Here is a 288358-nt window from a genome sequence, read left to right as displayed (position 1 = left end):
CAAGCAGATGACAGCACCACACTTCCTGTATGGACTGCAGAACTGTAAGCCAATTAAACCTCTTTTCTTTATAAATTATGCAGCCTCATGTATTTCTTTATAGCAACACACAGAAAAAGGCCTACTGCAGGTTTAAATACAAAGTTTTGTTTTATTACATTATTATATATCATATTTTTCAAAGATGGTTTTTAAAGCACTAAGATTTTTTGAATAGCTTTATATGTTTAACTGGTATCAATGGATACTTTTTTTTATAGTTAGACTTCCCCACATTTTACTTTTTTCTTTTTATGTTTAATCAGCAAGGACTGTGGTTCCCAAACTTTAATGTATATATTAATCACCTGGAGATCTTGGGGTGGGGCTTGAGAGTCTGCATTGCTAACAAGCTCCCAGGTGATCCTGATGCATTACCTTTGAGCAGCAAGAAGCTCAAGTACATTTTTCAAGGATGGGTAAATAGTAAATTACCCAAGTCTTTGCATATTTGAGAGTGTCTTTCTATTGTCTATACATACAAATAACACCTTCACTAGGAACAGAATACTTGAAGCATAGACTTTCTCCCTCAAATCTTTTTGGTTAGATGCTTTATTATCTTCCAGCATTCTGCGTTGCAGGGAATATTGAGGATTACTTTCTATGAGCCCCTTAGAATATAAGACCAATTATTTTTTCTGCCTGGAAGCTTAAAGGAGGGTTTTTTTAAGTCATATAAATTCAAAATTTTATCAGAATATGTCTAGATATATTTCTACTTTCACTTAATTTGGTCACAAACTTAATTTTTAATTTGAAATTAATAACTTCTTCAAACTTATAAAAATCTTTCTATTATGAATATGTTGAAAGGACTAAAGAAAACCAGTGTATAAACAATTATAGGATACAAAGTGGCAAATATGTTAGATAAACAACTCAAAACATCTAATGTACAACATAAGGACTATAGTTAATAGTAGTGTATTATATTTAAGATTAAAGCTGCTTTTGCCATGGGGGGAAGAATTGGTAACTATATGAAATGACACATATGTTAATCTGTCCCACTGTAGTAATCATTTACTATATGTATCTTATAGCATCATGTTGTGTACCTTAAATATGCACAATAAAATTTATTTTAAAAAATAATTAAAGCCAGAAAGTGAGAAGACAAGCCATAAACTGAGATGTTTGCAAAAGACATACCTGATAAAGGACTATTGTGCTAAATATACAAAAGTACTTTTAAAACTCAACAACAAAATGAACAACTAGACTGAAAAACATCCACACAGCTGAACAGATATCTCTCCAAAGAAGATACACTGATGTCAAATATTCATATGCAGAGACTTGACATCATACCTCATCAGGGAATTACAAATCAAAGCTGCACTGAGATACCACTATATATCATTAAATGGTGAAAATCCAAAACACTGACAACACTAAGTGCTAACAAGGATGTGCAACAACAGAAATCCTCATTCATTGCTGACAGAAATGCAAATAGTACAACGAGTTTGGCAGTTCTTACAAACTAAACAGATTCTTACTGTAGAAGCTAGCCATCGCACTCCTTGATATTTATCCATTATTTGAAAACATATATCAATATAAAAACCTGCACCCAGATGTTTGTGGCAGCTTTATTCATAATTGCCAAAACTCAGAAGCAACCAAGATATCCTTCGGTAGGTGGATGGTTAAATAAACTACAATATATATAGACAACAAAATATCAAACAACATTAAAGAGAAGTTAGCTGTCAAGCCATGATGAGACATGAAGGAACCTCTATTAGTCCATTCTCACACTGCTAATAAAGACACACCCAAGACTCGGTAATTTATTTTTAAAAAAAAAAAAAAGAGGCTTAATTGACTCACAGTTTTGCAGAGCTGGGGAGGCCTCAAGAAACTTACAATCATGGTGGAAGGGGAAGCAAACACGTCCTTCTCCACACGGCTGCAACAAAGAGAAGTGCAGAGTGAAGTGAGGGAAAAGCCCTTATAAAACCATCGGATCTCATGAGAACTCACCATCACAAAAACAGCGTGGAGGTAACTGCCTCCATTATTCAATTACCTCCAACTAGGACCTTCCCACAACACCTGGGGATTATGGGCACTACAGTTCAAGTTGAGATTTGGGTGAAGACACAGCCAAACCATATCAGAACCTTAATTGCATATAACTAAGTGAAATCCTCACAACACATGGGGATTATGGGAACTACAGTTCAAGATGAGATTTTGGTGAGGACACAGTCAAAGCATATCAAAACATTAATTGCATACAAGTAAGTGAAAGAAGCTAATCTGAAAATAATTATATCTGTTTGGCTCCAACTTTATGGCATTCTGGAAATGGCAAACCTATGGAGATACTGAAAGAATCAGTGGTTTCCAGTTTCCTAGCAGGTGAGAGGAATAAATCAGAGCAGAGATTTTTATGGCAGTGAAGTTATTCTGTATGATACTGTAATCGTGAGTACATGTCATCATACATTTGTCAAAACCTGTACAATGTACAACACTATGAGTGAATCCAAACTAACTATGAGTGATATTTGTGTGTCAATGTTGGTTCATTAGTTACAAAAAACGTAATTACTCTGATGTGAGATGTTGATGGTAGAGGAGGCTGTGTGTGGGGAGGATTGTATATGGGAGCTCTCTGTACTTTCTGTTAAATTGTGTTATGAACCTAAAACTGGTCTAAAAAATAAGACCCATATATTCAAAAATTAAAGGAAAGAATGACAACAATTCTCACATAATGACAAGAATGTCTCACAGAATAGAAAATATCAATAGAGAATTAGAAATTATAAGAGGAACATGGAAAATCTGGAGTTGAAAAGTACAGTATCTCAAATAAAAAAGGTATCAGAGGGACTCAACAGCAGATTTAACCTGGCAGAAGACAGAGTCAGCAAACTTTAAGGTATGTCAGTTGAGGTAATCCAGTCTGAGAAACAGAAAGAATAATGAAGAAAAATAAATAGCGCCTCAGAGATCTTTGGGAAGCCATGAAGCATACCGACATATGCCTAATAGAAATCTCAGATGGAACAGAAAGAGAGAAAGGGATAGAAAGAGTATGGGAAGAAATAATGGCTGAAAACATTAATCTACAACCCAAGAAGCTCAGTAAACTCCAAGTAGAATAAATTCAAGGATATCCACACCTAGATACAGCATAATTAAACTCTTAAAGACAAAGAAAGAAAAAAATTTTGAAAGCAGCAAGAGAAAAATGACCCATAATATACAAGGGATTATCAATAAAATTAACAGCTGATTCCTCAACAGAAACTAGAGACCTCAAGAGAGTGAGTTGACAAAATCAACACACTGAAAGAAAAAGATAGTCAGCCAAGTATTCTATATGCAGAAAAATTATCCTTCAAAAATAAAGGAGAAATTAAGATATTTTCAAATAAACAAAATTGAGAGAATTCATCATTATCAGGCCAAGTCTTCAAGAAACACTAAGGGATTCCTTCAAGCTAAATGAAAGGACACAGGAGTACAACTTGAGTTCACACAAAGAAACAAAGGACACTGATAAAGTTAATTACATAGGTAAATACAGGACAGTACAAATATATTTTTATAATTTGTTCTATCTGATTTACAGGACAACTGTATAAAGCAATTATTATAAAACTATAGATGATTACAGTATATAAACATGTAATCTGATAATAATCACACAAAGAAGTGGGGAGAAAATGAAGATATACTAAAGCAAAGCTTTGTGTACTATTGAAATTAAGTTGGTATTAATGCAAACTAGACTATTTTTAGTTAAGATATTAATTTTAATTCCCAGGACAATCACTAAGAAAACAACTCAAAAAATATAGTAAAAGAAATAACAAGAGAATTTTTCCCTAGAATCATTCATACCCAGAGTCTCACCCATACCTGATTAAGACAATTTAGAAGATGAGACTTGTAACTTTGAGTGGATGACATTTAGATGGGGCTGATGCTATGAGTTGAGGCTTTGAGGGATGTTGGAAGGAGCTCTATGTATTTTGCATGTGAGATGTTATGTGAATATTGGGAAGCCAGAGGACAAACTGCAGTAGGTTTAATAGTGGTCCCCCAAGAATTTATGTCTAGGCCCTAATTATCAGAACCTGGATGTTATCTTATTTGGGTGGGGGGAAAGTGTCTGCAAATGTAATTAAGGATCTTGAGGCAAGCTCATCCTGGATTACCCAGGTAAGCCCTAACTCCAATGATAAGCATGCCTAAAAGAAACAGAAGAGGAAGAGGGGCAGGGGAGAAGGAAACGATGGCAAACTCCAAAAGAAGGTGAATTAGAGATTGGAGTAACATGGCCACAAGTCAAGGAATGCTGATAGTCACCAGTTGGAAGAAGCAAAGAACAGGTTTTCCCTTAGAGCTAGAGGGAACATGACCCTCCTAGATTTCTGATTTCTGGCCTCCAGAACAGTGATAGAATACATTTCTGTGGCTTTAAGCCACCGATTTGTGGTCATTTGTTATAGTAGCCATAGGAAACTATTTCATATTCCAGTCGAAAGGTAGAGATTGGCAGAACGGATTAAAAAAGAAAGAAAAATCATGACCCAACTATATGAGATCACACTTTAGACCAAAGACACAAAAATGTTGAAAGTAAGAGGGTGGGAAACAATACAATACTATGCACGCAAGAACCAAAAGAGAACTAGAGTTACTGGCTATACTAATATCAAGTGAAATATACTTTAAGACAAAAATTGTTAGTAGAGACAAAGAAAGACATGATAATAAAATGGTTAATCCATCAGCAAACATGACAATTATAAGTACATATGCATCTTACAACCAAAACCCAAAATGCATGTAGCAAAACTGACAGAATTAAAAAAAAAGACAATCCAAAAATAATAGTTGGAGACTTCAGCACTCCCACTTTCAATAACGGATACAACAACTGAACAGAAGATCAATAAGGCTATTGAATACTTTAACACTATAAACCACTTAGACCTAACAGACATCTACAGAACACTCCATGCAGCAATAGCAGAATACACATTCTTCTCAAGAGCACATGGAACATTGTCCAGGTTAGACAAGATGTTTGGTTATAAAACAAGCTTAACTAAACTTAAAAGGGCTGAAATCATAAAAATACATTCTCTGACTAAAATGTAAGTCAACAGAAATCACTAACAGAAGCAAACTTGGGAAATTCACAAATATATGGAAATTAAATACACACTCCTAAATTACCGATGAATTAAAGAAGAAATTAGAAGAAAAATTAGAAAATATTTTTAATGAAATGAAAAACACAACATACCAAAACTTACAAGTTACAACTAAAACAGTGCTTATAGGGAAATTAATAGCTATAAATGCTCATATGGATAACTATGTTAGTGGGATAATACTTATGAAATATTAATTGATGAGTTGTTTCTAACTTCTATTATTTCTCCTTGGGTTTCCCAGCACTCACTTCTCAAGGTAGCCGGGGAAACTACATCATTACTTTATCCATATTAAATCATTTAATCATCACAACCCTAAGCTATAAGTACTATTATTATCTCCATTTCACCAGTGAGGGAAAGCACAGAGAAGTAACTTGTCCAAGATCACAGAACTTATAACTGAGAGACAGGGAATGAAACTTAAAATGTCTGGTATCTAAAGACAGGATGAACTCAGCTAAAGGACTCAGTAGTCGGCTTCTGAGTTGCAAAATGAAAGTTTAAATTTTTTAGTAATATACCACAACTTGGCAAACCATGGCCCATGGTCTGTTTTCGTAGGGCCCATGAGCTAAGAATGTTTTTTCAATTTCTAATTTGTTTTCCAAAAGTCCGAAGAAGAATATTTTGTGACCCATGAAAATTATATAAAACCATTGCTGGTGGTGTTTGTCTTGTCAGAATAGAAGCCAAATAGCCTCACTTATCATACCATACAGCAGTTCCATGGTTTAGCAGTGGTAAAGTTTTATTCCTATTTTTTTGGTTCAGGGCCAAGACTGAAATTTTTCTAAGTGAAAACTGCCCTCAACTGTGATTATCAAACACTGAATGGATTTTGAAGTTAGTTTTGTTGAAGACTTGACAATATTTCTATACTTAAAAGTTTTCCTTCAGATTTCTAGCTCTGGCTGTGACAATGTAGATGATACTGGGCTAACTCTCATGCTGAATGCAATTAGGAAAGCTGAACAACGTATTTAAAAATTACTTCAAGGCATTACAGAGCAGTCAATGCAGGCAGTATTTAGGGGACTGCATGTTCCTTGAACAAAAGGAAACACAGGAAATGAACTCTATAATCACTTTGGCTTTTTTTCCTAAAAACATTTCCCAATTTACAGAGCTGAAGAATAAATGGAGCCCTAGCAGAAGCAGTGGTCTCCCTGGGCTCACAAAGCAGATCTCCAAGAAAGGGCAGCCAAAGAGATTAGAATGTAAGGGCAAAGACTCAAGGAGCCGGGACCCGAGAGAAAAGAACCTCAAAATCTGCAAACAAATTCCTCTTTTGTAGTCAGCTGACACTAAATTGCATGTGCACAGGATTGTGCTACAGAAAGTCCAGAAGAGAACAGCAGCTGGGAGGTTAAAAACTTCAGCACCAGCTGAGCTGCCTCCTAGTGCTGGAGAGACAGGGGTAGAGTTCAAGGCCCCAGCCATGTTAGACGGGCTGGAATTTCTGTGCACCCAAACGGTCACATCAAAGTATGAGGACTACATTCTAGGATTAAGAGAGAAATATGAACCCTTTAAAAAAAAGCCATTTATAGAATCAAAATGATTTGCTGTATTCATCCCTCTGTCAAAAAAAAATCAACCCTCTTTGGTCTAGTTTTCCCCCAGCATATGGTCTATTTGGGGATGGTCTATTACCAGCTGTGAGCTGATAAATGTTGCAAAACCATCTTGGTGGTGGGAGGGCATATCCTGATTTATAGCATTTATTTATTTCCCTTGTGTAAATACTTCCACTATGACCAATTTCAAGTTAGCAATGTGACATCATGAACAGAGATTTGGGAAGGGATGTATACAATTGAGTCTCACCAGCGGTGTGCACCAGCTCCAGAACACAGCTATAATCACACACCTAAACCCTGTATTTCACTTCTTCAACCCAAATAAAAAGGAAAGAATGACCATAAACCCAAATCTGTGTAATAATTTATCATTTGTTTTAATATTTGGAAATGTTGAATTCATTTGAATAACTCCCTTTTCAGAGATTTTCTTTTCTATAAGGTGAGACTTAGAAGATAATATCATTCTTGAATATAATTTATTCCCTAGGCTACAGCCTGAGTCTCTCTCTTTCAAAGACAAACAAAAGAAGTGACTTGGACACCAATGAATAATTTTTCCATTGATTTGCCTTAAACAGATGGTGATTAAACATAGTTCAATTCAACAAATATTTATGGAATGTGTACTCTATTTAAGTCACTCTGCAATGTAATGAAGGGTTTCCCATGTCTTCAATTATTCTTATCAAAACAAATATTCAACAGCCTAAAAGAAAACTTGTAAGGAAATATTTATTTCTCAAGATTGCAGAAAGGAGGGGGGAACCCAAAGCAAAGAGCAGGGATATAACAGCATACATGATGAGTTGGAAAGACCAGAAAATGAAAACATTGTGACTCCAAATCTTCATTTGTTGTCCTTCTGTGGCACATGACTCAGCTTGAAATCATTCCCACCACGACCCATGCCAAAAAGAGACAACGCTTACATTTTGATTTCATTAATCTGGGACCTTATTATCTTATTTTTGGCTCTCCTCCACTATCAGGGAAGAACCAGACAAGTCCTCTGGGGCAGTTCATGTATGCCTAACTCACTTGTTTTCCAACACTTAGGAAAAGCATCCGGCCAGGCATGGTGGCTCACTCCTGTAATCCCAGTAATTTGGGAGGCCAAGGTAGGCATATTATACGAGGCCAGGAGTTCAAGACCAGTCTGGCCAACATGGCAAAACCCCGTCTCTAATAAAAATACATAAATTAGGCAGGCATGGTGGCACACACCTGTGGCTATGCCACAGCTACTCCGGAGGCTGAGGCATGAGAATAGCTTGAACCCCAGAGGCAGAGGTTGCAGTGTGTCAAGATCGTGCCACTGTACTCCAGCCTGGGCAACAAGAGCAAGACTGGCTGAAAAAAAAAAAAAAAAGGGAAAGGCGTCCTTGCTCTTCCTGAAACCCTGGCCTTATAATGCATTTTCTCCACAACACAGTCTTTCTTTGAGGAAGAATGATCCTATTGATTCTCTAGAAGTGATGGCTTGATGTCCCTTTGTGACTTGATGTAGAAAAACATATTCTAATATTAAATTATCTAGCCTGCTGAAATGGAGCCATTATGTTTTCCCTGGCTTATGTGATCCCACTTGTGCCAAATTCTACTTAGCTTTGTTATGTTTAGTTTATCTGTCATAGTAATGTGGAAAAGTGTATCAGTTCCCTACTGCTGCTATAACAAATTACCACAAATTTAGTGGCTTAAAACAACACAGACTTAGCTTACTGTTGTGAATATCAGAAATCTGAAATTGGTCTCACTGGGCTAAAATGAAGAAGTCAGTGTGACTGAATTCCTTCTGGAGTCTGTAGAAGGGAATCATTACTTACCTCTTCCCACTTTTAGAGGCTGTCTGCATTTTGTGGTTTGTGGCCCTTTTCTCTACCTACTAAGCCAACAGTGACCAGCCAAGTCTTTCCCACCTCACATCACTCTGACACTGACTCCCCTGCCTCCCTCATTTACTTATAAGGACCCATCTCAAATAATCTCCCCATCTCAAAGTTATCTGACTTAGCAATCTTAATTCCATCTGCAACCTTAGTTCCCCTCTTGCCATGTAACATGGCATATTCACGAGTTCCAGAGACTAGGACACGGACATTTTAAGATGGCCATTATTCTGCCTACTGTGGAAGGGGAAAAGGTAACAGTGAGTTTCAGCTAGAAAAAGACCAAAGAGTAAAGAGTACACAGAACATTTTACAAGTCCATTTTTTCTCAAAAAAAGTAATTATACATTGTCATTCTGAAAACGAAAATACCTAATTTTAATGGACAGTTCTTCATCCTGCATGTGCATGGTTGAGGTACATTTTTTTTGCAAATGGAATGCCCTTAAAAATGTCTGCATTACTACAATAGAGAGGTGCTTAATCTATTGACTGTTCTTCAGAAGTTGCTTCATGTGACCCCGAAGTTGAAGCATGAAAGTCAACATTCCACAGCCAAGAAGACAGATACCCAAAGGCATGATGAAACTCACCTACATTTTCACACTTAGTGAGTGAGAGACCAACTTCAAAACCCTGTCTCTTGACTCCCAATTCAGGGTTATTTTCCTCCACAAGACCACATACCAGTGACTGAGGATCCTTGGTAACTTTCTTACTATTGGCATTAGGGAGAAATTGAGTATAAAGTCCATTACTTTAGAAAATTAAAGGAGAACAGACATCTGAATGCTACCGTAAGTACTGATACAATTTATTATTGCAAGGAGGCTGAGTAGACCACAACTTTGTTCTAAATGTTCCTGTGACAGGCAATGTTGATTGGCTGACTCCACAGTTATTCCAAATTCCCTCATAGGATAGAGGTTGAAAAATACTCATTTTTTCCTACTGCTCAATGAGAAAAAAAATAAGAACTCTGCCAAAGGGTTGAAAGATGCTCTGAGAAAGCTTTTGCCTTCATGGTTAAATTAACAGTCAGGCCTAGATTTCCTCTTCCTTTTTATTCCTACTTGGAGATAGGCTTTTTTTTGTTTGTTGCTCTATCCAGAGCATCAGAACATTGGCTGGAACATAAATATTTATTGAATAAATGAATAAATATTTTTGAATAGTGCCAGAAGTTACAGCAGCTACTTGAGACTTAAAAGAAAATCGGGAGAATTCCAGAAACATCATCCTTGACATCATGGTGTCACTGAATTAATACCAACAGCTGCTCCTCTCCATATTTCTTGTTATATGACAAGATTTAACTCCACTTGATATTTTCATATGCCAGGTTTTTTGTTCCTTGCAGCCAAAAGCATTCCTTCTCAACAGAGTCACTTTGTGTGTTGCAACTCCTCAAATGAGACATATAAAAATAGCCTTCTTTAGTATGAGGGAAATGTATGGGGTAATGGTAATCTTCAATATCTTGATAGAGGATTATGTATGCATTTTTCAAATCTTAGTAAATTTAACACTTAGGATTTGTGCATTTAATTATGTCTAAATTTTAATTCAAAGAATAGAAGCCACAAACAAGTATTGAATTCTGGTTAATAAAATGCATTATGAAGTTTTTACACGGAAGTATACAGGCATCTGTAATTTACCTTGGAATGAATCAAAAAAATAAGCTATGGATTGATGGATTGACAGAAGGATTGATAGACATGTAATAAGCAAGTATTTTCTTAAAAAAGTTAGAGCCAAGTAAGATGTATTTGGGAGTTTACCCTAAAATTAGTTCAACTTTTCTCTCCATTTGACGATGTTCATAATATCCTCATCTTATAAATATATGTACCAGAGCTACAGAAAATGATGTTTCTGAAATTTTTACTTTATGTGAGACTGAGTAGCTCTCTAGCTGGGAGTAGTAGGAAATGGCTTACTACACATCTACACACATCTGAAAGTGTGTAGTAACCATATGGTTACATCTGAGGGTGTGTAGTATCCATTGTACTAATCTACCCAAAATGAAATTCTCGATGGTAATTTCTTTTTGAACTTGATAAAATTAATACTAAAGTTTCCTGGAAGAATGAATAGATAACAATCATTATGAATTAAGAAAAAAAGAGTAAAATGGAAGAATTCATTCAACTGTACATTAAGATAATAGAAGAGTAATGAGAAGGCATTTACCCTGATTGAAATATAATATACTCTATTTTTGGAATTATGGCATATAATATATTTTTTAAAACTTTCTGGAAATACTGGGTGACATGTAACTGACATCCTTTTAAAGGCATGACTGAGATATTAAAAAAAAAAAGTAAGGGAAGTCTCTGAGGCCGAAACCCCAGAGCCCAACTAAGAACCTCTTGCCAATTACTCCCTGTCTGACATAGAACACATTTGACCATGATGGAGTGTGAGAATAGAGACACCAAAAGGAGAAATTATAAAGAATAATTTTTTTAAGTAAGAACTACATTGGAAAACAAGGATAGCTTTATGGGCAAGTGTGAAGATGATCATATAAATAAATAATCTCCAAAATATTGACATTATGGTTTGATCAGGAAAAAGCTGTTTTGGATTATAACCCCCACCACATATGTTTATTTATATATTAAATATACACATATACAAAATGCTAATATATTATGTATATTATAAAAGCACACCCAGAATGAAAATTTAGGTTGGGTACCGTGGCACATGCCTGTAATCCTAGCATTTTGAGAGGATGAGGCTGAGGCAGGAGGATCATTTGAGCTGAGCAGTTCAAGACTAGCCTGGGAAACATAGTGAAACCCCACCTCTACAAAAAATAAAATAATATAATAATGAAGAAAGAAATGTAAATTTAAAATTTAAAATAGGAGTTGTCTATATGTGCACACATATGTGTGTGTATGTAGGTGTATTCTAATATGGATTATCCTGAGCACTGCCTGGGATGCCCACACTCTCCTCCCCTACTTTGTTGTTTTTGTTTTTGTTTTTGTTTTGTTTTTGTTTTTGAGATGGAGCCTCACCCTGTCGCCAAGGCTGGAGTGCAGTGGCACTATCTCGGCTCATTGCAACCTCCTCCTCCCAAGTTCAAGTGATTCTCCTGCCTCAGCCTCCAGAGTAGCTGAGATTACAGGCACATGCCACCACACCCGGCTAATTTTTGTATTTTTAGTAGAGACAGGGCTTCGCCATGTTGGCTAGGCTGGTCTCGAACTCCTGACCTCAGGTGATCCACCTGCCTCAGCCTTCCAAAGTGCTGGGATTACAGGCATGAGCCACCGAGCCTGGCCTACTCTCCTCCTCCCCAACTTTAGAAACCCTTGGTCTTTATGAATCTATGTCATGTGAAGTAAGGATAAATTAGTTAGAAAGTCCCATGTCCTTTGACTTCCTGGCTGACGACTGAATTTATTTCTTTAGTTTTAGCCTATAGCATAAATAATTCCTAGTTATTTTCCTGGGAATGCATTTATTACAAAACGTGAAGCGAAAGCATGGAAGCAGCAGCTAACTCAGTGGGGAAGAGATCAATGTGGAAAGCAGAGAAAAGCGTTCTAAGTCCTGAGGTCCCTGATGGCAAATATCCTTCTTTTAGGGACATAAAGCCGTTTACTTGGGAGGAATTTATAGCACATAATTTGACAAAACTAGAATATTTCTCATTTCTTACATGTTTTATTTTTAAATAAAACATTTAATGATCAGCCTACTTCTTTATTCCAAATAGATAAGAGAATAAGCCACAGTATCTTCCACCCCAATCATCTACACATCAGGTTTGGTGCAGCTGGCTGGCTGGACAGCCCCCACTCTAACTTTTGCCACTCCCATTCTCCTCACACTCCACCTCTGGTCAAAAAGAATACGCCACAGATGAAGGTGAAGAATTTCTGGGTATTATATTTCTTTCACCCCAGCTGGATTGAGGAGTTGGATTTTTTTAATTCTGGAATTTTCCATGCTTCTAATCTTCCTTAATCATTAAAAACAACCCTTTAAAAAAACTTTGGATTATTTCAAATTATATTCTTTCAATTGTTTTGCTATTTTCCATTCATTTTGTAATCTGAGGATATAGCTATTTCAGCTTTGAGTAAATGTCATTAATAAAATTCAAAATAAAATCTAATCGTTTTTCTTAGCTTTTACAGAAAATTTAATTCTAGCTAATCTAGTGAGAAAAAGAATTAGGATCGAAAGTTTGTTTTTTGTTGAGCTGTTTGTGAATATATGGAAAACTCCTGTTCTTTCTTTCAGGTGTAGCCCTAATGCAGTCTTCTTTCTCTACTGACACAGATGTGGGCTAGAGCTAGGACTGATTGACATACTCAAAGCTTCCCTTGCCATTCCACTGCAACCACACATCTATAAGTCAAACACCACCCACAGCTACAGCTTCCAATCTCCTTTTTAAGGAGGAAGAGTTATTCCAAATACCACATAATAGACAGTATAACTCTTGGCATATCAAAAACCTTTGATTTTTACTTTAAAAGTTGACAAACTTTCAAAAATAAATTTTATGTTCTAATTCAAAAGACATCAGACATAATGTGATATATTATTGGTAGATTCGGGACTATCACGATGAATACCAATTTCCGTACCTTCATATAAGAATGAAATAATGCCCTTAACATCTGTGGGAAATCCAGATCAGCCCAGACATGTATGCTTCTTAAATTCACATTCATTTCTTATCTTGTTCTTGTCCCTTTCCTCCCCTTCTCTTGTTATGAATTCCCTTATGGCCAGTATGTCTGAATGCAGGAGCTCTTTTACCAACTGGAAATCTGTACCTCGTAATGGACTATAGCTTAGAAAACAGGAGCCATCCTGTAAGTGGTAATGGATAGCCCTCATGAGAGAACCTGGAAGATATTCCTATGAAAAGTGTAAGGTACTCTTACCTAATTTGGTTGTTTATCAAACTGTTGGCTATATTTGGCTTTCAGCTCTAATACAAATTGTGAACGCAGGGTAGGTAAAATATCATTTAAGAACTAATCCTCAGAACATTCATGTAATAGCCCAGAGTATATCAGTATCTTGAGTGGAAAAACCAAGGCTCCAAGCAAAAATTTCTTATCCAAGTCACATTAAATCCATTATGATACTGAAAACTGAACTCATGCATTCATGCATATACTAAGTAGGTCTGTGTCCACTTGGAAATTAATAGATACTCTGAATTTTGATTACACATTACTCAGTCTGCTCTTCTAGCCCACAATCTCTAACACTTCATTTCACTCCATGCCTTAGAAATGTATTCCATTGAGAATTTCTAGGCATGTGCATGATGCCAAGAAGTCAGAATGAGTATGGGTCAACCCCTAAATTGGAGATTCTTAAGTAAAACAGGGAAAAAGTAATGTATAAACTGACCAAAAATAATCACATCCCCTTGAAACCAAGTATTTACTTTAAAAGCTTAAGGCAATTTTTCTGCTTCCTGAATTGTTGGGATTATAACTCCAATTCTTCACTTACTTGGACTTTGCCAGATTTGGCTTCAAATCATGTGGCACTGATGTAAAACACACCCAGAGACCTACCATGAAGTTCAAGCATCAGGAAAGCAGCACCACAAGGAACAAGCGAAAAGTAGCAAAACAGAAAAGTTAACCACTCCCAGATTTCTAGAACACAAAATCCGTAAGAGGCGAAACCAGAGAATCTCTCCTACATGGGAAAACTTTGTCTTATGGGGAATTTTCAGGTACAAAAATAACCCATGTGACAAATAAAAATGATAGAAACAGGTAGCAAAATCCTACAATGGGCAAGAATGCATCTGGTGTCATCTGTGACACCAAATTTCAGATTCTCTCTCACGTAGAAAAAGAGTGGGCTTCAGCCACAGGGTGGAGGGACTGCCCACTGAAAACTACATATTGTACCTCTAAAATGGTATGCTGTCCCCACTGTTTTTTTAGAACAACTAGACCTGAAAATCTGTTCTGAATGGAATAAACCCCTTAAGATCTGTGTTCGGTTCCTCCCTTACCGAACAGCATCATCTCTCTGCTCTCCTTTCTACAATGTAGTGATAAATAAACTAAGTGCAACAAAACCGCACTAATATGAGTGGAATCAAATAGATCAGGCAGGCACAATGGCTATGTTTCAGGAGGCTGGATAATTCAGGATTAAAATATGTGCCTCTGTATGCCAAGATGCCATGAGCATCCCAGCCGTTTCATTCAGCAAATCAAATAGTCTTTCTTTCTCAAAGACGACCATGTTGTGGAGCAAATCCATTTAGGACCAGTGTTTCCGGAAGCAAAAGAATGTTTTTCCTAAGTGCCAGAAAACAGGTGATTTAGACATAAGCAAAACAGACCAAAGAAGCTGCCTGACTCTTCCCTGGCAGAGGAGAGCCACAAATAAGGCAATAACATTTCAATTTCATGAGTCAGATGCTAGAGAATGAAAAGATTTCCTCTTGCTGCTCTGGGTCATTGTGGGGATGACTTCAAGAGATGTCACCATGGAGTTCACACAGCACAACAAGCACAACAATGGAAACTTGGAATGGCAGCATTGCCTGCTCTCTAACGTGCCAAACCCCTTATGTTAGCTCTTATACACATGCTATTTGCTTAGAGTATTATTTTTTTCCTCCTCATCTCTGCAATTTTGATAAGTAAATAGTTTCTTTCCCATAAGTTTCTTATCCGACTGCAGAATCTAGTGGCCTTATAAGAATAATTGAAGAAATGTAAAGCCTCTCATTATTACCAACCAGAGAGCCTTAAATACATGTACCATAAATGTTTGTGGAATCAAACTTTGCTTAATCAACATCTGTTTGAGGCAAACAAATGTAAAAGTTATTCATTAGGGTCCAGGTCATCTCCACTATTTGAATTTGGGTAAGATTTGCTCCTGCTGTAGTCCAAAGGAGAAGTTATATTCATGAATATTTAATTAGTGCCACCTTTTAGAAAAAAAAAACTAAAAGGAGAGCAAATAGCAGCTGCTTTCTAAAACCTTACTCTTTCTTGCATCCTCAACCTCCAATAAGAATTCTATCCAACCATGCTGCATATACAGATGTTTTAACTTTCCTCCCTGTGGCAACAATTGTAGAGTTTGTCTTACAACTCCAGCCCAACTCTTTTGGAATATACTCCACTGACAATTAGGGCAGGAAAGCTTAGGGCTCCCAGGCACTGGCATAGCTTGGTCTCCTTCCATGACCCAGTCTCTACCAAGTAGACACACCCACATGTGATTTGGAAGGCCAGAGGCAGAGCCTCGGCTTGTGCTGCTTCTTTCTGTTGATGAGCACAGCCATGGAAGATATTAATTTCTCTGTTGCAGTAGTAATCAAGGACTCAGGGTCGAGTCCTTAGCATGGTGCCACACTGGACCCAGTAAGCCTTTCCTGGGGCCAGAAGAGGAGGACTGAGCAGAAGGCAAGAGAGAAAATATCCAGACTCAAGGTTCCTGACTCACAGCTCAGAAGGAAAAATAAAAACTTGTGGAGGGAGAGACAGCCAGATAGCTGAGGCCTGAACTGCTAAATAGTAAGGCTAGTGCCCTTCTCTCCTAACCTAGTCAGACAGCAACCCTTTTAGAAAAGTCTCACATCTGTGAAGGATATGAACAGACACTTCTCAAAAGAAAACATTTATGCGGCCCAGAAACACAAGAAAAAAGGCTCACATCATCACTGGTCATTAGAGAAATGCAAATCAAAACCACAATGAGATACCATCTCACACCAGTTGGAATAGTGATTATTAAAAAGTCAGGAAACAACAGATGCTGGTGAGGATATGGAGAAATAGGAACACTTTTACACTGTTGGTGGGAGTGTAAATTAGTTCAACCATTGTGGAAGATAGTGTGGCAATTCCTCAAGGATCTAGAACCAGAAATACCATTTGACCCAGCAGTCCCATTACTGGGTATATACCCAAAGGATTATAAATCATTCTACTATAAAGACACTTGCACACGTATGTTTATTGCAGCACTATTTACGATATCAAAGACTTGGAACCAACCCAAATGCCCATCAATGATGGACTGGATAAAGAAAATATGGCACATATACACTGTGGAATACTATGCAGCCATAAAAAAGGAATGATATCATGTCCTTTGAAGGGACATGGATGAAGCTGGAAGCCATCATTCTCAGCAAACTAACACAGGAACAGAAAACCAAACACTGCATGTTCTCACTCATAAGTGGGAGATGAACAGTGAGAACACGTGGACACAGGAAGGGGAATATCACACACCGGGGCCTGTCAGGGAGGTGGGAGCAGGGGGAGGGAGAGCATTAGAACAAATGCCTAATGCATGCAGGGCTTAAAGCCTAGATGATGGGTTGATGGGTGCAGCAAACCACCATGGCACACGCATATCTTTGTAACAAACCTGCACGTTCTGTACATGTATCCCAGAACTTAAAGTAAAATAAAATAAAATAAGAAAAGTCCCACATTTAACGTGATGCTGTATTCAACATGAGAGAGATGGAGTAAGCGATAGCTGAGGGCAGATGAGTGTCAAGACAACTATGTAGGGTTCCACTCCAGAATTATATATAAAGAATAATCAAGAATTCTTAGTATCCCACCTTCAACAACAACTAGAGGGGGCAGAAATATTATGGGAGGTGTGAACAGGTAGATATATGAGGTCAGGAGGAGGTAGCTGCAAAGTTCTGAGCTTTTGCAATTGGAGGCAAAAACCAATTGCCAACATGCACCACACCTCGGTGGATACCAGCTCAGGATGTTCAGGGAACAGGTACACCACGGAACATCACTGCAGTTAACAGAGTGACAGACTGATGCCTAAGTCCAAGCAGGACAAGAACAGATGAATAATACATAAGCTGTCCTGTGAAAATAGACTACTCCCGAGTGGTAGAAAAAGGATACAAGGGAGGCATAAAGAAAATACAGAAGACTGAGAGTGTATGCAAAAGTATCTGAGATAGAAATCAGACTATGATTGTAATAATATTTTAATTTCACTGAAAAGGCACTGATTGGACGGAAAATACTGGAATTAGAAAAAAAGAATAAGTTGTCTGGTCAAGACAGACTGGGAGAGTAGAGGACAAAATGGAATTATAAAAAATTACAATTAAAGAAAATAAAATTACTTTAAAAAAAACACACATTAACCGTTATGTGTAAATTTTGACCCTACTCTCACAGATAGAATTTATTAGTGTTTACCATGTGCCAGTCACTGCTCTAATTAAATATAATGAATATTATGTCATCTTGGTGTAGTCTAATTATCTTCATTTCACAGGTAAGGAAACTCAGTCTCACAACTATTAAACAACTTGCCCAAGGATGAACAAAATTATCTATATGATAAAGATATGATAAAGTCATATCTATAGCCAAGCACTTGCACAAATTATTCCCAATGACTAATCAGTCACTTCAGATGTTTTCTTTCTTCCTCATCCATTCGATAGATACTACAGAGACAATAGTAATGACCGCACTTTGCACTGTGGGTAGGAAGGGAAGAAGAAAATGCGTCTCCCCAAAGCTGAGATTTTCTTCCCATAACTAGAGTTTGCTTCCCTTGCCTTTTTCTTAACAATATTTCCAACTTCATGAAAATAAAGACTAAGAACAAAAATCAAGGTGTTTGGACATGGAATAGATGGTTGTTGCTATATATTAGACGTGACCCATATCCTCTTCTGGGATTCAAATCACTTATTCTGTCATTAATTTACCAAAAGAAAAGGACCGGCTGTCAGATATTATTCATCTCTAAGACTTAAAGAAAGAATTATAAAATCCATGCTTACATTATTTTTAAAATTCTAATGTAACATAATTTTAGTGTGGCATAAGATTTAACATAAAATAACTTGCCTATGGCATTTCCTTGTTCTGCCATCCCTTGGGACTAAGCCTGGATGCATTGTTTTGCAATGTTCAAAATTGCAGTCCTCCTTTGCTCACAGCACTTGTAACAGACCAAACAGGCTTACAGCATTCTGGACTCGCTCTGCCCAGCCCTGTCATCCAGATTCCCTTCTCTTTCTCTTTGCCCATCAGGCCATCCCGGAAGCTGAGGAGGAGGGTGTGGGTGCCAGCTGTCAGTTCTGAGTTGGAGAGCTGGAGCCAACCCAGGCCCAACTGGGAGCCCAGAAACCGAGCTTCCCCAGCCAAGCAGTGCCTGTTTACTCTGCTGAGAGCTTGCAGGGTGCAGTCACTGAACATGTTCTGGACGGTTGTCTTCATAACTCGTGCTGTCATTGTCAGACTGCTGAGCTGGGAACTTTTCCCAGAGGATCAGCAGCATATTTCACTCCAGCTTACGTGCTTCTTTCTGCATCTATTTTTGTATTCAAAACACAGCAATTCTTAGCATGTCCTGTTTGCTTTTGTATACACCCATTATGGAGCCCAAAATATAATAAGCACTCGCTAAATACTTATTGAATAGATGAATGAATAAACGATAGAATTAATCAGGAACTCAAGGATAACCATGTAAAAATAGATTTAATTTAAAAGCAAGCTTTTTAGCCAGGCCCAGTGGCTCATGCCTGTAATCTCAACCATTTGGGAGGCCAAGACAGGAAGACCGCTTGAGCCCAAGAGCTAGAGACCAGCCTGGGCAACATAATGAGACTCCAATTCTACAAAAAAAATAAAATAAATTAGCTGGGCATTTTGACACGTGCCTGTATTCCCAGCTACCCATGAGGCTGAGATGGGAGAATTGTTCAAGCTGGGGAGATCAAGGCAGCAGTGAGCCATGACCACACCACTGCACTCCAGCCTGGTGACAGAGCAAGATTGTGTCTCAAAAAATAATAATAAAGCCAGGCATGGTGGCTCATGCCTGTAATCCCAGTACTTTCGGAGGCTGAGGCTGGTACATCGCTTGAGGTCAGGAGTTCGAGACCAGCCTGACCAATATGGTGAAACCCCATCTCTCCTAAAAATACAAAAATTAGCTGGGCGTGGTGGCAGGCACCTGTAATCTCAGCTACTTGGGAGGCTGAGGCAGGAGGATCGCTTGAACCCGGGAAGCAGAGGTTGCAGTGAGCCGAGACTGCACCATTGCACTCCAGCCTGGGCATCGCAGTGAGACTCCATCTCAAAAATAATAATAATAATAATATTTTTTAAAGCAGCTTTTCTTGAATCTGGCATTGCTGTCCAGATACCAGGGTTCCCAGTGTGGATTCTTGGTGCTTCTCTAACTTTAACATGCATAAGAATCACCTAAAGATCTTGTTGTAATGCAGGTTTTGATTCTTTAGGTCTATGATTGGGCTTGAGTTTCTGCATGTCTGAAAAGCTCCCAGGTGATGCTCTTTACTCAGACAACATTTTCAGTAGCAATGTCCTAATCAATTAATTGATCCCACCGTCATTAGAATCTTAGTGAACTTCTGCGCTCAGGCAAACTTATCCATGGTTAATAAAACAACATGTATGTTTTATATCATAATAAGCAAGAAATAAACACAAAATCAGGATTTCATCAGGAAAGGAATAAATTTGGCTGATATAAAGGACTGGACAATTTCTCTAGTAATTTAAAAGGAGTGTTTACATGAAAAGTTTTCTCACTCCTATACCTCAGAATGAATTTCAAAACTTTCTATAAAGTGAATGAAGTGTTGCCACTTTTGAGTCATGGCTTAAATTCACTCAAGATTGTGAATTTAAGATTCACTGCATTCACTTTATAGAAAGTGGATTTAAATTCATTCAAATCTTCAGTTATAAAATGTATTCAAACCAAGGTGTAGTTCTTCCAAACTGCCTCACTAACTTCACTCTCATGAGAAATGGAAAAAAAAATAGTGAAAACCTGATCACTAGCTCACTTGACAGTTAATTTTATGTGGCAACTTGACTGGGCCACCAGATAGATGCTTAGATATCTGATTCAACATTATTTCTGGATGTGTCTTTAAAGATGTTTCTGGAAAAGATTCGCATTTTAATTGATGGACTGAGTAAGGTAGATAGCCACTCCCCAGTGTGGGTGGCATCATTCAGTCTGCTGAGGGCCTAAATAGAACAAAAAGGTGGAGAAAAGTTGTATTTGTCCTCCCTCTGCCTTATTGCTTGAGTTGGAACATCAATCTTCCGTCCTCAGTGCCCCCGGTTCTCAGGTTTTCAGACTCAGACTTGGAATCTACACCATTGGCTCTCCAGCTCTCAGGCCTTCAGGCTACAACACTGGCCTTCCTGGGTCTCCAGCTTACAGACACCACATCATGGGACTTATCAGGCTCCATAATCATGTGCCTATACTTTATCATAAATCTCTTTCTAGATTATATATATAAAACATAGAATAAACATATATATACCAATAACATATACACATACACGCACACACTGATTATCTGGAGAACCCTGACTAATATACCAGAAGAGTTTTTAAATGTTGACATTTGTTGTTGACAAGAAGGAGAAAGTAGAGAGTAAAATGGAACTTAAATTAACAGAGTAAATTACAGATGAAGTAGATTGTAGTTTTCCAGAAACTGAAGCCTTTGGAGATAGAATGGAAAGAGACAAGATATTTCTCTGAGTAATGCAAAGCATGATTTTGGAGGAAAATATTCATTTATTTACAGTGGCTTTAGGTCACAGATTGGTATGTAGTGGCTTCTACAAATTAAATAATTACAGGAAAATCTCTCCCTTAAACTTTATGTTTTAGAAACAAATATTTTAAATAGTGGCCATGTTTAACCTGGGGGTTAATATGCAAGCTAAAATCATGATAGGACCTCACTAATAAATACATAACCTAAAATGCAGAGAACTGAGTTGCTCATACTCCCAAGTTTATAACACAGTCATTAATTATTCATATAAGCATCCTCTTTTGCTTCTATTTTTCTTCCTTTTGCCTCAGTCTGCACTGCCAATCTCTTCCTAGACCTGTAGGAAATAACTATTGTGTTTCACATTTTTCCTGGATATGTAGGTATATTTCAAATATGGTACTATTTTGTTGTGTGTTTATGTTTTAAATTTGCCCAAGTAAATGATGTTATAGAACTTGTTACCTTACTTTTTCCTCTGAACATTATGTTTGAAAGATTCATCCACATAACTCTATTTCTAATAGAGATAGAGTTTTGTTTCCTCTGTGAGCATCCCCAATATTTTTCACCCATCTGGTTCCCTAGATACAGTTGCATAGGTTGTCTACAATGCCCTGTTGGACAAATAATGCTTAATCAAATACACATGCCTCCTTAAGGACCAGAACACAAATTCCACAGGATGAGCAGGAGACCTGTGTGTACTAAACTAAACTAAAATAACTGAACTAAATATCTCCAGATTACTCTCCAAATTAGCCCTTTGAGTCTGTAGTCTCTGCTTCACATGTTTCTGTATTGGTTCCCTATTTTTTTCTAAGGTTTTGTGGGCTTAGGAGGATTTTTTGTATTCTAGTTATCAATCTCTTCTCAGTTTTTGACTTCTCAAATAATTCCTCCTCACCAGGCATGCTTGCTCAGGCCTCTGATCCCAGCACTTTGGGAAGCCAAGGCAAAGGTAGGAGAATTTCTTGAGGCCAAAAGTTAAGGCCAGCCTCAGCAACAAAGCAAGACCCTGTCTCTATTTTTTAAATAAGAATAATTTCTCTCAATCTGTTCCTTGTTGGTTGACTTTATTAATGGTGCCCTTTATTAAACAGAAATGCATAATTTTTTATGTGGTCAAGTTCATTTTTTTTTAGTTTTTTTTTTGTTTTGGTTCATTGCAACCTCTGCCTCCCAGGTTCAAATGATTCTCCTGCTTCAGCCTCCCAAGTAGCTAGGATTACAGGCACATGCCACCACACCTAGCTAATTTTTGTATTTTTAGTAGAGACGGAGTTTCGCCACATTGGCCAAGCTGGTCTCAAACTCCTGACCTCAGGTGATCCACCCACCTCAGCCGCCCAAAGTGCTGGGATTACAGGCGTGAGCCACCGCGCCCAGACAAGTTCATTGTTTTGTATCTTATGACATACCTTTGGGCTTTTATATACTAAGTCTTCCGCAATTCAAAATTACAAAGGTGTTTTCTGATTTATTTTTCTTCACTTCATAGTTTTACCTTTCATACATAAGCCTGTAGTCAATTTAAATTATAAATTTGAAAACTAACTTTTTTTTCTGTGTAATGGCCAGTTTTTCCAATATCAATTGATTAAAAAACAATCCTTTTCCATGAGGCTCCCTTCTATCAGATATCAGGTTCCCATGTAAGCATGGGCTTGTTTTAGAGCATTTAATTCTGTTACATTTCTATGGCCTTGTAGTAGCATTCAGTTTCTGAATTAACTGACATTTTTCTGAGATAAATCCAACTACATCATAATTATTTTTACTTTCTGGATTCAGCTTGCTAACATTTGGGTAAAAATTTTTACATCTATATTTGTAAGTGAGAGCCATACAAAAGCAGTCTTTCTTGAACTATTGGGAGCAGTTATGATCCCCCTAATTTTTCCCAGGCTATAGAATACAGACTTTGTAGCAGGAATAGATTCCTTGATTTCAGGGGGAAAGTAGGCCATTCTCTGACCATAGAAGATGAATCAGGATTGGTTTAATCTCAGTCATAGGAATTCCACACTCTTCTGCCGGTGATTGCTCTGGGAATCTGCATGTGACCTAATTCTAGCCAAGGACATGTGTTCTGGAGCTTCCCTTCCTTAATATATAAATAACCGCACTTGGGAAAAGCCCTACCCCGGCCTCTTCCTTTCCTAGAAACTCTAGTTTGAGATTGTGAGGCTCTAAGTCACAATACGCAGTATCAACCATTATGATAAAAATGCAAAAATAAAAAAGATAGAGAAAAAATGGTTAAAAAGAAACTAGGTTTCTGATAGTATCATTAAACAAGTAAATCAATTCTATCAGTTTTAAGCACTATAGTTTTTACGTGTAAGAAAAGTAATCACTATTTGTTTAAGCATGGCTAAGTTTTTTTGTGATTTGAAGCTGAATTCATCCTAAATTATACACTTCTGTCTTAATAGTAGGTTTCCCCAGAAATAGACCCTAAGGTAAAGATTCAAGAGTAAAAATCCTATGTAAATATTAACAAAGTGCAAAGATATATGAAACAGATAATATATCAAGATCTAATTGGGTTTCTTCTAGTAATATAAGGCTGATTTAACATTTGAAAATCAATGTAATTCACTCCATCAAAGATTACATTAGAAAAATCATATAATCATCTCAGTAGATGCAAGAAAATGATTTTACTGAATTAATCATTTATTCATGATAAAAATTGCTATCATGCTAGAAATATATGGGAACAGCTTATTGTGTAAAAGTATCTGTGAATCCTATTGCAAACATCATGGTGAATGGTAAAATATTGAAAGCTTTACCTCTGAGAATGAGGACAAGATATGGATATCTGCTTCCACCACTTATCATCAGAGTCCTAGCTATTGCAATAGGGCAAGGCAAGACAAAAATAAGAAAAAGATTGGAGGAAAAACTAAAATGATCATTTTTTCCAGATCACATGATATTTAGGTATGTAAAAAAGTCCCAAAATCTCTACAAATTAATATTACAATTGATACACGAATTCAGAGCAATTACAATATCCCAAATCTGTTTTATGTCTGTATACTAGCAACAAACAAAACTTAAATTTAAAGAGATTTTATAATAACATTAAAAAAACTAACAGCTTGGAAAAAATCTGACAAAATTAAAAAGTCTACAAAATATTACTTAGAGAAATACAGAAACCCTAAGTAAATAATGTGATGTAATACGTTCATGAGTTATGAATCAATATGCAAAGATGTTCATTTTCATAGTTGATCTATAGAGTCAATGAAATTCCAAACAAAATCCCAGCAAGCATGTTTGTGGAAACTGGCTAATTTAAATGATATACAGAAATAAAAATGATTGTTATAGCTAAGACCTCTTGAAGAAAAACACACTGGATCACAGACACACCCAGAATAATCAGAGAGAAAAACATATTGGGAAACTTCCACTAATGGATATAAAACCACATTAATCAAGGTAGTGATGTATTGGTGTAAAAATAGACAAACCAATGTAACAGAATAGAGTCCAGAGCAAGATGGTAGAATAAGAAGCCCCAGACCCTCCTTTCCCTCAGGGAGACACTGACTCAACCAGAGTACACAGACTATACCCCTTTGTGAGAAATACAGAAAAAAGTTAAGAGGTTACTGCACCGGAGGAGAGCATGAAACCAACCACAGTGAAACCAGCAGGGAAATCTGTGGCACTGACTCACCATTCCAGAACTCCAACAGATCAATAAGAAAAAGACAAATGACCGAATTAAAAATGACTGAAAGATTTGAACAGACGTTTTAGAAAAGAATATTAAAATTAAAAATTGCAATAAACAGGCAAAATGTTACTCAACCTTATAAGTAATTAGAGAAATGCAAATTAAAAATCACAATTTGATACCATTACACACTGAATGAAATAGCTGGAATTAAGACCGGCATCAACATCAGGTGTTCCTGTGAATCAACAGAAGCTCGCATATACTGCTGGTGAAAGTATAAATTGATACAAATAGTTAGAAAACTATTGGTCATATGTAAAGTTGACCATACATATACCTGAGAGCCCAGCAATTTTGTTCTCTGTAATTTACATAAGAAAAAATTTGTACCTATGTGCACCAAAGGTCATATACACACAAAAAAAGAATTTTCATGGCAACATTATTCACAATGGTTAAGATTTAGAAGCAAATCAAATGTCCATAAAGAGTAAAATGAATAAATAAATTACAGTTTATACAATAGGATACCAGGTAGCAATAAAAATGAACAAATTATTGCTACATGCACCACCATAGATGAATCCCGTATATTTAATGTTGAGTTACAATAGCAAGATACAAAAGAATGATTTCTATATGGTTCCATTTTTATAAAATTTGGAAACAGGCAAAACTAATCTATGGTTCTTAAACTCAAGGCAATGACTACATTTAGAGAGATAGAGGGAGTAGTCAAGAGAGGAGACACGAAGGGAATTTCTGAGGTCTGCTCCTATCCTACTTCTTAATCTGTGGTGCTTACATGGGTAGGTACATTTTGTGTTAAGTCATCAAGATATAAACATAATTTGTGCATTTTCCTGTAAGTATGTTGAGAAAAAGACATATAGTAAAAATTGTCCCTGTTTCTGATAACTCCCTTCTACTCACCGTTTCTACCATCCAACCCAGGGTAAAACTTTTTCTTTCTGATTTGACTCCCTCTATATTTTGTTGTTTTGTGTTTTTTAATTAAATCTTTATTTTGATATAATTATAGATTAACATGCAGTTGTAAGAAATAATACAGAGAATTTCTACGTATCCTTTACCGAGAAATTCTACGTATCCTTTACCCAGTTTCCTCCAATGGTAACATTTTGTAAAACTATAGAACAATATCACAACCAGAATGTTGACTTAGATACAGTCAAGATTTCAAACAAAAAGAACAAGAAAAAGATTTCCATCACCACAAGTATCTCTCATGTTATTTATAGCCACAACTGCTTCCCTCCTGCCCCCACCCATGTGGCCAACCTTTGGCAACCACTAACCTCTTTTTTTTTCTTTCTATAATTTTGTCATTTCAAGAATATTATATAAATGTAATCATAAAGTATATAACTATCGAGATTGAGTTTGTTTTAACTCAGCATAATTAGCCAGAGATTCTTCAAGGTTGCTGCATGTATCAGTAGTTCCTTCCTATTTATTGCAGAGTAGTATTTCATGGTTTGGATGTACCACTGTTTTTTTAACCATTCACCTATTGTTTCCAGTTTGGGGCTATTATAAACTACTACTGTAAACATTCATGTACATGTTTGTGTAGAACACAAGTCTTCCTTTCTCTAGTTTTAACTTCCAAGAATGTAATTGCTATTTTATGGTACATGCATGTTTAGATTTAAAAAAACTGTGAAACTATTTTCTAGAGTCCTGTGCCATTTTACATTGCCATTTGCAATGTATGAGGGATCCGGTTTCTCTGTATTCTCTGTTACCATGGTTTTTTTTATTTTAGCCATTCTTATAGGTGTGTAGTGATATATCATTATGGTTGTAATTTGGATTCTCTTGTTGTCCACTGATGTTGAACATCTTTTCATTTATTTATTTACCACCTATGTATCTTTGGTAAAACATCTCTTCATGCCTTTTGCCCATGTGCTGATTCGATTGTTTGCTTTTTTTACCATTGAATTTTGAGAATTATTACTATATCTTAGATACAAGTCCTTTGTTGGATATATGGTTTGCTAGTCCTTTTACAGTTACGTGAGTTTTCTACCACTCTGTAACTTGTCTTTTTATTTTCAACAGAGCCATCCACAGAACAAAAGATTTTAATTTTTATAAAGTCTGATTTATCAATTTTTCCTTTTATAGATTGTGCTTTGGCTTCAAGCCTAAGAACGTTTGCCTAGGCCGAGATTCTGAAGTTTTTCTCACATTTTCTTCTGAGAGCTTTATAGTTGTATGTTTTGTATTTTAGTCTGTGGTTCATTTTAACTTTTTGGCTGTGGATGTTCCATTGCTCCAGCATCATTTGTTGAACATTCTACCTTAACTCTATTAAATTGCTTTTGCACTTTTGTAAAAAATCAGTTGGGCATGTTTGTGTGGACATATTTCTTGGATTCTCTGTGTTCTGTCCCAGTGATCTATTTGTCCCTCTGCAAATACCACACAGTACAGATTACTATAACTATATAATAATGCTTGAAATTGGGAAGATGATTTTTCTCATTTTATTCTGCTTTTTCAAAACTGTTCCAGCTCTTGCAGTTCCTTTTTCTTTTCAAATAAATTTCAGAATTATCTTGTCTATATCTACAAAAACTCTTGCTGAGATTTTGATAGCATTTGCATTAAACCTTAATCAATTTGACTATGCTTTTCTGCGCTGAATTATATGACCATGTGATTTTTCTTTTTTAACCTATTAATGTTGTATATTACATGAATATATTTTCAAATACTGAACCAGCCTTGCATCCCTGAAACAGACCCAACTTGGTCACAGTGTATAATTCTTTATTTTGCTGAATTATAGGTGCTAATATTTTAAGTCTTTTTGAATCTATATTTATGAGAGATATTGGTCTGTAGTTCTTTTAGTTTTTGTTTTGTTTTGTTTTTGTATCTGTCTGGTTTTTGTAAATGGGTAACAGTAGCTTCATAATATTAGTTGTGAAATGTTTCTACCTATGCTATTTTCTGAAGCAGATTATGTAGAATTGATTTTAATTAGTGTTTAAACACTGGGTAAGATTCTCCAGGGAAATCATGTGGTTTTAGTGATTTATTTTTTGGGAGTTTATAATTATGAATTCAACTTCCTTAAGAATTTCAACAGAACTACTGAAATTGTCTTTTTCTTTTTGGGAGAGTTGTGGTCACTGGTATTTTTCAAGGAAGTGATTCATTTCATCAAATTTATGTGTGTAGGGTTATTAATAATATTTCATTATTATCTTTTTGATGTCTGTGAGGTCTGTAGTGACATCCCTTGTTTTATTCCAAATGATGATCATGTCTACTCTCTTTTTTTGTCAGTGTGATGGTAAGTTTTATGTGTCAACTTGGGTGGGCCATGGTACCCAGATATTTGGTCAAACATGATTGTGGGTATTTCTGGGAAGGTGATTTTGGATGAGATTAACATTTAATTTAATTTTTTTCTAAATTTTGGATTCAGTGGGTACATGTAAAGGTTCGTTATATGGGTATATTGCATAATGTTGAGACTTGGGGTATAGATGGTCCTATCCCCTAGTTAGTGGGCATAGTACCCAATAGGTAATATTTCAGCACAAACCCTCTCCCACCTCTCCCCTCTAGCAGTCCCCAGTGTCTATTATTCCCATCTTTGTATCCATGTGTATTAAATGTTTTGCTCCCACTTATAGGTAAGAACATGTAGTATTTGGTTTTCTCTTCCTATGTTAATTTCCTTAGGATAATGGCCTCCAGTTACATCCATGTTGCCGCAAAGGATATGATTTTATTTTTTTATTCCATGGTATATCTGTACCACATTTTCTCTGTCCATTCCACTACGGATGAACACCTAGGTTGATAACATGTATTTGCTTTCCTGAGTAGTGTGGCAATGAACATACGAGTGCATGTGTCTTTTTGGTATAATGATTTATTTTCCTTTGGACATATACCCAGTAATGGAATTGCTGGAATAAATAGTAGTTCTGTTTTAAGTTCTTTGAGAAATCTCCAAACTGCTTTCCACAGTGTCTGAACTAATTTGCATTCCTCTTCTCTGCACTGATATTCTTTGACTTTTTAGTAATAGCCACTCTGACTCACGTGAGGTGATCTCTCCTTGTGGTTTTGATTTGCATTTCTCTAATGATTAGTGATGTTGAGAATTTTTTCATATGTTTCTTGACCACTTGTATATCTTCTTTTGACAAATGTCTGTTCATGTCCTTTGCCCATTTTTAATTGGTTTTGTTTTGTTTTGTTTGTTTTGGTTTTTTTTTTTTAATTTATTTAAGTTGCTTGTAGATTCTGGATATTAGAACTTTGTCAGAGGCACAGTTTGTGAATGTTTTCTTCCATTCTGTAGGGGTTTACTCTGTTGATAATTCATTTTACTGGGCAGAAATTCTTAAGTCTGATTAGGTCCTACTTGTCAATTTTTGTTTTTGTTGCAGTTGCTTTCAGGGACTCAGTCATAAGTTCTCTGCCAAATCTGATATTGAAAAGTGTATGTCCCAGGCTTTCTTCTAGGATTTTTATAGCTTGATGTCTTACACTTAAATCTTTAATCCACTTGGGGTCAATTTTTGTATGGGATGAAATGTAGTGGTCTAGTTTCTTTCTTCTGCATATGGCTAGCCAGGAATCCCAGCACCATTTATTGAATAGGGAGTCCTTTCTCCAATGCTTATTTTTGTCAACTTTGTCAAAGATCGGCTGGCTGTAGTTGCACAGCTTTATTTCTGAATTCTCTAACCTATTCCATTGGTCTATGTGTCTGTTTTTGTACCAGGACAATGCTATTTTGGTTACTGTAGTCTTACAGTATAATCTGAAGTTGGGTAATGTGATGTCTCTGGCGTTATTCTTTTTGCTTAAGAGTACTTTGGCTATTCAGTCTCTTTTTTTGTTCCATATGAATTCTAGAATACTTTTTTCAACTGTGAAAAATGGCATGGTATTTTGATAGGGATAGCATTGAATCTATACATTGCTTTAGGTAGTATGGCCATTTTAACAATATTTACTCTTCTAATCCATGAGCATGGAATATTTTTCCATTTATTTGTGTCAAATGTGATTTCTTTCAGCAGTATTTCACAGCTCTCCTTGTAAAGGTATTTCACAGCTCTCCTTGTAAAGGTATTTCACCTCCTTAGTTGGATGTATTCCTAAGTATTTTGTTTTATGTGACATTATTGCAAGTGGGATTCTGTTCTTGATTTGGCTCTCAGCTAGAATGTTATTGGTGTATAGAAATGCTACTGGTTTTTGTACATTAATTTTGTATCTTGAAACTTTATTGAAATCATTTTGCAGCTCCAGGAGCCTTTTGGTAGAGTTGTTAGGGTTTTCTAGGCTTACAATCATGTTATCAGCAAGTAGAGATAGTCTAAATTCTTTTCCTATTTGGATGCCTTTTATTTCTTTCTCTTGCCTGATTGCTTTTGCTAGAACTTCTAGTACTCTGTTGAATAGGAGAAAGTGGGCATTCTTCTTTTGTTCAAGTTCAGTTCCCAAGGAGAATGCTTCCAGTTTTTGCCATTTCACTATGATGTTGCTGTGGGTTTGTCATAGATGGCTCTTATTATTTTGTGTTCCTTCTATGCCTAGCCTATTGAGGATTTTTATTATGAAGGGATGTTAGATTTTATCAAAGGCTTTTTCCACATCTATTGAAATCATCATACATTTTTTGTTTCTGATTCTGTTGATGTAGTGAATCACATTTATTGATTTGCATATATTGAACCAACCTTGCATTCCAAGAATAAAGTCTATTTGATTGTGGTGAATTAACTCTTTTATGTGCTGTTGGATTCAGCTGGCTAGTTTTTTGTTTCGTTTAGTTTTGGTTGAGGATTTTTGTGTCGTGTTCACCAAGCATACTGGCCTGAAGTTTTCTTTTTCTGTTGTGTCTCTGTTAGATTTTGGTATCAGGATGATGCTGGCTTCACAGAATGAGTTAGAAAGGAGCCCTTCCTCCTTGATTTTTTGGAATAGTTTCAGTAGGGTTGGTACCAGTTTTTTGGGTATTTTGTTTGTTTGTTTGTTTTTGTACATCTGGTATAATTTGGCTGTGAATTCATCTGGTCAAGGGCTTTTTTAGTTGGTAGGCTTTTTTTAATTACTAATTCAATTTCAGAGCTTAGAGATTAACATTTTAAATTACTGGGCTTTGAGTAAAGCAGATTGCCCTCCAGAATGTGAGTGGGCCTCATCCAGTCAGCAGAAGACCCGAATAGAACAAAAGACTGATCTATCCTGAGCAAGAGAGAATTCTGCCAGTAGATGGCCTTCAGACTTGAACTACAACATCAGCTCTTTCCTAGGTCTCCAGCCTGCCATCCTACTGTGCAGATTTTGAAGTTGCAAGCCTTAATGATCACATGAGCTAATTCTCACAAGAGAAATAAAACCTCTCTCTCTTTCTCTATTTATATCTTTATGTCTTCACATTCTATTGGTTCTGTTTCTCTGAAGAACCCAGACAAAGTTGGTCTTGCTAGAAGTGTATCATTTTTATTGACCTTTTCAAAGAACTATGTCTTTATTTTATTAATTTTCTCTATTGCTTTTCTGGTTTCAACTTCATTGATTTCTTCTCTTAGTTTTATTTATTCCTTCCTTCTCTTTCCTGTGGGCTTATTTTGCTCTTCTTTTTCTAGAGTTTTCATGTGAGAGCTTAGATTATTGATTTGAAACTCTCTTCTTTTCTAAAGTATGCATTTAGTACTGTAAGTTTTTTTCTCAGCACTGATTTAGCTATATTCCACAAATTTTGATATGTTTAATTTTATTTTCTTTCAGCTCAGTATATATGTTTATTTCTTTGAGACTTCCTCTTTGACCCATGGATTATCTAGAAACATCTCATTTAGTTTACAAGTGTTTGGAGATCCTTCTGCTGTCTTTCTGGCATTTATTTCTGCTTTAATTCCATTGTGGTTAGAGGACACTGTCTGTATAATTTCAATTCTTTCCAAATTTAGTTCAAATTTTTTAATGGCCCAGGATATAGTTTATCTTAGTATATGTTCTGTGGGCACTTGAGAAAATGTGGATTCTGATATTGTTAGGTGGAGTGTTCTATAAACATTGATCAGATATAATTGATTAATAGAGTTTTTTTTTAGCTATTCTATATTCTCTCTGATTTCTGTCTAGTTGTTCTATCATTGTTGACAGAGTAGCATTAAAGTCTCTAACAGTAATTGTGTACATTTCTCCTTTCAGTTCTATTAGTTTTAATTCACATATTTTGCAGCTCTTTTGTTCAGTGCATTCACATTTAGGATTGCCACATCTCCATGGTGAAATGACATTTCTATCATTACATGACACTATCTGTCTCTCACAATTTTCTTTGCTCTCAAGTCTACTTTATCTGATATTAATATAGACACATCTGCTTTCCTTCAATTGATCTTCATATCGTATATCTTTTTCTATCCTTTTGCCTTCACCATGACTATATTATTATATTTGAAGTGAGTTTCTTTATTGACAACTTAGAATGGGGTGAGATTTTTTAATCCACACTTTCAATCCCTTTTAATTTGTGTATTTAAAGCATTTGCATTTAATGTAATTATTGCTATATTATGACTTACATCTGTCATTTTAATTTTTTTGTTTTCTGTTTTATCTGTTCTTCATTTCTCTGGGTTTTTTTCCCCCTGCTTTCCTGAAAATTACTTGGATAATTTTGAGAATTCCATTTGATTTAGTTATAGCATTTTGAATGTATCAACTTTGTATAATCTTTCTAGATTATCTTTGTACACTAGAACATATATATATGAGAGTCTACTGGTATTGTCATTTCACCAGGTCAAGTGAAATACAGAAACCTTACCTCACTCACCCTCCCCCATTTATTATATAATCATCTTAAGTGTTTCTTTTACATATCTTTAGAACCATATGAAACTGTTACATAATTTTTGCTTCAATCATCAAGCATACTTGAGAAAATCCAAAAAAGAAAGAATGCTTATTGTTTTTTACCATATTTTTGCTGATCATATTCTTTTTATCTTCCTGATGTTCCAGAGCTCCTTCTTTTATTGTTTCCTTTCTCCTCTCCTTTCAGAACTCCAATGACATGAATATTAAGTCTTTTGTATGAGTCCTCCCAATTCTTCTTTTTCAAGATAGCTATAGCTATTCAGAGTTTCCTGTAATTTCACATGAATTTTAAGACTGGCCAGTCTACTTCCAGGAGAAAAACAAAACAAAAACACCAGGTAAGATTTTTATAAGTATAATATTCAAACTGTAGATCAGTTGGGGAATGCTGCCATTACAACAATATTAAGTCCATAGACATGGAGACATGGGATGTTTTTCCACTTAAATACATTTTATTTTTGTATTTTCAATAATATTTGTAGTTTGTAGTGTGCAAGTCTTACATGTTTGTCTTTATATCTTAAATCTTAAGCATCCATATGATTCTTTATTTGTAAATTTTAAATAACCTTCGACTATTAGCAATTAGAAATAAAGTCTTTAGCATGCTAACTTTTCTGCAACCCCTTCTCTCCTTCCTCTCTAACTTTGCTTCTTGTGTCATTTCCACATCATTAGAGTAAATACATATATATACTGTGTTGTTATTCTAATCACCACATTTGTTTTAGTCCCAGTTCTGTGGTTAAATATGTGTAATACACACAGAAGGCATTTTTCAATTGGATGAAGTCTATTTTTTTTTCAGAACTGTATTCCTTGGATTTTTGGAAGTTATCATCTAGGTTTATAAGTGAAATAGGCTTATGATTTTATTTCTTGTATTTTCATTTGGATTTGTAACCAAGGTTATAGTAGCTTATAAATGAGTTGGATGCCTTTCTTTTTTATATTTTCTATAATTATCTGGAAAATATGGAGATATCCTATTACTTAATTTTTTGGTAAAATTCTTCTATCATCTATGAGATTTTCCAGGGGAAATTCTTTGATCTCTTTTGCAGTTTTCTTTTTAATGATTATTGGTCTATTTATTTTCTTTCTTTTTCCTCATATCAATTTTGGCATTTTCAGAAATCACCCATTTCATCTATGCTTTGAACTGTCTGTATATATTTTTTATAATATTTTTCTTATTTTAAACCCTGTGCTATCGGTAATTATTTGGCAATTTTTCTGTACTTGGGCAATTTTTTCTGTACTTTATTTTTTCTCTCTCTCTTATTGTCTAATCTAGATCAGTCTCAGTAGAGGTTTGTCTCTCATAAATCTTTTCAAATCAGTTCTTAATTTTGTTCTCTACTAAAGGCCTTTAGACATAGATTAATAATGCTAATGTTCTCCAGACACTTTGGCTATAAACATTTTTTCTGTAGATATAAGTTCAAAATATAATAAAGCAAATCAATTATTTTTACATGTAGATAGCACTCAAGACCAATGGGGTTTCTTTCTTATTATGACCAGTATTTTCATTTGTCTGGCCCTCTTATACATATTTAGTACCTAAATCATGTCATTGTTATCACCGTTATTATGAAGGACAAATCATTAGAACCTCAAAGTTTCTGAGTTGCCCATGCAACAGCTATCTTCCCAGGGGTCATCACATCACAACAATTAGCATTCTCCCTAAATAAATCATGTTTCCCAAGAAAACAAAAACACTTCTATTGATAAAAATGCATGCTGTGACAGAACTTCCTATATTTACTTGTTTTGTGGTGGTTGTGGTTAAAAAATAAAGGGAAAGCCAAGTGAACTCTTTCAAAAATTTTTTATAGGGGAAATGAAACTAAACTTAGAATCACATGATTTTGTGTGGTTTAGTGTTAAAAGTGACCATAGAAATAAAATAGTTCATTGCCCTCATTTTGCAACTGAGAAAGGCTTGGCCTGGAGAATTGACATGTACAAGATGACACAGTGAGAACAAGAACTCTTTCAGACCACTGATTACAGCTTGAGAATAAACTGATTTTTTTTTCTTACTGGAACACACTAGAAAAGAAGTAAAACTCCCAGAAACTACAAACTTAGTAGTGATGGTAATGATGACAGGAGGATGCAGAATTGAAAATGCAAGACAGGAAACAGAACTTAGAGGAAGAATCCTACAAAGCAACTTGAGTGAGGGAAACATAAATTTGCAAATGCTGTTTTATTTAAGTTATCATATAATAATAAATGAAAACTATTGTGAATTTTTGTAAATCAAAGCCAAAGTGCCCATTTGTTTTTTATTACTCATATTGGTATGATTGTTCTCACTGTTAAAACAATGATATGGAGGGTGGAGCCAAGATGGCCGAATAGGAACAGCTCCAATCTACAGCTCCCAGCGTGAGCGACACAGAAGATGGGTGATTTCTGCATTTCCAACTGAGGTACTGGGTTCATCTCACTGGGGAGTGCCAGACAGTGGGTGCAGGAAAGTGGGTGCAGCACACCATGTGTGAGCCGAAGCAGGGCGAGGCATCGCCTCACCCGGGAAGCACAGGTGGTCAGGGAATTCCCTTTCCTAGTCAAAGAAAGGGGTAACAGACGGCACCCGGAAAATCGGGTCACTCCCACCTTAACACTGCACTTTTCCAACGGGTTTAACAAACGGCACACCAGGAGATTATATCCCACACATGGCTCAGAGGGTCCTATGCCCACAGAGCCTCGCTCATTGCTAGCACAGCAGTCTGAGATCAAACTGCAAGGCAGCAGTGAGGCTGGGGTAGGGGCGCCCGCATTTGCCCAAGCTTGAGTAGGTAAACAAAGCAGCCAGGAAGCTCGAACTGGGTGGAGTCCACCACAGCTCAAGGAGGCCTGCCTGCCTCTGTAGGCTCCACCACTGGGGGCAGAGCACAGACAAACAAAAGACAGCAATAACCTCTGCAGACTTAAATGTCCCTGTCTGACAGCTTTGAAGAGAGTAGTGGTTCTCCCAGCACACAGCTTGAGATCTGAAAACCGGCAGACTGCCTCCTCAAGTGGGTCCCTGACCCCCAAGCAGCCTAACTGGAAGACACCCCCCGTAGGGGCGGACTGACACCTAACACAGCCGGGTACTCCTCTGAGACAAAACTTCCAGAGGAACAATTAGGCAGCAGCATTTGCAGTTCACCAATATCTGCTGTTCTGCAGCCACTGCTGCTGATACCCAGGCAAACAGGGTCTGGAGTGGATCTCCAGCAAACTCCAACAGACCTGCAGCTGAGGGTCCTGACTGTTAGAAGGAAAACTAACAAACAGAAAGGACATCCACACCAAAACCCCATCTGTAAGTCACCATCATCAAAGACCAAAGGTAGATAAAACCACAAAGATGGGGAAAAAACAGAGCAGAAAAACCAGAAACTCTAAAACTCAGAGCACCTCTCCTCCTCCAAAGGGACACAGCTCCTCACCAGCAACAGAACAAAGCTGGACGGAGAGCGACTTTGACGAGTTGAGAGAAGAAGGCTTCAGAAGATCAAACTACTCTGAGCTAAAGGAGGAAGTTCAAGCCAATGGCAAAGAAGCTAAAAACTTTGAAAAAAAATTAGACGAACGGATAACTAGAATAACCATTGCAGAGAAGTCCTTAAAGGAACTGATGGAGCTGAAAACCAAGGCATGAGAACTATGTGACGAATGCACAAGCCACAGTAACCACGCGATCAACTGGAAGAAAGGGTGTCAGCAATGGAAGATGAAATGAATGAAATGAAGTGTGAAGAGAAGTTTAGAGAAGAAAGAATAAAAAGAAATGAACAAAGCCTCCAAGAAATATGGGACTATGTGAAAAGACCAAGTCTATGTCTAATGGGTGTACCTGAAAGTGGCGGGGAGAATGGAACCAAGTTGGAAAACACTCTGCAGGATATTATCCAGGAAAACTTCCCCAATCTAGCAAGGCAGGCCAACATTCAAATTCAGGAAATACAGAGAATGCCACAAAGATACTCCTCGAGAAGAGCAACTCCAAGACACATAATTGTTAGATTCACCAAAGTTGAAATGAAGGAAAAAATGTTAAGGGCAGCCAGAGAGAAAGGTCGGGTTACCCACAAAGGGAAGTCCATCAGACTAACAGCTGATCTCTCAGCAGAAACTCTACAAGCCAGAAGAGAGTGGGGGCCAATATTCAACATTCTTAAAGAAAAGAATTTTCAGCCCAGAATTTCATATCCAGCCAAACTAAACTTCATAAGTGAAGGAGAAATAAAATACTTTACAGACAAGCAAATGCTGAGATTTTGTCACCACCAGGCCTGCCCTAAAAGATCTCCTGAAGGAAGGACTAAACATGGAAAGGAAAAACCAGTACCAGCCACTGCAAAAACATGCCAAATTGTGAAGACCATCAAGGCTAGGAAGAAACTGCATCAACTAACGAGCAAAATAACCAGCTATCACCATAATGAAGGATCAAATTCACACATAACAATACTAAACTTAAATGTAAATTGGCTAAATGCTCCAATTAAAAGGCACAGACTGGCAAATTGGATAAAGAGTCAAGACCCATCAGTGTGCTGTATTCAGCAAACCCATCTCATGTGCAGAGACACACATAAGCTCAAAACAAAGGGATGGAGGAAGATCTACCAAGCAAATGGAAAACAAAAAAAGGCAGGTGTTGTAATCCTAGTCTCGGATAAAACAGACTTTAAACCAACAAAGATCAAAAGAGACAAAGAAGGCCGTTACATAATGGTAAAGGGATCAATTCAACAAGAAGAACTAACTATCCTAAATATATATGCACCCAATACAGGAGCACCCAGATTCATAAAGCAAGTCCTGAGTGACCTACAAAGAGACTTAGACTCCCACACAATAATAATGGGAGACTTTAACACCCCACTGTCAACATCAGACAGATCAACGAGACAGAACGTTAACAAGGATACCTAGGAATTGAACTCTGCTTTGCACCAAGCAGACCTAATAGACATCTACAGAACTCTCCACCCCAGATCAACAGAATATACATTCTTTTCAGCACCACACCACACCTTTTCCAAAATTGACCACATAGTTGGAAGTAAAGCACTCCTCAGCAAATGTAAAAGAACAGAAATTATAATAAACTTTCTCTCAGACCACAGTGCAATCAAACTAGAACTCAGGATTAAGAAACTCACTCAAAACCGCTCAACTACATGGAAACTGAACAACCTGCTCCTGAATGACTACTGGATACATAACGAAATGAAGGCAGAAATAAAGATGTTCTTTGAAACCAATGAGAACAAAGACACAACATACCAGAATCTCTCGGACACATTCAAAGCAGTGTGTAGAGGGAAATTCATAGCACTAAATGCCCACAAGAGAAAGCAGGAAAGATCTAAAATTGACACCCTAACATCACAATTAAAAGAACTACAGAAGCAAGAGCAAACACATTCAAAAGCTAGCAGAAGGCAAGAAATAACTAAGATCAGAGCAGAACTGAAGGAAATAGAGACACAAAAAACCCTTCAAAAAATCAATGAATCCAGGGGCTGGTTTTTTGAAAAGATCAAGAAAATTGATAGACCACTAGCAAGACTAATGAAGAAGAAAAGAGAGAAGAATCAAATAGACGCAATAAAAAATGACAAAGGGGATATCGCCACCAATCCCACAGAAATACAAACTACCATCAGAGAATACTATAAGCACCTCTACGCAAATAAACTAGAAAACCTAGAAGAAATGGAAAAATTCCTCGACACATACACTCTCCCAAGAATAAACCAGGAAGAAGTTGAATCTCTGAATAGACCAATAACAGGCTCTGAAATTGAGGCAATAATTAATAGCTTACCAACCAAAAAAAGTCCAGGACCAGATGGATTCACAGCTGAATTCTACCAGAGGTACAAAGAGGAGCTGGTACCATTCCTTCTGAAACTATTCCAATCAATAGAAAAAGAGGGAATCCTCCCTAACTCATTTTATGAGGTCAGCATCATCCTGATACCAAAGCCTGGCAGAGACACAACAAAAAAAGAGAATTTTAGACCAATATCCTTGATGAACATCGATGCAAAAATCCTCAATAAAATACTGGCAAACCGAATCCAGCAACACATCAGAAAGCTTATCCACCATGATCAAGTGGGCTTCATCCCTGGGATGCAAGGCTGGTTCAACATACACAAATCAATAAATGTAATCCAGCATATAAACAGAACCAAAGACAAAAACCACGATTATCTCAATAGATGCAGAAAAGGCCTTTGACAAAATTCAACAATGCTTCATGCTAAAAACTCTCAATAAATTAGGTATTGATGGGATGTATCTCAAAATAATAAGAGCTATCTATGACAAACCCACAGCCAATATCATACTGAATGGACAAAAACTGGAAGCATTCCCTTTGAAAACTGGCACAAGACAGGGATGCCCTCTCTCACCACTCCTATTCAACATAGTGTTGGAAGTTCTGGCCAGGGTAATCAGGCAGGAGAAGGAAATAAAGGGCATTCGATTAGGAAAAGAGGAAGTCAGATTGTCTGTTTGCAGATGACATGATTGTATATCTAGAAAACCCCATTGTCTCAGCCCAAAATCTCCTTAAGCTGATTGGCAACTTCAGCAAAGTCTCAGGATACAAAATCAATGTGCAAAAATCACAAGCATTCTTATACACCAATAACAGACAAACAGAGAGCCAAATCATGAGTGAACTCCCATTCACAATTGCTTCAAAGAGAATAAAATACCTAGGAATCCAACTTACAAGGGATGTGAAGGACCTCTTCAAGGAGAACTACAAACCACTGCTCAATGAAATAAAAGAGGATACAAATAAATGGAAGAACATTGCATGCTCATGGGTAGGAAGAAACAATATCATGAAAATGGCCATACTGCCCAAGGTAATTTATAGATCCAATGCCACCCCCATCAAGCTACCAATGACTTTCTTCACAGAATTGGAAAAAACTACTTTAAAGTTCACATGGAACCAAAAAAGAGCCCGCATTGCCAAGTCAATCCTAAGCCAAAAGAACAAAGCTGGAGGCATCATGCTACCTGACTTCAAACTACACTACAAGGCTACAGTAACCAGAACAGCATGGTACTGGTACCAAAACAGAGATAAAAACCAATGGAACAGAACAGAGCCCTCAGAAATAACGCTGCATATCTACAACTATCTGATCTTTGACAAACCTGACAAAAAAAAGCAATGGGGAAAGGATTCCCTATTTAATAAATGGTGCTGGGAAAACTGGCTAGCCACATGTAGAAAGTTGAAATGATCCCTTTCTTACACCTTATACAAAAATTAATTCAAGATGGATTAAAGACTTACATGTTAGACCTAAAACCATAAAAACCCTAGAAGAAAACCTAGGCAATACTATTCAGGACATAGGCGTAGGCAAGGACTTCATGTCTAAAACACCAAAAGCAATGGCAACAAAAGACAAAATTGACAAATGGGATCTAATTAAACTAAAGAGCTTCTGCACAGCAAAAGAAACTACCATCAGAGTGAACAGACAACCTACAGAATGGGAGAAAATTTTCACAACCTACTCATCTGACAAAGGGCTAATATCCAGAATCTACAATGAACTCTAACAAATTTACAAGAAAAAACAAACAACCCCATCAAAAAGTGGGAGAAGGATATGAACAGACACTTCTCAAAAGAAGACTTTCATGCAGCCAAAAAACACATGAAAAAATGCTCATCATCACTGGCCATCAGAGAAATGCAAATCAAAACCACAATGAGATACCATCTCACACCAGTTAGAATGGCGATCATTAAAAAGTCAGGAAACAGCAGTTGCTGGAGAGGATGTGGAGAAATAGGAACATTTTTACACTGTTGGTGGGACTGTAAACTAGTTCAACCATTGTGGAAGTCAGTGTGGCGATTCCTCAGGGATCTAGAACTAGAAATACCATTTGACCCAGCCATCCCATTACTGGGTATATACCCAAAGTATTATAAATCATGCTGCTATAAAGACACATGTGCACTTATGTTTATTGCGGCACTATTCACAATAGCAAAGACTTGGAACCAACCCAAATGTCCAACAATGATAGACTGGATTAAGAAAATGTGGCACATATACACCATGGAATACTATGCAGCCATAAAAAATGATGAGTTCATTTCCTTTCTAGGGACATGGATGAAGCTGGAAACCATCATTCTCAGCAAACTATCGCAAGGACAAAAAACCAAACACCACATTCTCACTCATAGGTGGGAACAATGGGAACACATGGACACAGGAAGGGGAATATCACACACTGGGGACTGTTGTGGGGTGGGGGGAGGGGGGAGGGATAGCATTAGGAGATATACCTAATGCTAAATGACGAGTTAATGGGTGCAGCCCACCAACATGGCACATGTATACATATGTAACAAACCTGCACATTGTGCACATGTACCCTAAAACTTAAAGTATAATAATAATAATAATAATAATAATAATAATAATAACAAACAATGATATGGGCCGGGCACAGTAGCTCATACCTGTAATCCCAGCACTTTGGGAGGCCAAAGTGGGTGGATCCGTTGAGGTCAGGAGTTCGAGACCAGCCTGGCCAACGTGGTGAAACCTTGCCTCTACCAAAAAAAAAAAAAAAAAATTAGCCAGGCGTGGTGGTGGATGCCTATAGTCCCAGCTACCAGGGAGGCAGAGGTTGGAGAATCGCTTGAACACGGGATGCAGAGGCTGCAGTGAGCCGAGATCGCGCCACTGCACTCCAGCCTGGGCGACAGAGTGAGATCTGCCTCAAAAAAAAAAAAAAAAAAACACGTTTACCTTCAAGTTATCTTTGCAATTATGGAGGATGGGGTGCAAGAAAGAAGGCAAACAGAAAACAGGCATCAACATGACTTTTACTAGGTAATTCTAAGTCATGCCAGCATTTCCTGTCCATCATGTTTGCAATCTAGGAGAAAGAGGAAAAAATATAATGTAATTTTATTTAAACTCAGAGCCTAATCACCAATGACCTTTAATCTCTGAAATCAGTACTACTGCCCACATGCTAAATGCAATTATGAAATTTGATTTCCTATATGTAGTACGCAATGAAACTGTTTTAATTGACACTGATATATATCTGTAATAACTTCTGTAGAAATTAAAAATCAATGCCAATTTCAACTCTCTGGGTAATTTTTTATTGAACAGATAAAAAATTCACATGGGTTCAACACTTGCAAATGGCAAAACAACAAATAAAACAAACAAAAAACAGCAACAAATAAAACAACAAAAAAACACAGCACTCTACTGTTATAAACCCAGAACTAGTCTTTAGGCTACAGGGCTTACCAAGCTCATTGAACAAACTTGCTCGACCCTAAGTTTGCTTCAGAATTTAGGGAGACTCCCAAAATGTTCTGACAAGCAGGAACGCCTCAATAACTTTCACATTTTCTCTACTCCTACCCTCATATCAAACCACCAGCACTTCTATGCTTCATTCGCTTTTCTGAGACCTTTTTGTTCAGCCTTAAATGAGATACAGCTGCGGATAATGGAGTAAATCTCACTATAATCAAACTAGGTCCCTGTATTCAGACACCACACACTGGGAGGCCCGGTACACTGACCCAGGTTCCAGTAGTTGGCCTTTGATTAGACTATGCTAACCAGAAGAGTCAACATAAATGAAACAATGTGCATGAATGCAGGAATGCACACACACACACCACTGGGTAATTGGCGAGACAGCTGTTGCTGAAGCTGTTGCAACTTACAGTTGGCATTTATAGGTAACAAGTTCCCAGTACCTTTCATCACCAGTGGGAGGGACAGCATTGTCCTGTGGGCACTCGATATCTCTGAGCACCAGGCAGATTGAAAACAAGCCTCTCCTAAAAGGACAGTCAGCCCCTCTCTGGTGCATTCACTTCAGCTTTTCCTTCCTAAACTGCTGGCTAGAATTTAACAAGACTTTACAGACAGCAAATGCTGCAGATTGGGAAAGCTGTCAGAGCTATTATTTCCTTTTTCTTTCCCACATTGATTTCATTTGAAACTGAACATATCAGCAATTATGCTTGTCAAATCTAGCATTAAACTTCCTATATAATTTTGAAAGTATTCCCTGTTGTCATCAGGCCATCTGTGGTTGGGTCCTCTGTATGAATTCCCACAGGGACATGATCATACCAGGGGTCCAAGTCAGGTAGTATCTTTTCCAGGAATCCAAGCCAAATAGTATTCCTCATAATAAGAAATATAAAGGTGAAGCATAATAAGAAATATATGCTTGTGTTAAAAAGAAGAGGAATAGAAGTGAATTGTATAGCAATAGAAATTGTATTCAGCTGGGTTGGGAAAAACCTATGCAAAACTAGTGCATGGTCTAATTTTTATAATATAGATTTGTATTTATTTGTAAGTGTGTGTATGTATGTGTGTGTGTGCATACATATATATATAGAGGGAGTGCTAGACTGTAACAAATAATACCATGGTAAGATATATGCTTTTATTTATTTTCACTTATCCATATTTTCTAAGGTTTCTACGGTAATCTTGCATTAGTTTTCTTTTATAAAAAATGTTTAACTAGCATGAGATGAGCTATAGGAAGAATGTGTGTGGAACATAAATCTCTTTATATAGGGCCAGAAAACCCAACTGTGTATAAACAGAAGGAAATATACAATTGTATGTAAGTAAACATACACAGAGCTCAGGAAAATAGAGTTGAGCCTGTGAAAATAGCAGAGCTGGAATCGCCTCCCCAGAATATTTATGTCCACCCACAAAGTTATTTATATAAACTCATGGTCCAAGACTTCCCATGCTACATTCTTGCCATTTACACAGGCCCAGTGGCCCCAGAAGAGCCTCCTTTACAACTCTACTGTTGAGTACTTTAACCTTGCTCTGACATATAAATTCAAATGGCAATATATTATAATATGGGAATCTTCTCCAATCATGGAGCAAAAAAAAAAAAGGAAAGAAAAGCCACCAAACTCTTCCAAATGCCATTATTTTTTGGGAGAAATAAGGGGCCAGAGGAGAAGAAGGGGTGGTTTAAAAACAAACAAAAAAATGATTCCCTCCTTTCAAGCCAAAAGCACGAAATCGTAACCGCCTTATAAATTTACCAATTTGTGCTCCATGTAAATCTCAAATGGGGGTTCTCCTAGTGAACCCTCCCCTAGAAAGTTGTTGCCAGGATGTTTATAGAATCATTACTGGTTTTTTTTTTTCTGCAGGAAAAGTCTCAGCTGCAGCTCCGTTATTTGGGGGGTACAAAATGTATTTCAGGAAGCAGTATGCTCTTTTATTTTTTTTAAAGACTAGTTCAGATCGTAATTATATTCTCACAAAGAAATTGAGAAATAGGAAATTTTTTTGGTAGATCAATGGCTTTATTCAAGCAACAGCTCATGAATAAATCTCTTTTTAAAGACCTAAAATGTGACACAAGCTCATTATTAAAAAATATTCAAATAAGTATATAGCTTTAAGGGGAAAAGCTGTAGTATAGCATTCTGAACCAGAGCTGCATTCTCAATGATAAATCTCTTTTTTTTAATTATTGGGAAAGGACATTTTTGGTTAGATTAAAATGAGATCTGTGAGATCACTTTTCCTACAGATATTTCAACTGGAACAAAATAATGCAACACTAATCTGTAAGACTTTTTCGGTAATAGATGTTTTTCCTCAGTAAATCAATGCAAAGGCTAATTGGGGTGGAAGGTGACTATCTCTCGTGGTTATAAATACATTTGCATTGCTATCAATCTTTTTTCCACCACCAATGTTAAACGAGGCTGAACAACCTAAAGGGGAGAGAAAAAAAAAAAAAAAAAAAAAAATTGAAGTTCAATGTTAGCACATAGTAAATGCTGCCATCAAGTGGCCAAATAGAGAGTTGCCCTAACCAAAAAAGTTGTCACCTAAATTACTAACACAATGTTTAAAACCAGGAATCAAGCTTACTCATAGTTTGACATATGTTTTTATCATAATCAGGGGCCATATGCGGTCTGTGGCCCATTTTTGTATGGCCCTCAAGCTAAAAATGTGGCCATAAAGTCTAAAAAAACACAAAACAACAAAACTCTGCAAGTGAATATTCCTATATGTCCTGATCTCTTATTCTGTCTGTTGCAAGTTATATGTTGGTGACATTGACCTTGGACCATTTAATGTTAAGTCATTGAATTCTATTTTCTGATATAAAAGTAAATTGTTTTATTTAGTACGCTGAGCACCTAATATATGCAAACTTCATTTTAATAATTTTCACTTCTCATTGCTTAGGACCAACTTTGAAGTGGATGGGATATGTCTGAATAATAACAAGTAATTTCCCTAAAAGACAACCTAATGCGTTCACATATTAGACAGTGTGAGATACAGCTTTTCAAGTCCTTAAACATCCACCCCCATGTCTCTATGATTAATTGTAATATTAGTGATATTATTTCAATTTCATGTGTCAAGAAAGAAAAGTCTGATATGATGTTGAGAATCACAAAAATGTGTACTTTTTTAAGTCAACAGATTTAATAGTGGTCATGAGAAACAAATTTTTCTTTTATTTGCAAAATAACAGATGCAAAGCATTGCCTACAAGTTAGAACGTTTATTCGCAAAGACATTATAAATGATGCAGACAAATAGCTAATCATTGCTCAGTGAACAAACATTTTAAGTATGCATTTCATAATTAATAAAATTTTGAAAGTAGGCACAGGTTTTGAGGTTTCCAAAGTTCTATCATACTTATAATATAAAATATTTCTCAAAGTATAGTCACCATTCCTGGCAATGAAATTATAAGAAGTGCTTATTTTTTTTTAACTTTTATTTTAAGTTTGGGGTACATGTGCAGGTTTTTTACACAGGTAAACTTGCATCATGGGGTTTTGTTGTACAGATTATTTCATCACCTAAATTTTAAGTCTAGTACCCATTAGTTATTTTTCCTGATAGTCTCCCTCCTTCCAACCTCCACACTCTGATAGACCCCAGTGTGCGTTGTTCCCCTCTATGTGTCCACATGTTCTCATCATTTAGCCCCCACTTATAAATGACAACATGCAGTATTTGGCTTTCTGTTCCTGTGTTAGTTTGCTAAGGATAATGGCCTCCAGCTCTATCTATGTTCCAGCAAAAGACATGATCTCATTCTTTTTTATGGCTGCATGCTGTATACGTACTACATTTTCTTTATCCACTCTGTCACTGATGGGCATTTAGGTTGCTTCCATGGCTTTGCTATTGTGAATAGTGCTGCAATGAACATAAACATGCATGTGTCTTTATGACAGAACAATTTATATTCCTTTGGCTATATATCCAGTAATGAAATTGCTGGGTCAAATGGTAGTTCTGTTTTTAGCTCTTTAAGGAATCACCACACTATCTTCCACAATGATCGAGTGAATTTACACTCCCACCAGAAGTTTATAAGCATTCTTTTTTCACTGCAACCTCACCAGCATCTGTTATTTTTTGACTTTTTAATAATAGTTACTCTGACTGGTGTGAGATGGTATCTCATTATGGTTTTGATTTGCATTTCTCTAATGATCAGTGATATTAAGCGTTTTTAATATGCTTTTTGGCCTCATGTATGTCTTCTTTTGAAAGTCTGTTCATGATCTTCGCCCACTTTTTAATAGTGCTTTTTTTTTCCTGTAAATTTAAGTTCCTTATAGATGCTGGATATTAGACCTTTGTCAGATGCATAGTTTGGGAAAATTTTCTCCCATTCTGTAGGTAGTCTGTTCACTCTGTTGATAGTTTATTTTGCTGTGCAGAAGCTCTTTAGTTTAATTACATCCCATTTGTCAATTTTTACTTTTGTTGCAATGGCTTTTGGCATCTTAGTCATGAAATCTGTGCCCATTCATGTGTCCAGAATGGTATTGCCTAGGTTGTCTTCCAAGGTTTTTATAGTTTTGGGGTTTACAATTAAGTCTTTAACCTGTCTTGGGTTGATTTTTGTATATAGTGTAAGGAATGGGTTCAATTTCAATCTTCTGCATAAGCCAGTTATCCCAGCACCATTTATTGCATAGGGAGCCCTTTCCCCATTGCTTGTTCTTGACAGTTTTGTCAAAGATAAAATGGTTGTAGGTGTGCGGCCTTATTTCTAGGCTCCTTATTCTGTTCCATTGGTCTACGTGTCTGTTTTTGTACCAGTACCATGTTATTTTTGTTATTGTAGCTCTGTAGTAAAGTTTGAAGTTGGGTAGTGTGATACCTCCAGCTTTCTTCTTTTTGCTTGGGATTGCCGTCGCTATTTGGTTCTTTTTTGGTTCCATGTGAATTTTTAAATGGCTTTTTCTAGCTCTGTGAAGAATGTCAATTGTAGTTTAATAGGAATAGCATTGAATCTATAAATTGCTTTTGGCAGTATGGCCATTATAACAGTATGAATTCTTCCTATCCATGAGCATAGAATGTTTTTCCATTTGTTTGTGTCATCTCTGATTTCTTTGAGCAGTGTTTTATAGTTCTTGTAGAGATATTTCACCACCCTGGTAAGCTGTATTCTTAGTACTTTTTCTTTTTTGTGGTGATTGTAAATGGGATTGTGTTTCTGATTTGGCTCTCAGCTTGACTGTTTTTGGTGTATAGGAATGTTAATAATTTTTTCACATTGATTTTGTATCATGAGACTTTGCTGAAGCTGTTTATTAGCTTAAGGAGCTTTTGGGCTGAGATTATGGGGTTTTCTAGATATAGAATCATGTTATTTACAAACCAGAATTGCTTGGCTTCCTCTTCCTATCTGGATCCCCTTTATTTATTTCTCTTGCCCGATTGTCCTGGCCAGGACTTCCAATACTATGTTGAATAAAAGTGGTGAGAGAGGACATCCTTGTCTTGTGCTGGTTTTTAAGAATGCATCCAGCTTTTGTTCACTCAGTATGATATTGGCGTGGTTTTATCATAGATGGCTGTTATTATTTTGAAGCATGTTCCTTCAATACATAGCTTACTGAAAGTTTTTAATATGAAGGGGTGTTGAATTTTATTGAAAGCCTTTTCTGCATCTGTTGAGATAATCATATGGTTTTGTCTTTAGTTCTGTTATTGTGATGAATCACATTGATTGATTTGCATATGTTGAACCAACCTTGATCCTATGGATAAAGCCTACTTGATTGTGATGGATAAGCTTTCTGATGTGCCACTGGATTCAGTTTGCCAGTATTTTGTTGAGGATTTTTGCAGCAATGTTCATCAAAGATATTGACCTAAAGTTTTCTTTTTTTGTTGTGTGTCTGCCAGGTTTTGGAATCAGGATGATGCTGGCCTCAAAGAATGAGTTAGGGAGGAGTCCTTCCTCCCCAGTTTTTTAGAGTACTTTCAGGAGGAATGATACCAGCTCTTCTTTGTACATCTGGTAGCATTCAGCTGTAAATCTGTCTGGTCCTGGGTTTTTTTTGTTTTTTTTGTTTTGTTTTGTTTTTTTGGTAGGCTATTTAGTATTGCCTCAATTTCAGAGCTCGTTATTGGTCTATTCAAGGATTCAGTTTCTTCCTGGTTCAGCCTTGGGAGGTTGTATGTGTCCAGGATTTTATCCATTTCTTCTACATTTTCTAGTTTGTGTGCATAGAGGTGTTCATAATATTCTCTGGTGGTCATTGTATTTCTATTGGGTCAGTGGTAATATGCCCCTTGTCATTTCTGATTGTGTTTATTTGAATCTTCTCTTTTTCTGAAGTGCTTATTTTAAAAATTCAGATTCTTAGACCTTATTTTTGACCTGTTGAGTCAAAATGTCAAGAAGAAAAGGGACCACGAATTTGAATTTTTAATAAATCCCACAGGCAACTTGTATGACCTTATAGTTTAGGAACTTCCTCATTGTAGTTAAGGAGAGACTAAACTGATTTTCTCAAGATCTCAAAGCTAGACTTAAAGAATTGGAATCAAAAGTAGAAGCCAGCCTTCCTTACCTCCATTCCAAAATTTGTTACCCCATACTGCATGAACTGGGAAATACTTTCCCATATCAGGTCTCAGCATCCTTGCACTATTACTGGAAGCTATTACCTACATGTAGAGGCATTTCTTAAGTTCTATTTTATAATCCTTTAAAAAGTACAAAAATAAAATGTGCTATGTCATTAAAAATGAGGCATAACATTGAGTTTTTAAAATTATTTGTCATTATTAAAATTAATAATAGCTTGATTTCCTGTTAAAGGCAGCAGTATAAAATTGTCTTTGCTCTATTCTTTACTATGAAACCAAATAATAGTAAGGTCAAAAAACAAATCAATAGATAAACCTGATGGTAGATTAAGTGCCCAAAGAAAGGCATAATAATCCTCCTACCAGTGGATGCACATGCATTTTGAATGTGACTTTGCCACCCCTTGAAACTGGTTTGGTCCCCTGACTTACTTTGACCAATAGAATGCAGAAGAACTGATGCTATGTGTCTTTCTAGCCTCAGCCATTAGAGGTCTGCAGCTTCTCACCCTCATGGTACACAGAGATCTCCATGCTGTGAAGACACCTAGGATGAAAAACCATGTGGAGAGAAACAGGCCAGACATTTCATCTTTTTCAGCCATCCCAGTTGAGCCACCAGCTGACTACAGACACATGAGTGAACCCAGGTGAAACCAGCAGAACTGCCCAATCAATGAATAGAATTAGGAGAAGTAATAAACTGATTTATTTAAGTCTAAGTTTGGTTTGTTAATAACAATATATCATTAATATGCTAAGAAAAAAACATAAACCTAAACCACAACATATGAAAAAACAACCACGATGCTAAACCACAGCTGCTGTCAAGTGCAGTGAAAATAATGCAAAGATAGAGGAGTGCTCCATGAAAGACATCACACTCTGCAGGCCTTGAGTGAGGCATTTTTCACACTAGGTGAAAGATAGCAAGACAAAAAGAATCACCCTTTATTTGAATGGCCAACTGACTTTCATATAGATGTTGTGGAACCCCAGGTAAACCTTATTTTATACCACACAGTGGCAATATTATCAGGCTGAATAAGAAAGTCTACAGACATTCCCCTTTTCAAGAGAGTGGATGAAACAGGGTGGTAGAGACATTATCAATGGTAAGAAGCCCTGCACAGAAGCAAGAAAAAAATCACTACCAAAAAAGAAAGAAAGGAAGAAAGGAAAACAGAGAGAGAAAGAAGGAAAGAAAAGAGAAAGAAAGGAATGATGGAAGGAAGAAAGGAAAGAAGAGGATAGATAGATGATAAAGTAAATAAATACAATTGTGACTTCCCTATGTGTCAGAGATTTCTTGCTAACTCATAGTTGATTTGTATTCATAGGGTAGAATATTAGTGAGAATGTATTCAAAGCCATGGCCTAAAACTCAAACTACCTGCTATACTCTACTTAGCCTTCCTCTATGTTATCCATCATCAAATAGCTGATTCAGGTGTGCATTAAAGATGAATAATAGTCAGAAAAAAAGTCAGCTTGGGGCATGTACAAAGACAGTACCAAAACCTAAAGAAAAGAACATGGCAAACAGAAGACAAAAAATATGCAAGACTGAAACACAAATCAGGCAAAAAATTAACACATAAATCGGGCACTCAAAAAATGGTCCTCTTAAAATATCAGGAATTTAAAAAATTATAACCCCTCTGAAACAAGAGTTCAGACAAGACATAATAGGAGTCAAGGGAAAAGATAAGAAAATAGAGGTAATGAAAAGTTATGTGTCAGAGTGAAAAAATAAAAAGAAAAAATAAAACTATTACGTAAATGAAGGTTACATTAGAGGCATCAAAAGAAAAAAATCATTTCTGAAAACAGAAAAATGTAAAATAACACAGATTGTTAAAGAATTAGAGGGATAATTACCATTATGGAACCAAAGGAGATCCAACATGTGTATAACTGATATTCCTAAATAAGAAATATAACAGAATAAATATTCAAAGATATAATAAAATAAAATTGCCCTAAAGTAGAAAAAGAATCAAATGAATAAATTAAATTGGCATTGTGTATTTTTAAGACAACTACTATAGTATAAACTTGGAGATGAATGGAGAAATCATTGTAAAGACACTACCCAACTGTAAGAATTAGAAGTACTATAGAACAAAACATAAATGTAATAGGTCAATTTAGAAATGATAATAGAATCCACTTCAAGTAATATAAGGAAAGAAGTGGGAGGGGAAGTAAGATAAAGAGGAAGCAAACTCACCTCAACATCTCTTAGAAGGGGAGTCAAACAGACATTGAATCTTAAAGTAATAACACCTCAAATCATGACTTACATATGTAAACACATTTTTAAAATAAACATCTTAGAGCATATAGCAATCAAAAAATGATTAAAAACTAAAAGCTTACTAATAAAATTACAGGTTTTAAGTCCAAAGTAGTTGTCAAAATTCTGAATGTAAAGGAGGAGAACATAACCCATGTGTGTGTATATAATCCCCTCATATTAGATCAAGAAGGAAAAATTTTCTATATAAAATTTTCTGAAAGTCTTGAAGAAAAAGAATGGCAAAGATACACCAGTAAACAAACAGACAGACCAGAAACTGCTGGTCAAAGAGGAGTCAGAGATCCACTGAGTTGTAGTTGAGAGACCCTACTCTTCCCTCATCCATGGCAAGGACAATGAAACCAAAATTTAACACATAATCATAATAAATAATAGCCCAATTTCAACACACCTCACTGCCTCTTTCGATGTTTATTCAACAGCATCAACAATTTTTAAAACCTTTTCACTATATTTGTAAGTCATTTTAAACTGAGAATTTAAACAAGCCTATCCTGAATTAAAGATTTCTTTTTTTTAATAGCTGTATTTCAGGGTTGCTTTTACAAAAACAATACTTTCCCTTTTTACATAATTTTTTAAATTCCTTTTTATTCACTGGCACAATTTACTTCTTCACTCTAAAGACAGGAGAAGAAAAAGGACTATCTGAAAGGTGATGGTAACCCACTGAGTTTGATATTTGCATATTTTTCACAATATGGTTCAATGCTTCTTCAAAATGCACTAAAGCGGTCTGACAGCCACAAAAAAAGCTATGTTATAATCCTCCAGGAAAAGACACCTCCATAATATTCCATGCAGCTTAGGAGAACTCTAAGGCTCACGGAAAATATGAGCTGTTCCTAACACCAGAGAATCATAGGACAACGGGGAAAGCTGTCGCATTCCCCACCAACCTGGGTGTGATAGGTCTTCCTACTGAGGACATGATGACTGGAAATGACAATCTAGAAAATAAATGAGAGCCAAAACAAAAAGCCACCAGGACGTGGCAGGCAAAATTTTCACCGGGAAGTGTCAAGTTCGATAGAGACCATGGATACCACAAGACTGGACATACTAGTAAGAAAGAAAGTCTCAGCAGAATTTACCAATATGTATCATAAGTGCCCAACCAGAGGAGTAAATGAGTCCAGGTGATTTTAATACATGAAATTGTAATTAATAAAAAAAGTTACTTGTACCTAATCATGAGGTCCTAAAATTATTACTAGTTAAGCTGTAACATTTGAAAGTGAATTCATTTTAACCTTTCCACTCAAACGGACCAACAGGTTTTGGGTGAGAGCTTGAGTCAGTAAGAAAAAGATAAATCACCAAGAAGCTGCTCTCTTACGTTCTCCTGCTGCAATGATTGTACAATATTTACATGAGTTGATGTGCTTTCATGAGTTGACCAATCCTATCTAAATAAACGCTTAAAATGCATATCTTGGGTATTACATGTGAAATTAGCTAGGAATATTATTTCCCTTGTGTCTTAAAGACAGCTGACATGAGTAGTATATTGAAAGGGGGAAGTGGCTGAGAAAGGAAAAAAGCAGATACATGAGAGAACAAAAAGCTGAAAACGGAATGAACACTTTATTTTCCTGTAGTCTAGATGTTCACGCCAACAATTCACTTTCAAGCCTTAACTATTTTATTTATTTATTTATTTAGAGACAGAGTTTCAACCTTTTACTCAAGCTGGAGTGCAATGGGGCGATCTCAGCTCATTGCAACCTCTGCCTCCCCGCCCCCCACTGCCGGTTTCAAGAGATTCTCCTGCCTCAGCCTCCCCAGTAGCTGGGATTATAGGTGCCCGCCACCATGCCCAGCTAATTTTTGTATTTTTAGTAGAGACGGGGTTTTGCCTTGTTGGCCAGGCTGGTCTTGAACTCCTGACCTCAGGTGATCCACCCACCTCGGCCTCTCAAAGTGCTAGGACTACAGGCATGAGCCACCACACCTGGCCAAGCCATTAACTATTTTAACAGAATCACTTTCTTGAAAAAGTTATTTGTTCCTTAATTTCATATAGCTCATCACATAAAAATAAAAAGGCCAGCTGGACTTTGCATTCATACATTTTAGGACTGCCACTCTCCCAGTTAGGAACTGTTAAGAAGACAGTTGAGAAGCTTTTGTTTTTAAATCCTGAGGAAAGCAGCAATGATCACAATGAGAACTTGGAGTGCCTATGTGAGCCAGGCTTTCTCACACATACTATCTCATGTAGTTTAAGTGAGAGAATGCAAGGTCTTGAAGAGAAAATGGGATTTGGTTCTAAGGGGTGAGGTTGCGGGTGGGCTAGGAAACAACTGGAAATCTCGGAATTAGTAGGGGATGGTTCTGGTTCTTATACAGAAGAGACCAGAATCTCCCTCTAATACGGTGTCCTGATGAGGTTGACTGAGATAAAAATGAATCCTAGGAGGTATGGCCTTGGCTGCTACAGAAGAATTTCCACTGGCTTAGTTGTTTATAGGGAAAACTGATGCTCTGAACAACTGACCAACCCACTTTTAAATGTTCCAGCTGGACTGAAACAACAAGCAGGGTCTGATCAACTATGCTCACAGAAAACCAGAGCCCCTAGTCCAGATTTCTGGCCTGATTAAACTCTCAAGGGTTTGTTCAGCTCTAGGGTGGGGGAGGGCCTTCCCAGTCATGACTGATATTGGTTGTCTTGCTAACCTATGTGAACAGAGGCTTAGATTTAATTTGACTTAGAAAAATAAAGCAATATGACATGTCTTACACTTGAGTGTTATGAAACAAATACATCTCTGCCTCAATCATAGTCAACACAAGCTCTCCCTCAGCAAAAATGTACTGTGCTCAAATAACATCACTGCATTAAATGCAACTGTTACCCAGAGTTTTTAGTCTACTGTCATTCTCTTCACACTTTGCCCATAACACGGCTGTTACACAGATTTAAATGAAGTTAAGAAATATTATCTAATAGCAATTAACAGATGAAATTGATGTGAGGATGAGACAGAATTCTAAATTCAAGGCCAACCAGTAAGACTTGCCATTGGCTTGCTAAGCTTAGATGTCAGTAGCCCAAGGGCTCTGATAGGTATCTCTCTTTGTGAGCCATTCCAACAGCCCAAACGTATTAGAGGCAGTAAATGCTGTAGCACTGCACGCAAAGATACTCTCCTCTGATCTTTACATCTTGTGGTTGGCTAAATAATGGCCCCAAAGATGTTCATGTTCTGATCCCCAGAACCTATAAATATTAACGGATTTGACAAAAGGGACCTTGAAGGTATGATTAAGTTAAGGATCTTGAGATGGGATTGACCTATATTATCCAGGTGGGCTCATGTATTCACAAGTATCCTTATAAAAGAAAGTTAAGACACCAGAGGGAGGAGAAGTTAATATGACGACTGTGGAAGCAGAGACTGGAGTGATGCAGTGATAAGCCAAGGAATATGGGCAGTCTCTGGAAGCTAGAAAAAGTAAGAAACAGATTCTCTACAAAGCCTCCAAAACAAACCAGTCTTACCACACCCTGATTTTAGACAAATAACACTGATTCCAGGCTTCTGACCTCCAGAAATGTGAGATAAGAAATGTGTTATTTTAAGCCACTAATTCTGTGATAACTTGTAACAGCAGTTAACAACAAACTAATACATATCTCTTGCTTTCCATATTCAGAGTGATGGATAATTTAGATTGTGCTTCTTTATGTAGCCTAAGAGTCAAACTGGTCTAATATTAGTTTAATTTTCCCATTCAAATTTTGGAATTCATGCGTTTCAGGCTAGAAAGAGAAACGATAAAGCCATCCACAGTGATCATAATGAAAACATGGAAAGCCTACACGTTCCAGGCTTTCTCACACATGCTACCTGGTATAATTCTCACTACAACCCTGAAGGATAGGTGGCAATTTCCCAATATTTTGCAGAAAAGGAAATAGGTCCAGAGATTAAGTAGTTTCTTTCCTCAAAACACATCTCCTCCAAGAAGCTTTTCCCTAATGCCTCTCCTCCCTGTTATTAGGTCGGGTGGTGTGACTGGGCTCCCTCACAATCTCACTATTCCCATAGCACTCTGAGTCATAACACTTATCCACTTATTCACCACACCCACCCTCTCTACACAGCCTTGAAGCCAGAAAACTATGCTTCATTTATCTCTTCTCTATAAAAGTGGCTAGCATACAGTTGGGGTTCAATATATCTTTGATAAAGATATGAATTAAGTACAAAATTAACACAAAATGTAGGAATTATGTAAGTATGCCCAAAGGATGAGGGCCCCTTTGATAGCTCACACACCCATCCAGATAGGATATTATGAATCTTCTGACCCTCCTACAAGTTCTGTGACCCCAGCCAGTCTTCTCAATTACAAACAAGCCTTGATGATATACTTCAAATTCAGAGAAGCAAGGAGGAGATTAAAAACAAGGGAATAATCATCTCTAATTCTTATACCAAGTTGTTTTTAGCTAACACTGTAGCTAAATAGAAAGTTACATAAATTTCTCCTCCTAAACTATCCCATAAAATTCTCAGTGTTTATCTAAGGAAAAATATACCATTTCTAGATAAAGTACCTACACCATTTTTTTTTGACAACCTACCTTGTTGATAACATTTTTAGTCATTAATTTCAGATTCAGGAAGAGAGAATTCAGCCATTTTTCATAGTCCTGCTGAAATCAGACACATTTCTGCTCAACTGAGCACAGGATAGTGCTCCATGATCGACTCAACTGAAACACATCACCTCAGCCACATACGTTACCAACTATTAAAACAAAATGGGAATCAGCTTTTCAACCCAATAGTTTACCTAAAAGTCTCTCTTAGGCAGGTTTGACCTTTATAGCATGAATTTCATTTTGCTGTAAGCTCTTACATTTATATTACTGCTTAACATCCACTCTTCATAGAAATCTGCCCTAACAATTTCAAACTATATTTATTCATGCTGAACAGTCTGCTTAACTACCAGCCTAAAATGCAGTACAGTTACCACAGAAATATTTCCTGTTATTTCAGAACTGTGAAGGTCAAACCAGTTTTATGCAAAGGGAAATGAAATGTTTTGTGTCTTTAGGCTGTGTAGTATAATTTAAATGCTTTCCTTACTGTTTATGGTAGAGCCTTCCACTGTTCTTATTTCCCTGTTTTTTCACCATTGTTCTCCCTTGCCATTTCTCCCATGCCTTCTCAACTGAGCACAGTTATTTCTAATACTCAGCTACTTATAGAAATTATGTAACATGTACATCCATTGAAAATTTAAGTTAAATGCCGCCTTTTTTTAACCAAAAAGCAAGAGTTACATTAATGAAATTGTTCTGCAAACTTCTTTAATCACATAATTAATCCCTTGGATAAAGTAATTTATTTCATTCTCTATACTGTTTTGAGGAGTCAGATAAGCTCACAGAGATTGCCTGTTGTTGGGTTCCTATTAAACTTGCACACAACAACAACATAAACCCAGCCCTATTGTAAGTGGCTGATTTCCAGTGGAGCCTTACGGCACAGTGACTAAGAGCTTGAGCTCTGGAATTAGAAAGATCTGGGTTTAAAACTTAGTTCTCCCTGTCGTTCACCGTGCAAACCTAGGCAGCTTGCCTAGCCTCCTTTGTTCTGCATTTAACAAATTTTTGAGCTCTCACTGCTCTATCATCATTATTCCTTGCTCATGGAATTTCAGCAGAGTGAGCCTAGGTACAATTGCAAAATTTGCAAATATTTTCTTCATTGAAAATCCAGTGAGTGCTGAAACCAGGCCAGGACCCCCACAATGTGGCTGAAAGTGGGGGAAAAAAAGTTCTACAGGGCCAAGCAGTGTGTCAAAGTTTGGGCCCACAATAGGGTCAACAAAAGCACAATGCAAAAAGAATACAGCAAACTTAGTTGTGGTTGGGACAAGTATCAATGTCAGGGGAGTCCAGCCTTCTAGCTAAGACACAGCAACAGGTAAAATCCTGGCTATGTTCAAAAACAGGCATTTAAGAGGCCTTACAATTGTTCCTTGGTCTTCAGCTACCACTGCACAATTCACTATTACTAGAGATAAATGAGCAAGAAAGAGGTGAAGTTGAGAATTCCCATAAATCTCAGCTTACAACTTTCCTGTATATCACCTTTTTACAGATGGACACGTATCTGTGTTATACATGACAATGTCATCCAATATGTGTTTTGCAATTGTAATGGGTTGAATAGGCCCCCAAAATATATGTCCACCCAGAACCTGTGAATGTGATCTTGTTTGAAAAGAGGGTCTTTGTGGATATAATTAAGTTAAGGATCTTAAGATGAGATCTTCCTGATTAACCAGGTGAACCTTAAATCCAACGACAGTGCCCTTTTGACAGACAGAAAAAAAAAAAGAGAGAGAGACTAGAGGAGAAAGCCGTGTGAAGACAGAGGCACAGTAATGGGACCCCAAATAATTAGGCAAGTTAAAAAGCCTGACTCTGCTTCTAAAAGACAAAGCATTTATTCATTCAGCAGATGTTTTATGAAAGACCCAGAATTTGATGGGTATGGTCCAGTCAAATAATATAAGCTGGGGTAGTAGGAGGGTGTTTCTGTGATGAAGTCTACCAGAATACCTTGGGCTTATCCTTAACCTGTGGGTAGCACTGCTAATTCCAGGTCTTATCAACAAATAGATCTGGGATTTTTAATGTCTTAATTTTCCCTTTGTCAGGGTTGTCTCAGGAACCAAGGAAGTACAGAGTCATCAGGAGAAGGACACCAGTGGCTATTACTGTCAGGGCAGTGCCTGGAACAAGGCATTACTTCTTCCCTCCTCAGCTTCTTCACCCTATAGGCAGCTGCCACTCATGCTTCCCTGGCACTTTTCCATGGCCTCAGGAATGCAGTAAAAATAAATTCAGACTTTAGTGTTTCTGAGTTAAAGTGTCATCATCTTTAATACATTGTCTTTAATGCATCATCTTATTGCATTAAAGTGTCCTTAATGCAATATCTCCATTCGAGAAAGAGACTGACAGTGAGAGAGCAATGCTTCCTCCAAAGGAATGGCTTTTGCATGTGATCACTGTAAAGATTTCTAGCTAACGTGGCAAAGCTGAGGCTCCCTTCTTTGAAATAAACACAAAACTCAATGTGAAGAAAAATCATAAGTACAAAATATAAATGGAAATATGAAATATAAAGGTATATGTGTGATATGGTTTCACTCTGTGTCCCCATCCAAAATCTCATCTCAAATTGTAATCACCACATGTCAAAGGAGGGACCCAGTGGGAGGTGATTGGATCATGATGGCGATTTCTCCTATGCTGTTCTTGTGATAGTGAGTGAGTTCTCATGAGATCTAACGGTTTTAAAGTTTTTGGCAGTTGCCTCCTTACTCTGTCTCTCTCTCTCTCCTGCTGCCATGTAAGACATGCCTTGCTTCCCCTTCACATTCCTCCATGATTGTAAGTTTCCTGAGGCCTCCCCAGTCATGCAGGACTGTGAGTTAATTAAGCCTCTTTTAGTTATGAATTACCTAGTCTCAGGTAGTTCGTTATAGCAGTGTAAGAACAGACTAATACAGATAATTGGTACCTAGAGAAGTGGGACAATGCTATAAGATACCTGAAAATGTGGAAGCAACTTTGGAAATGGGTAATGGGCAGAGGTTGAAACAGTTTGGAGGGCTCAAAAGAAGACAGGAAGATGTGGGAAAGTTTGGAACTTCCTAGAGGCATGTTGAATGCTTTTGACTAAAATTCTGACAGTGATATGGACAATGAAATCCAGGCTGAGGTGGTCTCAGAGGGAGATGAGGAACTTATTGGGAACTAAAGAGAAGGTCACACTTGCTATGTTTTAGCAAAGAAACTGGTGGCATTTTGCCCCTGCCTTAGAGATCTGTGGAACTTTAAACTTGAGAGAGATGATTTAGGGTATCTGGTGGAATAAATTTCTAAGCAGCAAAGCATTTAAGATGTTACCTGGCTGTTTGTGAAAGTGTATAGTCAAATGCATTCACAAAGAGATAATCAGAAATTGGAACTCATGTTTAAAAGAGAAACAGAACATGTAAGTTTTAAAATTCGCAGCCTGACCATGTGGTAAAAAAGAAAAACCCATTTTCTGGGGAGAAATTCAAGCCAGCCACAGAAATTTCCGTAAGTAATGAGGAGCTGAATGTTAATACACAAGATAATGGGGAAAATGTCTCCAGGGCATTTCAGAGATCTTCATGGCGGCCTCTCATCACAGGTCTGAAGACCTAGAAAGGAAAAATGGTTTCATGGGCCGAGCCCCTCGCTCTGCTGCTCTGTACAGCCTTGGGACATGGCACCGTGTCCCTGCTGCTCCAGCTCTAGCCATGGATAAAAGGGGCTAAGTTACATCTTAGGCCTTTGCTTCATAGGGTACAAGCCCCAAGCCTTGGTGGCTTCCACCTGGTATTTGGCCTGTAGGTACACAGAAGACAAGAGTTGAGCTTTGGGAGCCTCTGACTAGATTTCAGAGGACGTAAGGAAACACATGGCTGTCCAGGCAGAAGTCTGCTGCAGGGATGGAACCTTCATTGAGAACCTCTACTAGGGCAATGCAGAGGAGAAATGTGGGATTGGAGCCCTCAGAAAAAGTTCCCACTGGGTAGTGGAGCTGTGAGAAGAGGGCCACCTTTCTCTAGATCCCAGAATGGTAGATCCACTGACAACTTGCACCGTGCACCTGGAAAAGCCACAGGCACTCAACACCAGCTTGTGAAAGTAGCCTGGGGGCTGTACCCTGCAGAGCCACAGAGGTGGAGCTGCCCAAGGCCTTGGGAGCCTGCCCCTTGCATCACTGTGCCCTGGATGTGAGACATGGAGTCAAAGGAGATCATTTTGAAGTTTTAAGATTTAATGACTCCCCCACTGGGCTTTGGACTTGCATGGGGCCTGTAACCTCTTTGTTTTGGCTAATTTCTCCCATTTGGAATGGGTGTATTTATCCAATGCCTGTACTGCCATGTATCTATGAAGTAACTAACTTGTTTTTGATTTTACAGGCTCGCAGAAAGGACTTGCTTTGTCCCAAATGAGACTTTGGAATCGGACTTTTGAGTTAATGCTGGAATTAGTTTAGACTTGTAGGACTGTTGGGAAGGCATGATTGTGTTTTAAAATGTGAGAAGGACATGAGATTTGGGAGGGGCCAGGGTGAAATGATATGTTTTGGCTTTGTGTCCCCACCCAAACCCCATCTCAAATTGTAATCATCACATGAGAGGGAGGGACCTGGTGGGAGGTGATTGGATCACAGGGTGCTTCCTCCATGCTGTTCTCAGGATAATGAGTTCTCACAAGATCTGATGGCTTTAAAGATTTTGGCAGTCCCCTACTCCTCCTGCCACTATATAAGACATGCCTTGACTGCCCCAGTCAAACTCCCTACTTGATACCATCCCCAGAGCGGGTCATACCCTCTTGAAGTCTCTTTTCTAAGTTCTTTTCAACTTTCGCTTATGGTACTTGTTGACTATTGGTCTCATGCCAGTATTTAGCCATAGATGGAGTTTACCACCCACTTTCATCTGCATTCCCAAGCAGCCCAACTCTGGGAAGACCTGGGCCTGGCACACTGGGGACCACTACCAGCCTCACACCATCCATGGGCTGGGCCTCAATCAGAAGGACTTGGGCCCCCCATGAGCATCACCGGGGAGTGGGTCTTCAATATGCCACATTTCCTGCACCCTACTGTGGGGCAGGGATTCAATGCTGGGCTTTTCCCTGTTCACTTGCTGTTACTGAGGGAGTCCAGGTTAATTTCTTTTCCTCCACTGACTAATATGCTTAAATTCAGTAGGTTGCCATGTCTCATCTGGTTATGTTCAGAAGGACTTGCCTCCCCACCTTCGCCTTCCATCATGATTGTAAGTTTCCTGAAGCCTCCCCAGCCATGTGGAACTCTGAGAAAATTAAACCTCTTTTCTTTGTAAATCACCCAGTCTCAGAGTAGTTCTTTAGAGCAGTGTGAAAACAGACTTATAAAATGTGTATGCAGCCACAATGATGAACCAAACTTCAAGAAGTCAGCCAAAGGTAGTGAGTGTTAGAGCTCATTGAGAGAAGCTGAGAGTGGGATAACGCAGATCTTCAGTATTACAGGGAGATCACCAGATGAGGAGTGAAATCAACAACTCCTTACTTGCAAAGGCAAGGTCTGGGTATACGGCAAAGCACTCAAGACTCCTTATAGCTGTTTGAGAACACACTGTGGCAAAGGAAATTGAGATAAATAAGGGGGAAAACCTGATACATTGAAAGAAAAACCCATCTGTTGGGGTGAGAGGAAAGAAATGAGATGGAGAATAGTGACCTGTTCTTGTTAAGATAAAAGGAACACACTGCATCAGTTCATAAGAAATCTTGTGACATGGGAACTTTCAATGTGACCAAAAAAGATATTCTACTAGATAACAGCAGAATCTAACCCACACAAGGGGTTTTTTTCTTAAATTTGTAAAGCCTACAAAGACAATTAATTAACACAGCTCACTCTTGCAGCCCTTCTGTTATACTTTATTTTTAAAAGAAATAACCAGCCGACTAAAAAATAACTTTTCAAGCCTATTCTCTTCATCATTGACTGTGTTTCTGTGCCATCTATTCTATTCTTTGCAGCATCTAATGTTGTCTTGATTTCTGTTGGGCTTTTATTTTTCTCTCTCATTTCTTTTTGAGCTCTACCATTTCACTATTTATCTCTTTTTGTTGCTGTATCATTTTTTTTCTTATGGCTTTTTCATCTCTTCTCAATGCTCTTACATCAAAGGACTATATTTTCTTTTATTTTGCTAAATGGTCTGTCTTCTCCTACCTCACTTTTTTTCCCAAAAGCCTTAATTCTAAGATGAATAGTAACTAGAAATGAACAAGCATGAAATGTATAAAGCATGGAATGTACTACATATATAGTATATTTAATGGAATGTATTATATATTCCATATAAATACACATATATATTAAAGAAATATATATAAAGAAGTACTTCAAGAAAAAAAAGATAGCCAAAAGCTAAGCCAGAAAAACTACATTATAAAGCATATTTTTAAAAGGCAAATGAAGGTCAAGGAGAAAATAGCTTTTCCATACAATTAATAAAATAAAATAAATAGAAAAAATAAAACCATGATTTAAATGAAGGAAACTTCAGAAATATCAAAAGAGAACCTAGACACTAGTGAAAATAAAGTCATAAATATTAAGAATCACATTGAGGAAACTGAGCAAAATGACATGAAAAAGAGAAAACACTGCACAAATAGTGGAGAGAAAATGAAAGACAAAAGGGCTCCAAAATAGGAATAATTGGTATCGCTGAAAAAGGAAACAAAAGAAATAAGACAAAAGTTTGCAAAAAAGGACAATAGAAAAAAAACTTCTATAAAAGACTGAAGAGGCATATTGTGCCCCCCTGAAGTTGATATAAAACAATCAACCCCAAAATTTCAAAGATGAACTTAAAAGATACTATAAGCACCCAGGCAAAAAATCAACCAATCAATCAATCAATCAATCAACTCACCTACGGGGTAGGATGTGCAAGGAACTACTCCATTTGCCATGCGAAATCTTTTTTGCCAGAAGACAGTAAAGCAAGTCTACTAAGCCCAAGAGGTAAAAGGGTAGATATTTATTCCCAGCCAACCTATTTTTTACAAACAAAAGCAAATAACATTAATTATTAACCACAAGGAGACTAAAAAATAATTGAAGAAATAATAGTTAAAGGATTGGTAGAATAAATTGATTACACTCACATATAAAATCTGCCAGGCACGATGGCTCACACCTGTAATCCCAGCACTTTGGGAGGCCAAGGAGAGCAGATCGCTTGAGCCCATGAGTTCAAGACCAGCCTGGACAACATGGCAAAACCCCGTCTCTACAAAAAATACAAAAATTAGCCAGGCATGGTAGCAGGCACCTGCGGTCCCAGCTACTGAGGGGCTGAGGTGGCAGGAGCACTTGAGCCTGGGAGGTTGAGGCTGCAGTGAGCTATGATTGTGCCACTGCACTCCAGCCTGGACTACAGAGTGAGACTTTGTTTCAAATTTTTAAAAAATTTGTGAAATAATAAAAATATAAATATTAAAAATTATGAATATATTTTTCAAAAATAATTAAGAAATATTGAGAGAATGAAAGAAACAGTTTGGTATAAGAATGTAAGAACATTGAATTTTTTAATTTTGTAAGGCATATTATTACTAGATTGTGTAAAGTTAATAAATCAAGCAATGGAGATAGTTTAGGATATAAAGGGGAACACTTAAAGATACACAAATAATATAACCAGGCAAATTAAAATAATAGCATATCCTGTTATTCTATGAGACGGTATGTCATAATGACTTTAAATCTCCATAAATCATTCTATAAATTGTGATACCAGAAAAGAAAATTGTTCCAGGCTATTTTTTAACTAAAAAAACTAAATTTTAAGAATTAGGTCAAAAAATAAACATGCAAACATAAATGACTAGCTTAATCATATATTAAAATATATGATAAAGCTATGGTAATTTTAAAAGCTGAGTAAACAAGTTGATTGAACAGAATAAATTCCAGTAATATGTATACAATGGGACTTTATTATATGATAAAAGCTATTTTTCTGAAGCAGTGTGGAGAGATCTGTTGGTCAGTAGGAGTGTTGGAGAAAACTAGCTGCAATCTGGAAATGCATCAACGTAGACCCCTATCTCACTCGTATCAAAATAAATTCCAAATAAAACAAAAGTTTTAAAAAGCTATAAACATGCATACCCTTTAATTCAGCTATTCTAATTCTAGGAATTCTAGGAATTTTTCCAATTTATATATTTTAACTAATATATGCATGACTATGGAACAATTTATAGGATCCATTTTTAAATTAAAGAACAAGGCACAAAATAGTACATCCAGTATGTTTGTACTTATGTAATCCTACATCATATGATATATATTTGGGTATATGTGTAAAGTTTACACAAGCATAGAACTTTTCTAAAAAGGTTATGCATAAAATTGAACAATAGTTGCCTCTAGGGAAGAGAGACTAGTAAACTGCATGTCTGGCATCAGAAGAAGACTTTCCTTCACTGGATAATCATATGTACCATTTGGATTTCTATCATTGGCATACATTGTTCTTTGGGTTAATGAAATGATACCTAAACGGCCCAGGTAGCAGAGACAGCCAGAGAAGCTAGGTGCTGAACCATGCCTCCTGGGACCCTGGGAACCCAGGAACAATGAACTTACTCTACAAGTTACAGACAACGTTGATGCAAGTTATAACTTGCTTGATTAATTGAAAGCACTAACTTGAAAGATGCATGGAGTCAGAGTGATATCACACTGTGGTGGTATATCAGGTATTCAAAAAGTTAATTCTTAGTCATTGACCTAACATGATCTCAGCACTAGGTTGTAAAGACAGGATTACATTCATGGCTTATATTCTAAAATCTATAATACATTTTAGGAAAATTATGGAACTTTCCTTCAGTTCCAGATCAAATCTGGCCTTCTTTACCTGAGGGCAGATTCTTTGATTTCAAGGCACAATTAAAATAAACTGTGAAAAATGTCTGGTGATGTCTGAAGCCCCCAATACAAGGGTCACAGTCAAAAACAATTCTTTCGTGGCCAAGTTTAATATGAAATTTTTTTTCCTAATGAATTTGCAGATACTTCATGGAAATAGAGCTCCAGTTACAAGTCAGAGCTTTATCATATTCTTTGTGATAACTCCTTAAGTTTCAGCACTCCCAAAGTGGACTTGGAGCCATATTTTCACAAGAACTTTATTTAAGCCAAAAAGAAATTGAATGTTGTTCACATGAGAATGACATATCCATTCCCTTATGCATTTTTGTGTGTCCAGAAAAAGGCTCCATATTCGATAGTCTGAAAGCATTTTGCAGCTGAAGAAAAGGGCATGTTTTTAGGGCAGATGATGATGGTGCTTTCTACTTGGTGAAAGGTAAATAAAGAGGAGTTCAAGGTCTCACTGCAATTTAGATGTAGTTTACTCATCAACAAAGCTCTTGAAAACCACTCACAAGTTAACTACCTGTCATTTCCTAACTAGACTACAGGTTTCATTTACTATCCTTACAAAACAGGAGGAAGAGCTAGCTTCAGAAACACATTTAGTGTAGAGATTCCAGGGGTTACAAGCTATAAAATCAACAGAAATTTAAAAGAATTTCACTAAATAGTGTTAAGTCCACTATTTATATAATGTTAGTTAAAATGTATGTTTATAATAAATATTTTAATTGCAAAATAGAGAATATAAGTACATTATAATTGTAAGGGGACTGATTCATGTAATATATTAGAGTCCAATAAGTATTTGACTTTTTATTTGCCCATCTTAACCTTATTAGTGATGCAAAATCATGTTTCCAGTTTAACAGACTTCTGTCAACCAATACTTTTCTTTCTCCCTTTTTCTGACAAAGTCCCATTTTATCTGCACCCTATATACATTGAAAAATTATTTTTCATTAGGCTTCAATCATAAAACCAATCCACAAACAATAATTTATTGTTTATCTGTAAAGCACTATGCTAGGCTCTTTGAGATGCCAACATATTTTTGAATAACAAGGTCTCTGATGGAAGGATGCTAGAAAAAATCCATCTCAGCCTTGTTAGTCAGTCCTTGTTATCTGAGCATTTAAGCCTCCCAGCAGATTTTAGGTGGCATAGGTAAGCAAGAGTCTTTATAAAAGAAATGCAACCACTTAAATTTCCTTACATAAAATTTGATCCCACACAAACATTTCCCTCCACTTACCACTAATATCTATCTCATATCATACTAATATATTTGTAGATCATTTTTTCACTGGACATTTATAATATTCTACAATATAGTATAAATAAAGTGCCTTTAATTGCAAATCAAAGTTTCAAATTTTGCAAATGAAAGATATCATGATGTCATTGAAAGCGATGTTTACAACTGTTCAGATCACATCCAAAGCTGTTAACAAATAAGGATTTTCCAGAGTTGTACCAGTTAACAAAAAAAAGGGGGGGGTGGGAATAATTACACATCTTTAATCATGTTTGGGTTTGTTGAAATTCTTGAATATGAGAAGTCGTGACTTGAACCAAATTAGGGAAATTTTCAGTCATTATTTTTTCAAATAATTTCTAAGCCCCATTCTATCTTCTTACCTTCTTGAACACAAGTCACACCCATATTAATTCTTTTGCTTTTGTCTCACAGATGCCTGAGGTTCTATTTATTATTTGTAAATATTTTTCTAGTGTTCTTCAGCTTAATTTCAATTTCTTTATCTTCAGGTTTAATAACTCTCATGTGTCATCTCCTTTCTGTTATTATGCCCATCCAATGAATTTTTTATTTTAGATATTTTATTTTTCAGTTCTAAAATTTCCATCTGGTTTTTAAAAAGTAGTTTATATTTTTATGAGGTTTCCTTCCTTTTAATTCTCTACAAGAATATTTGTCTTTACATCTTTGAGTATACTTTTAATAGTCACTCTAAACTTCCTGTTTGCTAATTTTAAACTTGGGCCACTGTGGGTCTTGTTTCTATTGACTGACTCTTAAGAATGAGTTCCATTTTCCTGTTTCTTAATATGTCAAATAACTTTGGATGATATCTTGGACATTGTCAATGTTAGGTTGTGGAGACTCTATATTATGCTGTATGCCTCCAAAGACGAAGACAATTGCATTTGTTTGCTTGTTTGTTTTTTTGTTTGTTTGTTTGAGCTGGAGTCTTGCTCTGTTGCCCAGGCTGGAATACAGTGGCACAAACTCGGCTCACTGCAACCTCCGCCTCCCGGGTTCCAGGGATTCTCCTGCCTCAGCCTCCCAAGTAGCTGGGATTACAGGTGCCCTGCCACTAAGCCCAGCTACTTTTTTTTGTATTTTTCGTAGAGACAGGGTTTCACCATGTTGGCCAGGCTGGTCTCGAACTCCTGACCCCAGGTGTTCAGCCCGCCTCAGCTTCCCAGTGTTGGGATTACAGGCGTGAGCCATTGCTCCCTGCCACTTGTTTGTTTCAATACACTCTTAATTAGGTTGTTTTCAAACTTCAAATTCTGTATTTTGTGTGATAGCTCAACTTTCATTTCATTTATTTTATCCTTAACTAAAACCTGCTCTTCACATGTGCAGTTTTCAGGGGTCACCTAGATATCTTATCAAAGATTATGCAAAGAATTTCCTCTCTGGAATTCCCTCCTCACTTTACATTCTCTGTGGATTCTCTGAGGTCTATTATCTGGTAATGCAGCGCAGAAATAGTGCAGATTTTACATTTGAGTTTTAGCTGTACCACAAACCAACTGCTGCCCTCTTCAGTCTTAAAGCCATGAAAATGGGTAAGTTACCCTGTGCCATCCCTTCTTCCAAGTACTGACAACCCTACAATGTCTTCCTGTTTTTGTTCACGCTCTAGTTCCAGAGTTTATTGTTGTTATCTATAACCAGATCAGGTCTAGTAAGAGCTCATTCAACCATATCAGAAATAGAAGTTGAAGATTCATGCTTCAAATAAAAAGGTTAAATTAAATGTCAAAAAGTTAAAATAATAACTTTGTCTAATGATTTTACAAAACTGACTTATTTTATGAGCATACTACAAAACGGAAGTGAAATGTCATATCTTGATAGCATACAATTTTGTTAGAAATGTCGCTCCAAAAATATTAATTCCTTCTTTGGTTTATACATACTTTCAATTCCAACCTACATTTGCTAAAATTAAAATTGTTATTTTTAAATTTTTTCCGTTTTCATTTTTAAAAGCAAGACCATCAAACCTATCACACTTGTAAAAAGTTGCTATTTACTATAAACCATAGTCTACATTTTATTCAGATTTACTTTACGTAGCTTTCTTTCCAGCATTAATTATCCTCAGTTAAGGAGTAGTTTCTGTACTTTCAGGTCCATCTCATATAGCTAAGCATTCCCATTTATGACGGCAATTGGGAATCCTCAGAACTCAGAACAGTAGTATTCTAGACTTCAGGCCTGTTCTCAATCTGCTCTTTAATCCAGTTCCTGAATCAGCCCCACTTTTTGATTAGGATCCTGCTCCTATGTCAAAAGCTTATATTTGGTCTCTCCCGTATCTCACATACTTTGATTTTGTTATTTCCTCTCTGGTCTTCCCTCCTGTCCAACATCTTCTGCTATGGTATGGTACAGCTTCTGATATGACACCCAGAGGTCCCTGCCTCCTGGTATTCATGCCCTTGTGTAATTCCATCCTCTAAGTGTCAGCTATAGCTAGGGACTTTCTTCTAATGAATATAATACTGCAAAATTTGGGAATGTCAGTTCTATGATTAGGTTACAAATTATTCTGACTTTGTCCTGCTAGCGGACTCTCTCTACTCTCTTCTCAGCTTGCAGTTTGATGAAGCAAACTGCCATATTGGAGAGGCTCACATGGCAATGAGCCGAGGTGACATTCAGCTAACATTCATTGAGGATCTAAGGACTTCAGTCTAACAGCTCATGAGGAACCAAATCCTGCAAAGAACCACATGAACTTGAACTTCCCTAATCAGGCCTTAAGATGACCACAGCCCAGTCAACACTTTGATTGCAGCTTGTAAGAGGCCCTAAAGTAGAAGAACTAGTTAAATTCTGTCTAGATTCCATCAAAGGACTTCAAACAATGAAAATATAGTATTTTAGAATAGTGGTTCTCAAACTTAAGCAAGCATCAGAATTACCCAGAGCATTTGTTAAAACATAGATTGCTGAGTCCCATCCTCCCCTTATATGATGTTGATGATGCTGGTCTCGGGGGTCACACTTTGTGAACCACTGTTTTAGAACATGACTCTGGTTACATATGGAAAAAAATAATGAGGAAGGAGGGCAAGCAAGGGACCTGTTGAAGGCTATTGTAAGAATCCAGGGGCCCTGATCTTAAAAAGTGGCATTGAGAATAGAAGTAAGTGGCCAAATATGTTAGATATTTAGGAAGTATAATAATCAAGAATTGGTAACAAGTTGGATAAGGAAGGAAAGAAAAAAGCCAGGAAGGACTCCTAGACTTCTGGCTTAACAAATTGGGTACATGGTCATGTCGTTTAAGGCAGAAGTGGTTAAAAGTCAGGTAAAAGGATAACTATAAAATGTAGTAACAGGACAGTCACTGGCAACCTTAGTGGGAGCAGTTTCGTTAGAATGAAGGGAAGAGTGAGTGGGCTGTAGCCAAATCACAGTGGAGGAGGTAAGTGGAGACATAAGGTGTATACAACTCTTTAAGAAACTTGGCGACTGGGGAAAGAAATAAGTAAGACTCTTGCTAGAAAAGGACACTGAACTAAAGCTCAGGGTTAGTGTTAAGACCAATCCAATCTATCTAATTCATCTTTCTCTGGATTAATTGAGCAGACAGTTCTCTGGATGCTGGTTTGGATAGTGAAAGGAGAAGAGGGAATCTGAGTTCAGAACATGGCAGGTTCTAGAGGGATTCTGGCATTTAGAAAATAGCTGTGCTAGTTAATTGGCAGGGGTGTGATAATGGCATCAGTTCATAGGGCAAAGTGGTGATATGAGGGCACTAAATATTCCTGATCGATGTGAAACTGATAAAATACTTTGCATCTTGATTTATTCATCAAGAGACTTTAAAGTGTACCTTCCTTTTTCTCAATAACTCTGCTCCTAAGATTTATCCTGAGAAAGTAGTTCTAAATATGAACAAGTGATTATGGAGGAAGATGTTCATCACAGCACTTTTTAGAGCAAATAATTAAAACCTTACACATCAAACAATAAAAAATAGATTAAAGAGACTATAGTATAACAGTTTGGTAGAATTATACTGCATTTTAAATGGTCGTTTACAAAATGAGTAATAACATAGAAGAATACTTAGAGTATATTATGTTTTTTAAAAGTGCCTAAGGAGTGAGGGACAAGGGATAACACTAGGAGTGAATTATAACTGCTACATTCAGATATTCAAACAACCTGAGGCTTAGTTTTATTTCTTTAAAAAAATTCTCATATTTTGGCTATATTTAAAACTTCACAATTCATTGTAAAATGTTCTGCCAACAACAGAGAAAATATAATGAAACTATAGGTACAATGTCCTTGAAAGACCACCATATAAGTAGGAAGGATAAGGTTACAAAAGTATCTGTTTTATTTAATTACTTTTTCTAACCTTATGTTTCCTAAATTTTCACATCTCAAGGAGGAGGAGAATGAAGAAGAGAGGTGCCACATGAATTTTTAAGAACTGATTTTGCTGTTTTCTAGCAATAAACTAGATGTATACTCATGTGTCTGGATCACTAGCTAGCTGAATAAAGGAAACTACACTATGAATCACTTTTCTTCCTGTGATTAAAACTGAGATCTTCAGGTTCAAAGCAAAGAAGTAGAAAGCAGAAAACCTGAAATGACAGGTAAATAAATGCATACAGTTAACTGTTGATTAACCTTCTCAGGTGCAGGCCTTCCTCTGCACTTTTTGTGGTACGTCAATCAACCAACTATTTCTGGCGACCCTTAACTTTTCCCGATGGCTCATAAAAACTTTTCCTTCCTGGTTTGAGAGCTTTCATAAAATCAGACTCTTTCTTCCTTGAGACTTCACATCTCACCAAAAAATTGACACCTAAGAGGAGTTTAAACATTGCTCATTAAATGTAATACTACTTCATTTCTCTTCTTTTAGGCAGAGTTTTCAGGTGGGAAAGAACATGAGTAATCAACCCAACTATTCTTCTTTTAGTGACTATCATAGAGGCTCTCCTTTTCTTCAAAAAAATGGAGAAAAGTTTGGACACCTCTCAAATCTGAAAGCAGTAGCAGATAGTGGAAACTTAGGATTTGTTGAAGTTGTAGAGAACAACTTCTATTCAGTTTTGAACATATGTACTTCAACCATCGATGACTCCCAGACATGGTGAAATAGCCACAAGCATAGAAGACTGCACACACACACACACACAGAGAGAGAGAGAGAGAGAGAGAGACCAGTACAGAAAAGATATAAGAAGCAGATTTGGCAGAGTGTTCTTTAGTGTAAAGTAGCCAAATAAAGAGATATAGATGATATGAGAGCCATTTTTATCCTGCAGAACCCTTAAGAGGCTAGGGTCTTGGAGACACAAGGGAAGAAGCTGTTATGGGTGAGACACAGATTAAAAACAGGAAGATGGTTTATAAGTTAATATAAAAAGAAGACGCTCCCTTTTTAACACCAAATATAGAACACTAAAGGCTAGGCACACACCCTTCAATGAGAGACATGCAATGTTTTCTATAGATATTAAACAATCTCAGATGAAAGACACTCACATGTCAATAAATAAGGATGCTCTAGGAAAAATGGCCTCCTATTTGGCCACTCCAAGAAAAAGACTATGCACAATACCCAAATAGATTAGAAGTAAAAAGATAAGGAAGAAGATATCCTGTGCAAACAGTAACCAAAAGGAATCTGCAGTGGGTTTACCAATGCCAGACAAAATACATTTTAAGACAAAAAATATCTTTTTAATTAAAAGGAAGACTCCACATCCACTAGGATGTCCATAATTATTTTTAAAAAATTTTAAATGAATAATAAGTATTAGCAAGGATGTGAAGAAATTGGAACCCTCATATATTGCTGATGGAAATGTAAAAGAGTGCAGTCACTGTAGAAAAGTTTGGCAGTTCCATAAATTATTAAAAATAGAGTCACCATGTAGCCTAGCATTCTACTCAGAGAATTGAGAACATAGGTTCACACAATTGTTAATAGCACCCCTATTCACAGCAAGAAAAAGGTGGAAATAACTCAAATGTCCTTTAACTAAATGGATAAACAAAATGTGATATATCTATAAAATGGAATTCTATTCAGCCATAAAGAGAAATGAAAGCCATAAAGAGAAATGAAGTACTGATATGTGATGCAACATGGATGAAACTTGGAAACATGCTAATTGAAAGAAGCCAGTTTTAAAGGCCACGTCTTATGTGATTTCATTTATATGAAATGTTCAGAACAGGCAAAGCAATAGAGACTAGAAGTAGATTAGTGGTTGAAAATGTTCTAGAATTAGATAGTGGTGCTAGTTGTACAACATGTAAATGTATTTAATGCCACTACATTGTACACTGTAAAATGGTGAATTTTTATATGAATTTGATCTCAATAAATAAATAGATGATAGTGTATGAGAAGATGTTGGATGATGCCCAACGTATACTTGTGTTCAAAGACAGAGAAACGTGCAAGACTTTGCCTGTTTTAAGATTTTTTAAATTACAGAACAATATTTTTCCAATGATAAAATATCTAGAAGGAAGAACCCTTTTAAGTGAGTGATTGAGAAGTGTTGCTGGTCTGCGTTCATATTCTTTTTGTCTCCTAAAAGTATTATCTCCCTTTCACGTCACATACATTTTATTTACTGTAAGTATACTGTGAAAGCACAAAGGAGAAAAATATAAACAAAACCTGATTTCCCCTCTAGAAGAGGAAATTTCTATTTGGACTGACATACAAATATATTGCAAATAGAAACTTATACATCTGTGTCTAAACCAGCAAATAGACTCAGACCTTAGCTGGTTAAAACATAAAATGTGTTATGTTCTAAAATAAAATGAAAATTTTAATTTATTTTTTCAACTGATGAATGTACAACAAAGAAATCTGAAATCATTTTCCTGTTCTACTTAATTACATTCCTTATTTATTTCCATTAATGAAATCAATTCGAAGCAATAGAATTTTGTGTATTTTCTTTGTTTTTATTTTGGTTAACACCTGAATTTAGGAAAGCCTTTTCCTTTGTATATAATCTTCATAATGTAAATATATAAAACTAGTGGGAGTTTTTGTTTTTGTCCCTTATTTTGTTTTTTTAATTTTATTTTAAGTTTAGGGGTATATGTGCTCTATACATATCTGACAGCAAAATGATGAGTTGCATTGATACTGAATTTTTAGATCTTGAACTAACTAGATTTCTACATCTATACAAAAAACAATGTAAGATGATTAATATGGAACATTCATGAAAGGTCAGTACATGCATAACGCATCTAATATTTCCAAGAACTCTTTAAAAGAGCAATTTGCTTATGAAACATTTCTTATATATAAAGACATTTTTAAAAATGAATTCTTACCATGGCAGAGGAGGAAAGAGTTCTTCATTTTAACACAAGTTTATAATTCAATCATTTTTAAGTCAGTAACTTTATACATTGCCCGAAGGAAAACTGAAGGCCATGGGTAGCAAATACTATAACAAAATTAAGTTAGAAATAATTATGCTTGCTCTTTGAAATTTTTGAGAACCACCCTTAGTCTCTTGACGGTTCCGTTTTCTCTCAGATAAACGGCAACTTGTGGGCAGCCTCCTCTCAGACTCACTTACATCTCAATCAAACAAAAACACCATAGCCAATCCCTTTCTTACGTCCCTCATACACACCATCTCTACAAAGCCTAAATCTGGGCAGCCCCTTCTTCTTTTCACTTTCCCCTTTCTTTGGAATCCTAGCTCATCTTCCCAAGGTTTTATTTTCCTCCACATTCTCTCTCTCCCCGGTAGCTTAGTCTATCCTCACTGATAGATTCTTCCCTCAGTAAAAAAAGAAGTCAAGCTTCTCCAATCCTAAAAACACAAGCAAAACATTCTCCCTTGATTCTGCTCCTCCCTCCAGTTATTTCTCTATCTCCTTTCCTCTCAGGCAAGCTTCTTGAATAGAGAATTCAGGCAATTCAAAGTCTCTGTTTCCTCACCTCTTCACGTACTTCACTCGTTTTACATTTTCATTTGAAAATTACATATATATGTGTGTGTGTGTATATATATATATTTACAATTTCCTCATGATCTGATCACTTCTTAAGAAAAATTATATGTTAAAATATGAAAGTTTGCCTTCTCCATTTATGCTTCTCTTTGTCAGGCTCTTAGAAAACTACGCCAAGGCTTTCTCTGGGTTAAAGATGAGCCATCTCCAGGGTAGGACTAAAACATAAAACTTGCTCTTTTATTCCTCTGAAGTAATTTATATACCTTACCATCAGAAGGAAGCAAAAGCATGCAATAGTTTTCAACCATTTTATCTCCCTCAATGTCATGAGAACTTTTACATGCTTACAGCTTTGAATATTTCTATGAGAGAAGAAAGGAAATATGCTTCTCAGTGTCCTAAATGTGAAAGGAAAGGTGGGACTTAAATATCATCATTGTTGGTATTTGGTACACAAAAAAAGGAGCATTGGACTAGATTGCATCATGGAGCTTAATCACAGATAAACCTCTTACAGGGTGATATGGTTTGGATTTGTGTCCCCGCCCTAATCTCATGTCGAATTGTAATCCCAGTGTTGGAGGAGGGGCCCGGTGGGAGGTGATTGGATCATGGGGGCAGATTTGCCCCTTGCTGTTCTTGTGACAGGGAGTGAGTTCTCAGGTAATCTGGTTGTTTAAAAGTGTGTGGCACCTCCCGCTTTGCTCTCTCTTCCTCCTGCTCCAGCCATGTAAGTCGTGCCTGCTTCCCCTTGGCCTTCCACCATGATGGTATGATTCCTGAGGCTTCTCTAGTCATGCTGCCAGCCTGCAGACCTATGAGTCGACTAAACTCTTTCCTTTATAAGTTGCCCAATCTCAGGTAGTTCGTTCTTTACAGCAAGGCAAGAATGGACTAATATATAGGGCTGTCTTCACTCTTTGAGTTTCTTAAGTAATTCGAGAAAAGAAGTCACACAAGCAAGAACTGAGAAACTAATGGGAATAATATGTAATAATCACTTTATATCATCTTAAGTAGAAATAGAAGGATTTTTGTTGAAGAGCCTTTCTAGCTGAATCTGTCCCTTGGTGTTCTGAACCTTTCACTCACTGTCTTATAGGAAGAACCCATTAATTAACTTGGGATCTGGTCAGAAGAAGAGTTTTTGCCAATAATTTCCTTAAACACCACACCATCTGACTTCTAAGAGTTTTCCATTTTTTTCTTGCATTTATCCATACTTATCTATGGATGTTCACAAAACACAGATAAAACAAGAATTGCATTTCAAACAGATTCAAATGCTATAGGATTTACTTTTACAGTTCTGGCTCCCAAAGCAGCAAGAGTAGGCTAGCCCTGAGAAGACCAGGCGGTGGTCAAGTAATCACTGATTCAGTCCCCAGAATATTAAAGGAAACTACTGTATCTCTTGTTTCAAGGAGACTGACTGGAAAGAAAGGAGAGAGATCGAGGAATAACTAGATGGGAGATCAGCATCAAGGGAGGGTGTTTTCCTTGTTTTTTTAGGATTGGAGGGGACTGGATGTATGTGTTTACTGGGGATTGGGCAGTGTTGGCCCAGATCTGAGAAGGAAGGCCAGTCAGAAGCTAAAATAGTGAATAGTAAGGTCGTTGAGCAGCATCAGAAAAGCAAGTCTTCTATATCCATTATTTCATGTGATCAACACATTATATGAAAATGCCAAAGGCTAAGAGAATCTTCTTCATAGAATTTTTTAGTTTGTTTTCTTGAAGGAAGGTGTCTTAGTCTGTTTTGTGTTGCTATAACAGAATACCTGAGACTGGGTAATTTATTTAAAAAAAGACTTTTTTTGCTCACAATTCTGGAAGCTGGGAAGTCCAAGAAGCATGGCATCTGCATCTGCTTGGCTTCTGGGAAGGGTATCATGTTGTGTTACAACATGGCGAAGAAGTAGAAGAAGTGGGCATGTGCAAAGAGGTCAAACATGAGAGTCAACCTCACTTCATAACAACCCGTTCTGGAAGAAACAAATTCATTCCTAGAAAAACTAATCCATTTCCATAAGAACTGTTTCAGTTTCTTGAGAAAGATATTAATCTATTTTAATGACCTAATGATCTCTTAAAGGATGACCTCCCAACATTGTTGTGCTGGGAATTAAGGTTCCAACATGAGTTTTGGCAAAGACACCTAGACCATAACAGAAGGACTCCCTTATAGATATAAAATTGAGGCCCAGAAGGACTGAGTGACACAGCCAGTTAGTGGCATGAGGGATCCAGTTCCCTTTCTGAGGCCACTGTGCCACTGCTGAGGTGGAAAAGAAGAAGAGAAAGGAGAGAGGAAACATTTGACACCTGCTTAACATGGAATTATTACCGTCTCTCAGCAGTATTTTCTGTTTTCTACAAAATAAATTCAATTGCCTCATTGATTTGTTGCCACACATATCTTACTTGCAGAGATTTGAATTACTACAAACATGTGCCCCAGTTTCATGCTGAGTAAATGTGCAATCAGGGTTTTCACACATCATCTTTTGCTTGACATCCCTACTCTCTGTATGACTTAAATGATAATAGCCAATAATACTACCATTCATTAAGTACCTACTGTGAACCTAGGATTTTGTTACAATTAACATATCACATCTTCCTCACCAAAACTCCATAAAATGAGATTTATTAATTTCCTTCTCGAAATGAGGAAACCAAGGCTTAGGGAGTTAAATAAGTTGCCCAAGGTCACATAGTTTGGAAGTATCAGACCATGATTTAAACACAGGTTTACCCAGCTGTAGAATTCAAATCTTCAACCACACCACCACTCTATGTCTTAATCCTAACTGCCAACTTCTCTTCAGGGTCCCATGTTACCCTCATATCTAAGAGTCATAATTGTCCAAAATCACTGATAATAATTCATCTTTTTGTGAGAGAGCTCAAACTCAGAGCTATTTCTCTCTTTTCTCAGATTGACAGTATTTCGTTATTTTTTCAAATTTATTTATGTATTTTAAAGTGACAAAATTGCATGTACTTATTAGGTATGACATGATACTTTGAAGTATATGAACATTGTGAAATGGCTAAGTCTAACTAAAATATACATTACTTCACACAGTTATTTTGTGATGAGCATTGTTCAAAAATACAATATATGGTCATTAACTATAGCCACCATGCTACAGATCTCTTGAACTTATTCCTCCTAACTGTAATTTTGTATCCTTTGACCAACATCTCTCTAAATTGCCCCCTCGCCCGCTCCCTGCCAAGCAGCCCAGCCTCTGGTAAACAAGATTATTTTCTGCTTCTATGAGAGCAACAATTTTAGATTCCATATATGAGTGAGATCATATGGTATTTGTTTTCCTGTGCCTGGCTTATGTCACTTAATAGAATGTCATAGAGGTTTATTCATGTGGTCATAAATAACAGAATTTCCTTCTTTTTATGGCTGAATAGTATTCCATTGTGTGTGTGTGTATATATATACCACATTTTCTTCACCCATTCATTCATTGATAAACACTTAGGTTGATTCCATATCTTGGCTATTGTGAATACACATGGGAGTGTAGATATCTCTTCAACATAATGATTTCATTTCTTTTGTTTATATACCCAGTAGTAGGATTGCTGAATCGTATGGTAGTTCTCTTTTTATTGTTTGAGTGACCTCCATGCTATTTTCTACAGTAGTTGTATTAATTTATATTCCCACCAACAATGTAAAAGAATTCCCTTTTCTCTATATCCTCACCAATATTTGTTCTCATTTGTGTTTTTGATAATAGGCATTCTTACAGGAGTGAAGTGATATCTCATTGTGGTTTTAATTTGCATTTCCCTGATGACTAGTGATATTGAGCATTTTTTCATATACCCATTGAACATTTGAACATCTTCTTTTCAGAAATGTCAGTTTAGGTCCTTTGTCCATTTTTTAAATTGGATTACTTTCTTTCTTTCTATTTAATTGAGTTCCTTATACACTTTGGGTATTAACCCTTATCAGATGTATAGTTTGCAAATATTTTCTCCAATTCTGTAGGTTATCTCTTCACTCTGTTTATCATTTCCTATACTGTGAAGAAGCACTTTAGTTTAATGGAATCCCACTTGCCTATTTTTGCTTTTGTTGCCTGTGCTTTTTAGGTCAAAAAATTTATTGCCCAAATCAATATAAAGGAGATTTTGCCCAATGTTCTCTTCAGACAGTTTCATTGCTTTGGCTCTTACATTTAAGTCTTTCATCTATTTTGAGTTTATTTTTGCATGCGGTTTGAGATAAAGGTCTAATTTTATTCTTCTGCATGTGGATATCTAGTTTTCCCAACACCGTTTATTGAAGACAATTTCCTTTCTCCATTGTATGTTCTTGGCACATTTGTCAAAACTCAGTGGCTGTAAATGATTTATTTCTGGGATTTCTACTGTGTTCAGTTGGTCTATGTGTCTTTTTTTTTTTTTTTTTTTGACATCCAATGACCTCTGAACTTTTTATTGGCTTCCTGCTCCCCAAAGGGTACCCTGCTTCTGCTGGCTGAATGCCTCAGAACTTTGGTGTCGTGGGTCTAAGACACCACTTTGCCATCCACTGTCTGGTGGGTGGTGGCGGTCTTTTGGATGGTTTGCATGGAGTTGCTGCTGTCCAGAGCATCACCAAAATTGAAGTCCTCGCCATCTTCCAGCAGGCTGCGGTAGGTGGCGATCTCAGCCTCCAGCTTGACCTTGACGTTCAGCAGGTCCTCCTACTCCTGGGCCTGGCGCTGTCCCTCTGCCCAGGTCTGTGCCAGCTCTGACTCCAGGTGCAGCAGGATCCCATTGAACTGCTCCATCTGCAGGGAGTAGCGGGCCTCCACCTCCCTCAGGCTGTTCTTCGGATTCCAAGCTGGCCTTCAGATTTCTCATGGAGTCCAGGTCATCTCCAAGAACTGGACTGTACGTCTCAGCTCTGTGTGCGTCGTCTCAGCAGCTCCAACCTCGGCGGACTGAGTGGTGACCACTGTGGTGCTCTCATCAATCTGCTGAGACCAATGCTTGTCCAGATCCTCTCCGTTCTTCTGAGCCAGCTCGTCATATTGGGCCCGGATGTCTGCCATGACCTTGGCGAGGTCCTGAGATTTGGGGGCATCTACCTCCATCGTCAACCCAGAGCTGGCAATCTGGGCTTGTACGCTTTTTGCTTCCTCTTTGTGGTTCTTCTTCATGAAGAGCAGCTCCTCCTTGACAGCCTCGATCTCTGTCTCCAGCTGCAGCCGAGTGACAGTGTCATCAATGACATTGCGGAGCCCGTGGATGTCGTTCTCCACAGACTGGCGCATGGCCAGCTCCGTCTCATACTTGACTCTAAAGTCATCAGCAGCAAGACGGGCATTGTCAATCTGCAGAACTATGCAGGCATTGTCCACAGTATTTGCGAAGATCTGAATCCTCAGGTTCTGGATGGTCTGGAAGTAATAGCATCAGTCTCTGACCTGGGGTCCCTTCTTCTCCAAGTGCTACCGGATTTTGCTCTCCAGCCTCCGGTTCTCGGTCTCCAGGCTCCTCACTCTGTCCAGGTAGGAGGCCAGGCAGTCTTTCAGGCTTTGCACGGTCTCCTTCTCGTGCTGGATGCCTCCTATTTCTGCCAGATCCCCAGCCATCCCCGCGGCCAGGCCCCCGGACCCCAAGCCGCCCCGGAAGCTGGTGGAGCGGGACACAGAGATCCGGGAACCAGAGCCCCCGGCGCCTGCATAGACTCTGGCTGTGCTGCTGACCAGCCGGGCGCCGTAGCTGGGCGCCTGGACAGAGCCCAGGCACCGCTAGTTGGTGGAGAAGGTGGAGCGAGTGGTGAAGTTCATGCTGTCCGGGGAGGAGGGCGACAGGACCCTACTCCGGCTTTGCCGACCCGTTGTGTCTATTTTTATGCCACTGCTATGCTGTTTTGATTACCATAGCTTTATATATTTTGAAGTCAGGTTGTATGATGCTTTCAGTTTTGTTCTTTCTGCTCTAGATTTTTTTGGCTATTCAAGGTCTTTTGTGGTTCCATACAAAATTTTGGATTGTTCTTCCTATTTCTGTGAAGAATGTGATTGGTATTTTGGTAGGGATTGAATTGAATCTGTAGATCATTTTGGGTAGTATGGACATTTTAACAATGTTAATTTTTCCAATTCATGAATATGGGCTATCTTTCCATTTAATTGTGTCTTCCTCAATTTCCTTCAACAATGCTTTATAGTTTTCAGTGCACCTCCTCGGTTAAATTCATTTTTAAGTATTTTTTTTATCTTTTTTGTAGCTCTTATAAAGATTTTTTATTTCTTTTTTCAGGTAGTGTGCTGTTAGTATATAGAAACACTGCTGATTTTTGTACATTGATTTTGTATCATGCAACATTTCTAAATTCACTTATTAGTTCTAACTTTTTTTGGTGGAGTCCCTAGAGTTTTCTATATATAAGATCATGTCTGCAAACAGGGAAAATTTAACTTCTTCCTTTCTAATTTGGATGCCTTCTGTTTCTCCTTTTGCCTGATTGCTCCGGCTAGGATTTCCAGTACTATGTTTAATAAAAGTGCCTAGAGTCTGACTCTTAGCGGAAAATTTTCAACTTTTCCCTATTTGGTATGACTTTAGCTGTGAGTTAGTAATATATGACCCTTATTGTTTTGAGGTACGTTTCTCCTATACATAATCTGTTGAGATTTTTATCAAGAAAGGATGTTGAATTTTGTCAGATGCTTTTTCTGCATCTATTGAAATGATCAGATGGTTTTTGTCTTTGATTTTATTAATGTGATATATTATCTCTATTGGATTTGCTTATGGTGAATTATCCTTGAATCCTTGGGATGTATCCCACTTGATCATGGTGAATAATCTTTTTAATGCACTATTAAATTTCATTTGCTAGTATTTTGCTGAAAATTTTTGCATCGGGCACATTGTCCTGTAATTTTTTACTTTTTGTAATGCTCTTGTCTGGCTTTGGTGTCAGATCAAAGTGTCCTCAAAATGAGTTTGGAAGTATTTCTTCCTCTTCATTTTTTGAAAAGAGTTTGAGAACACTTTGTGTTTGTTCTTCTTTAAATGTTTGGTAGAATTCAACCATAAAACAATCTGGAACTGGGTTTTCCTTTTTTTTTACTTTTAAGTTCAAGGGTACGTGTGCACGTTTGTTACATAGGTATACTTGTGTCTTGGGGGTTTGTTGTACAGATAATTTCACCACCCAGATATTAAGCCTAGTACCCATTAGTTATTTTTCCTGCCTCTCCATCCTCCCATCCTCCACCCTCCCATAGGCCCCAGTGTGTGTTGTTCCCCTCTATGTGTCCATGTGTTCCCGTCATTTAGCTCCCAATTATAACTGAGAACATACAGTATTTGGTTTTCTCTTACTGCATTAGTTTGCTAAGGATAATGGCCTCCAGCTCATCCATGTTCCTTCAAAGAACATGATCTCATTCTTTTTTACAGCTGTGTAGTATTCCATGGTATATATGTAACACATTTTCTTTATCCAGTCTACCATTGATGGGCTTTTAAGTTGATTCCATGTCTTCACTATTATGAATAGTGCTGCAGTGAACATAAACGTGCATGTGTCTTTATGACAGAATAATTTATATTCCTTTGGGTATATACACAGTAATGGGATTGCTGGATCGAATGGTAGTTCTGTTTTTAGCTCTTTGAAGAATCACCATACTACTTTCCACAATGGTTGAACTAATTCACACTCCTGCCAACAGTGTATAAGTGTTCCCTTTTCTCTACAACCTAGCTGGTATCTACTATTTTTTGACTTTTTAATACTAGCCATTCTGACTGGTGTGAGGTGGTATCTCACTGTAGTTTTGATTTGCATTTCTCTAATGATTGAGCTTTTTTGTTGGCCACATGTATGTCTTCTTTTGAAAAGTGTCTGTTTATGTCCTTTGCCCACTTTTTAATGCAGTTGTTTGTTTTTTGCTTGTAAATTTGTTTCATTCCTTACAGATGTTGGATATTAGACCTTTGTCAGATGACACGTTGTAAAAATTTTCTCGCATTCTGTTGGTTGCCTGTCCACTTTGTTGATAGTTTCCTTGGCTGTGCAGAAGCTCTTTAGTTTAATTAGATCACATTTGTCCATTTTTGCTTTCGTTGCAATTGCTTTTGGCATCTTTATCATGAAATCTTTGCCTATTCTTGCATTAAGAATGATGTTGTCTAGGTTGTCTTCCATGATTTTTACAGTTTTGGGGTTTAATTCTTAAATCCATATTGAGTTGACTTTTGTATATGGTGTAAGGAATGGGTTCAATTTTGATATTCTGCATAAGCCAGTTATCCCAGCACCATTTATTGTAAAGGGAGCCCTTTCCCCATTGCTTGCTTTTGTCAGTTTTGTTGAAGATCAGATGGTTGCAGGTGTGCAGCCTTATATCTGGGTTCTCTGTTCTGTTCCATTGGTCTATGCATCTGTTTTTGTACCAGTACCATGCTGTTTTGGTTACTATGGCCGTGTAGTATAGTTTGAAGTCAGGTAGCATGATGCCTCCAGCTTTCTTTTTGGTTAGGATTGCCTTGGCTATTTGGGCTCTTTTTTGTTTCAATATGAATTTTTAAATAATTTTTTCTAGTTCTGTGAAGAATGTCATTGGTAGTTAAATAGGAATAGCACTGAATCTTTATATTGCTTTGGGCAGTATAGCCACACTTTAATGATACTGATTCTTTCTATCAATTTGTATGAAATGTTTTGCCGTTGTTTGTGTCATCTCTGATTTCTTTGAACCGTGTTTTGTAGTTCTTATTATAGAGATCTTATTAGCTGAATTCCTAGATGTTTTACTCTTTCTGAGGCAATTGAGAATGGGAACACATTCCTGATTTGGCTCTTGGGTTAGCCGTTGTTGGTGTAGGAATGACAGTGGCTTTTTTCTTTTGACTTTGTATCCTGCAAGCTTAAGGAACCATTTGGCCAAGACTACGTGGTTTTCTAGATCTAGAGTCATGTCATCTACAAGTAAGGATAGTTTGACTTCCTCTCTTCCTATGTGGATGCCCTTTATTTCATTCACTTGCCTAATTGCTCTGGCCAGGACTTCCAATACTATATTAAATAGGAGTGGTAAGAGAGGGCATCCTTGTCTCATGCCGGTTTTTAAGGGAATGCTTCCAGCTTTTGTCCATTCAGTATGATGTTGCTGTGGGTTTGTCATAGATGGCTGTTAATATTTTGAGGTCTGCTCCTTCAAAATCTAGCTTACTGAGAGTTTTTAATACAAAGGATGTTGAATTTTATTGAAAGCCTTTTCTGCATCTATTCAAATAATTATGTGGTTTTTGTCTTTAGTTATGTTTAATTAATGTATCGCATTTACTGGTTTGCTTATGTTGAACCAACCTTGCTCCCAGGGATAAATGCTACTTGATCATGCTGGATAAGCTTTTTGATGTGCTGCTGGATTCGATTTTCCAGTATTTTGTTGAGGATTTTTACATCAATGTTCACCAAGGATATTGGCCTAAGTTTCCTTTTTTTTGTTGTCTCTGCCAGGTTTTGGAATCAGGATGATGCTGGCCTTATAGAATAAGTTAGGGAGGAGTGTGTCCTCCTCAATCTTTTGGAACAGTTTCAGTAGGAATCATACCAGCTCTTCTTTGTACATCTGGTAGAATTCAGCTGTGGATCATCTGATCCTGGGCTTTCTTTTGTTGGTAGGCCATTTATTACTAATTCAATTTGGAGCTCATTACTGATCTGTTCAGTGATTCAATTTCTTCCTGGTTCAGTCTTGGGAGGGCGTATGTGTCCAGGAATTTATCCATTTCTTATAGATTTTCTAGTTTGTGTGCATAGACCTATTCATAATATTCCCTGATGATTATTTGTATTTCTGTGGGGTCGGTGGTAATATCCCTTTTGTCATTTCTAATTGTGTTTATTTGGATCATCTCTATTCTTTATTAATCTAGCTACTGATCTATATATTTTTGTTAATTTTTTCAAAAAACAGACTCCTAGATTTGTTTATCTTATGAATGTTTTTTCATGTCTCAATCTTCTTCAGTTCAACTCTGATTTTGGTTATTCCTTGTTTTCTACTAGTTTGGGATTGGTTTTCTCTTGCTTCTCTAGTTTTTTTAAGTGATGTTAGGTTGTTCATATAAGATCTTTCTAACTTTTTGGGGGACCTTTAATGCTATAAATTTCCTGCTTAACACTGCCTTAGCTGTGTTCCAGAGATTCTGGTATGTTGTATATTCGTTCTCATTAGTTTCAAAGAACTTTTAGATTCCTGCCTTAATTTCAGTATTTACCTAAAAGTCATTCAGGAGCAGGTTATTTAATTTTCATGTAATTGTATGGTTTTGAGTAATTCTCTTATTCTTGAACTCTAATTTTATTGTGCTGTGGTCCAAAAGAGTGTTTTTTATTATTTCAGTTATTATGCACTTGCTGTAGAGTGTTTTGTGTCTGACTGTGTGGTCAGTTTTAGAATATGTGCCATGTGGTGATGAGAAGAATGTATATTCTGCTGTTTTGGGGTGGAGAGTTCTGTGGAACTCATTTATCACATCCATTTGATCCAGTGCTGAGTTCAGGTCCTGAAGATCTTTGTTAATTTTCTGCCTCAATGATTTGTCTGTTACTTTTGGTGGGGTGTTGAAGTCTTCAATGATTTGTTGTGTGGAAGGCTAGGTCTCTCTAGGTCCCTAAGAACTTGCTTTATGAATCTGGGTGCTCCTGTGTTGAGTGAATATATATTTAGGATAGTTAGCTCTTCTTGATGAATTGAACATTTTGCCATTATGTAATGCCCTTCTTTGTCTTTTTTTTATCTTTGCTGGTTTAAAGTCTCTTTTGTCAGAAACTAGGATTGCAACCCCTGCTTTTTTCTGATTTCCGTTTGCTTGGTAGATTTTCCTCCATCCTTTTATTTTGAACCTATGGCTGTCATTATGTGTGAGATGGGTCTGTTGAAGACAGCATATCATTGGGTATTGCTTTTTTTATCCAGCTTGCCACTCTGTGTCTTTTAATTGGGGCATTTAGCCCATTTACATTCCAGGTTAGTATTGATATGTGTAGCTTTGACCCTGTCATTGTATTGTTAGCTGGTTATTATGCTGGTTTGTTTGTGATTGCTTTATTGTGTCACTGGTCTGTGTACTTAAGTGTGTTTTTGTGCTGGTTGATAACAGTCTTTCTTTCCATATTTATTGCTTCCTTTAGGAGCTCTTGTAAGGCAGGTCTGGTGGTAATAAATTCCCTCAGCATTTGCTTGTCTGAAAAGAATCTTATTTCTCCTTTGCTTACAAAGTTTAGTTTGGCCGATATAAAATTCTTGGCTGGAATTTCTTTTCTTTAACAATGTTGAATATTGGCCCCCAATCTCTTTTGGGTTGTAGGGTTGCTGCTGAGAGGTCTGCTGTTAGTCTGATGGGCTTCCTTTTCTAGGTGACCTGACCTTTCTCTCTAGCTGCCTGTAACATTTTTTCTTTCATTCTGACATTGGAGAATCTGATGATTACATGTCTTGAGGATGATCTTCTTGTGACTTATCTTACTAGGCTTCTCTGCATTTCCTGAATTTGAAGTTTGGCCTCTCTAGCTAGTTTGGGGAAGTCCTCATGGCTGATTTTCTGAAATATTTTTCAAGTTGCTTCCATTCTCCCCATTTCTTTCAGGCACACCAGTGAGTTATAGATTTGATCTCTTTACACAATCCCATATTTCTTGAAGATAATGTTCATTCCTTTTAATTCTTTTTCTCTGTTATTGTCTGTCTTATTTCAGGGAGCCAATCTTCAAGCTCTGATATTCTTTCTTTATTTTAGTCTATTCTGCCACTAATACTTGTAATTGCATTATGAAATTCTTGTAGTGTGTTTTTCAGCTCTAACAAGTCAATTACATTCTTTTCTATACTGGCTATTTTGTCTATCAGCTCCTGTATCATTTTATTGTGATTCTTAGCTTCCTTGGATTGGGTTTCAACATGCTGCTGCATCTCAGTGATCTTTATTTGTATCCTTATTTTGAATTCTATTTCTGTCATTTCAGCCATCTCAGTTCAGTTCTGAATCTTTGCTGGAGACCTAGTGTGGTTGTTTGGAGGAAAGATAGCACTCTGGTTTTTTAAGTTGTCAGAATGCTTGAGCTGGTTCTTTCTCATCTTCCTGGGCTGATGCTCCTTCAGTCTTTAAAGTCGCTGTCCTTTTATCCTATTTGATGAACTAGAGAATTTGATTGTGGTGTAAGATGGTTTCAGTCGGCTGGTTTCATTTATGGAAGATTTAAAGGAGCCATGGCTCAGCTCACAACTCCTGGACTGCATGCTCCAACTCTGGGGAACTCTTATCAGTCCCGAGAATTTGTTCTCTGGCTTCTTGAGATTAGGAAATCACTGCACTGGCAGTGCCGCAGTGCTCCGGGACCACTGTGTCACAGCACTCTGATGGATGGTGCCACTCAAAGCTTTTTGTATGGTGGCAGCAGCAGGATCTGTTCTCATTTGCATGTGCCAGCAGCAGTGGCAGCAGCAGCAGAGCAGGGTGGACTTCTTCTCTGCTGTGGCAGGGTACTGGCGGGTGCTGGGTGCTGGCCTCTGAGAAGGCATTCACAGTAGCAATGGAGGCAGCATGGCTGAGGGTACCTCTGGCAACTATGTGCACAGTGGTGCTGGTGGTGGGGTTAGCACAGGGGGCAGGGTGCTGGTGGGCATAGGACTGGGTGCACCCTCTACGAGCATTCACCCAGGTGGAGATGGCTGCTCAGGGTGGGGAAAGGCCCACTCTTCTCTGTGCCTAGTTTCACTCCCATGGCAGTGTTGTCACACGGGTGGGGTGCTGGTGGGGGCGGGGGTGCGGCTGGCAGGCTCTGTGCCTGCCAAGGCTTTAACTGCAATGGAGACTTGGCGGGGCTGGGGTGGCAGGGAGCCGGGGGATGGAGTGTACTCATGCTAGCATTTCTTCTTGATTATCCAGTTTGTTGGGGGTATAATTGTCCATAATAGCCTTATAATCCTTTATATTTCTGTGTTATCAGTTTTAATGTCTCCTTTTTCCTCTCTGATTTGAGTCTTCCTTTTTTCTTAGTCCAACTGGCAGGTTTATTAATTTCATCTTTTTTCAAAAAAAAAAACAACTCTTTGTTTTTTCATTCTTTCTATTGTTTTTCTAGTCTCTATTTTATTTATTTCTGCTCTGATGTTTATTATTTCCTTCCTTCTACTAATTTTGGACTTAGTTTATTCTTTTTTCAAGACCTCGAAGTAAAATATTAGGTTGTTTACTTGAGATCTTCTTTTTTGATGTAGGTGTTTATTGCTATAAACTTCCATCTTAGAAGTGCTTTTGCTGCATCCCAGAAGTTTTAGTATGTTGTGTTTCCATTTTCAATCACCTCAATAAATTTTTTAATTTTACTTGTAATTTCTTCGTTGACCCATTGGTTGTTCAAGATGTTCAATTTTCATGTGTTTGTGAATTTTTCAAAGTTCTTCCTGTTATTTTTAGTTTTGTACCACTGTGGTCAGAAAAGATACTTGATATGATTTCAATCTTCTTAAATTTGTTAAGACTTGTTTTGTGACCTAACGCATGATCTTGCCTAATGTTCCACGTGCACTTTAGAAGAATGTAAATTCTGCAACTCTTGAATGAAATGCTCTGTATACATCTGTTAGGTCTATTTGGTCTAAAGCAGAGTTTGAGTCCAATGTCTCAATGCTAATTTTCTGTCTGGATGATTTTTCCATTGCTGAAAGTGGGGTGTTAATGTCCTATACTGTTACTGTACATACTATTATTGTCTATTTCTCCCTTTAAATCTGTTAATATATGTGTTGTATATTTAGGTGCTCTAATGTTGGGTGCATATATATTCATAATTGTCATATCATATCCTCCTGCAGCATTAAGCCCTTTATCATTATATAATGGCCTTTTTCATCTTATTTTACAGTTTTTTACTTAAAGCCTATTTTGTCTAATACTCATGTAATACACATCTAATACTTTTGATTTCCATGTGCATGTAATATCTTTTTTCATCCCTTCTTTCAGTCTATGTGTGTCCTTACAGCTGAAGTGAGTCTCTCATTGGCAGCATATACTTAGGTCTCTTCTTTTTAAAAATCCATTTATCCATTCTGTGTCTTCTGATTGGATAATTTAACATATTTACATTCAACGTAATTATTGATAGATGAGGACTTAACCACTGCCCTTTCACTTATTGTTTTCTAGTTGTTCTGTAGATTCTTTGTTCCTTTCATTCTCTTTTACTGTCTTCCTTTATGATTAAGTGTTTTTCTCTACTAGTATGTTTTTATTCCTTGTTTTTTGCGCACATCTACTATAGGTTTTCACTTTGTGGTCACAATGAGGCTTACCAAAAAAAATCTTATAATCAAAACAAGATATTTTAAGGTGATAACAAATTAACTTCAATTAAAAAAAAACTTTACACTTTTACTCCACTGCCCCTGACTTTGAGTTTTTTATCATAATTTACATCTTTCTTGTGTTCAATATCCCTTAACAAATTATCCTAATTATTTTTAATAGTTTGTCTTTTAATCTTCACACTAAAAGTACAAGTGATCTTTTTTACCATGATTACAGTATAATAATATTCCAAATATGATTGTGTCCCTGCTTTTACTAGTGAGTTTTATACTCTCAGATGTTTTCATGTTACTCATTAGCATCCTTTTCTTTCAGCTTGAAGAACTGTCTTTAGCATTTCTTGTAAGACAGGTCTGGTGATGATAAACTTCAGCTTTTTTGTGTGTGGGAAAGTATTTCTCTTTTTCTCTTTCATTTCTTTTTTTTTTTTTTTTTTTTTGAGACAGGGTCTCATGCTGTCACCGAGGCTGGAGTGCAGTGGCATGATAATGGGTCACTGCAGTCTCCGCCTCCCAGGTTCAAGTGATTCTCCTGCCTCAGCCACCCGAGTAGCTGGGATTACAAGTGTATGCCACCACACCCGGCTAATTTTTTGTGTTTTTAATAGAGATGGGGTTTTGCCATGTTGGCCAGTCTAGTCTCAAACTTCTGGCCTCAAGTGATCCATCCACCTTGTCCTCCCAAAGTGCTGGGATTATAGGCATGAGCTGCCATGCCTGACCCTTCGTTTATAAAGAACAGATTATCTGGGTACCGTACTCTAATTGGTTGTTGTTGTTGTTGTTGTTTTCCCCTTCACCACTTTGAGTATATCATCCCAGTCTCCTGGCCTATAAGATTCTAGTGAGAAGTCTGCTGCTATGTGTATTGGAATTCCTTTATATGTTATTTGCTTCTTTTCTCTTGCTGCTTTCAGGATCCTCTATCTTTGATGTTTGACATTTTGATAATAATATGTCTTGAAGTAGTCCTATTTGGACTGAATCTGATTGAAGATCTTTAACCTTCCTGTAATTAGATATTTATATCCTTCTCCAGGTTTGGAAAGTTTTTTGGCTATCATTTCTTTAAATACACTTTTTGTCCCTTTATTTTTCTCTTCTGCTTCTCTAACTCCTATGGACTCAAATATTTTCTCCTTTGATACTTTCTCACAAATTCCGTACGTTTTCCTCATTTCTTTTCATTCTTTTTCCTTTTTTCCTTCTGTTTATTTTCAAATAACCTGCCTTTGGGTTCACAGATTATTTCTTTGCTTGATCAATTCTGCTGTTTATATTCTCTGTGACATTTTTCATTTTGTTCATTGTATTTTTCAGTTCCAGGATTTCTATTTGATTTTTATTATTATTTCATTCTCTCTGTTAAATTTCTTGTTCTGATCACTTATGGTCTTCTTTTCATTGAATTGTTTCTCTGTATTTTCTTGAAGTTCGCTGAAAATGGTTACTTTCAATTCTTTGTCAGGAAGCACATTCATTCATCTCCATTTCCTTAGGGTTGGTCACTGGCACTTTATTTTGTCCATTGGTGATATCATGTTTCCCTGATTATTCTTGATCTTTGTTGTTCATTGGTGTCTGAGCAGAGATTCTAGGTATATCATCTGGCATGCTCTCTAAACCTGGTACCACTGAAGTACCATTGAGACACTGAAGGATGCCCTAATCCTGGGATCACTGCAGCCATATGATGCCAGGCTGGAATCTCATGTCTGCTGAGGATATCATGGAGCTGGGATGTGCCTGAAACTCACAGCTGCTGAAGTCTGCCTTCCAACGGGGGTTGTCCAGAGCCCAAGGCCACTGTAGTAAGCTGTCAGTGATGCATACAGCAGACTGAGCTCACCTAATAGAAGCTATGCGTTCCTGCTGATGCCAGGGCATGTCTGGAGGTTCGGTCTGCAGGTACTCCCCTAAAGTCAGGGGTTGTGGGAGGTCTGCCTGGTGCTACCTAATTTTAGGTTTGAAGACAAAATCCTAGGCTCACTTCTCTTTCCTGCAATTTCATGCTATCTTTTCACTTTGCTGCCTGGGGTTGGGAAAGGAGTGACATGGGTAATGTGAAACTGTCCTTTCTACTCCCTTCAATGCATATTTTTAATAATTGTGCTATTACTGGCCCAGCATGGTGGCTCACACGTGTAATCCTAGCACTTTGGGAGGCTGAAGCAAGCGGATGGCCTGAGCTCAGGAGTTCAAGACCAGCCCGGGCAACATGGTGAAACCCTGTCTCTACTAAAAAATACAAAAAATTAGCCAGGCGTGGCAGTGTGTGCCTGTAATCCCAGCTACTTAGGAGCCTGAGGCAGGAGAATTGCTTGAATCCAGGAGACAGAGGTTGCAGTGAGCCAAGATTGCACCACTGCACTCCAGCCTGGGCGACAGAGCAAAACTCCATCTCAAAAGACAAGAAAAAATTGTGCTATTACCAAGTACCAAGATTGTTCACCTGACTCACTTAGCTCCTGTGAAGGTATTTTTGTGCATGGATAGTTGTTCAAATTGATGTTTCTGCAAGGGGAAAGATCACTAAAAAGTCCTCTTCTGCCATCTTGCTTTGCCTTTTTCCATTCTTCTCCATTTTTGTTTTTAACGTGAATAAAGGAGACATAATCTACTCTGCCAAAGTGGTCCTCTTGCAGAATAAAGACTCAGCAGAAGGATAGTCTTGACCATTAAAGCTTACCAGTCCAGGTACCAGAGCTTGTCTAATACATTTGGATGGAGATCTCTCTATATCTTTAGGACATAGTATACAGAATACAGAGTGTATAGTTTTCTGATTTCCTAAGCACTCCATACTAAGTTTAATATTTCACATTATTTAGGGCAATGCTTTTCAAGCATTTTTAAAAAGAAGAACCCATTTTTGAAACATTTTTCCTGGAATCTTAGTGTAACAGAAGGAAAGAGAGGGTAACAGTAATAGCGTAGCAGAAAAAAGTGTAATAAATTGACTATTTAGAAAGGTGCAGCAGGGTTAAAAGAAGTCAAAAAGGCTGATTATATTCCTGGGTGTGGTAGTTCACTGGAAAAAGCTGCTGTTGACCAACAGACTTTCTAAAGCCTGGTTATTGGAGGAAGGCACTTGCTGATCAGCTGTTGTCTAGAAGCATGGGGCTGTCATTAACTTGCTTACTTTCAAAAGACTAGAATGAAGCTGTTGTTGACTAGCTTATTTTCGGAAGCATGGCCAATGGATGGTGTCATTGATTGATTTTTTTGTGTATTTATTAAAGTTATCTTAAATTAACAGTGGCTACTTGTTCACAACTTCAGGCTTTGGCTAAAATTCAAATAGCCTTTTTCTTTCTCGAATATGAAATATAAGTACTTTCAAGTCTTACTCCCCACTTTTGGTATTCATTGAAACCTGTAGGAGAGATAAGGGATTGTTCAGATGTTTATTTGTGGAGGAATAATTTTCAGCTGCTGTTACCACATAAGTAATTTAAGCATTCCACATTACTGTGGAGTAAAAATAGCTCTAATTGCCAATATTCTTGCAATTTATCAAAAAAAAAAAGCCTAATAAATACAGGACATTTAGGGCACCTGACAAAGTCAATAAAGGATTCAGGACAAAATACTGTACAAGGAAGACATGATTGATTTTCTACCTATACGACATTTAAAATGAGATTTTCATTTCCAAGACTTAAGATGGCTAGAATGTAATGGTATAAGCATAATTGACATGTTTAAATGATTTTTTTGCAATGAGGATGAAGGTGAAAATAGAAGATAAAAATCATGAAAGGGATTGTTATATATACCATCTGATTAGAGATGACCAAATGATTCACTCCAGAGAACTGAGCAGGAAGTTTGAAAACAATACCAAGAAGTCTTCACACTAATGCACATACAAGACTATGATCAAGAAGACTTACATACAAATCAGGGTAGTGTAAGTAAGACATAGAAATCATTGACATGGTATGATGAGGTTTCTGACTGGAATACACACTTATGAGAAGGAAGGGGCAGAGGAGTATACTGAGAGGATGTATACTTGCAATGAAATTTAGTACACCCAAGGTAAATGCACTGTGGAAAATATTTGAGCAAAGAGAGGGGAAATTAAGATACCATTATGAAAGTACATTACAAAATGCCAGGCCAGTTAAAGAAAATCAGTATTTAAGCACACAAGCCACTGCCTGACACAAGGTGTTCAAGAGGAGCATAAAATACTAAACATAAAATTGAGTAGTGATAGAGGCCCCCAATTATCTGGAAATTTCTAATTCTTATTTTACTTCAGCTAGGGTTTCTGATGTTCTCACTCTTTTGTGGGAGCTAAAAATCAATACAATGTATCTCATGGAGATAAAGAGTTGAAGGATGGTTATCAGGCTTTGAAGGGTAGCGGGGAGGGGGATGGGGTGGGATAAACTGGGGACGGTATTATGGGCACAAAATATAGTTAGATAGAGCTGGGTATGGTGGCTTACACCTGTAATCTCAGCACTTTGGGAGGCTAAGGCAGGCGGATCACTTAAGATCAGGAGTTCGAGACTAGCCTGGCCAATATGGTGAAACCCCATCTCTACGAAAAATACAAAAATTAGCCAGGTATGTTGGCGCACACCTGTAGTCTCAGCTACTCAGAGGCTGAGGCAGGACAATCAGTTAAACCAGAGGTTAGCAGAGATCATGCCACTGCACTCCAGCCTGGGAGACAGAGCTAGACTCCGTCTCAAATTAATGTATGTGTATATATACACATATATATACGTGTGTGTACATATACACATATACATACGTGTGTGTACATATACACATATACATACGTGTGTATATATACACATATACATACGTGTATACACATATACATACGTGTGTATATATACACATATACATACGTGTGTATATACACATATACATACGTGTGTATATACATATACATACATGTGTATATACACACATATACATACGTGTGTATATACACACATATATACATGTGTGTGTATATACACATATATACGTGTGTATATACACATATATACGTGTGTGTATATATACACATATATACATGTGCATATATATACACATATATATATACACACACACACATATATACATATAGTTAGATCTAATGAATAAGATCTAGTATTTGGTAGCACAAGGTGGCTATAGTCAACAATAATTTATTACATTTTAAAACAACTAAGAATGAAATTGGAATGTTCCTAACACAAATGACAAATGCTTGAAGTGCTGGATAACTTAATTACCCTGACTTCATTATTACACATTGTATGCCTGTATCAAAACATCACATGTGCCCCATATAGATACCTATCATGTACTTGTAATAACTAAAAACAAAAACAAAAAAACTTTAAACCCAGAAATTCTGTAAATTCTTTATATGCCTAAAATCTAATCTTCCAGGAAATAGAGAAAACAAAAATTGAAGCTACTATTCTGGACCACAGAAATGACCAGCAAGAGGAATTTGTTGATAAAGCAGAAGGGTCAGGCACCTTGAGAGAATGTGAGCATCTCATCTTAAGGTCTATGATACCTTGTGAAAAGAACTCAAGACTCTGATTTCATTTCTGCAATGAAAAGTGATCCTAAAAAGAAAAAACGTTTGAGAAAAGAGTCTCCTTTCTAACAAGCTCAGCTTTTAAAAGGGTATAGGAAATAAATGTAAAAAAAAAAAGATAACATCTTTAAGGTTTCATATTAGCTGGAGATTATTTTTAATGCTAAAGCCAATAAAAAAAGAGCTCTATAATCTGTATGTGGAGCCATATGTAAAGGAAAGGCTGAGAGATGAGGAAGAGAATGTAAGGCTCAGCTTTTTAAAATCAAGAATAGTCTTTAGCCTGAAAAGTTAAGGGGGGGAAAAGGCAAGAACGAAATAAAATCCAAAACTCATGTCAAACTCAATCCAATTCCTTCTTTGATGGCATAATGAGAATGAGAGGGCATTGAAACAGACCAAATGGTTTACCTGGATTTCAGCAAAGCTTCTGATAAATAGCTAATAGTAATTAAGTGGTGTTGAAGGACTCATACATTACAGAGAACATTTAGACATGTTATTGGTTCAATGGATTGATACTGACCTTAACATGGACTACAGCTGCTTCAGACAGGACTGATATTGACCTTAACATGGACTGCAGCTGCTTCAGACAGGACTTTGCCTGGCCCTCTCCTGTTGTCATTTTTATCAATAAATTAAATATTTCAAATTTGTTGATGTCACTAAGTGAGGCAGAATGGTAACTGTACAATGTAATAGAATTAGGGCCCAATATTTTTAAACACATAGGAATAATGGTGTCAATCTAGGAAGACAAAGTCTAATAAACACCAGACCTTATTCTCGTCTTAAAGAGCAGAAGTGTACACACTGTATGAGAAATCAAGGTGTTGCTCAGTTTAAAAATTGTACTTTTAATGAAAGTAATGGTAAATGCATTGAGAGCTGTTATAAAGATCATCCACTAATCCTCAGAATCACACTTCAAAGTAGGCATTATCTCCAGTTTAAGGTGAAGAAACAGGGTAAGTGAGTTAACTTGCCACAGTTCTCACAAGAAGTTTAGACTGAAATTAAATTTGTCTAATTCTGACATTCATGCTCTTTCTAAAGCTGCACACTGCTTCAACATCTAAGTTCATACGTGAGCCAGACTTAGACCTCATTTGATTTCTAACTCCCGCATGTACTGTGGTTGCATTTTCCATAATATTTTAATTCTTGGTGCTACTTCAAAATGAAACTTTCTTTCATAAAAGGAGGAAAGTTCATCTTTTGGTAAGCAGTTTCATGCAATTAGGTAAAAACTAATTCAAACATTCAAATCTTTCCAGTGTGGCACAGAACAAATGTTGGCAAACTATGGTCTGCAGGCCAAGTTCAGCCCACCTCCTATTTTTGCTCAGCTCACAAACTAAGAATGACACTTAACATTTCTAAATGGTTGAAAAAATCAAGAGGGAATTTTATGACACATAAAAATTATATGAAATTCAAATTTTAGTGTCCATAAATAAAATTTTATTGGAACACAGCCATGTTCATTCACTTACATATTGACTATGGCTGCTTTCATGCTACAAAGGCAGAGGTGAATAATTGTGACAGTAACCATATGTGGTGCTTTCATTGTTTTGCACTGCTATTCAACATGCTACAAATCTCAGTGATGGCTATAAAACTCAACAGCATTTCAAGTGTCATACATATTGTCATACGGACGTTTTATTATTTTTTATTACCAGTGCACATACATCATGTCAAAAAAAGTTTTAAAAAGTGGACTTTGAGTGTTGCACTTTTAAGGCACAGTGGAGTGTGAACTGTAGTACAACTATATGGCAAAGCATTGTGTTTATTATGCAATGACACTTTCACTGTGCTAAAAAAATATATTTCCAGACTAAGCACTCATCACAATATTCCCAACCCACAGGAAATCAACAGAACAATTAGAAAACTTAAAATGTAGTATCTTATCACAGCATAATCTACTAATTTAAAAAATTAGAATAAGGGTGTAACCAAAGTAACTTTCTGAGTGGCTCATTTGTTAGCCAAGCAAAGACAGCTATATACTGATGGTGAGTTAGAGTTAATTTAATTGTGTTTGATTGTAGCAACCAGAAAGTGGGCCCAGACAAAAACTAGCTTTTCAGCAAGAATACTTGCTTGGAGACATGAGGACACTGTGGCAACACCAACAGTTAATTAAAAAACAAGGCAAATGATTTCAAGTAGCTTTGCTTGGCTTTTGGTGAGTCAACAAATGTTACCAATACTTCCCCGTTGTATACTTGAGAAGTCAATGCTGAGTTTGAAGTGACTCAAGAACTAGCCTTTATGAATAGTCTGCATACAATAACTACAGGAAAGAATATTTCAAAGAAGTCGAGAAAACACCAATTTAGTACAACCTGAAGTAGAATCTGCTAAGATGTGTGGCAATTCATGGTGGTAAAAATGTGTGAAGTGGCAAAAAAAAAACAACAAAAAACCACATAGCTGAATAAACTGCTCAACGGTTATATGGTGCATTATTCATCAGCAGGTATTTGTGGGAAATATTTGAATTGTCATCGAACTAGTAAAGTCAATGGTAAATTTTACTCACTTGTGATCTTAATCATCATTGGTTCCATTTAGTTTTGTCAGAAATAGAAGTTGAGTATTCTGACTTGCCCAATTACATAGCGGTTTGATGGCAGCAGTAAAGTTTTTTGGCTTTGTTTGTTAGACACAGGATCTCACTCTGCTGCCCAGGCTGGAGTGCAGCAGCATAATCATGGCTTGCTGCAGCCTGGACTCCTGGGCTCAGGACATCCTCCCACCTCAGCCTCCTGGGTAGCTGGGACTATGGGTGCATGCCACCATGTCTCGCTAATTTTTTGTAGAAACGGGGTTTTGCCATGTTGCCCAGGTTGGAATGGTAGTTTTATTGTAATTTTTTGAGCTCAGAACCAAGACTGAAATCGTTATGAATGAGGAGAATCACCCTCAAACTATTTTCAAACACTGAATAGCTTTGGAAATTAGCTTTTGCTGCAAACTTAATAATGCTTTTTAATAAATTCAACCTACAGTTATGAGGCAAAACAGCACTTATATGTGAAACATACTGTGACAAGGTCATTTTGATGGCAACAAATGTTGTTGAAATCACAAGTAATATCAAGCTGGCTTTATATATTTCCCATGCTGTCAAGATAAGAAGCAAGATCTCCCATTCCCGCACAAACTTGCAGTGATCATATTTTCCAAGTCCCACTATAGTTCAAGCTGCATTACTGAACCTTAAGGCAAGTGCAAAGGAAATTTTTCTATTTAAATATTCATTTAAATATACAATTGAGCATCCACCTAACCTTCAATAGGAAGTGATTAATATGCAATGTAATCACAGCTAAAAGGCAAATGGCAATAGCAGAATCTAATAGAATTCTATAAATACCTTCCAAATGATGAATATGATCAATTAAAATTACACAATCACAACTGATAACAGTACATGGATGTATCTATTTGAGTGAGAAAATGTTTTCAAAGATGAAATACAAAAAATCACATTATAGGCCAGCATTAACAAATGAATGCTTGCAATTAATTCTGAACCCCAATTTAGTGAGATATCCCCTCAAAATCACTCGATTCTTACCATTAGTAGCCCTGTATCACACAAAAAATTCAAGCATTAATATATTTTGAATTTTATCAAATATATGTGAAAATTTTTCGTTCTCATTACTTAAATATACAAAAGCCTCAATTTTGCCTTTTGGCTCACAAAGCCTAAACTTTACCAAAAAAGATTCCAGCCCCTAGTCTGGAGAAGTGCCAGAGTGTCTGTCCATTTAAGTGAAATCAAAGTATAAATATCCCAATAAACAATTGGTTTAACAAAACCATTTTTATATCCCAATAATATTACCTGATCATTCTTCTATATATAGTCCTTTCTTTGGTTATGATCCATGTAGTCTTATGAACAAGTAAATGTCCTAAGAAAATAATTTATGTGGGTCTGTATTAGAACTGGGCAGAGAAGAAATTAGTTATCCTGAATATCAGCAAATCTTTATAATTCTATTTGCACTCTAGTAGAAAAAAAAAGTTTTTAACTCTTCTCAACCAGTTCCATCACCATTGTGTCTCCTCAAGGTCAAACCATGACTCAGGCTCAGCCACTGGGAGAACAATATTCCCTTGTCCATAGTAATTGGCTCAGGGGTGGGCACATCAACCAATAAGGGAATGTTAGTCTTAAGCTTCTGTTGAAACTATTGAGAAAAATGGCCCTTTGTTTTAGCTGAGACTACTAAGATGGTAGGGTAGAAGTCTCAAGCTGCTGGATGACCACTTTACCATGACACATGGAAAGTCTTCCTGACAGTGAAAACAGCAGGGTAGGAAAGCAAAACCAAAAGATATGGAGAGGATTCCTGTCTTAACTCCAGGATTAAGCATGTCTGAAGGCAGTCCTACCACTGGACTTTTCAGTTAAATGAAATAATGTACACTCTTATTGCTCAAGCCAGGTTAAATTCTGTCACTTTCAATTCAAAGAGTTCTGACTAATGTAACTATACATTCATTCAGACTGAAATCCCAATCTTAAGTCCAATTTTTCTAAATAGAGCCTTTAACAGTTTTGTGTCATCTCCAGATCTTTCTCCTGCTTCTGAAGGTCTCTGCTGCTTAAGGGACACAATATTCACAGGGTGAGAGAGGGCTGCTTTGCCTTTTCTTACCTGTAGCATCCCTCAGTAAGTAGCGTACCATTAATGTCATTTTGTAAAATCCCTTAAAGCACCTAGCACAATGATGAACTATGAGATACTGTTACAAATATGGGCTCCCCATCTACAATGATTTTAAAGTCATTCACTTAAAACTGGAATAATGCTTAATTTCTGTGAACATAATAGTATGATTCCATTCTCAAAAAGGAAAAATGATGCTATTTCCCTTAATTTATCAGAAGATGTATTTAATTATTGCTCTACTAAATAGTTCAGAGAAGTATAATTTTTTTTAATATTAAAGAAAGCTTAGATCCTTCCTAGTGTGTGCTTTTTACCACTGGATTTCAAGAAAGCAAAACAAAACATAAAATAACAAAAGGATATTCCTTTAGCTCTGCTTCTCATATATAACAGACTAAATAAACCAAATTTTTATAATTCCTATCTTAAATTAGGGAGTGACATTATTTTACCCATCTTTAGAGGAAATGGGAAAGAGCAAGTTTAAAAAAACTACTTTTATTTTTTTTTATTTCTTTTTCAGTTACATACTTTTAAACAGGGATGTGTTTCATTATTCAGACATTCAGGCAATGTTGACTTCATTAGTGTTGACAGAAAATAAGCATAAAAATGCAAAACATTGTTGGCTTAACCTGAACATACCTGCATTACCTATTATTGACCAGTTTGTGTTGCCAAAAGACTTATTCCTCGGCATTAAAATGGAGCACTTAAAAATATTGCTAAAAAGCAAATGCCTACACACTGGTCTTTGCAGCAAATAAGGGTATTTATACTTTTAAAATATTTTAAGTCCATAATTGGATTAATATACACACCTTCTTATGTATAAGGAGTTCAGATCATATAAACACTGTACAATCCAAAAAACCCTACTGAGAATAAAACTAAATAGGCTTATGATAAGAAATACAGATATTCGCATGTATTTACAAATATCATAGACACACAAGTTTGGTCAAATACTGTAAAGAAAGAAGAAGTGGTTTCACATTATAATGGCCAAAACGTTTATCTACCTTGCTCAAAGCAAATAAAAATATAAACTCAGTATGTAACTCCTGCAGTTTAAGACATCATGACAGTATACAGCTAGATAGAAACTGTTGACCAAATTATACAGCAAATGTTTTGTAGGTTAAGTGTAGGTCTTTAAAATAAAAAAAAAGATCATTCATAGGATTCATAGCAACAATGATAAACAATGTCCTGATTTGTGGTGTTCATGTGGGTGCCTAATTCATCAAAAAAAATGCATTAAACTTTTGGCAAATAAGAAAAATAAATTACAAAGTACAATTAAATCCCTGTAAATGCAATAATGAAGTAAAAAAATGTAGCTTTACTTTAATATACATCTTAAATGTTACCTTGAGACAATAAAAATAAATAAGCATGCCTGGAGGCACACACTTAAAGACAACGAAGAGACTGCATGGGAGGAATAAGTAACAATTTTATAAATGAAAGATGAATATGAGATTTGTTCAAAATAATTATCTTTCTAGCCAGTCTTTGTTTTAACCCTTCTTGAAAATTCTGGCTAGTAGAATGTGACAAAACTACGTGTGTGTCTTTATGGCTTAAAACAAAGCATACTTGAAAAGTGGAATGGGCTTCCTTTTTTACAGAATTTTGTTGTTGTTGTTGTTGTTGTTGTTCATATGCAGGCACTTCAAAAGACTACAGAGGCAAAGCACCTGACCCATCCTTTCCAAAATATTTTTCAATCATCAAAATTATGCTAAAGAGTAGGAAAATTCCAGAGAATCAGCAAAGTTGAATACAAGAGACTAATGTGCACAGAGGGCATAGAGTGACCCACTTTTTATTGCTGGGGGTCTTTTTTTTATCAAAGAGCAAAATAATTACACAGACACCATTGCATGGCACATCCAAAGTTTTCTGCTTAAGGGAGAATGTAATCATTCAGCAGTAAGTTTCGGTGAGATTTTTTTAGGCTTCCACCTTATACATTGCAACAAGGTTCACATTTACTACCTCTCCTTAGTGTATTTCTTTATAACTCCAACACACATCACTTTTTAAAGTATTCATTTCTTGCTGTCTAACATACAGTATTATTTGGAAGCATAAAGTTACATTGTACAAATATTTTGCATTTTTAAAAATAAGCGCTTTTGCCACTTCTGCAACACAGTACTTCACATAGTGATGCAACAAAAGCGGAGCACATATTTACCACACTCCTCAAGATTCATTTTACCACCACCATCTGCCGAACCCATATTGCTTTTTCCTCAGTACCTCTGGGCAGTGACTGTACCATGATTTCACGGAGAGAATGTTAATATGACTTATGAGTAACAGTACCATCAGTAATACTGAAATCAATGCAGATGTCACAAAATATGAACTTCTCAAGGAATAACTTCTTTTAAATATTTGGGCAACTCTGTTTTCTCTGTTGTATTATCCACTGAGGAAAGAAAATTCCTGTTTGATTATGCTCTTACAGAAGTTATAAAAAACCAGATTAGGTATATAACTGGTTGACACTTAAGATACTGTACTGCTTTCTACAACAGAAGAACTTCTGGAAAATGTTCTATGGAACTATATTCATCGATACCACCTTATTGGTCCATTCCATTCACTGATGGGCAAAGCACTCATGTTTTGACAAAACTTTAAAGCTTCCATAAAAGTTAAATTAGAGGAAAAAAAAAAAAAAGAAAAAGAATGTAAGACAACCACAAAATGAAGTATGAAAGTATGACATTTTTGTTTCTAAGAGTGAGTCCTTGAAAATATATGTGGTCACTACAGAGATGATTTTAATCACAAGACAGCAGATGAACATGTAAGTAACTCCCCAGGATCTGTCTGTGTCCAGAGTCATTTGTGGCGCTGTATGGTTTTCCTTTTCCTTCGTTTGAAAAAACAGCAGCACCTGCAGATGAGGGAAACACTCTTTTTATTTTAAAAGCACTAAAATGTCACAAAGTTGACTGTATCACTTTAACTTAAATGATCATAAAAAGCAACAGGCTAGTGCAAGATAAACAGTGATTACACCAATGAAGCATACGTATTAGTGAAAATATGGCAGAGCTATTACTATTATGTTTCATTCACATGCCTTTTAAGAATAGCAAGACATTCTATGCAACATGAAAAGGAGCCATTAAATTCAAAAGGTTTTTCACTAAGAGTAATTAAGAATTTCATTCTATGCATTCTCACCCTTTCTCCCTGATATTTATATGTGATTGTTGAAGCCATTAGGAAGGCAATAATGATCCTAACATTGGGGAGTTTATTCTCACCAATAATCAGTTTAGACTCCAAAAATAAAAAGGCACTCCAATATACACTAATCAACAACATTTTCCATCATATTAAAAAAGTGAAAGACAGAAAATACATTATATAGAATGCCGAGACTGGCAATTTTGAATTCTTTAAGGGTTAAAGAAGGTCAAGCTTATTGAAAGTTAAGGTAAAAACTATGCTTAATATTTAAAGTAGCACAATTGAGGTGATTCCATTTTACAAGTCAAAACTGTATATGCAAAAAAATATAATCCTGACTTTCATTTCTAGGTGAAAAAAAATCTTGGCTGGGCACAGTGGCTCATGCCTGTAATCCCAGCACTTTGAGAGGCCGAGGCAGGAGGATTGCTTGAGCTCAGGAGTTTAAGAATTCAAGACCAGCCTGGACAATACAGCAAGACCCCATCTCTAAATATCTCTCTGTCTCTAACTATATATACACATGCACAAATATCTCTAAATATATATATACACACATACATATATAAATGCACACACATATATTATATTATACATACATACATACACACACACACATGCACTGGACATGGTGGCACCCGCCTGTTACCCCATCTCCTTGAGAGGCTGAGGCAGGAGGAATGTTTGATCTATGATTGTGCCACTGAACCCCAGTCTGTGTGACAGGGCAAGACCCTGTCTCTAAAAGAGGAGATGAACACATCAAGGCTGCTGTGGGAAAATGCTGTGGTCTGGTATGAACTGAAAAATTAGAATCACTGATCTGCTCCCACCAAAAAAAAAAAGAAAAAAATTAAACACACATCTATCTTAAATGCCTCACAATCCTTCAAATAAAGGTATGAAGGTATGACATTTTCCCCTTCCAGACATAAAAGAGTCTATTAAAATATACAACGTGACAGACACTACATATAGTTAGGCACCTTTTCTTTTAACCTTTAAACAGTCAACCTCTTCCTAAGGTTGAATTTACTTTTGGCGCAGGCAAGCATGGTTGAGTATCCCTGGTTTCCACTGAAGTCCTCTGTGGGTATGTGGGCATGTTTATAAATCATATTTTGTAATAAAAGCAAAGTATATTTATATACATGGTGATTTCATCATCGAGAGCTGCCAATTCAGACTGTGTATAACATGACCTTATAAAGATGTTCCTATAATTCTTACTAATCTATATTCATAAAAGAATAGTTTTGGCCAGGAGGGGTGGCTCACGCGTGTAATCCCAGCACTTTGGGAGGCCAAGGTGGGCAGATCACAAGGTCAGGAGTTCAAGACCAGCCTGACCAACATGGTGAAACCCTGTCTCTACTAAAAATATAAAAATTAGCCAGGCGTGGTGACAGGCACCTGTAATCCCAGCTACTCAGGAGGCTGAGGCAGGAGAATCACTTGAACCCAGGAGGCGGAGGTTGCAGTGAGCCAAGATCGCGTCATTGCACTCCAGCCTGGGCGACAGAGTGAGACTCTGTTTAAAAAAAAAAAAAATAGCTTCAAGTGTCCCACCCGGCAAAAGATTACAGAATATAAAATAACTACTAGGTATGTTTTATATACTTCTGTGAAATAAATGTAAACAGAAATCTACACTGTCCAGTTAAATTACATAAGCTCTCTACCCACATTATCTTTAGTCAAAAATAATTTTAAATTATTTATTGTGATTTCTGCCATAATTATGAAACCACTATGAGGGTACTGCAAACCAAATTACACAACTGCATTTTTTTTAAGTAAACCAAACAGTACACACCGACTAGACCATGGAATGTAAATAATTTAAAATTGTGGATCAGCTGATAAAGATTCAACTAGAAATATATGTAATGATGAATGTTTATCAACTTTACTCTCATGGAGGTGACTAGCAGAAAGAACTGAAATGGATTACCCAGTCAAGAGCCTAGAGAAGAGCTGCCACAGTACAACAAGACTACACATGTAAGAGATTTGTTCTGGATTTAAAAAAATAAGTCAAATTTATTTTTAACTGTCAGCTACCTAATATTTCTCAAATCTCAATTACTTTCTAAAAGATAAAATCCTTTACTCCAAATGAACCTTTAAGACTTAGAAAAGAGCAGAAAAATATCCAAATAGCAGAAAGCAAGACATAAAAATAGGTATTTAGAAGTGACAGACCAAATACTTAGAATATTAAATTTAAGACTATGGCCATATTTCAATGGAAATTTATTGTTTGATATAAAATTCCTTTAATAATGTTCACTATTCTTAAACACTGTCTTTTCAAATTCCAAAGTAGATTCTTTCAAAATTTTCTAAAGTTGTATTAGCCCTTTGAAATGGGCAATTTAATGTAATACACATTTTGATGAACAAGACAAAGTCCCAAATTTTCTACACTTGTATCAGCAATTTACTTTGCTTAGTTTGTATTTCCAGTACTGAGAGTTCTGAGAGTTGAGTTCTTTACACTTAAGTAATCTTTCCTTCAACAGTGTTTTACTGAACTATGCCCAGCATTTATTTGAGACTAAATAAGATTTTCAAATAAATTCTAATGGCCCTTAAATTCAAACACAATCTAAAAAGGACATCTATTTTAAATAAATCCCACTAAATAAAGAACGTCCTTATAAAGATTTGCAAAAGTAAAGCTGGCAGGCTATTAAAGTTACTACCACCAGAGGACAGCATTGCCTTATGTGATACAAATGCATCCAAATAGACAAGAGAGAGGTTCTCAAAATACGATATACTTATACATGTGCCATGGTTACTAACCTGCACAATGTGCACATGTACCCTAAAACTTAAAGTATAATAATAAAAGAAAAAATAAATAAATAAAAATAAAAAAGAAAAAAAAAGAAAAAGAAAAAAAAATACGATATACTTACAGAAGTTAGGAAGTAAATTGATGTTTTAACCTTATGGCTTATTTCTTAAGATAAAAGTAATTACCGAAACAGCTAATTTATAGTCTTAGAGATTAAGAAATCAGGTCTCATCTCAATTGCTTCCTCTTCCCCAGCACTTAATCTGAAACAGTGCTGCTCCCATGTAGCCACTTGAGCACACTACTGTTTTATTTTTCTGTAATAACTTACTCCTACTTTGAAATTATTTTATTTATTTATTATCTGCCTTTGCACTAGAATTTAAGCTTCATAAAGGACTGCTCACAGTTATAGCCCAACAAACTGGCACAAAGTTAGTACTTATTTAATAGTGGTCCTCCCACTTCAGCCTCCTGAGTAGCTGGGACTACAGGCGCTGAGCTGGTAATTTTTTTTTCTTTATTTTTAGTAGAGACAACATCTCACTATGTTGCCCAGGCTGGTCTCAAACTCCTGAGCTCAAGCAATCCTTCCACCTCAGCCTCTCAAAATGTGAAGCTACGTCTCTACTCTAAAATTCTTTGGGAATATATGTTAAGTCCTACTTATGATGAACTTTAGAAACAACCTTAGTTTCTTTAAATACAATTAGGCAACAAACAGGCAATCAAAACGGATCAAAGTCCTAAAACACACAAAGGCCTTTGCTATTGACACCGCACCACCATTTCTCCTTTGTTCATTGCCTTTTTCTTTATATATTTGTATATACTTCCTTCTCCCAAATCCACCCAGAAACTGAAGCATGTTTCCCTATCTGGATATGATGTTCTTATTTATCCCTTCTAAGATGACTCATTGCTCACCCTTTGGTTGAGAGACTGTTGGTACCTCCTAGAACTACCCACGTAGGACTCCAGAACCTAGCTTCTCCTGACCTGGGTTGATGAGTGTACAGAAAGTATATTTTATGGCATCTAATATTTAATTCTTTGACAAAGAATATTTCCCCTTAAGGTTTAAACCTGAAGTGTAATTTCATATCTCTGGATCTCTTGATTTAAAGAAAAAATGAGGAACCATTTAGCTATGCAAGAAGAGTTTAGATCAGAGAATAAGATCATCTACAAAATTACTCCAACCAAAAGCCTGCAGGCCCATCTTCATCTCCAATTTCTTCCTCCCTATCCACTTGCAACTAGTCCCTTAAGTCTGAAATGACTTTCAAAATTTTCCCATTTTCTCATGTTGGCTGAGTTCTGAACTTTTCTACTTGCCTCCACCACTGCTAAGCACCTTTTAAAGGACTTCCCAGTCTAAGTCTCTCCTCTCTCCAATCTGCCATCCAAATTGCCCCCATCATAAATATGGCCATGCCCTTTTCCTCTCAAATCTCATCAATGATTCTCCATTGACTAAAGCATTAAGTTCACAGAGCTCTTCAGAATTTTGTTCCCAACCTATTTCCACCCTCCTCTTAGTCTCATTCTCCATTAGGCTTCCTTCCCAGGTGGCCTATACTATGAATGGAAGGAAGGGAAAAGTAAGAAAAAGCAAAAATCTCCTTGTCATTCCCAGAACACACCACGTGGGATTTCTTACCTCTGTATCTTTGCACCTGCTCTTCTTTCCACTTAAAATCCATTTGCTCTCTCCCAAAAGAGTTATACAGTCTCTGTCACTTTGTATTATAACTTTTATACCTCTCTCTTCCTCACTGAACTGATCTCTTGAGGAAATAAATTATTCTTTACTTATCTTTACAGTTCTAGAGACTATCAAAGAAAGTCCTGAACACTTAGTATTATAGAAACTAAACAAATGGTCCAATACTATAATCTTAAAACATTTTTTAAGGAATAGTTTGTTTACTAGAGAATACTAACCCAAAATAGAAATTATCCATCTAGTTTCATAGGAAAACTTAATTTATATTTTTAAACCATTTTCTGCAATCTGTTGAACCCCAGGAAGTGACATAAGCCTCATAACTGATGCCAAATTAATTTTCCTAAGGATCAACCTGATCATATTGTTTCTTGGCTTAAAACCACATGTCGTTTCTTGGCTTCCTTTCTTGTGCTGAGAAAGATAATGTCCAAATTTGGTTACTGGCTACCAAGGCCCTTTGAGATTGGGAAATTAGCCTATCTCAGTTTTCATTAACGTGTTCATATATTCTCTGCCTGCATGAGTTACTCCTCCGACTGGTTCAATTCTTTCCTTGCGTCAACCTCTTCTCTCTGACTCCTTCTATCCATTTCCCTTGCCAAATCATTCTCATCTTTGAGAACTAGTGTAAATGCATCCTTACCCATGAAGACTTCTCTGATCTTCCCAACTAGGAGGACATACTCCATTTTCTGAACTCCAGTAAAAATTATCCCTTTCCTATAGTGCTAATCATGTAATACTTTGTATTAGACCAATGATCCTTAACCCTGGCTGCTCCTTAGTCACCTTAGAAGTTTTTTAAAAATACTGATAACCAGGCCCCACCACAGACCAACTAGTAAAATCAGAAACCTTGAAAATACAGCCTAAGTATTAGTACATGTTTAAAACTCCCTAGGTGACTATAATGTGAAATCAAGGTTGAGAACCATTGTATAAAAGTTGTTAGTATACTTTCCGACCAACCTAATGGTATGCAAACTTTGACATACCTTAATAATCATCACATTACAAAACATATGATAATCTGTTCGGTAAATGTTGGAAGAAGGAAAGAGAAAGAATAAAGGATGGTTTCATACTACTTAAAAAGTAAATAATTAAACTAAATTATTTTGTTTTCCTAAGTTCCTGGAAGGAATGATGAAGGTGCTAACATTTGTATTACCTGTCTTAAAATTCTCAACTACAGTAAACAAGAAAGACAAAACCTCATTACTAATGAAGCTAATCAGCTTTTCCATCATTTTCCATATGGGAGAATAGAGTATTTTCCATCATTTGGAAATCAAGTATTTACCCCAATGAGATACTATTCTCAGGAAACATGAGGATGCTAAAATGTGCATTATAGAATACATTCTACTTAATGGGGTGGGGTGAGAACGATCTCTGCTAATTATAGGTAAGAAGAAAGATGAAAAAGAAATTCCGAAAGAAAATTCTAAGCAGGTCCCTAGTTACGTGTCAAATGGTGGCACAGAGAAGAGAAGTACAAGATGCAATTTAGAAAAGGAGCTGGGTATGATGGTGTGCACCTATAGTCCCATCTACTGGGGAGGCTGAGGCAGGAAAATCACTTGAGCCCAATTGTTCAGGGCCAGCCTTGGCAACATAGCAAGATGCCATCTCTTAAAAAAGAAAAAAAATCATGCTCAAATTTCTTAGTCACAGATTAAGAGGGTATGAGGAACACAATAACAAACTTGTAGAAATGTCAGAATAAACCTAAAGAAAAAATCTTGTTTAAATAGAATGTTTAACCAGCAAAGACGTAGGAAAGTTCTGAGGATTTCTGTAACCTACCTAACCCACCTGAAGTAAGGCTTCACTGATATTATGAGTTGCTATACTTTTTTTAAAACAACCATTTTATTAAGATATTTTTCACGTTATAAAATTTATCCTTTCAAAATATATAATTCAGTGTCTTTCAGTATTCAGAATTGAGCAGCTATCACCACTATCTAATTTTAGAACATTTCCATCACTCCATAAAGAAATCCCATCCTCCTCTTCCCTGCCCTGGGCAATCACTAATCTTTTGATGTCTATATATTTGCCTATTCTGGACATTTCATTTAAATGGAATCACGTAACATGTGGCCTTTTGTGTTTGGCTTCTTTCACTTAGCACAATGTTTTCAATTTCATTTCTTTATATTGTCAAATGGCAGTCCATTGTATGGGTATACCACATTGTTAATTATTTAGTAATGATTTATCAGGACATATAGCCACTAGGAATCTGAGGATGAAAAAATACCTGTTTTCAAGAAATTCAGTAAGTTTCAAGAAGTGGGAAGTACATAAAGAGGATAACATAGCAAAGGCAGATTTAAGGAACCAATGCTATATAAAGTTCAGAATGGAAAACGGAGCTGCAAAAATAGATGGGCCAGACTATGACAGGTATGAGAAGCCTTGGTGCCATGCCAAGAAATCTGGACATGATGTGGCAGGCAATGGAGAACCCTTCCTATAGCAATAGACTTCCCACCACTTTCTTCTTTCACATCCTCCAGTGTCTACAGATAGGGACCCAAACACACACCCACACTCATCCCAGCTAAATAACTATGCCATTCTTCAGAGCCACCTCCATCAAGTATTCTCTGATCATCCAGGTCAGGAAGTAATCTTTATCTTTACAAACTCTAACCATTTTTTAAAATACCTTTTTTATCATATTAATCACATACTGACATATACTAGTACAACTGCAATCTTCCTGCTGGCTTGTAATCTACTTAAGAACAAGGACAGCATCAGGTATATCGGAAACCTCAGCAGTGTAACTGCTGAATTAATAAATGGATAAATGTAATAGATTTTATTAAAAGCAAGTCTCCAGGAGGATGTAAACACAGAACAGCCAGTTTCAGTGAAGAGTGTGGGTATGGAAGTAAAAATATAGGACACAGATAAAAGAGGCACAAGCCCAAGAACAGAGATGAGAAACATCACCAGCAGTTGGAAGAGAAGAAATAAATAGGGTGATAATAGCTACTGAGCACCTGCCGTGTGCCAGACAAAATACCAGGGCTTTATCACATTTAATTTTCTCAACCTATGAAGTAGGTATTATTAGCTTCATTTTACAGAAAAAGAAACAAGCTTTCTTGAAGGTAACAAATAAGTGGCAGAAACAGGATTCTATAACCTATGTCTAACTGCAAAGACATGTGCAGTCGAATCTGCCACACCACCACCCTACTTTCCTGTCTTAGGATTGTACCTAAAATTCACAAACATAAGCTGTTGTTTTTATATTTGATTAAAAAACACACAAGTAAGACTATACTTTCAGGGATTTATTTCTGTAGTTCATAAAAATCTACAAGTATATAGCTAATTATATCCTGACATACACTAGTCTTAGTCTTATGTCAATAAATTCTATAGTCAAAAGTGATTAAAATGGATTCTTAATCACTGCTCTTTAACAAAAAAAATCCACAAAAGTTTCCTAATTTTGCAGCCAACAAATGAGCATAATTTTGAAAATTATATAAGGTGCCTTTAGATATGAGTAAAATATTTCAAAATTTACTAAACTAAGCAACTTCCTTTATTCACTCCCAGTCTGACTCAAAATTTGTCCTGAAACTGAGAGAAGCATTTTAAGCACAGTATTACAATTAAAGGCAAATGTCAGAAAATAATTTAAATCTAAAATTATTTCTATTAATGTTACTTTCCATAATATCTGCAATTATTAGCAACCATTTAGATGAGGATTTTTAAAATGGCTTTCTCACTACAAGGTTATCATGAAACTTATCAATATTGTACTCAAAGGCAATGATAATTGGTTAGTAAATGAAATACTGTTTTAGTGATACTACTGTGGGGGATGAGATCTGCTACATGTGTTTAACAATTGCAAAGAGAAAAAAGAAAGCTTAATGCAAAAATCTATCTTTCTATTTAAATAGCAAATAAAAACTATTATAAAACAAATGCACAAGCACAAGCAGGGTTGGTGTATCATCTATGCAATTAAAAAGTGGCCCCAAATCTATGTCATTTAAAGTAAAAAAGTTGCAGCAGGCAAAAGAGCTCCTCAAACAATTATTTCTTGCTTTTCAGAGCTATCTTAATGATATCAAATACTTTTGAATAACTTTTACCAATTATAATCACTGTGTTGAGAGTTTTGTTTTCAAAAGACACAAAATGACGCTAAATCTTTGAAATTACAAGTCAATGGAGCTATTTCTGCCTGCCTACACTTGAGACTCACCACATGTTCAACACTTTCTGGCAGCTATACACACACACACAAAAAAAATACAAGGAAAAAAAAGAGAGAGAGAGAATCAGAAACAGCTCACATTGAAATTATCACATTGTTTTTCATGCTTAATTTTTTCCAAGCAATGTTGTTATAATTTATGTTTTGAAAAAACTAATTCAAAATATTAAAACATGCATTTTATAAAATTAATTTATTCTTATGCTTACAGAAAAAAGATTGATAGTACATCAGTAACTTTCATGCATCAACACTCCTAAAACTCAAAAGCTAAAAATATGTTGTTAATTCTAAATAAGAATTTGAACACAGTTCTTAAATATTTTGTATTATTAAAATGTTTACTGGAATAGCACTATTTTAAACTCATTCCAGTGATTAAAATAATTAAGCATACCACTTGTTTTGCATGCACCTATTCCCTGAAAAAAATTTCCTGAAATAATTGTATGTAACTATAAATCTCAAGCATGCATAATTTAAGAACAAAAAGTTACTAAAACAAGTAAAACAAACACATACTTGGTTTCATCCATCACTTCTACTTCAGTAGGGGCTGTGATGGGTGCATTTGAACGTCCTGCGGTGGGGTCATCTGTGTTTAACTCTCCATTTGTAGAACTTACAACCTGTTTGAAAAAAATTTTTTTATATATGTATATGTACACACACATGCTCATAAATATACATACATATTAAATAGGTTATACAAGGATAAACATAATTAAGGTTAAAGTATTTCAATTAGAAAGTTAATGTGAGGAACACAAAACAGTATGTAGCTGTTCATAACTAAATACAGTAATTGGTCTAGCATTTTATTAAAGATTAAAGTCATCTAATATGTGCTTTTCAACTTACTTCCTTTCCTTATTGAAATCTGTGTCTTCTGTCTCCTTCCCTCTGGTTTTTAAGGCTAACTCCTACATGTATGTCTCAATCAGCTTCCTCTTGTGTGTCTATGTCCTCTGGCACCTTGCTATATCATGAATTACTTTCCTTGAATATTGAAAAACTTCAATATTACTCCTTCTAATGGATCCTTCACTTCAATCTGCAATTATGCTCAAGTCTCCATTTCAAACTGCCCATTTAAATAGAGACAACACCATTCATTCACCCAGTTGTTCAAATGTAGGGGTCACTGTGATTCCTCTTTAACTTAAAACCCACATCTAATCCATAAATGGCAGATGATCCTGTTAAATCCTTCTCCAAACATATCCCATATCTAATCAATTCTCACCATCTCTATTACTACAAGGACTCCAGTCCAAGCCACTATGATCTCTTATGTGATTAAGAGCAAAAACCTATTATCTAGTCTTCAGCTTTGTTCCCCACTCAAATGTATTGTCCACACAGCAATCAGGGTGCTCCTTTTAAGATGCAAATCACATCATGTATAGCTCTCTGCTTAAAACTCTCCAACTGTTGGCTTCCCGTTTCACTTAGAATAAAAAATCTATAGTCCTTACACAAATTGGCAAAGTCCCACATGATGTGATGCCTGCCTACCTCTCTGAGCTTACACCATCTTCTCTGAAGCTCACTAGCCTCCATCCAATATGTCGAGATTCTTCCCACTTAAAGGCCTTGGCATTACCTACTGTCACTGCCTAGAATTCTCTTCCTACTTATTAGCTGACTTCTCATCTTTCAGATTCTCAAACAGCATCTCTGAGACAGGCCTTTTCTATCACACAGCTAAAAATTTCTATGCTGACACAGCATATAAATTATGTTACACCCTATTTTAAATTATTTGTACAGTATTTATCAGTATTCATGTTTTTCTTATTTGCTTGCTCATTTATTTGTTGTGTTTCTTGACATCCATCCCTACCTCCATCAAAATTAAGCTCCAGGACAAGAGAGACCTTGTATTGTTTCCTGCTATGTCTCGCACAGAATAGGAACTCAATAAATATTTGTTGAAATAAATGAATGCATGTATGCATGAATGAAATCCTGAAACAAAATAAAAATGAGGAAATTCCCAAATTCTCCCAAATTCTCTTGTTTCTGCAAATTTACCTTATTGTTTTATTTCTTCCTTTTCCCTTATCACTAAACTTTTTGGAAAAAAAATATATAACTCACCACTTCCATTTTTATAAAATTTTCCATGTGTTTATTCCTTTACTCCTTGCAATCAGTTCTCCAACCCTACATAAGAACTCTAATAAGAGTTATCTTAAAGGTTACTAATGATTCCTAGAAAATGTATTCAGGACACTTTGCTCGGTGCCTCATTTTCTTGTACATCAAATCACTTGGCGCTAGCTGATCATTCTGGAGTAAGATGGGTCTAGACTCAAAGCCTAGCTCTACCACTTACCAGCTATGAGACTCTGGGAAAGATACCTTACCTTGCTAAACCTCAGTGTTCTCAAGTATGAAATGGTGAACAGTAGCATCTAATTAACAAGGTTGATATGAGGGTGAGATGAGATCAATACATAAATGTTAATATATAAAGCACAGTGCCTGGCATATGGGAAGAGGTCAATAAATGGTGGCCATCATTATCACTATGTTTTATCTATAATCATGGCTTCAACTCTCACCTCTAGGTAAAGGACTCCCTGGGTCTAACCACTCACCCATATCCTCAGTTTGCCAAGCCAAGTTTGGCACCTTAAACTCTGCATTTCTAAAGGCAAATTTATCCTACTCCCTCTGAAATGTATTCTCTTCCCAAGGCTCCCATTTCAGTTAAAGCCCTCCCATCTTCCAGACTTCCAGGCTCAAAAATCTAAGAATTCTCTTTGATGCCCCTCCTACCCACTATCTAATCTCTTTAAATGAAATAAAAGGTTAGCAACCCTGGCATGGGCTACAGAGTTGACAACTGACTATTAGACTTAAAAGTAGTATTTATAGTACCTTATATTTCTAAGTTCTTACTTTAGTCTACAACATGCTTAGGCACTGTTCTAGGTATTTGGAATACCAAAGTAAGCAAGATAAACATCCCTGTCCTTCTAGATCTGACACTTTAGTGTAGAGAAACAGGACCCTCTCCAACTCCAAGGAAAGTATTAATATCTACAAATCAACCAACATATTTAACTTAGGAATTGTAGAAATTCAGTTTCCTATATCCTATATGGAATAAGTACTTAGAAATGAACACTGCAGTTGTGCCTACAGCTGAAAACATACAAAACTGCCTTGATAATCTTCAAAGGCAATCTAAAGAAAAGAATACTCTTACATCTAAGCATGCCTCTCCTTTTCTGGGGCACTTGCTTCCCCCTTTCTGTCATTCTATTGAACTGTAAATTTTTTCTCTTTATTTTTCTCTCTCTCTCTCTGAAAACATTTAAAAATAATTATTTGTTCTAATTATTGAACATAATTTTGTTCTTTATTCTTAATTTTGAAAATGTCATTGCCTCTGCACTAAATTGGAAAGGAGACGCAAAGTAGTATTCTTATCTCACATATTCTCCACTACCTTGAACAGAGTGCCTGTATCCAGTACATAATCAAACAGTTCACTCAACAATTTCCACTGCTCTTTTCTCAACATACTATTCAACAGGTTTCCTATTCTCCCTTTAGTTCAATAGCCCTAGACAGCTAGCGGGATGCCACCTCAACTTACAGGCAGCTCCTCTAACATGTCTTCCCTTATTTTAAGCAGCATAATTGAAAATGAAAAACCCAGGTAGTCTAAATTCTAGCAACATTACATATTTTCTAGCAACAGTGACTATATATACACTGTAATTATATGATCGGATTTACTTCAGTTCACAGAGGAAGACTTTTTATACCTGACTTTGGTAAACTTTATTTTATTGAAATGTTTCAAACCCCATTTTACCTGGTTGACCAGAACCAGACCAGAAGGAAGCAACATCTTCCTTTAATGTAATTTTTCCAGGGTTTCCCAGATTCCCCAATCCTCTCAGTAAAGGCTAGTATCCCAAGTTCAGAATAGAATCACTGTGGTAACAGAGTTAAGATAGGATACTGCTGTTGACTTTCATAAAACTGGCCTATGTAACACCGGTGACTTGAGAGTGTATCATGGCATTAAAAGTATTTTCACTTAAAATTTGTGTCTTTTTGCAAAAGGGTTTTACAAAGAAGAAATGAAGATATAATACTGTCAATAATATATCATTATATTCCTGGAAGGCTAAAACAATCAAATATGCACAAATATGTTTATAAGCCAAATTCTAAAGAATAATTCTATTAAAGTGACATTTCTAGAATTATAACTTGAACTAGAAGATGAGTCTCTGAAATACTAGTGTACATCAGGCTGATTTCTTGAAAGCACATAAAAATGACAGATATTCTGAGGTTTGACATTTCAAAAAATAATTCAGGCATTATACAGGATTGTTGTTGTTCTTAAAAAAAATTCCCTCTGACATCCCCAATTTGACAAGAAACTTAATACGGTTCTTATTTTGAGAAGATTAAAAAAAAAAGGCAACTAGACTCCAGTTTTACCGTCAGAATTTAAGAGGGATGTTGGAAAAACAGCCCACAAGCAAGTGTGAGACATAATTGTAAACTTAACAGATGCCTAACAAATACAATTCCAAAAGATGTTATTCTTATAGATTTTAGAGTACAGACTTAACATATAGTATTTTTATTGTCAATGATTTTTAAAAGCAATTAATGTACTTTCCAAATATAATGAATTCATACAAATTAGTTATACTACTGTCTTCCTAATTTCTTTCTTTCTTTTTTCTTTTTTTTGAAATGGCATCTCATTCGGTCACCCAGACTGAAGTACAGTGGCATGATCTTGGCTCACTGCAACCTCCACCTCCCGGGTTCAAGCGATTCTCCTGCCTCAGCCTTCCAAGTAGCTGGGATTACAGGTGTGCACCACCATGCCCGGCTAATTTTTGTATTTTTAGTAGAGATGGGGTTTCACCGTGTTGGCCAGGCTGGTCTCGAACTCCTGACCTCAAGTGATCACCCGCCTCAGCCTCCCAAAGTGCTGGGATTACAGGCATGAGCCACCACGCCCCTCCTGTCTTCCTAATTTCTATTTGATACCTTGTAAGCAAGATTACCAAGTAGAACCTTGATACAATGTATGAATTAACCAAATATTTTAATTAGCCAAATTCTCTTCTAATAATGTATTAGAAATACTAAAACATTATATATTTTATTTATGTATTCAGCTTTTTAAAAAGGCATCTATAAGAAAGCACACTAATGAGATATATTAATAGTTAAAAGAGTGACTTCCAAATAATTTCCTGAACCTGTGCTAAAGTATACATATACTATATGAAACCAACTTATTTACATATCCTAAAGACTAAAGGTATAATTGTTACTCTTGGTATTCCAAAAGATGACCCTAAAGCACAGATAGTGACATGCTCACCAACTTTAAACAAAGATAAGCCAAAATGGATTTTCAATTAACTTTCACTTAGGATAATTATTTTCCTTGATCATCCCAGTCTTCAGAGATGTTACTGTAAATGTTATTGTAAAAAAAAAAATAAATTCATAATGCTGATTTACCCCAATGATACTAGATAAGGATTTTCCTAAACTAGATGAACTATAAATTATTTATGTAATAAAGGCACATAACTATACTCCCTCCACAATCTCTCTTTTGCAGATTTCAGTACCCCAGAAAACTATGAATAGAAAGATGTGATTGTAATAGTCACTAGATTTTGTTCCTTGTTAATAACTGCATTTTCAAATATTTTATAGACTGAAACTAGTATTAGAAATATTTTAGAAAGGTCAGTATTCACAATTAATGTAATTGAGACAATAGTATCTACTATTCCTCTTGACTTTTAATCACGTTTTATTATCATCTCAAGATACATTTATTATCATCTCAAGATAATCCTTTTCAGTTATCACCAACTGTATTTATTTGTTCTGATGCTTCACTGGCTAAAAGATCAGACTGCTTATTACAACAATGAATGTTATTCTTCCGTTTTCCTCAACAATGCCTGGGTGCACAACATATCTGCACCATTTGTAATTCTGCCCCTTTTTCTCCCAAGTGCTCAGAGTCACATTATTCATTAGATTCAAACCAAAGACTGTACAACTATAAGAGATTTCCAAAAAATCAGGAGGTATACATAGTACATGTACATAGTACAACCATGTAAAATAGTTTTTCAGCAGTGTCCTTAATATTTGTCTTTTTCCCTTTGCTTACAGTTGCCTCTATATAGGATCAGATTTTCAGTTTGCACTGAGCTCAATGGATTTGTGCTACAGTGAAAAGCATAGCTAAAATGGAATTAGAGATTACTACTATCTGTTGTCAGTGGTATATTTTAAAACCTAATTTTGGGGATCTTGATTTGCCATGTAGAAACATATCAAAAAGGGGTAACAACTGAACTTTTCCTTTCCCGTCAGCCCCATACCCAACTAAACTCTACCTTCTAATTCTTTTCAAAGCCTTTCATTTCTTGTTTATCCCCACTACCCAACATTTTTCCTCAACTACAGACTTTTGACAGCTGTATCCATCATTTAGACTTGTCTCCTTTCAATCTAGTGTCCAGCAAACACAATCTTTAGAAAACACTAATCTAGTCAAATTTGGTCTCCTAATCCCCCTTATGGCTACCCATTATCCTCAGAATAAAGCCAAATTTAGTAACAAGACCCGTTAGATCCTTCATGATTTACCTCCAGCCTACCTTCTCAGTCTCATTTCTCAACACACACCAGCTTGACTAAATCAGCTTCCTCAATATGTCTCTGTCTCCACAACCTTATTCATATTGTCTTCTCCGCCTGGTATACTCCTCTCTTGACCCCTTCTATCTTCAGTTGATTAACTCCCACTGATTCTTTACGTCTCAGTTTAGATGTCACTTTCCCCAGAAAGTCTTGACTCATCCAGGTTAGGTGCTTTTCGTATCAGTTCTCCTAGTACCCTGTGCTATCTCCACTTATCACCCTGCCTGTTCATCAGCCTCCTTGACTGACTTCTTCATGGACACAGCCACCGTGTCTTTACACACTTCTTTTCATTCAAAACAACCTAGAAGAGCCTAGCCTAGAAGAGCCTAGGTCTGAGTTTCTCAGCCATATTTATTACTACCAATGATTCTAAGAGGGAACCAAGAGGGGCACACTTGATTCCCCTAGGGGTTTTCCAGAACACAAAATAAAGGTAGTAGATATCTGAATATTATTCTTAGTCTCGTGAATGCAAAAAGTTTATCAAACGTACAGCTGTATCTTTTTAGCTAGTGACTTAACATGACTGAACTAAAGAGATAAAATAAGAAAAATCCCATTCATCAATGCTTTCTTTTGACTGTACCTCTAATACTTCACTTCCCAGAGATCATCAATAAAATAAAAATACTACTCAAGTTTCTTAATTTGCAAAAACAATAGATTCTACTTATCTAACACTTCCTAAGCCTCAATATCTATGCTAAATACTTTTTTTAAATTAAATTTTCAAAACAAAACCATAAGGTAGAGGAATTGTTAAAATCCTCATTTACTAATAAATAATCTTGACACAGAGTTTGAACTCAAATCTGACTGCAGAGCTTAAGCTCTGAACTGCAACATCATCAACCTGGTAACTCTCAACTTGGTAACTCTGTCTGGTCTGCTATATAATAATTCTGGAAAGGCAGGGAGTTCAAATTTAGACTCTGCTGATAATTTCTACTAAAAGTACATGTGAAATAAATACCTGAGGATCTTTCTATAGGTCAAAAATGGCAAGAGGTTTCATCTTATATGTCAACTCTAAACAGCTTGGAATGATTTTCAGTGCTTCACTGACAGCAATGATCAGTTCCAAGGAAAAGACTGCAATGACAGTGAGGAGTGAAAGCCATAGTCTTACCGAGGCTCATTTTAAGTAACTGTTGATTCTGTTTCTGGATATCCTAAACCTGCGTCACATTTCAATACCAGACAGTGACCTATTAATTATGGAAATGTCTCTCCTAAAAAAACTATTTGATGACATACTCTTAGTATGTTTATTAAGAATAATTTTTTAATTGCCATATAAAGTCTTTGCATCTCCTGTAAAGCCAATGCTTGAAAGTTTGTTCAACAGGTGATTTAATGACCATTGCGCAAATAAGCCCAAGGCAAATTCTTCTCATATTTTTGTATTACTAAAAAGTTTTTTTCTCTTTATCTCCTCCCTTTATCAGACAATGAGAATAATATTAATAGAACATATTGTTTCCCTTTCTGCCTTCATTCAGAATCAAATATAGTATTCAATTATAATATTAGTTCAAATTTTAGGTACTTTTCTTTGCTCTTATTATGTTTTAATTTATAATTTCATTAGTCCAATTACACAAGGGTCATATTACAAATTTTCAAATAATTTTGAAAGTGTATAGGACATAAATTATAAATGAATTCAGTCTTTATTTTGGAGTGGGAAGGATTCAGGCATGATCCTACTTAGGCTGTCATATTAGTCCATCATATCATGTGTCAGTTAATATTACAAAATACATGAAGTCAATGAAAATACTATTCTTTGTTTTACCTATGTATTTCTGTATTACTAGAAACCTATTAAGTTAATCACTTATTGAATATTAGGATGAAGTCAGATGTAGTCTCAGTAGGCTGAAAACTCTTAGAAATAATGAGAAACGAGCAATGTTCAAACATCTCTGTGAAAACATGTGAAACAACGTGAAGTAGTGAAATAATGAATGAATAATGAAATTCATTCACACCCTTTGACAGTCCAAAGGAATCCCACGAGCCACCTCAAGGAATCACATAAGAGTAAGAAGAGGCTAAGAAAATAAATCTGGTAATGGTACAGAAATGGTAGGAAAATTTTCTAATAGTGCCTTCATTGTTGCACTGAGCAAAAACACTTGCACACATACACGCAAACTTAAAAACATGTAAACATATACAGATACATACAAAATATAGTTTGTGTTATGCAAATAGAATGTATTTGCTGAATTAGCTTTTCTAACTATATGAATTGAAGTCATAAAAATTTTTACAGTTTAGACACTCTTGCCTCTAAGTTCTTCACCCTAGACTTTTACAGATCTACTCAAATAAGTCTACCACACATTACTGAACATTCCATAAACTGCAAAATTCTACAAAAGTACTCCATTATATAATTTAAATTACCTCTAAAATTTAATGATGAGAAAAACGTGAGGGCTCATAAGATTTAATCATGATTTAATTTTTAGAATTCAAATCAAGAAAGAATAGAACCCAGAGTACAGAATCAGTTGATTAAATATATACACTAAGAAAAATGCAAATTTGATAAAATGGCAAATTATTCAAGTGAAAATATGTAAAGAAAAAAATGAAAATGTAAAAAAAGTTCTAAATTGAAATGTACTGGGATAACATTTGTTATCTCACTTACTTTAAGCTGGCTTTTAGATTACCTTAAACCGACATTTTAAAAGACAATACGAGACTCAGCAATCTTTCCCTATTTCTACAATATACATAAATGATTAAAATTTACGGGGCAATAGAGGGCAGAATATATATAGTAGCGGTGTCTAAGTGTATAAAAAAGGTGAAAAGAAACAAATCATAAATAAGGGACTGCTTTGAATTTATCTAAAAGGCCATACAATTTATTGAGGGGAGTATTTAATAAACACTTCTTATTAAAATTTCCATCTGATATTTTCTATAAGTACAAACAAAACATGCTATTATAAAAATTAGGGTCATGTTCATTTGAACAATTAATCAGAAAGTACATTCTGAGTACTAAGGATGAAAAAAGATATTTAACTGATTATGTTTGAAGGAGGCAAAGTCAATGAATGGGAAAAAATACAAAAATGTTCTATTAATTTAAGCATTAAAAAGACTGATCTTATTATCGGAAAGTCAAGTTTAATACCTATTTCAAGCATAATACCGTTTGTTTTTCTAATCTGCTATATGACTTAAATATCGTTGCATTTGGTTGCAAAAATGAACAAAGGAAAAATCTTGGTATTCCTGATGGTCTTTCTAGACCACGTTAATTTTGGTTTTTCTGGTTAAATAACAAAGGAATAGAATTATGGATAGAGTAGTTCAGCAACAAATTTTCAATTAAGATATGAAATCATGCCATGAGTTCCAAAAAAAAGGGTTAGTTGTATAAATCTGGGTAATAATCACTCATGCAAAAATCAGAAAATACCTGTACCGAGCCACCATGTCTGTCTGCTGCAAGGTGAGCTCTCAAATGGTGGGGATTTGCCTGCTGGGAGTCCCAAGCTGCCCTGTGGTCTGCCGACTGCCATTTATTTAATGCATATGGCATGCATGGAAGAAGAAAAACCCAATATGTTAAACATTTTATCCTCATAATATATAAAACAAACGTATAAAAGGAAATTTAAAATACCCTTACTATTCTGAATCATGGTGTAGTTATCTTCGTATACAGAATGTGGAGTGATTTTAATTAAGTTGCCAAATTGTGTAATGATCAACAATAAAAATAAAATAGAACCATAAAATTTTAGAAGTAAAAATACTTTAGAAATCACAGACTCTACCCTCTAGCTTTATAAATGAACTAATAAAGAACCAGAAAGGTAAAAATGCCATGACCAAGAAAGAACTCCAAATAAATCCTGGGCACACTAGAAGTCCGCCCACTATATTTTTACACAGTAGATGTCATCACTGGTTTTCTGATGAGGAGCTATTTTTAGCAAGGTACAAATGATGGCCCTTAAATAACTGTACCTGATATTCTAAAAATATTTTCTCTCTTGCTTAGTCCCCCATTTCTGATTCTAAGGATAATATCAGAAAACAGAAAAGTTCTTTGAAAAGGGAGAAGCACTATACAGAATACTATGAGAATATGACAAAACAATTTTTTTTCTAAATGATAATCCTACATATATGAATCTCTCTGCTTCCTTGATCTCCTTTTATCTGGTTCAAATTAAGGAACCCATGTCTATGAAATAATCTGAAAATTCTTGATGTTTTTAGATCCCTTGGCAAATATGCATGGCAATAACAAACATCATAATCTACCAGTAAAATTAAGAGAAGTTTCTTAATAGGGGTCAACTTCTGTTTCAGGAAAATGTTGACAACACTAATAAAAAGTAGGGAGAAGAATATACTATTTAAACTTTATTACATGTTTGGTTCTGAATTAGCTGCTTTACATATTAACATATTGTGAGGTAGATATTATCATCCACTTTTACTGATGAAGACAGTGAGACATTAACCACTTCCCCACAGTTACAGATCTACCAAGGAGTACAACAGGAATTCCAACTCAGAGCATAATGCTCTTCCAATAATACTACCTAGCTCCTTATGAAAATTAAATATATTCTAAAGCCTTCAGTACTCTTTTCTTTCTTTCTTTTTCAAACAAAGTCATGAAAATCTTGCCACAAAGTGACAAGCATATTGGAGTATGGGGAGCCTCAAGCATATTGTTGGCCAGAACAACCTTAAGGGGAGAGATGTAAAATTCAAGTAGACACATGAATACATGTTCTGGCACTAAGCTTCCTAAATTGCACAATGCAAAATTACATACTCTGTGGCATAAAGTATGTCATCAAAACTATGATAGTTCTATAATGTCTTTTCATTAAACCCTCCAAATCCATAACCAGAATTAAGCAGATTTGTAGCTTAAGTTGAAACCAAATCAGATGAAGTCAAGTCTAGACAAGATCAAAAAATAAAAATGATGCTAAAATTAAGACAAACATCTAGGGCAATGAGCAATATTTTGGGGTCATGGAACTCTCTAAGAATATAGTAAGAGCTACACGCCCTCTCCTGAAAATAAACAATTACATGTACCCAACAATTTCAGGATCCCCTCAACCTAAATCATTTATCTAAAGGGGCATTACAAAGGTTTAAGTCACGTGAAATAATCTATCTTCCTCTGGGATTGTGAACTGTGGGTTTCTTGTAGAACTTAAGCTGCTTAATGGTCTAGAGATATTTAAGAAGTTTTTTTTAAATATACAGCTTTTCTATCATGATGAAAGTGTGTATATTCACATCACAAATTCAATATATAAGCCTATCCTAAAGAATTGCCTAAAAATTATATATATATATATATATATATATATGTGTGTGTGTGTGTGTGTGTGTGTGTATATATATATATACATATACACACACACACACCCTACATTTAGTGCAAGAAGGACTGGACAAATGAAACATGGTTCCCACCCTCAGTGAGCTTACAATCTAGTTAGCAAGACATGTCTGAAACATGTAGAAAACTAAAAGTCTAAAACATTAGATTTATAATTTAATTCAACAATAGAGGAATTTCACTTATTATAATACCTAACAGCTCAAGTGGAGAATTTCAAAGAATACCATATTAATCTTCTTCCAAGTACATTCAAGGAATTAACTCTGGTTTATAAAACACAAACTAAGTCTCAACTTCTGAACCATTTCTTTCTTTATACAGAATCTTTTCACAGCACTCCAGCTATCAACTAATTTTAATTTATATATGAAGAAATTTATGTACGAGATGCTTTACAGTACCAATTTTTCTAAGTCAAAAATTTAATATTAATCTTTTAAAACTGGCCATGTTATATATATATATATATATATATATATATATATATATAGCATAATATTGTTAAACACTCCCTAAAATGTAGCATTTTATTTTGCTATGATTTTTAACAAGTGGTGCTCTTTCGATTGTCATCCTGTTTTAATCTTTAATCTTCACTTAAACTTTGATGAGATAAACAATATAAAAGTCAAAAAGGACGGCACACTATCCTTCTCCAAAAAGGATTGTAAGAGAAAATTAGTTCTAGACACTCCTTAACTCAGTGTGATAGTGAAATTTTTACGTCAAAGATGTCTTCAATAAAACTTTTTTACCAAAAAAAAGAGAAAGAGAGAGAGAAAAATTAAAACATTGCCCAAAAATTTCAACAGCTTTCTATTCCTTTACCTGGCCAGGAAACATGAACTCGCTACTTGATCAACTTCTATGCCTTATCTCAGACTGGCTCTCTACTCCCTCTCTAATCCATCTCTACCTACCTTCTGCTCCAAACAAATTGAACTGCTTGCTATTCCTCAAATTCTCTATTTTTAAACTTCTGCTTCATATTTTATATTATTCACTCTCCCCAAAATGCCCTTATCTTCATTTCCCTTTAAAAATTCCATTCATTCTTTAGGTTCATGTCAAAAGCTACCTTTTCCATAAAATCTTCATAGAGCCCCACATATGATCTCCTCCATGCTACTTTATTAGTGTTTCATGTAATATAGCTTACTCTCTTTTTAAATATAGCTATTTCTGTATTTATTGTAATAATAATAACAGTAACAGCAGACACAAGAGTTTTGATTCAAAGCTTACTGTATGCTCTAAATTAACATGCATTATTTCCATTTTATAGATGAGGAAACTGAGGCTTTGAGAGATTAACTTATTTGCCCAGGGTCAAGCCACATCCATGTATGCCTGATTCTAGAGAATTGAGTGAACTCTTAGCTACAACACTGCTTTTAGACACTGGTGACAAAATCATTCTTAAAGGTTATACAGTCTTCTTTACTTCTGAATTTCTATAATGTGTAGAACAGTAGCTTTACAATAGCAGAAATTCAAAAAATAATTTATTGAACTAAACTACAGTTAGAAAGATCAAGTGTTATTACAATTCATTCTAATAGGGTATCCAAATACTTCCATTCTAATAGAATATCACATATTCCTAAAAGTTTACACTAATTTGTACCATTAATTAAGGATTTATGATTAAACATTTTAATGCTATTATTAAACTAATAAACAGTGAAATTAAGAGAAAATAGATTATCTATTAAAATATGTATTTTCAATCCTTCAGTCTGTTTTATCTATTGAAGAAAAAAGTGTATGTTTCAATCATGAAAGGAAGGTATTTCATATCTAAAGGGCAGCAAACCTGGTTTTTGGATTGTTGCATCTTATCTCTGTGTTGATGTGCTTCTCTGTTTGATGACAGAGCAGGATCTTGCTGAACTGCACCCACTGGAGTAGGCTACAATACAATAACAATTGGCATCAATACATTCCATTTCAAAATTCTTATTTAAAATCATTTAGCTGCTTAAAAGAATTAAGGAAAAAAACAAAAGACTGTTAAATAAACTAAGGCTTTAAGTAAAGGCATCATTCTCAAAATATGTTGTTAAAGCTAAGAAGGTAAAGCAAAAAGAATATACCTACTTTTTAAAGTGTTTTTAAAATATTTAAATTCTTTATAAAGTACTTATTTTTACATCTACAGAACACCTAATGCTGCCATTACTTTTAGGCTACATTTTCATATCAACATGATAAAAATGTATATGTTTATGCCTCTCATTTCCAAAGCAAATGTATACATAGAATAAACTTTTAAGAAAATTAAAAGAATTAAAAAAAACTAATAAAATTACTTATTTCCAATATTTTGACTTGAAGAGACTCATACAAATTTTAATTTTCATCAAGGGAGTGAAGTATTAAATTAATCATGAGAATATTACACAAAAACGAGTATATTTGACATTAAGAACTAAATCAGGATGAAAAGTTAAAAGTAACTCTTCATGCTAAAAGGCAAAGAATCCAGATGTAGGGCTTTTGAAAAACTCAAAGAACACCAGTACGGCGCTACCTGCAGAAATGTCCTTTAAAAAACAATAAAATGAATCCTTTAAAACAACTATTTGTTCTCAACTCTTTCCAATTGAAGATATTGTACTATTAAAAAGGCAACAGATACTGTAAGTAATATATTATTATATAGAATACTCACCAACTGTTTACCAATCCAGTCATATTCATAATCAAACATATATCCTTTTCGATCAAACAAGTCAGTAAAAAGCTTTCTTAAGTAGTCATAGTCTGGTTTTTCAAAAAAATCTAGCCTTCTTACATAACGAAGATATGTTGCCATTTCTTCTAGAAATAATATAAAAATTATTTGGACTATACTTTTCTTTAATAATAATAAAATTAAGTATCTAAAAGCACACTGTATTATATAAAAACACTTGAAAAGTAACAAAATTATATTGCAATTTAAATTTTTCTGAGTTTAATTACAACAAAATAAAAAAGAGGAAAAGAAGGAAGGGAATAGAGACACAAGAAAAATGAGAGGTTTAGTTTAACAACCACTATTTTTGCTTCATTTCATTAGGAAAAGCTAAAATTTTCATTTTTATAAGATTATTTTTAATATTTGGTAGTATGAGAAGTTGAATAAGCAGTTTAATAATGCATGATTAATCACAAAGCATCATATTCAGTTTATAAATTTAAAATTTTATTTAAAATACCGGTGAGAACTGATTTATATGAAAGCATCTGTATTGGCTTGCTGGATTTCCTTTAGAATCAGTGACATATATCAACTAACAGAGAATTCAAATTCCTAACCTTGGCTTTGAGCAGTATTCTAACCAATTAAGCTAACAAAGGAAAGCTAAAACAAATCTCAAAAACATAACACAAGAGGACAATGTAAGTCTTCTCTTAATTTCTGGTCATATATTTAACAATTATTTGGCGATATACAAATCTCTGCATGCTATTATAATTCCAAAATGTATTAGATACATGTATCTAATACATGTAAAAACAAACAGACAAACAAACAAATATATATATATATATAACAACGGGCAAAATGGTGAGCAATTAGTAAAGCAGGGCATTTCACCATCAGGGCACAGAAAATCACTACAGTAAGAGATGGTAAGTTACACCTAGCATTCACAGGCAGCCCCAGCCAATAGGAAAAAGATCACACCCAGCACAATGAGGCAACAAAAGTGGTGTGCAGTGACCTTCTTTAGGCGGTGACTCTCCCACTATTCCACTTTCTAGCTAAATACCTGGCTAATTTGATTTGGCAACCCCATTTTTCCCACCTTTATATAGGCTTCCTTAATGACAACTATCCTATCTGCCTACACTAAACTGCTAGTACTATTAACCGACATTTTAAAAAATCTACTTCTAGATATTATAGCAAGAAAGGAAAATATATAATTAAAGTTTGCTGTCAATGAATAATATAAACAAGCTTGAGAAAGAGCTACTTTTGTTATGTTGATAATATTATTATTACATTAATAATGCCAGCATTATACAGGAGAACTAGGGAATACTAAAGTGAGATAGGAATTCAGTATTTTCAAATTTAGTTCTCTTTTCACTTAATGTGGCTGCGCAAATAAATCACAGTCATTATCTTAATATACTAACAAGTTATTCTTATTCCTTAATTGATGTAGAAACCTTAAGTAAATTTTTGTTGGCTTAATTTGAGTTGCCATAAATCTACTTGAAAGCAAAATTATTTTCACAAATGCATACAGCTCCCCAATATAAAATTAGCCCCAAACTAGTGAGGTCAGTAAGGTTTTACTGGCCTTACTTAAGTAAGTTTAATTTGAAAACTAAACCAAATCATACTTCACATACCTCCTTTGAACTTGACATTGAGACCCAAATGACTAACACTGTATACCAAAACTTTGTAACTGGCATTTCTTAGCAAAAATTTTAACTCATTAAAAGTATATCACTAAAGAAAATATTACTTCAGCTGGTACTGATCAACACTATTAACAGACAAGATTTTCTCCTATTAATACCATTTGCAAAGCAAATACACAAAGTGTCCCTGTGGGTTCGGCATCAAATGCTGACAACCTTTAAGTCATATTTTTAGCTCTTTTTTTTTTAAGCATAAAAAAAAATATGTATAAATTTAAGCAATAAAAATTAGCATTTCTAGTTTTCTGTATATGATGTATCAACCTCACATTATTCATTACCTGGAAAATTTTCACATAACACTTCTATTGGTGTAGCCCGTTTTGTATCTCCAATTTTCTGATACCTCTCCTTTAATGTGTCAGCCTAAAACAGAAAAAAAAAATCTTGAGAATGTGGTAATTTAAAAATTATTTAGCTGGGGCTGCACACGGTAGCCTGTAATCACAGAGCTTTGGAAGGCCAAGGCAGAAGGAATGCTTGAGCCCAGGAGTTTGAGACCAGCCTGGGCAACACAGTGAGCCCTGATGCCTACTTACAAAATAAAATTTTAAAATATGAAAACTGTTTAGTTGGAAGACAGGACCTTAATATCTTAATATTTTATGAAATTCAATAAAGAAACACAAAAACAATTACCTTTAAGCCTTGCCAAGGAAGACTGCCTCTCAGAAAATACATGAACATATGACCTAAAGCTTCCAAATCGTCTCTTCTACTTTGTTCTGAAATACAAAAGAAATATAAATTTCACTTTTCTCTAACAGTTAAGAATGGAAGAATGGAGAGTTTGTTCTTTCATTATGTATAAATTAATTTCCAAAAGTTCAACATATAAATACAAAATACAGATCTAGTAACTATAAGCGATAAAATTATATCTATATAAATAATGTTTTTACATTAAGATTATTGAGCATCTTTAAAATATTCCATTATAATTTTTAGATGCTGTTAGAGATTTATTTATCTGCTTAGATATCTATTCATGGAAGTACAGGCCACAGGGAAAAGAGTTCCATGGTCAGAGTCACTGTATACTACAGCTCTGTCTTAAAGATTCAGAAGGTAACGTATTAAAACTTCTGAGAAGTCTAGAATTTAAAATGTTTAACTTTTTCAACCCTGCATTTCCTAAAGTTATGTGAGCACAAAACTTCCATGATAAATACTCTCCATTAAATTAAACACGATTATGGAGTATTGTGTGTAAATATTTTAAGAAAAACTTGTGTTTGACACATACCAACATTAATAACCCCTTCACTATCACAAAAAAATACTGCTTGAACAAACTGTCATTTTCAAGTTGTTGTAACAAAATGTCATTTAGCACATAAGTGAATAAAGATTACAGACTAAGGCTCAGGGAGATGCTTATAAATACTTGCTGACTGAATGATATTTCAATTTTTCTGTCACTGAAGTTAAATATTTAAGATTTCTTGATGTTTCAAAATAATACCAAAATGCTAACTACCAATGAGAAAATACTTTAATAAGAGGATGTTTGTTTATGTGCAAGATGTTTTATCCACATGAACAATCACACTATCTAGGCAGTACTTAATGCTTTCAGAAAAGCAAACTTTTCAAAGTATGTCTCTGAACTAGGATGAAGGGTCAGAAAAGGTTTTGATTTTTACTGTGTAAACATTCTATACTTGTTGATATGGTTTGGTTGTGTTCACACCCAAATCTCATCTTGAATTCCCATGCGTTGTGAGAGGGACCCAGTGGGAGGTAACTGAATCATGGGGGCAGGTCTTTCCCATGCTTTTCTCCTGATAGTGAATAAGTCTTATGAGACCTGATGGTTTTATAAGGAGTTTCCCTGCACAAGCTCTCCTTGCCTGCCACCATCCACATGAAATGTGACTTGCTCCTCCTTGCCTTCTGCCGTGACTGTGAGGCCTCCCCAGCCATATGGAACTGTAAGTCCATTAAACCTCTTTCTTTTGTAAATTGCCCGGTCTCAGGTATAACTTTATCAGCAGCAGCAGCATGAAAACAGACTAATACACTTGTTTTCAATAACACTTGTTATGATTTAAAGATACTATGTTTGTGTTTTTATTTAATCAATATATATACTTCCATCAGACTGCAAGTTGCAGAAGTATACATCAAAATTGACAGTCATTAAGGCTACAAGATTGGAAGACTAGAGAAGACATTTCAACTTCCCATTTCGCATGCTAAAAATGTGATATAACGGAGAGGTTTTTTTATTTCTTGTACTTTTTATTATAAAATGTAAGTATATGCTATTAAAAATAGCAAATTTTCCAAAATAAGTAGTGGCCTTAAAGTCCATCTACATCCACTAATCAAAGTGGGGATGAGAATATGAAAAAAACTAGTTATAACTTTTATAACGAAAATTTTACTTCATTAGATTCTCGTAGTCCTAAGGGTATAGTTTGGTAAGTTTTAACAACAAACACACCTGCATAACTACCACCACAATCAAGAGGCATTTCTAATGCTCCAAAAGGTTTCCTAATGTCTCTTGCCTATTACTCTCCCCCAACCCCCACAATACCATCAGCCTCAGGCAACCACTTATCTGCCTTCATCACTACAGATTAGACAGGTGCACATGAATGGAATCATACAGTATAGATTCGTGTCCAAATTCTTTCACTTACTATGTTTTCAGGATTTATCCATGTTGCTATGTGCAACCATAGCTCATTACTTTTTAATGCTGAGTAGTACATTACAATGTGTTTATTCATCTGTTGACAGACATTTGAATAGGTTCCAGTTTGGGGCTATTGTGAATAAAGCTGTTATGAACATTCTTCTTGTACTAGTCTATGTTGACATACATTTTCATTTATGTTGGGTTAATATCTAGAAGGGGGATTGCTACATGATGTTGTAAGTATAGGTTTAACTTTATAAAAAACTTCTATACAATTTTCCAAAGGGGTTGTGTCATTTCACATTTCTACCAGCAATGTATGGGAGTTTCAGTTGCAAACCTGTCCAACCTTTGTATGGTCTTTTAAATTTTAGCCATGCTAGTGGCTATGAAGTATAAGCAGTAATAAATCCTTTTAGAAAAGCAAACTTCAAAGTATGGATTAACTGACTTAATTTGTATTTCACTGGTGACTAACACTGAACTTTATTTCATGTGTTTGACCGTTTAAAAAATTGGATTGTCTTATTAAAAAGTTGTAATAGTTCCTTGTATATTCTGGATACAAGTTATTTTCAGATATGTTTTGCCAATACCTTTTCCCTTCAAGAAAACAGCTTGCTATTTTTTTGTTTTCTTAAGAGTATGTTTAAAAGAAATTTTACATTTTGATGAAGTCCAATTTATCAGGGGTTTTTTCCTCTTATTTTCTATACTTTTTGATGTCCAATCTAGGAAATCTCTACCCACAAGATCACAAAGATTTTCTCCTGTTTTTCTTCTAGAAATTTTATAGTTATGGTTCCTACATTTAAACCTATTACTCATTTTGAAGTAATTTTTTTTTGCTTTTGGTGTGGAGTAAGGATTTAGATATATTTTTTTCAATACTGATATCTAGCTACTCTCATATAGTTTCTTGGCAAAACTATCCTTTCCCCTCAAGTTGCTTTTGCACCATTCTCAAAAATCAATCGACCATCTATGTATAAGTCTATTTCAGACTCTGTATTCTGACCAACTTATCTGTATCTGCCTTCATATCAATACCACCCAAAATAAACAGAAGGACAAAATAATGACAAATGAGGAAATCAATGACCAATGGACAATCAGTAATGAAAACCAATGAAAACAAAAGCTGGATTGGAAAGTTCAATAAAATCATTAATCCTCTTGGCAGGCTAAAAGAAAGAAACACAAATTACCAATAACAGAAGAAACAGAAGAGGCATCAGAACAGATCCCGCAGATATTAAAAGAATGATAAAAGAATACTACGAAACAACCCAATAAATTAAACAACTTATATGAAATGGACAAATATCTTGAAAGCTACTAATAACTAAAACTGCCTCAAGAAGAAAAAGTGAATAGCTCTGCATCAATTAAAGAAATTAAATTTATTATTTAAAAACTTCCCAAAATACAATCCAGATAGCATTGCTACTGAATCCTATTAAACAGTTAAAGAATAACACCAATTCTACATAAACCCAGGATTGGAAGAGTTCCCAACTCACTGCATTACCCTGTTACCAACAACAGATAAAGACATTACAATTAAAGGAAACTATAAGAAATATTCCTCATAAACCCAAATATGAAATCCTTAAAAAGATAATACCTCATGACTAAGTAAGGTTCATTCTAGGAATGTAGGTTTGGTTTAACTTTTAAAAATCAATCAATGTAATTCACCAAATTAATAGAATAAAATATAAATCATATTGTCATCTCACATACAGAAAAAGCAGTTGACAAAATCCAACACGTATTAATGATTTTTAAAAAAATCTCAGCAAACTAGGAATTACAAGGCAACTTCATCCTGACAACAACTACGAAAATGTCAACTAACATAATTCTTAAATGATAAAAGACACTCCTAAGATCAAGAACGAACAAAGATGTCCACTCTTACCCTTTCTATTCATTATTGTACTGGAAGTTCTTGCCAGTACAAAGAAGCAAAGAAACAAAATTAACAGATATTCAGATTGGAAATGAAGAAATAAAACTATTGCTCTTTGCAGACAACAGGATTGTATATGTAGAAAAATCCAAATAACCTACAAAAGGTCTATTACAACTAGTAGGTAAGTTTTAGCAAGGTTACAGGATATAACGTTAATACATAAAAATCAACTGGGGCCAGGCTCGGTGGCTCACACCTGTAATCTCAGCACTTTTGGGAGGTCGAGCCAGGTGGATAGCCTGAGACCAGGAGTTCAAGACTAGCTTGGGCAACATAGAGAAACCCTAACTTTACAAAATAATTTTTTTTTTTTAATTAGCTGGTGGCTGGGTGTGTTGGCATGCACCTGTAGTCCGTTACTAGGGAGGCTGAGGTGGGAGGATTCCTTGAGCCTAGGAGGATGACATTGCAGGGAGCCATGGTTGCACCACTGCATTCCAGCCTGGGTGACAGAGCAAGACCCTGTCTCTAAAAAATAAAAATAAAAATCAACTGGATTTCTGGGCTGGGCGCGGTGGCTCACGCCTGTAATCCCAGCACTTTGGGAGGCTGAGGCGGGCAGATCACCTGAGGTCGGGAGTTCGAGAGCAGCCTGACCAACATAGAGAAACCCTGTCTCTACTAAAAATACAAAAAAAAATTAGCTGGGCATGGTGGCACATGCCTGTAATCTCAGCTACTCGGGAGGCTGAGGCAGGAGAATCGCTTGAATCTGGGAGGCGGAGGTTGTGGTGAGCCAAGATCGCGCCATTGCACTCCAGCCTGGGCAACAAGAGCGAAACTCAGTCTCAAAAAAAAACAAAAAACAAAAACAAAAACTGGATTTCTATACTCACAATGAACAAGTGAAAATTGAATTTTAAAACCAATACCTTTACAACAGCATCAAAAAACAGGAAATATATAGGGATACATTTATCAATGCATATGCAAGACCTATATATAATATGCATATAGTTTAAAAAACTTAAAATACTATACATGTAAAAGTATGCTGAGCCCTACAGTAAGATGCTCTGTTAAGGAGAGGAACTCAATATAAAAGGCACTTCCTCTTTGAATTCTATCCAAGGGGAAGCTTTAGTCACATAGTGCCAATAAGCCACAGTCATAAGGTGATCCCGCCTACGTGGTTCTATCAGAGAACAGTATTAGTCTCATAACCCACAAAGCATTTCAAAATTCAAGCCATAAATATTAGCTAGTAAAACAAATCTATTACTGAAACTCAGTCTGAAATGCTCTTTACCCTCATAATTCCTTTTTTTGTGTTCTTTCACCAACTGACATATCTGGAAATAAATTTTACCATGTAGTAAGTTACAGAAATCACAGGAAGGCTTTCTCTTTGAAACACAGTAACTAAAGAACACCCCCTAGGGTCTTTAACAGTTCTTTTACATGAAAAAAATCTCCCAACAGTAATCTGGCCCTTATTAAACCCTGTTCACATTTTTTAAAGCACTTAACTACAAAGGCCTGTTTGAAAGTGAATGTTTTTCCACAAGGCCAAGAATCATTATAAGAACTCTTGCTATGAGCACCTAAGGAAACCAGAAAGTGATTATTTTTCTTTAAAATAGGTATCATTAAAGATTATTTTAAATAGGTCTTGAAACCAATTAAAAAGGTACATAAAAAGTCAATTAAAATTTTCCTCTTCAGGAATATATGCACCATAAAAAAATAATCAACACGTATTAAGAGTCTGTGTCCATGTTTCATATATACTATCTTTCAAAATTACAGCTACACTGAAAACAGTTATTTGTAATCCCAAATAAGGAAAGTAAAGCTCAGAAAGATTAAGCGACTACTTCAAAACTAGGTACCTAATAAGTGGAGGGCAAGATTTCAGCCCACTTGTCTGCATTTTTTTCATTTTGGAAAGCATTTCATCACTTAATCAATGTTGATTGGAAACCTTCTGCAATGCTTTTCTATTTAAAAATTCTACTCTTATATCTCAACATTATTTATTTTTCTTTTTTTAAATCAGATTTCATTCCTCACTTGCCTAGCACTGTTTCCATTTCAATTGAAATTTCAATTCAATTTTCAGCAAAAAAAATTTCCCTTTTTCGTTAACTCAAATTTATCGATGCCTCACACAGAAGCAGGAACTTTTCTATGATACATGCATGTATTTGCAAAAATAAACTTACTACTGCATTTTCTACCATAATGAAAAACAATGAGGCCAAAAGACATGTTGGCTAAGCTAAGTACAGACATGAGAAGACAAAGAAGACAGCTCAAACAACAAAAATTCCCCCCGAATAAAGTTTAAATCATTTCTTATAAGTAAAAAAAAGATAAAAATTATCTACTACAAGGAAGAAAAGGTTCACTATATTTCCTTCCTAAATATTAAAAGTTACTTTAGTTGGCACTACCCTAAAAAAAACAAAAATACATCTTCCTCAAGATTCATTGAGCTCAGTTTTCAAAATTATATAACAAGGATTTTTTTTTAAAAAAAAAGAGAAAACAAACCTAAAAAGGAAAAGAACAAAACACAATTATGCAAGACAATACACAGGAACAGTTCACTAATCTAAACACCTAATCTAGTAATATAAACAAAACTTAGAAAAAGTTTTCTGTGCAACTGAACCCAGTACATGCATTCACTTAATTCCTAAAGTTCTCTTGAAATCTAGTTCTCTTAATTTAGACATAATTCTTGTAAGTTTGGTGACAAGGTCAAAAGGAGTAAATCAAAGGTAGAGAAAAGCAAAGTGTTGCCAGCAGTAGCTATACTACACACACTATCAAAAAGTAAGGGATTACACAGGTGAAGGCCAAAAAAAAAAAAAAAAACCCAAAAAACAAAAAGAGAATCTATTACAAAGTATAAATAAAATTGTCTCCAAATTTATTTAGATAAAGATATCCATCCTAACCTTCTCCAACTGATCTTCAGAATATTTGTATATAATAGTAATCATATAAAAAAACTATACCCTGAAACATCAAGAAAATATCAATTATGTTCATTATACTCTAACAAAAAATTATATAATACATTTTAAACTGTTAAAATATAATTATAAAATGTAAATACATGTTTTTAAACTGCAAAAAACCTGTGTGAGAAGCTTAAAGAGCAGGCCTCAGAAACTGGGACAATTAACCTAGAAATTAAATTATATGAATCACACCACAGAATGATAGCACAGAAAGAAGGCATTTTTGGAACACCATAATTCTGTGGTTCCTTCTCTCCTATTCAGAGAACTTACCACTTAGAAGCTTGAAACATTCTTCTATTAACACTTACAAAGCAACTCCCAACTTATCCCTCAAATCCTAGTTTTTTTATTCTTGAATAATCAATAAAAATTTAAAAATAAAAGATTTGATTTTTATTTCAAGACTACTCACCAAAGAGAAATAGACATTATTTACTTAATATCAAATGACTTCAACAAGAGAAGACATAAAAGGGAAAAATAGTCATCCAAAGGAAGATTATGAGGTTCAAGGCAGCTGACAAAAGTCTTTAAAAAGATATTAAAAAGCAGACACTTGATCAAATGTGACACAAAAGTAACAATTCAATATGACAACACTAAAGAAAGTTTTCATGCAAGGACACATGGAAATCCACATCTGTAACACAAAGCTTTATCAAGATTGCATCTTGGACAGAGACTTAAGCAGCTATAAGAAAGGTATAAATGTGAACTGCAACGTCTGCCTTCTGAACATAAATAACCTAGTTAAGATCAACAGATACTACAAGAATAAAATGTTAATTCCTATTATGTGATTTTACACTATTCTTCTATATTATTATATTAGGAACATCTTTTTCCTTTTTAAGTCTAAGATAGTGTCAGTCTCCAAAAAGGAAAAATACTTACAAACCCATATAATGTTCCTTTGACCAAACTCTCTATTTTGAAAAGTTCATGTGAGCAAGAAGTCCTTGAGTGCCTAAGAATGAATGAATGGATGGAAAGATGGGTGAATGAATAAGGCTTTAAAAGTAATCACCAAGATCCAGGCAAAGCAGGGAGGGCAGAAATAAGATATGCACAAATTAAAATCACATTAAAAGGTCATGTTTTCTCTGCTCCTTTTCCTTCTTTATCTCTTCCTGACTCCTCACAAAACCAAGTACTCTAAACTTAAAACACCACTATGTATTCCATATCCAAAGGCATCGCAATTTGCCAACTGCTTTAATTCCTCAGCATCCAAACTCATATTACCTTACTCTTAATTTTTTAAATAGGAATTCATGTAATCTTAGAAACAAAATTTTTTATCTGTTAATATTACCCACCTACTCCTGAGTTTTACATGAAAACTGAGAAGCAGAGTGTTTATAAATGGGGAAAAGTAAACATTAAGCATTTGTTGTTTGCTATACCTGCCAAATAAATACATTTTTATTTTATTCCTGAAAGAGGAGTAAAGAGAGATTATTATAATAGTTAAATCTCATTTCCCAGGTACTGATGACTTTTCCTAACAATGACAAACATATCACACTCACTTCGCCATTTCTACAAATAGAATGCTGTTACATTTACCATTGTTCAGATAAGGAACATTAGGCCCTAAGGAAGTTGTGACTTCATGTCTCACAATAAAATAGTGGTGAACCTTTGTTAGTTGTTATAAAATAGTCTGTTAACCACTCCCGTAAAATGAAAATTTCTCACAGACACTGAACCTGTAAATAAATATAGGTGTGCTTGGTTTTAATTGAAGTCACAACCCCAAAAAGTTGTATAGCTACCCAATCATATTTTTAAGTCTACCAGGAAAGTCAGCTATTGAAAGCTACTCCCTGAACATATTAACTGAATAAAACTTGTGTTTCATAATTTTAAATATTTGAAACTTACTTTTCTTAAAAAAAAAAAAACACAGCAAATTTACATTTTTCAGGCATTTCAGATGTCTGAAAAGAAAAAAATACCATAAGCCTAACGTCAGGTCAGCTGTTAGGAAAGACGCCACATCCTATTGAGCTATGATTGAGAGGCAGAGCAGGGACATGCTCTATAGAGTAGCTAAAGCTGGGGAGAATGTTTAGAGGAAAAGCTAAGATCAGGATCTGAAAGTTGGATTAGACGACCTCCAAGATTCTGTCCAAATCTGTGACTGTATATTTGAAGGTACTTTTGAGCAGCAGTGATGGATATATACTGATTGGTTAACATTTCTGTCTATCTGTTGTAAGATGTCTAATAGTATCTGAAAGCAGAATAATATCTAAAAGCAGATAATTAAGTTTGTACTTTCTCTGATATGAATACTGAATGTGGCAAATATAATCTAGAATTGACTTTTTAAGAAACACACTAAGGTAATTCAGTAAGAAAGAATACAATATCATAGAAAGAACCTCAACCCCTATCTCACATCATATAAAAAATCAATTCTGATGGAGCACAGATATAAAAGGCTAAAACTATAAAGCTTCTAGAAGAAAGCATAAAATGTAATGAAGGTAAAGACTTGTTTACCTTATTACATGAAGGTAAAGATTTGTTTACTTTATTACATGAAGGTAAAGATTTGTTAGAATTCAAAAGGCAATAACCATAAACAAAAAAACTGATAAACTAGACTTCAAAAATATTTAACAGTTCTGCTCATCAAAAGATACCATTAAGAAAATGAATAGGCAAGCAAAGACTGAAAGAAATTACTCACAATGCATATATATGACAAAATAATTATACCCAGAATATATAAAGAACTCTGTAAATTAACAATGAAATGACACACACTTTTCAAAAGAAGATATACAAATAGCCAATAAATACATGAAACAGATCTCAGAAACAATAATCACAAGGAATTAAAAGACTACCCCTTGGCCACTATAATAGCTACAATGAAAAAGACTGACAACTCTAAATGTTGTCAAGAATATGAAACAAACAAAATTCTCATTCATTACTGGTGGAAATAAAAAAAGGTATGAACACTCCTGAGAACAGACAGGCAGTTTCTTATAAAGTTAAATAATATCTGCCATAGGACCAAACTGAAAAATATGCCCACAAAAAGATTTGTAAGAATATTATACAAGTTTTATTCATAAGTCAAAAACTTAACCCAAATATCCATCAACATTCAAATGGATAAGCAGTTTGTGATATGTTTATGCAATGGAATATTACTTGGCATTAAAAAGAATAAACTACTGATACTTGCAACAACATAAATGAATCTTAAAGACATTATACCAACCAAAAGAAGTTGGATGCTTCTATTTATATTAAGTAATAGAATCAGCAAAACTCATCTGTTGTGATAGAAATCAGATTGCTTCTAGAAAAGGAGGGGAATGACTAAGATGGGTAAAATGGAAGTCTATAGGATAATGATAGTGTTCTAAATCTTGATAGTGTGTGGGTTACATAGTATGCACATTCATCAATACTCACAAATTATATAATCAAATGTTGTATATTTTACCCAATGTAAATTTTACTTCAATAAAAAAAAACTCTTCAATAAAATAAGAATTACAAATGTTATAATTCTATTAGACTTGCTATATAAAGTGGTATCATTTGGCAATCTGAAACTACTTTCTGAGTATCCTCAGCTTTTAAAAACAAGTAAATATATTATAAGTAGTGATAGCCAGATTTCTCACTGTTAAAAAAAAAAGATACAAATATGGAAAAGGGATGGGAATTACAAATATAGAAAAGGGAAATACTATTTTGTACTGACAGACTGAAATTAAAAGTGTATCAGTATAAACTCAAAATTTTTAACAGATATTAACGTATGTCTGTGTGTGTGTATATATATATGTATATATGTAGGCATATTTCTATGTGTGTATGTATATACATATATGCACAAACATTTCCTAGTTCTGCTGCAGAAAGGGCCTGGCAGTAACAACATAACCACAGTAATGAGCATACCCAGTGGCCAAATCTTGGTTTCTAAATACCATTATCCAATAAAAGGATTCAGAACTTCTTGGAGAAAAGGACTGATTATGGGGCTGCAGAAGAGAAACTGCAAGATGAGTTTGTTTATAAGAACTTGCTGCACCAAAAGAAAGAAAGTACTCAAAGATTCATGAGAACATGTCAAAAGGACAGAGAAGCCAGCTTGAAGGAGCAACCGGTGGCCAAATCTGGAACCCTTTGGCTATCAAAATAAATAATGATAATGCATTCAATACATTACATTAAATAAGATAAGAATTAATAAGTTCATATAGACATAAGTCAATAACTGGGGGAGAAGGTAAAGCTTCTGCTGACATTAGAATATCAACTGACAAATAAGGAAATGTAAATATTAGAAATAATGGAGTTAGAAAATCATCAATGGATGCTAAATCTAGAGGGCAAAAATCTGATGAGGAACAACATGTTTACATAATCCCAAAATCTAACTACAAGAAACTTTTCAGTAGAGAAATTTGGCAGATATCATCCAAGCAAGTTATGCCAACATGATGCACTAAGAACACATCACTTCTGTGATATTTGTGCTCAAAATGCCTACCCAAATCTAGTCAAAAAGAAATAACAGACCCAAATTGGAGATATCCTATAAAATAGCCTGTGCTCCTAAAAAATATTAAGGTCATGAGCCATAACAAACGACTGAGGAACTGTTCCAGATGAAAATGATTTAAGGATATGATAAATATGAATCTGGGTGAAGGAAGAATGCTATAAAAAATCCTGTGAAGTTGATATTGTTTTACTCTTTTTACCAATAAGAAACCCCTTAAAAAGGTTAAACTTGTCCGAAGTCATAGTTAGCATACAGGTAAGCCAGCTCTGCCCACCTCTAAGGTATATGCTGTAAGCATTATACTTATTAGGCTAGTTGCTATTTCTGTGGCTAGCCATATTGGAGAGCTATGGTCTCAATCCAAAATTTCCACATGCACTGAATTCAGTTAAAATTTGGTATTCTCTCATATTTTGTAAGAGAAATAATTATATGCATCCCCATAACTGTATCAAAGTTGAACACTTCAAGTTATATAAATACAAAAAATACAGTGAATGTAAAGATAGCTGTCACTCATTTACTCTATAGTAACTTACTTTCAAAGAGTTTTATTAAAATATAAGTGAAAGTAAACTCTAGGTAGATGTGATAAATGAAAATTATAATAAAAGCTATTATAATCTGCAAAAACTGAACCATAACAAATAAAAACTCACAGTGTTAGCACAGCTGCTAAATTCAAACTTCCATACTTACGAAAGGTACACATACCTTTTCCTAAATGTGTGTTTATGCTCATATATCTAGCTGTTCCTGTAAGGCTCTTGTGTTCTCTGTATGGTATGTGTTTCTTTGTCTCCGGATCAATATATTCCTTTGCCAAACCAAAATCTATAATGTGAATAACTTGCTGGGTTTTGTTTCCTGGTCGTCCTATTAAGAAGTTCTCAGGTTTTACATCTCTGTATATCAAGTTCTTTGAATGGACATATTCCATGCGAGAAATCTTGGTTTAAGAAAAAAAGAAGAGAAGTTTTATTTTGGGCTTTGACTAGCCTAAGCAAGTATGATAAAGGCAAGACAGAATGAAAACATACAAAAGAAATAAATCAGAAATTGTTTCAACCCTTTAAAAGTAAAATGATGTCAGCCTATCATTCTTCACATAGCAAATTGCAATTTAAAATCTTTGCCTTTACTGTTATGGTCACTGCTAAACGAGAGTATTTGAATTTTACGAATTCCTTTCATATCAGTAAGCCTGATTCAATGAACACTTTCAGAGGATGCTACTTCATAAAATCAAAAAGCCACATTGATATAAGACCTTGAACCCAAAAGTATAAGCAGACATATGCAAAACATTGCAATATGGTCTTCCTTATCAGTTCAATAATCAAGCAACTTTTACAAGTATATTAAAGAAACTTAAGAGTCTAAACTATTAAGTAAAAACAACAGCACTATTCAGTATCTTTTTCTTTTTCATAACATGTTTCCTTTACTTTTTCCTAGGTATTAAACATTTAAAAATGATTACTCTTGAAGCTAGAAAGATCACAAAGCTAGAAAAGTCTGAAATCCAACTCTAATATTAATAATATAGCTCATTTTTGTTAATTATTTTACAGATTCTCAATGTTCATTGTACAAACTGTCATAAAATAGAGTATTACAAATAAGAAAATAAAACTGCTTCATTTAGTGATAATCATGGTTAACAATGCAATGTAAACATATGGTTACACAGGCCATTCTAGTTTGTTTAACAAACTTTGCAGCATATAATGTACAATATTCTATGTCTACATATTCTTAATTAATGATATGAGCATTTGCAAGGTCATGAAATATTCTTTGTTTTGTTTGGGGGCAGTTGGTTTTTTGATGTTTTGTGTGTGGGGGCGGGGACAGGGTCTCACTCTGCCACCCAGAATGGAACACATAGCTCACTGCAGCTTCAACCTTTAACCTCCGGGCTCAAGCAATCCTCTTGCCTCAACCTCCTCAGCAGCTGGGACTACACAAGCACACCACCACACCTGGCTTATTTTTTTTTTTTTTTTTTATTTTTGTAGAGACAGAGTCACACTATGTTGCCCAGATTGATCTTGAACTCCTGGGCTCAAGTGATCCTCTAGCCTCAGCCTCCCCAAAGTGCTGGGATTACAGGCACAAGCCACCACACCTAGTCTATGAAACAATCTTTAATATGCACTTTTTAACAGCTGCATATTTTCCTCTGGATATTAATTTATTCAACTAACCCTGTTATTTCTGCATATTTGGGTTGCTTCTCCTTTTTTTATTATAAACATCCTTTCATATAAAGCTTTCAGTACCTATGAAAACATCCATAGGATAAATTTGTAGAAGTAGAATTAATGAGTCAATGAATAAAAACAATTTTAAGACTTCTGCAGCACACTTCTATTGGCATTTATTTCGAAACTGCCTTAAAATCACTCTCTAATTGTTATCCAACGGATTCCCTGAAGTCTAAGTAGTTTATCAAGACTCTCTCATTAGTCTGCCTGTTGTTTTTCCAGGTCATAAAGTCTATTACCAAAATTAGGAATCCATTTTTCTGGCCGGGCACAGTGGCTCACGCCTGTAATCCCAGAACTTTGGAAGGCCAAGGCGGGCGGATCACAAGGTCAGGAGATCGAGACCATCCTGACTAACATGGTGAAACCCTGTCTCTACAAAAAATACAAAAAATTGGTCGGGCGTAGTGGCATGCACCTGTTGTCCCAGCTACTTGGGAGGCTGAGGCAGGAGAATTGCTTGAACCCGGGAGGCGGAGGTTGCAGTGAGCCAAGATCTCGCCACCGCTCTCTGGCCTGGACAACAAAGCAAGACTCCGTCTCAAAAAAAAAAAAAAAAAAAAAAAAAACTATGTTTCTGAGGGTTCTCTTTTGAAGTAATCATCTTTTATATGAAGAAATGGCTAGCAACAACTTAATTTGCAAACTAAGCATTTTGATCTTAAAGCAATTATTAGTTTTTATACAAATAAAATATACTTGACTCAGTTATTTTAAGTTACATGGATCCCAGAAAGACAACATGAAAAGTAGAAACATTTGTATTAGGTCAAATGCTCTGTAAGACAATATCACAGAACTTTAAACTTTTAATATGAATTTGTGACCAACAACCATGTAATTGTTCAAACAACTTCAAATACCTTATTTTACTTACCAGTTGTATAGCTATCATGAGAACTGTTTTAAGAGAAAATGTTCTGTCACACAAGTCAAACAAGTCTTCTAAACTAGGTCCCAGCAGTTCCAGCACCATAGCATTGTATTTACCACAAGGGCCGAAATAGTAAACTTGAGGTATACCATCTGGGGGAAAAGAAATACTCATTTAATAATTTCATCATCTTAAATACTAAGGTTTTCCTCTTAAAAACTGATATTTAAAATTTTATAGTTTCAAGAACTAAAGCAGTACTATCACTTTTTCCAGATACATACTTTTCCTGACCAAACCTCCCAACCTCCCAATACCTTCTCTTTGATGTTCACATTGTAGTCTGGATACACCTCTATTGCAGCTGCATGACTGAATTACATTATAAACAGTACTTCATTGTTTCTCTCTACCACCTTATTACTGGACAAAAGCTGGGCTTTTTAGCTTTATATTTCCATGGCCTGGAGAAAGGCTTAGCACATTGGAAAGATTCCAGTTCTACTGAAAAGAGAGTCACTACTGGCTTTAATAACCATGTGACAGGCATACTGCTAAGATCACCACTGTCAAGATTCCCATCCTCTGGCTTATACACCTTGTATAAACCCCTCCCTTTGAATGTGAGCATGATTCCTGGGATCTCACTATTGTGACGAGGCTAACTTATATGGCAAATGTAATTAAGGCTCCTATCAGTTGACTGTAAGTTGATCAGAAGGAAGAGAATCCTGGTGGACCTGACCTATTCAGGTGAGACTTCAAAAAGACAGTCTAGAAGTCAGAGATATTGGAAACAGCAGAGAAACTCTCCTGCTGGCCTTAAAGTAGCAAACCACCATGCAGTGGAGGGAGCCACATGCCAGATAAGAATCCTCGAGGAAGTAAGGGCCACAGTTCTATTGCCATGAGGAATTGAATTCTGACAAGAATCAGTGAACTTGGAAGAGAGCACTGAGGCTCATGTAAGATTGCAGTCCCGGCTTACACCTTAATTTCCACATGGTAAGACTCTAAACAGAAGACCCAGCTAAGCCATGCCCGTATTCCTGACCCATAGAAATTGTGAGATAATAGTCTTTCATCTTAAGCCAGTAAGAGATAGTAATAATTCATTATGAAGCTATATAGAATAATACAAACTCCAAATATGAAGTCTGAATAATACAAACTCCAAATATGAAGTCATCTGTATTTTATTTTCAGAACTAACAGACTCCCAATAAACTGAAATGTAAGTGATCAATTTACTTTATATGGAAGTTGTCAGAATCAAAACAGAGTCACTTGTATTAAAACCCTGACAAACAGAGCTAGGGAAGGAGATGAAGGGAGGGTTCTCACACATATATATATATGCCTCATAAGAAGAACTACCACAAAAGACTGCAAAAACCACAACCTGGAACAAAAGCCACCACAACCTTACAAAAAATTACTCTGCGAGGACATCTGCCCAGGAACTGCCTGTCCAACTTCGGACTGACGCCATTCTTGTTAATGATCCTTGTAGCCAAGGGTAACTCTCTTAAAACAACTTATGTGACCCTCCTCATTTTTCCTTTAAAAACTCTTGTCTTCCTTTACCTCCCTGAATATACTCACATATATTCCCATTGTAATGCCCACTCCTAAATAACTATCATTTTCTTTTAGACAGTCTCCCTATTATTTAGTTTGACACTTAACACTGCATTTATCTATTAGCATGAAAAAATGAACTTCTTCCACCACAAATGTCTCAGTTTTACTTCCAAGTGATTTTTTTTCAGTATATTGAAAGAGAAAACAAATCTAATGAAAACTTCTCATTATTTTTAATAAAACGTTTTTTAAATATAACATTATTATTATTTACCCTATTATTTTGAATATAAATCATTGCAGGACAGAACAGAAAACACTGAACTAAAAACCAAGAAAACTACATTCTTAGTCTAACCTAATATTCATCAGCTGTGTGGCTAGCTTGTCATTCAACCTCTCGAGTGGGCCTCAGTTTACTTATCTATTATAATATTAGTGATTTGGATAAGACAAGTATTTCTCAGATATGAATATGAGTGAGGCAGCAGAACATCTGCAGGTGGGAATGTAAGCTAGTGTAATCACTGTAGTCCCAGCTACTCGGGAGGCTGAGGTAGGAGAATCGCTTGAACCCAGGAGGCGGAGATTGCAGTGAGCCGGGATTGCGCCACTGCACTCCAGCCTGGGCGACAGAGCAAGACTCCTTCTCAAAAAAAAAAAAAAAAAACTAAAACAAAACAAAACAAAACAAAAAAGATAGTGTAATCATAGCAGGAATGGATACAAATTCAAACTGCATACATGGTGCCCTCCCCAGAAATGGAGATTCAGATACACCCCAATGTGTATATATCACCACCCCCTGCAAACACACACACATCACACACGCTTGTCCCATCTCCTCTTGCTACTGGGAATCAAAGACACTCCTACCACAGCCACTCTTAGATGTATTTGTCATATCTACCCCTCACATGTGTAAAGGTGGAGAAAAGGTTCAGAAACAGGGAATGAGAGGCTTGTTAAGTTTATTCCAACTCTAAAATCCTGCTTTTACAATGCTATATATATTAAGAAGCTGGAGATGCAATTAAGATTTACAGACAGCTCTCAGCTACCACAACATCGATAGCTCTCAGCTACTAAGCTTTGAAAATTCTTTCCATAATGCTTCTTCCCCCTCTCTGCCACTGAAAGTTGTGAATTTACATCCTCTCAATTTAACAATCTCTAATAACTTATTCCACTCCAGTTTGTTACTTCTGATATGCAGGGTGCATGGAAACCAGATCAAAGCTTGTTAGAACTATATAAAAAATGTAAAAATAAAAAGGTTTTGAACTTCTTCAATGAAAGGACTGTCGGCTAGGCGCGGTAGCTCATGCCTGTAATCCCAGGACTTTGGGAGGCTGAGGCCGGTGGGTCACTTGAGGTCAGGAGTTCGAAACCAGCCTGGCCCACATGGTGAAACCCCATCTCTAATAAAAATACAAAACAGTTAGCCAGGCATGGTGGCGTGTGCCTGTAATGCCAGCTACTTGGGAGGCTGAGGCAGGAGAACTGCTTGAACCCAGGAGGTGGAGGTTGCAGTGAGCCAAGATCGCACCACTGCACTCCAGCCTGGCTGACACAGCAAGACTGTTTCAAAAAGAAAAAAAAAAAAAAGAAAGGACTGTCAAAACGTTCTCTACTTCCTTCTGAATCACCATCTATATTCCCAATAGTTAACGTTGTTGAGAAATTACTTCTGAATAAGATAGATAGCAGTATGTTTTGGTTTATAAAATGACTGGTTTTTTCAAAAGTTTTCAACAGTTTCCAAAACAGGAAAACCATTTAGGGAATTTCACTGTCTTAATTAATTGAACAAGTACTTACTGAACATATACTATATCTTTATGGGACTGGGTTGGGCATTACGGATACATAAGTGAATGAGAAACCATGCTAAGAATGTTTTAATCCAGGAATACAAAGTTGGGTTAATATTCAAAAATCCACCAATATTATTCACCATAATAACAGAAGAAATGGCAAAAACCTTAAGATTATCTTAATGGGTGCTAAGAAAGCATCTGATTTAACACTCAAAAATTTGGAATAGAAGGTTTCTAAATCTGATAAGGGGAATCTAGGAAAAGCTACCAACTAACATCACATTTAATGGTGAAAGATTGAATGCTTTCCATTAATGACTGAGAGCAAGACAAGAACATCCACTTTTAACTTTTCTATTCAAGAGTACAATGAAGCAAAACAAATAAATAAATAAAAAGCATTCTCAAGAATGAATGAAGAGACTCTTACTTCAAGAAAAACTGACATTTATTACCAATAATAAAAGTAAAGCTTTCAAGCAATTTGAATTTTGTAAAAATTTTTATATGCTATGATGACCTTGACAGTTTTCCAATACTTAAAAGCTTGTTCTGATGAAATTGTGGTGATATTAGCTATTATGATTTAATGTTGGGTAGTGAAATGTGTTAGTATTTGAAATACATGCATAACTCAATGAACCAGTGTCCTCCAAAAGACAATGCATGTAGTCAGAAATGGTTCATTCAAACTACAATGGATTTTAATGTATGAGAGTAGAAAAAGTTTTTTGGTATGATTTCTATACTCTACATTGTAACTGACCTTTAAGAAATGACCACTTGTCAAATTTTGGTGTAGTTTCAAAGGCATATTCATAATTCAAAAATTAATTAGTCAAGACTGACAAAGTTGTGGGTTAAAACATTGATGAGAATAGAAAGCAGCACATTTTTGGAGGAAAATTACCCTATCCTTTTGTTTTTGAAGGAAAATTACTCTATCCTTTTGCTTTTGGAGGAAAATTACCCTATCATTTTCAAAGCAAGCATAAGTATGCATATAATCATGTTCAAGCTTCATTGTTTGTTACAGTTACAAAAAGAGTTGGCAGCTACCTAAAAATCCACCAACTCTAAGCTAATTAAACAAATTATTAGCTTGGTGCAAATGTAATTGCAGTTTTTGCATTGTTGCAAATTGCTGTTTGATACTGGAATACATTCTTAAATGTCGTCATGTTATACATCATTTTAATGCGTGTTTCTCTTTTCATGTATTTTTGCTAATGACTTATTACTTGCTGTTTATTTTAAATTTACGTTAGACTATGGAAATGATGTTAGACAAAAAGCAAATTTGAGTGATTTTCTTATTCGAGTTCAAAAATGGGTCGTATATAGCAGTGGAAACAACATGCAACATCAACAATGCATTTGGCCCAGGAACTGCTAACAAACATAGAGTGCAGTGGCAGTTCAAGAAGTTTTACAAAGGAAACAAGAGCCTTGAAGATGAGGAGCATAGTGGTTGGCCATCAGAGGCTGACAATGACCAACTGAGGGCAATCATCAAAGCTGATCCTCTTAAAACTACACAAGAAGTTGCCAAAGAACTCAACGTCGACCTTTCTATGGTCGTTCAGCATTTGAAGCAAATTGGAAAGGTGAAAAAGCTCGATTAGTGGGTGCCTCATGAGTTGAGCAAACATTTTTTAAAAAACATCATTTTGAAGTGTCATCTTCTCTTATTTTACACAACAATGAACCATTTCTCAATCGGATTGTGATGTGAGACAAAGAGTGGATTTTACATGACAACCGGTGACAACCAGCCCAGTGGTTGGACCGAGAAGAAGCTCCAAAGCACCTCCCAGAGCCAAATTTGCACCAAAAAAAGGTCATAGTCACGTCTGGTGGTCGGCTGCTGGTCTGATCCACTGCAGCTTTCTGAATCCCAGCGAAACCATTACATCTGAGAAGTATCCTCAGCAAATCAATGAGATGCACCGAAAACTGCAATGCCTGCAGCTGGCATTGATCAACAGAAAGGACCCAACTCATCTGCACCACAACACCGACCGCACATTGCACAACCAATTCTTCAAAAGTTGAACAAATTGGGCTATGAAGTTTTGCCTCATCTGCCATATTCACCTGACCTCTTGCCAACCAACTACTACTTCTTCAAGCATCTTGACAACCTTTTGCAGGGAAAACGTTTCCACAACCAGCAAGATGCAGTAAAAATGCTTTCCAAGAGTTCATCAAATCCCGAAGCACTAATTTTTATGCTACACGAATAAACACTTATTTCTTATTGGCAAAAATGTGTTGACTGTAATGGTTCCTATTTTGATTAATAAAGATGTGCTTGAGACCAGTCATAATGATTTAAAATTCACAGCCCAAAACTGCAATTATGTTTGCACCAACCTAATATGTCATACCCATATTACGCAATATAATACAGCCTTTGACTATCTTTGGCGATAACTGTGAAAGACAAACTTTTATTACTTACTTCTTATAATACTGCTGATTAAAATTTTTGTTGTTTTAAACCATGTATTACTTTTAAAATTTTTTTTTTAAATGGAGTCTCACTCTATTGCCCAGGCTGGAATACAGTTGTGTGATCTCAGCTCACCACAACCTCCACTTCACGGTTCAAGTGATTCTCCTGCCTCAGCCTCCCAAAATAGCTGGGATTATAGGCACCTGCCACCACGCCCAGCTAATCTTTTTATTGCATTTTTAGTAGAGACAGGGTTTCCCTATGTTGGCCAGGATGGTCTCAAACTCCAGACCTCAAGTGATCCACCCACCTCAGCCTCCCAAAGTGCTGGGATTACAGGCGTGAGCCACCACACCTGGCCTTAAAATAAAATATTTCTAATGAGTCACTGATATGGTTTGGCTGTGACCCCACCCAAATCTCATCTTGAATCGTAACTCCCACAATTCCACATGTCGTGGGAGGAACCCAGTGGGAGGTGACTGAATTATGGGACTGGCTCTTTCCTGTACTGTTCTCATAATAGTGAATGAGTCTCAAAAGATCTGATGGCTTTAAAAATGGGAGTTTGCCTGCACAAGCTCTTGTCTGCCAGTGAGATGTGCCTTTCACCTTCCGCCATGATTGTGAGGCCTCCCCAGCCACATGGAACTGTTAAGTCTAATAAACCTCTTTCTTTTGTAAATTGCCCCTCCTCGGGGCAATTTATCAGCAGCAAGAAAACGGACTAATACAATCATTAAACATACATACGAATAGAAAAGATAACACAAGAAAAAAGCAGAAAGCTAACATTACTGGAAGCATTGGTGATTTCTACCTTCACTTTTTTTTTTAAACTTTTCCTAATTTTTATTACGAACGTATGCTATTTTTGCAATCAGGAAAAAAAGTGCTTACTTTAAAGATTCTAGGACCACAAAGAAAAACTTAAAATGATATTTACACCAAACTATAATTTTATTTCCCAGAACAAGTCTGGACAGTTTTTTTAATCACTGAGCAAACAACTTAAATTTTTAAGAGTTAAGAAGAATTGCAATTAACAAACAGAGGTTGAGGCAAGGTATACCCTAAGCAAAAAACAAACCAAAACCACCACAGCAACGTAAATGGTAGGTTAGATCACAAGGTAGAGATTTTTTAGAAATGGAAGAGGTAAGGAAAAAGAGGGCACAACAGGCTCAGAAAGGTCTGTTCTTACACCTGGTGAATTTTCAATTATAAAATCTTATTCCGCCCATTCCAGTGGTTCTAAAATTATTTTTATTTGATACTAATATAAAAAGCTATCCACTGTGAATTCATGAAAGTTACATCTGATAATTTCCAATATCTTTACTTTTCAAGAGAAGTTTATTTTTTCCCAAGAAAAGCTCAAGGATTATGAATACAAAATTCACATATTTGAAAATACAATCTCACCCTCACTCCCCCAAAATTCACTTCATTAAATATCTCATTTTATATGTTGGTACTCCCTTTAAGTGACAAAACAAAATTAAGTCACACAACAGTAATACACAGGAACTATTAAAGACTGCTTGGTACTTTGTGTCAAGTTTTTAAATACTTCAGTTCCTTACAGATAAGTATTAGTTAAGTAGACCATTAAGGAAATAATATCATGATCCATTTCACAGTAATATCATGATCCATTTTCAGGTCTAGAATTCTTCATGTAAAATGTAAAATAGTGAGATAGTTTGGGTGTTGTCCCCTCTAAATCTTACGTTGAGTTATAATCCTCAGTTTTGAAGGTGGGGCCTGATGGGAGTTAACTGGGTCAATGGAGCAGATCCCTCATGGGTTTGTGCTGTTCTCATGATTTTGAGTTCTTATGAGATTTGGTTTAAAAGAGTGTTGCACCTCCCCTTCACTTTCTCTCTCTCTTGCTCCCACTCTCTCCACGTGATAACTGGCTTCCCCTTGCCTTCTGCCATGATTGTACACTTCCTGAGGCCTTACCAGAAGCTGAACAGATGCCTGGCACCATGCTTCCTATACAGCCTACAGAACCGTGAGCCAACTAAACCTCTTTTCTTATAAATTACCCAGACTCCAGCATTTCTTTATAGCAACACAAGAACAGCCTAACACAAATAAGAAGAATTAGAACAAAAGTACTAACAAACTTACTAGGAAATTTAAACTTCCTGATTTAATTTAAACAGCTCTGATTAAGAAAACCTAAATTGTGGCTAGAAATGCTAAGCACAGAATTATCACACAGTATCACCCTATCTTTTTTTTAGGGTAATTTTGCATTAAGGCATTCTTAACCTTTAGCACAAATGCTTATACTCCTAGGTCAACAGTTTTCAACATGTGGCCTGAAGCTCTTGAGGACAGGGGTGGTCCGTGAGACCCTTGCAGGAAGTCAGTAATATCAAAATTATTTTGTAATAACATAAATATATTTTTTTCACTCTCATTCCAGAGACTATGGGACTTGTGTTATCACAATATACTAAATGCAGAAGATATGGGAATCTAGCTGTTTACTGTTAAGCCAGACATTAAAGACATTTGCAAAATATGTAGAACAATGTTACTTTTCTCACTTTTTCTGTTTTGGAAAGTATATCAACAAAATTGCCTTGATTTTAAAATGTCTCAATTATTATTTTTATTTTAAACAAATATAGCAACATTTTTATATTTCTGTGTTAATTTCTAATATGGTAAATATCAACAGCTACAACCCACAACAACAAAAGTGCTCTGAGATACTCAAAAAGGGTAAGAGCATAAAAGAATCCTGAGACCCAAAAGTTTAAGAAGTGTTGTCCTAGCTGAATAGTAAGCGCTGCTATGAACCAACAGGTGTACTGAATTATGGACTTGGTAACAGTCCTTCCATTAAAATATCTGCATTTAGCATCCACAATATCTGCATTTAGCAGTAAAATTCTATCAATTAACCCCAAATAAAAGGAATCAAGTTATCCCACTGTAAAAAAGAGCAACAATCCTTTCTGTGATGATTTAATTTACACATTTAGAAATTATTCTAACATTCAAACAACATTAAAAAAATAACATCACCTACAAACAAGTAAAAATTTAACTGTTGCAAAAACTGAATAGAACTTAAGTTGTTATCCAGTTTGGGCCTATAAAATTTAAGGAAAAAATGGACTCTATGATTCTTCCCCCTAGTCCCTAAGCTACAAGCTTACAAATCTTTTCTTCTTACAATGCATTATATAACACTTAAAGCAAAACTAAATATGAAATTTTCATAATTTTTCATGGTTTTATACTTTCTATCTTTTTACTATTGCACAAGGAATTACAAAAATTATGTATATTTAGTAATATCCTATTCAAAAGTATGGTTTGCTTTTTGCTTAAGATTCCTATGTCCTTAATTAATCATTGAAAATACTATAATAACCACACCACACACAACACTAATGCCTGCACCATATAAACCAAACTAAAACCACTATCAGTTAACACCTCTTTCTTACTGATAATGCATAACATTCTTTAAATGTACCCATTCTCCATAAACTACAACTTTAACAGAAAAAAATTGTATACTTCCATCTACTATGATAGTAGTAACAATGTAAGTATATATTCACATATAAATAAGTAAATGTTTAGCAGTGCAAAACTTGTAGAAATTTCCACACAGAGAGACCTCTAACTTTAAAGAATTAGAAGTATTACATATTTTTAAAAACTTCTTCTAAAAGCAATTTAGTTATGACAGAAAAAGGGATTCTAAGAATCTGCTATATAAACTGTTGGTTACCTGGGCTGAGATTAAGTTTACACTACTGACTAACCCACTCATATCATATTTTCATTATTTTTGTTAATATCAAAATACAGTAAGCAATATTCTAAGTATTTATTCACTTAACTTTCATGCTTGTTACAGTACTTCCTTTCAATTTTTTCAAACAACAGCTTATAATATACATACAGCAGAATTTTTTGAATGTCTTACCTAAAACATGGTCTGAGAAACTTGATCTGGTAACTGTGAATTAAATCAGTTTTAGATACTACTGAATGGTTTATACCCACAACTTTTAACAAAGTTTATACTATTACCCATAATACTTCTCAAAAGTAAACAGTACAATAAAATTTCCATACATTACAAAATCACCAACATTCATTTAACCAGCAGACGGAACTAAATCGTCTTAAAAATAAAGTGAAAACGTAGGCATCGATAAACCAGAGTAAAAAAATGCAGGGAGCACATAAATCCAGACTTTTTAACAAGGCACAAATCAAGAAGGCAGAAGGATCAGCATAAAGAAGAAAGAGGGGGCTTTTCAAACACCTTTTAAAATACAGCATTATAAAGAGTTATAATTTTAGTAACAGCACCTGTGGCTACCATCAAATTATTGCTTAGAACTACATAGTCCAAGGAATCTCAAAAAGTCAAGCCATTCGAGAAATGATGATTTAACATATGGTGTCAAACAGTATTTTTAATATCATTTCTATAGTTAGAGATTTGCCAAGAATAATTTATGACAGAGAAAAAGATCATTTACTTCCTCTGATAAGTAGTAATTTATGACAGAAAAAAAGGTTATTTTTTTCTATGATTAAAAATATCAGCTAATTAAGATGTTCCAAGGAATGCATTAATTGCAGTTTCTCCTAATGTAGCCTATTTAAACTAATGTCAAAAAAAATTAAGAAGTGTTACTGAGAATCACAGATCTCCAAAAACAATTTTCCCATAAATTTCAAATATGTTCTATGTATTTTCATGAAATATCAACAATTCAGATATACTTACTTTCAAGTAAATGAAGAAACTGAGTTAATTCTAATAATTAAAGCCCACCCTTCTCAAGAAAGTGACTAATTTTAGATGGCTGAGTTGTATAGTTCAGCAAGTTTTAATATAAAACTTTCTGCGTATCTCCTTGGTTACCACTTCCATTAATTAAAAAATTCTCACCAATAATTTCTTCCTTTGATCTCTAGTTGTCCAAAATGAGAAAATAAATTTACCTAATCATAGGATAATACAAATGAAATTAATTTTTAGAACTTAAAAGTTTGAAATTGTATTATTTGTCCAGAAATAGAATAAACTCAAAATTAATAATACGACAATTTTGTGTAATATTAAAATATCAAACTTTAATCACAGGGTCACAGAAGTTAGAAAATATAGGAAATTTGAAGATTATACATCCCAACTTCACATCTAATGAAAGAAAACAGTCTATTATTGTTATTTAAGAATTTATTCTTTCAACCATTTACCAAGAACCTACAAATGCCAATCATTCTGCTACCAAGAAGAAAAAGATGAACATATCATTATCACTGCCCTCAAAGAGTTCAAAATTCAGTGAAGACAGACATAGACAAATAATAATTACCATATGATAAAAGAAAAATAAAGGTTTCAAAGGTTTACATATTCAAAATATCAGATCAAATAAGAAGCTTTTCTGGAGAGGAAAAGATGTCAGAAAACGCATTGCTAAGCAGGTGACATTTAGCTGGGGCTTAAAGAAAAATAGAATTCATTAGAAAAGAAAGATATTCGAGAAAGAATACAGACATGTGAAAATAGTAAGATCTACTCAAGGAATAGTAAGTGTAGTGCAACTAAAAAGTAGGTCAGTAGAAAGAGAAACAAATTTGGACTTTATACTAAATGATGTGCCCCTCTGTGCAGGTAGAGGTAAAAAGCTGGTTGAGATATTCAAAAGGAAGCCCAATTCGAAGAAAAGTAACAATGGGGACTGGAAGAGAATGAAGTCAAGAGAGATTTTAAGAGACAAAATTGACAGAACTTTTTTACTATACCAATACGCCAAAATCAGAGGAGGCTAACATTTCAGCTTGAATAGATGTGGAACTAATGGAACTAGGTAATCCAAAAGATCAAGCAGGAAGGTCTTTTAAGAGAGAGAGAAACTGTCGAGAAAATAAGGGGAAAAGAAGGTAGGGAACTCAATTCCAGCTATATGAATTTCTGATTTCAGTAGGGATATTCATATACAGCTAGACTTTAAGAATGGAAGCAGGAGATAAAGAACTGGAAGTTGTCTTTACACAAATAGTAATTTCATTTCTTCCTCCTTCCCTCCTGTTACAAAAAATCCAGGATTGCAGGATGAAGCCACACACTAAGGTTAGGAGCCTGGTTCCTTACTTTTGAGCAGCTGTACCAACCCTACAATTGCCCACCTCTGAACTCACTTGTCTCACATTACATCCCTTTACTTGTTTAAGCTACTGCTTTCACAACTTTTGTTATTAAGAGTCAAATCTATTTATATACAATGGAGTAGTCCACACAGCTTTGTTCTTGCTATTCTTTTCTTGTCAACCTCTATACTCTCCTCAGGGAGATCTCATCCATTTCTTTAGCTTTAAAAACCATCTATGTGCTGATGACTCCCAAATCCAGGTCTTCATTTGACTCAAAGAATACTGAGTAGATGTGACAAAACAAGACTACTCAATACATTAAATTTTTGCTATCACAGAGAGTGATAATGGTATAAAACAATAGTCTAATCCTATGCAAAGCTAAATAATGTAATGTAAAGAGGGATATTGTCAGAGAAGCTACATAAAGGAAAGAAACATGGATTTACAGGAGGATCAAAACCCAAATGGGCAAAACCAAATTGTATATTTTTTCACATATACCCCACTAAATAATTCTAAATAAATCTATTTTCCAATTTATTTGTGGTAAAATACACATAGAATTTGTCATTTAAACCATCTTTAAGTGTACAGTTCAGTGGCATTAAGTACGTTTACATTACTGTACAACCATCCCCACCATCCATCCATCTCCAAAATTTGTTCATCATCCCATACTGAAACTCTTACCCAATGAACAATAATTCCCCATTTCTGCCCTCTCCCCAAGCCCCCAGAAAACACCATTCTACCTTCTGCCTCTATGAATTTGACTATTCTAGCCTCATGTAAGTGCAATTTATTTGTCCTTTTGTGACCGCCTTATTTCATTTTGCAGAATTTTCCTTTTTTTAGTACAATGGCATGATCAAAGCTCATTGCAGCCTTGACTTCCTGGGCTCAAGCGATGCTCCCACCTCAGCCTCCCAAGTAGCTGAGACCACAGGTCTCAGTGCTGGGATTATAGGCGTGAGCCACCACACCCAGCCTTCCTTTTTAAAGCTGGATAATATTCCATCTTATGTATATACCACATTTTATCCATTTTTCTGTCAATGTACACTTGGGTTGCTTCTACCTTTTGGCTAGTGTAAACAATACTTCTATGAACATGAATGTACAATTACCTGTAGAAGTCATGCTCTCAATTATTTTATGTATATATCCAGAAGTGGAATTGCTAGATCAAATGGTAGTTCTATGTTTAATTTTTTTGAAGAATCAACATACAATTTTCCACGGTGGCTTTTTTTAATTTTTACACCAATGCACAAGGATTCCAATTTCTCCATATCCATACTAACACTTGCTTTCTGTGTATTGTTTTGTTTTGTTACAGCCATATTGAGGGGTATGAAGTGGTATCTCATGGTTTCCAGCTGCATTTCCCTAATGATTAATGGTGTTGAGCATTTTTTTATGTTTTTCATCAGCCATTTGTATATCTTTGGAGATTTGTCTATTCAAGTCCTTTGTCCATTTTTCAATTGGGTTGTCTATTTTTGTTGGTGAGTTTTAGAAGTTCTTTATATATGCTGGATATTACTTAAATATATCTATTTTTAAAGAGAATATTAACAAGCAAATTGCTATATAAATGAAATTCAGCATACCATAGGAAAATTATAGGTTGAGTTACTCTAAATAGCCCATTTATAATTAAGAGCAGTCTGAAAATATAATCTTTTCAGATATGAATTCCAAAATCAAACTGTTTAAAAGTCATCAGTTCTTCCAAAACAATTAAGCACTCTTGTTTTTCTACAAAGCTCACAAAGGTACTTAAAAATGCTTTCACAAAACTCACAAATGACCAAAAAACAAAAAAAAAAAAACACAAAAAATATGCCCAAATTCACGACTCGTACAAAATACTAAAAGATATCCACACGTGTCACAGCTCAGAGCCACCATGATGCACACCTTCAGTAAGACCATATGTATTTCAATCTATGTAAATGACACCCATAGAGCAGAGAGGAGCATAGCACCCTTAGTAAACAGAGACTACCCTGTAAATGGTGGTCCCTGCAGTTGTGCAACACTGCAGTCCTACGGCATTCAAGTCCTAAAAAATGTTTCATTTTTATTCTTACTATCTCTGACATAAAACAGAAAAAAGTTAAAATAATAAAAGTACATCTTTGTTACTCAATTCAATGACTTGCTAAACTCTAAACTGACTTACTCATTTCTATCTAACTAAACCACTCAATCCTATTCTTCCAAATGACAGTTTTATTACTGTACTAGATAGATCTGTTTTTTTTTTTATCACCGTGGCATCCAATCCCCCTTATATAACACCTCGATTTCCCAGTAGGCAATCACCTCCCCCATTCTCAGTCTCTAAAGTTTGGATAAGCATTTGATCTAACTTGAGGCAATCAAATTCATAGTAATTAAATCAGGGATAAGCATGACATAAGGCAGTAAGATTTAGTCCTACAACTTTTGCTGAAATTTTTAGGAAAGAGATGCTTTCATAATTGCTTAAGCCTAGGTTATTGGTGGCAACCTCCAGCATCTCTTAAGAAGGGCCAACTAGAGAGTGAAGCTTACACATACTCATAAGGCATATCATAGAGACTTGACATTTTGATGACAGTATTTGAAGCAATGGATAGAGCAATGTCTAATCTATCAAGTCATTTCCTTGAATTTCCAAGTACATGAGTCAATAAATTCGTTTTATACCCACTTAACTTCTTATTTGCTAGTATAATAACTAATATGTATAGTTTCACATATAATTCGTTTTATCCCAATAGCCTTTAAATCCCAGTTGTCAGTGATAATTTTGATAACTCCCTGAGGCCTGTCTGTATCAGACTTAAATATGTATTATAAGAAGTCTGTAGTGATGAACACATTACTACAAAATTTAAAACTTATTGCCCCTACAATGACTACTCATTTGCAAAGTGTGCTCTTAGAAAAAACAGAATGTAAAACTGGTATCAGTATGAAACGGACAGCTCTACCCACTAGAATGTAAACATGCTTACAAAAAGATACATGAAGAAATTCCATTTTATTAAATCTGGAGAAACAAAATTCCTCTACCTGTATTATACAAGAAGCTATACAAGTAAAATTCTTACAATTAATTGAATAGAAGTATACAGAAAAGTGCTGTGAGAACCTTTTAACATAAAGGAAATGTAACATACAATAGACATTTTTTCCATGAATTTTCTCTAGTGGCATGAAATAATCTCACTTAAATTTAGAGTTTATCTAAAAACATACCCATATTAGTTGCCTAGGGCTGCTGTAACAAATTACTACAAATTTGGTGGCTTAAAACAACAGAAATTTATTTTTTTACAGTTATGGAGGTAAGAGTCTGAAATCAGTTTCATTGGTCTGAATCAAGGTCTTCGCAAGGCCACACTCCCTCTAGAGACTCTAGGCGAAAGTACTAGAAGCCTCTTCCAGGTTCTCTCCACTCTGCTCCACAGTCACAATGCCTAGTCCTTTTGTGTGTGTGTAAATGTCCCTCTGCCCCCACCAGATAATCCAGAATAATCTCTCCATCTCAAAATCCTTAATTTATCATACTTGCAAAGTCTCTGTCATACAGTAACATGTAGAGGTTCTAGGGATTATGATACAGATATCTTCTATGTGGCCATTTTTCAGCCTACCACTATATTGTAAGTCACTTCAACAGCTATAATAGTGCCTCCAAAAAGACTAAGAATATGGAAGAAGTATGCATTTTATATTCGCAAATTAAATTTTTTCACAATGTTCTCTACTCATATCAGCATAAACATAAAAAGCTCCAAATCTGTCATAAAATAAAAAAGGGATCCTAAGACCATAGTAAGAAAATGTATAGTAAACATAGCCTTGCAAAGTGATTTCCTTAACCAAACTTAAAATACCATTCCTTGAAACTAAAAAGTCATGACAATCCACTTTATTTCAAATTTAAAAATTAATATAAGACTTTACCTCCAGATCCTAACTGCTTATAGAATCTGTATTCCAAATGTAGCTGTGGTGCTCTTGATTTCATGGGCTCCTAATTGAAAAACAAACAAAAAAAGACATTTAAGTTATTAAAAGAGCACTAGGTCCCAACACAAATGTTATAAATTTTGGTGTCAATGCCTATATTATGTAATAGTCTACCAGGCATCTTTGTCTAAGATTAGATTCATATAAAAATCAACTTTCTGTTCAACGTAAAATAAAATGATGCTACAAATGTACATAAAGTAAGTAGCCATTAGATCAGGCAGTAGAAAAATCCCTTAAGTTTGACTCTTTGACCCTGAGAAAAATATGTTCTGAACATTCATCACTAGAGAAATGATGGCTCTTATGCTATTTCTCCTGTTCTTCAAATTCACCTCTGAACTGTGTATTTCTTACATAAAGGTTCTAGATTAAAGTTAAGTCATAGGATAGTAAGAACAAAGATGGTAATTTGAAAATTTTGATAGTAGCAACGTCTTAATTTTTTTCACTAAGGTATAACTTATATGCAATAAAACACACAGTTCATAAGCATTAAATCCATATTAACTCCATATATCCCTATAACCACCACATCAATCTATAGAACATTTCCATCACACCTTTTTTACTTCTATCACCTTTGGATTAGTTTTGCCTGTTGCTGGATTTCACCTAAATGATATTATACAGTATATGCTTTCTGTTGTGTCCAGCTTTTATCATTCGACATAAATGTTTTTGAGATTCATATACACACACCACACACACACACACACACACACACACACACACACAAACATGCACAGAGGAAACGTGTTTTAGACATTAGAAATAATATTAAACATGAAAATACAAGAAGTAGAAATCTGTAACAGGGTAACAGGAAATTTAAAAAAGAACCAACAGAAAAGTATAACAAGGTAATAGAAAATTTCAAAAAGAATCAATAGAACTTTGAAAAATAAGAGAATACAGTAACTAAATTTAAAACTCATTTTGCCAGCAGATTAACAGAAGAGAGAATTTGGAAACTGTAAGGCAGACAGAAAAACTATATAGAATGCATCATGAAGGAAGAAAAACTGGAAAACGGAAGAAAAGGATCAGAGACCTGGACAATCCAGTGAGAAGATTTAGTATGGATTTGATAACAGTATCAGGAGGAAAGGAGACAGAAAAGTGAGCAGATGCAATAACTGGATAAATTATTGCTATGAATATTCCAGAAATGATGAGGTTAACAACCCACCAATTCAAGAGGAATGTGAACCCCAACCAAGATAACTAAAAAGAATTTTACACCAACACATCATAATGAAACTGTGACCAACAACAAAAGAATTCACATAAGCAATATTAAAATCCCACTGCAAAACTTATAAATTTTATTACAGGAGAAAACAATCAGCTTAGTTCTTGAGAGGCAGGATAGTACAGTAGTTAAGAGCACAGACACTGAAACTAAATTGTACTAGGTTTGAATCCTAAATCCTCTACTTCTAGCTGTGTGACTTTCAGCAAGTTACTTAACTTTTCGGTACTTTCCAGTTCCCTCATCTGTAAAATTGGGTTAAAACTTAACCTTTCTTATATATAAAGTACTTAAAACAGTGCCTTCTATCCATATAGCACTATATTACCTATAATTCCTCAGTTAACTACCTAGAAGTACATAACCTTAAGATGCAATAAAAAGATGTCCATGTACACAATCACAAATGAAATTAAATATATAACTTATTCAATCACTACTCCCCCTTAGGATAAAAATACAGACCCAAATCTGACTTAGTTGAGTCATTTCAACTAGATTCCAGTACTTAAGCAGTAAAATTTTAACACTATATAATAAAAGTCACCTTCCCCAGGATGACATTTTCATTATTCATGTACAACAAGATATAAGGATGGTAGCTGAGGTAATATTAACAAATTACCCTGAAACAAACTGTTGATCTGAACTAGGGTAATATTAGATAAATATAAAAAATCTTTGTAAGAGATAACGGAGCTGAAAGCAGTCACAGAAATCTGCTCTCTGAACTCAGGTTATCAAATAATGCCTTTATTTGTACCGAGCAAAGTATAAAAGCCAGATAACACTGAGGTATACAGACATAAGATGTTCAAGTGATTACTTTTATGGCAGGTCTAAACAAAATCATGTTATCTGGCACAAACAGATATAACAGATACAAATGAAAAAACATATAAGGAAATCATGAACTATCGTTCAACAATGTTTGTGAAAAGTTTTCTGTCCTTCCAATATTTTGGATGAACTTGAGGTGAACGTGACTAGATACCACTCTACAACCTCAAAATACTAGAGACATAGATCCAAAAATATTCCTACTTCCCCCAAAGAACAATGTATAACCATAATTATTACATGTAATGCTGATCATTGTGCTTTAAAGAAAGACAAAGCAGAGAGGAGGAAGAATGTTTCCCCCAAAAAAGGGGAGAAAACTAGTTAAGAGGACAGAGATACAGCACAAAAATAAACTTTAAAAAGTGATATATGTGTATGTATATAAGAAGGCTGAAAGATGACATAATAAACGTTTAGTAAGGCATCAATGGTATGAACAAGTTCCAAATCTATAAATAACAGGACCTAAGGATCACCACTTAATGAATGAAACAGACAAGGAACGGTCAGCCTAGAGCAGGGGTTTCTGCTTTGACACGATGGTTTATCTGCCTTAATATATCAGATAACTATCATTCACATACAAAGCATGCTCCCATGAGTAGAGTTGCCCACTACAGGCTGTTGTATCAATAGCACAGACTGTAAACACTGCCACACTTTTATCCTTGCACACCACAAGGATTGTTGTAGATTCAGGACCACTGGCCTACAACATGAGAAAAGGAAGAATTTCAAAGAAATGAAAGTCAGCAATGCCTGTTCAAACAACGTCCAGGCTAGGCACAGTGGCTCACGCCTGTAATCCCAGCACTTTGGGAGGCCGAAGCAGGCGGATCCCACAGTGATTAATATTCACAAACCTCTTTCTGATTTCATGCTCATGAGGGGACCTTGAAATTTTAACTTGGCTTTCTATGTACATCGGCCCATAGAAAGAAACTTGGGCTTTCTAGACCTGTAAAATACCTCATTATTAGTTAGAAATTCACTCTTTCCTGAATCTGAGAGCTTGATAGTGTGAATTGATTACTGTGAATCCACCTCTAAGAAATGCTGACAACTGGTGAGATAACCTAATCACGTTTTGTTTCATAAGCCAAGGACCAGATCTTAATACCAAGACGGACTCATCTAGGTAAAACCCAGTCTAAAGCCACATGTCAGCCAACCAATCTCTCTTCATGGCACTGCAACCCTACTCCACATCTTTATTTCAAGTGAAAATAAACATTTGTTACACTAAAACTTGGTCTATATTCAAAAGATACTTAAAATTAAATAGTGGAGTTTTTCTATTTCCTCCCATTTGCCTCTTCTCCTAATAGTCTCTCTTTTATATATTCATTTCATATTACCCTAATAACAGAGGTTATATTGACAGAGACAAGGTTGAAAAAGGCAGAGAAAACCAAGACATGCTAAACCTCATACACATACATATATGTGTATGTATATAAGAAGGCTGAAAGATGACATAATAAATGTTTAGTAAGGCATCAACGGTATGAACAAGTTCCAAATCTATAAATAATAGGACCTAAGGATCACCACTTAATGAATGAAACAGGGAAACCTGGCTGCAAACCAGACAGAAAAGTTGTACCAGGAAAAGTAAGTCTTACAAAAATAATTCCTAGATCCCAATTTTTCCAAAGAGATCGCTCTGCTCTGCAGCTGTCATACTGGGCACATTGAAAACTTCAGAATAATTCCACGGGAGTTTGCTTTCCCCGTTATCTATCACCTACCACATCAAGCATTTCTGGATCCCTCAAAGTCAAGCAATAGCCAGCTTTGCCATATATATGAAGTAACAATTTAAAAAGAAATTTCAGAAGCTACCTGGAAGTATGTTTTCAAAGAATATAATCCTGAATACTAAGAACACTTGTTTTACCAAAATGTTTGAATCAGAAGGCAAAATCTTGTTAATTTTTATCTAATTAAAAATCCTTTCCTAAATTAAAAATAGGGCCAAGATCCAGTTCTACAATGCTGCCAAAGTAAAGGGATTGAGTTTTTGCGGCACAGACAAACATGAATGTCCTACACATTACCATATACTTTAAGAGCAGGATGATGTTAGGAGCTTAGCAACAAAAGATTAGCTATGCATATAACTGTCAAATAAACATCCAAATTATAAATGACATGAAAACAAAAAATAATTAAAATATATAAGTTAATCGCTTAAAAAGTAACAAAGAAATCATTAAGAAAAATTAAGAAACAGGAACTTACCAACTTAATTGCCACATATTCATTTGTGTATAAATTTTTCCCTTGAAAAAGAAAAAAAAATCAGATTCTGCCAGTAATTGATTTTAAAGATACATTATATAAAACTGTACTCTGAAAAAAAGCACATAATACATTTAACTAAAGCATAGGTTTTTGCTTCTATTTGGCAAAAAAACTTAACAAGGAAATATTCAAACTTATTATCAACTCAATGATGTATTTAGTATTTCACCTAGATTCAGAGTAGAAAGTGATACAGACACTACAGATACTAGTAGCCCACTTATAAAAATGGAAACATTCTGACTTTCTTGGAATATTGTATACAATTTAAAAGTAATCAATAGTCAAATGCATGGTCAAAAAATTTCAAAACCAGAACTCCTATATAAGAATAAGAATACCAAATTCCTCTTCCAACTACCATTTCATTTTAAATTCATCATTATTATGAGATGTAATCTTACTAGGGCTCATATTTAATCCAGTAAGTATATTAAATAAACTTAAAATATCTGAAATAATATTTAAAAACATTCAATAATTGGCTGTGATAAACTAACCACTTTGAGGAGAAAAATAGTTACTGGTGCCTCACCTTACAACAAAATTAATTCCAAATATCTTGAGTTAAATATAAGCTAAAAACAAGAAAGAATATTTATCACATCCACATATTAAGGATATTCTGAGCAGAAGATGATCATGGCCGGGCGCAGTGGCTCACGCCTGTAATCCCAACACTTTGGGAGGCTGAGGCAGGTGGATCATGAAGTCAGGAGTTCAAGACTAGACTGACCAACATGGTGAAATCCCGTCTCTACTAAAAATACAAAAATTAGACAGGCATGGTGGTGCACGCCTGTAATCCCAGCTACTCAGGAGGCTGAGGCAGGAGAATTCGCTTGAACCCAGGAGGCAGAGGTTGCAGTGAGCCGAGATCACACCACTGCACTCCAGCCTGGGCAACAGAGTGAGACTCCATCAAAAAAAAAAAAAAATTAGGATCGTAACGTTTTATACAGATTTGATTACATAAAATATTTAAAATATCTAATATCACTAGAGATTTAATATCACTAACTTGTAAAGAATTCAAATGAACTACAGTAATCTTTAGCACTGCAAATCAAAAATAATCTAGAAAATTCCAATTGGTCAGTATCTGTAGTCAAAGTAGAGTACTAAAGAGAATTTTGGAAGCACTAAGTATATGAAGATAATTTGATTAATGTATAAGTACACTAAAAAGAACGAAAAAACTGTACAATATGATTTCTGAATTTCCAGTATTTTTTCAATTAGCATGTATTACTTTTATAGTGAGGAAAACAAAACAATGATAGTTTTTTGGGTTTTTTTAATAGTGAGAGTAACTGGCCCTGGTCACATTGGCTACTGAACACAGAAGAAGCAATCAACAACTATGACACATGTGATTTTCCAGCATAATGGCCTGAACCTCCTTCCATACAGCAGCTGATGAACAGTAGCAAAACTTCTAGGCAAAATTTCAGCTTCAGTTGTGTTGCCACCTTCGTACAGTAGTGTTTATTTATACAAATATTATAATACTTTTCTGAATTTTGTCCTTATTGTACAAAATTGAGAGAAAATAAAGGGCAAAAAAGAAGTATTCATATTAACGCTAAGTAACATAGGTGTCATAAACTCAATACAGTTGGCAAAAAGGATGGAACTCAACAGAAGTTCCAAAAGTGGTCAACTTTAAGCTCTATTCATATACTCATTGAACCTATATACATATTTTTAAAAATTATGGAATATTTCATATTTTTAGTCAATTAGTTCAACATTTAGATGTGCCTTCATATACATTTTCAAAAATGCATTATGAATGAAAAGTTAGGTTTCCTCTAGTAAACTTGGCAGTAAATAATTTAATGATATTCACAATGAAGAACTTGATGTCAAAGAACATTAACAAAAGACAATTCTGGTTTTGAGTTCCAAGACAGAATTTGTATTTCCCAAACATATTATCATCTTTTCATAACTATTTTGCATATGATGTTTATTCACAAGTACACAAGGAAAAAATTTCACAGGACAAGAAGTTAGGTTAACTACAGATCTCAAAGAATCAAAATATACCAAATGCCTCTAAAAGTACTATTTTTGTTGGCTTGTACCTTTGAGGTCACAGCAGAAAGCACTAAATCCTAAAAGGATCATCTTTTTTTGAATACTAGAGATCTTGCTGAAACTTGAAGTCACAATTATGAACAAAGATTAAACAATAACACAAGTGCATTTTTGTCACCTGGCATAGCCACAGCCTCACTTTTAATCAGTATTTGTTATAAACATAAACAAACAAATGATGCACAAAGTATGTGTTTATGTATGGTGTGACTGAAAGGGAGGGAATGTGCATGTAGTGAGAATCCCATTAAAAGAAAAATCCAAGTAAACTGGTGCCGGTTAAGTGATGTTTTAATCCAATTTTAAAAGACATTTCCAGTAAAGCATTGTGCCATATTAAACTTGAAAATATAGTTTTGCCAATTTTGTGGCTTTGGGGTGGTAATTATCAAAAACTATGTTCTTCAAAAACTACACACATATGTTTACAGCAGAAACAACTATTTACCCACCAATAGCCATTCTCCCCCTACAGAATGCCCAAGCTTGAAAATGGCTGCCCAGCTAAAGACTACATTGCCCGCCTCTCTTTCAGCTTAGAGTGGCCATGTGACTTAAGTTCTGAATGTCAGTAGACATTAAGTATGTTCCTCCTCACTTCCAGAAAGGAATGTATACGCTCCTGCCCCTTTTTTTCTTTATTCTTGCCGGCTGGGAGATGGAAACAGCTAAAGCAATTACCTTGTGCACAGAGACTGAAGTCACATATTAAGGATGCAGAGGTACCCTGACAGCCTTCGGGTTTCTCCCTCTGGTCTGTGTCGTGTGAAATGAAAATAAACCATTTGCTTGAAACCACTATATATTGGAATTTTTTGTTACCGTCTTACAGTCTATTCCTTAGTTATTACATTTTTCAGGTAAGTTTTATAATAGCTTCAGTTAGAAATAGCAGAAAAATCAATAAACATGAAAATGATGAACCCATCCAAATCTACATATTCATTTGATACATATAAGGCCTGCAGAATTTTCAACAAAGCAACTATCAAATATAAACAATAAAATAAGGAGTTATTAGCTATGTAGGAATAAGAAAAGAAAAAACAAAAATAAGAGATGTTATGGAAGCTCCTGCGGCATACTTAATTATGTCAAAAGTTACAATATCTTATTTCAGGTATGGTTATTCATTAAACAATACATAATATTCTCTTCTGTGCTCTTTTATGATAGACAGATGTGGCCACAGAGCACAAAGGAAAGTCCCTCATGAAAACAAAGGTTATTATACTTAACAAATTCTGAACAGGAGGTCACATCGCATGCCACACAGGGTCACAGGGGAAACACTAGGTTTTGGTTAGGTGGCAGAAAAACAAGAGCAAGCGGAGTGCCCAGGCCAAAGCATTTACTGGGGTTTCCCAGCGAAAGGCAATGCAGGGCAAGGTAAATGGTAAAGGATTACTTAGTTTGAATAATTCCAGTGACTTTTGGGCTATAAGAATGGGTCTCTAGCTTCCAGGTACCTGGCCCTGGGGAAGATTAGATAGAGGAATATTGCCTCCTGGGTGTATGGGCCAGATAGAAAAGGAGTGTGGATTGGTTAGTGCACATATCATAGGCATGCTCCCAGCTGAGTTTCTGGCTAATTCTAAGAATTGGCTAACCTCTGGAGGGGTAATCTCTTCCCAGCCAGAAAGGTTTTTTAAGATGTCAAAACACCATAATATACAGAAAAATAAAAATACATATATAATACAACCCTATATTTTAGCTAGCTATGTTTGGTCTTATTCAGTGCCTGTCAAAAACATTCCTAGGAGTTTGACTGCCTAAACTAGAAATACATCTACCAATGGCAGAATGCAAACCTTACTACCAACACATAAAATAAAACTACAAACACAGATGGTTCTCAACTATGATGGTTCAATTTGAGATATTTCAACTTTATATAATGATGCAAAAACAACATGCATTCAATAGAAACCATACTTTGAATTTTCCTGGACTAGCAATATGAAGTATGATACTATCTCTCTATGCCGGGCAGGTGCAGTGAGCTGCCGCTCTCAGTCAGCCACACAATCATGAGAGTAAACAACCAATATTGGACAGCGTACTGTGTTGCCAGCATTTTCTGGATACTGTGTTTTGGGGTTTCCAATGTCATTATGTCTATAAAATGCCCATTTTCAACTTATGATATTTCATCTTAAGATGGGTTTATCAGGATGTAAACCCATCTTAAGTTAAGGAGTGTTTGCATATCAATTCACCTTCCTTATTATCATTTTTTTTTTTTTACAGACAGGATCTCACTATATTGTCCAGGCTAGACTCAACCTCTTAGAATCAAGCTATCCTCCTAACTCAGCCACTCCACTCCAGTAACTGGAACTACAGGCATGCCCCACCACACCTGACTATTCATTCTAAACGAAAAACAGAATCCAGATAAAAATGATAAACACATGTATTTAAATTTGAAACCAAATAAATAAATATAATTTAAAATTATTATTTTAAATGTTTACCTATTTTTTTAATCTCATGGCCTTTTTTTTTTTTTGAGACAGAGTCTTACTCTGTCACCCAGGCTAGAAATGCAGTGGCACAATCATAGGTCACTGCAACCTTAAACTCCTCAGCTCAAGTGATCCTTCTGCCTCAGGCTCCTGAATAACTAGGACTATAGGCATACACCATCACACCTGGCTAATTTTTAAATTTTCTGCAGAGATAGGCTCTCACTATGTTGCAGAGGCTGGTCTTGAACTTCTGGCCTCAAGCCACCCTCCTGCCTTGGTCTCCCAAAGTTCCGAGATGATAGATGTGAGCCACCATGCCAAGCACCACAAGTCTCAAGTTTTAAATGCCCTGCAATGTCTGGGACAGTATTCTACCCCAAAAAAGAACAGCCCAGCCCAAAATACCAACAGTACCTTTATTGAAAATCACTTACCTATAACATGTATACCTTATAGTCTTTCTTACCCAATACTAACCATATAAAATTTCAGTACCAGTAATCAAATGTTCAAGATGTATCTATTAATGAGGTTTTAAAGAAAGTACTTTAAGAATATAAACCAGCTTTTAACATTAGTGTTTATCCAGGTATAGAAAGATTAATGCTCATAATAACATTTTCTTAACAAAGAAACCATCTGAGGCTTTTTGAAAAAGGAGTAAAATACCCTTTTAGAAGTCTATGAAAAAGGAAGAATAAATGATTAAATTAGCTCTATGCATACATATTATAAGTATACATAAAACACAGATATATAGAGATAATACATTTAAATAAATTCAAATAAACATACACGGATATATATATACACACATCAAAGACCCATACACAAATTAGATAGATAGAATAGACAGACAGATGTACTAAGAAGCCACGATACTCCTATTCCTGCTTATTCACAGACTACAAAAGAAAGGGGCGCTTTACCTCTTTTTCAGTATATGACATATATAGCTTCAGTATACGGTACATACAGTTTCTCATATTTCTCATATAGCCCTTGTTAAAATGGTCAACTAGCTTTGTGTGAATACACACACACACACCCACACACACCTATATACATGTGCCGTGTGTGTATATATGTGTGTGTATTCACACAAATACATATGTATCTGTGTGTGTGTAGTTATTTTGAAATAAATTATATGAATCGGATTCTGAATAAAAATGGTCAAAGTATATGCAAGTATAGTGTTGGTCTTTTTACAGTATCATCCAAATTTAATCCTCACAATAACCTAGGAAGTGGTAATAATCCTGATATAAAGAAAAACGTGAGGCCCTGAGTGGTTAAATGACTTATCTGTTCCATAAGGCACTATTTTTATATTTTACCAGCATATTATCAATGTCTAATCACGCCTGGTACATGATAAATATGTAATAAGTACTGGATGGATGTTGCTGAGAATTATACACAATAATAACAGATTATAAACACGTAAATAATGTTTTCTCTAACTCCAAAGTCTGAAACAATTTAAGAATTTCATAGTATCTAATTCAATACCCTTCAAATAATAAAACATAAAACATTCACCCTTTCAAATATTTGAGTCCCTACTAAATGTGAGTCTGCCAGCCACATCATGTAACAAGTATGTATAAACTATATCATTGCCTTTTATTGGCTTGCTTCATTCAAATATTTAATGTGTATCAACTTTCCAAAACTAGTAAGATGAAGGAGTCACTACAAATTAGGGTACTTCACAAGATGAAAAGGAGTAGTAGTTGAATAGATAAACATAAAATTGGATTTATTTCTAGCAGCAGGATTGAATCTAAAAGAAACTGAGAAGTCAAATTTTCTTTTTATATCTAAAGTTCATTCTTGGTGGTCCACTGACCAGAGCCCTCCTGGTACCTGAATACTGACTTCTATACAACCATTATAACCATAACACCCTCCTTCTTAGTTTTTTGCAATGGAAAAGCTACATCACTACTGTACTGGAAGTTAAAAGACCTAGATTTTGATCCTGAGCTTGTTATTCAATTGTTGTGAACATCTGACAATTAACTTTCCCTCACTGAGTTCCAATTGCCTTGAATATAGAGTTAGGAAGCTTAATTAGACCAGTGTTTCCCAAACTTGCCTAATTATAATAACCTGAATCAATACTCTGAGCCCCTTGTTAAGAATATAGACTCCTGAGCCCCACCCCAAACATACTTGGGGCAGAAGGAAGGGTAAAAGGAAAAAATTAAATTACAATGATGTAAATTTCATTAATTGTATGCAGTTTCAGTATATTAACTGGACTTTAAGCCATACCTATGCCCCAAAAGTTATCAATTACTAAACATTTTTGAATCTGAAAAAGTGGCCTAAATATCATTCCTAAAGAACACTGCAAAGGCTTTACTGGCAGCTATTTCAGCCTACTGGGCTATTTTAATTTAATTGTTTGTTTTCTCATAATCTGGATAGTCAATCTCTAGATGGCTAAAGTAGACACTCCTATACTAGGGAATTCCTTACACATGAAAATACAACTACAAAAGAAATTTCCAAAATCTTTATTCTTTAAAATTACCACAACCATTAAACAACTAAACAATTAAATAACTAAATCATTTTCATTAAAAAGTATCTTCCAATTTTTAAAATGTTTCTAACATAATGGAATAAACAAAATAGTCTTACCTAATCGTAATTCTCCAAAATTGCCACATCCAATTTTTTTTCCAACTCTAAAGTTAGGTCCAACCATTAAAACTCCAGACGATGAAGACCCAGTTCCTCGAGTGTTGTGTCCCGATCGACCACTAGGTCGTGCCATTCTATCATCTGATTTGTCCTTGTCTTTCTTTTTATTTTCCATATCAAGTTTGCGGTACTCCACTTTGAATTCTTTAATCAAGACAAGCACACTGAAACAGGGTATTGTAAAAATAGGTACATCACTAGGTAACTGTACCAGATGGGTAATGTTAACATTCAAATTGCAGTAGGTAGTCAATTAACTGGAGCATGTTCATCCCATTCGTAAAATTTTTCTTAATGTCTTTTCAGCAAAACATGTCTTCAAAATTATCTTTTCAATGATGTGAGCTGATATTGATAGAGAGCTAGAATATTAAGAAAAGGAAATTAGTCAACTAAGAATTTTAAAATATATGTCTGGGAAATTAGATAACATAACAAAAGCTTAGGCAAGAATTACTGCTATCTATTGATGCCCATTGAAATCAAACCACAGTATACTTTTAAGTTAACCACTACCCTTTATTTATATACTTTAATAACAAATATACGAAACAAAGATATCAGGGATTCAATTACTTCTTAAAAATTAAAGGAACAAAATTATACTGTTTCATAAATCAACATACATTCACTAATATAAACCTCCCAACTTAAAATTACCTCAATTAGACAAAAAGTACTCAAAAAATTCCAATAAGTCAACATAAGATTTTCAATTTAAAAGTAGAAAGAGAATGAATTATAAAAATAAAATACCTTAATAAAAATATATTCCCCATGTTCATATACTTAATAATTTTCAAAGTCTTTCTTAAATATATATTATCATATGATTTTCATTTATTCAAGTATTACCTTATAATTACACATGGGATTGGAGCATAGAACTGACAATATCAAGAACATTCTTCCCACCCCTCAAAGAAAACAATTAATTCTTATATAACATTTAACGTGGGCCTTAAAAACATAAATGTAATTTCACAAGACTGTGAAATGTTGACAGGCATCAACCTTATCAGATGCAGAAATTAGGTATTAAATTTCTAACATGCAGATAAAAACATTAAAGTTCAAAATATTTTTCAAGGCTTTTGGAAGAGTCTGCCCCATTCATATTCTCTGGGAATTGCAGTGATCAAATGTACCTTAATTCTGTGGTAATTCTGCACCTTTACAGGATTTCCCTACTTTTGTTTGAACAATTTGAGTGGGCTATCATTCGTTGCTATTAAAGAAGTTATAAATTCAAAATACAGTCACTAATGAAGAAACAAGGATTGATATCAAATACTTATTCCTATCACAAAAATTTTCTAATTATATAATGCAACCATAAAAAGGGTTGAAACGGACAGTATTTTCTGATTAATTTTCAGCAACCCCCAAATATACAATTACTGTTACAAGTAGTGACTAACTGGGGTCGGTGGTATAGGCAATAAGGGAATTTACCAAGACAGTTGGTAAAGAAAGCCAGGCTTATTAGAAAAAGTAGGAAAACACTTTGCAAGAAAGCAATGGGCAGATGAGCAAGAGAGGAGCTGACTGAAAAGAGACTAAGGCTTGGTGGGGATTTTATAGGATCGTTCTTGTGCTGGAGAGGGCTATGTGCAGTACTGGTAATGCCAAGGTTGCAGTGAGCTAACCTGCACTTTTCTATTAGCAGAGGGTCTGGTGATAAGTTGGGTATAGGAAGACTGTGAGTTTTTTGCGCAGGAGGACTGTGAGATTTTTGCACAGGAGGGCTATGTGTCCTGGACTATGAAGAAAGGCAGACTTACAGCTTATCTGCTTTTTCTTTTTATGCTCCCCTGCTCCCACCAGCCTGACTCCTTTTCCCTAATTAGGATTCCACAATTAGTCCTAACACCCAATCTATTTATGAAGTTTCTTGTTTTATTTGCCATATTCTTATTTGCAGATGAAACTGAGTTCCTGTTTACTCTGCTTCTAGCCATGACAGAGTAACTATACTGAACATCTCTGCCTGTTGTAAACAAGTAGAAAGCTGGACAAAACATATGAAGCACCTGTTTTTAAGCAACAAATAAAAGGCAGCACAGACTGTGATCCCTTAGAAAAAACACAAAAGGTGAGTCGCACCTTCATCCAAGCTCTCTGGCTAGGAGCAATTTCCTGACCACAGCACAAGGAAGTGAGGCTCAGGCAACACACAGTGATCACAGATCAGAATTTGCAGCTGTTGAAGTAAATGGAATTTGTAGTACACAGTATCAAAAATGAAGGAGTTTTGCAGTGGAGTGGTGGGGTAAGGTGGTGGTAGGGCAGAAGGCTAGGCTACATGTGTACAAGGGAATAGTCTAAAAAAACCTAGCAGAAAATAGTTACTACAGTGTTAAATGAAGAATGGAGACACTAGAAGCTGCACAGAACTGAGAGACTCTAAAGTTCCTATTCAGTCATAGCAGAAGAACCTCACTAATATCCCAGGCATTCAGCTTAGAGGCCACAAAAACTCTTAAAAGTAAGGACCATACCTGACATAAGGCCTACTCTAGACTGTCCCAACTAAAGTCTAAAACTAAACCTAGATAGGATTCAGAGTAGCTCTGAGCACGTTAACTGCATTCCAGAACAAAACTCAAGTCTCAAAAAGACAAAAAGCCAGACTCTCAACAACACAGAATTTCCAATATCCATGACACAACTAAAAATTACCAAACATGTAAAGCAGCATCAAATGTAACCCATGGTCAAGAAACAAAGCTGTCACAGGAGACAGACTCCAAGATGACCCTGATGTTTGAATTAGAAGATACGACTTTAACACTAGTAAATAGCTGTTAGAGTCCTATTTAACCAGAGAAAAAGAAGAGGGCGGAAAAAAAAAAAAAACGAATAATAGCTAAAAACTCCCCAAATTTGGTAAACACACACACACACACACTAAATCTAGGCATATCACAAACTGCTAAAATCCAAAAATTTGAAAAATCTTGAAAGCAGAGAGAGAAAAAAATACACGACATACAGCAGAACTAACTTCTTACCAAAAACAATGGAGGCCCAAAAGAAAATGGAAGGATATTTTCAAAGCAATGAAAGGGGGAATAAAAACTTTCAACCTAGAATTACTTTTCCCCTCTTTTTGCCACAGGTGTTGATCAATTCAGAATTCTACATCCAGTAATATTATTCTTCAAAACAAGGAGAAAAAAAGCCATTTTTGGATGAAGGGAAGCCAAGAATTAGTTGCCAGCAGACCTGCACAACAAGAAATGCTTTTAAAATAGTCCTTTAAGCTGAAGTAAATCACATAATATCAGATAGAAATTTGAAACTTTAAGAAGAAATCAAGAGCACTGAAACTAGGAAATGCACGAGTATTCATTTCCTTTAAAGATAAATTACTATTAAAGCATAAACAATTTCTTAGTGTCATACATAACAGGTAGAAGTAAAATATATGACAACATAAATGGCAAGGAGGGGGAGTTGTAAATGGAACGACACTGTTTTAAGATTCCTTCTTGAAAATTATTGAGAGAAGATTTTAAGTCTTCTCACCACACACAAAAAAAGTAAGGTAATGCATATGTTAATTAGCTCTATTTAGCTATTCCACAATGTATACTTATTTCAAAATATCATGTTCTACACAATAAATATATATAACTTTTATTTGTTAAATATATAAATTAAAAAGAAAACAGATGGGGAAAATATTCTATTTGTGAAGAATTATGTGGTTCCATATTAATTCTAGGTAGCCAATGATAAGTTAAAATGCACATTTTAATACCTAGTTCAAACAATAAAAAATTAGTTACAATAGGAATAGCTAAAAAAACAGTACAAGAAATAAAATGGAAGACTAAACATTACTTGGTTGAAACAACAGAAGAGAAACAAAAGACATACAAGATAAAACAAATAGCAAGACAGTGGACTTTAAAACATACATAAAATGAAATAGACCAGATTTTCCCCCAAAAAGAAAAAAATTGTCAGACTATATAAAAAAGTAAGACTCAACTACAAACTGTTTACAAGAAACTATTTTAAATACAAAGACACAGCAGTGGCTCACAACTGTAATCCCAGCACTTTGGGAGGCAGAGGTAGGTGATTCGCTTGACCTCAGGAGTTCAAGACCAGCCTGGGCAACATGGTGAGAGCCTGCCTCTAATAAAAATACAAAAATAATAAGCTGGGAGTGGTGGCGCACACCTGTAGTCCCAGCTACTTGGGAGGCTGAGGTGGGAGAATGGCTTGAACCTGAGAGGCAGAGGTTGCAGTGAGCTGAGATTGTGCCACTGCACTCCAGCCTGGGCAGCAGAATGAGACCCTGTCTCAAAATAAATAAATGAACAAATACAAATATACACATAGACTGAAAGTTAAATAATAGAAAAAGATATACTGTGTAAATAGCACATATAAGAAGCTTGTGAGGCTATAATATTATCATACAAACTGGACATCAAAACAAAGGATTATCTACAAATTTACAGAGGTGCATTTCATAATGATAAAAATATCAATTCAACAGAAAGACATAAAAACCATAAATATGAATGAGCAAAACGAGGCAAAACAAAACTAAAAAGAAAAAAGGCAATCATTGTTACAAATTTTTTAATGGCATGATTTCAGTAATCAACAAGGTATAAGACAAAATATCAGTATGTATATGGTAGATCTAGATAATACCATCAACTACCTTGAGCTAACTGCCATGTATAAAATACTGCAAAATAAAATTCCCTTTCAATGCTCACCAAGAAAGATCATATGCTGTGCTATAATTTAAATCTCAAGTCACTAAAATATTACAGAGTATATTTAGTCAAAATAGAATTAAATTAGAAATCGCCAGACTTGTTGGCTCATGCCTGTAATTCCAGCACATTGGGAGGCCAAGGTGGGTATATATCACTTGAGGTCAGAAGTTCAAGACCAGCCTCGCCAACATGGTTAAACCCCATCTCTACTAAAAATACAAAAATTAGCCAGATGTGGTGGCACATGCCTGTAGTCCCAGCTGCTCGGGAGGCTGAGGCAGCAAAATCGATTGAACCTGGGAGGCGGAGGTTGCAATGAGCAAAGATCATGTCATTGCACTGCAGCCTGGGCAGCAGAGCAAGACACTGTCTCAAAAAAATAAAAAATAATTAAATTAGAAATCAATAGCTGTATAGCATCTAGAAGAGTCCCAAAATTTGAAAATTAAACACACATTTAAATAATTCAGGAGTTGAAAAAAAAATCACAAGAGAAATTAGAAAAAAATCTAATTTGCAATTCTAATGCTTAGCAGAAAACTAGAAGCTTTAAATGCCTATATTAGAGAAGAAGTTTTTAATCGGTGATCTGGACTTTCCTCTTAAAATAGCTAGAGAAAAGAGCAAATCAGACAAGAGTTGAGGAAGTACTTCAATAGAGTTATTACTAATACAGACTTATAGGAAAATATAGTCTTAATGAGCAAAAAATATAGTCTTAATGAGCAAAAACAGGAATTCTCAGCTGATAAATGGAAAAAAAAAAAAACAGAAAAAAAAAGAGACCCTCAAATAAAACTGTCATATCTGAAATGAAAAACTTCACTAGATACACTCAGTGGCAAACTGGATAAAGCAGAAGAAAGTGTTAATAATTTCCAAAGAAATTATCCAGAGAGGAAAATCAACAAAACAAAAAATAGACCACAATAGAAAAAATAAAGACAAAAACTGATTCTTTGAAAAAGGTCAACGAAATTTCTAACTCTTAGCAAAAATGATCAAGAACAAAAGAGAATACACAAATTACCAATAAGAACAATGAAAGAAGGGATATCAAAATGATCCTATAAATACTAAAGGACAAAGGACTATGAGTAACTTTAGGCCAATAAATTTAATACAGATGAAATGGACAAATCCCTTGAAAAATGTAACACAGGGATACAAGGTGAAACAAAATATCGAAAGTTCCATATCTATTTTAAAAACTTAATCTATTAAAAAAAGTATTCCCATAAAGATGATTTCACTGGCAAATTTTATCAAATATTAGGAAAAAGTAATACTGTTCTAAAGCTCTTTCAGGACACAGGAATAATCAATTTACTTTGTGAGATCAGCACAATCCTAATACAAAAGCCTGACAAAAACAATTCGAGGAAAGAAAATTAAACCTGCATTTCTCATGAGCATAGATACAAAAATTCTTCACAACATAAGCAAATATGTAGAAAGTTTAACAAATAATAATCAAACAGAGTTTAATACTAGAAATGTACCACTGACTTAACATTTGAAATCAATGAACCACCAAACTAGCAGAAAAAAGAAAACCCACAGGGATAATCTTTTTTTTTTTTTTAATCTGCTCTTTCACCCAGGCTGGAGTGCATTAACACAATCACAGCTCACTGCAGCCTCGACTTGCTCAGGCTCTGGTTATTTTCCCACCCCAGCCTCCCGAGTAGCTGAGACCACAGACACACACCACCACACTCAGCTAATTATTTTTTTGTATAGTCAAGGTTTTGCCATGTTGCCCAGGCTGGTCTCAAACCCCTAGGCTCAAGCAATATACCCGCCTCAGCCTCTCAAAGTGCTGGCATTACAGCCCAATGAGATCATTTCTACAGACAAGAGATTACGTTTGACAAAATTCAACCCACAACCAGGCGTGGTGGCTCATGCGTATAACTCCAGCACTTTGGAAGGCAAAGCCTGGAGGATTGCTTGAGGCCAGGCCAGACTGAGAAACAAAGCAAAACCCCGTCTCTACAAAAATGCATTTTTAAAAAATAATAATTTGAAATGGATCATAAACCTAAATACAAATACCAGAACCATAAAGAGGGGTATCTTTGCTATCTTAAGGTAAGTAAAAATTTCTTAGAAGACGCTAAAATCACTAATCATTAAAAATCTTAATAGAGGCATCAAAATTAATCATTTCTCATCAAATGATAGCTTTAAAAAACAAATACAAACACTTCAGAATGGGCTAAATTATTTTATATGAGTGTGTATAAATACGTTGCAACTGAACAATAAGAAAAACAACTTTTAAAAAAATTATTATACTTTAAGTTCTGGGATACATGTGCAGAACGTGCAGGTTTGTTACACAGGTATACATGCGCCATGGTGGTATGCTGCACCCATCAAACCGTAATCTACATTAGGTATTTCTCCTAATGCTATCCCTCTCCTAGCTCCCCACTCCCCGACAGGCCCCGGTGTGTGATATTCCCCTCCGTGTCCATGTGTTCTCACTGAACAACTCCATTTTTTTTAAATACAGAAACGATCTGAATAGACTCTTTTCACAAAGAATATATACAAATTGCCACAAAGCATATGAAGCACTGCTCAGTATCATTACTTCTCATGCAAACATAAATTAAAACCATAATGAAACACCATTTCACACCCATTAAAATAGCTAACATTTAAAAGACTGACAATATCAAGTGTTGGTAAGAATGAAGAACTGGAACTCTCAAAAAAGTGCTGGTGGGAGTAAAAAATAGTATGACTTTGGAAGAAAGGTTGACAGTTTCTTATAAAGTAAAATATACACCTATCCTATGACCTAGCAATGCCACTCTTAGGTGTTTACCCAAGGAAATAAAAATGTATGTTTACAAAAAGACTCATACACTAATGTTTACAGCAGCCTCACTTATAGTAATAGTCAAAAATTGGAAACAATCCAAATGTGCATTAACAGAAGAATAAACAAATTGGTATAGTCATATAATAGATGACTACTCAGCATTAAAAAGGAACGAACTGCTGATACATGCAACAATATGGTGAATTTCTCAGATATTAGACTGAGTAAAAGAAGTCAGGCATAAACAATTACCTATTACATGATTCTAGTTATATTTAGCTCTAGAATCAGCAAAACTAAGCTGTGGTGATAGAAATCCTATCAGCGGTTAAGTAGGGTAGTAGGAAATTTGACTGTAAAATGTCATGAGGAAACTTTCTGGAGGAAAGAAATGTTCTGTATCTTAATTGGGAGGAAATTACATGGATATATACATTTGCCAAAACTCATCAAACTATATTTAAAATCTATGCATTGTATGTAAATTGCATCTCAAAATATGATTTTTAAAAACAACTGCCGCCATACACACACAAAAAACTGCGTGTTTCATCTCAACATGTATGTTTTCCCCAGCACACCATTACTATAAAACTTACCTTAAAATGCTACGTTTTGTACAAATCTATGGGGTACATATACAATTTTGTTACATACATAGATTGCATATGGTCAACCTCAGGGCTTTTACCATCACCCAAAACATGTACATTGTGCCCACTAATTAGTTTCTCATCATCCCACTCCCTCCCACCCCCTCACCCTTCCAAGTCTCCACTGTCTATCATTCCACTCTCTAAGTCCATGTATAAACATTTTTAGTACCCACTTATAAGTGAGAACATGTGATATCTGACTTTCTTTTCCTAGCTTAAGATAATGACCTCCAGTTCTATCCATGTTGCTGCAAAAGACATGATTCACTCTTTTTTACGGCTGAATAGTATTCTATTATGTATATATACTACATTTTCTTTACACATTCATCCTTTGATGGGCACTTAGGTTGATTCTATATCTTTGCTATTGTGAACAGTGCTGCCATAAATGTAGGAGTGCAAGCATCTTTTTGATATGTGGATTTCTCTTCCTTTGGGTAGATACCCAGTAGTGAGATTGCTGGATCCAGTGGTAGTTCTATTTTCAGTTATTTGAGAAGTCTCCATACTGTTTTCCATACAGGTTGTACTAATTTACATTCCCACCAACAGTGTATAGGAGTTCCCTTTTCTCTGTATCCTCACCAACATCTGTGATTTTTTTGTCTTTTTAGTAACAGTCATTATGATTGAAGAAAGATGATATCTCATTGTGGTTTTAATTTGCATTTCCCTGATGATTTGTGATGCTGAATATTTTTTCATATGCCATTGGCCATGTGTATATCTTCTTTTGAAAAACATCTATTCATGTCCTTTGCCCACTAATAGGATTATTTCTTCTTCTAATGCCACTTTTTTAACAATTAATGAACTTAATATTTTATTTTAGAAGTTTTATTTGACATATAATTGTACATATTTATGGGGTACATGGTGATGTTTCAATACACATACTATATAGTGATCACATCAGAGTAATTAGCATAGGCATCATCTCAAACATTTATGATTTATTTGTGCTGGGAACATTCAATATACTCCTTCTAGCTATTTGAAACTATGCATTACTGTTAACTATAGTCCCCCTACAGTGGTACGGAAAACTAGAACTAATTCCTCCTATCTAGCTTTAAGAAGCTTTTTTTTTTTTTAAAAAAAAAAAAAGCCCTTCATATTTTTTCAATTTAGAAGGAAATAATTTTCTTTTGGCAAATTTTCATGTTATTTTAAATATATAGCTTTTCATTTATGTTTAATTAATCAAATATCAAAAAAAGTATGCTACATGTAATAAGAATTCCAGTATTACAATGAAGTAAAAATATCCCTTGGGATATCCATACCCCTTGTCTTCCATCCCACCTGCCCTTGTCAGAGAGAATCATTACTTTTCATTCGATGTGTATGCTCCAAAGCTTTTAATGCTTGTGCATGCATATAAATACTTATGTATAGAAATATGTGTAGGTGGATTGGTTCATTTTACATAAGAGGTTCATATGAAGCCTCTGGAGAGCCAAAACTGTTCCACAATAAAAGCATTTAAAAGCACATAAAGGACTTTTGCCTTTTCCCTTTCCTATTCCTTCCCCTGACATGAACCCTAGAGGAGCAAGGGGCAGCTAATGAACGGGAGAATGGAAGAAAGAAGAATGAAGAAACAACTACTACTTCCCTTCCTCAAAAGAGGATCCAGAGTCAAGTGCCAAGTCTGAAACTAGGAGGGAGAGAGAGGCAGAAAGAAGTGATGAGTTAGCTTAAAATTGAACATCAAAATTTGAACAGGTCATTTTGATATCTGAAAAGCAATCCATTGAGAAAACAGAACTATTCTTATAAAGATACATGACAAGAAATCAGTGAAAATGGACTAGGATATCATTCATGAGTCGAGAAGTGAAAATAATAAAAGATGTAGACGACAACAGTGGTTAGGGAGAAACTAAGCCATTTCCTATTTTATTCCATCTAATTTAGTACATTCAGGTAACTGTTCATAAACTTGTAATAATGTATTTTTTTACTTTTCAAAAATACTTTTAACAAATTAGAATTTTAATTAAAATATTTTCTTAGTAAGAGTCTTAGTATGTTATAGTATTTTCCCTACCATAGCACCTATCAAGCAGTATTAGAATTGCCTACATGTTTCTCTATACCAGGAGTCATGAAACTACAGCCAGCAAGCTATTTGCCTATTTTTATAGAACCTTAGACCTACGAATAGTCTTTACATTTTTACATAGTTGGGGGTGGGGGATTATAAGAATAATAATATTTTATAACATGCGACAATGATAAAAAATCCAAGTTTAGTCTTCATAAATAAAATGGTATAGGAATCCATGCTAATTTGTTTACATGTTGTTATGGATGCTTTTGTGCTACAAGAGAAGAGTTGAATAGTTGTGACAGAGACCATATGTGGTGCTCTTATCACTTCACACTGCTGCTCAGAGAATCATAGCAGTGGCACAGTTATAACTTAACAGTAGTGCCACACACATAACCTACCACTACATCGTACTTATTTTTTATTACCAATGCATATGGATCATGTCAAAACCAATAGAGAAAGTGGACTTTCACGGTCGTGCTTTTAAAGCACAATGGAGTGTTATTCGTTCTCAAATTAGATGAGAAAGCATTGTGTTTATTATACAATGGCACTATGCTGAACAACACAACACACTTGGACATGACCAAATGTATTAGTTTTCTATCACTGTGTTACAACCTATTAAAATCTTAGAGGTTTAAAACAACACAAACATTATCTAGCAGTCTCTGTGGATCAAAGCCTGGGCACAGCTTAGCTAAGTGATCTGCTCAGGCTGTATTCAAGGTATTGACTAGACACTTTCTCATCTGGAGGTTCAAGTGGGGAAAAAATCCTCTTCCAAGCTCCTTCAGACTGTGGGCAGAATTCATATGCTTGCAGTGTATAACTGAGAGCCCCAGCTTTTTGCTGGCTGTCAGATGGAAGCCACCCTCAGTTTCTAGAGGTTGCCTAGACTTTCTAGAAGCTACCTATAGTTTGCCATGTGGGCTTCTCCAAAATGGCTGCTTATTTCTCCAGCCCTCAAGAAAAATCTCTAGCTCTGATTTTCTAAGATTGAGTATTATATAAGGTAGCATAACCTTCTCTTATACCTAAGTCCCAAGCTTTGTATCCTGCTCCAACACACCAATTCTCCCAGGTCTTGGAATCCTTGATAGCTGCTTCCAGACCTCTTTAATGCTGCTTGCTAGACTAAGTACTATTATAAAGAACACAGAATTAAACAAAAGTAGTCCTGGAATCCCATTTAGCTCCTATGTAGTTCTACAGCATTAAGCAAGACACTTAATCTGTCTAAGCTCATTTTAATAATTATAAAATAGAAGGATTAGACTTGGAAATTTCTAAGGGTATTCTTATATTATATGCAGTTTTATAATTGCCTGTTGTATTTGATGACAAGGGCTCTAGTATACGTAACTTTATGATCTCTGAACCTAGCACACTGCCTGACACCTAGGACAGTTAATACATACTGTAGATGAATAAATGAGTTCTTTCTATCTCTAAACATTTCTAGTCAATAAAACCCATCCGTGCACAAGATCCCAAGAACTTTATGAAGAAAAAAAAACAGCAGAGAAAACAGAACAGCAAAAGAAACCTAAAGCATTTACCCAGAAATATTAGCCTAGTCCCTCAATCACAAATATAAACTGACAATCAAGCACCACTAGATACATCAGGAAAGCTAACAATATGAAAAACACCCTCTTCCAAAAAAAAAAAACAAATAAAAAAAAGAAAAAAACCTCTGGGGGAAGCAGATCATATGAAGAACAGAAGAGAACTTTAAAAACAGCAGCAAAAATTGAAACAATTAGCCCCTAAGGGCTTTTGAGAAGTATAATAACACATAAATATATAAGAAAATAATGCTGCATTAAATGGAATAAACAAGAACAAAGTGGGGGAGTAATCCTAATATTTAAAACAAAAATATAAAGACATTAAAAAATAAAGAAAAAAAGACGGAAACAATCCAATACCTCCAACTTCCAACTAATAATAAAAATTAATAGGGAGGACAGAGAAAATTAAGAAAAAGAAATCATAAAAGAAAATTTTCCTAAGCTGGGGCCAAAAGGGACCTCAGAATGTTAAGAAGGAAAGAAAAGCAACTCTATCATACTACTTGATTCAAAAGCTTGTCATAATACCGTACGATAGATAACTGATTTTCAACTTTTAAATTCAATCTTAGCAAAAAGAAAAAATGCAAGATAAAAGTCCTGTAAAAATATAAATTTAACCAACCTTGACAGTGTTAAAATAATACTACAATTGAAACTGACAGAAGCTCAGCTGTTAATGGGGAATAGGTAAGTTAAAAGGAAGGACGGGGCAAGAATATCCGCATCCTGCAAAGTACAGAGTTAAGAGATAACCTAAAAATTTACTAAAACAAGAAATAGAGATGTAAGAACATTATTTAAAGTGTCAATGGTAAGTAATAGATTCAGTAAACTTAATAACTACCCAAACATTTAAAGACAGAAGGGAAAGTGGGAGTATGTGAGCTAAAATTTCATCCTTAGTGGAGAATTAAAAGATAATACAAAAATTTGACATAGTATCAAGGAGAAAAGTATAGGCTTATTATTTAGAATTCATAAAAGTAACCACCTGAAGCATTTAAAACTGAAATAACTAAAACTGGTTCTATCTACTGAAAAATTCAAAGACTAGAAATAAAGGGCAAGAGACTATTGCTTATATTTCTTTTCCATATATGGGCATTAATTTAATAGACCTTTTAATTCTACTATCAACAAATGAGTAACTTGCATCCTAAAGATAACTAAAAAACACTGTGAAATTTGAGAAGAATATTTCAAAAAATTTAACAGTATGAAGTATTAAGTGCCTCTACAAATCAGTTTTTGCTTTTGTTTGCTTACTTTTAATGAAAACAGACTCCATCAATAATAGTGGAGACAGCTGTGGAGTTCTTAACCTGAAATCCATAGACTTCCTGAGAATTTTCTGAAGAGAAAACCACAGTTTTCAACAGATTTGATATCAAAAGATTATGTGATCTTAAAAAAAAGTTAAGAACCACTGAAAAGAATACTGTTATTTTCTCACTGAATTGCTTTATAAATATATTCTTAGAAGCAATCTATCCTAAAAACTTAAATAATATCAGCACTTTATTTAAAAGCCAACCTTGTTATAAAAAATTATTTAGGGCAGTTTGTAATACATGCAGTACAAAAAGGATGAAGAAAAGATTTACATAAAGAAATCAGCAGAGAAGTAAAATATCTTAGAAATAAAACTATGTAATACTAATATACCATGAGTTTCAGTACCCATTCAAAGCAAATGTATTTTTGCACTTTATAGTAGTCAGGCAAAAACAAAAATATGATTAGAAATAGAATTAGCTACAAAATTCAGAGTGTACATTAAAATTATACCAGTTGCTAAAAATACCTTAATATTACATCAGTTGCTAAAAATACCTAAATATTCTTAAAAATTAAGAATAATCTTAATATCGTATTATACCTGCAGATGCAGTCAATGGTAAAAACTGAAAATTTCCCTCACAGAAGCTTTAGATTCAAAAATTACAGGAAGAGAATGGAAAAATGCATCTTGAAAACTTAAAAATTAGGCACCCATTAAAATAAAAACTACTGAGAGAAGACTCAGAAATATCCCCTGCTTACAATTTTTTGTAACATAGTTACTTATACTGCTTTACATTTTTATTTTTACAAGAGATATTGCCTCTTTAACTGAAACCTTAATCCATCTACTACTAAAAATAACAGACATACATTTAATGTAGCATAAAGCTACATGTGTGAATAAATGGTAATAAAATATTTACAACTTCAAGTCTGTAATTATTCTTAGTTTACTAACTTATTGAAATATCTACATTCAAAAGGAATTCTTCAAAAGAAAGCTTTTAAAAATTATATTTGAGAATGAATGAATATAAATAATTGATTTGCTTTCACAAACAATTTTGATATAGCAATATCTACTAATAAAGACAAAAATGAGCTGCTAAATACAGAAAACATTAGACATAATCTGATTATATGAATAGAAATGTCAGCCACTGGCATACTTCTAATTTGATGACCACTGATGAATCTACAAAACACAGAACAGAAAATCAGATTCTCTAATCCGCATGGCCCAATAATTTAGGACTTGACAAAGCCAACTGACCTCCTTAAGACTGCAAACTAAGTCTTAAGTTTTAGTCTTAAGTCTACTTAAGTCTAAGGAGAAAGTAGTCTGAGAACATATCGGTATTAAGTATTGAAAGTTCCTATAGGTATATTTTCATGTTTAGCATGTTATTCAATATTGTTTACAAGTATAAATTGACAACAAATGGAAATTTAAAAATCAAAATTTATAGTCAAATGTTACTTGTCATAGAATTGATTTCCCACTGCTTTGTTATCTCAAATGAGAACCTCCAAATTTAGTATATGAAACGACTCATTCAGTGTTTCAAATGCTTTATTCAGTCTCAATAAAAATTATATTACAATACATGTCTTCAGCCTTCTCCAAAATTTAAATCAGTAAAGATATTTGTGATGTGATGGCTAGCCGTTACATCACATGCTTCTATTAGCAGCAAGTGTCCCAGTTACTGGTTTCTGGCATTAGCTCAACTGTGGTTGTCTAAGAAAAGAATAAACACTTATTTTTAAAAGCTAAATCATTAACTGTAATGTCAAAAATGGATATCAATTTCTAAAATTACATACTACAGAAACTTTTTTTATCCCAGAAAGATTTAGTAACTATCATCTACAACACTTTACAGTTTTGAAACTTGATTTCAGTGATGTCTTTGTACATTCCTATTAAGACCCAGGAATTTCCAGCTTTTAAAAATTACCACCCAGTTTTGTTTAAACAATGTTCTCCAAACTGTGGATCAGGGCCCATTAGTGGGCCACTTAATCAATTTAATGGGTCTCAGACAACAGTTTTTTTTAATAAAATAGTACCAAACAGGAAAGAAAATGGAAAGTACATATGTAATAAGGATAAATCATGTTTAACAAGATTTGTAGGCTTTAAATGAATGTACATGTATCATTGGGTCAGTAATCAAAAAGTATTTCTATAGTTTAAAAGCTACTGTATTATTGCACAGGAGTATCATCAAAACATACTATATTATAATCAGTTACAATTAAATAAATTATTAAATGAGAAATCTTATTAAAATCTAAATTTCCTAGGTATAAATATTACTGGAAGTCTAATTAAATTAATAGTCTAATTATTCAGCTCTCACTGTTCTCCAGTAACTACAATATGACCATTTCATAGGTCCTCAAAATGTCTTTTTATGCCTTCTATTCTCAATTTCACAAGTGAATTTACAGTCCCATTTGTAATACCCTTTATCATAGCCCATATGTCTCAATAGTTGGAAGGGGAGGAAATATTTAATTTATGATTTTTTTTTTTTTTTGAGACAGGGTCTCACTTTGTCACCCAGGCTGGAGTGCAGTGGCCCGAACACATCTCAAAATAGCTGGGACTACAGATGCATGCCACTACACGAGGCTAATTTTTGTATTTTTTGTAGAAACAGGGTTTTGCCATGTTGCCCAGGATGGTCTCAAACTTCTGAGCTCATGCAATCTGCCTGCCTTGGCCTCCCAAAGTACTCATATAAGTATGAGCCACCACACCCAGCAGAAATATCTAATTTGAAAATGCACACCCTCCTAAGCATTTACTATGCCTAAACCCAGAAAAGCAAACAGCACCTTCATCTTTAAGAATGACAGGAATCAAAACTCAAGACGAGGTCATGCTAAATTTTTATTACCGAAATATTCACCATACCAACCTCCGTGAGCAGGTCATCTTACTATCTATAATCAGAAATTTCACGGCAAACCCTAATCCTAACAATGCCATAAAATTTAAACTGCAAGCCATCAAGGAAATTTTGGGATGCTTATTTTCATTCAACAAATATTTACTGAGTACTTACCATGCACCAGACACAGGTACAGGTCTAGGTGCTAGAAATACAGTGATGAACTTGCCCCCAAAAAGATCTCATCAGGACTCTTAATGATCTATCTACTTCCATTAGCCACAACTTTCTGTAGTACATTTTTAATACTGATTTAAAAGAATGTTCTTTCATCTCAGGAAAACCAAAAAAACAGCTGATTTATTAGCAGTTATGTTTTATAAAGTCACTGCAAATACTGAACCACTGCTTCCAGGATAAATACAGAGTTACGTTCCGCCAGCCTCTGGTCACAAGATTTTCATCAACCAATCAATACGTAACTTTGTTTTTTGTATGTTTCTCTTTCAAGACACCTTATTTAATACACATCTCTGATTCATTAACATTGCACTAATAGCCAACAGCATTATACTCATGCCTGAACTCAGCTTATTTAACACAGGAATTTTTTCCATAAGGCTTATCACACCTCTCTTGCACTTAGGACCACTAGGCAGCAGCACATCAGCCCTAAGCTTGGGGGCCATTTTAAACAGTGAAATCACCAGGAAAAAGGTAATAAATAGCTTGCAAAAAGCAAGCTCTTCTTCAGAAAGCAGAGAATCACCTTATTCAACGTCAACTGGGAACACGTACATTGGGTGACTCAAAATTTTTGCCACTCTGTGTATGTACATGTCTGTGAATGACCGGGATTACTGAGTTTAGGGTTACAAATAAATTTTAGCAAGCAGGTAAATTTACAAATATGGAATCTATGAATAATGAGAATAAATTCTAATTGGTGAGGGGGATTTTCTCTTAAAAAGTAATCTAGCTAATAAATGAATAAGAAATGACAACTAAATTATAACCATTACACAACTCTTAGTAAATTAATGGACTAGGCAAGGATCATCAATGACTGCTAACATTCCAAAAAGAAAGACAACCTTTGATCTTCCCAATGGAAGAAAAAATAATTGAAACTGAATCTGATCAAACCTCTACACCTCACTACCGATTTAGAGGAAAGATATGGGACAATGTTTTCACTCTTTAACATTAAGATACTCCATTTGTTAATCTGATGTCCTCAAGGAAAAAAAGTCATTTTATTCAATTCTGTCTCCCTAATACCTACTATAACACATAGCAGTCAACATTGATTAAAAGTTTCTTAAATAAATAAGTGAATAAATGAATGAATGAACAACCTCTTAGAAATTTAAGAACGTTAATTTATATGATCATCACTTTTTCAAATAGAAGAGGAAAGAGAAAGTTATGGGCAGGCAGGCAATTTATAGCTCTAAGAGATACTACAGGTGGAATAACACTCCACAAATCAAAGGTCATTTACACAGTGATTTCAACTCTTCAAAACAAAGCTATGAGCCAGAAGAAAAAGAAATTCACTAAAAGAGGTCACAAAATGCATATTCTCTTCATTAAACAATAAGAGCCTCTAAATTCCACTTGGGTCAGATACTTTCATTTTTAAATAATTCTAATAAGTTTATAATAGAATACAAATTAAAAGGGAAAAACTGAAGTAACTAGTAAAATTATGACTGAGAACAAGGAAGACAAACAACTTTATCCTCATCAATAGATTTACAGACATCTCTGCATAACAGCACTTTATAGCTGCGGTTCAGAATGAGAGCCCTAAACTAACAAGAAAAGATTTGAATATGTTAGAAAACACGGAGAAAACAGTACTACTTTGTAAAGTTTGTCATTAAAAGAAAAAACCTAAAATAAAATATATTTTGGTAAAAGGGTATGCTTCAGTATTTCTAATTTATCTATCAGGTCATTCCCTATAATGCTGACTAAATGACAAAGTACATCCAGAAAAGTCAGTGGTTGTATCACACATGGTTCTCATAACAAAGTTATATTCGTTCTTCTCAACTACAGCGAAATATTCTAACTCACAAAAATATATAACTACTAATACATAGCCTAGTATATGCAAAGGCCACACATTTAAAAGGCTTATTTGAGAGTAATGATGTTTGGGTAAGTATGTGTCAACTCTCCTCATAGAACAGACTTTGTAGTATAACTGATTGTAAATTATAAGTAAGTTAACAACTTCAAAATTCTAGAATGAAATGTGCAAGCTGAAATAGAAACAAGCTGAAAAATAGAAACAAGCTGAAAGTACTACTACTGCTCTGGAGATAGGACTTCCTTCTGCCCAGCTAAATCAAGAGACTTCTTCCTCCAAACTATGAAAGCCGTAAGATAGAGACAGAGAATTGACCCAAAGGTACCTTAAACCCCAATATGAACACAAGGTTTTAAAAGCCTAGTTTTTCTTCTAGAGATCAGGGCTACATTACTTGAACAAGAAATAATAGTTCCAGAACACAATGAAGATTGCATTCATTGAAAAATGAGGCTCCCGTAAATCACTATTTCTAAATGACAGAGCTATAGCAATGAAAATATCACATTCAGGATATTACTGTCCCAATATTGCTGGTGTGCAATCAAGCTAACAAATCAAAGTGATTCAATACAGCCAACTTAAATTTTAGAACTGCTTACTACTAGAACTCTTCTATATTGCCAGTGGGGATAAAAATGGTACTGCCACTTTGAAAAATAGTTTGGCAGTTTCTTACAAAGTTAAACACACACTTGCCATATGACCCAACAATCCCAACTTTAGGATCATACTCAAGGAAAAAAAAATTATGTTCATACACACACACACACACACACACACACACACACAATCTGTACATGAATGAAACATTTCTTAATGGGCAAATAGATAAATGTGGTAAGGTACATCCATACAATGGAATATTGCTCAGCAGTAAAAAGAAACCACTGACACTCGCTACAATATAGATGATTCTCAAATGCATTCTGCAAAGTGAAAGAAGCCAGAATCAAAAGGTTATATAACACGTTTCAATTTATATGATATTCTAGAAAAAGCAAAATTATAGAAAGAGAAAACAAATCAGTGGCTGCTAGGAGTCGGAGAAGTTGACTGCAAGGGGAATTTTAAGGGGTGATAGAACTGTTTTTGTGTTTTGATTATTGGCAGAGTGAATTTGAGAGAAAAACTATTTAATATAAAAAATCTTAAAATCATAACTAATTGAAATGCTAAAAAAAAAAAGAATATTTCCTTTAACAAAACTATCTGGCCACCCACTAAGACATTTAATTTTAACTTCTGCCATTTAAAAAAAGTTGATTTCTAGGCTGGTGGCTCATGCCTGTCATCCCAACACCTTGGGAGGCCAGAGTAGGAGGATCACTTGAGGCCAGTTCAAGACCAGCCTGGGCAATATACCAAGACCCTGTGTCTACAAAAAAATAATAATAATAAATAAATTAAATTAAATTAGTCAGGCATGGTGGCATACGCTTGTAGTCCTGGCAACGTGGGGGGCTGAGATGGGAGTATCACCTGAGCCCAGCAGTTTGAGGCTGCAGGGAGCCATGATTATGCCACTGCACCCCAGCCTGGGCAACAGAGTGAGACCCTATCTCTAAAAATAAAATGAAAAATATTTCTATAAAGTATTTCTACTTTTTTTTTTTTTTTTTTGAGACGGAGTCTCGCTCTGTCGCCCAGGCTGGAGTGCAGTGGTGCGATCTTGGCTCACTGCAAGCTCCGCCTCCCAGGTTCATACCATTCTCCTGCCTCAGCTTCCCAAGTAGCTGGGACTACAGGTGCCCGCCACCACGCCCGACTAATTTTTTTTTGTTTTTTCAGTAGAGACGGGGTTTCACCATGTTAGCCAGGACAGTCTCGATCTCCTGACCTCGTGATCCGCCCGCCTCAGCCTCCCAAAGTGCTGGGATTACAGGCGTGAGCCACTGCGCCCAGCCAGTATTTCTACTTTTAAGCCTGAGCAGCTAAGTCAGATGCTTGTGTTTATTATTTTATTTAAATTGGAAACACTTTGTGTGTTTGAGATTGTCTCATACAACTATAACAATGCAAACTGCCAGGCATAGTGGCTCACGCCTGTAATCCCAACACTTTGGGAGGCCGAGATGGGCAGATCGCTTGAGGTCAGGAGGTTGAGACCAAGCCTGGTCCACATGGTGAAAATACAAAAACTAGCAGGGTGTGGTGGCACACGCCTATAATTCCAGCTACTCGAGAGGCTGAGACAGGAGAAGTGCTTGAACCCAGAGACGGAGGTTGTAGTGAGCTGAGATCGCACCACTGCACTCCAACCTGGACGACAGAGTGAGACTCTGACTCAAAAAAAAAAAAAAAAATGCAAACAACTGGTGTAGGATAAGCTTGGTGCCTTGCAAGGCATTTAATCAAGGTTCTCCCATGTTAACATTCTCCCTAATTTAAAAAAAAAAAAAGACAGAAACAATCCATTCAACAAATAAGTGATCATTAAAGATCTATTATGTGCTAAAGGCAGGAAATACAAACGGCAAACAAGACAACCTGTCTGACATCACATAGTTTAAACGAGCAACAACAGAAAATATGATACGAACTACAATAGAATTATAGTGCTTTACGAGCACAAAGCCAGTGCATATAACCTAACTGTGTAAGTTTTAAATCTTATTCTTGAGGTGGAGAAGAATGGCTACCTATAAGGTTCACATGCTCCTATTAGGATCTAGAGAGTGCCTGGTATCTTGCTGAACTTGAAAACACAGCTTAAAAAGCATATAACACCAGTGCTCCCCCCCACCCATTATCCTTCAGTGTTTAAGGATGGAAAGAAAGCAAAGAGACCACATACACAGAACACTACCTCTGCACAAGAAGTACAATAACCATTCCCTTAAAACAAGGTCCTCTTTAGGAAACTATAATACTAAAATATACAGATTTATTTGTCACCTTTCTGGCAGGCAGAAAATTTTTCTGATACAGAATACCATAACTATAAGTTTTTCTTCTTGAGGAATATTATCTTACAGTGGGGGAGGAGGAGGAAGAGAAAAAGAAATGAGAAGAACCAGAAAGTATGGGAATAGGAACTGGAGGCAAAAAATAAGAATAAGCCAAAGCAGATATAAATATATTTGAAACGAAGTCTTAAAAACAAATCAAGGAAGTTTAAGGAAACTAAAACAGAGGCATTGCAACCACACCCCTGCTTCTTTCTATTATTAAAAAAGTAAGCCAAGATATGTAAAAGAGAGGGCTGCCTGTAGGCGCTTTGGCATGAAGTTACCATGTGCAAAGGTAAAATTATGTAACCCCAAGGACTAAAAAGAGTGTTTGATGAATACTCAGTTATGCCAAAGTTACCCAAAACATTTTCCATCTCAAGCATCCTAATTACACAACGCTTCTGGAACTACAGTGGGACCCACAGGACCAGAGTTAATAACTTAGTATCAAAAACCCAGGAGAGTTTTCAACAACTCTTAAAGAAACTAACACAGATTCAAATAAAATGCCACCTTGCATTTATATATTTACAAGAAAAAAGGCAGAAGAAATTTACTAGCACCTTACTGAAACTCCACCTCAGAGAAGTAAGATATGGAGTAGTTTCTTTCTTTTTTTTTTTTTATTATACTTTAAGTTTTAGGGTACATGTGCACATTGTGCAGGTTAGTTACATATGTATACATGCGCCATGCTGGTGCGCTGCACCCACTAACTCGTCATCTAGCATTAGGTATATCTCCCAATGCTATCCCTCCCCCCTCCCCCCACCCCACAACAGTCCCCAGAGTGTGATATTCCCCTTCCTGTGTCCATGTGTTCTTATTGTTCAATTCCCACCTATGAGTGAGAATATGCGGTGTTTGGTTTTTTGTTCTTGCGATAGTTTACTGAGAATGATGATTTCCAATTTCATCCATGTCCCTACAAAGGACATGAACTCATCATTTTTTATGGCTGCATAGTATTCCATGGTGTATATGTGCCACATTTTCTCAATCCAGTCTATCATTGTTGGACATTTGGGTTGGTTCCAAGTCTTTGCTATTGTGAATAATGCCGCAATAAACATACGTGTGCATGTGTCTTTATAGCAGCATGATTCATAGTCCTTTGAGTATATACCCAGTAATGGGATGGCTGGGTCAAATGGTATTTCCAGTTCTAGATCCCTGAGGAATTGCCACACTGACTTCCACAATGGTTGAACTAGTTTACAGTCCCACCAACAGTGTAAAAGTGTTCCTATTTCTCCACATCCTCTCCAGCACCTGTTGTTTCCTGACTTTTTAATGATTGCCATTCTAACTGGTGTGAGATGGTATCTCATTGTGGTTTTGATTTGCATTTCTCTGATGGCCAGTGATGATGAGCATTTTTTCATGTGTTTTTTGGCTGCATAAATGTCTTCTTTTGAGAAGTGTCTGTTCATGTCCTTCGCCCACTTTTTGATGGGGTTGTTTGTTTTTTTCTTGTAAATTTGTTTGAGTTCATTGTAGATTCTGGATATTAGCCCTTTGTCAGATGAGTAGATTGCGAAAATTTTCTCCCATTTTGTAGGTTGCCTATTCACTCTGATGGTAGTTTCTTTTGCTGTGCAGAAGCTCTTTAGTTTAATTAGATCCCATTTGTCAATTTTGGCTTTTGTTGCCATTGCTTTTGGTGTTTTAGATATGAAGTCCTTGCCCGTGCCTATGTCCTGAATGGTAATGCCGTTTCTATTAAGGGGTTGCTGCAGGTCCATAGTTTGTTTTCCAGCATTCTGGCAGTCAAACATGTCTTAGAATTCAGAATGTCTAGAGATTTTTGACAGGTGATACAGTGGGTATACACCATATATTTAACAACACCTCTAGAGAAGGCTGGGATAGTACAGAGAAGCCTAGGACAGCACACTATAATCAAACATTTGCTATTTCCACAATGAAACCTTTAAATATATGAAATAAAGAGAACAGTTCAGAACAGATTTTGTGAAAAAATCAATTTGTACCAAACACACAGAAAAAGTTTTGGTTTTCAGAGTGCTGTGGATGTTAGAACTGTTGAAAAGGAATTATGGTCCTATAGAACGGTACTCATTACTCTTTATCATGTACCAATTTTATTGTGGCATTTTGGTGAATCCAGAATAATTCTAAAAGTCTCCTACTGGTTCACACAACACGTCCTCTAAACTCTACCCAGTGCTAAATTTCTGTACCACATTCTCCTATCAGGGCAGTTTTCAGAAATCTAACCCTTGCAGTTTATAGAACTGCCAAATCCAATTTTGCCACCACACAAAAAATGTTCATTCAATTGAATATATTGAACTCATCCTAAAATGGCTTGCTCTCATTTTGTCACAGAAAAAAACACTGTAACTGCTGAGGGTGTTCCTGACCCAGGAAGCAACATAAATCAGTCACTAAAAGGACCCTAATTTTGTCCTAAATATCAAGATACAATAACCCTATAAAACCCTATTATCATAGTGTATTTATGTGTATGTATTTCCAGACTATATGCAATATAAACAATATAAACTATATGCAATAAACACAATATACTATAACTAAGGTAAAATATTTTCACTGAGTGGGAATAAACAGAGACCGTTCCTCATCAACAGTGGTATAAAAAAGAAGAAAGCAGTAGAAGTGCAGTTATACTAAATAATCTTTGAAGTCCCTTCCATCCTGATGTTCCATAAAAAATACAGCTCAATGATATTGTAAATATGATAAATATAACCTAAAATGAATAACTTTATTAGTAACACTTCTTGCCCTCTTATAATTTATAATAACTTTAAAGATATCACTTAGGTCTCCTAAGATTTCCAGAAACAACTGAATTGATGCCTTAATTTATTTTTGATACATTTCCCCATAACAAACTTTCCAAGCTTCAGAAATCCTCTAACTTTGGCGTTATACTTAATCAAAGACTGCTAATGAGCAATGAATATAGGGGCCTCACTAAGGATGCTAAGTACAATTGACCCTCATTATCTATGGGCTCCTCATCCTTGGATTCAACCAACTGCAGATTGAGATATTCAGGGGAAAAAAAAGCACCTGTACTAAACATGCACAGACTTTTTTTTTTATCATTATTCCCTAAACAATACTTCATAACAACTATTTACACAGCACTTACATTGTATTAGGTATTACAAGTAATCTAGGAATAACCTAAAGAATAGGGGAAGGTATCAAAGGTTATAGGCAAATACTGTGCCATTTTATGTCAGGTACCTGGCCACACCCTCGGATTTTTTTTTCTTTTTTTTTTTTTTTGAGACAGAATCTCACTCTGTTGCCTAGGCTGGAGTGCAATGGTGTCATCTCGGCTCACTGCAACCTTTACCTCCCAGGTTCAAGCGATTCTCCTGCCTCAGCCTCCCAAGTAGCTGGGACGACAGGTGTGTGCCACCACGCCTGGCTAATTTTTTTGTATTTTTAGTAGAGACAGGATTTCACCGTGTTAGCCAGATGGTCTCAATCTCCTGACCTCGTGATCCGCCTGCCTCTGCCTCCCTAAGTGCTGGGGTGAGCCACAGCACCCAGCCCATCGTTGGATTTTGATAGCCATGAGGGGTCCTGGAACGAATCTGAGGAACTGTATAAAGCTATGAACAGAAGCCACTACTTCAACTTGATTCTCTTGCTAATATTTTCTTTGCATTTTCTTCTGTGTCATCTTCATACCTCCACCTCAAATTTTAAAAAGACAGTTGGAAAATAAAAGAAAGCCATTTTTTTAAAGGGCTGAGAGGAGAGTGTAAAAGGAAGGAGAAATTAGTTATTTTCAACCCTGCAGGACACTGGAATCATCTGTAGAAATCCTAAAATATATCAATGCCCTAGCCCTTTCCAGGCCCTACTGATTATTTATGGAATATAAATTAGCATGGGTAGAATCCCAATATCTGTCTTTTTTTTTTAAGCTCCCAAGAAAACTGTAATATGAAGTCGGGCCAAGAACCACTAGTAAAAACTTTCTCCACAAATCCTTCCCTCCTCTCATCTATTTAGTTAAATGTTAGCATTCCCAGCCCATAGCAAGGACTGCACGAACTATCTTTAAAATTGTCCATTTTTCTTCTTTCATTTACTCTGTCACAGAAGAAAAATTACTAATTTTCAACTGGAAATTTTTAAACAAGTGTGTATAGTAAAATTAATTTTAGCTTATTGGATATTCTCATTCCCAAATGCTCAGGATTTCTTTTTCAGTCTTAAAAAAACCACCTTCATTAGTAGGTATTAAGGTAAACAGCAAAGCATACAATAATAAGCAAACAATATGCATTCTAGTTATCGACTTTCAATAGATATCAGAAAATACTCAAAACAATTAAGGAGCTGATTATATTTTGATACTTTATCAACTACAAACATTTGCAGAATCTCAATTATATAAAGACACATCAGCAACAATATATCCTGATACTCGTATGACAGAAAAAGTACTCAGTAAAGATCCTTTTTTTAAAATAAAAACTGGCATCACAAGATTCCACATCTTTAAGATTTAAAGATTTACATTTTTGGAGTAGGGAGAGTCAGACTGTTGTCAGATTCCCTAAAATAAATGTAGAAAAGAAAATAATGTTTTGTAAAAAATATGCATCTATAAACACTTTTTTTCAAGGTCATCTACAACTGATACCTACTAGTTTCATCTCCAAAACAATACTAGACTATTTTGTACTTCAAATTAGAATTTTATTAAACGGTCCTGTAGTCATAAATTTGCACAACCTAAGACTTATAGAATACCATAAATTTTCTCTCTTCTGTCCTGATTACCTAATATATTTGCCTGCCACTTGAAAGTATTCATTGCTAGAATATAAAATAAGTATTTCACAGAAATAGAAAACAAACATGACACACACTGGGTGTAAAGAAAAAAAAACATTTTCACTTCCCTTTTTACTAAAGGAAATTCTGAATATAATTTTAACTCTAATAAATCACAGTCTAATAACACTGCCTAGTATACCACCTGAAGTCAAACCAAACGAACTAAAAAAATAAATAACACAATAATTTCAAAATATTCAGAAGTCCACTAATTTTATAATGTATATTTGTACCAAAAGATATTATATGGCCAATTTCAACTTAAAATTTTAAAATAAGTAATTTTAATACATGCAATTTTAAACATAAAGAAATCTGCAAAGTATCAATACATTTGAGGCACACTTTATTCATGGCAATATACAAGGAAAGCAAAGTTATATATTAAAATCTAAACTGGTAGAAAACACATCCCACCCCAAGATTCTACCCTCCTCAAAAAAAAAAAAAAAAAAATTACTGTTTTTTCTGATGGTAGAAATAATGCACAGTGATAGCTGAAAACCCAAACAATATAGAGAAGTATATGAAGTATAAAAATAAAAATCATCCTAAATCTCACCATTTATAAACAACTGACATTAACATAAATATTCTTCCAGAAGATGGATGGATTTACTCCATATACTTAAAACCCATACATACATGTATCTATGTATACATGTATAGTATATATGCACATATATATTCCTTTCATTTACATATATTGATGGTAAAGAAATGCTTAAGATCATTTTCTTGAAAATAAAATAATAAATTGTCCCAAACAGTCTGCTCTTGCATTTTCATTTAAGCAGGCTAGGTTTAAGATTATTCCATGTGAGTGTGTCTGCTTGTCTTTCTGTGTGATGTTGTCATTATTGTTGACTGCTTGAGGCAAGCTGAAAAATTTTGTCTGTTTACTTATTTTACTGGAAAAAAAAGAAAACTTCTGGTTAAATTTTTCCAAAGCCTAAGAACACAGGTATCTGTACTAAAGGTGATTAGCTGACTGATTTACAGTGGTAGCCCACAGTCCTGAGCAAAACTGTAAAGTAGACAAGATTATTATGGCCTCCTAATTCTTACTCAGAAAGAGCACTACACTGGTAATTAGGATATAAGAGTTCTACTAATCAGGTGTGTGGCTTGAGCATTTCAATCTTCCTATGATTCATTTTAATTCTAAAATTCTATGGTCCTTCCTTTCCTCCCCATTCCCTTACCAACTTTGCTGCTCTCAAAATATGTAAAAACCATCCTTTCCTCCAATCTCACTGGAATTCCAGGATTCAAAATAAATCCTTCTGACCAAGAAACTCCCATTTCCTAAATGCATTTATTCTCCCCTAGATATGATAAGCAAAGTAATCAATGAAATCAAAGGTATGGGCAACTTCACGGTGGGGAAGGAAAGCAACAATGCAGAAAAAAAATTTAAACAAGTTTATAGGTACAAATTTTAATGTAAAATTAAATGGCTTCATGAGTTTCATAGAAAAAAAATTATAATCTTTCAACTTCACCACCTATTTTATTGACTCAAAGTTAGCCAACGAAAAAATTAAGTAGTGTTTTTAGCTCCTAAAATATTCAGACCCAGCCGGGAGCAGTGGCTCATGCCTGTAATCCAGCACTTTGGGAGACCGAGGCAGGCAGATCACCTGAGGTCAGGAGTTCAAGACCAGCCTGGCCAACATGGCAAAACCCCATCTCTACTAAACATGCAACAATTAGCCAGGAAAGGTGGCGAGTGCCTGTAATCATCCCAGCTACTCAGGATGCTGAGGCAGGAGAATCACTTGAACCCAAGAGGCAGGGGTTGCAATGAACCGAGATCATGCCATGGCACTCCAGCCTGGAAAACAAGAGTAAAACTCCATCTCAAAAAAAAAAGTAACTTGCCAGCCACGTTGACTCAAGCCTATAATCCCAGCACTTTGGGAGGCCAAGGCAGGCAGATCACTTGAGGCCAGGAGTTCAAGACCAGCCTGGCCAGCATGGAGAAACCCCATGTATACTAAAAATACAAAAATTAGCTGGGTGCAGTGGCATGCACCTGTAATCCCAGCTACTTGGGACGCTGAAGCACGAGAATCGCTTCAAAACAGGTAGACATAGCGATTACTATTTATCATCTCTCTAACATCCATATTCCCCAAATTCTTCCTTCCCACAATTTTTTTAAAATATCCTCCCTCTTCCATCTAACTCAGAAAAATGTGATCCCAACACCAATTGCAGAAGGTATCTCCTGATTAGTAGAAACCAACCATGATAACCTTACTTCCCTTGTGATAACTAGTTAGGACGTTCATGTGACCTAATTCTGGTCAATAAGATACGAGGAGAAAAGTATGTTGGTAGGCTTATGCAAAAGATGTATTTGCTTTTCCAGAGACACAGACAGAAAGAGAGAGAGAGAGAGAGAGATCCATTCCTTCCTCTGGCCAATGCATGTCTAGATGTGATCTTGCTGCTGGCCTTAGGATGACTTCAACACACAGAAGACACACAGCCAAGAAAATCACAGAGGGGCAGACCAGAGCTCTCAAGTACTAGCTTGGAGCCACCCACCCTACCTTCATACTTCAATGTGCCATTTCAGCATCTACTGTAATTCAGCAAGCAATGTGGTTACACCAAAATAAATAGCATACCACATATACCACTCCTTCTCCAACCTGGACTTCCTGCTCCTTCAACTGAAAGTTCTCCTTTCCATTTGGACTGAGCTAGGCGACACAGGAGGCTCAAGTGCTCCTGGTATATATCAAGGGTGTCACATTTCCTCCTCCAAAGAACAATCTCCTCTACCCCAGCATTCCTAATTGGATGGAGATGTTGGAACTATAAGAAGGCTTACCCCTTCAACCCTGACAGTACATAAAAGTTGAAAGGTAGCTTATGAAATCAGATTAGGGACCATATTGGGAAATATGTGAGAACCATAGATTGATCACCTGACTAGATAAACAATTCACTCTAAGGAATGAACCTCTAGGAATAACAGGATCTTCCTTTTTTTTTTTTTTTTCTTAAAGAGGATGCTATTAAATAAATCTCTAAGCAGTAGTGTAAACTAGGAAAGATGATGTTTTAGAAGCAGACTTCTTTAATATATTACAATTAATAAATGGTTCTGAAGTTAGCCTAAAAAGGAAATCATTTCTCAACATCTACAAACTCTACACATTTTATTACAACTAAAACAAAAATGTCCATTCACAAGACAATCTTATAATACAGAGCTATGGCCTTTTCTTCGAGTGTGGGTCTATCAAAGAAAGTTCTATTTCCTTTTTCTTGCAAAAACTACCCCCATAAAACAACACCTGTGATTTCCAGTTTCTGTTTCTTAAACACAGAAAGACATTTTACAAACATGTGAAAAATAAATTATTGCAGATTTTTTTAGATTGTTAGGTGTTTTTTGTTTTTTTTTTTTTCCCTAATCATTTAAAATTATTTAACCCTCATCTATTTCAACCATAATTGATTTTGGCTACTCACTAGATTTCAAAGCAGCCAATTGGTTCTCATACAAACACCTTTTTATCTTCAGAGTTCACTGAATAATAATTCATTAAACTATGTGATTACAACATCAAGTGCCATAACAGTGTGTTGGGTACAAACACAAATGTTTCTTGGTAAGTCTACAGTAACTGGGGGGAATAAAATTTCAAGATAAAACTAAAGGATAGTCTACTGTCATTCAATGTAGCATGAGCATCAGTCAGCAAATTCTACAGAGAGAATGAAGACTATCATTTAATCTCACGAGTGGGTTAAGCAGAGGTCAGGTATGAGAGATTTTCCTGTAATAGGGTGTTCCCGAGAGTCTTTGCTTGTCTACCCACCAATCCACGCTCTAAAATTCTTATCGGCAACTTCTGAAATGAAGGACAGAAGATTTACACAGGCATCACATAGTCCTTGGCACTTCATATGAATTTCCTCCATTTTGATGAAGAATATAATGGCAGAATAACAGGGTAACTCTCTTCCCTTTTTTTCCAAATGTAGCTATCAACTGAAGAAAGTACTTCCAGGTAACACAAAGTGATCTAAATAAATGTAATAAATTTGAATACAACTTCAACCTCACATTACTAACCTAGAGAAAAAAACATTAAACTTTGTATTTAAGAAAAATAGTATCATGAGACCATCTCTCATTCCATTGAAAAGTTATGAAAAATGCGGACATGATTTAGCCATGTGGACATAACTTACTCATAAATTTTCAATAAATTACAACTATGTAATATATCATTGGTAAACAAAGCGACCAAAAAAGTGCGTCTTATCTCCCCAATACATAAACACTTCAATTCATTGGTAAGAGTTATTTCTTATAACTAAGATGATAAGCACAAAGTGGCAGGAGAGAGTATAACCAATCACTATGGTCTAACAACAAATAAACACATACTTTCCTTAGGTTTCATAACAGAAGGGAAGCCCAAACATTTATAGTTGCTAAATCTCAGCTTTCAGAGGGAGCTTAAAAAAAAGAAGAAAAAATGTCTAACAGCAGCCTCCACCATGTCGCTAAAAGTTATACATTTCTACATTTATCTCCCATTCCATATTTCCTGAGCAGTTCAGATGCCCTTGAAAATCATTTCACATTATTAAGGCACATTTGATTTCTACACATTAAGAATCCAAGCACAGTTCTGTCCTGCAGATCAGCAAAAGGTGATGCTCTGAGGTACCTTAAATTACCAGAACCATACTGTCTGCACCTACAGGATCCCACAATTAAAGACAGATACCTCAAAACTGCCGCTTCTGAAGAAATTACATCATAAAGAACCAACACTCAGACACATACTATCAATTAATACCACGAATTGCCAACCGCTTGAGAAAAGACCAAAAAAAGGATGAAGATGGAAGATAAGAAAAAATAGATCATTGGTGGCTTAAGACTTTGAAGTCAGAAAAAAAAAACTGACTCAAATATGCACTCTGCTACTTCCAAGATATATCTTCAACACATTATTTAAACTCTAGAAGACTGTTTCCTGCTCTCAAAAATGAGGTTACACCACCTAACTCATAGAGTTGTCTTAATAGTATCATTTATGGCCTCTATACAAAGTAGGCACTTAATAAATTATAGGAGGTATTGTTGTTACTGGGAGGTTGAAGGGAACACAAATTCAGTTATAAGTCCTTTTTGAATACTAAGAGGGGAATAATTAGGGAAGCTAAGAGGGGAATAATTAGGAGAAGAAAAAAAACTTCAAACAATTTTCCCTGTAACATGATTTTACTTGCATTTATAAACTGATTTTTTTTTCTAAGCACTCCTTTGATAATGATTAAGTGTGGGGTTACATTATTTTAGGGTCGTCTAATATTTAAGATGACTTAAAAACCTCACACACGTTAATCCCAAACTGTGAAAATTTCTCATCTTATCATCCCTGTTACTATCAATTTTCTTCACGTACAGAATCTTTTATAATTACTTCATTAAAACCACTTTCTGTGAAAATATACATTCTTTACATTTCATCTCGTCCACAGCAAATCTCACTATTAACAATAATATAACTATTCAATGATCTATATTTTGTTATTCAATACTTCAGCATTCCTTCTATTTAATTTGATACATCCTTTTGGGAAGCCCTTTGGAACAAAACAACCGCTTGTTCCATTCTGAAAAACATCTGAACCAATAAACTATACCAGAATAAGTCTACTCCCAGCATGGAGAGGATTACAGGATGGATCAGAGGAGACACAGAGAAGTAACTGGAGAGCTTCTCATTTCTTCCTGAGTCACATTTTTACAGTCTGGATTGATTTCATGTATAACCAATTACTAGATTACCAGACACACCCACATTCAAATGCAAATAAAGAAATTTAACAAAACTATGTATAGACTGTTTTGGATTATATACTTTTCTGCTTTCCTTCAGTAGTGCCAATGATAGAAAATTGACTATTTGGTCATAACTTGTTTCCTTAAACTTACTATCCTTATTTGTCTACCTACTGTCAGCATACAATCTGTACATTTGGACCTTCATGCCTCAAACTGACTCATCTTTAAATACAAGCTGAACTTCCATGGCCTGATCTCCACCTACTTTCATAGCTTCTCCCACAAAGACCTCCTGGCAAAACAGCCTTATGTCCAGTTCAACAAGCCCTATAACACAATCACGTGCCTTTCCTCAGGCTGTTCCCTTCACCGAGAAAACTACCCCCACCATCACCCCCTCAGTCCCCATTTTGCCTATTAAACTATGTTAAGGCCCAGATGGAGTGTTACCAGCTCTACATTCATTCAAAATTTCCCAGTCAAAAATTAGTATCTCACACACACACACCCCATGCTTCCAATACACCTCCAACAAAACCCACAGGAATCTGTGAATTACCTCTGTGTATGTCTGCTTCTCCCTTGAAGGCAGTACTGAGTCTCATTCATCTTCATATTCTACCCACTGTTCCATCCTTGCCACAGAGTAAAGGTGGTCCTGGTTGAATTAAACTATTCCTTGATTCCACTAATTCCAGTCCTTTATTTTCAAGGAAGTAATAAATGCCTTTCATGTACTGAAGATTTTGTTAATATATTGTAAATGCTTGCTAAATCTAATGATGAAAATGTCAATAATTACATAACACACTAATGTTTAAGCTGATGAATGGCAGAAGGGGGTGGATGACTATAATAAATCATCAGTAAAGACAATCGTTTCTCAAGATCCCCAAAAAAAGTCATTCATAACAACATTAAAATTAACCTTTCTGTCCCCCATTCTAATAACTACTTCTATTTAATGCATATTCAGAAATGCCAGTTCACATAAAGCAGAAGTGTCTGTACATTCTGCTAAGAATGTATGTCAAAGCCACACAATGTATTTGATAACATCTTTCTTCCAATGTCCATAAAGGTAATTTTTATCTTTTATCTTTTGTGCAACTATAAAGGTTAACTATACAAAAGAATAAGACAATTTATCTTAAGATACAACTGGAGCAAAGCTTGTAAATAATTACAAAATACACTAAGTACAGCTCAAAAAAAAAAAGAAAGCAATTAAGAATGTCACACACCAGATCTGATTTTTTTGGTGAAAAATATTTTCTTAAACTAGTTTCACATCTAATTCCACATTATTCTCACAATTTCTATAATGTTTTTCTTCTAAATTTACGGGGAAAGCCAATATTCTTCAAAGAAACATCTTTAAAAAGTATATAGTTTTCATTTTATATCCCATCTCAGATATAGTTTGCCATCTCTTATATCTGTGGTCAAATGTCATTTGAATCGGACTAAGTAATTGCAAAAAGTAAAATAATGACTTATTTTCTTAATTCATTAAAAATAAGCACATTTTTAATTCTCTAATTTAAAGTAAATATTTTAATAGAAGATTTAAAAGGGGCCACTGACCAGCCTGGGTGCTTACTACAAAAGAGTTAAAAGTAATTCACACAGTGTATCAACAGTAGCTGTCTCCCACACACACAGGCACACTCACTCTCTCCCCCATCTGAACTTTTCCTCCCTAAAACATGAGGTGGGAGAAGGGGAATGACCACGACACAGGCCTCACTACCCCCACCCCACGAGTAGACACACATCTCCCTCCTCATCCTGCTGAAAAGAAATGTGGAGGCTGTGGACCAAGAGACCCGATGCTTCTCAGTGTCACTTCCCCTGCATGTGGGATAAACAAACAAACCGGCACCATAAGAGTAACCATCAGAGTAATTTTGTTAACCTTTGACTAATGTCTTGGTTAAGTTTTGAGCTTAGTCAAAGCTCTAAGAAACAGGTAAATCCCTGTGTCCCCCCACCCAACCCCTTAAACACTCCAACGGGAAGTTTATCCCTGAACTGAACGCTGGCCCCCGTCGCCTCCTCCCAGCCTATCCATGCCTCCTTCCTGCCTGAAGCCCCTACTCCAAAGATAATTGTCTGGACACAGTCAAGGAGCACCGTGGGCGACACTCCCCACCTCCCAATCTCTCCTAAGGAAGCCCCCGCCGGCCCAGTTGGCCCACCTCCCTCGCCGCCCCAGTCGCGCCGCACCACTCCGGCAACTTTTGCACCCAGCCCGACCCGCCACCCGCGGCCCCCGCTGCCCCCTAGCCCTCCGCGCCCTCAGCCTCCGACCGCGGCCCCCTCCGGCCCACGCCTCCCGGCCACCCGCCCTGGTCCTCGCCCACCCCTCCCCCGACACCCGCGCCTGCGGCGCCGCCCCCGCCGCACCCCACCCCACCCCACCCTCCCGGGACCCCAGCCCCACCAGGGAGGGAGGGCGCCGCGGCCGCGCCGAGGCAGCCGCCGGGCCGGGGCTGGCAGCAGAGCACCTACGCGCAGGGGGCTTTACCTCAAAGGCGCGGCCGCGAGCAGCGGGGTCGGTCCCGGGCGCGGGCGGCGCCCCCCGTCCGTCAGCGCCGGCGGGGGCAGCGGCGGCGGCACATCACACCCGCCGGCGGCCGGAGAAGGAAAGCGAGCCACGCAGGGAGCGAGCGAGCGAGCGAGCGAGCGAGGTAGGGGGGAAGGAGCGAGAGAGAGAGGTAACACAGGGCTGCTCGGATTCGGTCCCTGCACTGCCGCTGGTGCCTCCTACCGCCGCCGCTGGCCGGAGAGTCGCCGCCCGAGCCTCTGCTGTCGCCACCGATGCAGCCCGGAATGAATGCACAGCAGCGCCTCGCTTATCCGGAGGTCAAACATCCTTCTGCCTCGGGCATCCGGATCGACGCCGGACCCGGAAGTGAACACATGGAAAAAAAATTAAAAAGGAAAGCGTCTGTTTAGCGGCGGCGGCCCCCAAGCTGTCCGCATCAGCGAAAAGAGCCGAGTAGAGCCGAAGATTGCACCAGCCTTCTTGGATTGGTCGGATCGCCGACCGGAAAGGAGACGGCGCGGTCATTGGCTGGCAAGGTGTATAAAGCCTAAGCCGCGCCCTCTCCCCGCCTTTCTAGAGCGGTGCGTGAGGGAAAGTGGGGAGTGGTTGTGGATATGAGTGTTTCTCTGGATGAAGCAGTGGGCGGAGAAGCATAGCAAAGTCTACGCAGGGAACTGGAAGAGAACACCACCGTGCTTTAGCAGAGCTACTAAGAACTGAGTGAGCAAAGAGCCTTAAGGGTACCATTGTGCCAAGTCAGGGTGCTGAGGCTTTCCCTGTTGTGCTCAGCCCGCCAGGTTCCAAAAAAATCTTAGGGCCCGGCCTAGGAGTATGACATCACTGGGTTGACATTTTTCCCCGCTTGTTTGTAACCCCAGTGCCATATCAGGGCTCCAACTGCTTAGAAATACGAATTATGGCTCACATTTGCGTCTCATTTGCTGTTTGTAAGCTGAGGTAATCCTCTGAACTATATAGTGTGGCATTACCTGTTTTTCAAATTCACCTCCCAAAGTTCTGAGAAGCCAAACATCACCCAAGTTACCAAGTTGCAGCGCACAAACTGAAATCGGTGTTTCTGACTCACACTTAAGTCCACTCTGCCTACATAGACTGCATTCCTTTCATTTTCCCTCTTGCAGTTGCTTCCCTGGGATGGAGATAAGTCATTTTGGTAGACTTCTATGGAAATTGATCCACCATGAAGGCATGGAAACTATAATTTTTTTTAATTCTGATTCTTATGTCTCAAGTCCTTTCAAAAGTTAGGCATTAAGGTGTGCAGGAAGAAGAATCAGCCTGGTGCCATGTTTTTTAAATGTTCATTTTATCAAACCCGTTTATATTCTTAATATACTTACTGTATCAAGAAACTTGAGTCTTGTGTATCTCTATCTCTCCTGTCTACCTCTCAAAACGAAAAGACTAATGAAACAAATGCACCCCTTCATTTTCCTCCCTACTTTGCTAGATTAACGGTATAGCTAATGTGTTACCTTTGGAAGGGTAGTTAGTATGGAAATCTGTTTTTGATTTTGGTTTGTAATACAACAGTGCCTTTTTTTTTTTTAAATCTCTCTTCTCACTTTCTTCCCCAAACTGGAAGTTAAGAAGTGACTAGCATCACCAGCCTTAGAAGGGTAGTGATAAGAGCTTTGCTCCATGCTTACCACACCATCATTCTGTAGGAGACTCAAAAGCAGCTAAGATGTATGCATGCTCAGAATTGTGAATGACTTGCCTAGGCAGATGACATATCCCAGAATTTCTGATCTCTCCCAGGACCCACTAATAGACAAGAAACAAAGTTAACATCTCACTCAATAGAAGAGAAGTGTCTGCAACACAGGAAACTCTAAATATTGTCCTCAACTCCCAACAAACCATTTTATTCTCTCTACCTCAAAAAACTCAGTTTTGATAAAGAACACCCACCCTTCTAAGTTTTCATAAATGGTTGAGAAAGTCAAGTATATAAATATATGATCAAAACACATTTTTAAATTAAAAATGGGCTGGTCTAAGTACGGTGGTACTTACAACGAATTGCTCACAACCAGTTACAGATTTCTTTGTTCCTTCTCCACTCCCACTGTTTCACTTGACTAGTATTTATTAAATTATATTAGAAATGGATGGGAATAAATGTTTACATTTTTAACACTGCAGGGAAGACTTTTGGTTAAAATTTGGCCTATAAGCTTCTATAGATTAAAATTGGCAAAGCCTGGTGTAGTGGTGAATGCCTGTAGTCCCAGCAACTTGGGAGGCTTGAGGCAGGAGGATCTCCCAGTAGTCTAAGGCTAGCCTGGGCCACATAGTAGGATCTTTTCTCAAAAAAAAAAAAAAAAAAAAAGCAAGTAACCTAGGTAGGAGGCAATTAGATTTTCAGGTCATTCTATTAACTTATAAGAAAAGTTGGTTTGGGAGGCCAAGGCGGGTGGTTCACCTGAAGTCAGGAGTTCGAGACCAGCCTGGCCAATATGGCAAAACCGCATCTCTACTAAAAATACAAAAATTAGCCAGGTGTGGTGGTGTGCACGTGTAATCCCAGCTACTCTCGAGGCTGAGGCAGGAGAATCGCTTGAATCTGGGAGGCGGAGGTTGCAGTAAGTGGAGATAGTGCCACTCCACTCTAGCCTGGGCGACAGAGTGAGACTCAGTCTAAAAAAAAAAAAAAAAGTATGTATATATATGAAAAATTGGCAATGTGAAAACAGCTTATATTAATGAAGGAAAAGCCAAGACACAGGCATTGCAAGCAAAACTCTTTATCTTAGAGCATGATGTTCCAACCTAAGCAGCCAGATTATACTTGTCAATCTGCTATATTACAAATCAAATAGTTTATTTGTTGTGTCACCTCACATTTCCTGGCATTGCCACTCTTCAGGTATTTATATTCTATTAATATTTTTCATTATGATTATTGCATAAATTCATGTGATACTGTTGTCATGTGATACAAGTTTTATAGTACATTGGAAACTTGCATTTATCAAATTCTCTTTTCACAAAAGCTTTCTCTACATGTCCTGCAGATGCTTTGTGTGAGACAGAGAATGGTATGTAGAGTTTGTGGAATGTAAAGCTGGCCATTTTTTCTCCTTTGTAAGCAGTAAAACTTAAAGTGGAAGAAAGATGGAAATGAAACAGTTTGATTATGGTTTTAAGCAGGAAATTATGAGACTAAGATATTTACTAAGACTTTTCAAAATAAAAACAGATAAAACATTCATTTTCTTCTTTCAAATATTTTGTTTAACTTTAATGGTAAACCTGGCATGGTGATTAACTGGTTGCCAGAATAAGGCCTGAGGCATCACCAAATTATACTTAATTCTTTATTTTTTAACATTATTTTAAAGGAAAAGTACCTGGAAGAAAGATGTAATTAGGAAGAAGTAAACAATGAAGTAGAATGGGGAAGGATGCAAAATGGAGAACTGTAACAATAGCCAGGGGCTGGGAGTAGAGCAACATATTTTACTACGATGAAGAGGAAAATAATTTCTTCCCCCGTCAAGCCTACAGTCAAGGGGAGAGACAAGAAGGATTGTGGGAGAAAGCCAGTCACATACAACAGCTAGATCAGGTTTTGGGGAAGCTATCGCTTAGCAACCTTTATTTTAGACTGTTACATGAGTACAGCTCGAAAAAGTCAAGACACTGTTTTATACCATCCTTAGAAGGATGATTTGAAGTATTTGGTAGGTGGGAAAATAAATGTACAATAATCACAAAACTTTTCTGAGAGGCTTTATTACATGTTATAATGTTGATCTTCGGAAATGTTTAATAAAATCACATTTCCAGGATTCCTTGTCTTAGCTCGGGTTGCCATAACAAAGTATTGCAGACTGAGTAGCTTAAGCAATACAAATTCATTTTCTCACAGTTCTGGAAGCTGGAAGTCTGAGATCAGGATGTCAGCATGGTCAAAGTCTGGTGAGATCTTTCTTCCTGACTTTCAGATTGGCACCTTCTCCCTGTGTCCTCACATGGCCTTTCCTCGATGTGTGGGCATGGAGAAAGAGGGTGATCTCTCTCTCTTCTTCATCTTAATCCTACAGAAGACCCCACCTTCATGACCTCATCTAACCCGATTACCTGCCAAAGGCCCTACAAATTCCATCACATTTGGGGTTGGGGATTCAGCATATGAACTTTGGGGAGACAAAATTCAGTTCACAGCACTCCTCAAAGGAGTATTTTCCATGCAGAGAGTATATCATCTATAAATTAAAGGTAAAGGCTAGACAGGATATTAATAAGAGAAGACAACTTGTAGACCATGTTAAAACCTCATGGAGAAAAGAATACATTCTTAAGAGAGAGAACTTCCATAAAGAAAATGCTCCATAGGGAAAAGCTAAAACACCATAAAGATGTAAAAGTGTCTTGCCAAAAAGAGTGACTAAATCTCTAGCTAGGGAATTTAATTTTTGTTTTTTTCCATTAGCAGACCTGAATTTTGGCAGTTTTTACGTAAATTTGGCTATCCAAAGCATGTTGTTTTGTGATAAATGGAAGTTAGCTAAAGCTGTGATTTTCTTGTAATGGTTTCAAGAACAGCTTGAATTCTGAGTAATATATCAATCTAAAGTTTGGAGATAGTCATAATAATTAGTCCCTGTTCCATTTTCCCTCTTCTTGTCTTCTTTTGCTCCCCATAGTTATATCTTCATATTTCTACCTCAAGAGTCCTTCCCGGCTCATGAAACAAATCTGAGCAAGACTAAATGTCTCATCAGCCCCCACCTATAGGAACCATGCAGCCCTCTGAAGATGTAGAATGCTAAGCAAGAGTACTGGATTACAGGTAGACTTCAAGCTGTGCCACTTCCCTATATCCCTAATATTTTCCCAGTCTATAGCACTGGACTTCTCCTTTGCTTTTCTTTCATAATTGGAACTGTATCAATTCCGAAGCTCTCATCTAATGTGAAGGTTTAAGCTTGGTTTGGAAAATTTTTCACTAGTCCCTGTTCTGACTAGATCCTAGTTCATTGGACAGGATACTGTTATGATAGATTACCCTCAAGCTACTGAACTTCTTCAAACATCACCCACTGACTAAGCTTACTAGATTACTATATCCTTCTGCTGAATACGACGGCATTGGTGCCACAGCTTGTCTATGCCATGTCTGAACTTCATGTACTCTCTGGACAGTGAGCAAGGGCCTACCTGTGGGGATCAGCCTCTCTAATTATGTTTCTTTAGTCTCAGTCATGCTTGGTTATGCTTGGCCTTAACGTCATCTCTTTCTTCACCAGCTAGTACTGCTAAATTCCTGACATGTCTTCATCCTCCCACCTATGCTTATTGTGCTATCAATGCCATATCTGTCCGAACAAGATCACTGGGTCAACAGAAATTAAAATTGATGTGAGAGGACACTTTAGTTTAAATTCTCACTTCTGTTTAGTTCTCATTCTACTTCTGCTGTAGTTAGGATTATACTACTTTTTGGCTTCCTTCTATATTCCTTCCTTATGCAAGCTTTTTAAATAGTCTACACCTCAGCTGATCTGTAAAATGAGGCAATAGTATCTGTACCATATTGATATCGGGAAGATTAAATGAATGATAATCTGCAATGTACTTATCACAGTGTCTGACATATAGTAAGCAATAAATAAATGGTTGTTGTTAAATATCAGTATGACCCCTAGGAACCTGCGTTTTCCAGTCCAACATGAGCAGTAATCAGAAGTTGAAAATATCAGATCCCAAGTCGTTTCCTAGCTTTAAGAGTCTAAGACTTGGAACCAGATTGTGGTTCTGAAGCAAAACATTATTATTTGAATTTGCTTCAGGCCCTTTCATAATTTTATTTACCAAGTACTTATGGACATTCATGGTATACTGGCTGTCCAGCATCTATTTACCCTTTCCTAGTAGCACTCAGATTTCCCTTTGATGAATCTTTTCCTATCTCACTCTATTCAGTGATCAGAGGCTGTGCCTTCCTGTAGGTGTGGAGTAAGGGAGGAGGAGTAATGGGGAACATGTTGCTGAAACAATATCAATTGGATTCTCTCTCCCTAGATTTGAATTATTATTATAATTATAATAATAATTATTATAATTATAATAATAATAATTATTATTATTATTATTGAGACAGGGTCTCATTCTGTCACCCAGGCTGGAGTACACCTAGGTTTGAATTATGAGGTGAGGAACGTGAAGACTAAAAATGGTTGGAATGGGAGGGACTCCATCCCAAGAGTGGCAACCTGACCACACAGTTTCTGACACAGAATAATGGCTATGATCTTATTTGCCAGCCTCTGGAGCATTTTGGATTCTGCCTAGACCAGGTCTTCCAGCTTCTGTCAATTCTGTGACTCCCCTAATTGCCTTTCACTAAATTCTGTTTGATTGCATTACCCAGAGTATATTTCTTTTGTTTGCAATTGAAGAATCCTGATCACCAGGTTTTCATTCTTAGCTTTTGGTTTTCCTCACCTCTTTCTCTCCCTCTCTTCTACAAAGTACTCTTTCTATTCATAATCTGGCTCTGTGCCCACGTGAACATTTAAATTCAAAGCTATAGTTTGACCCTGTTTATCTTCTTTGGCTTCACCCTAACATAATCTTTGACTGTCTCACTGTTGTGAGGCTCTCTAGCTTCAGGTTTGTGTTCTCCTAATTGACAAAGCTAGCTACACCCTACCAAAGCTTTGTATCTCAGCGCAGCTGCCTTCTGTCACCAGGCAGCCCTACCTCAGCTTCTTGCTGAAACTCTGCCAGTTGCAGACCTAACCCTTTGGACTGTGACTTAATGCTTTGTGTTCTGCCAGCTTCGGTGACCTGATCTAACTGACAGCAAATTTCAACCAAATGCCAATGCTTGCTTTCTAGAACTGTTACTTTAGTATCTATTAGTGTATATCTGTCAATTTATATTCATAATAATAAAATCCAATATAGTCCTCTATCTCATTTCCTTTACAATACTGTCTATGCTCCTCTGATATTGCTGATTCATATCAGCCAAGATAAATCAACTTGGTCGTCTGTAGTGAAAGAATTATGTGTTATAAAGTAACTATAGCAATTTGGGTACTCAGTGATGGGGTAACACTTGATTTTAAAAGCTGCCTAATCAACTCAGTTCTGGTTTTCACATATTAAAGAGAATCCAGTTGTGAAGTGTTTGAACTACAAACCAAAACAGCATTCCTCAGCTTTCCCCTACATGCCTTTAAATCAGACATTAATATCTCACTGGAAATCTGTCAGTGGCATTGAACAGGCTACTCTACAGAGTCATGATTAAGGTTACAAAAAAGAAGCTGAGTTTAGAATTCACTTCCACATATCAAAAAACCCCAATTGTAAATGATTAAGTGATAATAAATGTTAATTATTATTAAACTCAATAGAGTAAAATATTGTTCAAAGCAGTAGAAAGAATATGTAGCACATATTAAGATTATGGCTGGCCAATAAAGGGAAAGTGCTGATTTTATCCTGTACATATAAAGTAATTTTTAAACGATCATGATTCCAAATGACTTTAAAATGTTGTAACTTGTATATCTCTAGTGGGATTTATCATAAAGACAAAAAAATTACAAAAACTTGTTTGACTTTTTGGTAGTCATATTGTTGGTGCTCATACTCTTTTTTCTGATACTGTGATCTGCGTGATGTGAGATAAAGCAAAATGAGTTACTATAATATATTGTAATTCTGTTATTCTTGACGTTGACATACATTGAAAGAGAGAATAACTAAACCGCCTGTAGTTGTAAATTTGAATTACAAGTATCATCATGAACTCACAGTATTTCGTACAGATATTTCCTAGTTCAGTTGACTGAAAAGTTCCAGAAGCAAGCCAAACTCAGTTGCAATGAGTATCTTTAGCCCTTACGCTTCAGACTTCATATAGCAGAGCCTTTGGAAGAGAGAAAAGTAGCATATGGTACTATATTCCTTTCCTATTGCTGCTATAACAAATTACCATAAATTTAATGGCTTGGAACAATAAAAATTTATTATCTTACAGGTCTAGAGGTCAGAAGTCCAAAATGGTTCTCACTGAACCAAAATCCAGGCATTAGCAGGGCTGTGTTCCTTCTGGAGGCTCTAGGAGAGAATTCATTTGCTTGTGTTTTCCAGCTTCTAGAGGTTTCCTACATTCCGTTTCCACCTTCAGAGCCAGTATCATACCACTTCGAATTCTGCTTCCATCATCACACCTCTGACTCTCACTGTTACTTCCCTCTTTCACTTAGAAGGAATCCTATTATTACATTGAGCCCACAAGGATAATCCAGGATAATCTCCCTGTCTCAAAATCCTTAATTTAATCTTAATGCAAAGTCCCTTGTGCCATGTGAGATAATATATTCATAGTTTCTGGGGATTAGGATGCGGACATCTTTGGGGGAAAGGACATATTTTGCCTACCACAAGCACCAAGTCAAATAGAAGGGTTTTAGGTTTTAAAAAGGGGTTGAATCTAACCATAGTTGCTGAGATAAGACTTAATACCTACAAATGCCACATCTGGCTCTTAGAATAATTTTATCATTATTGCCCACAGCCTTATGTAATGGCAAATTGGATGAAATAAAACTAACAACTAGTGAGTGCCCAACTGAAGACTTTCAGGCATTTTCTAGAAAACATTTCTTAATCACCATAGGTAGGTATCATTTTCTCTTTCTTTGTAAATGAGAAAAGTAAGACTCAGAGTTTAAGCAAAGTGTTCAGGTCATTCAGCTAGTAAATGACAGAGCTACAATTTCTATACAGGTATTTCTGACTCCAAAGTCCATGTATTTACCCTGCTTTTCATGATGTGGAATAAGGGGTGAGTTAGGAGATCCTGGGACACACTATCAGACTTAGGGATGACTTATAATACGGTGTCTCCAGATTGAACCTGTTTAGACAAAGGAATAAAGGAAAGAGAGAAGGAGGAGGAAAGAAAGGATAGAGAGATCCTAAAGTAGTGATTTATGCCAAACTGAATTAGAGCAACTGCAAGTATGTATATGGGAGAGCAATGAAAAGAGACAGGCTGAAGGAAAGCCTTTTTAAAGCACAACTTCAAAGATTATAGCATTTACAGGAAACAGCACCAGTCAGAGAATTACTGTGGTGTGTACTCAGAATACTCTTTAATCAACTCTTATTGCAAAATGTCAGGTCCCAAAGAATGACAGATTCTTTAAGCTAAATAACCAATATTTACTTGTGTACAACTGGCTCACTTACATAAGTGATCCTTTCAGCCACATATCTACACAAATGATTATTAATAATTATTTTTAGTAAACTTCTCCAACCTTTAGCTGCTTACAACTCTAGGTTCTCTTTTCAGCTACTTTCTCCTTGGGGATTCAGTAGGAAGTTGCACTGTTTGAAATTAGACAGTGTCTGTTCTAACATGTCCTGGTTAGGATTAGCTTTGATAAAAAGGTTGTGAGTCTAATTAATGGGTCTGCCATTAATTGGCAAGAGGTATTTAAGAATGTAACTTTAAACTGCCTTGTCAAATAATACTGAAAACATTTGAAAAAAATATTTTGGGGGAATTTTCTAAAAAATATGCAGCCTTTCTATTTCTATGGATATCTCAAATTTATGCGTTGATTTAGATACATCTGGCCCACATGATTTTGTATCTCCTCCACTGCCCCAACAAACACCTTGCATAGAACTTGCTTACCAAAATGTGGATTTCTGTTATGGATAATTTTTTTTTTTTTTTTGAGATGGAGTTTTGTATTTGTTGCCCAGGCTGGAGTTTAATGGCACAATTTTGGCTCACTGCAACCTCTGCCTCCCGGATTCAAGCAATCCTCCTGCCTCAGGCTCATGTGCATGTGCCACCACGTCTCCTGCATGTGCCACCACTCCTGAGTAATTTTTGTATTTTTAGTAGAGACGGGGTGTCGCCATGTTGGACAGGCTTGTCCTGAAGTCCTGACCTGAGGTGATCCACCTGCCTCGGCCTCCCAGTGTGCTGGGATTACAGGTGTGAGCCACCGTGCCAGGCCCTGTTATGGATAACTAAGTGATTACATTATGGGACAATATAAGAAACTGTCCTATGAGACTCATTATAGCAATTACTGTAGGAATATTTTTAAGGGTGATATTTACTCCATCACACCATATCTTCGATGTGAGAACCCAAAGAACAAGTTTATTTTAAGTTACAATACCAGGAAGAATTATGTTTCTTTTATACAGCTGGTTTGTTTTAATCTTACAGGTGCCGTAAATCATTTAACATTTCTATTTCCTTATGGTGCTGATTGCTAGGAAACCCAGAGCCAACTTTGTAGTCTATCTCAACGTATTCCATGTATCTTAAAACATGCATTTTAGTTAAGCAACTCTGGTGGTATAATCTTGTCTTGTATACTACTCCCTTTCATTTTTATCTTGTGCTATATGTATTTTTGTAAACTGTCTTGATTTCTTTAAAGCACAGTATAGAAAATATGTTGGGGAAGTTCAGTTTATCTTTGTCTACTTAGGCACGTTGCATGAAAATTATTGGGTTTCTTTTTCCCCTCCAAATTTGGAGAGTATCTTTGGGTTAGTCTGGCCTAAATGTGACACTCCTGAATTTCACACCAAGGGTTATGGAGGGGCACCTCAAGGAGAAACACATTTGTCTTCTAGAGAGGCCAAAACTGAGATGCAAGAAGGTCAATATGACTTCTAATCAGGAGAAATACACTATTAAATTAAAGTGTTTGGGTCAGAGAAAACAAGCAAATATAAGCTTAAACTCAAAAGAAGCAAGGACAGGCAAGTAATGGCACATTAAGCCGCTTTTTACGTGGACACTCCCTATATGTATTTTGCTCCAAAATATACAATGTTCCTGTAATAGCATGAACTTGTGTGTTTAACCATAGCTAATGAATCTCCTGAGCAACATCCCCTGAATGGTCACTAGTAATTGAAAAAGAATTACAAGTGTAAGATAACTATCAACTCATTACACATTGAAAAAAATATAATAATAGCAGTGGTACCATTGAACATTTGTGGAGTGTCTACGATATATACCAGGCACTGTGGAAGTACTTTGCCTGTTTTCTCTCGTTTAATTTTCAGAGTCCCAGTAAGTTGGCATTTTTGTAAGTCCATTTTACAAATGAGAAATGTAAAGGAAAGCCACAGAGGATTCAAGTAGAAGCTTGAAAGAATCTAATTTACATCTAAAGAAGACTCTGGCTGCTATGAAGAGATTTGACTCTAAGGGTAGCCAGCTTGGAGGCTGTTACTAGCACAACATGCTGACTAGGACCAGAATGGGATAATGGGATAATGGAATTGCTGAGAGGTTTTAGACTCATAATATATTTTAATTAACATGTGTGAGTGTAGGTGGGTGTGTGTGTATGTGGTACACCATGTTTTTTCTCAAAGCCAATAAACTAAGTGAAGGTTATCAAATGTCAGTGAAGTTCTCCTGTCGTTCTGCTCCATGCTGAGGGTGAAGCTAGGGCCTTTTTTCTGGTGATGTGATGCTACCAACTAGACCACCTTCCAATAAAGGGGTGTGATTTTGTTGTGGAAAGAGAGGAAGAAACTGCCAGCTTCCTTCTTCTGTTCCCTTTTGGTGAGTGTCGTGTCATTTCTCCTTTGAGCAGATTGTCATACCCACTGTGTCAGGGAACTTATGGGAAGAGATGGTAGGAAGTCAGAAACTTGGAAATATATTAAGGTCCCAAGACTTCTTAGTTATTTCTTGGCTTTTCCCTTCTATAAGCCTTCCCTCACTTTATACAGAGCTTTTATATGTAAATAAGAGTGATGGGGCTTCTAACAGCCAGGAGAATCTGAGGTAAAACTGTGAGAATCAGCTTAAATCCTTGCCAGGTCTCAACCCCAAGGTACGTGACTAAAATGAATTTTTTGTAGATTACTAAATCCATGCTCCCCAAAAACAAAATGTATTTCGAAATGACCTAGCATGACATAGACATTTCACTCTCACCAGAGTTCTAATTCTTGCCCTCTTTTTCTTGCCTCAGACATATTTTCCTCCTTTATGATCTCCTTATTGTGGTCTCAGTAATATGGGTTTCCCATATGTCTTTCCACTGTCTGCGAGTAGATTATATGTTTTCTGGATTCTCTAATGTGGCATGAGGCTGCTGCCATACTATTGGGCTAGCCTGAACCAGGATTCAAGATGGGATGTGGCAGTCATAAAGGGTGTCACTGTAAGTTTTTAGCTAGCTACATTTTAAATGTATGCGTATATATAATATGCATTCAGATAATATATAATATGTATATAATATACTTATAAGTATGTATATGTATATATTAGAAAATAGGTAGTTGTTGTGCTGTGGGTATATTTGTTTTATACGTTATGCCTCCACCAGCTTCACCCACAACACACACACACACACACACACACACACACACACACACACAGTTTTAGTGACATTGATTCTACATTACTTCATGTGGGCAAAGTCAACTACTTTAACCTCCAAAAATCTCCTGGACCACATGCTTTTCAGAGTGAGGTTTTGTTGCTCTCTGGGGAAGTACATAGATTTTTTTCACCTTTAATTCCATGTCCTTTTACAAACGGTAGATTCCTAGATCACTGTGAAGCCCATACTGAAGAGCCTTACATGCCCTCAGATTGGATTATGATGACTGGCTTGGTAAAGTTACTGGAAATAAAGAACAGGAAACAAAAAGTACCTTTGCCTTTGGAAGATAGTCAGATCTAAATGTTCTGAAATTAACTCCACTTTAATTCTGCTTCCAGAACCTGAGCTAATTCCAACTCACCCTTTGGTCAAATCATCTACATCAGGGGTCCAAAGGACGGACCTACACTGGAATAAAGTCCCTAGGATAATTTCCCCCTGACTTTTTTACTCACTTTTCTTACTGTCCCTCCCCAAGGTATCCAATTATCTAGAAGAAAATGTATTGCTAAGGTGACCCTTGGGCAGAGTTACTTAGCTTTTTAAATATCTTCAAAGTAAGGAGTAGAAGCAGCTTCCCACAATTACTAACTTCTAAACATCACTTTTCCCTATCTTATCTTTCAGTTCTTAAAATATTTTTGATTTTTAAAAAATCCCTTCATTAAATCACCTGTGTTTGAAATACCTAAAGTAGTTTCTATTTTCCTGATTGGGCACTGGCCTATAGAGATCTGAACTAGCACCTGAGAAGAATGCCACTCCTTAGAGCTGAACTGATAATACAAAATTGGCTCACTCTCTCTCTCTCTTTTTTCTTAATTGGTAGCATTATCTTTGGCACAATTCCTAGTCTTTTTTTTTTTTTTTTTTTTGAGACGGAGTCTGGCTCTGTCGCCCAGGCTGGAGTGCAGTGGCACAATCTCAGCTCACTGCAAGCTCCACCTCCCGGGTTCACGCCATTCTCCTGCCTCAGCCTCCCGAGTAGCTGGGACTACAGGCGCCCGCCACTACGCCCGGTTAATTTTTTGTATTTTTAGTAGAGACGGGGTTTCACCATGTTAGCCAGGATGGTCTCGATCTCCTGACCTCGTGATCCGCCCGCCTCGGCCTCCCAAAGTGCTGGGATTACAGGCGTGAGCCACCGTGCCCGGCCTCCTAGTCTTTCCTTTGATATTCCAGTTTCTCCTACTGGGCAGTTTGCTACTTACACACCTGGTTCTGTTGTTTGGTTCCCTGGTTGATTAGAACCATATTACCCATTGTTGGAGCGGCAGCTCATGCTCTACACTCTCCTCGAACTTCGATTTCCTAACTAATTGCATTAGTCCATTCTTACATTGCTATAAAGAAATACCTGAGACTGGGTAATTTATAATGAAAAGGGGTTTAATAGGCTCACGGTTCCACAGGCTGTACAGGAGTCATAGCAGCTTCTGCTCAGCTTCTGGGGAGTCCTCAGGAAACTTTGAATTATGGCAGAAGGCACAGTGGGAGCAGGCATGTCTTACATGGCCAGAACAGGAGCAAGAGAGAGAGAGGGGAGGTGCCACACACTTCTAAACAATCAGATCTCATGAGAACTCACTATCGTGATGATAGCGCCAAGGGGGAATGGTGTTGAGAAACTGCCCTCATGATCCAATCACCTCCCACTAGGCCCCACCTCTGGCACTGGGGATTACAATTCTGCATGAGATTTGGGCAGGGACACAGATCCAGACCATGTCACCAATTAGGCTGTATACCAAACTTAGTGCATTTTTCCTTCTGAAACATTACATAGTAGAAGAAACATTACATTTTTTTCCTCTGATACATTACAAAGAAGTTAGAGACAGAAGACCTAAGTTTATTTATCAGCTCCACCATTGGTGTGTAACTTTGGACAAGATAACAAATCCATTTGAGCCTCAGTTACCAAACTTGTAAAATAATAATAAAACTTGCTTTATAGGATTGTTGTAAACATCAAACGACATCAACCATGTTGAGGGCTTTGTAAACTACACAAGACTATGTGCAATTTATTGTACTTTTCTAAGTCATAGCTCATTATCAGACAGATTTTCTGCATACAATTCCTCTAACAGCAGTCTATGATTATTATGAAAAACTTGTTATTTTAAAGAAGGTAAGAGACCTCCCTCAGTTTATCTTCTCAAAATCACAAATTTAAGAAGCCACTTACTCTACCAATATGTGAGTACCCAGGGGTACGCTGATAAATGTATAACAACCAGCTCTTGGTAGAATATGCTAATTTGCATGGTGTAAATATTTCCACCATGCCCAATTTCAATCCACCAATGTGACATCAACTATCTTGCAAAATTCCTCATTATTTAACAATTGGCTGTCTAGCACACCACTGTTTTAATCAGCCCTGTTACCATAACAAGACTCGTTCTTGGTGTTAACATAGGTTCTAGAAAAAAAAATTCTGGATATTGGCGTTACTCAAGATTAGCTTTCGGCCAGGCACGGTGGCTCACTCCTGTAATCCCAGCACTTAGGGAGGCCAAGTGGGGTGGATCACCTGAGATCAGGAGTCCGAGACCAGCCTAGCCAACTGGTGAAACCCCGTCTCTACTAAAAATACAAAAATTAGCTGGACCTGGTGGCATGTGCCTATAATAGCAGCTACTTGGGTGGCTGAGGCAGGAGAATCACTTGAACCAAGGAGGAGGAGGTTGCAGTGAGCTGAGATCGTGCCGCCGAACTCCAGCCTGGAAAACAGAATGAGACTCCATCTCAAAAAAAAAAAAAAAAAAGAAATTAGCTTTCAACCTGGAGACTGTCAGAGTGAAAAAAATTAGCTTTTTTTTTCTTGACTCCTTATCAGTTAGGGTTAATAGAATGCTTATTTCTATAATAATGTCCTTTTTCACCACAAAAATCTTGAACATGAAGCCCTTCTTTTATTTTCCTTATTAGTAAAATTGCACTCTGATAATAAGGATATGATTTAATTTTAACTTAATTAACTCTCAAGAGTTTAAAGGTTGTAAAGTATGTTTTGGAAAGATTAACACGTAATATAATGACTACTCAAAGTGAAAATAATAATAGAATTTACATAGTACTAACTACAGAATATCTAATGTTAACATGTATTTTTAAAATATTAACTAAGGTCTCCGCATCTTGGATATTGAAGTATACTTTTGCATTTGCTTTGTATTTCATTGGCCGACAGTTCTCTTATGGTCAATGTAACAAGATGATCACCATGGAGAGACTGCATTGGCAATGCGCCTGTGCTCCAACTGCACACATGCTTGTGAGAATTGATCTGGTTTCCACTGACTCTTAGAGGTAGGAGTGCTGGGAGATTTCCGGCTGACTCAGACCATTTCCAATTGAAGGGTTTTTAGGTGTGTAATTTCTGGCCTGCTGTGGGTTTGAATTAATTCCACTGCATTTTTATACATTATTATGTTGTTGCTGTTGTTGTGATAGGATCCTTCTGCCACCCTAGACCTACTCCAGATCGGAATTAAATCCTTAAATAGGCGGGGTGTGGTGGCTCACAGCTGTAATCTGAACACTTTGGAAGCCTGAGTTGGAAGGATCACTTCAGGATAGAAGTTCAAGACAAGCCTGGGCAAAAAAGCAAGACCCCATCTGTACAAAAAAAATTTTTTTAATTATTTGGGCATGGTGGTGTGTGCCTATAATCCCAGGTACTCAGTAGGCTGAGGCGAGAGGATCACTTGAGCCCAGGAGGTCGAGGCTGCAATGAGCTGTGTTCTTGCCACTGCAGTTCAGCCTGTGTGACAGATCGCGACCCTGTCTCAAAAAAAAAAAAAAAAAAAAAAATCCTTATAGAAGTTTCTATAGACTAGGGATGAGCAAGATCAGAACCTCAGAACTAAGCCCAAATGGAAATTCTGTTACCACATCATGGCAAAAAACCATATTGACACACCCAGCCATTTGGCACACTCTCGGACACAAGTTTATCATATCTGTGGTCTGAGTAGCTCTATGTATTCATCTTCTGGAGAAAAAAAAGAATGTTAGGACAAATTGAGATTTTACCCTGTCCTCTCTCAGCTTTCTTCCAATCCATGCTAAGGACAACAGAAGATAAGGTATCTTGTAAAGCATCATACAAAAAACTTACATTTGAAAATTGCTATGGAATGCTGCTGAAAATGTGCTGCAAGAAACACCGGACAGGTGACTTTTCAGTATACCTTGAAATGATATTTATATGTCTTACAATGAGCTTAATTATTATCTAAAAAGGAAAAAGCTTGGGCTGGGTGTGGTGGCTCATGCCTGTAATCCCAGCACTTTGGGAGGCTGAGGCAGGAGATTCGTTAGAGTTCAGGAGTTCAAGACTAGCCTGGGCAACATGGTAAAATCAGTCCCTACAAAAAAATACAAAAATTAGCCAGACATGGTGTTTAGCATCTGTAGTCCCTGCTCCTTGGGAGGCTGAGGTGGGAAGATCACCTGAGCTTGGGAGTTTAAGGCTGCAGTAAGCCATGATCACACCACCGCACTCTAGCCTGAGCAACAGAGTGAGACACTGTCTCGAAAAAAGAGAACATAAAATAAAAAGATGGCAATTTGAGGACTTAATGTCTCAATGGATTACATCATGACTTGTTTCAGCACAAAAATGGAAAATAGCCATTGCATTTGGCTATGCTGTTCTTATATTTATCTTTATTTAAAATTATATTTTCTTGAGAACACAAAATTTGAATATCATGAGAGTCTTCCTTATAAACTAAAAGTATTTGAATAAACTTGAACTTATCCATAAATTTTTCTTTCAAAAACACCATTAAAAATTGCCAGTGATTGGTGTTAGAAATAGCCAGTTTCCAAATAGTATATTAAATCTCTGTCAGAGGTATAAGAAATATATTTGGAAGGGCATGAATTCCTCTAAAGCTTAGGTGTAGTAATGAGTCACAGAATTTTTTTTTCTTTCTTTTTTCTTTTTCTTTTTTTTTTGAGATGGAGTCTCACTCTGCCACCCAGACTGGTGGAGTATAGTGGCGCAATCTTGACTCACTGGAACCTCCACCTCCCAGGTTCAAGTGATTCTCCTCACTCAGTCTCCTGAGTAGCTGGAACTACAGGTGCACGCCACCACACTTGGCTAATTTTTGTATTTTTAGTAGAGACAGGGTTTCACCATGTTGGCTAAGCTGGTCTTGAACTGCTGACCTCAGGTGGTCCACCCACCTCAGCCTCTCAAAGTTCTGGGATTACAGACATGAGCTACCACGCTCGGCCACAGAATTTTTTAACTACCTAGAGGAATCCCTTGTGGATGGATCATCTATATACAATTATTTCAAATTATTTTATTCTGCCCATGTTTTCAGCTTCTGAAATTAAACCAATGAGGTCTATAAGTATGCAACCAACTTGTTTTTAATTGTCCTAAATTTACCAACTTCAAGTACCAAGCTGATTTTGACTTTTCAGTTGAAACTTTTTTTTTTTTTTTTTGAGATGGAGTCTTGCTCTGTCGCCCAGTCTGGAGTGCAGTGGTGCTATCTCGGCTCACTGCAACCTCCACCTCCCGGGTTCAAGTGATTCTCCTGCCTCAGCCTCCCTAGTAGCTGGGACTATAGGCTCGTGCCACCACATCAGCTAATTTTTTGTATTTTTAATAGGGATGGGGTTTCACTGTGTTAGCCAGAATATCTCGATCTCCTGACCTCATGATATGCCCTCCTCGGCCTCCCAAAATGCTGGAATTACAGGTGCGAGCCCCACGCCCAGCCTCTGTTGAAACTTTTATTGAGATAACTATGGATTCACATGCAACTGTAAGAAATAATACAGAGTTATAGATTCCTTGTACACTATTCCCAGTTTATCCAAATAACATTTTGCTAAACTTAAGTATATCATAACCAGGATATTGACATTAATAAAATCGGCCCATTTTATTCAGATTTCCCAGTTATAATTTAACTCATTTTTGTGTATGTGTGTGTGTAAGCACTATATACAATTTTATTACCTTTGCAGATTCATATATCCACTGCCAATTATATAATCCTAATTGGATTATTTAGTTTTTTACTATTGGGCTTTGAGAGTTCTTTATATATTCTTGATACCAGTCATTTGTCAGATACGTGGTTTGCAAATATCTTCTCCCAGTCTCTACCTTGTCTTCTCCTTCTCTTAACAGGGTCTTTCTTGGAGCAAAAGGTATTTATTTTGATGAAATCCAATTTATCAATTTTTCCTTGTATGGATTGTGCTTTTGTGTCAAGTTTAAGCACACTTTGTCCGGCTCTAGATTCCTCCTATGCTTTTTTTCTATTAACACAAGTTTTATAGTTTTACATCTTATATTTAAGTCTATGATCCATTTAAAGTTAATTTCTGTATAGGTATTCTCCAGCACCCTTTGCTGAAAAGTCTATCATTCCTCCTTTGAATAGATATTGCCCCTTTGTCAAAATTAGTTGAGCATATCTGTGTGTGTGTTTTTCTGGGTTGTCTATTCTAATACATTGACCTGTGTGTTTATCCCTATGCCAATATCACATTCTTGATTACTGTACCTACATAGTAGATCTTGATATCAGGTAGAGCAGCTTTTCCCACTTTACTATTTTTTGTCATTTTTTTAAAGCTATTATAAGACCTGTGCCTTTCCATATAAATTCTAAAATAAACTTGTCTATGTCTTCACAAATTCTTGCTATGGTAGAGATTTCATTAAACCTACAGATAAATTTGGAGAGAATTGGCATCCTTACTCAGTGGAGTCTCCCAATCTATAAATATGGTTGTGTCTCCATTTATTTATTTATTTATATTCTTCATTAGCATTTTCTAATTTTCATCAAACAGATTCTGACATGTTTTCTTTAGTGTGTTTCTAAGCATTTAATTTTCTTTGGAGCAACTGTAAACTGGTATTACGTTTTAAAATTTGGTTTCAGCATGTTTATTGTTAGTACACATAAGATGATTGATATTTATGTGTTGATCTTGTACCCTGTAATCTTTCTGAGCTCCCGTACAAGTTCTATAAGTTTGTGGGAGGTTTTTGTTTTTGTTTTTGCTTTGGAGATGTCATGGTATTTTATGTATAGACAATTATGTAATTGGCCCATAGAGATAACTTTATTTTTCCTTTACAAATGGTATGACTTTTATTCATTTTTCTTACCTTATTCCAGTCATTAGAACTTCTAGTACTATGTTGATTAAGAGTGATGGGAGTGTACACCTTTGCCTTGTTCCTGTTAAGTATGATGTTAATTGTAGGATTTTTTTATAGATGGTCATTACCAAGTTGTAGTAATTCACCTCTATTACTAATTTTCTAAGAGTTTTGTCATAAACAGGTGTTGGATTTTGTCAAGTACTTTTTCTTTTTCTTTTTTTATTTTTTAATTTTATTTTATTTTGTTTTATTTTTGAGATAGAGTCTTGCTGTGACGCCAGGCTGGAGTGCAGTGGTGTGATCTCGGATCACTGCAACCTCCACTTCCTGGATTCAAGCAATTCTCCTGCCTTAGCCTCCTGAGTAGCTGTGACTACAGGTGTGCGCCATCACACCCAGCTAATTTTTGTACTTTTAGTAGAGACGGGGTTTCACCGTGTTAGCCAGGATGGTCTCAATCTCTTGACCTCGTGATCTACCCGTCTTGGCCTCCCAAAGTGCTGGAATTACAGGCGTGAGCTACCGCACCTGGTCTCTTTTTCTGCATCAACTGATATGACCCTATGGTTTTTCTTCTTCTTTAGCTTATTGATATGATAGATTACATCATTTGATTTTTAAGTATTTAACCAGTTTTGCATACCTGGAAAAAAAATCCCACTTGGTCATGGTGCATAATTTTTAATACATTATAGAAATTGGCTTGCTAATATATATTATTAGCAAGCCTATATATATATATATATATATATACATATATATATTTATTTTTTTTTTTTTAAGAGACAGGAGTCTTGCTATATTGCTTAGGCTGACCTCAAACTGCTGGGCTCAAAGGATTTTCCTGCCTTAGCTTCTCAAGTAGCTGGGACTATAGGCATGTGCCGCCACACCCAGCTAGTTTACTACTATTTTGTTGAGGATATTTGTATCTATATTCATGAAAGATATTGATCTGTAGTTTTTGTTTTTTGGGTGTTGTTTGCTTTATGGTGCTGCCTTTGCTTGGTTTTGCTATTAGGGAAATACTGGCGTTATAAAATAAGTTTGGAAGTGTCCTTGTCTCTTCTATGTTCAGGAAGAGATTGTGTAAAATTAGCATTAATTCTTCTTAAGAAGAGATGCCACTACTGGTTTCTACCTATTCCCACCTCCATCTGCTGCTCTGATGTCTCTGGATTGGGGAGGAGGGTCTCAGGCTTGTGGAGAGAAAGAAGATTCCTAGATCCAGCTGCTGGGTCTCTCCTGCTAGTTCTCCCTGTCTGCTTTGGTGTCTCTCAATGGAAAGGGGAGACTCTGGCTCAGGAAAGGAGCATATCTCCTCCAGTCACTTATTTCCAGTTAGTTTTCCAACCCATCCCCTTTGCTGGTGTTGTCAGACTCACCTGATGTTGTCACTGGGACTCCAGTGTGGTCCAGGGAAATGAATGAGCCTGTCTAGGTTGCCTCCTATTGCTAGGTCGGCTTTCAGCCTAGGTCTGGGTGGCCTTTCACTGTTGAGTATGGGTATATAAGATACCCTGTCACTGTGCTATTCCTACAGTCTTGGGGTCCCACACTATCTTGTCTTCTGCTGACTACATTTTAGAGTTCTCCTTTGGTTATTTTTTTTTGTACTGTTTCCAGGGATTATAGTTGTGCTTAGTGGAGAGAAGCAGGAAAAACAGGTCCAAACCATCTTTTCCAAATTGGAAATGACCTTTACTTTCAATCATAGATGCCCAAGTACTCACTCAGCTCTAAAAGGTCTTGAGTTGCTTGAATTCTCCATAAATGAACAAGGCCTTAATATGAAGATGAGGAAGAGGAAAAGACACAGCCATGCATCATTGGAACTTATTCAATCTAGTATAGCACAAATCACAAAGAGAAAAAAGCAAGCCAACAACATGAAACCGGGAACAACATATTTTTCTTTGTAATAGACACTGGCTAGCTTGTGTTTTCTTGATATTTACCTCTCTGCTTCACGTTTTTAATGTAAAGCAAAGTTTTTCATCCAATATTTTAATATGTGGATTGTGGAAAATTTGTAAAACTTGGGAGCAGTTGTATTATTTGAGAAGTTAGCTCAAACCGTTGAGCAAACACAAAACATTTTATCATTCATCAGCCGTACATTAAATGAAACATCAGGGTGGAGATAAGCAGTAACATGTGTTTGTTCCTTATTTTACCTTATCTTCCCTCTTTCCTTTTTAATCATCAGTTGTAGAAAAGATATATTAGTTCCTTAAGAAGTATTACAGGGATATATTTTTCTATCTTGAAACTATTCCAGTTTTATACCTTCATTATTGATCAATTTTACCTGTAAAAGTCAAAAAGATGCTATTTATTGAAACTGCTTATTGAAATTACATTTAATAAGCCAACATTTATCATTTGAGGTTCTTTTTTTTTTTTTTTTTTTTTTTTTTAGATGGAATTTTGCTCTTGTTGCCCAGGCTGGAGTGCAATGACATGGTCTCAGCTCACTGCAACCTCCACCTCCCTGGTTCAAACGATCCTCCTGCCTCAGCCTCGCAAGTAGCTTGGATTACAGGTGCATGCCACCATGCCCGGCTAATTTTTGTAGTTTTAGTAGAGGCAGGGTTTCACCATGTTGGCCAGGCTGGTCTTGAACTCCTGACCTCAGGTGATCCACCCTCCTCAGCTTCCCAAAGTGCTGGGATTACAGGCATGAGCCATTGCACCCAGTCCATTTGAGGTTCTTAGAGAGAGCAGTACATCCTTTGGCAGAGATGGATTGCATTGAAATAATAGGGAACTTTTGGGGATGAGCCACGTACTTCTGTGCTCATATTTTGCAAAGAATGCCATAGTAGAGGGAAATTACTTTAATCAACTGTGCCTACTTATATTATGCAAGTAATTCTTGTAAAATGATACCCAATTCAGTGTGATGCTAGTGTAAGAAATATGCATATTAAACTTTCTAACTTTAGATAGAATCATAACAATATACCAGGTATTGTTCCCAAAATTATTAAGGAGCAAATCTAAACTATTACAAAAGCCAACTGCATTTGAAGTAACATTTACTGATGAGTATTACTATCCTTAAAAAAAAAAACTTATTATAGCAACTGTACTTTAGCTCCAGAAATAGCACTCTCCCACTCAGAAAATACTAGCAGCAACAGAAGTTCAACTGAAAGTCTTGGAAAAAAGCTTCCATGTTATGAAAGATCTGCAGATTTTTTTGAGCTACATTAAATTTACTTAAATAAGACATATTGGAAATTGGGCTGTACTTACTAGACTATTTTTCGAATTATAGAAGAATGTTTATATTTTTGAATGATATTAGGAGGAACTCTAACAGTTGTTGGAATTTTGTGAAAAAGTAAAAAGCACAGTGAAAACCTATCTAACATTGACTACATACTATTTGTTGGTTCTAAAGAAATGGTTAGACTGCCTTATTAACTGTAGTCATAGTAATATACTCAAGTAACCTAACATGATAGTCAATATTTATATATTCAAGAATTAACTTTTAAAGTTCTAGGTAACCTAACTTCCTATTCTGGTTAAAAGAACCCAGTCTCTTCTGCTTACACTTTTCCAATAATATCCAAGAAATCATTAGAAACAAGCTAGTCCATAGTTTGTGAACTCCTTAGGAGCAGGGATCCACTGTTATGTATCTTCATAGCCCTAGAACTTAGCACCATAGTTTATACAAAATGGCACAGTGAGGGTTCACTAGACAGTGGTTAAATTAATTTTTAAAAAGAACTAAAAGATAAATGTTACTCAACCTAACATTTATATGCCAAACACTGATAGGCCATAAGCCCCACAAAAGCCCAGTGAGATTCAACGCATTGATTAGCAATGTTTTGGTTGCAAACAACAGAAAACCTAAATAAAAACCTAGCTCAAATAATAAAGGGAATTTATTGGCTCATATAACTAAAAAGTCCAGTAATATGTGAGGCTTTAGATACAATTTCAACACTGTTTTGGCTAAATTTCTCTTCTGTTCTCTCAGCTTTGCCCTCATTCATGTGTCTAATTCAATTTCAGCTGGCTTCCTTCATGGCAGCAAAATAGCTACAGTCATTTCAGGACTCACATCAGCACATCTCATCCTTCCCAGGGATAGAGAGTGCCTCTTAAAGTAGATGTCTTAGAAGATTCAGCATGTACCCCAGATGCCCTTGTGAAATGTCTCTCTAAGCATTAATTTAAATTGGATTACATGCTAATGGAATGGAATGATTTGCTTGAACCCATCAAAGCCAACTCTTAGACTTGGGTTGGGCTTAATCCCTCCCAAACTGCCACTAGCTGGGAACTCTGGGATTCTCTTAGGAAAAAAGACAAGAGAGCTAAGTGCTGTGTAGGCAATCAGCATATGTCCACATATTCTTAGCTCCAGTTGGGCTCAGAGAGTTTAACGATTGAGAGTGGTTTGAATCTAGATCCTGACTCTAAAGCTTGTGTTCTCTCCACTTTAAATTGTATCAAGTGTTTGGAGAAACTACCAGATAGTATAAAACATTATCCTTGTTCTAACTTCAGAAAACTAAAACTAAAACTCCTATCCTAAGGAAAAAGTGTGGTTTAAATAGAATATCTTCTCTTTCCCACCCCTTCCCTATAACCGTTGTTCCCACTATCCTTACTTCCACTTTCCCTAACCCAATGGAATTCTTCTCATCTTTCCTACCCTAGCCCAGTGCTCTCATACTTCCAGGACTGTGGTGCATGATCCAAGATGATCTCCTCCTTTTAATTCTCAATGAACTCCTATCCCTTTAGGTGTTTGATTAAACAATTCATTGTTAATAATAACATAATGCACTACCACTCCCAGGGATATTTGCAACTTTTATCATGACACTTGTTGGATACAACCCCACACACTCCTTTCCCCTAAGCATATCTCCTGTAGGAATTTGAAGGGAAGGAGACAGTAACAGATGAGTGAGAATTTTGTTGCAGACAAATCTTCCCCAAACCTCTGAAATCAAACTCTGAAAATGATTGTTCCCATTGAGTTTTTCCATAAATAAAGTACCTTGGCTTGCCAAATTGTCTTTTTACAAGAGCATTGTCTTTCCTAGAGTATTTCCATTAGCTAATCCTTCTCTTTTCCCACTCCCATACATTTTCAAGCTGCTTTTTATATTTCAACATTGTTTTTTGATTGATGTTTCTTATGTGATAGCAGTTTTGTTTTAAGATTGTTCTTTTATCTACTGTACTTAATAATAATTATTCTCACTTAAAATGACTTCCAGAATTCAAATTGCTTTGGAATGTGATTATATCCACTCACTCCCCACAAACACCTAGGTTTTATTGTCTTAAGGCCTCTTTAAACACTCAAGAACTAATAATAGAAGAAAAATTAAAAGCACAGTATGTTGAAGAGTCTAAAAATTCATCTTTTTAAGAATGATGAAATTTGGGATTTATTCATCAAAATGTCAGTTGGCTACTTTGTCATCATATAAAGCCAACCCCAGTTAAATTCTAAATTCAGGAAACTGTGATGGAATTGAGTGGTACAGTGTTGGTTAGATCTCAAGGACATATGAAAAAAGGAAAGTTACGATACCTTAAACTGCCAACTTGTTTGGACTGAAAAGAGCTGGACTGTGGGTTATTTAGGACTCTTAAGTGAGCCAGAATTAGACCGTGGGCTCTAGGTTACTGACCCTTGCTTTAAGGCATGCAGGCTGACACGAAGTCTGTGTGTAATTGTTTTATGCTCATAAGCTTTACCAATGTTTTCTGCTGTGTTGCAATTATAAACATGTTTGCCGCTTAGCTGCCTGCATGTGAGACACTCCTTCCCGCCCACCACCCACGCAGAGAAATACTGCTCTTTCAATATTCTGAGCTGTACAGCCACTACAGAATCAACCCCCACACAGTAACTGTTAAAGTACTTATTATGTCCTCTTTAAAATCTGATATGTTAAATTCTGTTTTTTTCCTAATCGAAAGCAACATTGCAGTGTACATATTTATAGACTTATTTCTAAATTGGATTTTAAAAGACTCTTTGTGATCTTTCCAAGACAGTGTCACAATTGTTGAAATTTTGAGTAATTTTTATTGCTGGCAGAATGCGATTTCTTTTAAGGAAAAAAAAACCCGGTACTATACAAATCAGGGAATTTCAGATGTGGGTGGCAATTCATTTGGACACATCCATTTAAGCTGAAATGAACTAACTTATGGGCTTGATTCTGTCTGCCAGCATTTATAGAGCATTCCCCACATTCATAATGTGACAGCACACTGGAGGTGGGGAGTGTGGGGCAGCTGTGGGGGGATTGGCAGATGCAGTGTCCCCATTAAGAGCTCCTGCTTACTGTTTCTAGCTGAATATGAAGTATTCTTTCTGCCCACTCAAGAACAGATGAGGCCAGACTAAACAGAGTCAGAACTGGGGAGTAGAAAACAATAGAATATCTTATTAAACAGAAGTTTGGAATATAGGGGAGGGGTTTCAAAATTTATGCAAAAAGGCAATTTGACACTATTGTATCTTTCCATGAATTATGTGTACATGTTTGATTATTGGTTCTTTTCAAATATCAAAGCAGCAATCTTAGAGCTAGTTTCTTTGTGCCTGTAATACTTAAAGGCTATTTTCAGATCAACTTTTGTTAAGAAAGGCTGGGCAGGCTGAACCCTGCCTCTACACCTTTCATGAAGCAAGCATTTATGGAGCACCTGCTATGTGCCAGTCACAGAACTGAGTACAGGGAGATAACAAGAAAAGCAAGAAGGAGCCCTCCATTTATGGCACTCTGTCTAGTGTGAAGGGAGATATTTAAACAAATAATAAACATCTAGTCAAATAAATTCTATAATTGAAACATGTACTCCAGGAAAGGCTGACCAACAAACATGACTTAATAGGCTGGAGTAAACGCTGGTGTTGAGATAGGAAGAATGATTAAATGGAACCAGTGTTTAAGTGGTCAGGATATGGATAAATAATGTCCTGCTCTGTACCTTTAGTTCTCTATGTAACCTTGTAACTTAGAGATGTGGATGATGAATCCTCAGATACTGGTGGCTCTCTGTGTATCCTTCTTCCCCATAGTCAGGACCACTGGGTTCCTGCCGGGCTCTACTCTAAGGCCAATCTTGTATTCAATTTAAAAAGATCCCTGTTTCAGCTAGCATAGAGTATCCTGTCTTGTGACAGAGTGAGCAAGTTTCTGATGGCCATGAACAGCAGATGTAAGAGGAGGAGGAGGGTGCAGGACATACTCACTGAGAGCCATTATATGAAGGAAGTACATTTATAACTATAAAATGCTAACTATGTTGTTATCCAACTTAAAGTGACAAGGTTTAAATTGAAGTTCAGAGAGGCAAAGTGACCTACTCAAGATCACGTAGCTAGTATTAGAGCTGAGACTGTAAAATAGTTTTCCTGACTTTAAAGGTGGAATGGGCCCATTCTAACCAGCCAGGCAGTTACTTTAAGTAAGAATGACATGGCATCCTGTTTCTTAAACTGGGTGGTGATGGGTACACTGGAGATTATTATTTGATATTTCTTAAAACATTAAATGTGTTATCATTGGGATTTTATGCCTATTCAATATTTACTAAAACAATTTTTAAAATAAAATTAAATGGGGATGTTGGATAAGCCAGGACTGTATAAAGAGGTGTTTGCGAATTTAAAACAGAGAGAGCGAGAATTTGGCAGACAATTAGTTGGCATTGGCCAGATCCCACCAGGAATGTTAAAAGTATTTTCATAGAAGCACAGTGCTGGGAAATCCAGAAGAGGTCAGGCAGAGAGCCCCAGGGTTTTTAACAGCAAAGAACAGGGCACCAAGCACAGATTGGAAGTTCAGAAAAGCACCCAAGCCTTTGGTAGGGATGAGGGACTAGCAAGAAGCAAAGCAGGGTTTCATTCCAACTTCAGATCCAGGAAATAAGACAAGGTCCTGGTCACTAGAACTGGAGTCTCAGAAACAAGGAAATTGAATCTCAAGAACAATACAGAACCTATGCTAGAACTAAACCATAATGCACAGCCTGACCAAAGTAAGAGCGTCTCAATGCACAGTCCTCTCAAAGCTGGACTGCAGTTAAAAAAAAAAATATTAAGGGGCAAGCCTATAAGGAAAAGGTTGTGAAAACACTATAAGATTATGGAGAGAAGAAGATATTGGGACAATGACTACACAAATCCTAAAATGTTAGGGTGAAAAAATACTGCCTATAGGGGATATCTGTTTTTTGTTTTTTTTTCCCTGCCCTTCTTCCGGTAACAGATAGTTTCCTAGTTTGCTTTTGAGACTCCTCCTCATTTACCATAAAGGCATAGTGGTTGCCAAAGATTCTTGCCCACCCTAGACCTCGGACCCTAGCTAGATCAATTCTCTCCCTCCCAGAATGTTAATCTCCGAGTAAGGAAGGACAGCATGGAAAATAATTGATGCTATTTTATTCCTAATTCTGGACTTCAATGAACACCTAGTTGCCAAGCTGTCTAGTTCCTATCCTTGCTGAAGTCTGGGTCTTCATTATTTCCTGGATTTTGGAACTATCCATATCCGTCCAATGTATTATTTGTTTTCTTTAAATTAGCTAAGGTGATTTCTGTTGATAAGAACCAAAGTATCAATGTTAAAAATCATAGCAAGATTCTGGTTCTTTTCAGAAGCAGTCTTCCCAAAGGTAGAGTTAGAATCAATGTCCCCAAGTCCACAATTTGGGGAACCCCAAAGAGCTGCACTCTATCTGCAGAATCATATTTCTCCAGAACTCTGCCAAGCCAGGCAGATTCTTCCATCCTAACCTTCTCCAACCCTACATTCTGACAGCTAATGAAAACATTTTCCTAAGCTCCAAAATACTTAAAGCATGACCTAATTCTCTGATTTCTCTACAATTTAAAACATTTCTATGTTAATAGGTTAAATATTGTCTTTATATTCAATGTTGGAAAGAAATGTCAGATCTAAAACAAATACATTATCACACAAACAATATATTTTTTGATGTACTGAAATTGAGTGAAAAGATTGTGGACAGGTAAAGATATATACCTAAATTAGATCAGGCTAAACATAACCACTTTATTAGAAATGTGACCAAGAAAATGATCATTTTCTTATTAAAAAGCTAAAGCAGAAAATAATTCTTTTTAGCTCCATGTCCAAAGGTTTCTTTTTTCTTAAAGCACATCATTTAGGAATTTACAAACTTGTATAGATACAAATTTTTTTCCAGGTGTTTGACTCAATCTCAATATTTTCATTATAAAAACTCAAAGAGCCACAAATGGTGAAGATAAAACAATGAGCCTTAAACTACAAAGAGGTAACTGAAGTTATTCATAGCCATTTTTACTGGCAATCAATATGGTATTGATTTTCTCTTCTTGCTACTCTTGCAGTAATGTCCTTGGCTTGAAACTCAGCCTAAGCTAGGAAATATTAGCAAATGAAATAATTCAAACCTAAGAAAATGGCAAGAGGAAACAAGAAAGTGAAAGCCTGTATATACTTCAGGGATGAAAATAACTGTCTACTGGTAGTTCATTCTGCTAGTCAGAAGGTGGTACCATGGTGACCCAGGCTGAGATTAGGCCCAATGTGAAATTCCTGGTTTCACTGTGCTCCACAGCTAAAGACCACATGCATATCCTAGCTAAGAGCATCTGTAGTCACACAGAGAAGTGGCCAAGAGAGTCTGGATCTGGATGGATTCACATCACCATTACTGCAAAACCTACTCAAAGTGCATGCCCTACTGACTGTGAGTCAATAGCATTATCTGAGTACATGAGGAAAAGCAGAATCTCATTCAAATTTAAAAAGAATTGATCAAATTGGAAAATTTTAAAACTATCATGCATTAAAACAGACCATTACAGAAGCCCTGGGGAAATTCATTCCAGAAGTGGAGCACAATGATTTCTTACAAAATTGAACATGTTGAGGGCTATGTTGAGTAATTCACAGGAAAACATCAAAGCCCAAATTTCAACTGTGAAAACTAGATTCCAAATAAAGAAACATGAATTATAGTGTCATATTTGATCAATGTAATTTCAGTTACTTTGAACAAGTCCATAAAATGACAAGTCTATGCTTTGTAAAATTGTCATTAATCAAATCAAGGAGTCACATACGTACAAAAAGCTGACATGGTAGATGAACTGTGTCTGCCTCTAAAGCACGACAGTGGTTATAAGACACCAGCTTTTAAATATTTCTTTCCTTCAGCATCTTCTTGAAAACATATTTTCTGGGGAACATCTACTATCCGACAAGTGTTAAGTCCAAGGTAAAGCCACAATTATTCTACATTAAAAGTACAAAGATGGGTCATTTAAATATTTTTCAAAGGACTTTTCAAAATAGTGATATAAGGCCAGGTGCCGTGGCTCACACCTGTAATCCTAACACTTTGGGAGGCCAAGGCGGGCAGATTGCCTGAGCTCAAGAGTTCGAGACCAGCCTGGGCAACATGGCGAAACCCCATCTCTACTAAAAATACAGAAAATTAACGTGGTAGCACCTGTCTGTAATCCTAGCTACTCTGGAGGCTGAGGCACGAGAATTGCTTGAACCCGAGAGGCAGAGGTTGCAGTGAGCTGCGATCATGCCATTGCACTCCAGCCTGGACAACAGGCACTTCCCATCCCCCTGACTCTGTCTCAAAAAAAAAATAGTAATATAAAAAGATTATTAATTTTTTGGAGTGCAATATTCAGGATGTGAGTCATGTTTATTTTCACAGAGCAAAACTTCCTATAGCCACAGGAAAAGTTGTACCTTGTTGCAAATGGCAGAGTTCCATAGTAAGAGAGGCCTGAAATTGAACTTGGCACGTAAATGATACAGTCCACTTATAAAAGGAGAGAGCCAATGGCACCACAACCAAACTAAAATCTGCGGTGTCCACATAGACAGTCTCCCTGTATCCCAGCATATTTGTTTAAGCCCTTCTTTGCAGAATCTTCCAGAATGGTACAGAATGATTTTCTGAGCTACTCCTACACTAATTTCCTTTTGCCAAAGCATGGAATGAACCCAATAGCCTTTTTCCCCTTTGTCCCATTTCTCTTGCTAGTAGGAAAAACAAAAACAAACACCTTAAGCTTTGTTCATGTGTACATTTTAGTTAACTATAATACTATCCTTTTCTAACATTAAGTAATATGTCATTATTCAGGTATTTTCCCATGCTGGCATTTCATAGAAATAATAGAAGTAACCTTGTAGTTCACCCAATCTAACACTTCACTTACTGATATGACAAAATTGTGTCCTTGAGTTAGAGGATTGGTTTTGGTTCACTTCTCCAAAGCATAAAAATGATTGCTTTTGCCATGTTTGCCATTTCATTGGCACTGTATTCTCTTTCCACATACACTGGAACAGCTCATTTATTCTGGGTTTTAAAAGAAAGGCTTAGCTCTAAACAACACAATTAACTCTGCAAATTACACAAATACATTGCCTTGAATAAAACACCCATTTAAATGACTAGTATGTGCTCATTAATGTAGAAAGCAAATGCTTAGGGTAATTTTTTTTTTGAATAAGCTACTGCCCATTAGAACCCATGATAACAATTAGATGTCAAAAATATAACTAAAGAGAGATGTGCAGTCTCCCTGGTAGATCTGCTGTTGGTATCAGACACCATTGAACTAGATGGCCCCACATTGGATTTTCCAGACACTGCAACATATGCCATCCTATGCAGTAAATAGCGAGATCCAGGGTCCAATACGTTTTGTCACGTATCATTTGATAATAAGAATTCTAACCGATTGGAAATTGTTAACTGGGCATAGGAAACTTCTAGGAACAGACCCTGATCAAAATGCAAGGAATCTGGGATTGGTTGCCTGGTATGCTTGGGCTTAAAGACAATAAAATTAAGCTAGTGTTAAGGTATGCTACTTTGGCAGCCTAGTCATTCACATTTAATTGAGTTATCACCTCTGTTCACCCAGAATGAATACCCATTAAAGATAAGACTTCTTGGGCAATCTCATGGCTAATGCCATAGACCATATAAAGCACATGAGTAGAGTGATTGTGTATCCAGTTTCTCCTGGATATTTTATGCTCGTTATTTTTGCTGTGGATGATAAATCCTAGGGTGAGGAGATCAATGAATATTGGATATAGTAGCTGCTTCAGTTGGTGTCAGCTTGAAGTTGGTGAATGGCAACAGACTTCTGTGGCAGTGCTTAAAAAAAAAACAAAAAAGAGCAGATCAACACACAAAATATTTTATGTCTTCAGATTGCTAGGATAAAATGGCCAAAAATAAAACTCAATATTTGATCAGTGGGCTGTTGAATAATGTCAATTAAACCTATAGTTTCTCCAGGTCTCTTGTGTAAAAATCAGAGCAGCTATTGAGAAACAGCAAATCTATAAGAATTAGAATAGGCTGGGCATGGTAGCGAACACTTGTAGTCCTAGCACTCTGGGAGGCCGAGGTGGACGGATCACTTGAGGTCAGGAGTTCTAAACCAGCGTGGCCAACATGGTGAAACCTCATCTCTACTAAAAAATACAAAAAAATTAGCCAGGCATGGTGACGGGTGCCTGCAGTCCCAGCTACTCGGGAGGCTGAGGCAGGAGAATCGCTTGAACCCAGGAGGTGGAGGTTGCAGTGAGCCAAGATTGCACCACTGCACTCCAACCTGGGCAACAGAGCGAGATTCTGCTTTCAAAGAAAAAAAAAAGAAAAAGAAAAAAGAACTAGAATAGTGATTTTTTGGAAAGAATTGAATGACTCAAAGGGTAGCTTCTTTTCCCTTTTGGATAAGGCTATTCCTGAATTTCTTGAAGAACTTCTAATGGCCTTACCTGAGGACGTTTTCAAACAAGGGAAATCTGAGGCCAGCTGCCTGAATTCACCAACCTTGATTGTCTCCAGGCCTGTAATTAGAGTCCCTAGAGGGCCTTTTTGATTAATACAACAAACACGGCCTTGAAGTTTGGAGAGCCTGCCTTGAGCTATCACAACAATCACAGCTCTTCATCTACTTCTCAAACCTGAGTCGACATATAGACATCTCCAGAGATTGAGAGGAGGCTGGATACACTTAAGCATGGACCCTGTAATAACAAGTATGTACTATGGTTTTCTTTCTAAATATTCACAAAGGAAATTGTAGTTGTTTCCTAGAGTAACTGTGTGCTGAGGAAAGAGAAATACTCAGGACTTTCAGGGATGATTGGACACTGGCTCTGAGCTAACGCTAATTCTGGGGGAGGGGGGTTGATTATCAATGTGGTTCACTGGTTGGAATGAAGGCTTAAAGAGATCAGGTAATGAATAGAGTTGTGACCCATGGAGGCCCAGTGGGCTCCTGAATCTATATAATGATTATATTCCTGATTACTAAATGTGTAGTATCAGTACAGATAATCTCAGCTGATGACCAAATCCCCACACTGCATTTCTGACCCCAAAGTAGCAGTTTGCATCTGTTTTTGGCATAATTATTAATTAGTATTCACTTTTACTATGAAAAATATCCTGGTTTTAATGAGAAAGCATATGGCCACGCTAGCCATTTTGGTAGGAAAGACCAAAGAAAACTCTTAGAATCCCCCTCCCTGTCAGAAGAGTAAATCAAAAGCCATATTCTGGGGAGAAGGCTAGGAGAGGTGGGGAGGAGATGCAAAGTTAAATGCCACCTTGGAAGACTTAAAAGATGCAGGGAGTAGCTTATTTAGCTTATGCAGAATTCACCTGGGACTCAGAAAATGTTTCACAAAGACCCTTGTCCAGTTGATTATCACAAACTTAATCTGCTTCTTGAGTCATGGTGGTCAATCCAGATACAGTTTCTTTACTGGAGCAAATAAAAACAATTTTTGGTTTGCATCTATTAATCTGACAAATGCTATTTCAAAAAATAGAGAATCTCAAAAGAAGTTTATTTTTACTTTTTGGAAACCATAGTTTACTTTTCTTGTCTCGGGATTATAGTTCTTGAGCTCTGTGCTACAATTAGGTCCACAGAGTACTTGATTGTGTCACCATTCCATAGGGCATCATGCTAGTAAACTACATTATTGTATTATGCCCATAAAACCCAGAAATAAAACGTAGCAGTGATTTACAGGGGCTCTCACCTGTCTGAAGCACATAAGGATATCATTTCCAAAATGAAGAATAAGTTACTGCACCTCGCACCTGATACCATTGAAGAAGGAAACATAACACTTTACAGGCTTCATTGGATTTGGAAAGCAACTGATAATATGGGTGTGCTTCTTCGATTCATTTACACGGTGACGTAAATGACTGCAAGATTGGGCTGGGACCTGGGACTAGAAAAGGCTAGATAGTCCAAGCTTCACTGCAGGCAGCTTTACTTGGCTTTTGTGACCTACTGAATACAACAGGACTCGAAGCTTTTGTAACTGATTGAAATGCTCTCTAAACCCTGTGGAAATTCCAATTAAAAAATCACAGCAGATGCCCCTGGGGTGTTTGAACATAAGCACATCCACTTTGCCAAACAATAATTCCCCTTTTGAGAAACAGCTTTTGTTTGCTATTGGGTCCTGGTACAGGCTGAATTAGAGAGATTTGCATTAAAAATGGACATTCCCTGGGATACTCTTGTGTTTTCTTGATAAGCTCATGAAAAAAAGTCGTTACCCTGAGAAAACATAACCTATACATGGGCTCAACTATATGGGCTTCCCCTCATCAAGGCTGGCCTGGCTATTGCCACTGCTGAGTGTCCAATATGATAAGCCTCTGAGGTGGTACTCAATTTTAGGGGACCAGAAAGGCACTTGGTATCAGGCTGATTATATTTCTTCATGGAGGGACAGTTTTTATCATCGTTGGAATAGACATTTATTTTGGACTTGAATTTAAATGATTGCCATACATCTGTACCACCATTTAATAAACACTTTATTCATTAACAACCTCTCTTTCTTCTTTTCATCTATTTACCTTTTAGTGAAATAAGGCAATACACTGATCTCCGTGGAATCACAGTTTTTATATGCCCCATCACTTGAAAGCAGTTTACCTTTATAGAATGGCAGAATGCCTATTGAACATTCAATTATGTAGTTCAGAAAACAATATCTTACCAGTCTAGAGTGCTATTCTGTAGATGCAGTAAGTGCTCTGAACCATAGACAAATATTTGGTTCTCTTTCTTCTATCGTGTCTTAGTCAGTTTGGGCTGCTATAACAAAATACTTCAAATGGGTAATTTAAAAACAACAGAAATTTATTTCTCACAGTTCTGGAGACTGGGAAGTCCAAGATTAAAGTGCGAGCAGATTCAATGTCTGGCGAGGGCTTACTCTGCTTCATAGATGGTGCCTTCTTTCTATATTCTCACGTGGCAGAAAAGGGGTCAAGGCAGCTGTCTTTAACCTCTTTTATACGGGTACTAATCCCATTCATGAGGACAGAACTTTCATGATCTGATCACCTCCCAAAGGCTCCATGTCTTAATATCATTACTTTGGGGTTAGGTTTCAACATATGAATTTTGGAAGGACACAAACACTCAAACCATAGCCTATAGCAACATTATATGGGTCCAAGAACCAATGGGTGAAACAGGGTGATACTTCTTACTATTAAACTAATGATCCTTTGTTCCTTCCTTTCTTAGGGTTTGCTGATTTAGAATTCTTGATACTCAATGATTTCCTACTCCAGATATAAAAAATTATGGTTCCATTGAATTAGAAGAAACAACCTCCACCTAGCTATTTGATTCCTTGTGCTATCGAGAAACAGGCTAAGAAGAGAATACAGTCAAGTCTTACATAAAGTGTGCTGTTTACATTCTGGAATTTTGTATTTTCATATATATTATGACTTGTTTGGCTTAAGACAGTAAAATGTCTTATTCTAATAAAATTAGTATAATAATTTTCTGACAGATATCAATGAAGTGTCTTGAAAAAAGGGGCATCTTTTCCTAATTTGCATAAAAACACCCTGTAGACTAATGAGTCCCTGGTTATAATGAGGCTTAGGAGAGTTGAATCTGTCTATCCAAGGTAGCATAGTTGCTGCTATACAAAGGGGTGAAGAAGTATGTCGATGCAAAACGGGATATCTGAGATGCCTCCTAGTCATGGAAATATTTTGTCGCATTGGACTTTTCCTTTTGTGTATGATCTTATAATCTTCCCCAAAGCATCCGAGACTTTGTTCTCTTTACAAGTTAGGAGAAATGAGTTTAGAGGAGGATAGAGCATGAGGAGAATTGCCTCATCTTTGAAGATAAACCCTCCAGTACATCACCATGAATGATTGTTTGATGTCCCTATATTTCTCAAGAATAATTTCAGATGAACACAGTCTTGATCACATGTCTGAATGAAAGTTTCCAGAAGCTTGAAGAGATGATATATTTGGCTCCTGTGGTTACTGTAACAGAAGGGATTACACAATGGGAGGTTCTGCCCAAATCTCTGACTGAAATGCTGGAATTTCTCCCTGTTCTCACACAAAAGAAAGCAACTAAAAAAATCAACTGTCTGATATCACTATAATTATTATGTGGTATATGTATGAAATAATTAAGTCAACCTACAAGTAAAATTTAAAAATATTGAATTTTTGACTTTATAAAAGCAATTTAGATTTTAAACAGCCCAGCCTTGTTCAACACAACACACATCCAGTGTTGCAAAAGAATGTTGACAGTTTCTTACAATTAATTGAAATGAGATCTAACTTTTGAGAACAGAATACATATAACACTGACACATGCAGTGACAAGTTGACAGTGTCATTTCTCACAATGCTGAAGGTGACCAATTGTATGATTTCCAGGATATTCCTCTTGAAATATCCTATTTACTTGTCTAGATCCTATTTAAGGGGTCAGGGTATGCTGCAAGGTATTGCCTGCAGAAGCCTGAGAAGAGTTAGATGCCAAACAGGGCAAGGTGAAATGTTTTCCTAAGCAGTCAGAAGCCCATAAGTAAAGGAGTGCGTATAAATTACGGTGGAAAAGGGATGCCAAAGACAAGAAAAAAGTTATGAGTTAGGTCAGGTGCCAGGAAAGCAGAAATTATCTGAAAGTAGAAGGGTCAGGGAAAAAGGTTTCAGCATAGAATCCACAAAAGACGCCAGCATACTGGTTACATGGTATGTGAACTGTCCAGAAAATGTTACGAGCCATGCAGGACGAGGCATTGATTAGAAAGTTTCTGGACCAGAGTGGGGAGTCTGAGTTACAAGTAGCAGCATAAAATGTTAAAGCCTCTAGATTTTAGCCCAGACAGCACTTACAGGCTTTGGTCTGCACCTATGCTCATAACATAGTTGCTGGGATGCAGAGCTCTGCTACTGGGGATGCCTGCCATATCCCTTTCTGGGTCACTGGGCTACTTTTGCCTGTGAAGAAGAAAGGTGATCCACTTTGCCTCATCATGTTACATGAGGACTTAGCACCTCTTCCACTTTTATGTGAAGATAGAACTGGCTGCTTATGTGTAAAGAGGACCCCCTCCCCCACGCCAAGCAATTTGTTCTTCTCTTAACTTTTGAGAAATTACAAATTGTCCTATGACACATAATAGAACTACCATTGGTTTACATGGTTGAAAAGTCTTTCTCTTCAAAATTCTCAAGAGAAAGAAGGGCAATCCTTCTTATAGGCGATGCTATTTATTTATATCAATGCAAAATTCCAACAAATCACAAGGGAAGAGAAAGGAATCAAACCTTAGATCTATGTATTTGGCAAAGTAATTAATAACTTGAGATAGATGAGCGTTATTGTTTGGATACTTCTAAACAAAACACTCTAAACAAAATTCAGGAATAGATTTATATAAAGGCATTATGCCTTAAAGGCAAAATTGTTTTGTATAAAGTCATTTTTGAATTCTAAAGCAGCTTACATTTTTCTAGATAGCCATCAGTTGATCTTTAAGTCCCTACCATTTAATATCTGGTAAACTCCAAACCATTAGTTTAATTCCATATTTCCATGGTCTAATTTTATCTTTTTAAATATATTGTTATTAAGTAGTTACCAGGAGCTAAAAGTGCCACGTATGCCAAAACAAAAATAATCATTTTATTGAAATTTTACTATGTAGAAAACAAAAGCCATTATCTATTTCTAAACATGCCAATCACAAAGGACAATTTTTAACATAATAAGGATTGATATTTTATTCAGTCAATATCTACTATCAAAAAACAAAAGAGATAAAAATTCTTGCCCTCATGGAACTTACATTATGGTTAACTTCTGACTACATCCTTCTCCATATTTATAAACTATCCAATCTTATCAATCTATCTTCTGCTTCATTCCTCAAATTTACTCTTTTTTTCAGATCCCCTCACCACTGGATTAATTTAGGCTTTCATTATTGCTTTTAATATTTATTTATTCATCTATTTCCAGATAATTCATGCACTTGGTTAAAAAATAAATAAAACAGTAAAAAATGCCTAACACCCAAACTTGTGTGCTCTCCTTTCCTCTTCTCAGAGACAACCACTTCTGCTGGGTTTTTGAGTATCTGGAAAGATACTCAGCACCTATTTTATTTTATATAAATAGTAACATACTATATACACTCTTTTGTATCTTGCTTTTTAAAATTAATATATTAGGGGGATTTTTCTATATCAGCACATATTAGCCTCATTTATTTTAATAGATTCATGGTTAATAAATATTTATCAACCGCAATTTACTTAAATAGTCCCCTATTGTATTAGTCAGGATAGGTTAGCTTATGTTGCAGAAACAAATAACCCTACAAACCTTGGTGGTGTATTTCTTGCTTACAAAATGTCTGTTGAAGTTCTGGGCAACTGTCCAGGGCAAATGCCTTCCATGTGGCTGCCCAGTGATGGTTTATTATTGATTCTGCCATCCTATTGCTGTGCCATCTGGAACAAATGTTCTCCTTAGTCAGTGCAGCAGAGGAAGAAGGAGCTTTGGCATAGAAGTAGGCCCACATTGCTTCAGTCTGAAAGAGGCACACATACACTTCTTCCAATCCATTCACCAGAACTAGTCTCCTGGCCTTTCCTAACTACAAGGAGAGCCGAGAATAAAATTCTCTAAAATTCTCGCATATGCCTGAAAGAAAAGAGAGTTGACCTTGCATTTAATTAAAAATCCCTTTGAAAAACTATATTTGAAAGCCGTATTATTAATCTAAATATTCTCTTTTTTTCTTGTTTTTTGAGACAGGGCCTCAGTCTGTCACCCAATACCCAGGCTGGAGTGCAGTGGCATGATCTTGGCTCACTGTAACCTCTGCCTCCTGGGTTCAAGCCATTCTCCTGCCTCAGTCTCTGGAGCAGCTGGGATTACAGACATGCCCCACCATGCCCAGATAATTTTTTTTTTTTGTATTTTTAGTAGAGATGGGGTTTTACCATGTTGGCCAGGCTGGTCTTGAGCTCCAGACCTCAAGTGATCCACCAGCCTAGGCCTCCCAAAGTGCTGGGATTACAGGCATGAGCCACCACACCCAGGCTTAAATCTTCTTAAGGTGGTACATTATATATTTTTGGGTGTTGAATAAACATACTTTGGCTAGCCAGCATTAGTGGAGTACTCATACTCATTGATAGCATACCCAATCAATGAACGGCCTTTTACAAGTATAAAGTAGCTTAGTTAAAAATGACCATCACAAGTTACATCTGAATTATTGCTGCCATTTTTAGAAAAAGTAAAGATGAAAGATAAATATCAAATATTTTAGGAATCATTTTAATACTGGTTTGGTTCATATTCAAATGAACTACAGAATCTCTCAGATTGGCAATAAGAAAGATGAATGAGTACACTAATGTTTATAGTAGCATTATTCACAATAGCCAAATGATGGAAGCAACTCAAGTGTTCATCATAAATGAATGGATAAACAAAATATGCATATACATACAATTAACTACTATTCAGCCTTAACAAGGAAGAAAATTCTGATACTTGCTATAACATGGATTAACGTTGAGGGCATTGTGCTAAGTGAAATAAGCCCGACACAAAAGGACAAATACCATACGATTCTACTTGTATAAGGTGCCTAGAGTAGTCAAATTCACAAAGACTGAAAGTAAATGGTGTTTGCCAGGCCCTAAGGGGAGGATGGGATGGGGAATTATTGTTTAATGGATATAAAGTTTCAGTTTTGCAAAATGAAGAGTTCTGGAGATGGATGGCTGCACAGCAATGTGAATATACTTAATGCCACTAAATTAAATACTTCAAAATGGTTAAAATAGAAAATATTATGTTATGTATGTTTTCCCACAATAGAAAAAAAGGTGTACAAGTAACAATCTTTTGAGAATGATGACAAAAATCTGTGAGAAAACCTTGCATTGCTCTGATTCCTTAAAGGAACTAAAGAGGCAATGGGTATGAGTAGTGAACTAGCAAGCTGGAAAGAGAAAAAGCTGTAGTCGGAGAATAAGAAACTGGAGTTAATGACTTAGGATGTAAAAAAATTTCAAGTGGTGACAGGATCTAGGATATGGCCATGGGAGCATATGGCTGCAGTGGAATAAAGGAAAAGCTAATGGAATATGTGCATGCCAAAGAAGCAAGAGGCCAAAATGCTGAAAGGGACAGCCACATGAATGTTTAAATCACCCAGGAGGAGGACAGAGTTTGGGATGAAGAGGAAGATTGTGAGTAAGGGGCTAAATCTATAAATAAGTAAAATAGGAAAGTTCATCCCTTTTGATTAGCATTTCTGGACTATATTTAGCCTCTAGATACAGTCATATGCCAGAGGAGCTTGGAGAAGACAGCTTGTATAAATGAGAATGACAGCTAGCTAAGAAGAGCAGTCCCATGGACTGTTCAAGTCTGCAAGAGCAGCACATTCCTTCCCTGTAGGAAATGCGCGTGGGAAAGCATATTACAATCAGAAGCTATTTAGTGAACACGGGATGAGGGAAAGGGTGGTGACAGTTGAGAGGGGAAGAGGAGAATTGTAGTGCTTAAATGCCTAATGACATCACCCCATAATAACCTGGTTTATCAGCCTCCAAAATAGGGTCACTCACCGCAGAGTCCCAATAGAGCAGTTAGGATTCGAATATCTCTTTTCCACTGGACACGCTGAGCGGGTATTGCCAAGTTTTCTCTTTGATGTCCTTTTATCTAGGCATTCATGCTGACTACTCAACTTTGGTTGACAACCCCCACCTTTTTTTTTTTTTTCTTTTTTAGAGACGAGGTCTCCCTCTGTCACCCAGGCTTGAGTGCAATGGTACGATCATAGCTCAGTGCAGTCTCTAACTCCTGGGCCTAAGAGACCTTCCCACCTCAGGCTCCTAAGTAGCTGGGGCTATAGGGATTTACCACCAGGACTGGCTTTATTTTTTTCTTTATAAAAATAATGGCATCATTTAATGTGTAACCAGTTATAAAATGACTCAGGAGACATTCTGCCTCTGTAAATTATGTTGGCATTTCCTAGTGACTGAATGTTTGTGTTCCCCCCAAATACCTATCTTGAAGTCCTAGTCCCCAGTGTAATGGTATTGGGAGGTGGGACATTTGGGAGGTAATTAGGTTTAGGTGAGGCCATGAGGGTGGAGACCCCATGATAAGACTAATACTCTTAGAAAAAGAGGAAGAGACGTGAGATATCTCTGTGTGTGTATGCATACCAAGGGAGACCATGTGAGGACATAATCAGGTAGATAGGAACCCCTCTCCAAGAACCAGGCAGGCACCCTAATCTCAGACATCCAGCCTCAGAACGATGAGAAATATTGTTTAAGCTACTCAGTTTACGGCATTCATTATAGCAGCCAAAACGAAGAAAGCATTTTTTCTGATAACATTCTTTTTTGTCAATTTTAGTAGACTCTAAGAGCTGGGTATTTGCCTTACCTTATAGCAACTATTTTACTTTTACCATCACTATTATCATTACTGTTTTATTATTTTGTTCAGCTTCTCAAAATTTCTGATGCTCGGACTGCCCTTCTAGCCATATTATTATTATGTTTTCATTAATTCATTCATTTCAGTGAGTCTTCTACACAAAAGGCACTTCCACTGATACATTATGTACTAGGGTCCCAAGGGTCCTAAACTAAGCTGGATCTGTCATGGAGAGACCTGAGTTCCTAAAAGAATGATCTGATTTGGACCAAGGACCGCTCTAATGGAAATGGGTTCTTAGTCTCAACTCCGGAGGAGGCTGCCACTAATTGGATTTTGCTCAGGCATCCATCCAATTGTGAAGGGCCATTTTAACTTGCTGCCTCTTACTTTTTGTTGAGTGCTTAGAGAAGTGCATTAACACTTCCATGTCCCTAGAGATTCTTTTAGCATAGTATCACGTTAAGAAAAAAAAAAAGCCTGTGGTATCCTAAGCATAAAATAGCTTTTCATTTATTCCTACCTCCAAAATTTTAATTTATTTTTCCTTTTGTTATGGATAGCTGTTATAGATGCAGATGGGAGGGAACATTGGTATGCCTTCTCCCAGATTATTTACCTTTGGATTTTTAACTTAAAAACATTTTTTTCTTTACATTATGTATATCAATTACCAAATAATTAGAAAATACCCAGAAAACATAAACAAGAAAAACAAAACTAGATAGCATCCACAGTTCTACTCTCAATCACATTTAACATTTGATTACACATCCTTCCACTTATTTTTAATCTGCTGTCTGGTTGTGTCTCTCTTCAGATTTACTATGTGTAAGAAAACAGTTTTTTCACATATGCAATCATACATACTATACATATTATTCAGTAACTTGTTATCTTTTGCCTGCATTGTGAACATCTTTCTATGTTGATACATATAGATTGATGTCTCCCAATTCCATAGTCTCCTTCTTATAATGTCTTCCTGTTTGAAAAATGACCAGAATTCCTAACATGATTAACAAGGACCAGTCTGCCCTCAACCTCATCTTATACTGGTTTTTCTATACTCCAGACATTTCAATCATTTCTCATTTCCTTGGAAAGACATGCTGTTATCCATGTGATATGGTTTGGCTCTGTGTTCCCACCGAAATCTCATGTTGAATTGTAATTCCCAATATTGGGGGAGGGACCTGGCGGGGGGTGATTGGATCATGGAAGCAGATTTTCCCCTTGCTGTTTTGGTGATAGTGAGTGAATTCACATGAGATCTGATGGTTTAAAAGTGTATAGTACTTTCTGCCTTGTTCTCTGTCTCTCTCCTGCCACCATGTGAAGATGTGCTTGCTTCCCCTTTGCCCTTCCATCATGACTGTAAGTTTCCTGAGGCCTCCCCAGTCATGCTTCCTGTATAGCCTGTAGAACCATAAGCCAACTAAACCTCTTTTCATTATAAATTACTCAGTCTCAGGTAGTTCTTTATAGCAATGTGAGAACAGACTAATACACCATGCTCTTGGCTGAAATTTCTTCCACTTACATACCTCTTTCCTTAAAAACTCCTGCTTATCTTACTTATATAAAGTCTTTATTTTAAATATAGGTCATATCTTCCTGTTATATGATCTTACAGCACCCTGTTTTCATCATGGCACTCATCACAAATGTAATTAATTGATGATTAACATAGTTATTTAAGGGATCTCTTTCCCACAAAACTACAAGCTCCATGAAGTAAGAGACTAGTTAGCTTAATATTTGTGCTCCTAGCACCTAGCAAAGTGCCTGGCACATAGTAGGCACTCAGTAAATGTTTGTTGAGTGAATTGTAGTGGATTTAAGATAAAAGGAGGAAAGAGCAGGTGCAAATGTGAATTTGTAGGTCTTAAGATGACAAGTTGAGGTGCCCTGCATTGCCCAAACTAACAAACAATACAGTCAGGAGGGTTAAAGGTGATTGTAACAAATTAAAAGACAAGATGTCTGCTTATGCCTTCTTTGCACAGAATTGAAGAGAAGAATGTAAGAAGAAAAACCCAGAGGACTCTTTTGATTTTGCAGAATTTGGTCTGAGAGGTAGAAGAGAATGTCTGGGAAAGAGAAGTCTAAATTTGATGAAATTGCAAAGGAGAATAAAGTATGCTATGATTGGGAAAGATAAGTCTAAATTTGATGAAATTGCAAAGGCAAATAAAGTATGCTATGATTGGGAAATGAAGGATTACAGACCAGCTAAGAGAGGCAAGAAGAAGAACCTGTATGCCCCTAGAAGACCACCATCTGGTATTTCCCATTCTGTTCAGAATTTTGTCCCAAGATTAAATCCACAAACCTTTGTGTCTCTATTGGAGAAGTAGCAAAAAAAAAAAAAAAAAAAAAAAAAGCTGGGTGAGATGAGGAATAACTTAAGTGACAGTGAAGAGCACTCTTACATCACTAAGGCAGCAAAACTGAAGGAGAAGTATGAGAAGGATGTTGCTGACTGTAAGCATAAAGGAAAGTTTGATGGCACAAAACATCCTACTAACGTTGCCTGGAAAAAGGTGGAAGCAGAAGACGAAGAAGATGAGGAGAATGAAGAGGAGGAGGCAGTGGAGGAGGATGACTTTAAAACCATTTATCTATCTCTATGTGAATATCTTAGAGTATGGGAGGATTGTAATTGATATGTTTCTTATTGTGAAGTGTCTATTGGCCTCATTAGGTTTAATTACAAAATCTGATGATGATCATATTTTAGCCTCTCAAAGTGCTCTAGAAGTTGTCAGTGGTTCACATGAAGTGGCCATGGGTGTCCGGAACACCCTGAAATGGTATCAAAGTTGTATGTATTTCCAAACATTTTAAAAATGAAAAAGCACTCTTGCGTTCTGTTCACTGTGTACTTTGTTGTTGGTGTAACAAGGCATTTAAAGATGTTTCTGACTTTTTTAATTTGTAAGGTGGTGTTAACTGTATGGTTATTGGCTAGAAATCCTGAGTTATTAACTGTTCATATTTATAGTTTGTAAAAAGAATAAAACAACCAATACAAACTCTTGATGCTTGGTATTGAGGCTATAGGGAAAGATGTCTTTTGCAGGGGCCGTAGCTCAGAGGGTGCACTGTGAGGCTGGAACTGTTTCCACTGTGATGGGCTTCCATTTAGCTTAGGGTAGTCTTGTTTTTTTATATACTGACATAGCATTGTGCTGCTTGGAATAAGGGGGTCGGGTGGCATGAGAAGTGTTAGAATTTTTTTTTAGTTAAATGCAGTCGTTTTTAAATTGTTTTTAGACAAACTGTAGAGCTCTTCACTGTCAGCAAAGCAAAGAGCCACTGTGTCAATGAAAGTTTAATAGCCTTCTGTACTTAAACAAGATTTGCAATGTTCTGGGTTTTTTTATGTTTCAAATGCTGAAATGTTTTCAAAGTTAAATAAACTGTACTTCAATTTTTAAAAAGGTGACAACTTCAGGAAACTGCCTTTTATAGTTACTCTCTTCTCAGTAAGGTAGGAGATGAGAAAGTCTTCTGGAAGTGATTAAGATTCTGGGAGGTGGAAGAAAGGGTAGCAGATATTGAAGATAACATGAAACGTTTTGGAATAATCATGGTGAACAATTGGAGAGTTGGGCAAGTAATATAGTATCTCTTTAGGCCATGTGAGGGTTAAGGTTAATAGTCATTAATAAATGGCAATATTAACCTACCTGGCATAGGATTTTCTTCAGCAGAATATCAGAGCCTGAGTGGACTTGGTAAAGGCAGACTTAAATAGACTCATTTAGGGATAGTAACATTACAGAAGGTAGGACAGAAGGACAATTTTGAAAATAATTTCAGGGTACTGGCAAAATAACATTTAAGTAGGTTGGATTATTGTATTTATGGTGTATAAGAAAGGAAGTGAAGTCAAAGGGTTGTCAGGAGAATAAAGGATCAATGGGCTAGAAATCTAATGAGGCTTAAAAAAATTGTGGTGGGAGTATATTTCAAGGAGAAAATGGAAAAAAAGAGGAAGCTTTGTTCACAGCACAGAATCTTAAATTAATCCCTTTGAAGTTGATGGTAAGTTCCAAAGAATGACTATGGGAGTGGGTGGCTGAGGTGGGATGATGGAGGTCATTGTGGGAGATGTGTGACGCAGGTGTCACACAGACCACCCAGGATATTGTATCACCTAGGATGAAAGCCTAGCTTGAGATACAGAGGAAGAGTGCCAAAAACTTCAGAGAATGGAAGAGGACGTGACCAGGATATTATAAATATGGTTCTACCAACCCAAATGTCTATCAATGATAGACTGGATTAAGAAAATGTGGCACATATACACCATGGAATACTATGCAGCCATAAAAAAGGATGAGTTCATGTCCTTTGTAGGGACATGGATGAAGCTAGAAACAATCATTCTGAGCAAACTGTCGCCGAGGACAGAAAACCAAACATTGCATGTTCTCACTCATAGGTGGGAATTGAACAATGAGAACACTTGGACACAGGGTGGGGAACATCACACACTGGGGCCTGTAGTGGGGTGGAGGGAGTGGGGAAGGATAGCATTAGGAGATATACCTAATGTAAATGATGAGTTAATGGGTGCAGCATACCAACATGGCACATGTAAACGTATGTAACAAACCTGCACATTGTGCACATGTACCCTAGAACTTAAAGTATTAAAAAAAACTTCTAGAAAAAAATATACTATTATATATAGCAAAAAAAGAGAAATATGGTTCTAGACATTGCTGTAGTTTAAATTGTGTACATGAGACTGCTTAAGGAGAGCTCATAGCATGAGAAAATGGAAGAAGATCACCAATATTTACCGAAGAAGGAAAGGAAACTAAGCCCGTTAAAAAGGTAGGAAAACGTGGCCAGAGAGGGAAGAGGAAAACCAATACAAAGTATTGAAAGCAAAGAAGGTGATACCAATTGTAATGTGCTTAGAATAGTGTCTTGCTATTTTATAACTGAAAAAAATGTGTCAATGAAGAAGAGAGTTTAAAAGAGATGATGATTATATTTAGTGATGAATGAGTTCTTGGTAACCAACAGGAAGTTGTAGAATGGATATGATGCATCAAATTTAATATTTTAATTTTCCCCTTCTTTCAGATTTTCTGAGAAATATATAGTAATCAGTCATGGGATAAGAGGTCTTATCATTCTTTTCCACTTTAAAATACCTGTTCTCATTATAATCATACATTGGTTTTAAAATTTCTTAGGAGACTCCATCACCTTCGGATAGGTCAGTGATTTGTATCCTAGTTCCCCACCTCCTTAAAAAAACATCAGGTTAGTCTCATGGGAGCATTGCAATTCAACTGCTTTCCTCATGAGAAATTGTCAAAAATTAAAAAGATGTGGTACTCTTCCACAACTTTGGAAACACTACTACAGCATTCTCAATATTTAAATACATGTTTTCTGCTGAATATCCATGCTTGGCTCTATTGATTTTTTACTGTGTAAGTGTGATCTGGCTTGGAATATGTAGTATGTTATGAAGTACCTACTTAAAGATTTATTAGGCATATATCTTCAAAGTAGAAGGGAAATAAGGTGTCAATGATTGTTTGACCAGAGATAGTATTATAAATTGTGCATAAAAGGATTTTTATTTGCAAATGCATTCTACATGTGCTGTATAAACTATTAGGAAGCAAAAAGCATATGTATAAAATATATATAAATGCATAGAAAACAGCTATCTGTTCATGGCCAGTATTTGTTGAATGTCTGCTGCTATGTGCCAGACACTATACTAGGCACTCTGGATATGGTACTGCATGAGGCAGGGAAAGGCCTGCTTCACAAAGACTGTGGTATCTTGGGAAAAGAAAACATTAAACTAATATTACAAACATGATGACTATTCCAATGCGGGAAATATCTGGTGCTATGGGGATGTATAATAAGACACTAGAAAGACACAATCAAAAATATTAACAGGTTATTTCTGGAAATCAAGAAAAATTACAAGTGATTCTATATTTTTTATTTTATTTTATTTTTCAAACCTTCTGTTTCAAGCAGAACTTTTTGTATTAGTCAAGATTTTCCAGAGAAACAGAATGAATAGGATATATAAAGATATGTATAAAAGGGGATTTATCATGGGGTTTGGCTCACGTGATTTTGGAGGTCAAAAAGTCTTATGATCTGCCATCTGCAAACTGGAGAACCAGAGAAGCTGGTAGTGTCATATTCCACGTCTGAAGGCCTGACAACCTGGAGTTCTGATGTCCAAGGGCAGAAGATGGATGTCCCAGCTCCAGAAGGAAGAGTGAATCCATCCTCCTTCTATCTTTTTTGTTCTATATGGGCTAATCTCTTCCAGAAAACCCTCATAGACACATCCAGAAATAATGTTTTACTTGCTATCTGGGTATCCTTAAACCAGTCAAGTTGACACACAAAATTAACCATCACACTATTGTTACCAGAAAAGACATAATGTTCATTGGGTGAAAAAAATTCAAACAAAGCATTTTAGTGCTGCTTCATCTCTTGCAATTCTGATCAACAACTTTAGCATTCTGAAGTTTATTTTAAAACATTAAATGCTAAACTAAAGACAATGTTGCATGTTCTTTTCTTGGATTAGTCAGTGAGGATTGCTGATTTTTATTCAATCCTGGACATCCTGGTAGCATTTGTATTAAAGAATACATTTATATGCATAAAAACAGACATTTAGACTAATAAAAAGGAATAAAGAGCCCAGAAATAAACCCACACATGTATAGTCAACCAGTCTTTTACAAGGGCACCAAGAATGCACAATGGGGAAAGGACAGTCTCTTCAACAAATGGTGTTAGGGAAAATGTGTATTCACGTACAAAACATGAAATTTGACCCTTATTTTACAACATATACACAAATTAACTTGAAATGGATTGAAGACTTAAATATAAGGCCTGAAACCATAAAACTCTTAGAAGAAAAGATAGGAGAAAAGCTACTTGACATTGGTCTTGGATATGACACCAAAAGCACAGGCAACAAAAGCAAAAACGAAAAATTGAGACTACAACAAACAAAAAAGCTTCTGCTTTGCAATGAAACAATCAACACAATGAAAAGACAACCTATGGAATGGGAGAAAATATTTGGAAACCATGTAACTGATAAGGGATTAATATCCAAAATATCGAAGTTCCTTAACTCAGACAACTCAATAGAAAAAACTCAAGTAACCCAATTTCAGAAGGGGCAAAGGACCCGGATAGACATTTTTTCAAAAGAAGATAGACAAATGCCCAGCAGATCTGTGAAAAAATGCTCAAAATCACTGATCATCAGAGAAATGCATATCAAAATCACAATGAGGTATCACCTCACACCTGTTAGGATGACTACTATGAAAAATAAAAGATATAACAAGTGTCAGTGAGGATATGGAGAAAAGGGAACCCTTGTACATTGTTGGTGGGAATAAAACTTGGTACAGCCATTATGGAAAACAATATGAAGTTTCCTCAAATAATTAAAAATAGAACTAAGATATAATCTAGCAATTTTGTTTCTAGATATATATCCGAAGAAAATGAAATCAGTATCTTGAAGAAGTATCTACACCCCTGTGTTCATTGAAGCATTATTCACAGCAGCCAAGAGATGGAAACAACCTAAGTGTACATCAACAGAAAAATGAATAAAGAAATTGTGGGACATATATACATTAGAATGTTATTCAGCCATAAAAGAAGGAAATCCTGGCATTTGCAACAACATAGATAAACCTGCAGAGCATTATGCTAAGTGAAATAAGCCAGACACAGAAAGACAAATTCTGTAAGATCTCACTTATATGTGGAATCTAAAAAAGTTGAACTCAGCTGGGCGCGGTGGCTCACGCCTATATTCGCAGCACTTTGGGAGGCCGAGGTGGGTGGATCGCCTGAGGTTAGGAGTTCGAGACCAGCCTGGCCAACATGGTAAACCATCTCTACTAAAAAAAAAAAAAAAACAACACAAAAATTAGCTGGGCATGGTGGCGGGTGCCTGTAATCCCAGCTACTCGGGAGGCTGAGGCAGGAGAATCACTTACAACCTGGGTGGCAAAGGTTGCAGTGAGCTGAGATGGGGCTACTGCACTCCAGCCTGGGCAACAGAGCGAGACTGTTTCCCAAAAAGAAAAAAATTGAACTCATATACAAGCAGAAAGTAGAACAGTAGTTGCCAGGGGCTGGGGAGTGGGGAAAATGAGGAGATGTTGTTCAAAGGGTATAAACCTTCAGCTATAAGATGAACAACTTTTGGAGATCTAATGTACAGCATGAGTGGTGATAGAAGTGTTAATAATAATAATAAATAGCTTTATGGGGGGTTTACAAAATAAGCACAGATTAAGAAACTCAGATATTCAAGGCCAAGTTTCATGCTATACTTCTACAGGATAATGAACAGTCTGAATTTCAGTTCCTCCACAGGAAGAAAGCAGAGACTGAGATTGACCACCAGAGTATATAAGTAGGCTAGGAATTCTGTTTAAAGCTACTGCAAGTGATGCTCACATTTGTTGCCATTAAATTACGGATCTAAAGGGTAGTTAGTGATTCAATATCAGACTCTGCCTGGTGATAATTAGAGAGAAATAACTTTTATAACTGTGTATTATATGTTTTTTCTGGATTCTGAAATGACTTACTTATTCACACACTAAAAAAAAAATCCATCTCAGAGAGAAATAGGCAGATGCCTAGAGCATATAACAATTTTGTGCATACAGGACATTGTGTTAAAAGTGACTAATGACAATTAACAGTTAAAAATAGATACTCACCTAGAACACCTATACAACACACACAGTACATTTCTAAAGGGCTTAACAATTAAATGCATTCAATACTAAAACTACCTGGACCATAATTTCGTATTCGAGACCTTGTAAGCTCTTCATTATGAACATTATTTATAGTAGATATTTGGAAGTGTCACAAGATAGAATGCCTGGGCAGACATGCTTTTGTGTTACATACACTATAAATGTATGGTACAAACTATAAATCAGGGTGACTTCTCATTTTTCAAGTGAGAGTGAATTATCACTTCAGCCTGGTAATTGGTATATTATGTGAGCTAGTTGATTTTTTAAACTTTAAAGGTAGTATGTAATGACACATGCACAAAAATTTATAATATATTTGAGCTTCCCTGAAGTCAAACTTCAGACATTAAACACACTGAATCAATGCACTACTATAAATAGAGAATAGTAGACAGCATTGTATTTGGTCTTTAGAAGATCAGTGTGAAGGAAGTTTGGGCAAAACAGCAAGTGTTTAAACGGAAAACAGTGTGACAGGGATTATGGCAGGGTTGCAGCATTGGCAATTAGCTAATGTCAATGATACACTTAAGAAACACTGTGCAAGACAGCTAATAAATCACAGCCAACCATCATTAATAATCCATGACAGAAGGGAAAAGAGAAAGAAAGGAAAGAGAAGAAAAAGGTAGAGGAGAGTGCTCTGTAGTGGGCTACACAGTAAAAATGAAGTGTGCTATAATTAGAATTATTTCTATTACCAGAGGACCCAGGAAAGGCTTTCTAGTGAACAATTCAACAAACAACCAGGGGGTTGATAAGCATATTGCTAAGTTATGAGTTTTTGACGTCTTCCATTTCATTTTAATTGTATGCATGTGAGTATGTGTGCCTTTTAAAGTCATGGTACCAGATGACTTTATAATAAAAGGCACACATAGATATAAGGGAGTTAATTTTGACTTCCTACATGTTTCTAAAAATATTATAATTCCAAACAAAAAGGTAGGTAATATATTGCCATATAGTCTCTTTTGGAACTTCTTAACTGGACAATTTGCCAGCAGCAACATATAATAACCACTGGACTCAGAAAATAATACCCCAAAAGGAAGGCCTCAGAAGCAAAGTTTTTCTCTGATCTGCCCTCCTATCTCTCACTCTCGTTCTCCCCCAAGGCTAGCCAAAGAAATTAGGATCCCTCTTCCCTGAGGTGAGTCATAGAAACCAGAATCCCTTCCCTCAGAGCCAGTTATAAAATCTAAAAATATTATAACTTTCTCACCCTGCTTGTAAAAACTGGCCATATCAGGAGTTCGAGACCAGCCTGGCCAATATGGCAAAACCCTGTCTCTACTAAAAATACAAAAATTAGCTGGGCATAGTGGTGCATATCTGTAATCCCAGCTACTCAGGAGGCTGAGGCAAGAAAATCGCTTGAACCCAGGAGGTGGAGGTTGCAGTGAGCCAAGACCTCACCACTGCACTCCAGCCTGGGTGACAGACGACAGAGTGAGACTCTGTCTCAAAAAAAAAGTTAAAAAAAAAAATAGAGAGACTAGTCATAGGGAAATTATCTGACCTGCTTTGTTTGAATATAGGTCATAAGAGTCCCATTCCTGAAAGGGTCTCACCCCTCACTCAGAAGGAAGGAATGCATGATCAGAGAGGCCAAAAAGAATCTAGACAGACAGGCCATGCTGGGCTTCCCCCCTTAGCCTATTAACATTAGATCTTACCCTTTTGTCCGATCATATTTTTACACAGCTTCCATACTTTGTTGAACCCAAGCATAAAAATGGACAATTTCCCCTCTATCTTTGGGTTTTCATTCTGAAGTCTCTCATGTCAAGTAAAACTATGATCAAATAAATTTGTACACCTTTCCTCTTAGTAATCTGCCTCTTGTCAGTGATTTTCAGCAAACCTTCAGAGGGTGAAGGGGAAGCTTTCCTTTGGCTCTGACATAACCATCACTTGAAGTTTACCCATATACAGATAACTTTACACTCTTCTCATATCCATTTAATGTTTCCAGTCAATGTTATTACCTGTATCTTAACAATTATGCCAGAGTTCATAGTGAGAAGTGCAGCATGCTAATTTTTAAACACTGACTAGGCTATTAAACTGGCAGTTATGATGTGGTGTGATAAGGGGAATGCCAGGGAAAGTAGGAGGTGCTATCGTCAAGGCATGACTTCAAAGGTCAAGGAAAGCTTCCTGCAGTGACGTATAATATGAGACCTGAAGGGCTTGTAAGAAGTAAACAGGCAAAGATAGAAGAGGATTGGGGTGGAGAATATGATTCAAACAGAGGGAGTGTCATGTGCAAACCCCAAAAGTAAGAAGGAGTAGAGCAATATGGAAAATGGAAAAGAATTTAATCTAAAGTGATGGTAGATTTTGAGGTATGAGTGGTGATAGATAAATCTAGGGAGGTAAATTGAGACCTAATTAATCACAGAGTTTTGAGGCCAGTGACAAGGCAGTACAGAGTTTAAGCAGGGAAATGGCATGATCAGGTGTGGAGCAATTACAGTGATCCAGATAGGCTATGATAAAGATTTTTTTTTTTTTTTGAGATGGAGTCTTGCTCTGTTGCCAGGCTGGAGTGCAGTGGCACGGTCTCGGCTCACTGCAACCTCCGCCTCCTGGGTTCAAGCAATTCTCCTGCCTCAGCCTCCCAAGAAGCTGGGATTACAGGCAGGTGCCACCACGCCCGGCTAATTTTTGTATTTTCGGTAGAGATGGGGTTTCACCATGTTAGCCAGGCTAGTCTTGAACTCCTGACCTCGTGATCCACCCACCTCGGCCTCCCAAAGTGATGGGATTACAGGCGTGAGCCACCGCGCCCGGCCAAGCTATGATAAAGATTTTAAGCACTAGTTGTAGTGGCCTTAGATGATGGTTACATAGAGTTATTGAAGGGTATGGAAAGAGGTTGGAGGCAAAATTCACAATAATTAGTATTCATTATTGAATTACAAATTCTTAGAGGAATTTCAGATTATTATTTTACCCCCATGTATGTAGTACAGAATAAATATTCAACAAATATGTGTCAAATTAATTAAGAAATAAAACAAATTCAACCAAATTTATTTTTCTTATTTTATTTTATTTTCTTTTATTATTATTATACTTTAAGTTTTAGGGTACATGTGCACAATCTGCAGGTTAGTTACATATGTATACATGTGCCATGCTGGTGTGCTGCACCCATTAACTCGTCATTTAGCATTAGGTATATCTCCTAATGCTATCCCTCCCCCGTCCCCCCACCCCACAACAGTCCCCAGAGTGTGATGTTCCCCTTCTTGTGTCCATGTGTTCTCATTGTTCAATTTCCACCTATGAGTGAGAACATGCAGTGTTTGGTTTTTTGTCCTTGCGACAGTTTACTGAGAATGATGATTTCCAATTTCATCCATGTCCCTACAAAAGACATGAACTCATCCTTTTTTATGGCTGCATAGTATTCCATGGTGTATATGTGCCACATTTTCTTAATCCAGTCTATCATTGTTGGACATTTGGGTTGGTTCCAAGTCTTTGCTATTGTGAATAGTGCCGCAGTAAACATACGTGTGCATGTGTCTTTATAGCAGCATGATTTATAATCCTTTGGGTATATACCCAGTAATGGGATGGCTGGGTCAAATGGTATTTCTAGTTCTAGATCCCTGAGGAATCACCACACTGACTTCCACAATGGTTGAACTAGTTTACAGTCCCACCAACAGTGTAAAAGTGTCCCTATTTCTCCACATCCTCTCCAGCACCTGTTGTTTCCTGACTTTTTACTGATTGCCATTCTAACTGGTGTGAGATGGTATCTCATTGTGGTTTTGATTTGCATTTCTCTGATGGCCAGTGATGGTGAGCATTTTTTCATGTGTTTTTTGACTGCATAAATGTCTTCTTTTGAGAAGTATCTGTTCATGTCCTTCTCCCACTTGTTGATGGGGTTGTTTGTTTTTTTCTTGTAAATTTGTTTGAGTTCATTGTAGATTCTGGATATTAGCCCTTTGTCAGATGAGTAGGTTGCGAAAATTTTCTCCCACTCTGTAGGTTTCCTGTTCACCCTGATGGTAGTTTCTTTTGCTGTGCAGAAGCTCTTTAATTTAATTAGATCCCATTTATCAATTTTGGCTTTTGTTGCCATTGCTTTTGGTGTTTTAGACATGAAGTCCTTGCCCATGCCTATGTCCTGAATGGTAATGCCTAGGTTTTCTTCTAGGGTTTTTATGGTTTTAGGTCTAACGTTTAAGTCTTTAATCCATCTTGAATTAATTTTTGTATAAGGTGTAAGGAAGGGATTGTTTCAGCTTTCTACATAAGGCTAGCCAGTTTTCCCAGCACCATTTATTAAATAGGGAATCCTTTCCCCATTGCTTGTTTTTCTCAGGTTTGTCAAAGATCAGATAGCTGTAGATATGTGGCGTTATTTCTGAGGGCTCTGTTCTGTTCCATTGATCTATATCTCTGTTTTGGTACCAGTACCATGCTGTTTTGGTTACTGTAGCCTTGTAGTGTAGTTTGCAGTCAGGTAACGTGATGCCTCCAGCTTTGTTCTTTTGGCTTAGGATTGACTTGGTGATGTGGGCTCTTTTTTGGTTCCATATGAACTTTAAAGTAGTTTTTTCCAATTCTGTGAAGAAAGTCATTGGTAGCTTGATGGGGATGGCATTGAATCTATAAATTACCTTGGACAGTATGGCCAATTTTATGATATTGATTCTTCCTACCTATGAGCATGGAATGTTCTTCCATTTGTTTGTATCCTCTTTTATTTCATTGAGCAGTGATTTGTAGTTCTCCTTGAAGAGGTCCTTCACGTCACTTCTAAGTTGGATTCCTAGGTATTTTATTCTCTTTGAAGCAATTGTGAATGGGAGTTCACTCATGATTTGGCTCCCTGTTTGTCTGTTACTGGTGTATAAGAATGCTTGTGATTTTTGTACATTGATTTTGTATCCTGAGACTTTGCTGAAGTTGCTTATCAGCTTAAGGAGATTTTGGGCTGAGACGATGGGGTTTTCGAGATGTACAATCATGTCATCTGCAAACAGGGACAATTTGACTTCCTCTTTTCCTAATTGAATAGCCTTTATTTCCTTCTCCTGCCTAATTGCCCGGTCAGAACTTCCAACACTATGTTGAATAGGAGTGGTGAGAGAGGGCATCCCTGTCTTGTGCCAGTTTTCAAAGGGAATGCTTCCAGTTTTTGCCCATTCAGTATGATATTGGCTGTGGGTTTGTCATAGATAGCTCTTATTATTTTGAGATATGTCCCATCAATACCTAATTTATTGAGAGTTTTTAGCATGAAGGGTTGTTGAAGTTTGTCAAAGACCTTTTCTGCATCTATTGAGATAATCATGTGGTTTTTGTCTTTGGTTCTGTTTATATGCTGGATTACATTTATTGATTTGCGTATATTGAACCAGCCTTGCATCCCAGGGATGAAGCCCACTTGATCATCCAAATTTATTTTTCTTTGCAACGTAACTTAGGAGAGGAGTTCTCATCTCCATTAACATTGGCAATGCCTGGAGTGGTGGCTTTTTTTGGTTTTTGTTTCCATTGAGCTGCCCTAACTTGAGAAAGAGAAATTACTGTTCCAAAATGTTTACTATGGAAATTTTAAAACATATAGAAAGGTTGAAAGAATACCAAAATAAATAACCCACCACCTTGTTAATAATTTGCAATAGTTCCTTTGTGTGTGTGTGTGTATATATCCTTTGAAAGTTACAGACATCACACTTCACTTCTAAATATTTCAGCTGTAATTTCTAAGAAGATGGGATATTTTCATATAAAACTGTAATAGCATTATGGTCCCTAAGAAATAGAACAGTAATTCGCACATATAATAGTAATTCCAAAATATAACACTAATTTACCTAATATAATCATTTTTAAATTTCTCCAATCATCCCAAAAATGTCTTTACAATTTTTAAAATAAGGATTTAATCAAGATTCACAGATGTGCTTGGTTGTTTAGTCTCTGGAAATGAGAGCTTTCTGAGTAAAGAATAAAAGTTTAGAATTATTTGACCTGGGACAAAAGTGCTGAGAATCCCTTAATAGTTGATAGACAGTATTGTGAAACCAGGTTTATTTCCTAATTGGAAATGCTTTCTTTCTCTTTAGCCACTAGTTCAGTTGGCAAGTGCTTTGTATTTATGAGTCTTAGGTCAAAGATTCACTCTCCATGTGATTTTCCTCTTACTTTATGGAGAATATCTGTCCACGTGATCATACATTGTACTCCATGCCCTAGGTAATCACCTGATAAAAAAAAAATTGGCCTTTGGTCACAGGCAGGAACTGAATAAGTGTATATAGATTATTAGGTGAAAATCTAGTACACCTTTGGTGGAAAAAACCCTCAATAAATAATAAGTTATTAATTTGGTGAGACATCTTCAAATACAAAATAACCCATTGGCTTAAGTGCATGCTTGCATCTTGGGGTAATTTGCACAGTGCTTCCAGTTGAGTCTGTGATTGGGAACAAAGGATAAGCTGAGATAAATGACAAGCAAAGTTGGACATCACTCTCTCCCATTGCACTTGCCAAATAATCAAAATGTAGAAAATATTAAGTACAAATATCTGAGCCTATTTTCTAGGACTAATATTTGTCCTCCTTTCACTTCCCTTTCCCTCTCCGCATCCTTCCTCTTTAACTGAAATGCCAATAGGAATTTGACAGTGATGGACACCCTAGTGGCCTCATAATGAAGTTTGCAGATCGGGTGCAATATCTCCACTTCTAGTTGCACAAGACTGAAAAATGGTTATAATTATCCTTCTTTGCATATGTTCAAGCACAGTATGGTATTGCAGGGTGCTGTCTCTTAAAGTTGTGAAACTGCAAGTCATGGTGTTTTCAGAAGACTCGGTGAATATTGATTTATACCCTCTAGTTCCTAACTACTTGAAGCTTCCCTGTGAGCTGTATCAGAGAGGATGGATAACCAAAACAGAAACATTTGAATTCTCTGAATAACTGGGGTAATTCCTTTATGAGCTTTCTTTTTCCTTTTAAAATGTGAAAATAATATATACCATCCTATATCACACACTCTGGTTTTATGTTAAAACAAGCAACCTGATTTTTCAATGCATATTAAATATAAATATTTGCAAAGGAATATTAGTGATAATGATGATGGGGCAGTCGTGGTGGTTTTGGAAAGTTTGTATGTGAACAACAGACCTTTCTATTTTTATATATATATATTTATATATATATTTATATATATTTATATATATTTATATATATTTATATATATATTTATATATATTTATATATATATTTATATATATTTATATATATATATTTATATATTTATATATATATTTATATATATATTTATATATATTTATATATATATTTATATATATATTTATATATATATTTATATATATTTATATATATATTTATATATATATTTATATATATTTATATATATTTATATATATATTTATATATATATTTATATATATTTATATATATTTATATATATATTTATATATATATTTATATATATTTATATATATATTTATATATATATTTATATATATTTATATATATATTTATATATATATATATATCACTTTCTGGTTTCAGGCGGCTACTGCTATTTATAATCTACCCTTGATGGTAAGCAGATGTCTCTACTCTTAATCTCTTTCCTTAGCCTTTGTTTCAGGCAAGCTGGCTCATTTCTAATTGTTCCACACTGGGCTAATCCATCCCTTTTTCTTACAATATGCTTGAATGGCACATGGTTAGATGCTGCTACAATGCAGATATTAGGGAATCCCTACATAGTGCATTCTGTGAACATTCCCTGCTCATTGGCATTAAATAAAAATGCCCATTATTGAAATGCAGAGATAAATAGGGTTCCAGAACCAAGTGACTACTAGTGCTTCAGGACCTTACCATTTTCTATTAAAGTTGATTCAGAGATAAAGCTCACAAAACTGGAAACACCACCAGATGGGACATCAACTGGGAGGTTAGATGTACTTCAGGATATATTAGCAACTGTAATCACAAATTTTTCAGCTATATATTCATAGTAGAAAAGATTATTAGTGGACCACGGATTCCTAATCATCAGAGTGTGTGGCAGATTAATGTGAAGAGAAGGTTTACAGCCAGGCTTCAGATTACTGTGTACAGCCTGCAGCCAACTGTATCTCTACTATGCCTGTAGTAACAGTGGGTATACATACTTGTGCATATAAACATGACTCATCAGAAATGTCCTGCAGAAAAAAAAAAAAATAGTTCGCCATTCCTCACTACTTGTAAACCTACATTTTTCCCTTAGTTTCATGTAGATTAATTTCCTTTTCTGTCTACCATTCTAACTCTCAAAGAAAAAGCCTTCTAGGAAATATAAATCAGTGGGTTGCCTCAACTGACATAACATTGAATTGAGAACTTTATCAATAGTTGATATTATGGAGAGATTTAGTACTTTTGAGGGAAAGTTGTTTAAGGAAGTAGATACCCATGGGACTATCTTACTAGCACTGCATGCATTTCAGGCTTTTACTGTGCTCAATCAGTAATGTGTTAAAATCACAAAAGCATATGGAAAGCTTTACTTTGTTTAGGAAATATGTTTACTGAATACAGTGCAGGAATGTACAGTTGCCCAAAAGGGAAAACTAAGAGGAGATTCTGTTTGCTGATTGCTTAAAGGGGGTTTCAGGATTTTATTAGCATCTTTATGTAACCAGGAAAGGGGAATCAGAGTCCTGGACTGAGCCTAAAGTAAGATTTAAGCCCATTCAAACATGTCTGAGGAACTTTTAGGCAGGACTTTCATGAGTCCATTTGCCAGAGAGTTGCTCTTTGAAAAACGGCAGGTAGGGAGGTTTTGTGCCTCAGGTATCCCTGTTTCATAGCCAGGACCCCAAGCGTGAAGTTTAAAGAGAAAGACGTAGTAGGCATGAAGCATCGAAGCAAATTCCCTAAAGCACTCAAGGGAGTAGAATGTGGCATCAAGAGGCAGGAGGCTAAGTATTCCCTTCCCTTCTGGGTGGAAAAGACCTTGGCTTTGGTACAGTAAGACTCCTGGAAATCCAATGTTGGGAGCATCTAGGGGAGGCACCCTGGTGTGGCTAGACATTAGCCTTGTCACAGGACCAGCAGCAGGGGAGGTAAAACGTACCCTCAGGTAGCTTAGGTAGGATCTGAGTTTTTGTAAGCCCATGAAAACCTTAAATGGGGAATCCAGACATATATTGGTAAGACTTTAAGTGGGGCAGAATTCCTGAAATCACAGGCAGGTGAATGAACCAGTGTTCTCCCCTCAATATTAGCCTATGTGCAATAATGACCACAGACAACATTTCTTCTGAGCATCTTACAAGTCCTAAATCATCGCCTTTATAAGTTGGATACTATTATTATCTTAAGAGTTTTTTTTTAGATGATAAAACTGAGACGCAGAAAAGTTAAATGACTTACCTAAGGTGACACAGTAATAAATGTAGAGCCCAAAATCAGACCCACCCAGACAATCTGACCCCAGACTTCTCTCTTTAATACTGCCTTGCAGTATTAAACACACTGGTCTGAGATCAATCAGGTTACCTATGTGACTTTCTATTTTCTTTCAGGAACATCGTCCAACCCTTATAAATCTAAGTAAACATTAGAAACTGTTTATATTATGATAAATTAATTAGCATTGAAAGTTTTCTTTTTTTTTTCTTTTTCCCAAGACACAGTCTCGCTCTGTTGCCTAGGCTAGAGTGCAGTGGTACCATCTCGGCTTACTGCAACCTCTACCTTCCGGGTTCAAGCGATTCTCTTGCCTCAGCCTCCCAAGTAGCTGGTAATAAAGGAGCCTGCCACCACGCCTGGCTAATTTTTTGTGTGTTTTTAGTAGAGATGGGGTTTCTCCATGTTGGCCAGGCTGGTTTCAAACTCCTGACCTCAAGTGATCTGCCCGCCTTGGCCTACCAAAGTGTTGGGATTATAGGCATGAGCCACCACGCCTATGCATTGCCTAGCCAAAAGTTGTCTAAGTATCATTGGATTTGCAAGAAAAATGGCACTTTAGAATCATTTATTAATTTGACAACTGTATCTAAACACTCATGAATAGCTGTCAAATTAGTGAAGGTAAAAAATACAAAAAGAGTAGTTGAGGAAGCTTGGTATATGGAATGGACATGGAGTGAGCAAAACCTAGTTCAATTTTGACTCTTTTGGCCACATATTTTACTATACTTACATTAATTTCCTTAATGAGAGGCTCTGAATCTGGTAGATGACAACAAAGGAAAGAGCTCCAAAAACATCGCCGGAAACATGCAGGGTTCATAGTAATCAGCTAGTTAGAGAAGCATAGAAAGGAAGTAGAATAGGGCACGGAGGGGAGCCTTCCTCTCTTTTAATCATTCTATGTTGTGAAAGCAGATGCATTATAGATTAAAGATGGTGTTTGCATCTAATAGGAGAAGGGTCTGGCTTGACCGTTAGGAGAGGTAGAAAAGCTTTTTAAACATAGCATTTTGATTTGTTTTTTTTTAGTTATGGTCTTTGAGAATTCAGCCTGTCAGGGTTTGAGACCTTTTCCTTCAACCTTTTCGTCTGGGTTGTATTCTGTTTAAGTTTTTACTCCAGGCTGAAGGAACCTGGAGTCAAGAATAAATTTACATTTCTTTCTGGCTTCCTGTGATAGGCAAAGGAGGAAAGGATCAGGGCCCCAAAACACTGTCTGGGATTAAACGCTGTATTAAGTTTGGGCCCAGCTCACAGGTACCTAAGGGGAGAGATCAGGAGGGACATACATCCTGGTAACTGCAGTGTATTTGTTGGTTACCGTATATTAAGGGCCAAATTTCTGAGTTTCACTTATAAAATGATGATAGCACTGTATATCCTACTTACTTCCCAGAATTGTTTTCAAGATTAAATAAGATGATATACATGTAAGTTTTTAGAAAACTATGTAGATTATTTTAAATTAGTAAGTAATTATTCTTTAAACTATATATTTGTGTGCTATGGCTTTTCCATTAGTAGTTATGATTATCTTAATATAATAGGATTCTTTATTAATCACAAAAGCAGCGATTTTATAATATCTTTTGAAAGTAAGTATATTATACTACAATTTGTGCTCTGTAGTCTTATTCAAGTTGAATGACTTTTCATTTATATATTTTTTATTCTTTCCTAAATTTTGAGTGCCTTGAATTCAGGGAGTATTGGATTCATCTTTATTCCCAAGCTTCTGTCACTCAATAAAAGTGTGTGACCCAGATGAGTGAATATGCAACCAATCAGTGATTCACAGTCACCAAGGTACATATGTGAAGAAAATGTGATAAAATTTTCATCAAGTGAAAAATGTAGATTGTTAAATAATTTTTGAGAGAATAGAAGTTTTGGATTATTTGTTAAATGACTATACTAAATGTCTTCAGTTCTGGTTTAATGTGTTTGGAGGTTCATAAATTCTTTCAGGCTACTAGGATGCCCTTTTAGTTAAGATAAAACCCTATTTTACTAATGGTACCCTAGTGACCTCTGGACATTAGTGAAAACTGCCCAATTTATGCCTGTGGCTAACTCATTTATCAAATAAAGTCCCACCCAGAATACAGACATAAAGAGAAGCAGGGTTTAGATCACTCCAGGGGCAACTGAGCATCTGTTCAGTGCCCCAGGAGGCAAGATATTGAAAAACATATTTGAGAATGAAGAGATGTAGGGCCCTAATCCTGACTCTGCCACCAAACAGCTGTGCGACCTCAGCTGATCAAGCCTGTTTTCTAATCTTGAAACTCGCAGTGGATCTCAACCACTACTAATTTACCACAAATATATATATGTAGCATAGATGGCAGGCCTGAGTTTTTTGAACAAATTTTAAGACATTATTATAATGAAAGGAAGCACAAAACTCATAAAATTTTGTGTTTGCATTTTGTTGTTGTTTACTGTTTTTTTCTGTTATGGTGAGACCCAGGAGTTTGGTGGATTTATACCATATAAGAGGTTGAAAAACAATGGAACTGAATGATTCTTACTACATCTTCCACACTAAGGTTCTGTGAGTCTAGTTAATCACTGAATGTTTGTATGAAAGGAAACAAAGCTGGCCATGAGCCAGAATTTGTCCTAGTTGTCAAGCCAAAGCCTGCCCCTCAAAATAATGAGCTTTTAAAGTGGCTAAAACTGTTTTTATTCTTACAGTGAGCAGCTTGCTTATAATAAAAGGATAGTAGACTTCAAGAGTGTTCTATTCACTACAAATCTAATATCCACATCAAATGAATCTGCCATAGACAATTATAGTTGCAAAAATTAGAAATGATTGTCATAATTTTTCCCTTAGAGTTTAACCACATGACAGGGAATTTTTTCAAAGTTATCTGCTATATTTTAAAAAGCCAACAATTTTCTTATTCTGTGTAAAATGCAAAATTTCTTTCTAAAAAAATTAAATGAGACAAAATTATTGTTTTCTTCATCTCACTGAAGAAGAGAAAACAAGACAGTATGTTCCAGTTAGCATAAATACACAATAGATATTTTCTGCTGCAGACTTAGATCTCTGATAGGAGACATGTCTGGTACAAGTTATCAGGAAAGGATCAAAAGTATTTTGTAGCATGACATAAACAAAGGCACAAAAAGCAGAAGGGAAAAGAAAACTGTAGCTACCACAGCAATAATGAAACAGCATAACATTTTACTAACCTTTCAAAATTTTCAAGATTCAGGAGTGACTCAAAACAGTGAGTTATTTTACAGAGATAAAATCAGAATCAGAACACTTTTAACAGTTCTAAAGGAGAGAAAAATAGAAACCAAATAATCATTATGAAAACTTGCAATGATTAAAATAATTAGAAATATTAAGGGGAAAAAGGAGTATGTGAAAGGACATGAATTGAAAACAAATGTATATGTGCCATTATATATTACCACAAATCCGCCTTTACCTCCAAGTAGACTAGCCTAGGTAATAGATTTATCTAGCTCTAATTTATATGAACTGGATCATGGAAGGATAAGATTTCTAGAAGAAAGTCATTAATCTGTTAGCCAGTGTTTTCAGAACTGAGAACTGTTGCAATATATATATACTGGTTGGGAGACAATTCTCCATGGGTCTTTCACATTTATGCACATATTGTGACTGCCCTTTTTTGTGGATAATCTCAAGGGTGTTTGTATAGTGAATGCACTTGGCAAATGGAGAAAGTGTTGCGCTTCTGAACAAAGGTTTGCTTACAGCCTTAGAAGATAGAGACAGTGTCAAGCCTCTGGGGCAATGGACAGGCATGCCTAATATCCAGTATAACAAAGAGAATATCTCATTCCAAAGCAAAGGGCAGGCATGCTCACTGCCCATAGTAAAAGATTCTGGCTCTCTAAGTTCAGGTTCCTTTCCTGGAACACAACCAACAGTGTGTTACAGCTGTCATCTGCCCCATTTGTGTTGTCCTATAAGAGCTGGGGCTCAGAGAACCAGCACAAAAATGCTGACACGGGCTCCTGCTATCTTTCATCTCTGGTCGAGGAATCTTCTCTTTTTTTCAGCATCCATGAAACTGTGGCAGCATAACTTGTAAGCCAGAAAGCAGGGTAAAAATCTCAGAACCTTCACAGTTCTTGACAACACTGACATTTGTAATTAACATCATGGTCTCTTCTCTGGAGTTCTAGTAAATAGAAACATTTCATGTGTTTAAAATGGATAATTTTTCAGAATGTATAAACAGTAGTTTTACTGTCATATGGAGAGGAGATACAGAGGTATGTACACAATTTGATCACCCCAATAAGCCCTTAGAAGTACCAGTACTTGCATATCTAGAAACTCTGTATTGTCTGGGTCCTTAGAGTTGATACAGCCTAGGGACTAACAAAACTCATATGAGATCGATAAATAGTTCATAATGCCTCTGCGTTCATTTACATCAAAAAATATAATCTCCGGCCAGGTGCGGTGACTCATGCCTGTACTCCCAGCATTTTGGGAGGCCAAGGCAGGCAGTTTGCTTGAGCCCAAGAGTTTGAGACATGCCTGGGCAACATGGCAAATCCCTGCCTCTACAAAAAAATATATAAAAATTAGCCAGGCCTGGGGTTGCATGCCTGTAGTCCCAGCTCCATGGGAGGCTGAGGTGGGAGGACCACTTGAGCCTGGGAAGTCGAGGCTGCAGTGAGCCATGATCATGCCACTGTGCTCCAGCCTGGACATCAGAGCAAGACCCTGGTCTCAAGAAAAAAATACATAATTTCCAAGAAAAAAATACATAATTTCCAAGTGGATCAGAAGTTTGCCAGAAAAAGAACAAGTAAGTGCAACTCTTACATGCAAATCAAATGTAACAATTAAAGAGATAAATGCTCTCAATGATTAGTCTCACCAAGTCTGGTACATGCATGACCACTCAGTCCCGGTTGATTATTCATATCACTTTGTCAATGTGCTCCCTCCCTTTTGTGAGTAATGCTGAATAACCACAGATTTTACTTTGGAAGATGTTCTTTTTCCAAAAATCCATACAGATCATTCCCTCCCTATAAATACCTATTTTCTTCAGACAGAGAGCAATTCCACTGATTAAGTTTCAGCTTTCATCGCCACAATTTCTTTCTAGTAATTTAATTTCATTGAAGATACAACCTTTGTACTTTGGCCAGACTCGGTTGTTCCCAAACCTCTTCTGCTACTCATTTAGAGATAATAAAATGTCTAGTTTCACTAGTTGTGTTTTCACTTTCAAATTCGTTCTGACTTTCTTAAGCTTACATTCTAAAAACATGAAATTAGCCGTAGATTATGTGGTTTTCATTCTTTTGTTTTCAAGGTGTGGTTCCCAGGCCACTATCATTGGCATCACCTGGGAACCTATTAGAACTGCAGCTTCTGGTTCTCTACCCTAAACCTATTGAATCTGAAATTCTGGAGGAGGAACCCAGTAACCTCTGGTTTAATGTGCCTGCAGCTGATTCTAAGGCATGCTAAAGAGCCACCATATTAGTTAAATCTCACTAGATGAATAAAGTGAATTCGTCTAGAGGGCTGTTGAAATTATTGAAAAATATGTAATCTGCTTAATTAAAAACAATATGGTCATTGACTGGAAATATTTTGTTGTGTATGAAAAATCTGCTAATCATGTTAATATTTGCTATCATTGGGAGAAGCTGGATGGAGAATGCATAGTACCTCTCTGTACTATTTTTATTATTGATTTATTTAGAGACAGGGTCTTACTCTGTTGTCCAGGCTGGACTGCAGTGGCACAGTCTTGGTTCACTGCAGCCTCAACCTCCAGGACTCAAACAATCCTCCCACCTCAGTCTCCCGAGTAAGCAGGACTACAGGCGCATGCCACCATACCAGGCTTTTGCTCTTTTTTTTTTTTTTTTTTTTTTTTTTGCAGAGATGGGGTCTCACCATGTTGCATAGCCTGGTCTTGAACTCTTGGACTTCTGGGCTGAAGTGATCTACCCACCTCTGCCTCCCAAAATGGTGGGATTACAGGTGTGAACCACCATGCCTTACCTGTACTATTTTTATAACTTGTTGTGAGTCTATAATTATTTCAAAATTAAAAATTAAAAAACCTTTAAAATATATTTTTATTATTAAGGGAATTTGCTTTCATATAGGAAGAATTAAGGTAGCCTCGTGGCACATAAATGAGAAAACAAAGATGTTCACCTATGCTATCTGTGTTATACTGAAATCTCCCTTATGCTTTTTTTCATCCTATCAATGAGAGGGAAAGTGAGAAACACATCAGTTCTAAAGATCCAATGTCTACTTGGGCACTATATGACAAACCAAAAACAAGTTGATATTCCCCCCAAATTAAAAAAATTGCAGAATACGTAATTATATTCACAAAAACTTTTGTAATTAATAAATATCAGAGTTTAATTCACAAAAGTATAGGTGTTAAGTTTTACAGATTTTCAACAGGATTGTGCTTCAAAGGATAAAATTGACCACATTAAAGGTTGGATGATTTTTCTGTTCTTGCCCTCAAAGGAGCAGGTGCCAAATGGAATTAGACATGCAAAAACTATGCCAATTTCGGACATTTTTAAAGGAACTCTGTGTGAAAATTTTCCATCATATATGGTTTGAGACCAAAACATTCTAATATGGTAAAAATTAATATAATAGCTTTCATACACACAGTAAAATACCCAATGTAATTTTTTCATGACTGTGCGACTCATGTGTACTGTATATTGCTGTATACTGAAGGACACAAAGCCCCAGCCCAGGTCTGGCAGTGCCTGTAAGAGCAAGGCTACAGACTCCATCAGAGCTCTCTGATGATCAGGTGTTCACGCAGTTGCCATTAATGGCCTTTTCATTTGTTTGTTTTTAATTAATAAACTTTGTCTTAGAGCAGTTTTAGGTTTACAGAAAATATGAGTGGAAAGTACAGAATTCCCATATACTCCCTGTCCTCACTCCGTCTCCCTACCCTCTACAGTTTCTTCTGTCATTAGCATCTGGTGTTAGTGTGGTACATTTAATGAGCCAGTATTGATACATTATTATTAACTAAAGTCTACAGTTTATGACTGGGTTCACCTTTTTGTGTTGTACAGTCTACGGGCTTGACAAATGTATAATGACATGTATCCACCATTACAGCATCATAGAGATCAGTATTATTGCCCTAAAAATCCCCTGTACTCCACCTATTCCTTCCTTCCTCCCTTACTCACTCCCGCCTCAAACCCTTGGCAACAACTGTTTTTTGTTTGTTTGTTTGTTTTTTACTGTCTTCATAGTTTTGCCTTTTCATGTAGTTGGAAGCACAGTATGTAGCTTTTTTAGACGTGTATTTAAGACATGTATTTAAGCAATCTGCAGTTAAATTTCCCCCGTCTCTTTTCATGACTTAGTAGCTGATTTCCTTTTATCTTTGCATGAATGTACCACAGTTAGTTTATCCATTTACCTATTGAAGGACATCAGTATTGCTACTCTGTGCCCCCTCCCCTTTTTTCTTTTCTCTTATTTTCACAGGTGTTCAACTGTGGCCCTTTTAAAGATCAAAAACAGCACTTTTATGAGGTATTACCAACTTATTTATTAAGTACTCCAGTGTGATTCTCACTTTATGCAGAACGAAATATAGCAGATAGGATAGGCAGAGATTTTCTCCATTCCAGACTCAAAAGAGTCCCAAATCTTTCTAGCACAAAACAAAGCTTTAATCATAGTAAGTAGGGATTTCTGAAAAGAACTTAATGTTTATGGCTGTTTCCACTTTAATCTCAGCTACTAATTAATACCCTTTCAGCAAGTAAACTTTGAGACTCAAGCCTGAATCAAACTTGTATTTCTAAAACTTTGTAAATATTGTTGGTAGTTTTCTAAAGAGATGTTCACTGAAAATAAAAACAGAAGGTAACGCTGGATTGTAGGAAAGGTATTCATTTTCTTCTAGCTTTCCAGTAAATGGAGATAGACTTTTAAAATCCATTTCCGCCCCTTAAAAAAAAAAATCTCTGCAAAGAGAAACAGATGATTTTCTCTTCCTAGCACACCTGTGTTACTGGTTACCCTTAGTCAGACGAAGCTTTAGACACAAAAGACTCGCACTGGTTTACTAAAAAAAAAAAACCTGTATAATTATAATACACATGTTCTTCTACAAAGTGTAAGGGAACTGAGGTGTTTTCCAGTTTTTTTTAAAAAAAAAACTACAATTGTCATTAATAAAAGATTTTACTTAAAAAGTAAAGGGAGATCAACTGCCTTTTATTCTAACCACAAAAGTAAAACACGTTTGGTCAGGTGTGGTGGTTCACACCTGTAATCCCAATACTTTAAGATCTGTTGAACCCAGGAAGTTGAGGCTGCAGTGAGACGTGGCTGTGCCATTGCACTCTAGCCTGGGCAACAGAACAAGCAAGACCCAGTCTATATATATATATATATATATATATATATATATATGTATATATATATATGTATGTATATATATATATACATACATATATATATAAAATTTCTAATAGTTGTTATCTAATAAATTTGGTTATTTAGTGGTAATGAAAATCAAGGCAAACTAAAGAGTGCAAAACTGATTTATTTATGCATATACACTGCTTTCAGCTTATAGTCCTTGTAAATTCTTCTTCTGCAGTCTAGTAGTATACAATGTTGACTTTCTGTATCATTTATGGAAAACAAAAGGAACTCAAGAAGTGAAATAGCATAACAGTATGCTCCCTTTGTGAAAATTATGTAGCCACCTGTGTCCCCAGTTATAGTTTAGGTATTCCACGTAATAGTGGGGATAGCAAGCCACTCTAACTTAATGCTTTTCCATTGTTTCCTGAGGAACATGGTAAATTCACACACCTACTCAACTAAATCTCCAGGTTTTGCACTATACCAGGGGCTCTAAAGAATGTGATGAACAGGCAGAGAAAAAAACTCTCCATATTCTCTCTGAGCAGAGAAAATAGGTAGGTGCCATCCTCACTATTTTGCAGAGAAAACTAAAAAACTAGATCAGAAGTATAGCATATGTAGGTTTATTGCCATGGTATAGATTTTTTTGGATTTTTATATTGATTTTCAAAATAGGGAATTTTTTGTTAATTTTTCAATTCATCGGAGACATAATACAATATATACAGATTGTATATAAAAACAATAAGTGGAAACTTAGGCTTAAGTTGCATCAATAAACAGACCTAACACAGTATTTTTTAGTCTTTATTATCTGTAAAAAAGAACACAATTCAAAAAGAGAAGAACCATCATATTTAATCTAGCTCTCCTCTCACTCCCTTCTAGCAGAAAGAGTAATCTTTTTACTTCATGTGTATGTCTGTGACACAATCTGCTCTTGTAAGACATACAATCATTCACTCAGATCAAGCCATGAGTAATGCAAGATGAAAAATACACACGTGAATTTCTTCTTCCTCTAACTTTAATTGTCTCTTAGAGAAAGAGTAGAGGATGCCAAACCTTTGTATAAATCAGAATAAAATGTGATTTTTAAAATGTGTATAAAATCCTGTCTTGTCCATATAGTTACTGCTTGGTTCAGGTGGATGTTTTATTTCCTAATTAGATTGTAAACTCCTTTTGGGGAGTGAATTTATCTCATCATCTTTTTTTATTCCCTTATAGTATATACAATGAATATTTGTTTACAGATTGCTTTGCAAGGCTTCAGGTAAATGAGCTAAAAGTAATGAAAAACATGTAATAAAATATACTCATAATAAAAGTTAGTGCCTTGAAACAATATTACTCTATATTAAATAATTCTGAGGACAGGCTCAGTAACTCAGGCCTGTAATCCCAGTACACTGAGGGGCTGAGGTGGGAGGATACTTAAGGCCAGGTGTTGGAGACCAGCCTGGGAAACATAGCAAGACCCATCTCTACAAATAATAATAATAATAAAATAAATAAATTTAAATGTTAGCAGGGCATAGTGGTGTACATCTATAATTCTAGCTACTCGGAGGCTGAGGTGGAAGAATCGCTTGAGCCCAGGAGTTCCAGTTGACTGAGAGCTATGATTGCCACTGCATCCAGCCTGGGTAACAGAGAGAGACTCTGCCTCTAAAAAAATAAAAATAAATTCTGGGGCGATGGCTCACACCTCTAATCCCAGCATTGTGGGAGGCCCAGTGGGTAAATCCTTTTAGCTCTGCAGTTGGAAGCCAGCCTGGCCAACATGGTGAAACCCAGTCTCTACTAAAAATACAAAAAAAATTTACCTGGGCATGGTGGCATGTGCCTGTAGTCCCAGCTACTCTGGAGTCTGAGGTGGGAGAATGGCTTAAACCCGGGAGGTCGAGGTCGAGCCAAGATCATGCCACTGCACTCCAATCTGGGCAACAATGTGAGACCCTGTCTCAAAAAAAATATATATATATATATGTATATATATATAAAATAAATAAAAATAAAGTTTAAAATCTGAAAGACAGGGTTTATTTGAAAATAAAGACATTTCTAAGTTTTCATAGAGTGCAGTGAACCTCCACTAAACATAGGCCATTATATATTCTGCATATGTATATTGTATACATATATGTGTGTGCGTGCATTCCCTATCATGGTTGAAAATAACTTTTTGTCCCAAACATGATAAATAATCAAGAATAGAAATATACCATTTTATAACTGTTTCACTCTTAGGTAAGACTAAATTATTAAAAACTTTTATTTTTCTTGCAAAAATAACAATAAAATTGGAAATTTGACCATCAGCTATTTGTTCTCCCATAAAAGGCTGTCATTGCATATATCTCTAAAGCTAAACTGTAATTTTAAGTTTTGTTTGCCTCCCTCTTTAACTACAACCCTTTATATTCAGAGGAGCAAAGAGTGTAGTGTCTGTTTCTGAAACACACACACACACACACACACACACTGCTTCCAGATGGCAGGTGATTAAAAGATATTTACTACATGCATTTTTCTTTCAGTGTTTTACTTAGATGCTTATACAAATCAGTAACAATTTGAAGTTTTCATAGTAACTTATGTGAATACCACTATCCTAGATAGGCCTTTATTAATGGATTAAGATATGGAATGCTGTTAAATGCATAATAGTCTTAATTTACAAAAAATATTTTTAATGCTATAATAACTATTTACAACAAATGCCTGGATTGGCCTACATAATAAACTGTGAGTTAATTATACATAAAATAGATTGATCAGATTTGAACACTGAAATTCTAAAATTAAAAAAATAGGCTGTGAATTTTATAACTACTATAGTATAATATGAGTATTTCAAACACATGTTTTGGTGGTCAGATTTTTTTTTAAATAGGAATCAACATAGCACACAGAAAAAAAAAGGTAGTAAGAAAACCAATGATTTGCATGATCTACTTTTGCCTGAATAGTCCATCCTCTGCCAACTAAACATATTCAATTTTTCTGTATCTTGGAACCAATCATTAAAATGATGATAATATTTACTAGGCACTTACATGCCAGGTACTATGGTAGTTCATTGAATCCTTAAAACAACATTATGAAGTAGATATTACTAAAGCCATTTTACAAATGAGAAACCTGAGGCCTAGGAAAAGGTTAAATAACTTGCCCAAGGTCATGGAGCTAGTGATTCAAATCTAGCTGCTCTAGCTTTACAGCTGAGATTCAAATCTAGCTGCTCTAGCTTTATAGTCTACGCCCTTAGCTCCTGTTCCATTGCTTCAAAAATATGTATGGAGCAAGGACAACGTGTCAGGTACCCTGCTGGATGCTGAGGAAAACATAGCTGGGTATTTTCTGACCCCAGTGTAGCCTAGTAGGAGAGACAGACAACAAAAAATAAGACAAATGACTAAAATAATTACAGATTTATGTGTATGGCTACAGCACAGGCATACAGCTCCTCGGCTCGGGGTGGCACTGAGTCAGATGGTTCTTCCTGACATCACTGTGTCATCTAGTTCCTGCAGTAGCATCTCTTTGATGTTCTTCTGTCCTGCATTGTCTCAGTTTTCAAGGAGGTTGAAGTAACAGAATACAGGAAAGCATTTGATTTGTGTCATTGACAAATGTGTCAGCTGAATTGTTCATCTAACCCATAACAGAAGCTAGAGGGAATTATGCCAGAAGGGATGATTCCAGTTCCATTATAGAAATTTACTGCCTCCCTCAGAAGTCAAATTACCAACCCTCAAAGTACCCCAACTGGGCATCAGGCCCACCTGGCATGTAGGGCCATGCGTGTTTAGTTTGTACCCTGGTACAGTGGCTTTCAGTTGATGTAGACTAACTGATTATTATCTTATTTATGGCTAATTTTATGATTTTATGGGGGCATCATTTTGGAATAAGGTCCAATTGCATCTTATGGCAAGAGCTACACCTCTGAGGACATTGTCAATCAGATTTATAACTCCATTTAAGTGTAGGGCTGTTTCCACCATTGAAGTATGTACATGATTATTTAAATGATACACAGGATTGCCTTTAATTGCTTGACTGGAACAGGTTCCTTCCACAGTCATGTACCGCATAATGACATTTCAGTCAATGATGGACTGCATGTATGACAGTGACCCCATAAGATTATAATAGAGCTGAAAAATTCCTACTGCCTAGTGATGTTGTAGCTGTAGTAACATCATAGTGCAACACATTACTCAAGTGTTTGTGGTGATGCTGATGCAAACAAACCTATTGTGCTGCCAGTCTTATAAAAGTATAATACATGCAATCATGTACAATTCATAATTCTTGATAGTAAATGAGTATGTTACTGGATTATGTATTTACTATGCTATACTCTTTATCATTATTTTAGTGTTTACTCCCTCTACTTATTAAAAAAAAGTTAACTGTAAAGCAGCCTCAGGCAGGTCATTCAGGAGGTATTTCAGAAGAAGGCATTGTTACCGTAGGAGAGGACAGCTCCATGTGTGTAATTGCCCCTGAAGACCTTCCAGTGAGACAAGATGTGGAAGTGGAAGATAGTCATACGGATGATCCTGACCCTGTGTAGGCCTACACTAGTGTGTGTGTGTTTGTGTTTCAGTTTTTAAAAAAATGTTTTAAAATTAAAAAAATTTAAATAGAAAAATGTTTATGGAATAAAAATATAAAGAAAGGAAACTTTTCCTACAGCCTGTACAATATATTTGCGTTTTAAGCTATCTATTACAAAGAGTCAAAAGCTAAAAAAAACTTAAAAGTTTATAAAGTAAAAAAAAAAAACAAAAAACACAGTAAGCTAAGGCTACTTTATTATTGAAGAAATTTTTAAATAAACAGTGTAGCCTAAGTATACAGTATTTACAAAGCCGATAGTAGTGTACAGTAATGTTCTAGGCCTTCACATTCACTCACCGCTCACTGACTGGCCCAGAGCAACTTCAAGGCCTGCAAATTCCATTCACGGTAAGTGCCCTAAATAGGTATGCCAATTTCTCTTTTATACCATGTTTTTACTGCACCTTTTCTATGTTTAGATAGGTTTAAATACACAAATATTTACTATTATGTTACAATTGCCTACAGCATTCAGTACAGTACATGTGTAGAGGTTTATAGGCTAGGAGCAATAGACTATATCATATAGCCTGGGTGTGTAGTAGGCTGTACCATTTAGGTTTGTGTAAGTGCACTCTCTGATGTTTGCACATGATGAACTTGCCTAACGATGCATTTCTCAGAATGTATCCTGTCATTAAACAATGCACATGTACTCACTGGCTGTCTCCCTACGCATGATTTCCACCAGGAATCTTAGAAATCGCCATACCAGCAAAGAAACAAATCCAGATGGTCTCCACATGTGGTCTAGGCCTTAGCGCCTCTGTAATACTTCAGGAAGCAAGTCAAAGCACTTATACAAAATCTGTGTCTCTGAATGTTGTTCCACTTGAGAAATGTATTGGTTTTCTAGGGCTGCCATAAGAAAGTTCCATGGAACAGGTGACTTAAACAACAGAAATGCATTTTCTCACAATTCTGGAGGCTAGGGGTCCAAGATCAAGGTGTCAGCAAGGCTGGTTTCTTCTGAGGCCTCTTGGCTTGCAGATGGTTGTCATCTCCTGTGTCTTCACATGTCTCTCCTCTGTGTCCTAATCTCTTTTTTACAAGGTAACCCGTCATAGGGCCCACTCTAATGGCCTCATTTTAACTTAATTACTTCATCAAAGGCCCTATTTTCAAACACAGTCACATTCTGAGGTTCTGGGGGTTAGGACTTCAACAGATGAATTCTGGAGGGACACAAGCCAGCCTGTATCAGGAGAGTTCATCAGACGGGAGAGCATTCCCTGACCAACATGTCATTCAGTTATAGAGTGTAGGGGTTCATGGTAACTCCTCAATTCCTGAACAGTTTCCAAGGCTGGTCTAGGGCAACAGCCAGGTCTGCTCCCTAATGCTTTACACAGGGCAGCTTCCTCCAGCAAGTGTTTGCTAGAGGGGTGTGCACCCCGGGAAAGGAAGTGAGGTAGTAAAAATAATATCGAATCATATAGAGAAAGTGACTCAATGTGCTTGCATTTCTTCTGAGGAAGTCCTTGAACAGTACCAGTTTCTTAACGCTTTTAACTATGCTAAAATGCTAACTCCTCCTACCTACTCCCTAACCTTTTTTTTTTTTTTCTAAACAAACAAAAATCAAGCCTCAGGCTCAAGAGCCTTTGGCAAGCAGCAGCAACTAGCCTCAACTAAATACTTTTTAAAATTGTTTTCTGTTTGTTTTCATTGAATTAATGAGGTTGCCTTGCATATCTATTTGTGGTAAATGATACAGTTTCTTAAAATTAAAATATTAATATGATTTTATTTAACAAATATTTACATTTTAAGAAGTGAATCATTTCCAAAAATATTAATGATAGCACAGGTGGTAGGCAGATATGGAAAAATCATGAAGGTAGTCTACAAGGGATCTAAAGTCTTGGAAATGCTGCTGTACCATAAAAACAGAAATACTGGTTTTAGTGACTCTTGAGTTGTCCACTAAGGGACACTTCTTAGAGCAACGGCACTTCCAGCTCTACCCTGAACCACCATTCTCAGTACTGCAGTCAACACTTGTTTCCTGGACCTGGTTGGTTTAAAGGCAATGTCAACTTCTTGCAACAATGACCGGGCCTGAGCAAGTCAGCTGTGGCATTCCCCTAGCCACAGGACTAGTTCAGAAATGAGCATGAGGGCCAATGAGAGCCAGTGAGATTCCAGCTGCTTGGAAAGAAATGTTCTTGCTTTTAGGAGAAAACTCCTAGAAGAGACATCCCCTCTTTCTCTGGCAGTCTGGCATGCTGTTGCAATGCCCAGGACTCTTACAGCCTGGCTTCAGGGAGGGAAGCTGACCTGAGAATGAAACAACTTAGAGAAGACAGCACAAATGAAAAATTTGCACTAATTCTAAAACCCTTCCTACTTCTAAAGTATCAAAGGCATACATTTTCTTATTCTGTAAGCCAATTGGGGTAAAGTTTTCCATGTCTTGCAGCTGAAAGCACACTAATACTCATACAATATATATAATATTGAAGAATTATTCAAAAATATATATGTATCATCTAACTTACCACACCATAGGTTTTGTGTGAATTGAGTTTCGCTTCATAGGTTGGAATGAATAAGAAAAAAGAAGTGGCTTTAGTCTATCTAGTCTTGATTGAAGTTAATTACCTAAAATAGCATCTTAAATATTAATTCTAAAAGTTTCCATTAAATACAGCATCATAACATGGTTAAGTTATAAGAGGTGAGGGCTTTTAGCAATCACAAAATGTCAATGATTTTCAGCAAATCTCAATAACAGGATTTATGCTTAAACTATGTTTTACCTGTATTATCCTTGGGATGTAATCTGAAAATATCAGTGCTGATAAGAAGTGATTAAAATACATTCTTTGTGAATAATTTATGTATCACATCATCAAGCTGAAGAATTACATTAAAGAGAGAGTTCAATAACTATAGTAACACTGGAAGAATAATCCTTATGTTTTTTAAAGTGGTGTCTTTTCAGATGGCTCATTCAGTCCTTTAAATTTATTGAAATATTTTAAAACAGCAACATTAACACTACAAAATTTAAGGTGAGTTCCTTTTTCCCTCTTTAGTAAAATTATGTTATATTCTATTTTGTAATTCGCATGTCTAGGAAGTCAGTACCTTTAGAGTGTGGGGAGGAGAGGAGGTGATGAAAAACAGATGCAAGATAATCACGCGATGATTTTCTAGGAGAAATGTAACTGCATTGAAAGTATATGTTTTTGAAGATTACTTAGGTGCCAGAATAATTGTGGCATACCTGTATTAAATTTTGATAGAAAAATCATCTGACCTTCAAACATGCTTATTTGGGGGTTTCCAATTTCTCTTCATTAAACTCAGCAGTATTTATTTTGCAGACTGCAGATCCACAGGCATATTGCCACCCATCTTCCATTATTTACTTATATTTAATTTGCTAGATTCATACATTTCTACATATTATAACAGCATATGGCCACAGTGGAAATAAAGTATTCAAGCTGGCTGAATATTGATCATCGAGAGTTAAATTGATTTCCATTTTGCTGACACAAGAAAGTAGGAAAAAAGATTGCTACACCAAAAGAGAAAGCTCTTAAATTAAGGAAAAATGCATTAAATTGGCTCTATTCTTTTTGGTTGTGGAATTCATGTTTGAGATTTTAGGAGGGAGGGCAATATCTGAACTACCAACTGATTAGACAACTAATATGAGATGATTTGTAGGTTCTACTTCTAAAAATCTAAAACATTTGAATCCAAGGAGACTTTGTTTAGGGGAAGAGGGCTTGTAAACAAAATATCTTAATGAGTAAAGTTTTGATTGAAATAAATGCCATAGATGGATATATTATTAACTTTGAATAAAGCCACAGTCAACCTATTTGAGGGAGGTGGGGAGATGAAGAATGTAGTGAATAATTTTTCTCTCATTACTGGATATCTAGTTCAAATATGTTTGATTTAAATAGATTTGAAGTTAATGAACAAGAAAAACTGCTATGAAGTTCCACCTCTTTGTATGAAAATGATAACATTAGGGACCCATACTCATGAAAACCAGGTTGGGCAAGGAGAAAGGTAAATTGATCTAGGCAGAAACACTTTAGGGGAAAGAACAAGAAAGGAAACATGACCGCACTAGTAAGATGAGTGCTCCCTAAGCTCTACTCTTAGAAGTGGTAAGTTGACTATTTGCATGGGATGACAATTGGATCTATTGAGCTGCATTTGTTATACCATTTAATGCTTTTTTTTTTTTTTGAGACGGAGTCTCGCTGTGTCGCCCAGGCTGGAGTGCAGTGGCGCGATCTCGGCTCACTGCAAGCTCCGCCTCCCGGGTTCACGCCATTCTCCTGCCTCAGCCTCCCGCGTAGCTGGGACTACAGGCGCCCGCCACCACGCCCGGCTAATTTTTTGTATTTTTTTAGTAGAGACGGGGTTTCACTGTGTTAGCCAGGATGGTCTCGATCTCCTGACCTCGTGATCCGCCCGCCTCGGCCTCCCAAAGTGCTGGGATTACAGGCGTGAGCCACCGCGCCCGGCCCATTTAATGCTTTTTAAGTGGAAGCAAACTCAAGCCCTGGAATGTCTGCTCAGTTTTCCTAAAACTTAGAAGCTTACTTTAATTTTAAAAAAAGAAAAAGAAAAAGAAATCACCAGCAAACTCTACTGAAAATAGATATGTGATAAATTTATTTTATTCCCCTGTGTACATTCAGAGGTAAATTTTTCAAGATAAACAACAATGTGGATTGGGGCATTTGAAATTTGAGGAAACTCCTGGGAATCTTATGGTGCCTGATGGTTCTACTTTGGTCCAGTTAGGAAACAGGAGAAAGACCTTGAAAACCTCTGATTTCCACATAAAAATTGAAGTTTAAAAGTTTGACAAACGGAGAAAGCTACTAGCCAAATACAATAAAATATTATAACATTTTATTGTGAAGAAATGAATATTCCAAGAAAGTGTTTAATATTTTGATTCATTTACTTTACAAAAGAGGATATTACTCAAATATATCATGTCGGGTTAGATTTCACAGTCAGTCCATCTACTGGCTAAAATCTATTATGTATCATACTGAGCACTTATTGTACTCCAAGCACTATTCTAGGCCCTGGGGATAGAGAGGTAAACAGGTGAACAAACAAGATGCCTATCTCAGGTAACTTAATAGATTGTACTTCATTGGCACTTGTGCTAGCAATATAATGACACTAATTTAAACAAGGATTTAGGATGCACTATATCAAAACTCTTAAAATTCACAACAAGGAAATAATAACAAACACATTTTATATGTGTGTGTGTGTGTGTGTGTGTATATATATTTTTTTTAGACAGAGTCTCACTCTGTCACTCAGGCTGGAGAGCAGTGGCGTGATCTTGGTTCACTGCAACCTCTGCCCCTAGGTTCAAGCGATTCTCCTGCCTCAGCCTCCCAAGTATCTGGGACTACAGGCGCCCGCCACCAGGCCTGGCTAATTTTTGTATTTTTAGGAGAGATGGGGTTTCACCATGTTGGCCAGGGTGGTCTCAAACTCCTGACCTTGTGATCCGCCCATCTTGGCCTCCCAAAGTGCTGGGATTACAGGCATGAGCCACCACACCCAGCTAATAAAATATCTTTTTAACTTCACCCTGCTCAATAGACATCATTTTAGTGTGTTCATATTCCTTGACAGAGATAACAGAACCCAGTTTGTTAATAAATGCTGCCTGGATAGTGGACAAAACTATAATAGTCTCTATCTTGATCCTTTGTAAATGTTATATAAATAAGAAGTAGTAGAAGTGGCTGACAAATACATAATTTCAAAATACATTCAGAAAATGCCACTCATTGTATCAGTGGGTATTCGTTTAAGTTCTTCAGATGTCTAGATTTTTAACCCCCCTCTCCTCCCACTCCCTTCCCTCTCTCCCTCTCCCTCTCCCTTTCCCTTCCTTGTGTCTTTCTTTCTCTTGTCTCTCTCTCACTCCCTGATGGAATATCCTCTGGTTGTCAGGCTTCTTGTGGTACTGCCAATGAAAACACTAATATAACATATAAACTTAATATTATATCCCTCCCTTTTCTTTCTTTTGTTCAATTTTTCCTCTTTCTCCTCTTAACACTTATAGTTAGACATATTTTCCAATGTTAACCTACTTACCCTTATCCCTGATATTCCTCCAAAATCATCTGTTTACAGTCACCTTAATATTTGAGCCTTTTCCCAAAGCATTACTATAAATTTTTCTCTTCTCCTCCAGTGCAATAAATAATTTCCTTTCATATTATCAAAAAGCTTCTGAAATCAAATAAATACATCATAATATTTTTCTTAATGTATCAAAGAATGGCTGGCAATTTTCTCAAATGCAATCTGAGTAAGACAATCTCACAGACACATTTCTTTATCTGCACTTAATTATGTATTCATTATTGTCTTCTACACATATAAGAATTATATCTCTATTACTCTATCACTGGTGTAAAGTTCTAACATAGTTATAAATTTAGCTTCATTTATTTATTAAATGGGAATTTATTGAGCCTTTACTATAAATTTATTCAAGACACTTCTAGGCACTAGGAATATGGTAATAAAAAAGACATTATTTTATAAGTTACTATAATTTACATTTATCAACTTTTGGAAGATTATATTTTTCTGGTTAATGTTAAGCCTGTATATGTTGATATTACAGACTCTTAGCCAGAAACTTTTTTTAAAAGAAATCACTATTTTGTACCTCTGATTTCACTAATCTGGGATATTAATCAATTTTATGATTAGCAAAAGTACTTCACATTCATAACCACTTATAGAGTACACTAACATCCTGTTTTCACGCTCAGCAATTATAAGGGTACCTCTCAGTTAAACATTCAGCCAAATGTATCTGGAGTACTAGAATATCCAAGTGAAACTTCCTAAAAATTTCATTCACTATATTGATGTAACAACGATTTTAACGTGTAATTGGAATAATAACTTTAATCTTCTTCTACCCCATGGAGCATAATGTAGAAGTAGCACATTACTTCCTCTTAAACATTAGCAAATGTTCCCCTTTTACTAATCCAAACAGCTTTTAATGTGATCTGGCTCAAGAATGTGGGTGATGAGCTTCTCAAAGGTTCCCCAAGTTACTTCTTAAGTGCAGAGGAGAGTTAACATGGACATGGTTTCTGTAGGTTGAAGGCTGAAGGTGTAATCCAAAACAAATTTCTTTGAGGTATTATATTTTATATTTAAAAATCATGCAAGGCCATGCGTGGTGGACCATGTCTGTAATCTCAACGCTTTGGGAGGCCAAGGCAGGCAGATTGCTTGAGCCCAGGAGTTTGAGACCAGCTTGGGCCAGATGGCTAAACACCGTCTCTACAAAAAATCAAAAAACTAGCTGGTCATGGTAGTGCATGCCCGTAGTCCCAGCTACTCAGGAGGCTGAGGTGGGAGAATCATCTGAGCTCTGGAGATTGCGGCTGCAGTGAGCCATGATCATGCCACTGAACTCTAGCCTGGCTGACACAGTGAGACCCTATCTCCAAAAATAATGATAAATAAATCATGCAAATGTTTATTGTATCCGCATAGTTTCTATTTGTTTTATTATAAATACAATGTTTTAATTTCTTACCATTGATGAACACTGTTGCTCTACAACATGATATGCTGTTTCTACTCCAGTTTCCTGGCACAGCTCCATGTTCTCAGGGTAATTTGAGAATAACTTGCGTAGCTTAACCCAAGCACTCAGAAGACCTGAGCTCCGATTGTTATAAATTGCTCAGGTTATCAAACTTCAGATTTTCTCATCTGTTAAAAGATGGTAAAACACCTGCTTTTCCCTCCACAGTGTTGCTTAGGAGATCAAAAGGGGCAATATGTATGACTGGTTTATTCAACAATCTGAACTTGCGTCAAGTACAAATACGAAATAGTTCCAATTTTTCTCCAAATATTGCTTTCAGCTACGTTCCACTGAGTCTCTTTTTCCCATCCCTTAATCACAACTTTGTCAGATACCATAAGCTTTCTGATCACTTCCAACTATTAAAATGTCAGTTCATTCCATTTTGATCGAATTTAAAATTTCATCTCATATCTATTTGAAGTCTCATCTCCTCCTACCCCGCCAATTTCAGCAAAGTTTCTGTCTGAGGGACTTGGATTCGGGTGGGAGTGGGATCAATTTTTTTCACTCCTTTTTTGGGGAGCCTTTTCCTGGGGATCAGAGACAGATTACAAATATCCTTAACTTAGCGATGTGGCTGTGTTCCTCACTTGTCTCTTGCTCTTTTTCTGTTAAAGATCCATCAGTCGCTGATGCTAAGTGGATCCCAGCTACATGTAGAGTCTCTCCTGGGACACGTGTTATTTCTGGGTTGATGTTGCAGAGTGGTGGAGTGGGGGGACCCGGTGCCATATATTCTGTTCTGAGAGACCTGCATAACTCAGTGACTTCTGACATCTGCTCAACTCTTTTGAAACCAAATCAGTTCTTATTTTGGATTCTATACCAGGTAACGTTATGCTGCTTCAGTCTTCTCACTGGGTGGCCTGTCAACTTGGACACCAAAATCACTGAAAGTGACCTGCCGTTATATTCTTTTCACCCACAGGAATCTCACACATTTTTGCCACAACAAATTTGGACACAGGCTGCTAATCAATTAATCATCTCTCTCTCTCTCACACACACACACACACACATACACGCACAGTCTTTCTCTCTTTTCTTTCTACTCAAGCATTAATGGTGAACTGCTGATTAGCAAGTTCACTCATCTCCGTGAGAGGTTCCCTTTACCTGCCCTCTTCTACCCGGCTTGGGGTGAGAAAGGGAAGTGCTCCCACCTTCTAAACAGAAAGGGCCTCAGGCTTATCACTCAATACTCCTCTGCTCATCATCTAGGAATATAAAGTTAGGTGGTGCTAAGTTGATGGCTGAGGGTAGCAAAGTCAGTGTCATCTCCTCTTACCAAGACTGGGAGTGGTATCTGTGCCTCAGTTTCCTTGGGTGTTCTTTAGAGAAGGGGGACACAACACCTCTTTGTCATCCCTTGGGTCATAGGTGATAATGTGTCCGGAATTGGTGGGTTCTTCATCTCACTGACTTCAAGAATGAAGCCGCGGACCCTCGCGGTGAGTGTTACGGTTCTTAAAGTGGCGCGTCTGGAGTTTGTTCCTTCTGATGTTCGGGTGTGTTCCCAGTTTCTTCCTTCTGGTGGGTTCATGGTCTCGCTGGCTCAGGAGTGAAGCTGCAGACCTTCGCGGTGAGTGTTACAGCTCATAAAAGCAGTGTGGACCCAAAGAGTGAGCAGTAGCAAGATTTATTGCAAAGAGTGAAAGAACAAAGCTTCCACAGTGTGGAAGGGGACCCTATCCGGTTGCCACTGCTGGCTCGGGCAGCCTGCTTTTATTCTCTTATCTGGCCCCACCCACATCCTGCTGATTGGTAGAGCCGAGTGGTCTGTTTTGACAGGGTGCTGATTGGTGCGTTTACAATCCCTGAGCTAGACACAAAGGTTCTCCACCTCCCCACCAGATTAGCTAGATACAGAGTGTCCACACAAAGGTTATCCAAGTCCCCCACCAGAGTAGCTAGATACAGAGTGTCGGTTGGTGCATTCACAAACCCTGAGCTAGACACAGGGTGCTGATTGGTGTGTTTACAAACCTTGAGCTAGATACAGAGTGCCAATTGGTGTATTTACAATCCCTGAGCTACACATAAAGGTTCTCTACGTCCCCACCAGACTCAGGAGCCCAGCTGACTTCACCCAGTGGATCCCGCAGTGGGGCTGCAGGTGGAGCTGCCTGCCAGTCCCCCGCCGTGCGCCCGCACTCCTCAGCCCTTGGGTGGTCGACGGCACTGGGCACCGTGGAGCCGGGGGTGGCGCTCGTCGAGGAGGCTCGGGCCGCACAGGAGCCCACGGAGGGGGTGGGAGGCTCAGGCATGGCGGGCTGCAGGTCCTGAGCCCTGCCCCACGGGAAGGCAGCTAAGGCCCGGTGAGAAATCGAGCGCAGCAGCGCCAGTGGGCTGGCACTGCTCGGGACCCAGTACACCCTCCGCAGCCGCTGGCCCGGGTGCTAAGCCCCTCATTGCCTGGGGCCGGCAGGGCCTGCCGGCTGCTCAGAGTGCGGGGCCCGCCAAGCCCACGCCCACCCGGAACTCCAGCTGGCCCGCAAGCGCCGCGCTCAGCCCCGGTTCCCGCTTGCGCCTCTCCCTCCACACCTCCCTGCAAGCTGAGGAAGCCGGCTCCGGCCTTGGCCAGCCCAGAAAGGGGCTCCCACAGTGCAGTGGTGGGCTGAAGGGCTCCTCAAGTGCCGCCAAAGTGGGAGCCCAGGCAGAGGAGGCGCCGAGAGCGAACGAGGGCTGTGAGGACTGCCAGCACGCTGTCACCTGTCAGTAACACTAAGACAATAAATAAAAGTCACCATTCAACTTCCTGTTAACTGTTACACTTGCTAGAACCTGCTTAGAAACGTACACATTTATGCAAATACAAAGCATTATGTTGGCAGCAGAAACACATACCATAATTCAGGAAGAACAGTTTTGTGGCTGATGCAATAGTCAAGGGATAGAGCTTTGTTATACCCCTTGTGAAATGGGTGACTCAGCTTACTAGCTGCTGGCTGCGGAAGCTTCTTGTGCAGTTGCTTAATATATGATGGAGGCTTTTCTTTTCTCTGAACCCAGGTTGTATGTTTAGAACCTTCCTCTGAATTCAAAGGGGAGGGGGGTTACTATTGACTGTTGTTATAATTTATTTATTTATCTATTTTGTTCCTTGAAACACGGAGAAGTAGGGGATAGTTTTATAACCTTCAGGTGTACTTGTAATGTCAGCATTAAATAGAGCCCTTCTGCCAGAGATAGCTTGTAGTACAGAGGATTCTGTGTTATCATTTACTGGGGTCAGACT

General features: G+C 36.4%; 1 protein-coding gene and 2 pseudogenes across 20 annotated transcripts; 1 reads left to right on the top strand and 2 right to left on the bottom strand.

Moving 5' to 3' along the window:
• Window positions 1-65326: 65326 nt before the first annotated feature.
• Window positions 65327-79819, bottom strand: LOC109026776 (keratin, type I cytoskeletal 18-like; annotated as a pseudogene).
• Window positions 79820-99120: 19301 nt separating this feature from the next.
• Window positions 99121-205116, bottom strand: CSNK1G3 (casein kinase 1 gamma 3). Of its 20 annotated transcripts, none has more exons than XM_055387438.2 (14): window positions 204614-205089; window positions 202643-202783; window positions 170210-170634; window positions 162915-162955; window positions 158507-158576; window positions 142526-142674; window positions 140093-140327; window positions 127869-127954; window positions 127511-127595; window positions 125476-125621; window positions 124618-124713; window positions 111179-111285; window positions 110645-110668; window positions 99121-101555 (listed from the first exon to the last, which is right to left on the bottom strand). In XM_055387438.2, exons 3-14 carry the CDS (start codon window positions 170385-170387, stop codon window positions 101501-101503), a joined length of 1272 nt encoding a protein of 423 aa, XP_055243413.1. In that variant the 5' UTR covers window positions 170388-170634; window positions 202643-202783; window positions 204614-205089; the 3' UTR covers window positions 99121-101500. The 20 variants fall into 20 exon arrangements, with proteins under 20 accessions (XP_055243413.1, XP_055243405.1, XP_055243402.1 ...); XM_055387430.2 differs by lacking the exon at window positions 202643-202783 and adding an exon at window positions 120837-120932 and having other exon boundaries at window positions 204857-205085; XM_055387427.1 differs by lacking the exon at window positions 202643-202783 and adding an exon at window positions 120837-120932 and having other exon boundaries at window positions 125476-125624; window positions 204857-205066.
• LOC129533558 (high mobility group protein B3-like) lies at window positions 204919-248773 on the top strand (annotated as a pseudogene).
• Window positions 248774-288358: the final 39585 nt, after the last annotated feature.

Source organism: Gorilla gorilla, chromosome 4, assembly GCF_029281585.2.
Source record: "Gorilla gorilla gorilla isolate KB3781 chromosome 4, NHGRI_mGorGor1-v2.1_pri, whole genome shotgun sequence".
In the NCBI taxonomy this organism is placed as follows: domain Eukaryota; kingdom Metazoa; phylum Chordata; class Mammalia; order Primates; family Hominidae; genus Gorilla; species Gorilla gorilla.
This window is presented reverse-complemented; position numbering and strand designations above follow the sequence as displayed.

Coding starts and splice junctions, on each gene's coding strand:
- CSNK1G3 (XM_055387427.1), bottom strand. CDS start 170,387: ATGGAAAATAAAAAGAAAGACAAGGACAAATCAGATGATAGAATGGCA. Junction 158,577..162,914: donor AATATGTGGCAATTAAGTTG/GTAAGTTCCTGT, acceptor TTTTTCAATTAG/GAGCCCATGAAATCAAGAGC. Junction 124,714..125,475: donor ACTGGATTGGTAAACAGTTG/GTGAGTATTCTA, acceptor ATTGTATTGTAG/CCTACTCCAGTGGGTGCAGT.